The 288,358-nt window shown below is 38.2% G+C and overlaps 1 protein-coding gene across 1 annotated transcript; it reads right to left on the minus strand.

Annotated features, from left to right (window-relative positions):
- Positions 1-42,040: 42,040 nt before the first annotated feature.
- Kcnu1 (potassium calcium-activated channel subfamily U member 1) lies at positions 42,041-224,132 on the minus strand. The gene is made up of 31 exons (XM_042699628.1): positions 223,941-224,132; positions 220,601-220,711; positions 195,083-195,144; positions 193,902-193,992; positions 192,706-192,817; positions 191,061-191,136; positions 189,259-189,334; positions 187,725-187,895; positions 186,823-186,914; positions 185,732-185,842; positions 174,394-174,499; positions 173,284-173,366; positions 171,739-171,808; positions 171,181-171,333; positions 169,661-169,773; positions 169,249-169,320; positions 166,450-166,539; positions 166,226-166,323; positions 165,821-166,012; positions 137,474-137,632; positions 137,150-137,252; positions 95,432-95,531; positions 91,811-92,029; positions 89,334-89,514; positions 82,262-82,333; positions 79,173-79,312; positions 69,166-69,357; positions 66,700-66,824; positions 63,790-64,142; positions 43,604-43,740; positions 42,041-42,208 (listed from the first exon to the last, which is right to left on the minus strand). The coding sequence occupies exons 1-31, from the start codon at positions 224,130-224,132 to the stop codon at positions 42,041-42,043; spliced, it is 4,020 nt and encodes a 1,339-aa protein (XP_042555562.1).
- Positions 224,133-288,358: the final 64,226 nt, after the last annotated feature.

Genomic DNA, 288,358 nt, shown 5'->3' on the forward strand with positions numbered 1-288,358 from the left:
GGTGGGGCTTGTGTTCGACCCATTCCTCCTTTCTATGTTCCCATTCCTCCATTTTAGAACAAGAATGTTGTATGTAATTTGATTTTGTGAGGGATCATAGCTAAGAATGCGACTTGAATCTCAGAGGATACTATAAACAGACTTTTGAACAATGTTGGAACTATTTAACATTAGAGACTCTGGAGATGGACTCAATACATTTTGAGCTATGAGATAGCCAGGAGCCTTCGAGGACCATGGTTTATAGTTTATGGTTATGATGCTATGGTTTGAATGTGACATGTCACCCATATACTCTTGTGTTCAGTAGTTGGTCCCCAGCTGTTAGGGACCAAGTATTATTTTTGGAGTTGGTGGGAACTATAGGAGGTAGAGTCCAGCTGGAAGAATATCACTGGTGGGCTTTTAAAGGTTATACTTGGTCCCTGCTCTGTTCTCTTAATTTCTAAGTTGCCATGAAATGGAGAACCTCTTTTCCCACACACTCCCACTGCCCTGATGTTCTTCCCGAGGTCATGGGACCAAGTGGATCTGGATTGAAACTTCTAAAACAATGAGCCAAAATCAACCTTTATCTCATGAGGTTATTTATATCAGGTATTTTGTCGCAAGGATGTGAAATCATTAATATAGTGTCCTTTTTTTAATGTTCTTTTCTGGGTAGTGAAATTGCTACTGGGTTAATTCTTGTACATGGACAGCTCTTCTTGCATCCTGTATAATACCTTATTCTATTAGGCTATGAAACAGTGAATGCACTCCTTAATGCAGATACTGCCTTAGCAACTTGTCGGTAAAGGGAATACACACACACACACACACACACACACACACACCTTGAAGTAGACTTAAGCAAGTTTTCACTCAGTACAGAAATGGACTTGGGGCTAGATTGCAAGTATAAGTCCTAATATATCACATTTCCTTTAGAAGAGAGAACTCCCAGGCTTTTCTGTAATTACTCAGATCTCTACACAGACAGGCCCAAGCTTCTGCAAAGTTAACCAATTGCATGTCCCTTCTTTCCCAAGACTTAGTCTACTGTATCTCTTAAAAGCTGCCCACCCCATATATTCTTTCTGTGCCTACTTTCATTTTTACTGATACAATACCACATCTTCAGAAATCATTCGATCCAATATCTGAGCTGTAAGTCTCTATGGCTTATTGTGAAACCAACATCTCTTCCCTTCTGTTTACTTTTCTTGCTCAAAGAAGAGAAGTGTAAACCTCCATGTCCTTCAAATGGGGGTGGGGGAGAAGCACAGAGAGGGACTTTTTCTAGGTTACAGTTCACTTTTCCCTCAAATTGTGTTCTGTAAGGAAGAGCTTATTGCCCCCAAATTTATTTCTCTAGCATAAAGTAACACTTTTCTTCTTATTTATGTAACTTTGACCTTACTATGCTAAATATTTTATTATGCAAGCCCTGCCTATATATCTCAGATTGCTTTACCACTAATCTGATTTGTTCAAATTTCTGGAGTTTTCCCCTAGCTGAAGAAGGGAATATCATCTGTGTGTGTGTGTGTAGATGGGAGGGTGTATTAGGGGCTGTAGAGAACATAATTGTAGTATGTTCACAGGTTACAAAGCATTGGTAGTTACTCACCAGTCTGTTCACTATCTTGAGTTTCAGAGTAGCTTGGCATTATTCTGTCTTCTATTGCTATAGTACTCAATTTGAAATTTTCATCTGAACCAACCTTTGTAAGTCTGATGTCTATGTGGTTCTCATATTAGATGATCTTGTTACGTCCACAGTTTGGAGACAGGCAAGGTTAGATCTTTCCAGTTTGCTTTTCTTCCGGCTTTTGATTCCTGACTCAAAATGCTAATATAACTGAGCTATACGAATTTTTAGATGTGTTATACAAATTCTTAAAACCCTGGTGGCTTAAAAAGAAAAATGAAATTTATTCACGTAGATCTGGAGGTTAGAAGTGAGAAGTCAGAAGGTCAGAAGTGTGGTATTCCCTCTAGAGGGAATTCTAGAGGGAAGATTCTAGAGACTCTTCTAACTCCCTGTGGATCTTAGCATTGGTTAACTTGCCACGTGTCCTACTCTATCTTTACACCACTTTCTCCTCTGAGTGTCTGCCCCCAGACTTTCTCTGACTATTTCCTATGCATGTGACAGCGTGTGAGGCCCACCAGAATAACCCAGAATACCTCCTATTCCGAAGACCATTAACTTTATTTTCAATAGAAGGTAATATTCTCAGATTCTGGGCATACTTTCAGATCTGAGAAAATAAATTTCTGTTGTAGTTATATATGCCGTACCTTAAAAAAAACTCACATAGAAAGGTTACACCAATACTTAGAGTCAGGAATCACAGGTCTGTGTAGTGGTAGACATCATTGTAATCATCACTCCTAACGTCACATGTCCATTTTGTCTAAAGATAAATCATTGCAATGATTCCCCAAATTGTCTTCAGTCCTCCTTGATCTTGGGGGGCAATGGAATGTATTCCATGTGGGCCTGACAGGGGTAACCAGTCTTACCCTCTTTGTTATTTTTTTCCTTTTCCCTGCTTGTCAAAGGGCTATTGAATACCAACGTAGAAAATTAGAGCTTGTGCCCTTTTATCCGAAGTAAACATGATATGCTGTGCTTCCCCTCTTCTCTGATCTAATCTTTTACCCTCAGCAATATGTCCATCCAGCATCATATGCTGCAACACTAAACAGAGAGGTTCTTTGGTGCCAAATGATAAACATCAAGAGTGATTGAGAAAAGAAGCAAGCAGTAGCTTAAGGAATGTTTCCATCATATCAAAATTATTGATTTCCCCAGAGTTAAGATACATTAAATATAAAGTAAAAAAGGACATGTCTAGTTCATACAACACTATTGAATCACAGAAAACAGAATCTTGGCTGAGGGGAAATCTGTCATTCCGGCAAGATCAGGAATAGCAAAGGAGCATCATCTAGAAACAGTAATTTGGGAGTCAGAAGACCTGGCTTGTAAACTTAATTCTCTGACTAAAAAGTTATATACCTAGGGGAAATTATATAATCTTTCTGGACCTATGCTCCTTGTGTTTAAAACAGGATATTAAAGTAAGCCTGGCCAACCTCATAGAGTTATTTTGGAGATCAGATAAGCTGATAGTTGTGATAATACTTTGGAAAGCATAAAATACCATGTTTAATTTATGGTTCTCTTCTTGCAAGTAGACAAAAGTTGGAGTTTTTCTCATATAGACTGACATCAGCCCTGGCTCAGAATGCAGACCAACTTGTTACCTTATCTTCAGGAAGTTGCTGGACTCAGAATCTACTGACATAAGTATGAATTGTGTCCTTGGCTCTTGATTTGTAGGTGAGATCTCAAACAAATCTTACTAGATTTAAGCTTCAGCTTCTTCATAGCATAATGGGGGTATTTGTCCCTTGGTCAACTTGACCAAGTGAAATAACATTTTTCCCCAAAAGCACTTTTGTAAGTTATAAATCACTACACAAACTGAAGGCCAGGTAGCTAAGCTGATTGAGTACTCATTGTCCTTACATTCTGATGTCCCAAACAACCAGAACAAACCATGCACTACAGACCTCTTGCCCACTTCCAACTGTAGGAGCTAATGGTTAGTACTATAGTCCTCCTTTACCCTAGCAGTGGATATGGTTAAAGAACAACACAGCTCAGATTTTTTTTTTTTTTTTTTTTTTTTGCGTCTGTTCGTGGGGCCTGAACTCTGGGCCTGGGCGCTGTCCCTCAGCTCTTCAGCTCAAGGCTAGCGCTCTACCACTTGAGCCACAGCGCCACTTCCAACTTTTTTCTTTTTGCTTATGTGGTGCTGAGGAATTGAACCCAGGGCCTCATGTATGCAAGGCAAGCACTCTACCACTGAGCCACCTTCCCAGCCCAACACAGCTCAGATTTGTTTTCTTTTGTGCATCTTACTAGCTAGGAAGACGTATTAGTCAAATAGGCTACTAACTGCTGGAATAACTAACAACTCTCAGTTGGCATAAAACAGCAGAGGACTATTTCCAATTTCCACCATAGTCCAAAGCAGGGCAAGGACACAGGGTGGTAGATTGTGTTCCATGTTCTCATTCAGAGCCCGTGCTGCTTTCATTTTGTGCCTCTACCATTCTTTCAGGCATTGGAATCTCTCATTTTATTCTATCTATCTGGCCTTGTATAGGCAAAGTGAGACATTCAGGGGCTAATCCTGGAAGTAGTGTCCAAAACTTCTATGCACATTCTACTAGCTAGAACTCAATTCATGGCTGTATCGAAACTGATGAAAATTTTAGCTTAGAACCCAGAACACAGTGGAAAAAAATACACTTAAATATACTTGTTGGTGAGCTCTAGAAATCTCTGCCAAATTGAATCTTTCAGGTTGATTTAGAGATACTTAAATTGCCATCAATTTTTCTTGGATCATAGCCAGAGACAATAGACTAAATCTAAAAGATATTAGGAATTTCTTAATGAAAGTATGTGTGTATATGTGTATGTGTGTGTATGTATGAATGTACATCCCATACCTTCTTAATGTGTGATGCCCTTAACATTTATGTATGATTCAGCTTTTTAAAATTTAAATGCACTTGTAAAACCATAGGCATTTGTAGAGTACATAAGTCTTGAAAGATAGCCTGGGTACAAATCCTAACTTATTAATTTGACAAAGTGACTTAATCCAGTAGCTTTCGAACAGTTTTGAATAAGAAAGAGCACACATCACACAAATAAATCATTTATACACATATAGCATGAATGTATGCATATAGTAAGTGTAGGTATAGTGTAGGCATATAGCATGGTTGGGACCAACTTGATTGTTTATCAAGCACCCAGGCCATGAACTTCAGTTTTAAATTATTGACCTTAGCCTCTCCTTAGATTCAGTTTTCTTAGCTTGTAAGGATGAAACAAACGAACTCTTATAAACAATAAATTAATGCTGGACATTTCATACATGCTAGTGGTTATTATTATTATATCATTTTAAACTACAGCTGTTAAACTTGTATAATTAATCAGAGGTAGAGACAGAATTTCAGCAAAGAATTACTCTCTTTGCATTTATTTTAATGTAGTAGATTCTTTTCAATTAAATCACTCCTTCTCTCATTCAATCAAGCAGGAAACATTTATTGAGTACAATAGCACAGGGAATTCAAGGCTGAATAAATCACGGCTGCTGGTCTTATACAGCTTGATTATCTAGAATTGTACTGTGAAATGCACTGGCCACTAGCCATATGTAGCAATTTGAATTTACATTTAAATTAATTAAAATAAAATACAATTAAAATTTCATTTCCTCTATCACACCAGTCATACTTCAAGTATTCAACAGTCTCATGTGGCTGCCGTATTTGACAGCACAGATATGGAACATTTCCATCATCACAGAGAACTTTAGAGTATAAACTAAGAGCTTGATAGGATGGACACCCATGCCTTAAATATAGAGAATGACAGCCTTCACATTTGGAAGGGACTGGAGAATGCTTCAGGCACTTGAGCAGTGGCACCCACTCGTCCAACTGAATGCATCTCTCCCTTTGCCATGTTCCCATACACCTACCTGAGCAGGTATTGCTTGGCCTTCACCTCTTCCTTTGCTGAATTATCCCTTTCAATTCTTAGTAACTATATTTTGACTGGTAAAACAGAGCATTATTTACAAGGGAACAAAAGAACCCTCCTGATTTTAAATGTAGACTTCCATCCTAGCTATACCAGCTAGAGATACTACTTTCTAGCTTTGTCCAGCTGCTGAGTATTAATAAGGCCCTTCTCTGGGTTATTTGATGTCAGACATGATGACAGCTTGGAGAGTCTCTGCCACTGGAGTAGAGTCTGGGGAGTGCCTGCAGGTAAAGTTCTGTGTCATCTCAGGGGAACATGACCCTAAAGGCTTGTTGAGCTGTAACCTTTCTGTCTGTTACTTTGCATTCTTTCCAACTGGATCCAGATTCTTAATGGAAAAGGAGCCTGCCTCCTCAGATACTTAGTCTTCTACCAGATAACTGTCATTCTCTGCCTTTACTGGCTAGATTTCCTTCCAGCTTCCTCATTTCTCCATGGACACATGGTCTTGACAGTTCTCTAAAACTTAAACCTATTCAAAAATCTACAAACAGTTCCATGATGTACTCTGAGGAGTACCTGAAGAGACACAGTTCTTGTGCTCTTGTACACAAGAACTTCCAGGGAGCATGGACAAGTCTCACTTGGACCTCACAACTCTTACACACAGATTAACAGAGAAGAAATCCAAAGAAATTTAGAAACAAACCAATTATCTACTATGAGTTTGAACAGATTATTCACTCACTTTCGCCATTAGGTTCTTCAGGGTATAAAACAAGTACACAGGAATGCTGTTTGGGATTTCACGGGGTAAGTAAGGATACTTCTTCTTTGCATAAGATTTATTCATTACAGCTTAGCAAAATACGAGGTTCACATACTCTATGTATTCATTTGCATGTTTATTTGTGTCTTGGACCAGCCTAGGAGCTCCATGAACAAGATTGTCAGGATTGATATTTCCCTCTCCTGCTCATAGTGCCTAACTCAGTGGCACTATACCTACTCTTACAGCATGCTGAGCCTTGATAGCCAGCAGGATGTGAATGAACGTTTTTCTTTATCTACTAACATTTTTCATGACCATGTTGCTTTAGCCTTATGTATTTGGCTCTATAAGTCTTTGTTGAAGGAATAAGAAGGTTCAGATGACTTTGAACTAATCAAAGAAATAAAAATAACCAATATGGTTAAAAAAAGAATGACTTTGGATGTTTTTGAACTCCTTTCCAATCATAAATCCAAATATGAATCTTCCAAATATGTTTTACATTTATTACTACATTGCCCCAGGGAAAAAGAGATTTTGTTGAGTCCCAGTTTTTTTGAAAACCAGGGCAATGCCCCTAGGTGAATGGAGGGATTGGTGGGGCTTCTTCCAAGAGAAGGTAAGGCTCTGTGTCCAACTTGGTCCCTGTACATTCTGAGAGACAAAGATGGATTTCTCTGGGTTTGGAAAAATTGTAAGGAACATGTCCAGAGCTAAATTCTTTGATTTTCTTTCTCCCTAGGATATATTTGTTTGGCATGTCTGGAGATGTGGTGTACCATGCCGATGTTCTTTTTTTGTTTTCGTTTTTGTTTTTGCTGGTCTTAGAGCTTGAATTCAGGGGCTGGATGCTGTCCCTGTCCTTTTTTTTTTGCTAGTGCTCTACCACTTTAGCTACAGCTCTGCTTCCAACTTTTTGCTAATTAATTGAAGATGAGTTTCGTGGACTTTCCTATCCAGGCTGGCTTTGAGCCATGATCCTCAGATCTTGACTTCCTGAGTAGTTAGGATTGTATGTGTGAGCTACTTGGGCCTGGATTATGCTGATGTTCCTTATGTTTAACCAACAACTGTCCCTCAGGACTTGCTTTAGAACCCAGAGAAATAAACTTCTCCCTCATCCTCCAAAATCTAGTTCAACTCCTTGGCCACTCCTATGGTGGCTCATCAGAACACACCCAAACATCTTGCTTTGCCACTGGATTTTAATCACATATAACTTCGGCAGCACATATAACTTTCCAACATGGTTGGAAACCCATGTTTACTGTAGACAATAGGCCTGTATATGTGTCTATGGAGGCAGACACCACAGATACACATAGAGGGCCTTGTGACAGGAGGAAAAGTGCCCTTCCCCCCAAACTAGGAAAAGAAAGCAATGCTGAAAGGATCACAGTTCCAGATGTCAACATACCCTATTGAACCATAGTAACCAAAACAACATGGTGTTAGAATGAAACAGAACTAAAGACCAAGGGAACAGACTATAAAACCTTGAAATGAATCCACACAGTCATCTGATTTTTAGCAGAGGAATGAAAGATATATTTTTAAAAAAAGACAGCCTCTTCAACAAATGGTACTGGGAAAATTGGACATCTATATGCAGAAAACTGAAACTGCGTCTCTGTCTCTCACGTTGTACTAATGTCAATTCAAAGCGGAACAAAGTCTTAATACAAGACTTGAAATGGTGAAACTACTGCAGAAAATAGTCAAGAAAACATTGATATTTATTGGCATAGGCAGGAACTTCCTGAATAGAACTCTTATTACTTAGAAGATAGAAGAGAGTGACAAATGGGATTGCACCAAGCTGAAAACTTAGAAGATAGAAGAGAGTGACAAATGGGATTGCTCCAAGCTGAAAAGCTTCTTCATACTGAAGAATGCAGCCACTCAGCTAAAAAACAATCTAGAAAATTTGAGATAAATATCTCAGTTATATGGATGACTAGTGTCTGGTAACAGAGCTTAAGAGATTAGCCCCCATAGAATCAATAACCAAATGAATCAATGTACAAATGGACCAAACAGACACTTCTCAAAAAGAAAGATATGAATGGCTAAACCATATATGAAAAAGATATTCATATCACTGGTCATAAAGGAAATGAAAATCAAAAGGATACTGAGATTCCACCTCACTCCAGTCAGGATTGTAACCATCTAGAACACAAACAATAACAAATGTTGGTTAGGATAGAGGGGAAAAGATCTTTAATTCACTGTTGGTGTGACTATAAACTAGTATAGTACTATGGAAACCAGTATGGAGGTGACTTGAAAAGCTAAAAATAAGCCATGCATCCCTGGTTCATGCTTGTAATCCTAGATACTTAAGCGGCTGAGATCTGAGGATTGAGACTCTTATCTCCAATAAACTACTCAGAAAAAGCTGGGAACTGATGCTGTGGCTCAAGTGATAGAATACTAGCCTTGAGCAAAAACAGACTCAAGGACAGACAGCACCCTGAGTTCAAGCTCCAGGACAAGCAAAAAAAACACGTCCAAATACAAAACTAACCCTCCACCCTAAAAAACAGAATTACTTTATGATTCAGGAATACCATTCAGGCATTTTGACTCTCATAAGTCAGGATATCATAGAGACAACTACATTCCCAAGTTTACTATAGCACAGTTCACAAAAGCCAACCTACAGAAATGGCCTAAGTGTCTTACAACTAATAAATAGACCAAGAAAATGAGGATATTATTCATCCATAAAGAAGAATGAAATCTTGTCCTTTGCAGGAAAATGGATGGTCCTGGAAACCATCCTGTGAAGTGAAATAAGTCAGGTTATAAGGACAAAGAGTATAAGTATACAAGGAAGCATATAAAAGATCGTGTGTGTGTGTGTGTGTGTGTGTGTGTGTGTGTATGTGATCAACCTGACTAAAGTATGCCATATGCATGTGTGCACCATGATAAAGTCTCTTTGAACAATTAACATACACTTTAATACTAACAAAGGAATGTTAGGAAGTTAAAATACTTTTTGTATGGGGTGAAGGCATTAGTGGGAAGAGCAGACAAATGAGCAGGTGGAGGGAGAGCAAATCTAGACAAAAAACTTTATATACATCTCTGAAAATCGAACTGAAATTTGATTGAGACTGATTTGGGAAAGGGCAGAGGGTAGGTGGTGGGAGGGATGATTGTGATCAAGAAGCATTGTGTATTTGAATAGACTTACTAATGAAATCTCATGAATAACTCATAGATTTCAATTTTTCAAGTGTCTTAATGATGACCAGAACCTAAACCCTACTGCCTGACCACACATGACTTTCAATAGCAAATGGGGTTTTGTAGATGTGATTAAGTTTAGGGTCTGGAGAAGGAGAAATTACTCTATGTACACTAGATGGGCCCCAAGCTGTTACAGGGGTCCTTCAAAGAGGGTAGCAAGAGGATGATTGTAAGATGAGAAGGTCTGAAAATGGAATCAAGGCCTTAGAGATTTGCTTTAGTAATACAAAAAAGGGTCATGAGCCAAGGAATACAGGCAGCTGAGCGGCTAGTGGCTGAAAAAGGCAAGAAAGAGACCCGCCTCTAGAAATTCCAGAAGAAACCTCCTTCTTCCCACATGTGAAGTTTAGCCCAGATGACACATTTTGGACTTACCTCCTAAAGCCTAAGACTAAGAAATGTGTGTTGTTTTACTTTAATCCAAACAATTTTGGATAATTTGTCACAGCCTCAGTAGGAAACGAATACAGACACGCTCAGCAAACATTTGTCTGTCTCAATTAAGGCCTTACGGGACGTTCTACAGGCTGATATAATTTCGAACCTATTTGGAAAACAGTGAAATGGCCATGAAAATTTTATGTAATCTGTAAGAAAAATGTGGTTACATATGGAAATCCTAGAGGATAACTAAGGAGGTGGCCCCAGCCAGGCCCAAAGCTAAGAAGAGGTAAAGCCTCAGCCAGGCTCCTAGCTCTAGTGAGAAGCGCTCACGCTTGGCCGGGAAAGGTTCACAGAGAGTCTCTTTAGTTGCCAGGCATCTATGAAGAGGATATTGCTTATAATTGGGCTGAACATGTGTGAAGCCTTGCCACCAACCTCACAAGGCCTGCCTTAGCCTGGGGATGCAGCCCCTCCTTTCTTTTTTCCAGGACTGCAGTTAAAAGCCCAATGGTGCACATGGTGAAGAAATCCAGTTCTGTCTGGTTCACGGTTGAGATGGTTTGTGGCAAGCAGATTTCCTCCACGTCAAGGAAATCCAAGTCTGCCAGAGAAATCAAATTAAAACAGGAAAGCAGAGAAAATGATCTTCATTAAATGCATACCTGCCACACAATGTCTTCAAGCCAATTTGGCACCCAAAATGCCTCTACTGCTGTTAATAGGTGTGAACTGATGTTTTATTTAACTGTCCGCCTTCTCCTGGCTCCTCACAGTGCCTAGAAAAATACAGGTTTTAAAATTTATACCTAATTTGCCTGGCTAGGAGACCAGGCTATTCCCAGGGCTACAGCCTTGGGAAACCATTGAGAAGTAACCTCATTTCTCCAGAATTAGGTATTTCATTCAAAAATTACTGAGCCCTAAGAATTATGTGTAGAAACATCTGAAATCTGTGTTTTTAAAAGGGGGTAATTTTGTTTCCGTGGAACTCTATTTTAGAGTTGAACTAACGGTCTCATTTTATCACTTGAGCCATGCTTCTAGTCCAGCATTTTGCTGATAATTTGGAGATGCAATCTAGTGAACTTTTCTGTTTGGGCTAGCTTTGAACCACTATCTTCTGGATCTCAGCCTCCTGAGTATCTATTATTATAAAAATGAGCCTCCAGCATCCAGTGTTTTTTTTTTTTAAATAGTATTCTTGATTTGCTCCCAGTGGCTATTAATCAGTTTAAATGGTCTTATTTAAAAGATGAAATAATTTTAATATTTGTTTATTCATTTATTTTTTATCTAGCCTGAGGTTTGAACCCAGGGCATGGGTGCTGTCTTTGAGCTCTTTTGTTCAAGGCTACCACTCTACCACTTTGAACAAAGCTCCACTTCCAATTTTTGAGTGATTAACTGGAGATAAGAATCTCACAGGGACTGGCTTTGAGCCATAATCCTCAGATCTCAACCTCCTGAGTAGCTGGGATTGCAGGTGTGAGCTACTGGTGCCTAGCAATTTTTATATTTTTACTTTTAAGTTATATAATAAATGTACTTTTTAATTGATATCTAAAAACATGAAAAATATATTTATGGGGTACCATATAATATTTCAATGCATGTATTCATCATGAATTATTTAATTTCTCTCATTTTTCTAAATATCCTTCATTTATCACATCCAATATTGTATATTTGAATTTTAAAGTTTATTGGTAGCTAGTAGATTTCTGGTTTTACTCTTTGAAGTTTTTGAAATTCTAATTCATTCAGTTAAATTTATACATATTTATGCATGGATAGCCAGTTGCTGGTGGCTTACATCTGTAATGCTAGCTATTTAGGGAGCTGAGATCTGGAGGATATTGGTTCAAGGTCAATCCAGGTAGAAAAGTCTGCTATACTCCATCTCCAAAATAACAGCAAAAATGAGGTGTGTCTCAATTGGTAGAACACCAGCCTAGCAAGCATGAGATCATTAGTTCAAAGCTCAGCACCTAAAAAATAAATATATTTTTGTCTAGCAATGATGTTATTTTAAGACTCTGACTCTTTCTCTGAGTGCAGTTTTGCTTATATTTCGTTTGATTTTGAAGGTCTGGTTTATTGTTATTTAATATGTTTTAGTAATGATTTTAACATTCTCTTTGATCTGATGTTTTTACCAAGTTGTACAGTTTGTCTCCAACATATTATATTTACTTTTCAGGTATGTTGAAGGTTTATACTACTCATATGTATCAGTAACATTTTCAGAGCATTAACATTTTGTTCCTATTGTCCATATTTTAGTTGTTTTGTGTATATGTGTGACTATAAGAGCTTAAACTCAGGGTCTGGGCCCTCTACATTAGTTTTGCCCTAAAGGCTTTATCACTTGAGGCACAGCTCCACTTCTGATTTTTTTGGAAATTCATTGGAGATCAGAGTCTCCAGACCCTTCCTGTCTTGTCTGGCTTAGAACCATGCTCCTCAGATCTTAACCTCCTGAATAGCTAGGATTATCGGCATGAACCACTGGTGCCCGATTTCATTTAATTTAATTTGACACAAAATGTAGAGAATGAAGCTCTCTGTCTGTTATAACTTCATCTGTAGAATAAGGTTATCCTTGTTCCTTTAATCCTTTACTTCGGGATTTTATGTGGCAAGGCAACCTTTAGAACCAATGTTCTTTCTACTTTTATTATATGAAATTTTAGCTTTATTCTATCTTTCATCTACTTACTATATGTTCCTTTAATATTTCCCTTTTGCTTCTTAATCTCAAATTTCCTACAATAAGCTAATTAACTGCTTATTTTTAAGGATGTATTTGCTATTACACTATCATATTTGATTTTATAGTTTTTCTCTTGTTTTTAAATTTTTAATTTTTTTTTGCGGGTCGGTTGCGGGGCTTGAACTCTGGGCTTGGGTGCTATCCTTCAGCTCTTCAGCTCAAGGTGAGCGCTCTACCACTTGAGCCACAGCACCACTTCCGGTTTTCTAGTGGTTTATTGGAGATAAGAGTCTCATGGACTTTCCTTGCCCAGGCTGCCTTTGAACCATGATCCTCAGATCTCAGCCTCCTGAGTAGCTAGGATTACAGGCGTGAGCCACTGGCACCCAGCTAAATTTTTAATTTTTTTAACTTTCCCCTCTGTCACACAACCCATACTTGCATGTGTTATCTTTTGCTACATTTTTCATTTCTTGTCAGGACAGGTTCTTGGAGAATGTGTGGTTGTTTCTTCTTGTGAATATTTGATATGTTCAATAAATATGCCAAAATTTATTAGTTGAAGAAAACTAGGAAAAGCAATAATATTGATTTTGTTTACCTTTATTGTCAAAGAAATGAGTTATTTAGACTTCACATTTGAGTTTTGTTGTTGTTTGCTTTGCTTTTTTTCAGTACAGGGACTTAAACTCAGGGCCTGGATCTCACACTTGGCTTACATATTTGCCTGACATTTGAACCATGCCTCCAGCATAGCTTTTTGCTGGTTATTTTGGAGATGGAGTCTCATGGATTATTTTCCTCCTGGCCTAGTTTTGAACTTCGATTCTCTGGACCTCAGCTTCCTAAGTAGTTAGGATTGTAACTGTGAGCCACCAGCATCTGACTTATATTTTTATAAGCTTTCTTAGTAAAATTATTATTATGACATTAAGTTATGAATCATTTGCTATTTTCAGCATTACATAACTTGGCTTTGAAAGACCATGTATTACAATAATTTCCCTCAGCACAATTAGAAAAAATATTTAGGTCTATATAGAATAAGTGTTCTATATTACCTTTTCTCATTCTTTATTCACAACCTGTTTATTTTAATGAATTTCTTCGATGTTAGACTTTATTCTCAAGTAGTTTTCAGGAAATGCTGTGCTCCAACTTTTGAGTTTATCTTTCTTTTTTCAGTATACACGCATGAAAACATGATTAGATATAAAGACTTTCATATTGCCCCATCCCTTCAAAACTCTGAAGAGTTAATGACATTTCCTTCTGGAACTGTTTTGAAGCCAGCCTGATTATTTCCCTTCATAGCTCACTTTTGTCTGCCTGACAGTAGCGCTTAAAAAAATAATAAGAATTATTATATCTCTTGACAATTACTGGGAAATTTGATAAATTATATCAGTCTGCAGACTAAAATCTTCACAAACTACAGGGGCATTTTCTTTTGTTATGTCTCTTAGTGCTGTTTCTATAACATCTTGTTTTCTTTTTAATGCCCTTGTCACTATTTACATGTTTTTCTAACTATTTTCCATACATAGTTCTGTTTCAATGTTTTGTAAACTTTCTTTAGAGTTTCTGCCTCCCATGTCTTGAAGTCTACAAGTTCTGATCTTACTAGATTCTTTAATTTACATTCACTAACGTATTAAATTATTTTATTATCATTAGTACCTGTCTCTCTCGTGAAAAAACATCTCATCTACCAATTATCTCCTTCTCTCAACTTGTTTCAGAGAGTTCATGTTTTTACTGCCTGCCTAGCAAGTGTGAGGCTGATTTCAAACTTCAGTGCCACCAAAATTAGTAATAGTAATAGTTGTAGTCATTTCATGGACTTTAATCTTCTTGAATTGTGATGTAATCCAATGTTTTCATGTTTTCTGTTTAAATATTATTCCAAAGGAGGAATTTCACCTAAAATTTATAATTTATATTAATTTCATTTTGTATGTGTGCATGTTTTCCCTGCAGGATTTTTGCTTATTTCTGGGAGTTTGCTTTCTTGCTGTGTTTCTTTTCTTAGTCGCCATTTTTCAGTGACAGAAATTCTTTTAGGCTTGCTGTTTGCTCAATGGAAGTAAATGCATCATTTTTATTTTTTTTTCCATTTTCAGTGTACGTGTATTCTATTTTACTCTTTCCTTCATATTTTATCTGGAGGTCTGCATGGAGGATGGGGATGACTCAATCAGTTGCTCAGTGTCTAGAGGACAAGGAACTCAAGTCATGCGTTCCTAAGGGAGCAAATGTGCAAATGTCTTTCTACAGGAGAGGAATTAAAAGTACACTCAGGACATGTCACCTTATTTAGGATTTATTTGTATTACAGAGTCAGTCTTTGCTATCACTAAAATATTAAGATAGAAGAAAATCGAAATTAAAGGGAAGGCTTTGCAACTTCTGTCTCAGCTCTTGGGTTGAAACAGATGTCTTTAGTGAGGAAAGAAATTGAAAGAAGGGTCTTTTCTCTTCTCCATACAGCCTGTTTATATAACCAGTCTTTGTTTTAATAATTCCAACTAGAGTCTTTGTAAAAGATCAAATGGCATTGTTTTATCTTTTTGTAATGCTGTGCAGGCCTCTTGGATAGTAGAAGTAGGTTTTTAACCTTTGATGACTCATTTCAACTGGGACACAATTGTAATTTACAGATATTTTTTAGATATTTCTATAAAATAATGGCCATCTATGACATTAAACAATAATAAAGAATTCATCTCTATTTTTCGTCTCTGTGTTTCCTTTGCTCATTATATAGGAGGGGGACTTTGTAATTCTTCATTTATTATTACTAACCTACCCCTTATCTTCCTGTGGAATTCTCCCTATTACTTTGCTAAGCATCTATTGAAGCAGTAAATTCACAGTGTTGTCCTCTCTCTCTCTCTCTCGCTTTAATCGCAAGCTTTTTATAAACCTAAAATCACTACTCCTCTTTCATCTATCTGGATTTTACATATGGTAAAAATCCCTACTACAGGGTCACCTACTATGCAAAATCTTTCTTCAGACTCATACTCCATGGTCACCTTTCTCCAACATTGTTCATTGTTACTGTGTGAATCATTTGGCACCTGGAACGTTAAAAAATACACTATTTTTCTACATCCTCTATACTCTTCCTGCCTCCAACTATATTTTTATTGCCCAGTATAGTTTTTGGCACATAAGGGATGACAATAAATTTTTGATAGTTTATAACAACTGGCTATTAGACAGGGGAAAGCAAAACTGTCTTTTCAGCAACCTTCCTAATAATGACCCCTGCCAATTCCTTCCCCCTCTGACCACCTGGGTTAGTTTAAAGTCTACAAAGTCATCTTTATTGCTCCAAAGTTTATTTGCTTTTAAATTTTTCTCTAAATCTTAATTTTAAAGGTCATCTCTAGGCCAACTATTTAAGTATCTTGGCCGGCAGTATACACAGAGTCAAATTACCTATTCACTGGGGAGTCCCCTAATTCCTCTATCCCTTCATGGCCCTCCCCTTTTTTATTGTTCACACTCATTTTATCCTTGTGGCAAGAAAAGTTAAATGAGACTGAAAAAAAAGGCAGCTGATTAGGACAGATGAACAGGAGCTCAGGGAACTATCTTCTTAAGCCCAATGAAGTCTTTAAAAACAGATCAGTTTCCTCTTCCACAGACAGCTTGGCACCTAAGATGTGGGTGACTTGAACTCATTTATTTGTGCTTTCTGGATGAGCTTTAGGTTTCTAATGCCAAAAAATAAGAGCAGGGAAGAAGTAAGTTTTCCAGCGCATTAATATTTTTAAACCTCCTTTAAAGATCTTTTAGTAAATTGTTTCCACAGGGTCTTTGATGTGGAACCATTGGGAAGGAAGTGACAATTCATGGACATAATTAGTCAGAGAGGGATTGACGCTGGAGAGAATCTAGTCCTAAATTCTCCCTGCAACATACACAGAACAGGAGTGTGAGCCAACTCCACATCGAACACTAGGACCTGTTAAGGCAGATTAATCCTCACAATTGCTGCTGCCTTTGGGGTCCCTTTTGGTAGAGTGCAAGCAGTTGCTATTCCTCTTGGACAGAAAATCTTTAGGAATTTATATTCTGCCCTTTTTATCTTTGACTGTGCCTGCCAAAGCACTGCATTAGAGCTGGGCACTCTTTCAAAAGAAATATGCCTGCTTTATTAAACACGATCATTTTTTAGATGAGGGAAGGGGCAAAGAGGAAAAGAGCGAGAAAGAGAGAGAGAGAGCGAGAGAGAGAGAGAGCGAGCGCATGTGACTTGACTAGAGGTGTTCACAAGCAGAGATAAGAATTGGAGCTTTGAGCAAGGTGGGCAGCAGGGAAGCTCAAGGCCCTGTAGACAAAGTGTGTATGTTTTAAGTGCAGGGAACCGTAGGTTCAGTATCAACCATACAGCACCCAATACTTTGCTTGATGTTTCATGTAATGATAGAGCTGAAGGAGTAGGGGTGCCTAAATGGCCAGCTGATGGAGGCAACATGTACTAAGGGAGGTATAGTCACTATCCTGTACTTATAGGCACAAGTACATTTATGTTCTGGGAGGAGAAAACATGAGAAGCAAATAGAAAAGCATTCCGTGTTGTTAAAGTAAGACGTTCTACCACCAGAGAAAATTATCCTCTAGATCAGAGCAATTGTTCGAAGATCCTAATTGCTGGTAGCTCTACGAATGGAACTGTCATCTTATCTGGAGAGATGACAAGGAAAGCTGAGCCCCTAGGTGACTGATTTCATGAGACTCTGGGAGAGGAGATTATGGATTATGGCTCCTTCAGAGCAACCTGAGTCAAATATCCTGGGCAGGGCATAGGCCAACAATTCCCATGGGTCTCTAGAAAGTATGTCATAAGTAAGATAGCAATCAGATTTCAGCAATTAGGAGCAATAAAATGTGGCCTTTATTGATTCCAAAAAGGCATGTCACGCAAGTCAGGGCACAGTCACACATAGGATCTCTTGAGCCATAGCATCTGGGTTATGTTATGATACAGAATGTTCTAGAACACTAGAAGACCACATCTAAGGCTTAGTAGGTGGGTTAGAGGTCCTGATTACAGTGTTTCCATCCTCATGGCTTGATATTATTATTTCTATTAGCTCTGTACGCTGGGCCAACTTCATCATGAATACAGACTCTGTGGTTCTTATTTCCTTCTGTTCCATTTGCTAGGAGCAGTAATTCTCAGGTGTGATTGCCATGCCAGCAGAAGCAGCATTGCCTGGGAACCTATCACAATGCAAATCATCTGGTCCCATCTCAGACCTACTGAACAAGATACTGAGGGCTCTGGCTCAACATTCTGTTCTCCTAAGTGCTTCCCAGGTGATTTTAATATGTACAAAAGCTTGAAACCCACTGAATATGAATCATGCTTCTCTTAGGCAGTAGTAGTAGGTGGTAGCTCTCAGGAAAGGAAGTTGGTCTGTAGGAGTTGATATTGAATATTTATTCCTGTCTTGTGATGTTCCCTTGTAATTGCCTTAAATATATTGGCTCCAGTTTTCTCTCTCAAAGGAAATTTGGATAGTAGCTAGATGCATTATCCCCTGACTGAAGACTAAATTTCCTGGCCATGATTTTGCTGCCAAATGTGGTGCTGTGTCTCAGTTTTAACCAATGGCGTAACCAGGTGTATTCTCAATCCTGTTCTCTACTCACGGGAGTGGATTACACTTGCATCCGTTTCTAATTTTCTTGTCCATCGTGCTACTCACAAATGAATGAAATGGCTGCATTTATGACAAATGCCTACACTCTGGGATTGGTACAGCTCTTTGGAAGGATTCTGGTTCCCACCCTGACAACATCAGAATTACCATCAAGCCTTGTATATAACTCCCTTTGAATTCTCTTACCTAGAATAGAAATGAACGTCTACCATATCTGGCCCACTGTTCTTGGGTTTCATTATTACAGAAAAGCACAATTCTAAATAATGTAATCCTTACTGAATCTGCCAAACAATGCCTCTTTTGTACTTCTATTTCCCCAATCCTCAAGGATTTAGTCTCTTAAAAAGAGGAGGGGATTTCATACCACACTGTTAGTGGTCTCTCAGGAATGCAGAGCATTTGGCAGAAAATTACCTAATTTATCCACATAGTTTAGATTTAGCTTATTGACTGCTAAATGAAGCAGTATATAAAAGGTAAAAATAATTTTCTCATAGGATACTTTTCACACTGCAGTGCAGCCAGGGCCACATTGAGACCTAAGGGACTATTTAGCCTCTCAAAAAAAGGTAAGGAGAGTTCTATCTGCTTTATAGATGAGCAAATTGAGCCTAAGAGTAAGGAAGTCACTTTTTGTAGATCATGTAATTGTACAATAGCTCTTTGAAAGTAAGAACCATGTCATTCATATCTATGTCCTGTATGTCTGCTTAAAAATGTTTGGGATAGAGTAAGTTTTCAACAGATTTTGTTAGATAGTTAACTAAATGATAAGGAACTAGGACCAAACTGAGCATCTTCCTCTCAAAGGATCTATTTTAGTAAAATCAAGTGCAAGTAAATTCTGAGTATTCAGTTATTTTTTGGACTTAATTTTAGTCCAGAGAGTGGGGGGAGGGGGAGGACAGAAAGAAGGAAGAGGAGAGAAAAGGAAAGAAGGAAGGAAGGAAGATAGAAAGCAAGGAAGGAAGGAAGGCAGGGAGGGAACAAGAGGAGAAAAGAAAAAAAAACCTATATATAGTTAGATATATAGATCAATTCAGGTCTCTTTGAAAAGTGGCTGATACTACAGCTAAACAAGATATAAACTAGACGATGAAACTGGAAGATGTAAAGTGGAATATGTGTTAACACTAATAATAAGTAACTAGATAGTAGATAGTAAGGAACTAGTAAGGAAGTAGATAGTAAGGAACTGAACATACAAGGTAAAAGGATGAAGATATAAACAAGATGGAGGAGTCCACTGGAAGAGCTCCTAAAGGCCAAAGAAGAAACAATTTAGGCAGCAAAATACACCAGTACCGATTTATAACCTAAAATTTAAAATAAATATCGATGAGCCCATACTGATATAAATGAATAATTGCATAAATAAATACACAGGGGAAAAGAAGCAAATTGCCCTTTGAGGAGAAACCCCAAATAATATCTGTAGATAATTTTCCTCTTGAGAGGTGGAGCCTAGTCCTCCCTATATTCCCAAGGCTGGGGCTAGATTTAATGATACCTTTCACAGAATATAGGAAAAAAAAAAAGAGAAAAAGAGTAATTTGACTGGAAAAAACTGGAAAACATGACCAGAACCAAGGGATGGAGCTAGTACCCAATGGTGTCATTTAAATGTCCTGTCTCATCATCTCAATGTGTTCTTTCCCCAACCACCAAGCCATTCTATACCCCAGAAAGGTATGGGAAAAACCCAGATGAGGGCATAGTATAGGGCCCCACTCAACTCTTCTTAAGACCATCAAGGTTGTAAAAGAAACAAAGCAAACCCCAGTAAGGATCACAAACTAGAGAAGCTCAAGAAAACATAATGATCCACTGCCATGTGGATCCATGGACTAGATCTTGAGCAGAAAGAGGAGAACAATGAAAAATCCTGAAATTCAAATCAAAACTGCAGTACTGGAAGGAGGAAGAGGGAATGAGTCAGAGAATTGAATAGATAACGATTAAATAAGTGGTGATATTCCAGTGGCTGGAAGTTGACTAAATAATAATGTACTAATGTCACTGTAATAGGTTTCTTGTTTTTTCTGTATTGGAAATGGAAGGCAAGAGCCTCGGTGTCACACCCTCAGCTCCTTTTTCTTTATACATGTGCAGTGGCAATAAATGATGCTAACAGTGAAAAAAATTAGGTAAGAGGAGAGTTCAGAAGGGAAATCTCTACAATCTCTACAGCTCATCTGTAAAGTATTTCATTCCAACTTAAACAGGTCATTTTAAATATTCACTGGTGAGGCTGAACTACCAACTGAAGATGGCAAAGGCCAGTGAATTTGAAGACAGTGGGAAATATCTAATCTGAAGAACAGAGTAAAAAACAAACAGTGAGACAGAACTTGAGAGCTATGTAAATCAACATGGATCAACATGGAAAGAAGTACAACATGGATTAAAGTATTGAAAGGAAAGCATAGAGAAAGGAAGAGGAAAAACATTGCAGAAAATAACAGCTAAAACAAATTGCCAAATTTGATAATACTTAAAAAGTTTACAGGACTCAGTGTTATACCTCCCAGCAGGATATATAACAAAGCAAAGCAAATAAAAATAAATACAGCCAGGCACCTGTAATCCTAGCTACTCAGGAAGCTGAGCTCTGAAGACTGAAGTTCAAAGGCAGCCCCTGGGCAGACAAAGCGAGCAGAATCTTATCCTCAATTAATCAGCCAAAAAAAGCCAGAAGTAGCCATGTGACTCAAGTGGTAGTATGCCATCCTTGAGCAAAAAAAAGCTAGGCAAAAGCTGGATGCCCTAAGTTCAAGCACTAGTACAGTGACATAAGCACACATACATGCACATGTGTGTGCACACACACATAACCCCATCTAATATTTGAACTGCTTATATCAAAAGAAAAGAGGTATGGATAAAAGTAATAATATAGCATGACTACATTGTACACTGATTTTGGTGATCTCTTTGTGTCACTGAAGTTGAGCAAGGGTAAGAAAGTACAAAATTAGGAAATGTGTTAGTGCAAGCCGTGCTCATGCTATTTTCATATTTATACTTTGCTCTATTTGTTCTCTGATTCACAGTATTAATTTTCTGTCTCTGTCTCAGTTTTTCTCTCAAAGTTAACTTGTGACATAACATTATTCAGTGTTTTTATGCATCAAAGAGAAAAGTTGTCACTCAGGGAGGTATTCTTTTCCAGCCAGTTTCTGGAAGGGTGAAGTTACCAGTCAAATGTTTTGCAGGTACACTTCCTGGATCTCTCATCAAGATCTTAAGAGTTTAGGAAACCCTCTGTCAAATTTGCCTCTGGTGAGAAAAAGGAGGAAATCCAGGCCAAATTCAACCTTTCCCCCAAATCATCAATTGATTTTTTTATGTTAGTCCTTTAGGAATAAAGGGAATTCCAGATCCTTTTGCTCCATGATTGCTAGTAGTCTCAGTTCCTCTGGCCTTTCATTCTCCAAGACAAACTTTGCCTTCCTCCACAGCTCTAAGATACTGCATGGCTATTGTGAAGAGAGTGTGCTGAGAAGACTAAAGCCCAGGCTGGGGGCTGCTCTAGTGGAAGGCACAGCAGAGGATAGTGAGCTGGAGCAGGAAGGAAGCAGAGGGTGGATGCATCATGGGAGGACCAAAGGAGAAGCACACCTGCTCAGAGAGACTGGTTTAGACTATTGTAAGATTATCTGGCTTTGCTGGGCCTTCTTACTTCCACTGGGTTTTAGATCCAATGCTCTGTGTTTTTAACCATGTCTGTGACGGATTCCCTCTCTCATTGCTATAATGATAGATCTGTCAGCCTGTATGGTTGTCTATGGCCTGGGCCTATTCAAGAGAAGAAACTTTCCATCGGGGAGTACATGCCCTGGGAAGTGGGCTCCACCTCCCTGTGCAGAACTCCCCTTTCCCCTTGGAGTCACAGCGGCACTTTCTTTTCTTCACACCCCAATCTTGTCCAGTGGCTCTCCTCCAGCAGCCAGTCCGGATAAATGTATCTTTCAGCAAAGGGATTGTTCCATCAGGTTGACTTGATGAAAGCTTTATGAGTTGACATTATGTGAAAAAAGAACAAAGGGAATTCACTGTGTGCATGCATGTGTGTGTGTGTGTGTGTGTGTGTGTGTGTGTGTGTGTGTGCGTAGGTGTGTGTGAAAGAGAGGCAGAGACAGAGTGAAAAGAGAGAGAAGAGAGAGCTGTAGGGGCAGAGGTTACAACAGCTAAACAGAGCTGCTGAAAACTTTATGATGCTGGGAGCAATAAATCACTCATGTGTCTGCTATGAGGTACAGAAAAACAGGCCCAACTTTCAAGAAGAATTGGACATGTGTGCACCTCCTTTCAGCCTGAAGCAGGCCTGGCTATTGTTGTGAACTTTACCTTCTTTCTGCTTTTCCCTCTTTCCTTAAGTTAAGGAATAAATAAAATCACTAGAAAAATGTGGAGTGAATGAATGCCATCAGTGACTTCAGAGGAAGTGGCTCTTGTGTGCTTCCTGCCTGCAGAGGGAAGGCTAGGAGACATGGCGTAGGAAGCAAGCTTCCTCTATTTGATGCATGCTTTGAATATGTTTGTGAGTACATGTGTGTATATGTATGTGTCTATGTGCTTCTTAGATCTTTTTAATTGCTTTTAATGGAAAGCAAAAATACTTAGTCCTTACATCATTAAAGCTTCCTTCCATAGAACATAAATAAATAAAAGAGAACATAAAATACAGAGAACAATATAGAAGAGAAACCCTTAATCTAGCACATGCAGAGCTCACATGTCTCCATGGCTGGACTTTGCTACCCTTATGTCATTATAAATATCCTTTATACTGCTATAAATATTTATAGTCAATATACTTGCTATTAATTTCCTTCAGCTCATAGAAGTCTAGCCACTTTTTGATGCTTGGAATGGAGATACTTAAAAATACATAATGCCAGGTGCTGGTAGCAAACACCAGCTTCTTGGGAGGCTGAGATCTGAGAATCAGATTCAAAGCCAGCTCAGGCAGGAAAATTTGTGAGACTGTCATCTTCAATGGATCAACAAAGACCCAGAAGTGGAGCTGTGGCTCACGTGTTAAGAGTGCCAGCCTTGAGTGCAAAGTAAGGAACTGCATTTAGGCCCTGAGGTCAAGCCCTAGTACAGGTACATCACACACACACACACACACACACACACTCACACACACACACACACACATACACACACTAGGTAAGCAGATCTTGCTGGCTCAGAGTGAATGATTCCTCATGGAGCTGATTCTAAAGGTGGCAACAAAATTGGGTTTTGAAACTTTGAAAATGTCATTTGCTATTTGGATCTGAACATCTTCACTCTGGACCCAGCCAGCTCCATGGAGAGGGCTTTCAAGGGGAACAGCCACCAGAACACAGCTGAAGTTGCTGCAAAATGTGGCTTGCTTCCTGTTGAGAAGTAATTCTTATGACTATTTTTATTGCCTTCATTGGCACTAAAAGTGCTATTACAACCACTACTTCTACACTGCTTTAAATCTGAGAAAGGACCCCCTCAAAGGGCCTTGGTTATGAGGCCTCACCAAGTGCTAAGTACACCATCAGGTCTTACCCTGTTTTTCTGTCTACAGTGCTTGCTGTGACTATACCTTTGTCTCCTTAGATTGCTGTATGATGATTCCTGGTGACAATTACCCATTTTAGCTCACTGAATTCAAATCACATTCAGAGAGTTTTTCAAATTATGAATTTTGTATTCTGAGTTCTTCCTGATAAGAAAAGAGAAAGAATGAGTTACTGATCTTCCATGTCATGTCAAAAGCAAGCTTCCCTTCCACACTGGAAAGAAATAAAAAGCATGGGACTGGAGGCATGGATCAGGTGGTAGATGACTATCCTTTAAAAATGAAAGTTTAAAGGGAGAAGTGTTTAAATCCTGGCCCTGAAGAGGTGGGGGGAGGCAATGTGTTCAAGGTATTGATATTGTGGGTTATTTTCTATAGTTAAATAGATAAGGAAGCTGAATTATTCTGTTCAAAGTTAATTCTTGGCATTCTGCCAGGCCTCCAACTCCCAGAAAGATCTCTCTTAACTCAGACCTCTACCATCACTTTAAACCCCTCCCCACACCTCTTGTAATTACCAGTATCACCATATTGCCAAGCCAGGCTTTGCACATTCAATAAACAAGGCTCCCTCCTCCCTTCCAGCCGGTCAGGCTGCTGTGCTCTGCATTAGCTGTTCCTGGTCTCTAGGGCAAGACTCTCTGGGATGCATTTTGCAACATAAGCTATTCTCCTGCTCGGTGAAGCAAAGCAAAGAACTGAAGACAAGTCTGAAATTAGAGCTACCACAGCACTGGGAGTCAGAGAATCATAAAATCATAGAAGTTTTTAGTTGGAAGGGGCCACAGAGATCTTTTTCAGCCTGCTGAATTTGCATAATGAGAAAATGAGCGAGAGGAGATGGAAGCAGTATATACAAAGAGGAACTAATATCTAGCACTGGTAGTGATGTTGTTTTAGATCATGGATAGGTAACGGGGGGGGGGGGGGGGGGAAGATAGAATGTCGGCACTACCTAGAATTTTCTAGCTAAATCTGAGCTTGTAGTTCTGCTCAAGTTCTTTGACTTTGAAAGAGGTAAGCATTTTTTTTCACAACTGGAACCCAAGTCACCTTACTCCTTGCCCGTGATGTGCCACTTTCCTCTAAGTAAAAGAGATGCCAAGTGCTTTCATTTTTTAGCCCTGGGTAGAAAGGGACAATTTCCCTGAAGATCATAGCACATCAGTTTTGACTCATTTATCTGGGTTTTTAAGCAGAGCTGTTAAAGTAGAAAAAGTGCCCTGAAGGGATCTTTTCACTAACTACAAAGATTAAAAATAAATAAAGTCTGAGCACCATTTTTTTTTCTTCCCCTTAAAACAAAGAGCTGGAAGTTATGTTCAGGGACTTTGAATTGAAATGGGAGTGGCTTCCTTCTTTCCCAGAATTTAACTCTTTCTCCTGCACAGGTTATAAAGGGCTTTCTCCTCAGATAAGTGTCATTACCATCTGAGACTTACAATTTCTTTGAATTCCTAAAGCATCAGGCTTTTAGACCTCTGGATTTCAGAGCTGTAGGTGGGTTTTGTAGACCCTGATGGTTTGCAAACTTGTGATTTTTCACAGTTGTAAACCCCAATTCAGCGTTAGGGCTGGAAGAGCTCTAGTCATATGGTTTTTGATCTGTGCTTGTCTGACTCTTAGTTTTTTTTTTCTCCTATAAGGACACCAGTGATGTAAAATGCAGGTCCACTTGAATGACCTTTAAGGTGAAGTTTTGTAGCCTTAAGAACCTCTGTAAAGATCCTGTTCTCAAATCCAGCCATGTTCTGAGGGAGTTAGAATTTAATCATCAGTATTTTGGATAAAGGGCACACTGCAGCACATTCTTTGTTTCTTTCCTTCATTGTGTAGGTGAGAAATTGAGTAGTAGTTGACCTTGAGTATAAGGTGGAACTAGGTTTTGGGGAAAAAAAAACTTATGCATTTTGAAAAGTTCTGATAAAAGCCAAGGCCTGTTTTGCCTCCTGCCCCATATCTGTTTGTAAGGGTCCTGTGTTTAGGGAGCCCACACTTTAACAAAGGTGGACCAACAGATCACTTTTACTCAGCTATGACCCATAACAAAAATGCAATTGTTTGTGTCATGCTGAAATGGGTAATGCCCTCACTCGCTGGGATTAGGTTGACAAGAACACATGTGGCCACATGTTCAAGAGACACCTAGAGGCCTAGCCACTGGATTTCTTCACTCCACCAGGAGGCAGAAGGGAGTGAATGGAAAGAACACTAGACTAGCCAACTGAAACCCACGTTCCTGACCAAACCACATATGTGATCCTGTTTTCTGGAGATGGCCTGTTCAAGATGGGATGGGACAGGAGCTCAGGGAGAAAGGAGGGGCCTCAGCCTCAGCTGCAGGTGGTGTGTGCCTCCCCCCAGAGCCTCATGACAGGTCCCTGATTCCAAGAACTTGTTCTCAGCTTTCGGCTTTCTCTTTCTCAGGGTAATGAGCTTTCAGCCTCGCACTTGCTAACACTCACAAATGAGGCCAATTGCAGCTCAGCTGTGGATCACCTTTCAATAGTGGGTTGACAAGAAGAACAATGGATTTGTTTGCTGCTGTCGGAGTCTTCAGGGAGGATCTGTCATCATTGCAGTGAGTGTCAAAGGGGTTTCAGGCTTCCTGTGACTGTCAGAATAGAGGAATGAGAAAGGCGAGTTCAAACCTGCTGACACTTCTGCGTAACACTCACAGCCACCTTTCCTCTTCTGAGTTTCTACAGGAATAAACTTTGTTCTAGTTAAAGAGGCTTTTAATTATAACAAGAGCACACACTCTCAATTAGGGTTTTCTTTTCTCTCCTCCCCCAGAAAGCATGTAGTCACCCTATCTAACCTATATACATTCATGGCTGCATGGTGGAGGACCATCTGCTATCTGTATATGGAAATACACATATACATCTAGCTAGAGCAATTGTTTTCCCCTTAATTGTTGCCATTTTCTGGGCTAGCTATGGTCTTGTGCCTCATGGAAGAGTCATTCCAGCTATTTGGAAGGCAATAGATAGAACAATGTGTTTACTGCCGCCTATTAGCTAGATGACCAGGTAGAAGGGCTGATGGGGTCTCACTTATTAGCAAACTTACCCTGAAGCACTGAGCATAACTGCTGACATGAACACTCCTCTATGTTTCTCAAAGTACAGGGACCAGGTAGCACGTTGCCAAGCTTTACAGAGCACCTGTTCATACAGATTTTACACTGGAAGATTTACCTCTTGAAAATGTTGCCTATCCCCTCCTCCAACCCCTCCCCCAACCTCCAAAAGAGGCCTGGAGGGGTGGTGTTGCTTAACATGGATTCTCTTCCTCATGGGATCACCCTCTCTCTTTTCGATGCTTTGAAGTACTTGTGACACTATTTGTTTTTTTTTTCTTTTTTTTTAATTTAATTTAATTTTATTTGTGAACATACTGTACAGAGGGGTTACAATTACATGGGCAGGATAATGCGTACATTTCTTACCAAGCATTGCAGCCTCCTCCTTTGGTTTACCCTTCACATCCCTTCCCAGCCTCCCCCCTCCCCCCCCAATCCCAATCCTTCTCCTTTCCCCCCCCTTCCCCCTCCCACACCGACGTTGTAAAGCTCGTTTTGGACATGACAACTTGTACTTCTCATTGTTGCAACAGGTGCTGTTGTGACACTATTTGTGAGATGAGAATTGTGTCTGATTCTGCTTTCAGATGCTATTCCTGTCAGATTCCTCTAGAACTTAATTGAATGGCTTATAGATCTCACCAGTTGGATGAGATGGTCATGAATAAGACTCAGGAATGTCCTTTTAAAATAGATGAAAATTCCAGGAAAAAGATACCCTTCAAAGTCACTTAAATTAAGAGCACACTTGCCTTTGCTCCACTTTTATGAGATCACCATCAAAAGTAAGCTATTTTTCTTCCAGGTGTCATGGAAAGAATTTGTCAACATTGTATGGGTGAGATGTTTGGTCCTATAGAAAAGCTAATAAAAATATACTGCAAATATCTATGAGAAAGAATTCTTTGAGCTTGCTCTTCACAGTTAACCTTCATCTACTTTGTGGTCCAAACAACAGTTTATATAATTTGATTGGAAAGAGAGAATAATAATTTTTAAAAACTGGTTAGAAAATACCTTTGTAAGCAATCTGAGACTATAGGGTGACAAACACCTTACTTAGGTAGTGCTAAGAGGCCATACCTTATCATTGGAAGGAGTGAAAACCCATTTATTTAATATGGTTTGAGGAAAAGTCCAGGCTAGGAGTTAGCTGGGAATAATTGATATGAAATTAGGATTCATGTCATCTCAGGACTCATTTATATTTTGCCAATGAAGGTAAAGTAGAAGGAAACTAGTGACCAGGGAATCTAGACCAACAGCCTGCTCTGACTTCTGAAAGAATAAGAGGTTTCCACTGCCTTTTGGAACTTGGTGGACCTTAACTCCAAACTTGGTGCTTGCTGCTTTCAGGGTTAAAGCGCTTTGTCCCAGAGAGGTAGTGGGTAAACAGTTGCCCTTGCAACAGAGTACAAACTGAAGCATAGTTTTTCATAGAAACTCCTCTTAGTGATATGCTGAGTTGCAGCCACTTACTTTTTTTATTTTTTGCAAAAAGAAAAGGAAGTAGCTTGGTTGAGGGATCCTCCAGAGCAAAGGCTTTTTGAAGGGCAAGATTACAAATAATCTATCTCTTCCACACGACTTTGCCATTGTAGGCAAAAGCAGTCACAGACAACAAGTAAATAAATGAGTGTGACTATATTTGATGCCACTCCATTAAAACTTTATAGGTACTGGTGGTTGAATTTTGTAATGTTTCCTTGGGTTACAAAGTAGTTTTGTTGTAGGTGTTGTTAGGGGAAAGGCTTGGGCTTAAATTCAGGAGGTCCTGCTTGTTAAGCTTTTTTGCATTTTTTATAAGGTCTAGGTCTGTGCATAGACTGCATTCAGCCTATATTAGGGTTATCAGAGCTGGAGGACTAGTATGCACTACCATGCTCAGCTTCTTCAATTAAGATGCACTCTCATGGATTTTTCTGTCCAGAATGGCCTAGGATTGAGATCCTTCCACTCCTAGTTTCCAAGGTAGGTAAGAATACAAGCATGAGGTTGGTGTTTTCAGTTTGAAAATTCCGATTTCTTTCCCTTTCTCTTGCTGCTGGAAGGGATGTGAAATACAGCTTTGCACTCCACAGTTAAAGCTCTGAGTTAGATGCCCAGCTTCTCCTCAAGGGATCTCAGACTCTAGAACAGATGTCAGCTATGCTTCCAGAATCTTTATTCAATAGCAAGAAAGAATGGAAAAATCTCTGAGAAAACCTGGAACAAAGGTGCCAAAGGTGGTGTGAGAGTGGATGCTACTCACTGCCAGAAAGAACTGACAAGGAGCAGAAATCTTCATCCTGCTGACTACAGACAGTCACATACTATGGACGGCCTGGAAACCAAGGGAAAGACATGAATACCCCACAAGACAATCTCACTACTTCTCACAGAACAGTGGTGGGAAGGTACTCACTCCCCACCCACCAGAGAAGAACTCCATCTTTGATACTGACAAAGACAAAGCCAGAGCAGCAAGCAAGTAACTCAGGCCTTGGAAGAAGACAATAAGAGTCACTCAACAGGTCAAAGGAACATGACCTGTGGAGCTCAGCTCCACCCAGGGGAAAGTTGCCCTTCCCAGGCAGAGGAAGCTCTTTCCATGGAGGAGTGACTTTCTTCACTGGGTAAACAGAACCAGAAGTTGTCCCACCCCACTGCAGCACAGGAAGAAGACCTAGCTGCAGGATGGTAAAAGAAAAACAACTGGAAACTCAATACACATAAATCCTGAGAATGGCTCCAGGCTGGGCTATGTGAGTATCTCAGGAGTTAGCCCTCAGGGAAAAGCTACTGATTGCTGACAGGCCTCAACCCTTCCCACAACCTAGCCTCATTACAACAACTCCAAGCTAGAGGAAACAGCCTTCTCCCTCTTTTATGATACTCAAAGCAGATCGCCCTCTCATTGAACTGGCCTGGGAGGAGGGTCATAGAGTCCCTGGTAAGGCAGAGCTTCATTCTGCTTGCTTAAACAAACTGATTTAAGAAAGCAATCAGGTCACAGGAACAACAAACACCACAAGCAAACTCCACCAAGGGACTGGTTATGGACACAGGGGAGACACAAGATTTCCCAACCGCCCCCCCCCCCCAAAAAAAAAACAAAAACTTGGAGAACTTTTTTTCTACCTAATTTTTTTAATTTAAATTTTTTTTCTATTTTTTTCATCGTTTTTATTTTAGGTGTTTTTTTCACATTCTATTTTTACTCTTTTCCCTCTTGGTCTTTTTTTTTTTTTTTTTTGCTTTATTTAATTTCTGTCCTGTTCACTTCTAGATATATACCCATCTTCAATGATTAGACCATATCCTTCATTGTGTGCATACATAATTCAGATATCGATTACTCAATTCACAAATTCTCAGCCTTAATTCCTTTAATTGTAGTATTACTTATTTATACTTATATAATTTTTAAGTGCTTCATTTATAATTTTTTAATTTTTCATCTTTCCTTTTCCTGTATCTCTCTTCTCCTTTCCTTCTATCCTTTTCCTTTCTCTTCATTTAGGTCTTTCCTCCTCACAATTCTCCCTAAATCTATTAATTTCTGGTCTGCTTTGATTTTCTTAGTCCATTGATTCCTAGTTGTATGTTTTTGAACTAGATTGTATCTGTTGAACTAGATTGTATCTGTACTCATTTTGACTGTGTCAAACAATCTTTGCAATTACAGGGCTCTGATTGATGCTTGCCTTAAAATAGTGTTCTAGCGTGGTTTTGCTTTTATTCTCAAATGAGCAGAACAAGCTGGAGAAACACAAGAAAAATGGCAAGTCCAGGTATCTCAACTCCCATTCATGATAATCAGGCAACAGAGCATTAATGAATAATCCAGAGGAGAGTTCCCAAAATGCTCTAGAGGTAAACATGCTGAATGAAAATATTGAAAGCCTGCAAAGGACTCTGTGTGATCATATAGGGAAATGCATGACCATGATGAGGCTAACCAAAGATTAATACAGGAATTTCATGAGCACGACAAGGCTAATCAAAGATTAATTGAAAAAGTGCATGAGCAGGATGAGAATAAACAAAGATTAAGAGAAACATTCATGGAATCCACAAACAGAAAGCTGGAGGAATCCATGGCGTCCACAAAGGAAATGCTGAATGAAGTCCACCAGAAGGAAAGGGAGTCCAATGAAACCATAACCAATCAACTAAGGAATTGAGAATGAACACTGAACAGCAAATTAAGGGGGTAAAGAAGTCCATACAAGATCTAAAACAAAGATCCAAAAAGAATTTGAAGCCATCAAATCTGACCAATTAGAGGGAAAGGAAATAAAAAAGTAGAAAGTCTTGATAGTAAGTTAAAACATGCAGAATATCAAAACTCTAGGATTGAAAATAGACTAGACATTTTCTGTATGCCAATAATGAGAAGAGTGCAGCAGAAATCAGGAGTTAACTAAAGAAATGAAGTATCTCTGTGATGAAAACTTTAAAAACCTGATAAAGAAAATTAGAGTAAGACTTAGGAAGTGGAAAAGCCTCCCATGCTTCTGGATTGGGAGGATAAACATCATGAAAATGGCAATACTGCCAAAGGCTATCTACAAATTCAATGTGATACCTATCAATATCCCAACCTCATTCTTCAATGAAATAGAAGAAGCAACCTGAAAAGTCATATGGAAGAATAAAAGACCCCAAATAACAAAAACAATCCTTAGCAGAAAGAACAGAGCTGGAGGAATATCAATACCAAACTTCAAACTCTACTATAAAGCCATAGTAATCAAAACAGCTTGGTACTGGCACAAGAACAGACCTGAGGACCAATGGAATAGAACTAAAGACCAAAAAAAAATGAACCCACAGACCTAAAGCCACCTAATCTTCGATGAGAAAGCTAAAAAATATAATGGAAGAAAGACAGTAAAAGGTGCTGGCAAAATTGGTTAAACATCAGTAAAAAATTAAGGTAGATCCTTATGTATCACCCTTGACCAGATGCAACTCCAAATGGGTAAAAGATCTTGAAGTCAAAGCAGAAACCCTGAAAACATTATAGGAAGGAATAAGAGAAACTCGAGGGCTCCTTGGCACAGGCTGAAATTGTCTTACTAAAGACCCAGAAACACAACAAATCAAAGAAACGTTGGACAAATGGGATTGCATGAAACTGCAGAGTCACTGCATGGCAAAGGACATAGCTAGAAAGATCAATAGAAAGCCTATGGATTGGGAGAAGTTCTTCACTAGCCATAAAACAGACAAGGGTCTCATATCTAAAATATACCTGGAACTCAAAAAATTAAATCCCCCAACAACAAATCCTCAAAGAAACAACTTCCCGATTAATAAGTGGGCTAAAGACTTAAAGAGAGACTTCTCTGAAGAGGAAGTAAGAATGGCCAATAGACACATGAAGAAATGCTCAAATTCTCTAGCCATAAAAGAAATGCAAATCAAAACAACACTGAGATATCACCTTACCCCAGTAGAATGGCTTTAATCAAGAAATCTAATAACAACAGAGGTTGGAGGGGATATGGCCAAAAGGGAACCCAACTGCATTGTTGGTGGGAGTGTAAACTTGTTCAACCACTTTGGAAAGCACTATGGAGGTTCCTCAAAAGAGTTCACATAGAACCCCACTATGACCCAGCAATCCCACTTTCTGGCATTTACCCAAATGATCACAAACAAGGCCATACTAAAGCTACCAGCACAACTATGTTTATTAAATCATTATTCACCATAGCTAAGATATGGAACTAACCCAGATGCCCCTCAGTAGAAATGGATCGTGAAAATGTGATATATATATATATATATATATATATACGTGTATATATACATGCATATATATACATGTATACATACATGCATATATGTATATGTATATATGTAAGCACATGTATACATGCATACATGCATGCATATATGTATATGCATATATACATGTATTTATATACATATATACATATAGATGTATATATGTATACACACACACACACACACACACACACACACACACTTTGGCCTCCATAAGAAAGAATGATACCGCCCCATTTGTTAAGAAATGGAAAGACTTGGAAAAAATTATACTAAATGAAGTAAGACAGGACCAAAGAAACATAGGTCCCATGGTTTCCCTTATTTGCAATAACTAGTATATGTCTAGGACAAGCAGAAAAGGTCAAAAGCTAAGTACATATGACCACATATGACCATATAAGATGATGCTAAGCAAAATGAACCTTAACTTAGGGACACAAGAGGTTTTATCTTTGTTACTGTTGTTTTGAATGTACTTATAATGTACTCTGTGATTCTTTTTTGTTTCTTTTGTATGCTCTTCCCCCATGGTATAACCCTTGTTTACACTGTATTTGATTCCAGTGCCCTGCATCTTGTATATTCATCTTTCAAATTTGGGGAGGTAAAGGGAAAAAATAAAATGTCCTTAAATAAGGACACAGGTTGACCCATTGTAACAATGAGATGTACAAGACACTATGTTGAAAATAAACTTTACAACTTTGGGGTGGGGGGGAGAGGGAGGAGTTGGGGAAGTGGGCAGGGTCGGGATGGTAGGGGAAAAACAAAGGAGGGGGTAACAATGCTTGATAGGAAATGTACTCATTACCTTACTCATGTAACTGTAACCCCTCTCTACAGTCAGTATCTTTTCAATAGAAAATATATATTTAATTTAAAAAGATGGTAAGCATGAGCCAAGGTTAAAAGAAAGTGATAAATTATTTTCAAATAGAAAAATATTCTTTGTTGGTGGTACAAAAATTAGGTGATGAGCCAGGTTCAGCCACAGCATGTGCTGATCCTTATTACAAAAGAAAACTATTTGCTGGGTGCTTACGCTGGTGCTCACCCTGACAGGCGAATTAGGGTGTCTCTTCAAATCTGTGAAGCTAAATGAATGAGGGCAGGCCCTTCTTACCATCTAGAATGCAGTGTGTGTACCCTGCTGTTATTTCACATATCAGATTCCTGTGCGGAAAACACTGTCATGCCATTAATAATCTTTGGAGGAACACCTTGAAACTCTGCTGGCGAGGGCATGTTGCAAATTGACGCTAATGGCTTTTATTTCTCATTCTTGTCACTTCAGATCTAATCAACTGTTTTGTCATTTTTAATTCCTATTTGGCAGGATTCTCCAACTTCTCTGGCCTTTTAGATAAATGTTCAGAAGGGAGCCACATTTTCAAGCTTGGGAGCTTGGGAAGAAAGGTGGAGCTGAGTAGATGCTGGTCTTCAATTATGACTGGCTGGGTTGGACCAAGAAGATATTTCAGTCCTCAGTAGATTTTCTTCCTTATTCTCCACCTTTCTGTCAGAGCCCACTCCAGTCTTGAAATAGCTTTCTTTGGACACAGGAACTTTCATCCTTAATTAGGAATAAGATTCAAAACTCATACCATCTTGTGTTGCCTAGAAAGAAGCACTTAGAGGTCGTTAAGCCATGGCTTTCTCTTGCTCCCAGTGATCAGCTCTGGCCCAGCTCCTTCAAACATCCACGCCTTCGTAGCTCTGAGCAGCACCTCTGGCTCTAGCCCTGCCTGGCATGGGAAGTAGTAAGAAACTGTGAATCCTGCACAAAATCCTTTCCACAAAAAATGACAATGAAATCCAAGAATTGAAATAAGTAAAACTAATAAAATCTGAGCACTTTTAAGCGCTTTTCCTTTCCAGGTGTAATGTTGAACATCTCATTTCATCTTTACCTGAAGAATATTGTCTCAGTAGAATATATGGCATTTGGCTTTTCAAGCTTGACTTATTTTGCTCAACATGAGAATCTCTATTTTCTTACAAATGGCATAATTTTATTTTTCTTTATGACTGAGTAATACCCCATGGTATGTGTGTGTACATGCATGCACTTGCGCACGCACACATGCACACTCACTTTGAATCTAGATCGAAAGTAATGATGATAAACATAATATTTGAGCATGAGTTTTTTTGTGTGCATGTGTTTGTGTGTGTTTTGTGCCAGTCCTGGGGCTTGAACTGAGGGCCTGAGCACTGTCCTTGAGCTTCTTTGCTCAAAGCTAGTATTTTACTACTTGAGCCACAGCTGTATTTAAAGTTGTTTTTTTTTAATTGGAGTTAAGAGTCTCAAGGACTTTCCTATCCCAGCTAGATCCTCAAATATCAGCCTCCTGAGTAGCTAGGGCTACAGGCCTGAGCCACTTGAGCCTGGATGGACAGGATTTTTAAAGGTAGACTGTCAGGAAGATTTGTGAGAATGGGAAGGGGGAAAGGAAACTGAGGGGTGACTGAAATTATCTATCTATCTATCTATCTATCTGTCTATCTATCTATCCATCTATCTATCTGATCGCTCTAAAGATACATCACTGAAATCCATCAAGCAATTTGAAAAAGAGGAAGGAGAAGTATGAGGGGAGCAAGGGAATGTAATGAGGGATGGTGTTTACTATATACTATAAATATGTAAGGCACTATCATAATGAACCACCTTTGTTTTATAAATGTATGATAATTCAAAGGATGAAGAATATTGTTTCTATAGGTCAGAAAAAAAATCCAGAAGCATCTCAATGTCTCTAACTGGTAAGCAGCAGATTTGGAGCCTATCAGTTTAATAACCCATTAGGTGACTCTGTTTCTTTACCACCTCATTTTACCTCTCTCAGCCTCAGTGCCATCAGACAAGAAATAAAGCTGAACACTATAAAATCTTCCATTTTACTTCCAAGTCAAAATTCTCAGTTTATTATTTTTACTCTCCTGCTTTTGTGAAGAGAAGTAAACACATCATAGGTAAAAAAAAAAAAAAAAAAAAAAAACAACCACACAACAAAAAACCTCAAACTAAATTTCAGTAATACATATTTTAGACCATATTTATTTAGTGTAATCTCTCATGATTTATTTTCTTTGCGGTGTTGGAGTTAGAATCTAGGGCCTTGTGCATGATAGGCAAACACTCTACCACTCAACTACACCCAGCCTTTCCGTAACTTATTTCCATAAGGCAGAATAGAACTAATCTGAAATAAATAGTACTCATTCTGGTAGATGTGGCAAAGAGACATTAAGAGGACATGCTCTGATTTTAGCTTGCAGAAAGCTTGCGAACTATTTCAAAGGCCTGGTGTAAATCAGAGCAAATAACTTTTTACTCAAAATTTCAAGATGCTAAATTATTTTAGAAAGCTTTATGCTTATTATATTCTTTATATTAAGACAAAAATAGTTGCTGGTGAGGTATTTTAGTAAGGTTTGCAGCCTTAGCTTTTTAGGAGATTAGAAGAAACTTTTTGATTTATTGTTTACTATAAGAGTATCTCTAATTTTATAAGCTAAAGTTACCAATTAACTAATGCGGTACATGGATTTGTGGGTGTTCCAATATTAAGTGTCAACAATGAAGAAAAAGATTGGTGCCAAAATGATTTTTAAAAATCTCATAGGACAGATGATTGGATCGATTTCTTTCCAGCCAATTAAAATCAGAAATCTAGAATTTATCCCAACAGTGACAATAGGAAGCAGATGAGATCTCTAAATCAAACCCAGTAGTGCCAGCCAATCAGCTCACAGGGAGAATCAACCACTAGGTTCCTAGAGCACACAAGCTGTAGCTTAAACCAAAGGAGGAGGCTGCAATGCTTGGTAAGAAATGTAAGCATTATCCTGCCCATGTAATTGTAACCCCTCTGTACAGTATGTTCACAAATAAAATTAAATTAAATTAAAAAAAAGAATTCAAGAGTAAGTACCTGGTAGAAGACGTATTCTCCTCCTTGTCTTTCAGGCCCTAGCAAAATGACTTGCTCCCAGTTTCTCTTATATGCCCCATTTTGGTCTTTTAAATATTGACTTTTAAAATATTCTTCAGAAGAAAGTCACCTAGGGATCTTTAAGTTGGGGTTCACAAAATGATGCATACCCAGATGTGTTTATTACAGCATGAAAATATAGACTTTTTCCCTCTCCTAATTTCCCACAACCTAAGTATCTCTTTATTCATTACTTTAATTACCTAATCGTAAATTTCTTTAGGGGGTTACTTAGAAAGAAAATTAGCATCAAAGCTTGGCAGTAAATTCAGGGGCTTTTGGAGATAGTCCAAGCTGTTTCACCTGTGATTAATTAGATGGGGTTTTTTTCCCCCCTTTTAGTGCCAGAAGGCTGTTGAGGTCTTTAAGCATTTACATGACTGCTAGCAGAGCTGCATTATGATTGATGTGGGTGTCTGGAGTCACAAGGCTGTAGGCCAGCTTTTTGTTGTTGTTATTGGTAGTGCTGGTAGTGGAGTATGTATGTGTGTGTGTGTGTGTAAGAGAGAGAGAGAGAGACAGACATGTAGACAGAGACACACAGAGAGAGGCAGAGAGACAAAGAGATAGAGAAATAGAGAAAGACTTGAACATCAAGAGCTTGGAGAAACTTCAAGGGTTTTAAAGACACAATGAATAAATGTCTTTAATGTTTCTGTAAGTGTTATTTAGAAGCTTCCAGGCAGGATTTCTTATTAAAATATTTCAGCAGGTTAAGACATACTGATTTTGCAAGTGTCTTCCTCTCTCCATTAGTCACTCTGGAGTTGAGTTCTCCTTATGGGACACACTGAGGGATGGGTATTTCTAACAATCATGTGTGTGTGTGTGTGTGTGTGTGTGTGTGTGTGTGTGTTAAAATATTTTAACATATGTTAACATATATACATATATGTGTGTATATATTTATATTTATATATATGAAAATCTAAGCAGCCAGACATGTTTTTAAAAAGCCCATATCTGACTAACGTGTCATACTTGTAAAAACAAAAGCAAAGAAAGTGGTCTCCTTGAGTAATTTGTTAAGTATAAAATTATCCTCCACAATGAGATGTACAAGTTGTTATGTCGAAAAACGAACTTTGCAACTTTGGTGGGGAGTGGGGGGAGGATTGGGTGGGGGGAGGGGAGAGTATGGGAAGGGATGGGAAGGGGCAACATAGAGGAGGCAACAATGCTTGATAAAAAAATGTACCCGTTATCTTGTCCATATAATTGTAACTCCTCTGTATGGCATTCTCACAATAATAAAAAAAATTATCCCCCAAATCCGGCAATAAAGTCAAACCTGTTTTTGTATTGAAGAAAGTGAATTCTCTCTCCTTTTTTTTTTTTGTCAGTCAAGGCTTGAACAGAGGGCCTGGGCACAGTTCCTCAGCTCTTCAGCTCAAGGCTAGCGCTCTACCACTTGAGCCACAGGGCCACTTCCAGCTTTTTTCTGCTTATGTGGTGCTGAGGAATCGAACCCAGGGCCTCATGAATGCAAGGCAAGCGCTCTACCACTGAGCCACCTTCCCAGCTCTCTCTCTCTCTCTTTCTCTCTCTCTCTCTCACTCGCTCTCTCGCTCTCTCTCGCTCTCTCTCGCTCTCTCTCGCTCGCTCTCTAGCTCGCTCGCTCGCGCTCTCTCGCTCGCTCGCGCTCTCTCGCTCTCTCTCGCTCTCTTGCTCTCTCTCTTCTTTTCACAATGATTGTATCAAGGATGCACAGGAGAAGATTAATGATTGTGCTGAGTGTTAGCGGCTCAGGACTGTAATCCTAGTTGCATAGGAGACAGAGCTGAAGATTGCTTGTTCAAAGCCAGCCTGCACAGTCCAACACGTGAGACTCAATTCCAGTTAACCAATCAAATTCTGGAAGTATAGAAGTGCCTCAAGTCTTAGAGCTTCAGTCTGGAGAGAAAAAGCAAGTCCAAATATAACTAAGAAGAGACAGAGACAGAGAGACAGAATATGAGTGACCGTTTAATTATCAGTACCCATTTAACATTTTTTCTTTACTCTCTGTGTGAAACATGTATAAAAGAATCTTTACACCGTGATGCAGTTATAGTAGAAACTTACAATATTTCCCAGGATTACTGAAGTCTATATCCACTACTAAGCTCCTAGAATTGAGATTAGCAGATAGCAGCCATTGCCCCATAAATCTATATTGACCATTTCAATATTGAGACAACTTAATAAGGGCTGGGGGAATGGCTCAAGTGGTAGTTTGCTAGCCTGTCTTGTGCAAGGCCCTGGTTTCAATTCCAATACAGGGGGAAGCATCTGATGTTTATTGTCCCTTGAGGACAGAAGTATCAGTCAGGTGAGTTGTTACATAGATCTTTCATGTCATTATCAGTGTGGTTCAGAGTTCTGGCCAGCAAGATTTCTATGAAAGGCTAGAAAATGAATATTCTAGGCTTGTGAGCCATTAGATTATTCTTGCAAAACTACTCAGTTTTTTTTTCTTAATATATATTTTTATCGTAAACATACTGTACAGAGGGGTTACAATTACATGAGCAAGGTAATCAGTTCTACTGTTGTAAGAGAAAACAGCCTTGGTTAAGAGGTAAACGAATGGATGCATCTGCTTTCCAAGGAAGGATGCCTGGTGAACCTCTGGCCCTGAGCGCTGTGTCTCAGATTTAATGAGCATGTGAAACACTTGGGGATCTTGTTAAACAGGAGATTCTGATTCAGCAGGTCAGTCACAGGCCTGAGATGTCATTTCTAATACACTACCCACTAAAGTGAGATCCAGTGTCCCCTTCTTCATTTCCCAGGCATTCCCAGTAAGAGCAAGGCTCAGAGAACTCAGGTTCAGAGATGGCAGGGGTCTTAATTCTTTGAGCATTTTGCTGTAGGACTAGTGTTAGTGTTCAACCTTTCAAATCCATCATCTTTGAAGACTAGCACTGTTCCCTGTGAGGGAGAGCCAAGACCTCTGTCTTGTGTATGTCACCTTCCTGGTTTTGACCTATAAGATAAGCTAAGTTCTCACAGTCCTTACTGGACAGGTGATTCCGCCATGCTACAGCTGCAAGAGCCCCTAGACATCAAAGTCCTTTAGACAGTTCCTCTACCACGCCATGCCCTTTCCCTCTTCAGCACTGAGGGCTCTAACTGCAGAGCAGAGGGCCCTCTGGCCCCTGCCTAATTGGCTGCAATGCAAGAGCTAATGTAGGTTGAGAGACCAATTAACTGGGCTTGTCTCTACCAAGGCTGCATCTGAACATCAATTATGCTAAACAACATGCTGGATTAAGACATTTCCCTGCCACTATCATTTGCTATGGGACACTTCAGAGCAGGGCCAAAAGGAGCTGCCTCTCACTGTCTGCCTGAAGGATTCTTTCTTCTCACTGCGGCACAGGGCTGACAGTGGGGAGAGCAGTTTGAGAATGAGGCAAATCACTAAGCGGGGAAACTACCGACACTAATTGGCTACTTTCTCTGGGTCTCTATCTCCAGACCTTGGGGATTACAGTCCAAAAAGCTGAGAAAAATTTCAGTGAGAGATACTGGTAATCCATATGCATGCCCCATTCATTCCACTAAGAAACGAAAAGTACAAGTATCAGAATGTTCAAAGGATACTTTGCCCAGTTTTAGTCAGTGAGTGAGTTCAGTCAATTAATTATCTCAACGGTTGGGAAGATAGTTGCATTTTCTTTCATGGGTTCAGCTAGTATTGTGTTCACTCCTCTCAAACCATCCCATCTTGTCCATCATTCTATCCCTTCCTATCTATCATCCCAAACAATTCCATCCATCATCCCATCCCACCCATCATTCAATTCCATCCCACTTTACCTCACCTCAACTCATGCTTCTCCCTTAGAATTCACCAATTTGTTTTCACATCAACATGTTCATATTTAAGTAGCTCAGTTTATTTAATGGGTTCTAATTATGCAGCTCCTTTACATACAGAGTCACCACTAAGAAACAAAATCCTCAGCCTGGAGATAACAGTTGGGTTGGAGAGATTGAATTACTTCATTTTCTCGGTCATACATGCACTCAACAAACATGTATTACTCAGTCATTAGATTTCAGGTTTTTGCTAAGTTATAGGAACTGTTCTTACCCTAAGTAAATGAGATGTGTTAGTTGTGTTCACATGACTATAATTGGACAGCTTCTAAAGGGAAGTACAAAATGTACCCCCCAAAATGTGTGTCACAACTTTGCAATGTAATGTAACTTTAAAGCCAGATGTGATTCTGTCACCATGCCCCATATTGCTTATTTGAAATGGCTACCCCTCTTGTTCAACTTTTTTGAAACTTCAAGAGAAATCAGTATCAAGCTTATGCTCCCTCAAGCTCCAACCATTGTATTAACATCTAGTCTCACCCACTTTTCTGGTCTTGCAGGAAGAGCTGTTCTTTCTCTTGCTTAAGACCATTCCCTCCACTTGTTCTTTTGATCAGTGCTCTTGGTTCTTCTAAACTTTATTGCATCTGCAATTCTTGAAGTCATCTGGACTTGGTTCCTTCATTCTATCATAAAATTGTGAACGTTTGTCTTCCCTAAAACAAGGTGCTCTCTGGAGCTACACTTCCCTCCCTTTTCTTGCTGTGCAAGCCTAGAATTCTTGCTTCTGAGCTTGTTTTTCCCTTTTGTCTATCTTCCATGTCTTGTTCTTCAAATACTGCTTTGGTTCCTGCACTCCAAGGAGACGGTTCTGACAAAAGGCCCTGCCATTTTCCTGCCCTGAGCCCAATGTTCTATTTACGCATTTTACTCCATCTTTCTTGATCATGACCCAGTATTTTACATTGCTGGCCATCCAATTCTCTATCTAGCCTCCCTCTAGTTTTCCTCCAATATGTCAAACAATACTTCTTCTATTCTTTGCTGATCTATATTTTTTGTGTGCCACTTAAATGTTGTGTTTTCCACACATCATTTTTCCTTTGACCTCATCTCTGTACATCCCGTCCACACAGTGATCCTTCTAATCACCTGGTTTTTCATCATCTGCTGACTTTCAAAATGCATTTCAGTCAATCCCAGTCCTTGGAGCCTCAGCCCCATCTACCTGCCACTCAGGCATCTCCACTCATTCTAAACTCAGCAAATTTCCACCACAACCTGATAAACTGTGTCTTCGTGGATGACAATATCATTTGAAACTTGGATGTTATCTACTTTTTCTTTTTTCTCACTGTGACACCCAATCGATTAATAAGTCCTGTCAACTGTATTTTCTAGCATCCAATTACACCTATCCTCTCTTTTCCATTCCTATCAGTCCTGCCTTAGTATAGGCCTCATCATCTTTTGTTTGGACAGGGGCAATTAGATTATCATCTGATTTACTTGCCTTTGATATATCTGATCTTACAACCCACTCTTCCAGGCTACCTGATACATTGCAGCCAAGGTTGCTTTTCTAAAATAGAGTTTTGATTGGAAATAAAAGCATGCATAAAATTTCTGTGGCTGTCCACTGACTACTGTGGTTGTCACTTTGCAGAGATAAGGTTTAGCAGAGCCAATTTGTGTGTGAATGTGTGTGTGTGTGTGTGTGTGTGTGTGTGTGTGTGTATGTGTGTCATGAGGGGTAAAAAGAGGGGGTGCTACTGTTTGGACCTCAAATTTCTTCCAACTGTCCCTGTATTTATTAAAGACTTGGCCTCTAGCTTGGTGCTATGAGAAGTGGAGAAAATTTTAATAGGCATGGCTTAGTGGGAGCTTTTAGATCATTGAGACATGACCTTGAAGGGGTTGGGGGGACTGTGTTCTCTTCTGTGTCTTTCACTCCCATCCCTAAGGGAGTACTTCTACTTTGCCACATACTCCTGCCACAATGTAAAACCATAGGCTCAAAGCAATGAGGTTAACAGGTCTTGGGCTAAATAGACCCTCTGAAATTGTGACCCAAAATAAACCTTTCCTCATTAGAAGTTGATTTGCTCAGGTATTTGTTATGTTGATAGCTTATTAACAGGGTAATTAAGAACTTTGAATTTTAGACTTCCTCTTTCTGCCTCTTCCTCTTACCCACTATTGTGCTAGGAAATGTTTAACTGAAAGCTCTCCACAAATTAAATCAAAACAGAACAAAACACCTCCAATCCTTATTTGTAGAGTTCATTAATTGCAACTGTATAGATGCTTCCACAATGGTCGATTTCAAGCTACTTTAGAATTGACGAAGTGATTGCTTGGGTTTGAAAGCAGATGTCTATTCAGAATCCCGGCTGCTCATGGATTTTTAGAAGAAATGCATACAAGTACCTCTCATAAGCTGGTGGAAGCCAGTTCTAGTACACTTCTGCCTTCACTTCCTCAACCATCCCAGGTTCTCAACAATAGAGATTTTACCTTTATCTGTAATGTATTACCCTTACTTGTGAGCCAAGAATGGCAAACAAGTTTTAACTCATGAAAACTGTGATCAGCAGTTGATGTCTGTCCAGAGATCTTTAAGCAAGAAATTTTCAAGTTGCCTCTAGGTTCAGAGAATGCAGTGCTGTGATCATTTAGTAATGTCTGCTGCAAGTATGAAAATCTACAATGGCTGCCTGTGCTATGTATTCTTCTGATAGCTGCAGTGAGGATGTTTTGAATAAAAATTTCCTTAAGCACCTGGAAAATAAAGTTATGTCATAAAGCCAGAACTTGTAGTCTGAAATGCAAAGTCCTCCATTCTCTGCTCAGGTCTGATTCTTTGGCCTGATCTTTCATTCCACTCTCCAACACTCCAACATTCCAGCAGCCTTAATCATCTTGGAAACCTAAGGTTCTTGGAAAACCTGTGGGTTTTTATAACTGCTCTACTCACTCTGTCAACATTGCTGGTGGTGGGTCCTTTCAGGATTTTGTCATCTGCAGAACACTTACTTGAATCACTTGTACCCTGTAATCCAGGGGTAATTTCCAAGGCAATCTGGATACTTATAACACCATTCATAGACCATTCTAAATTATCAACACAGTTAGAGGCAAGAAGCCCATCAGAAGCACACTTGTCTGTCCTATCAGGTGCAGACAGGCCTTAGAATGGCTACCAGAAGTGGGGAACGTTTTCATCCCCTTTTACTACAACCAATGTTATTTTTTATTTTATTTTTTGTTTTATTGGTACTGATTATTTCAGGGCCTTTCAATTGCTAAGCAAATATTCTACTGCTTCAGTCACAGCTAAACTTTACCTTTTTCCTTTTTCTTGTGCCAATCCTAGGTCTTGAACTTAGTCCTGGTCACTGTCCCTGAGCCTTTTTGCTCAAGGCTACCACTAGTATATTTTCTTTGAAAAAAATAGCATCATCCATGATGTCTGACATCATTCAGATGCTAAGGTAAAAGGAAAGAGGAAAGAAGATCTTTGCTACAAGGTCAGCACAAGTCAGCTATTAAGAATGTTTATGTCTTTACAAATGATTGGCATATTTCTTCCATAATGACTTCTTCCTTTTAAACTGTTCTTGCTCCTTTGTTTCACCTAGCTTCTATAATCAAGATACCCAGTCTAAGGGAAGCGGGAATCTTGGTAGGAGAATTTGACAAACCCTACCTCATTCCGAGATGAACACAAACTGAAGCACACTGGGACTTCAGCAAGTCAGTGCAAGACTGTGCAAACTAATGAGATCCTGAGCTCTACTTACAAAAGACGAGGTGGCACTGCCGCTCTCTGCTGCCCTACAAGTTAATGTCTATTTTTCTTTCTGGAGGACAAGGAGGCACAATGAAGCTGCTTTGGCTCATGGCTGATATCTCATCATGCTGAAGTCCTGTACTGTGCTCGCCTGGAGGCAGCTTCCCAGATGGCCCTGACTCTGTGTATAAAGCAACACATCTATAACTTTTTCCCAACTGTGTCCAACTGGATTACTCCTTTCTACGCAAGAATGTATGTCATTGTCAACATCAAAAAACGTCTCTGCTTTGTTCTGGCAGCACCTGCCTTACTGATTGACGTCTTCCCAACAGCTCACTCACACAAAGCGTTTAAACTGGTATGACTTCAAAAAGCAAGGTAAGACAAGCCACGTCAAGCAGGAATGTACACACCTAATATGATTATTTCTCCTCTTCCTGGTGATAATAAAATTATGCAAAAGCTACCTTGACCCAGTAAGGATTTTCTCTTCAAAATCAAATCTCTGCCCACCCATCTCACAGCTCCTCCCCTTTTCCCCTTAGGCTTTCTACCTCCTCATTTGTGCATGGCAGCCTTCCTTTTTTTTTGTACCATCTTGCAAGTCCAAGGGTTTTCTGTCAGTCAAGTATAGAAACACAGTGGAAAAAATGACCCCATCTTTTAAGTAAGTAACTGATGAGAAAAAAACCCCTTCATTTATTAACTTATTCTGAAATGTTTATACAACATTTCTAATATGACTACAATCAGCTACATACAGTTTAATGAGTGACACATGACTGCCCTAGGACATCCTCATTTCCCAGCTTCCCAAGTGACCTGGGGACATGTCAGAAACTGTGATCTTGCCACTTGAGTACAACCAACAGTGACCAGTAGCTGTTGATGGATGATGGACAGTAAGAGTCCTTGGAGGAAAGACACAGATCAGTTTTTAAGAACCAATAGGCTCTGGGCCTGGTACCTGCCCTTGACCTCTATGTGCTACTTTAGAAGGAATGTGCCAATTTCTCATGAGCATCTGGTAGAGGAGATGTTATTAGCCAATGGAGCCAATGGAGCCAAAGTGGAGCCTGGGCCTCTCTGCTATTAAACCAGCTTCTTTCTTCTTTCTGCATGGCTTATAGGACTGGGACTTGTGTTGTCCCCACTACCTCTGCAGAAAGACAGTATTTTTCAGATGGGGTTGGTTTGGTTTACTTGGTTAGGGTTATTCAAAGGCAAGGGAACAAAATAAGAATGCATGAGGATAGGCGTAGGAGAATGCAGGAATGACTTAAGAAAGTACTGTATTAGCTGCATAATTTTTAATAGTTCTACTCTAAATGCATAGACTAAGAAGAGGCATAATTTCTGAAAAATATTTTCAAAAGTATAATTTATTTTAGATTTTTTTTGAGTATGAATTCCTTGAACTAGGGAGATTTTCTTTGAATCTCCTATCAGAATCCTGAACATAATGATGTCCAAACATAGTATATCTTTGATAAAGTGATGAGCTGCTATTATCTTGACTTGTATTTATTCATGTCTGTATAGGGCAAAAACCTCAGGACATATGAACTTACTTATGAATTAGTTAAGTGATGTTTTGTAAAATATTAGAAAGTCTCATTGTGGTATAAGAGGTCATGCATTCTTCATTTATTCAATTGATATGTATTTAAAATTCTGATATTTGTGAAGCAGTCTTGTCAATATTATAGTAGCAAATGAGACAAATGGGTCTTTTACAAAACTTCACTTAAACCTACTTAAATCTTAAAATAGGATATGTTTAAGAGGCCAGAAAAATAGTCGAGTTGTTTAGTAATGAGCTAGAGTGATAAAGTGATGGCAGTTCTCTGAGGGAAAATAGCAGTCCAAACCAAAAATGTTAGAGGCAAAAATGACCAAACTGGCTATGGACCTTTGGAAAAGGATGGTAAGGGTTGATTCTTAGTGTGGACACATAGGGGCAGAATTAAATAAGATGTAGAATAATGGTAGAAGAGAGTAAGGGTCATGGGAAAGGTATAATTCATTGTTCTTTCTCAGTTATATTGAATTCCAGAAGCTACCAACACATCATGGTGTCAGTAGACAAAATGCAACTTAGGGGAAACATAAGGCTACAAATAGAAGTTGAGGGTCATTTGTATCTAGCAGGCATTTGACATTGCAGACTTAAATAAGGTGCTCAAGAGGATAATAAATATGGAGCCAGGCACTGGTGGCTCATGCTGGTAATCCTACCTACTCAAGAGGCTGAGATTTGAGGATCATGATTTGAAGCCAGTCTGGGCAGACAAGTTCCGATAAGACTCTTACCACCAATTAATCACTCAAAAACCAGAAGTGACACCATGGCTGTAGTGGTAGAGCACAAGCCTTGAGCACAAAAAGCCTCAAGGACAGCACCCAGGCCCTAAATTCAAGTACCACAGCTGACAATAAATAAATTAATAAGTCATTAAGGAGAAGAAGCAGTCTAGATCTGAGCTCTGGAACATAACAAGATCTAAAGGATAAACAGCCAGATCTGCCCAATATTTTGGGGAGGTTATGCCCAATGAGAAATGAACAAAGCAAAGAGCATGAGCTCCTATAAAAGTAAAATAGTGTGTTTTTATTTCTTACACTATAGTATGCATAAAATATTGCCAAGAGAGCAATTGAAGTGAGAATAGTATATTAATGATAATATATAGCCATTAATGACCACAACAGGTGTTTAGTAGAATCATCTGACAAAACAGACCAAATGGAGTGACTTTCAAAAAAAAGAATGATACACTATATGGAAAACGAACTATATAACTTGTGGGCAGAGATGGAGGTGGAGGTGGAGGGGACCTGGGAAAAAGTGAAGGACGTAGTGACAGTGTCCAAAAAAGAAATGGACTCATCACCTGACTTACGAAATGGTAACCCCTCTGTACAGCATCTTCATATTAATAAAATTGTTATAAAAGAATGAATTAATAAATAAATCATCTATGAACAATAATTTTCATTGGAAAATGTATTTTAAAGACTCGAAAATAACCTTTGCCATATGGCTTATCTAGTATCTCACCTGGAGAGTAGTAGGCGTTGCTAGAATACCCTCTGCAATATACTTACCTTGCACCTAGCTCCCTTAAGATCAGAGTGATTCAGGGGTAATATGCACTTGTATGATAGTATTGGCTAACTATATTGTGTATATATATGTAATATATTACATGTTTTATATAATTAAGTATAAATTACAAATATTATTAAAATCAAAATGCAATCGATATTTTTGAATTCGACACCCATAGGTTTAACCAGAATAAAAACACATTTTTCTCTTGCTATTATTCTCTACATAATGAAATATGATTTAAGAGAATTTATTATGTATGAGATGAAAAAAATCTATGTATGATTTAAAGCACATGAAAGCATGTGTTGGGGTTAAATGTAAATATTGACCATTTTATCTATTTATTTGGGCTGTTGGTGTCTGTGGCAGCTCCTGGAAGCAACGCCCATGAGTGCTAGGATGACTGTACTTCCATGGCGATTGGTCGACACTAGTTTAAGAAAAACTCTAGCTCTACCAAATGGCTCCTACTGTATTGTGATACAAAATACAACTTGACAATGTGGGAAGGGTTGCTGATCAATACTCTGGTCCCTAAGTACAGGCGTTATTTAGTGCAGAGTACTAGTGCTAGTAATCTACATGTTTCAGGTAGGACTTCTGCCTATGTATATAGTTTCATATGTTATCTATCTAGCTAGCTAGCTAGCTAGTTAGCTAGCTATTTATCTATGGATTATGTGTAAGTCTATATAGATTATCATTATCTGTGTATAACATATTGCACTTGTATGGTAGTATTGCTAATCTAGAGATTAGATTGATAGATAAATAGATAATCTATATAGATAGATATAGATATATAATCTCAATAGGTAGGTGGGTAGGTAGATAGATAGACAGACAGACAGACAGACAGATAGATAGATAGATAGATAGATAGATAGATAGATAGATAGATAGATCCATTTCACTTGGATTTCACATGGTTACTTTGTGTATAACTATTAAAAGAGACTTCTGAACAAAATTCCTGACTGCATAGCAGGTACTGCCATTTCTCAAGTATCTGTATCCTGTTCTCTTTTCTCAGAAGCAGATTTTTTAAAATCATTACTTTCTGCAGGCTAGGCTGGAGGATTCCATATACCAGTCCCTGTGAGTCAGCTGATATCCTTGTTTGAAGGCTCTTAATTTATATCAAGTTCAATCACTGAGCACAAACAAAATCCATGAGATAGATCAACCGACCACTCAGAAGAACTGTTAAGCTATTAGGGTGATTGGACTTCGCTGTTCAGAACAAAGGAAAACATTCTGCTAAGTTTGCAGCCAGTCAGATGGAGAGTAACATAAGACCTTGGCCTTTTCCAGTAGACAAGGCACTGCTTTTCTGTTCCATTACAAGTTCCATGCAATTTTCAGTAAAAGACACATATTTGGGAAGTGTAGGTACTGGGAACTTAAATCTACCTTGGTTGGTTGCCTGTATATGTAATAGATTGCTTTGTCATATGGTAAGGAATATAAAAGAATAAGTCCAGCAATAGGGGATAAGAACATGTGTGAGCATACACAAAAATACACTGACACACACACACACAGACATATACACAGCTGGAGAGAGAAAAAACTGTTTTATAGTATTAGTTATATATGATTAAAAAAAAACTAAGCAACTATGCCGCTATCTCTTTGATGAGGAAATCTTGCAGAGTTACTCATGAAAATATTGCTTTTAGTTGCTAGGCAGAGTAAGATAGAACTTTTCCTTCGGCCATTATGGTTGGTAGGAGCAATGCTATTCTCTCTTATTGTGAAAGTCTGGTACTGTTCTGATATGTTTGTCTTTGTAAGTAACTTGGTTCTTCTCTTTAAAGCTTTTGGTATTCTTTCTTATTCTTTATACTTCAATAAACTCTGAATTCAATGCTATATGGGAAACAGAAAAGTAGAAAAACGTGACATTTTGAAGAGAACTGGCATGTTAATGGGTGACCACGCAGCAGAAATTCAGGAAAGAAAAAGTATAGCAGTATATATTTTTCATGCAATAATCTCAAAATACATTCAGAAGAAAGAAATTTGAGGAGGGGATAAGGGTGAAAAAATTAAGACAAGTTCTTGTTTTGTAGTCAAGGCTGCTCTTGATCTCACAATTCTCTTGCTTCAGCCCCCCAAATGCTGGGATTACAGGTATAAACTAATGCAAGCAACAGGAAGAGGATTTTTAAAATGTACTTTTCATAAAGAAATGATAAAAAATTTCAAGTGATATATATATACTAATTACTCGGAATCGATTGGTATCCAACACATTACAGTGAAACATAAATATGTACAAGTATTATTCAACAATCAAAAAAATAAAATTAAATGAATAAATCTTAAATGTTTTCATTTTTATTTGTGCTGAATTTTATTGCTGGCATATTGTCTCTCTCTCACCCCTCCCCCACACCCCAGTACTTAGTTCTTAGCATCATTTTAACTATAATACAATGTGATACTTCTCCATTTATATCTATTTGGAGTTCTAAATGTCTCATGTGTTTGATTTCAGTGATTTTCCCAAATACAGGAAAGTTTCCAATACAAATCATTGAATAAGTTAACTGTCTTTTATTCTGTATCTCAGTTTCCTCTTACTCACCACAGATTCATATGTATGATCTTTTAGTTGTGTTTCTTGGATGTTGTGGTCACAATAGCTTTCCCCTTTTTACTACTACCTAAATATAATAATCCATCAACCTTGTCTTTAATCCCTGATACTCCTTTTTTCCTCTTTGTCTAATGTATTGTGATTTATTGAGCTTTTCAGCTCCATAATTTCTAGCTCTTTTTAGTTTTCAGAATCCCTGCCTCTTTGCTGAAAGTTTTTATAAATTTAATCTGAGTTGCTGAATTTTCACATCCATGTTCTTGAACTTCATATCCAAGTCTAAAATCGACATTTTTACTTCATTTACTTGTTTGAACCCTCCTTGAGGTCATCAATCTTTTTCCCAACTGAAATTTTGGATTCTTTTGTATTTCAATTTTGATATAGTTGGATTCCATTACTGAAGAACTCAGAACTTTGCCTTGCCTTTTCATATTTATTTTGTTTTATAGCTACAATGTGTCCATTTGTTAGGCTGGGCATCTCTTCTGCCTTTCTTCAGAGGTCTTTATGAGCAGCCTTGTCTTGTAAGCTCAATTACTGATTCTCAGAGAGGAGAAAGCCATCACTACAGAAACAAGGCCAAAAGCAAGCCAGGTCTAGAAACACAATTAAAACTAATAAAGGCCAATGATTATACTACCAATGATAATAGAAAAAAATAGTAAGAACATAGAATCAATATAGAAATAGAGTGATCCACCATAGCTCAGAGCATTGGGTTTGACCTAGCTGCAAACCATGTATGGCTCCAAACCAGCTTTAGAGGCTGAGCCATATACTGGCTTAGGCATGTGACATACCTTCTTTTTATTAATCTCTAAGTGTTGTCCAAGATACTATCTTCCACTACATAGAGTTACTTTGGGTTACTATTTTTACTGATATTTTCTACCAGTTTCTCAAGAAGAAAAATAATTCAAGAAGTCATGTTCACTTTCTTCCTGTTCTCTTTTCTCCAAAACCTATCTGTCTCAATACTTTGCTATCTATATAAGCCTTCAACTCTGATTTTATTTCCAGTCTTATTCCTTAAGTATGTGACTGCCTGAATGCCCTGAGCCTTAAAATTTATCTTGCCTACGTATCCAGTACTCCTTACTAATTGGCTAATGCCTTTTGAGAAAGCCAGCAGAGAAAGGTAAGCTCACTGCAAACTTCTTCTTTTCTCTTGGATCTCAGAACTTCCAGAAGCTCTTACTGACTTTGTGGCTCTGTGATTACTTCTATGTAAAATATTTTATTTAGTTTTCATTTTTCCTTTCATTGATGTTTTTCTTTTATATTGAAGTCATAATTTCTAGTTTCTCTTTTAAACGCTATCTGGTAAGATGGGGCCCGCATACTTGTACAGCTAGAGACAAGTAGTTCCATCCCTTAATTAAGTTACATGCTCTCCAGTTCTCCTTCATCATCTGAATCATTGAGGGACATAGTTTAGATCTAGAATGTTCCTCAAAGCCTATGAGTCAAAGGCTTTATCCCCAGCTCCTGGCAGGGCCCTTCCTCCCAGCAGGAAGTAGTCAGGTCATTAAGTGGATCCTGGAAGATGACATTGGGACACTAGTCTTACCTCTTCCTGCCTCTGTCAAGCACTTCTACCAATAGGTGCCACTGCCCCCCAGGACCAAAGCAACAAGGCAAACTGAAATGTACAAAACAGGGAGACAAATAAACCTTCCTCTTATCAAACTGACTATCTAAGGCATTTTGTGATGTAAACAGAAAGCTAATATGCTTAATGTTCTTTGTGAATTAAGAAAGACAGTCTATAACAAAGAAGACATTCAATTATCAAAATCACTAGCTTTAAATGAAGCTAATGCCAAATTGCCTTGTAGAAGAAATTGAGACACCCAAGCAGTGCAGAAAAACAGGTGGATTATTGCTTTGTGGAAGCCAGACAATGTGTTAGCCTGGAGAGGATCCTCTGTACTGAGTCCTGCTAAGATTTCAAGTCAGCTAGTACTAAATCTTTTACCATATTAAGTGTAAGCATAATTGATTATCTTAGAAGGTATATTTTAGCAGAATAATGAGAGTTTATGACATATTGGTGTGGCTTAAATATATCAGAGGTGTGGAAATAAAGTAGTTAAAGGAAAATTGGTTAAAAAGTTCACTGTGATAGGAAAACAAGAGGAAGGATATTAGCTGGCAAATATGCTAGCTGATAGAGTCCTTCTTTCTCACCTTCTTAGTGCATGAACTGGTCTTTTTCCGTTCCCTTGCAAGATGAGCTGTTGCATAGTCACTGTTCTAAAGACAAAGTAAAGTACAAAGTAGTGGCCAGGTGTCCATGTCTTGGAAAGGAAAGAAGACCAGGCTTGCTGGCTTATCTGCGGCTGATTTAAATTGTTAGAGAAAAGAGTAAATTAAGGTAGAGAAAAGACTGACTTTGACCTGAGGAGTCACTGTCTTGGCTAAAGCCATTTTTTTCTCCTTCCCTTACAAGAGGCAGTGGTCAGAAGACAGCAGCTCCAAAGCTGCTTTATTTTTCCTTTTACAAAACAAGTGAGAGCTGAGACATTTTTCTCCTAGCTTCAGGGATCTGTTAATTGGCCTCTCAGTAAAATTACAGCAGCAGCCTGCCTGATAATGATTGTAAATGGCAGAGACTATCAGGTTTCCCTTGTGATGCCTCAGGGGACTTGCGGTGAGTTTAGACTGAACTGAACCATCAGCTGCTCCAGGTCCTTTCTCCTCAGCCTGCTGTGGCTGGACTCATCTTGTAGGCTTTTCAAACCTAATTAGCTTTAAGGCCTTTTCTCCCTCCTGTCCTTACTCCTGCCCCCAGCAGCCCTGGATTCTTTTTTCTCTCTCTCTCCCATTCTTCTCACTCCCCAGTATCCTCTTCCTTTTCATGTACATAGAGAAGCTGAAGGAAGAGAATCTTCCCTGGCTGAGCTCTTTTATTACTTTGGCCTGGAAAAAGCCACTCCTAGGATTTGAGCTATAGCTGGTTTCGCCTCTGGGAAAACAGACACCCACCTCACTGAACTCCTTAGCCTGAAGGTAAGCAGCACGGATTTAAGAAGTTACCATGGATTTAAGAAGTTACCATGCCAAATAGCAAAATGTTGTGCAAAGTAGTTTTCATTAAAACCAATCATCCAGACCTTGTTAACTTTCCAGAAACCTCTTTACATAGCTTCTGTGTGCATTTATATATATATATACATACATATATATATATATGCATAACTGTGCATCTGTAAATATACATCTGTATGTATATTATGTAATATATGACATAGATGCCATACATTATATACACACACATACACACCTTCTTTTCAAATACTGCTTCCCAAGTTTTAGTGTGTGAATCATTTAAAGAATTTTTATAATGTAGATCCTATTTTCAATGTTTTAAGACAAACACTCATAAATAGGTTACTGGATTATATGGTAATTTAATTTTTTTAAACAACTTTGATATGGTTTCCCATGTTGCTTATGCCATTTTACCTTCTATCCAACAGTGTACATGAGTTCTAATTCTCTACATTCTTACTAATATTTGGTTATTCTTATTGTTTTCTTGTATTATTTCATTTTGTTTGGTGTTACTGGAGTTTGAATTCAGGTCTCAGTCACACTTACTAAGCAGGTCATTGATCACTTGATCACTCCAAGTCTCTATTTTCTGTTTTGTTTTGTTTTCTCTTTTTTTAATTAATTTTTTTATTGTAAAAATGTTTTACAGAGGGGTTACAGTTACATGAGTAAGGTAATGAGTACATTTCATAGCGAGCATTGTTACCTCCTCCTTTATTTTCCCCCTACCATCACTTCCCTCCTCACTTCCCCAACTCCTCCCGCCCCGCCCCCAACATTGTAAAGTTCATTTTCAATATAGTGTCCTGTACATCTTGTCATCACAATGGGTCAGCCTGCATCCTTATTTAAGCATTCTGCAATATCCCTTCCCCTCCCCAAATACAAAAATATATATACAAGGTGCAGAGCACCAGCATTAAATCCAGTGAAAACAGGGGTTATACCATGGGGGGAGAACATACAATAGAAACTAAAGAATCACATAGTGTATTGTAAGTACATTAAAAACACTAGCATGAAAACAAATAAACAAAAACCTCTTGTGTCCCTGTTTGGGAATACATTTTGCTTAACATTATCTCATATGGTCATATATACATAGCCTTTAACCTACTCTGCTTGTCCTAGACATGTACTAGCAAACAAGGGAAACCATGGGACCTATGTTTCTTTGGGCCTGGCTTACTTCACTTAATACGATTTTTTTCAAGTCTTTCCATTTCCTAACAAAAGAGGCAATGTCATTTTTTTTCTGATGGAGGCATAGAATTCCATTGTACATATGTACCACATTTTCTTGATCCATTCATCTACTGAGGGCCATCTGGGTTGGTTCCATATCTTAGCTATGGTAAATAATGCTGCAATAAACATAGCTGTGCTAGTAGCTTTGGTATGACCTTGTTTATGATCCTTTAAATAAATGCCCCAAAGTGGGATTGCTGGGTCATAAAGGAGCTCTATGTGGAGTCTTTTGAGAGAGCTTCTGCAAGGCAAAGGACATACTTAGCAAGATCAACACAAAGCCCACGGACTGGGAGAAGATCTTCCCTAGCCATACAACAGACAAGAGTCTCATATCTAAAATATACTTAGAACTCAAAAAACTAAATCCCCCAACAACAAATCCTCAAAGAAACAACTGCCTGATTAACTAATGGGCTAAAGATTTAAAGAGAGACTTCTCTGAAGAGAAAATAAGAATGGCCAATAGTAAGTGTCCTGGGCCAAGCCACTCAGTAGCCAGCTCAGCAACTTGCAGTCTTTAGGCTTATCTGTCCATCAACTTAATTTTCTGACTTCAATGTCTATACTATGGTCATGTAGAAAAATGTCTGGTACTCATTATCTTGCCCATGTAATTGTAACCCCTCTGTACAGTATTTTCACAATAAAAAAGAAAAAAGGAAAAAAAAAAAAGAATGGCCAATAGACACATGAAGGAATGCTCAACCTCTCTAGCCATAAAAGAAATGCAAATCAAGACAAAGCTAAGATTCCACCTCATCCCAGTTAGAATAGCTATAATCAAGAAATCTAACAACAACAGATGCTGGAGGGGAACATGGACAAAAGGGAACCCTACTGCATCATTGGGGGGAGTGTAAACTTGTTCAACCACTCTTGTCTTCCCTTTTTTTATTGTGAAAAAAACTGTACAGAGGGTTTACAATTACATGGACAAGATAATGAGTATATTTCTTATAAAGCATTGTAGCCTCCTTCTTTGTTTCCCCTTCCCATCCCTTTCCATCCTCCCCACGCCAAGAAGTGAAGTGATGCCTTGTGGTTTCTATGTATACTTCCCTGATGACTGGAGATGATTCCCCTGACTGGAGATGATATATATGTATATGTCTTTATATATGTAATATATACATATATACAATCCTTCATATATGTTTATATATATCTATCTAAACATACAATTTTCTTGATCATTTTTTATATTTTTCCTTTTCAAAAATTTCCATTTTTAAAGTTATCTTTAAGTAGTTGTACAAAGGAGTTGCCATTTAACAAAGCAGTTAATGAACACAATATATCTTGATCAATGTCACTTCTTTCTAATTTCCCACTCATTCCATTCCTACCTACCCCTTCCCTCATTCTTCTTAATTTAGAAGGCTATACATTGACTTCTTGTCTATATTTTCCCCTTTCTCCTCCTCATTCATCTACCCCTTCCCTCCTGACCCCCCCTACTCCTTTCAAGTACCCATTTCCCGGTGCGTTTTGTTGAACTTTGATTTTGGTTTTCTAAGGAATTACCTCCCTTGAATACCATATTTCAGTTAATGCATTTGAATATACTTGCATACCACCCAATGTCTTATGAGTTTGTAAGCTGAATCTAGCTTTCACATACAAGGGGAAATATGGATCCTTTATTTCTCTGGGTCTGACTTACTTAATTTAAAATAATTTTTCCAAGTCATTCCATTTCTTTACAAATGATACAATATCAATCTTCCATTGTGTATATATATATATATATATACATATATATATATATATATATAATATTTTCTTGATCTATTTGTCCATTCAGGGGCATCTGTGATGATTCCCTACCTTGACTGTGGTGAATAGTGCTGCAATAAACATGATTGTGATGGTAGCTTTACTGTATTCTAGTTTGTAATCTCTTGGGTAAATACCAGGAGTGGAATTATGAGAAGATAGGGTACTTCTTTGTTCAATTTTCTTGAACTCCTTAGAGCCATAGTAATGAAAATAGCTTGGTAGTGGCACAAAAATAGGCCTACAGACCAATGGAACAGAATAAAGACTCAGAAATAAGTGCATAGACCTATAAGCATTTAACATTCAATAAGAGAAACATAGACTGGAAGAAAGACTTTTCAACAAATGGTGCTAGTAAATTGGATATCCACATACAGAAAACTGAAACTCGATCATTATTTATCACCTTAAACCAGCATCAACTCAAAATGGATTTACGACTTTACTGTAAGATTTGAAACTATGAAACTATTATAGGAAAGTGTAGAGGAAACAATAGGGCTCCTGGACACAGACAGAAATTTTCTGATAAAGATCCAGAAGCACAGTAAGTTAAAAAGACTTGGTAAGTGGGACTGCATCAAATTAGAAAGTTTCTGCATGGCAAAGGACATAACCAACAAGCCAAAAAGACAGCCTACAGAATGGGAGATTTTTTTTTCTAGCTACATATCAGAAAACGGTCTAATATCCAGAGTACACAGAAAACTTAAAAACAATAAACCCTCTAAAACCTGACAACTTAATAAGTGGGCTAATTAGCTGAAAAAAGTAGAAAAGGCCAATAGACACATAAAGTAATGCTCAACATTCTGGCCATAAAGAAAAGGCAAATTAAAACAACATTGAGATTTTCCCTCACCCCAGTTAGACTGGCCATTATCAACAAAACAAATTATAATAGGCTCTGGTAAGGATGTGGTCAAAAGGGAACATTGTTGGCAGAAATGTAAACTTGTTATTTCATATTTTCTGTCATTTTTAATGTTTGTTTTACCTCATCTTATTGGTATTACTATTAAAATTGATACCTACTTACAATAATCTATAATTCTTTTCTCATCATTGTTGTTATATTTTTGTCAATATTTTGGAGTTCATTCTGATTCTACTGAAATATGTCCTTTATGAATTTTTTCAGAGACATCTCAATTATATATTCTGTCTGTTAAACTATTGATCAGCTAGTTTAGATAGTATAGCATATACGCTTTTACATCTTCTGTTATGATTCCCTCAACATCTTGATGTTACAGGACCCTGATTATTGTTATTTTTTGTCTCATAATCTCTGGTAGGAAACCTAATTTTTCTAGATACAAATATGGGGAACTGTGCAGGTAAATTTAACTTTCCTGCTCATGACTCATTGGACTTCTTTAATCTTATGAATCTTGTATTCTATCAATTATAAAAATAGGGTTTTTCAGTTCCCTTATTCTCACTGTATGGAGATTAAGTATTTGCATATTTGCATTTTTATTCTCTCTACCATGGTTCTTAATATGTCTTTTATATTTTATATTTATTTCTATTTCCTGAATTTTATATACCTTCTTGACATCTTATCTATTTTTATAATTTAATGTACACATTGAATTTTTGACTTTCTGAAAGCTTTGATTTTCTTGCTCATTTTTTCTTTTTTTGTTTTTTGGTTTTATTTTTTGGTGGTTGTAGGGCTTGAACTCTGGGCTTGGGCGCTGTCCCTATGCTCTTCAGCTCAAGGCAAGCGCTCTACCATTTGAGCCACAGTGCCACTTCTGGTGTTTGAGTGGTTTATTGGAGATAAGAGTCTCACAGACTTTCTTGCTCGGGCTGGCTTTGAACCGTGATCCTCAGATCTCAGCCTTCTCAGTAGGTAGGATTACAGATGTGAGCCACCAGTGCCCGGCTCTTGCTTATTTTTTCACAGCTTCTACTTTCTTTATCATATTTTAACCTTTTTTGTCATATTGAACATATTGTGATCTTTTTCAGATTGCTCTAGTATCCACAGTCTAGTGTCATACCAACCCTTGTTTGTCTCCTGTCTCTCATGGAAGAGGATAATTCCCTCATGACATTTTTGTTTATTTATATGCATGCATTTATTTATATATATTACACTGTAGGCTACATTGTCTATTTTTCCTTTTTTCTTGAGTTTCAAATTTACTTTTCTGTTGTGATGAATCCTGTAAGCATAGAAATCAGCTTTGGCTGAGTTATAGAAATCTTCTCTGCGAAGGATTATTCCTTTGTTACTCAGCAGGTCACTGGCCTATAATCAGATTTGTACTTCATTATTTACTTCCTCTACTTTGAATTTATGCCACACATGATGTAACTATAAATGCATATGATATGAACTTGTGGATCCAATTTCTGATGATGAATGCTTTTCATACCCAGATTGCTGTGGTAGATTTTCTTGTTCTCTTTTTGGGACAGTGAAGCAGGCCTATATCTTCTTTCACAGATGGATTTGTCCTTCCAGTTAATAGTTTATTTGAATCTTGGTCCTCATCTATATCTTATGGTTCCCCTGATGTTCTAACCTCAGCTACTGGCTAAGTAATCCTACATAGAAAGCACTGCTCTGGCTTACTACTTCCATTTTGCTACTGGCTTGGAGTTTCCATTTCTTTTAAGCACTGTTGTGTACTTTAAACTTCTTTTATTACAGTTTACCTAGCATTTCAGTGTTTCTAGCAAGAGAAAATCCATTTGAATTAAATTAGTTCTACTGCTGAAACTGTAAGTGCCAGAATGATCATTGGAAATACAAATCATATCACTCACCCATTATTTAGAATTGTTAAAGAGCTCTACGGTGCAGTTAGATTTAAATGTAAATGGTTTCCTACAGTATAGTATTTTTCTTAATCAGACCCTGCCTATCTTTCCAATCCCATCTCAGATTTATTCACAATGCTTTAACCACACTGGCTTGCTTTCTTATTTTCTACCTCTTCCAACTCAAATGCATGTTCCAGGGTCACAACTTAATTATCAATGTCTAGTACTGTGCCTACTCAGTGCTAGAAAGAAATACATGAACTGAATAAGTGAAGATGAAATGCTAGGATTGTCCAGTTCAATGTTCTACTTTCACAGTGAGACAAGCTGAGAAACACTTAAGAATTTGTCTAGGTTAAGAATTCTTCAATGTGAAATAACAGCTCCCCTGTCTCCTTTTTGATGACTGCTTCTCTTCCAGCTATATGTTAATGATTAGATGGATAGATTGTAAGGTGGTCCACAACTTTCTTCCCATATAGGTGATTTATTTGTGGTATGTATGCATAAAAATTTCCTGAAGATGGGGCTATGGATTTTTGTCTCATTTTGAAACTACTAAAGTTTAAAAAAATTCTTTAATATTGACTGTTAAATCCCTCACATGGCTATCTTTGTGTTTATATTGGTTCTACTATTTACATGTATTAAACAGTTATGAATGGTACACTGACCATACTACCAAAGAATCCGGTGTTACGAGTAGTTTTACAGTGTTGTCACTTACAGGTGAAAGGTTTGATTTTTGTAGTTTCAGAATCACTTAGAGAATGAAGTTAGGGATACTCATGATTTTATTTATTGAAACTGGCAATATGAATGATCACAAATTGGCTATACCTTAGCTATATTCCTAGCATGCATTCCTATAAAATATTGGAAAGCACAGTAATTTTCATTCAATTTATACAACTCTGTTGGAAATGAAATAATTTGTGTGTTGTTTTTACTCATGAGATATGAAGCTGAGGTACTAAAGAGATTGATAATATGTGTGTGGCCATGGTGTGTGGATCTTGAGATAATAAATAATTGCTTTCTCAAGAATATTTTGCTTCCATTAAAGCTTCTATGCATATAAAACATACAGAGTATACAATTGGAAAAGGGGATTAAAAACTACCTTTGTAGTAGACATTAGTGTCATGTCCTCCTTGGCTGTGAAACAACTTTCCTCTCTCTAGCACATCAATACTCACAAACAACTTTTAGTCTTTAGTATTTGGAATGCAGTTGCCAAGGTTGAGTCCATCATGTATTTTTATCAGAATTTGAAAGTCAAGGTCAGAAAGTTGAATCTTTGATGTTTGTATAACTCTACATCGACATTTAGAATTGCAATAAGTTTTATTTTGCCAATGTATATGAAAAGACAGTCTAAGAAAATGGAGCAGGATGAAGATGATTTAGGTAACTTAGAAAGAAAGAAAGAAAGAAAGAAAGAAAGAAAGAAAGAAAGAAAGAAAGAAAGAAAGAAAGAAAGAAAGAAAGAAAGAAAAGAAAGAAAGAAAGAAAGAAAGGAGGGAGGGAGGGAGGGAGGGAGGGAGGGAGGGAGGGAAGGAAGGAAGGAAGGAAGGAAGGAAGGAAGGAAGGAAGGAAGGAAGGAAGGAAGGAAGGAAGATTTCCTTAGTCTTTAGCAATTGCCCTCAAGATTAAGAAAAAATTTACTCCCCATGTTTGTAAAATTTAGTTACTAATAAAACTCATTTATTCATATGTTTAGAAGTAATAAATCTGCAAGTACTATAGTCAAATAAACTAAGTTTCAGTGTTAATTTAACTTACTAGGTAAATACAATAACTTGGACAAACAGTTACAAATGAATTAACTGAAGTATAATAGGCTCTATGGAGATTTCAAAATAGTATAATTCCTTAGATAGACTAAGTCAATACCCATCAAAGTAAGTGCCAGGAAATGGGTACTTGCAAGGCAGAGGGAGAGGGTGGGCCAAGAGGAAAGGAATTGATGAATGATGAAGGTGAGGGAGAAGAATACAATCAAGTATTCATTGTATACACCATAAAATTAAAAATATAAGGGAAGGGGTTGGTGAAAATGTGGAAGGGATCTATTGTATGCATGAACTGCTTTGTTAAATGGCAATCCTTATCCTAAAAATTTCAGAAAAGTGAAAGAAAAAGTGGGTTTAGCTTAACGCTGGTGGCTCACACCTGTAATCCTAGCTACTCAGGAGGCTGAGATCTGAGGATCATGGTTCAAAGCCAGCCTGGGTAGGAAAGACCGTGAGACTCTTATCTCCAATAAACCACCAGAAAACCGGAAGTGGCACTGTGGCTCAAGTGGTAGAGTGCTCACCTTGAGCTGAAGAGCTGAGGGGCACAGCGCAGGCCCAGAGTTCAAGACCCATGACTGACAAAAGAAAAAAAAAAAAGAAAAAAGAAGAGTGGGTTCGGAGGGGTGAGTGAGAATATTCAAAAGGGTGACATTGATCAAGATGCACTGTATTCATAAACTGTTTTGTTAGATAGCAACTTCTTTGTACAACTAAAGATAACTAAAATACTCAAACGTAACTTGGACATCTATTCCAATGAATTATTTGTTGTTTATCTCAAGTTCAAATGTAACTGGATGTGCTTGTATGGGGCATAGTTTTGCCCTTTGTAAAATAGGGGTAATAGCATCATATCATTACAGATACTAATAATATAAGGGATGAAATTTCAACTATTTATGAGAAACCTTGTTTGCCTTCCCCTTCCTTTCTACTTAGGTTGTATGTATAGCACAAAAAGGCTTTGCTTACCAAGCTTGTCATTATAAGACCACCAACTAGGAGTATATCCTAGCTATGTTGAACTTTTGCTTATTATGTTAACAGAGTAATATGTAGATGAAAGTGTCTTAATCAAAGATAAAGTTTATGAAGTAGTAGTTTGGTTTATTTTGGAATCATCATCATACAATGATGTGCCTATTCTTAAATTAAGAGATACAAAAGAGAGTCAAGCGGAAAAGGTCAGATAATGTGATGTTAGGAAAATCAACCCTTAGATATGTATTTTAATGTTTTTTTCTTTCATTCATGTGTTCCTAATGCTTTTATAAGATTATTTTTTTGTTGCTTTGTATGTCCCTCCCCCACAGTATAACCCCTGCTTTCACTATATTTGATGTCAGTATAACTTGTGGAGGAGATGGGGAAAAACAAGTCGTTTAAGGATACAGGTGGACCTGTTGCAACAATGAGAAGTACAAGTTCTCATGTCAAAAACGAACTTTACAATGTTGGTGGGGGGGGGGGGAAGGATTGGGACTGGGGGGGAGGGGGGAAGCTGGGAAGGGATGTGAAGGATAAACAAAGGAGGAGACTGCAATGCTTGGTAAGAAATGTACGCATTATCCTGCCCATGTAATTGTAACCCCTCTGTACAGTATGTTCACAAATACAATAAAATAAATTAAAAAAAAGAGATACAAAAGATAATCTATTTCAATCTACTTGACTTCACCTAGATATTCTACCTCAAAATAAAATGATACCATAATATTCATTTATTTTTAGCAGTATTTGGGTGCTTGCTAGGTAAGTGCTATATATCACTTGAGTCATATCCCAGCCTTTTTTATCTTCAGTTATTCTCAGGTAAATCTCCCTCCAACCTCCTCCAGGCTCAGCCTCAGAATGAGATCCTGGTTCCTGCAGCCTCTGATGTAGCTGGGATGATAATCAGCTGCTGATAGAGATAGGCTCTTGAGAACTTTTGCTCAGGCTGGCCTTTAGCTACCATCCTCCTGATCTCTACCTCCTGAGTGGCTGGTATAGCAGGCATGAACAATCATATCTGGCCTGTAATAAATATCAACTATGTGTCATATACATAGTAACAAGTAAATTGCCTGTCAGTTCCAATCAGCATGTCTTCCATCCAAAGAATTTAAAATGTAGCTCAAGCCCAAGCTTGCTTGTATTCTGTTCAAGGAAAATACAATACTCAACTTTCCTTATAGTATTTACAATATATTTATTTACCATACAAGATCTTGTGGGGATAAGATTAGCCTTTTGGACTTGGAAAAAATTATATTAAGTGAAGTAAGCCAAGCCCAAAGAAACATAGGTCCCATGATTTCCCTTATTTGCAATATCTAGTATATGTATGAGTCAAGCAGAAAAGGTCAGATAAGGTGATGTTAGGAAAATGAACCCTTAGATATGTATTTTAAATGTTTTTTTTTCTTTCATGCATTTGTTTCTAACGCAATTATAAGATTATTTCTTTGTTGCTTTGTATGTCCCTCCCCCACAGTATAACCCCTGCTTTCACTGTATTTGATGTCGGTATAATTTGTGGAGGGGAAGGGGAAAAACAAGTCGCTTAAATAAGGATACAGGTGGACCTGTTGCAACAATGAGAAGTACAAGTTCTCATGTCAAAAACGAACTTTACAACTTGGGGGTGGGGAGGATTGGGTGGGTGGGGGGGAGGGAGGATGGGAAGGGATGAGAAGGGTAAACAAAGGAGGAGGCTACAATGCTTGATAAGAAATGTACTCACTATCTTGCCCATGTAATTGTAACCCCTCTGTACAGTATTTTCACAATAAAAAAAAAGATTAGCCTTTTGTCTCTACCAAAACAGAGTGGAATTTTTGATGAACAACCAACAGTGGGCACAAAAAATGGCATGCTTTCATTTTTATTTTCCTTATGCAGATTCGCCATCTCAGGAGATGTCTTATTAATGGCAGGTTAGGAGTTCATGGAGACTGTGAGTAGGTTTAGTTTTAGGTTGGAGTCAACACAGTACCTTCCTTCTGGATGTTTTCCTTTCCATTACTTTCCACATTTTCACCTAGCTGTTTATTACCTAGCACTGTTTGATGAGATTCAGAAAAGTGGCTAGTACTTGACTCTAAAGGATAGACTTGTGAATAGAACATGTGGAGTGATTTCTCTTCCATTAGGTCAGTTGCTGCAGGGCGATCTAAGTCTAGCTGTGTCTCCGATGTCAATGGCGCTATATTTATAATTTCATATGGAGCTTGTGCTGTAGAAACATCATTATCTTTTTTGCAACAATCAGTGTTGAAAGGAATGGCACAAAACACTAAGTCTGTGGGCATCAGCTTACACTGGATTGATGGCCGGGTAATCACAAACCTGCAAGGAAAGCCAAACATGCATTCTGAGCATCTGCAGATTGGACAGGGCAAATATAGGCAATGACTAAGCTAAAGACATCAGTTTTCTAAGACAAAGAGGAAATGCTTTTGTTTGGCTTCCTACCTCTGTTTCTGACTAATAACAATCTCTGGCATACCACAATAGAAGTCCTAAAGCAGGAATTAGATGTTCTTTCATTCCTGCCTCTGAAATCAACCATGGCTAACCTTGGACATGATTATGATATTTTGCCTCTGCTATCATCTGCATATTAATAGAAGAAAAAGAAGTCTGGTTTTGACTACTTTTTAAAAAAATTTCCTTTTACTTTTTTGGTGGTACTTGGATTTTAACTTATGGCCTTGAGCTTAATAGGTAGGTGCTCTACAACATGAGCCATGCTTCAAGCCCCCTTTGGCTTTAGTTATTTTTCGGATAGGATTTTATGTTTTTCACCCTTGGGCCAGCCTCATGCTGTGATCCTCCTCCCCACAGACTCCAACATAACTGTGATCATAGAAAATTGCTACCATATTCAGATTGTGGATCAATGAAGTCTAGATAGGATTTTGTCTGGGCTGGCCTCAAACCACAATGTCACTGATCTTCATCTCCTTAGAAGCTGGGATTACATGCATGAGTACTATATCTACTATAGACTGGCTGGTTTCTAATGGCCTTTCTGACTTCAGGTTTATCTGCTTTTCATATGCATTACACTGATGATTTTAATTTGATCATTTCTTCAGCCTTTGTCATATAAATATTACATGTATTCCAGGTATTTTCAACCTGGTTTAGTCCTACCCTAATCTAATGTTTATGCTACCAAATTTCACAATGAATATAGCCTGGCCAATGAAACAGTCAATGTCAAATAATGTTAAAGGACGAGAGCCTGAGCCTACATGGGAAGACTTAGTAGGGAAGCAAGATGCCTCTGGAAGGTTTTAGGTTATACAGTACTCTTTAATATCTGAGCTGACTAATAACAGTACTCATGATGAAGCACTGAGGCAGAATAACCATGAGTGACATCCATCCTGCCTTTCCTTTCTGAAACCCCAGTCTTCCCTACTTAGCCTAAACAGAGCTCAAAACATGGCTGACCTTCCTTCACTGGATAATCTACCCAGTATCATCTTTCTACTGAGTCCTCTATAATTCCTATTCTGTTTTAAACTATGCTTATCATCACTACATATTTCCTTCAAAGCAGAAAGACTAGTCTGAGAAAAAGACAGAGAAACAGAGGTAGAGAGAGAGTGTGAGTATACTATTTTATATTTTAAAAAACCATTTATGTTTATGGGAGTTGCTTTCAGTACCTCCCTACTCCCCAGCTGTCTGTGAGGTGAACTCTGTGAAGCCATATTGACTCATCATTGCTATCTATAAATCTCCACATTTATCTAGTTCTCTGCCACTTGTTCTATACTTTCTTTCAAACCCCAGCACTACCACCATATTTTATGCCTGAAGTGTCTATGTGGTTTACCAACTCAACATTCCAGTACATTTCTCTGACCTCCTGTTCCCCCAATGATCTTCATCTCCAGAGCTTCCCTATCTCACCTCAAGTATTTTCAGCTTCCATGAATCATTGACCAACCACAACTTCCCTCCAGTCTTTCACTCTCTTACTCTAAATATGACGTCTCTCCACCAGGATCTCAGTCCTTGTCCTTTAGTGTTACATTTTAGTATTGCTTCACAAACTCTCAGGGAACCTCTGCAGTTCATCTAAACTTTTCCATCTTCTCAGCTTTCCATAATGCTGGCTCCATCCCCTTTCTCCAAAGTGTTATGCACTGAGAAATCTTAGTACTCACTAAAAAAACCCACTAACTACACCTCTCACTCAGAATTAAATGTCTTAGCATCTGTTATTTTATCCTTTTATTAGTAGAGATTTATGTCTTTTACTTGAGACTACTGTACCTCAAGTAATTTGGCATCCTTGTCTTTTTTCCCGGAATGGATTTCATCAATGTATTTCCACACTATAATTTTTAATTTCTCCTCTACTAGCTGTTATCACCACTGTAAGAATCTTGGCTTGGACTTACACAATTGGGTAAGTCTATATACCCTCCACATACATTTCCTGTTTCCCCTGCTGATGGCCAAATGATGTCTTTTTAATAAACTGAAATCTAGACAAACGGGACCCATGATTTATAAGTGTGAAACTCAGTGGCTACAAAGAAACACCTAATAAATCTGTACCCATGATATCGGCAGAAAACAAGTAAATCTCTCAGCTTTAGAAAATTGCATGGACATGAATAAAAGAGGAAAAATAACTCTTATTTAAAGCCTAGGTTTCAGATTGTACTGGGGACAGAAACTACATTCTACTATTAATTGGACCTTAATTGTAATGTTAGGGACCAATAATAGTAAGCCCTATTCTGTCTTAATCCTATATCACTATCTATATTCCCATCCATCTTCCATGCAATTGTCAGCCCTGAGCTGTAGGTTTCTCTCCCACACTGAATTAAGTAGCTTTGGTTATTATATTTGGTGAGATGGCTAGCACTTCCCAGACCAGCATACTCCCCTTCTGTGTTCTGGGTTGTTCTCTTCATCATCTATCATGCGGTATAAGCCAATACATAGGATTCCAAAATTGTCTAAAGAACCACAAAACAGTTGTCCAAAGGTTCTTCTTGGCTGGGGAAAGAAGAGAAAGACACAGGTGTGTTAAGCACTTTATTAAAGCAAAACACCCCTCACTTACTCGAGTGTCATTTACCATCTTTTGCAGATGTCTAAAAGACCCGATGGCATATTCTAGCATATTTATGTGGCAGTGTCAAAGTAGCTACATAACTGTGGTTATGAAACTCTTAGTCCTAGCGTTGCTTTTATTCTGGTTCAGGATCCTCTGTTAGGTGTAGTGTTGCCAATGTTTATTGATTCTTACTACAATTTCTGTTTTGGAAATCATGGGTAACTATCGATGGGCAATACTGTTTGTGATACATATAATGGATTGGGACTTTACATGACTTCCAAGGAGTCAGCCTCTTATCCCACTCTAACACCAACACTGTCCTCAACTCTATTCCTGGCCGTACACTCAGGCTGTGGTCAACAAGGCTATGGCAGGTGGAAAGGTCAGACAGGCTCAGAGAAATCACACAAGAACAGTGTGCTCAGTTTATCAGTTCCTTAGGAGGGATCCTTCAGGATCCTTCAGGATGTTTGCACCTGGAATTCAAAAGCACACAATACAGGAAATGGAAGTTTTGGTAACACAAATGGAGACATGCTGGACAGAGAGGTCTAAAAACACGCTCCTTATGGAAAAGCCTCTTCTAATGTCCTCTGAACCAACAGAAGATCTTTACTTGTCAAGGTCTGTACCTAAGGATAACACCAGAGAGATGTACACAGTATCGATCAGAGCTGAGCCAAATAGATACTGATCCCCAAATATCCAGAATTGCAATTTTCCAGAATTGCTATCTTTGCCCTTGATATAATCTACAGCTCAGCAGCTCAGCAGCTCACCTGGATAAGAAAACTTAAATGTTTTCAATTGGGTAGAACCACTGAGGTTCTATGACTATGATCCCATCACAGAGCTCCGTCTGATTGAGTTGACCCAAACAGATTTCTTTAGAATTTCACACACTGAGCCTACCAAACCTTAGGTCAGGTTGTCTTAGTTGGACTTTGCTGTGATAGGGTTGATATCAAAGTCTCAGGTAGCCCTTGCTTTCTGTGGTGGTCTCCCCCCCCCCCTCCCCCTCCTCCCCCCCCCCTCCTCCCCCTCCTCCCCCTCCTCCCCCTCCTCCCCCTCCTCCCCCTCCTCCTCCTCCTCCTCCTCCTCCTCCTCCTCCTCCCCCCCCCTCCCCCCCCCTCCTCCTCCTCCCCCCCCTCCTCCTCCCCTCCCTCCCCTCCTTCCCCCCCTCCTCCTTCCCCCCCCCTCCTCCTCTCCTCCTCCTCCCCTCCTCCCCCTCCTCCTCCTCCTCCTCCTCCTTCTTCTTCTGCCAGTCATGGGTCTTGAACTCTGGGCCTGGGCGCTGTCCTTCAGCTCTTCAGCTCAAGGTTGTGCTCTACCACTTACTTGATCCACAGCACCACTTTCAGCTTTTTCTGCTTATGTGGTGCTGAGGAATCGAACCCAGGACCTCATGCATGCAAGGCAAGCACTCACTCTACCACTGAGCCACTTTCCCAGCCCCAGCTTCAGCTTCTTGATCTACTGAATGTAATTAATACTATCATATAAATCCTTTCACATATTAAATGAGAGAAAACTAGATCAATAAGGGACATACTAAGAAAGCATTCTTGTAGTAATTAGTATTAATAACTTTCTGGGTATTTTAGTTCATTTTATGCTGTTGTGACTGAATCCTCAGACTCTGTAATTTATTAAAAAATTTAAAAAATCATGACTTACTTTTTACACTTCTGGAAAAGACCTGGGATTTCTGGAAAACCCCTGGTGAGGGGGCCAGTATGAGCAAGGACCTTCTTGCTCAATCATCCCATGAAGAAGGTGGAAAAGCAGGAGAGCATGTGTGCAAGGGAGAAGGGATGGGGGCTGAACTCATGCTTTCATGAGAAACCCCCTTCCATGATAACCAAGGCACTCCTGCAAGAATGATATTCATGCCCCATGAATGACTTAGTCATCCTTAACCATCTCACTCCTCAACATTGTTGCATTGGGAGACAAATTTCCAATACATGAAGTTGAGAGACATGTTCATACTATAGTAGCAGCAGAAGCCTGGTGTTATATGCATCACAATTGAACCATTTTTCTGGAAGATGGAGAGAGAAGACTGCTTTATTTACTTTCTTGAACTGCTGAAAAATAATCTTAACATGTAACAACGTACTCTGAATTGTAAAATATTCTTTGAAAATATGAGTGTATGATATTTTACCAATTATTAGCTATTTCTGTGCTGTAGGTTATCTATGAACCCCAACATCTTGGAAGTTCAGAGCATTAAAGAAGTGAAAAGATGTAACATAGTATAAGTAGACTCACTTGAATGTCTGATAATATGGTTTGGTCTAAAGACAGAAGACCCATCTTACATCGCATCCTCCCAGACAAGAATGTAGAGCTCTCAGGTAGCCCAGAAAACTTTTCGTTGTCCAAATGTTGTTCCAGCTGGAAGCTTATCCCTCCTGTCACCAACATGTGAAGTAATTCCAGGACATGATAGTTGTAGAAGGCCTGAGGAACAAGGACAAGCCACATACAAAGTTACAGGAAGCGACCCAGCGATGGTGAAGATGTCAGACTGAGTTGGCATCACTGAAATAGACCTGCGGGGGTAGATCAATACCTCAAAATATCACTATCAAACAAACTGCTAGTTGGCAATGTGGATAGGGCTGCTTGTCAGACAAAGTAGGGAGAAAGCAGGTTCTCGTTCGTGTGGCATTTATACTGAGAAGGAAAAGATATTAGATATTGATAATAGACCAAGGACTCATCTCTTCCACAAGTGACCACAGTCAAAACTACAAATATTCTAATAACCATGTATATTTAGTAATGTTCACTACAGAATTTCCTTGGGGGATATTGATCTTACTATCCTCTGGTCTTGAGTGTTTTGGATGCGGATGTAGTTAGCATTCCTTTGGATTGTGACTTAGTTGAGGGAAGGTAGTGACTTAGGTCTTACTGATATTTGGATTTTCCTAACCCATTATGTTTAGCAACTGTAGGTGGTAATAAACACATGGACAGGGTTATAGAATTCTAAAATCAAAATTAAAGCAGAGAATGATATATGGGAAAATGGGTTTGAGACAAGCTTGAATCTGAATAATCTTAGTCACTTTGGCAAACTCCCATTCTGAGAATTTTGACTGTAAACAGTACAGATTAGGCATTGAAGCACATGGACATAACATTGTAATATATTACCTAGTGGGTTTTCTCAAGTATATTGAATATATATTTTGTTTATACACTAAGTAATAGGAATTATTTTGTTATTGTTTTAGAATTTTTACCATATTTTTCTCTAAAATTCAGGGACTTGTCTTCTGTTAAATACTTTTTTTTTGTGTACCAGTGCTGAGGCTTGAGCTCAGGCCTTGTTATCTCACTTGGCATTTTGTTCAAGTCTGGTGCTTCATTATTTGACCCACTTTCTTGAGACTTGTCTTCTGATGATGGTGGTGATGGTAATGGAGGTGGTAGGGTGATGAAGAAGAAGAAGGACAAGAAGAGGAGGAGGAGGAGGAAGAGGAAGAGGAGGAGGAGGAGGAGGAGGAGGAGGAGGAGGAGGAGAAGGAGAAGGAGAAGGAGAAGGAGAAGAAGGAGAAGAAGGAGAAGAAGAAGGAGAAGAAGAAGAAGAAGGAGGAGGAGGAGGAGGAGGAGGAGGAGGAGGAGGAGGAGGAGAAGGAGGAGGAGGAGGAGGAGGAGGAGGAGAAGGAGGAGAAGAAGGAGGAGGAGAAGGAGGAGAAGGAGGAGAAGAAGAAGAAGGAGAAGAAAGAGAAGAAGGAGAAGGAGAAGAAGGAGAAGGAGAAGACGATGACAAAGATGGCTTCTGGCTGTGTTGCCCAGCTTGGCCTTGAGCCCTTGAAATTAAGTAATCCTTCTACTTCAGTCTCTAGTGTACTAGGATTATAGTCATGCAATGCTTCAACCAAGCAAAGGCTGGATTATTCAAGGATTTTTGTCACACATTTTCTTTAGGTTTGTTTTTCCTCCTCTTATTTACAATCTTTTGTTCACAATGATTACAGAGAGATTCTCTAGTCTCTCATGAATCAGAACATGATCATCATTGACTTCTTCAAGCTAGTGCTAAACAAGGCTATAAAACCAAGCCTAGATTTTTACTATGGCCTTCAAAGACTTCACAGTAGGGTCCAGCTTCTAAATGCACAGTTCTCTGTCTGTAGTTGCTGGCATCACATCGGCACTCTTTTATGCTCTTGAAAATCTGCATTATCTCTCCTCAACCTGGACCTCCTCATCAAATAAAATCTTCCTCTCTTTTTGATCTCATGGTCACTGGCTTTTCCTGTGCTTCATTCTTCTGCCTTTTGTAGTCAGTTCTTTGTATGACATAAGTAAGTCTGAGTTTGAGTATTGGATTCTCACATCCTACATGAATGCCTTTGGGGAACTCATGTAGTTTTGTTCTCAGTATGTCTTATAAACTTTGAAGTTAACATATTAATATTCACCACCTAACATTGCTTATAGGATTCATCACTTCTGTGTCACCCATTCCTATATTCTATTTCTTTCCCTTTGTTATTTGTTCTCATGTGTCTGGATTATCTGGAGATATGTTTATGACTATAGAGATCCAGAATTCCAGATCTCCTGTATCAGAATCTATGGCTGGGAGCATCCCAGGTGATTCTGTTATGGGTGGGCCTTAGGAAAAGGGAGCAGTTGTTAAGAGTGCATGTTCCATTGTGTATATATACCACATTTTCTTGATCCATTCATCTACTGAGGGGCATCTGGGTTGGTTCCATATCTTAGCTTTGATAACTAATGCTGCAATAAACATAGTTGTGCTGGTAGCTTTAGTATGGTCTTGGTTTGTGATCATTCTGGTAAATGCCCAAAAGTGCGATTGCTGGGTCATAGGGAAGCTCTATGTGGGGTCTTTTGAGGAACCTCCATACTACTTTCCAAAGTGGATGAACAAGTTTACACTCCCACCAACAATGCAGTAGGGTTCTGGAATTCTATGCCTCCATCAGAAAGAATGCCCCATTTGTTAGGAAATGGAAAGTTTTGGAAAAAATTATATTAAGTGAAGTAATCCAGGCTCAAAGAAACATAGGTCCCATGGTTTCCCTTATTTGCAATAACTAATATATTTCTGAGACAAGTAGAAACGGTCAAACAAGTTGATGTTAGAAGAAATGAACCCCAAGATTAAGACTCAAATGGTTTTTCTTTCTTGCTATTGTTTCTAACATATTTATAAAATGAGTTCTTTGTTGATTTGTATGTCCCTCCCCCATGGTATAAGCCCTATTTTCAATGTATTTGATGTTGGTATAATTTGTGGAGGGGAAGGGAAAAAACAAATTGTTTAAATAGGGATACAGGTGGACCCATTGCAACAATGAGATGTATAAGACATCCCTGTCAAAAAATGAATTTTACAACTTTGGCGGGGGGGGGGGGAGAGGGGAGATGGGGGGTTGGGGGAGGAGATGGGAGGAAAGGATGGTAAGGAAAAAAAAGGAGGAAGCAACAATGCTTGATAAGAAATGTACTCATTTCCTTGCTCATGTAATTGTAACCCCTCTGTGTGGTATTTTCACAATAAAAAAACCTTATTAATAATAAAAAAAGAGTGCATGCTCCACAGGCCACTGTTGGCTCAGGCCTATAATTTTAGATATTAGAAAACCGAGATCTAAGAATTATGGTTTGACTCTAGCCAGGGAAGAAAAATATCTGAGATTCTTCTCTCCAAATAACCAGCAAAAAATACTAAATTTGAGGCACAGCTTAAGTGGTAGAACACTAACAATGAGTGAAAAAGCCAAGCCAGGACTTGAAGGCTTAAGTTCAAACGCTGATGGACTTTGTCTACTTTATAGTCATAGCCTCTGGTTTTATTCAACAAGGCAGGTGTTTTCTTAACTAATCCATAGCAGATGACTTTTAACTAATAAACAAATATTGTTAGTCAAACTTAAGGGTGGCTGGGACAAGTTGACCTAAGCAATTATGTACTTGATGTGGATTTAGAGAGAATCAATGTAATTTTTACAGTATTTTTCAGATTAAAAATGACTTCACCCTAGTTGTTGGACTGGAAATGTTTCCTCCTGATATTTTGTCTTTGTTCTACCCTATTCACAACAAAAGTGAGCTTGTGGAATTGATGCCCTGACATCTGGAATGAAATGGAGGCTGCAGATCTAGGCTGAGCCACAATCCATTTAAGGATATGTGGCCATAATGTAGAGTAAGCTAATATAATGCTGATAGAATAATTCCCCACTGATTAAAGAAAAGGTGTAAATTTTAGGTTTATCCTGCTGTCTATGGCTCTAAGAAAACCTGCTTTGCATATTTAACTGAGAAGCTTAGCTTTAAAATATAGCATTTCTTAACTTTTGACATCAAAAGGATTGTGATTCTATATTAGGGGAAAATAATTGGATTGGTATGTCACCCTCATTCGGTAAGTTCATCTCATTCTTCTGCTGGAATTTTCTGGTAGACCGACCCTTCTAAACTTCTTGTTCTTTTTTTTTTTACTTTTCGTGTTCTTTTTCTTTTCCTCTTCTTATACACTTTCTTCCTCTTTGCTAACCATCGCCCTTTCCATTGGTCCCTTGTTCCTTCTCAAGAAGTCTGCAAATTGGAATATCCTTGAAATGTTTTTAGCCTTCTAAATTCAAATCATGTTTCTAATTGAATAGAATTTGGACTTCCAGTGTTAGAAAACATTACATCCTTAAGGGTTCTAGCTTTCATCTTCAAAAGTTTCTCTCAAATTTTAAAATACTCCATAATAATATTAACAGCCTATGCACTTGTTATTTTTTTTTCTTTTAATCCTAAGAATCTCAAAAAGACTCAAGGTCAAATATCCTTTGGGAAATACTTCTAGTTCACAGAGAGATTGTATGCAACTGAGTGTATGTGATTGAAGAATAATAACAACCAGGTGGACAGCCTTAAGAACATCATGTAGCTTCTGCAGGCCTCAGTTTTCTCCCAACAAAAGGAAATGCTAAGCTCATATCTCTTTCTGAGACTCTTTTGTTGTAAACCCAAACAAGAGTCTTGCAATATCACCCAGAATGTTGACCATGTGTTAACTAATGTGAACTGATTAAGAATTTAAAGTCATTAGAACTGTATTTTATAGGCATATTCTCCCAGCCATGGTGGTAGGAGTTTGAGTAGCTATGGCAGTTGAAGTCAATCTAACATTAACTGAGCTTGCAGATTTGGAGGAAAAACAAATGACATTCCACTGGAAAAAATTCATGCTTCTGCTAGGAATGAGGCTGGGAAGGTGGCTCAGTGGTAGAGTGCTTGCCTTGCATGCATGAGGCCCTGGGTTTGATTCCTCAGCACCACATAAGCAGAAAAAGCTAGAAGTGGTGCTATGGCTCAAGTGGTACAGCGCTAGCCTTGAGCTGAAGAGCTGAGGGACAGTGCCCAGGCCCAGAGTTCAGGCACCATGACTGGCAAAAAAAAGAACTTATAAGAAATTATGTGAAGGGGCTGGGAAGTGGCTCAGTGGTAGAGCGCTTGCCTTGCATGCATGAGGCCCTGGGTTCGATTCCTCAGCACCATATAAGCAAAAAGAAAAAAAGCCAGAAGTGGCGCTGTGGCTCAAGTGGTAGAGCGCTAGCCTTGAGCTGAAGAACTGAGGGACAGCGCCCAGGCCCAGAGTTCAGGCCCCCACGACCGGACCCCCAAAAAAATGAAATGATGTGAAAGTCCCAGGCAAAACCCCCATATTTCTAAATGGGTACAAGTTGACAGCATAGTATTTGGGACCTCAGCACCTCTACAATACCTGCACATTCTTTCTTGGAGTTTATTAGGGGCGATTGGAAGGGAGAGATGAAGAAGCACCATGAAGTGTTGAGTACCCCGGGAAGGAAGAGAGTGCTTAAATATTACATGGGAATAACTGTTAAACAAGATGGAAGTCAAGACTTAGTATTGTCATGATGTTTCAGACCCTTTTGAAGTGTGAGCTGTTTTGTTTGTTCTTCCTGAGAAGTCCATTCCAAGGCAAAGATGTTAGTTTTGCCATCCTGTTAGTGCAGGCATCAGGGAAATGAACATTACCATCACTGTCCAACCATAGGGATCTGATATCTTGGTGCATTAAGATGGGTAGCATGTTGCAAGAACCAGAATGAACGATGGTCTTTGGGGAGGGAGGGATACTAAAAGACAAAACATGAAAAATGGGACACAATGACCAATTCTTGCCCCATATAGACTTTTTGATTGAATTTGGAAAATCTTTTGGAATAGTTCTTTTTTTTTTGGTCTGTTGTGGGGCTTGAACTCTGAGCCTGGGCACTGTCCCTCAGCTCCTCAGGTCAAGGCTAGTGCTCTACCACTTGAGCTATAGCACTATTTCCAGTCTTCTGAGTTTTTTATTGGAGATAAGAGTCTCACAGTCTTTCCTGCCTGGGCTGGCTTTGAATTGCGATCCTCAGATCTCAGCCCCCTGAGTAGGTAGGATTACAGGTATGAGCCACCAGTGCCCAGTATCTTTTGGAATAGTTCTAATCTTAATTCTAGAAATCTTTCTTCCAGTGAGATCTTATTAAGGTGTCTCACATATGACACAGATAAAAGTGGAGTCACTCTGATCCCTAAGTAATCTGAGAAATGGATTCCTTTAAGCAAAACAGGAGAATCACTGCATTGAAGATATCAGGTTCCTAAAGACCAAGTTGGTTGTGGTAGTAAGTCTTGATTCTAGAAACAACAGTTATCAAAGTCAACTTGTTATTTAAAATTAACCCACACAGGCCTCAATGTCTTCATCTACAAACAAATCTATTAGTAGCATTCTCCTACATGGATTTACAGCAGAATTTAATGAGGCAATAGGATTAGCAAAGTCCTTGTCATGACTTGAATGCTTGAAAGATACTGCAATTCTGTCTGTGGCAGGAATTTTTGGTGTCATCTCAACAATAGGACTTATAGGGGTGAGTTGCCTAGACATCTGTTTGGGGAAGACTTGCAGCTATGAACTAGGGGAGGAGAGTGTGGTCATCAGTGACATCTGAGAGTGGTGTGTTAAAGGAGAGATAGCCAGGAGTCTGTAACTGCCAGCTGATCTCAATGGGGGAAAAAGAGTTCTTTTCCTTCTTCCCAATTCTTATCCAGGAGATGCTCCCACGTGCAAAATAGAGTGTTTGAGAACATTATGAATCTACCTCCATGACTCTAAATCTTTCTAGTAGAAGGTGAAAAATGTTGTCTTCCTCTCTGATGCCATTTATATGAGACTAGCTAAGAGAAAATGGTTCCTGGAGGGGAGAAGTCAACGGGATTGATGGCTCAGTGCCAATTCCTGTCTGGCCTCTGTTTCTATGCCTGTGATCTGCTAGGAAGCCACTGTGCCCTTAAAAGGGCAAGTTGAATGAGTAGAATCAGGCCCAAGGGAAGGAGACAAGGGTAACAAGACTCAGATTATTTTCAGTGATCTAGTTCAGATCCTCATTTCAATAGTATTACAGTTGTTTTTTTTCATTCTGCTATACCACATCTTATTCAAGACTCCATCTACCTATAACAGGTAGATGTATAGTAATTCAAAATGTAAGTCCTTTGACTCTGCTGCTCCATTGTTGACCCAAACTCCTCCCAAAACTAAATACATATCAGGAGTTTTTAAGGGTTAACATACGATGCAATGTAGTCTGTTGCTTCATGAACTAACCAACTTTCTGAGGGCACACTAATGTGACATACTCTCTTTCCCATTGATTTCACCATAGGCTTTAGAAGGTGTCTGAGATTTTATGTAACTACAGTTTGTTTTCCAGCAACAGGCAACCTTCTGCCAGTGAGTAGAAGCCATTTATACAATGACTGGAGGTATCCTGGGAGGGAAGTGGCCATCATAGTGCCCAAGGTCAAAGTCACACTCATGGTGGGTGATGGGAAGCATCATTGGGTTTAGTTGCCAACACCTGGCTCAGGAGTCTCAACTATCAACTTACTGTTTCCTATGCATACTTGTGCTAAATGTTTAAGTTAGCCCAGAAGCCTCCTCTCTCATAGCTTAGCATGCTCTTTCCCTAGGCAATAATAGGCCCATGTAGTAAAGGCAGTAAATGATCAGCCCTACCCCCTTTTCCTGAGAGAGTTCTACTTTGGGATAACCATATAAGGCAGCAAGATTCCCTAACCCTCGCAGGTCATATGAGTTACCTGAGAGGCCACTCCTTTGGGGGAGCTATGACCATATAAGGCAGCAAGATTCCCCAAATCTCAGAGGTTATAAAGGTCATCTAAAACAATAGCTGGCACTTTTTCTTACTTCTTCCCCCTAATGAGAAGGCATCTTGCCAGCTCCTTTACCAGCAATAAACCTTTTCTTTGTTCTTTGTACCTGGATGTCCACGGTTTTATGACAAAGTCTAATTTAGTCTAATAGTTTAGTTGTTTTTATTTCTATTCTCCTGACTCTTCTATATCTACCCTGCCTGTTGTGGTCTCAATATATCATCATCACCACCAGCAAAAACCTGTTTTACAAATATAATGCCCTATGCAGCAGTGTCTAGAAGTGGAACCTTGGATTGTATATACAGATACAACATTCTTCAACTTCCTAACCTCCAGAACTGTGAGCTGAACAAACTTCTGCTGTTTATACATTACCTAGTTTCTGATATTTTAGTATAGTGGTTTAAAATACACCAAGAATCTGCCCTTCTAACCAACTCTAAATAGAATCTGTGACTTGACTCCTGCCTGTGTGGCCAGTGAAGTAGGGGGGAGGTTAATTAAGTCTCAGGTTTAATTTAAGGCATGAAGCTGTCTGCCACCTACAAGTCTTCGAAGAGAATTGGGAGCTTAAACTCATCTAAAATGTCTCCCACAGACAGGTCAAGTTCATCAAAAGTAACCTGTCAGCCACTCCAATGGTTAATTCCAGGCAAGTTAATTGACACATCAGTGACAGTGACTCAACATTCATTCTGTCTGATAGAGTCACCTCAGAAAAGTTACCTGGCTTGGTTAAGAATGAATGTTGCTTAACCCTTTAGTCCCTGAAGAAACGGCGTGTGTCTCAGAGCTCTGTGGAGTTTATGAGATCCCACTGCAACTGAAACTGGCAGCACCCAGAGACACACCATGCCTCAGTCCTAATTGGTATGCATGTCATGAGAGAGATACATAGGTCCCAACTATGATCCTTTGCATGTATAAACAGTGCCTTTCACGTATCCGTATAGTCCAGGTATACCATGTTTATGGCAAAGGCAGCAAGTTTATCAAACTGTGCTGAGCCTTGGGCATTGAAGCATCTTGATATTCAGGTTTCATGTAAGCCTTCCTTCAAAAATTCTGTAGGAGGCATCTGAGATGGTGGATTGCATGGATTCCTTTGCAAGATTTCTTGTAGTTGTTTACAAAGTCTTCCCACTCATTCTGTGGCTCTTAGTCAAGTTCAAATCCTCCTACACCTTGGAGGTGCTCCCGCCTCACTACCTCTGCCTAGAGGGATCTGAATGGTATACATCTTCCTCTCCTCCAGGACTTGACTCCCATGCTCTTTATCGGGACTCTCTTCTGGAGCAATATTGAAACTCACCACTCTCCCTTGATCTTTGCCTCCCTTTATGCCAGCATCCCTTCCTAGTAGCTTATTGACCATGTTACCTCAGCCTCTTCACAAGTACAAGCTTAGGTGGATGGAGACTTAATTGGTGCTGCATTACTGGTTAGGGCTCTCTGTATAGTAGCAGCTCAATAACTATTTAACTATGACTGGATTCTACTCATGGGAATCCTATGATGGGTGCAGGTGATCTACTTTATGCTAAAGGAGTGCTGAACAACTACTGTGTAACTAAAACACTTCCTACAAGAAGGCCAACATGGAAGAAGATTTGGCTTAGCACCATCAAAGGCCAAGCACTTCCCTTGAATTATTGATGTCTTTATGACTAATATCCTATACTATAAAGCTTTTGGGGGAGATTCTGGAAAGAAGAGGAGGCAGGATCTCAAGAGCTCTGTCACCATGGGGAATGGATTGTTAAAAGGAAAAAGGAACTGCAAGTCCAGCACTTATTACTCCCTGACATCAGGGCTTTCGTTTCCAAGGCCCTGAAGTTTGAAATGTTCCCACATGAACATCGTACTCCAGTCATCTAGTAATTATGAGAAAAGATTAAACAATGTGTGTGAATAAGGTTTTCGTTTGGGGAAATCAAAGAAAGGTTGGCTCTGGGAGCTGTTACCTGCTCAGCCTACAACCATCCATTCACCTCTCCACAAGGGGATTCAGTATTGGGGCAATGTGGCTTGGATGCACTTACCGTGGCCAAGAGGGAATCCAAGAAATTTCCAGAAAAGACAGCACCTGTGGCAAAAGAGGTGCTGAGATGCAGGCTGCTTCCTGTGAGGGTCCCTTCCAGTCCACCGAGCTGCTCAATGAAGTGGATGTTGGAGGGATTTTCTGCAAGACAAAAAGAGGTAAAAAGGATATGAAGCTGGGGGTTGGCATGACTGGGAACCCAAAGGTCTCCATTGCACAGAGGACCAGTAGCTGCTCTAAGGACTGTGGCTCTATCCCTATTCCAGTATGCTTGTTTACTTTCCTAAAGATATGCTTTCCCTTCAGTTGTATAGCCTTCCCTTTTGGGTAGCTTCATTTTCAATGGGTCATTCTCCAGGGAAATATGCTGGTTGTCAGCTTTACATAATTTATCTTTTGAACCAAGATACTTCTGAAAGGGGTCAGTGTCATCAAGTTCCCTAGGACAATAGGCATCCATAAGGAAACACTATCACCCCTGTTATAGTCCTGCCTCATGATACTGTTCTACAGATGACATGGCACTGTCTTGGGTTCAAGAGGAGTTGGCTGAGCTTAGAGTAAGTCAGAGCCATGCCTTTCATATGCCTTTACTGTGTATGTGAATCTTCCAAGCATCTTCTTCCAGTACAAGTTCTGTTTTACTGGGTCCAGGGAAGGTTCCAGGAGTCTATATATTGCTCAGGCACTCATGTGTTTTCTTCAGCCCATTCATGGTCCATGCTTTAAAGTGGAAAGGCATGCAGGATCTTTATTGAAGCTGGTAGCCAAAATACCCACTGGAATATTCAGACTGGCCCAATCTACAACTTATGCTGCTTTAGGAAGACTGCTTTGAGCACAACTATCTTTTGTTGGGAGTAAGAGCAGAGGTACTTACTGACTTTCTTGTGGGATTATCAACTCAAAAGAGAGCAACATTGGAAGATAGAGATACTGCCTCCATTAGAACACAGGAATGAATGCATGCTAACCGTGCTTACTGCCTATCATACAAATATCCTGGCTTCTTAAACTCAGATCCCTCCCCCTTCACCGTGGATGCAAATATCACATGGACTTTTTCATGTCACTCTGTGGAGACAGGCTGTGAAGAACCAGCATAGATATGGTGATGCTCTGGTTACTGTTATTTCTGGGAGAAACAAACTGCCCTGTCTCTGTTGTCTCTGACTCTCTCTTTTTCTTTCTCTCTCATCTTTCATCTCTGGCCCAGGAGTCTTGTGTCTTCTCCCAGGATCCATTGGACTGTGGTAGATTAACTTGTTAGTTTGCAAATGGTACAAAGTCTTGGATCCTTTGTGATTCTCAACTTTACATTTATTGATATAGATCAAATCAAATCCAAGAGACATACAACTCAGAATTCATAGTTTTCCAAAACTGTATTATTCCTTAATCCCTTAATTATTCCACAGTAAGTTAGGGGGAAGTGACATATTGGTGGTAATAGTGAGTCATTTTCTTCTAAGAGCAGCAATATTTTTATAATAGATGATCAGGGCAGGACTCATGCCAACCCACATCTCTCCTCACAGTCCTCATTTCCATAGACCTTTTGCCATTCCATGTAAACCAGAGGTCTCAGCTTTCCTGGCCATTTTCTTACAAGTTCCTGAACATTCTGTACCAAAGTGTTGGCAGCCAGACTTTCAGCTCCCATGTCAGTATGACCCTGCCCAGCCAGACAAAGAACAAGGAATTGAGTCAGCTGGAAAGTGACTTGTTAGTTAATTTGACAAGAGCTGCCTGGTGCCAGAGATTCTTCAGCAAAACAAAACCTGTAAAGTCCTGGTGGGTGAGCAACCAGACATACCTCTGGACCAGTACAAAACTAATTTATCTCCTTCCAACCAAGCTAACCTACTAGTCTTCTTCTAACTTACATTCTTACTTTATTTAAACCTAGGAACTTACAGATGGTTCAAACGAGGAGGAGAAAATACAGTATAAATAAAAGCTACAACCAATGGCTTTGTAGTGGTAACAGGGAGGTAGATGCCCATTGGAAACTATGGACCTTAGATGTCAGCACTGGATGTGAAGAGTCTTCATGCCAGACATGGATGTCTCTCATCTGCTGCACTGTCCCTCCCTGGCCACTGTTATGGGGGTGGAGGGAGGAGGGAGTGGGAAATGCACAGATCCTCTCCAAATTCCTCTGCTTTGCTCATCTAGTTTAATCCAAGCCCAGCCTGGCTTAGGCATTCCTAATTGTGAATTCTCACAAAGCATTTTTCTGTCTTCTAGATTCAGGTAAAATCACATATCCAGGACCGCTTTTTGAGATCATCTTTGAGCCGGTTTGATGGGGTCCTTTTAGGCATAATTCTCCTTTTCCAAAATTTCCCCTCAACTTTCCAGTCTTTTCAGTAGTGAATTGCAGAGTGTCTGCCAGTGCCCATTAACACCTCCCACCCCAAAGCACACAGGACTTCTTTTCTATGTTCATCCACCCTACTTCCTGTGTCCATCATGTTGAGAAAGCTTCATTTGAGCTCCTTTTTCATATGGTGTTGGCAAGAATATTGAGTGAAATATTCTCTTCTTTCTTCAAGGGCTGTTTCTAGTTTAGAAGTGCAACTCTCAGAGATAGGAGGATGGAGATGCAAGGGAGACACTTGTGACATAAAAATGTATGATCCCAAGAGTAAACACTAGTCAAATTTGCTTGCCACATGACTTACATGCCTGGCCACCAGGAAGGAAAAGCCTGGCCTTAAGTCTCATGCTGGATAGATAGACTGCTACAAGCAGAGCCTTCCTGGCAGTTTTCAAGCTTGCATCACTCCCATTAAAACGGAACCTGTTGCTGGCCTTTGTCCTTCTTCTAGTAGCAATACCCCTCAATCGAGTGGCCATGGCAGATGTTGTTCCTGCATTCTGACAACACCATAGAACAGGCTCTGCTGGATGATACCACAGGAAGGTAAGCACCCAGCATGACATGTGGCCAAGTGTTTAAAGCTATCTGGGCTCCATTCTGATTTCTTAAGTTCTTTGGCTATGCATTATGCAAAGAACATTGGGACATCAATTAAACATTATAACTATCTCTTACTTGAATTTTGCTTTCAAACCATGACTTACTCAGTTCAGTGAGGATGGGAACTCGTCGAAACTTTCTCTCACTACATTCATTATATTCAGACGTGATCCCTTCTTTAGATACAGACAGACAACACAGAGGAAAAAAAGGTGATAAAATACAAGTTAAATGACGTGTAGTATTTGGTCATGGTGTACAAGAACACCATGTTGGCTTGGTGTTTTATCTTAACTGAGTCACTCTCAGGCCAAATCCCAAATAATTGTCTATATTTAGAGAACAAGAAAAGATATTAAAGCTGTCCTTTGCTATCTGCAAGGAATTTATTCCAGGAGCCTTTATGGATACCAAAATTCTTAGGTGCCATAAAGTGGTATGGCATTTTCCCAGAACCTATGCACATTCTCACATACTCTTTAAATCATCTCTAAATTATCTCTATTTAATAACCTCCTAATAAGATGTAAATGCTGGCTAAATAGTTATTGTTGTATTATGACAAATCATCTGAATATATTTAGTAGAGATTCATTTTTCCCCTATCTTCTGTATGTAATTGAGCTGAATCCCTCAAACTTAGAACCCATGTACAGACTGTAACTGGGTCTCTTCAGCACCTCCTTTTGAAATACGCTATCTGCAGGATGTGTGTGTGTGTGTGTGTGTAGAAAGTGGCACTTCAAGTGAATTCCAATAGTTGCTTACTAACACCAAAACAATTATTAACAACTATTGTCCATAGGGTACAAGTGCTCAGCCACTCAGAACCTACAACAAATGGCTTTATTTACAGAACTTCTAGGAAATTTTCAATAAATTGGCGCTGCTACTCTGAATGCTTTCAGAGATACAGGACATCTGGCTCCTGGTATACTCTGCCTCTTCCAAGATCCTCTCTGGACAATGATATCTGCTTGGCTACATTCTCCCCTTCTTGTCTCTATCCATAATTGCTTGGGCTTCTGTAGACTGAGATTTGATGCCAGTTGGAGCTCAGTTTTCAGATAGTTTTCCTCCTGCCTTAGTAGATATGTCACCTCAATTCCCTCCATGAGCCTGAGATCCAGAACACGTCTGGTGTAACTTCACTAATCTACACATCTACTCTACATCATATGACAATATGATGAACTATGAAGAGTGTAAAAAACAAACATGACACTAGAATCTGGGTCTCTAAGTTAATAAATATGTAAAGAAAGAAAAAGAGATAAATGGAAAACTAGGGTACAGTTTTTCTTTTTCATTATAATGATCTCACTGGATGCCTGTGGCTCATGTCTGTAATCTATGCTATTTGGGAAACTGAGATCTGAAGATTGCAGTTCAAAGCCAGCCTGGTTGGGAAAGTTCATGAAACTCTTATCTCCAGTTAACTACCAAGAAACCAGAAGTGAAGCTGTGGCTTAAGTGGTAGAATGTTAGCCTTGAGCAAAAATCTCAGGGACAGTGCCCAGCCCAGATTATCAAGTCCCAGGAGCTGCTCTCTGTCTCTCTGTCTCTGTCTCTGTCTCCTCTCTCTCTCTCTCTCTCTCTCTCTCTCTCTCTCTCTCTCTCTCTCTCTCTCTCTCTCACACACACACACACCATAATAATAATCTTATCAGAAACAATGTTTTAAAACTGTTGGTTACTCTTCTTGAATTTTTCTGAGGATCTGCCTAACAAGGAAAAATTATCATGGAAATTCACAGTCTATTTGGAATTAAGATCCCCACTACATTGGAAGGGGCTGAAACACTAAGAGGTTCCTTTGTCTACTGAGTGAGATGACTGATGGGGAGAAGTGTGGAAATGAATAAAGGGAAGACCACCTAGAGCAGATTCAGGAAGGTAAGGAGAAATCAAGTCCCTGAAGTAGAGGCAAGGAAGAAGAGGAAATCCAAAGGGAGATGTTTTTGTTTTTGCTTTTCCCCCAGAGGAAATGCTTTGAACTACAATTTTTATTCCTACTCGATCCCTCCAAGAATTATGCAGCTAAGAGCCACTTCTGATTAGTGAATGGAAGGTCTGAATGTATTTCTGACAGCCTCTAAATTCTGAGAGGAAAGGATAAAGCAGAAAGTCCACCAGAATAACTTAGCACAGTGGTTTATAATTAGAGCTCACAGTAACTCTAATAATTTTCTGAAACCCTTTAGGTTTAGGTAAGGAAATGGAAGGCCATGAGCTAACTGGATTACATGGCAATTTAAGAAGGTTCACATCAGTTTCTGCCTTAAACTATTTTCCCTACCAAAAATGGAGACTTGGGAGAATTGAAATTTTACTTGTCATGATTTACAAGGTAATTTTATCTATTTTATGTGTCCTTCTTTTCCCTCTTCCATCCCTCTTTTCTTTCCTTCCCTTCCTTCCTTCCTTCCTTCCTTCCTTCCTTCCTTCCTTCCTTCCTTCCTTCCTTCCTTCCTTCCTTCCTTCCTTCTTTCCTTCCTTCCTTCCTGCCTGCCTGCCTTCCTTCCTGCCTGCTTGCCTGCCTGCCGGCCTTTCTTGCTTGCTTGCTTGCCTGCTTCCTTCCTTCCTTCCTGCCTTCCTGCCTTCTGCCTTCCTGCCTTCCTTCCTTCCTGCCTGCCTTCCTGTCTGCCTTCCTGCCTGCCTTCCTGTCTGCCTTCCTGCCTGCCTTCCTGTCTGCCTTCCTGCCTGCCTTCCTGCCTTCCTGCCTGCATTCCTGACTGCCTTCCTGCCTTCCTTCCTTCCTGCCTGCCTGCCTGCCTGCCTTTCTTGCTTGCTTGCCTGCTTCCTTCCTTCCTTCCTTCCTTCCTGCCTTCCTGCCTTCCTGCCTCCCTGTCTTCCTGCCTTCCTGCCTTCCTTCCTTTCTGCCTGCCTGCCTGCCTTCCTGTCTGCCTTCCTGCCTGCCTTCCTGCCTGCCTGCCTTCCTGCCTGCCTTCCTTCCTTCCTGTCTTTCTTTCTTCCTTCCTTCCTTCCTTCCTTCCTTCTTGCCTGCCTGCCTGCCTGCCTTCCTGCCTTCTTTCCTCCCTCTTTCCTTTCCTCCCTCCTTCCCTCTCATCCTCCTGCCCTACCTTCCTTTCTTCTTCAAAATTTGAAACAAATATATCTATTCTAGGTCTGTGGACAGACTCTGTCCAAGTGATATATCCCACACTACAATAAAACATTATTAGAAAGTAATGAATATAATAAATTCTTCAGGAACTAGTCACTGATGTGGAGATATGACAAGATAAGTCTCTGAAGAGGCTTTTCTGAGATTAAAATAGAGTTCTCAAGGATGACAAAGACATTTAGGCAGATTGAGTGGAGTAAGAGACCTATGGCAGGACAGAGTCAGTATAAATAGGATGAATTAGGAGAAAATCCAAATTCTCTACTGGCTTGCAAGATCCTGTATGATTTTCCTATGCTTGCCATGGATGTTGACCAATTATATAGAATTTATTATATAGAATTTAAAGTAGGAAACTGAAACTCTCTCATAAATATTTACAAATATTTGTCTGGAAGCTAGAAGCTGTAGACAGGAGAGATAAGAATTACATGACTGTCAAATTGACTCTGTGAACTAAGTATAGTTAGATCACTCGGAAGATGAGTGATAGATTGGCCAAAGTCCATACAGCTTGTCACTGATGGGTGGGTTTTATACCCTGAGTAGCACTCACTTCAAAGCCCATATCTTTTTTAAGGGGACCACTTTGTCCCTCTATTAAAGTATCCAAGGTATGATTGGCATTTCCACAAAATATTAAGATCAGTTTCCTGTAAAGTGAAAAAAAAACTCTCTCCCTGGGGAAATTCTTCTTTAATTCCTGTTTTCTGATCCCAGTTTCCTGTTGTAAAAGGGTTTGGAATACCTGGCTTTGTTTGTTTGTCTGTTTTTTCCAGACCTAGGGTTTGAACTCAAGGTCTGGGCACTGTTCCTGAGCCTCTTTGTGCTCAAGGCTAGCACTCTACCATTTGAGCCACAGCACCACTTCCAGCTTTTTCTGAATAGTTTATTGAAGATAAGAGTCTCACAGACTTACTTGCCTGGGCTGGCTTTGAACTGTGATCCTCAGATCTCAGATTCCTGAGTAGCTAGGATGACAGGCATGAGCCACTGGGACCTAGCTGAAACACCTGAATTTTATATATTGGTGTAAATATTTGTTTCTGATTTTGACAACGGATGACAACTGAATTCCTGCCTTAGCTCTGTCTTTCCATGTAGAGCAATGGGTAATTTGAATAAACATCCAATCATAGATCCAAGTATATTTTACTAATGTCAATATTTTTGCTACCTAACAGTACAGAATATTATACCTGAAATCTCCCAGGCTGGCAGGGTGCTATTACAAAAGATTGCTTAATTGTAGATTATTAATGTACATTTAAATTTCAGTAGCATATTAAGTTGTCAGACTTAATTACTGTTGTATGTTTAGATTATGCTCAGATTATTTAGTTCGGTACCTAGGTTTGCCAACCTGTTCTCCTGTGATGTGACAGGGTTGTAATTAGAGCATTACTGGGAAACCTTTCCGTTTCCCATGGTGAGGCCCTGAATGCCTGGGGTTCTCAGGGCTCCTTGGAGAGTCCTCACTTGGCTGTATACCCCCCATTTTCAACCTTCTATGGCACATCTTTATAGGGAATAGCATCAAGGAGCCTAGCTTGACATCAGATATGAGTTTATCATGGTTGAAAGAGGTGGAAAAACCCCCTTGAGTCCTACAAAGGGCTCACCAGATTCAATGGGAAAAGTTTTCTCAATAAGAGTGTTATGGACCTTTATCACATGGGGCCAAGAGATTTTTAGCAGCATGGCTGACCTATATGAGCTAGATGCTGATTGCATCCCTTCAGTGTGATACCAAATCTGTCTCCAGACACTGTCAGATAGTTGCTTGGGTCAATATTGTCTTTTCTTAAGGGAAACTGAAAGGAAATATCCCACTAGCTAATTGCAGTTTGGTGATCAGGATGGAAAATGTTTTCTCCCTCTGGTGAAAACTGACCCATTCTTTGTACTTTCTGTCTTTGGAGGCAAGAGTACCTCTTTGGTGTGGTGCCAAGAAGAGTGTTGATGTGAACTTGGAAGCACCTCATTGAGAACTGGGGTGTTCTACATAGGAAGCCTACACTGGCTCCTCTAATGCCTGCACAATCAGTGAAATTTCTGAGTAATTAATTCAGGTGCTTCCTAAAGATGTAGTCAACATACAACTTCACTGATCTTGGTGCCAGAAAAAGAAACATTGATGACTTTTGTTTGGTGGGTTACTAGGGTCTGACTAGCCTTGTAATTCTATCATTCAGTTGGAAACAACTCCTATCTATAGGAGGAATGGCATAAGGCTGAATGGCACATTTTTCCCTCACTCTGATTTTTACCTTTGGTTGAAGTGCCTGCTCATGATTTGTAATGATTCAAATACTTGACATTCCTTCTCATCTCTTCCTCTTACCAATCTTTTTCTCCTCTCCTCCTCTCCCTCCCCCATTTATCTCAGATGATGCAACCAGCTCCTTTAAAGATACCTTCTAGCTTGGAACAGAGGACTTGACACATCTTACAAAAATCAATACCTTCCTATTGAATGAAGAAACATATAAAGGAAAAGACAATCTCTAGGTATAAGGAAGGGATAGCCTCTTCTGTAAAAGAAGTGATATTTAAAAATAGCAATTGACAGAGTACTCATCTAGATCATTAAGTAGATGGCTTAAGGTAGTGTCAGTTTACCACAGGCTTCTATTGTGTGTATATTTTCATTTCTATTTGGATGACATTGGCTTTAAAGTATTCTTTTCTGTCCAATTACAGAGTTGCATACATGTGCACACACATGCACTCAAGTCATGTGTGAATTTGAGTGATTATAATTGTTCAGCTATGGATTTCTGTGAATGCAACAGAATGCAACAGCTCTTGCTTTTAAGGATAGGCACAACCCCATGCTTCCCAAGTTAAGCTATTCATAGCACTCTGAAGTATTCTGTTATGAGTTCTGGTCTATCAAACATAAAAATCCTTGATGTTGGGTAGGGTTTCTTTGCTTAGTAGGAATGAATAGTGGAAGCTGGTTCAAGTCACCTACCAATGATTCTATGACTCCTATTTCTTCTATCCTATGAACTTTGCATTTTCCCACCTAGCCACAATACTTTAAAACCAGAGAGAGTTGCTTTGTTTCCCTGATTTGACTCATGAACATTTTTATCCACAAGCATAATTGCAGAGATCTTGACCATGCATTTGATTTCCAACCTTTCCTAGTGGTAGGCAGGTTGAGTGACTGCTTAGCAGCCATGTGGCCTAAGGACCTAGTGCCTGATCTAAATACAGAAGACCAGTCATCCACAAGGGAAATGAGAATTCCAATCACAATTAACTTTTCTTTTCTGGATTAAAAATATGTCTTCCCATTTGGTGGTAAGGAAAAACACAATTTAATCTCATGTTCATTTTGGGTACAGTGAAGCACATGAAAGCTCTTCAGGAGTGAAGTGCACTGGCTCATTTGCTTCCATTCAATATCACTATTAAAAGTGATAGTATTTATCTCCAGTGTTGAGCGAAATCAAAAGGACAGAAAGACCAGTTTTCTATTTTGAATAGATCCCTGCTTCTAATTTGCTCCCTCTTTGTAATTTGAAGCCGGAGCTTGACATTTTTAGCCTACAGAAGTTTGAAGGAATCTTTCAGATAATCTTCTAAAAGCTATGTACTGAAAGCATTTTAGAAAGAAAAAGAATTACAGTTCTTGGTTTCAACCTGAAATAAAAATTGTACCATACAATACAAAACCAATGAGAAGTGATTGGTAGTTGGACTAACTTGTTTATGTTTTTTTTTAAAAAATAGAAACACTTAGAATTCTGTGATTTTCCCTAAATCTAGGAAAATAGTATGATAATATTAACAAATGGAATATTATAATATTCTATTTAGAAGCATATAAATGACTTATTTTGACTTAGATATACATGACTTCATTTGATGAGGAATTTCCAAGTAAATAACTGTAAGCTACTATTCTTAAACTATTGTCATGGTTGGAAGGGGTCCCAAAAGATCTGTAGCTCAATTTTCACCCCTTTCATAAACTATTCCAATATTGCTTTATTCTACCCTTCCAAGCTTCATCCAATCAGGGAAACTGTTCTGACCTGTGGATTCATGGGGACCAGTGGCGATTCGCAGTGATCCAATGTTGAGTGTGGCCATGATGACCTCTGTGTCCACCAGAGTCGGACTGCTACATGGCTTGGGCGAGGGGGCTAAGATAGTACACATGGAGCAGTCCTCTATGTTGACTGTGTGTAGGTCTCCAATATAGAGTGCAGATCCCTAAGGAAAGAACACCAGATTGTGAAGGGACTTGTCAGATGGTAGTGCCCTATTTAGGTGATATGTTTTTTTCAAGCTGTAGTTTCCACTGACATGAATTTGTTATTTATTCATGCCTTCACTCCCTCATTTGTTTTTGTTTTTTTGAAATAGAGTCTCACTGTGTAGGTCAAACTGTCATTGAATGTGCTACATGCTCTAGGTGAGTCTAGAACTTGACCAGCCTCCTGCTTCTAAAGCCTCCTGAGAGCAAGAATTGTAGGCATGTGCAACTACACCTGGCTTACTGCCTTGGTTTCTTTTTTATTTATTTATCTATTATCTATCTATTATCGAGTATATTTTTCCTTCCTTATCTCATCACTAGTATCTTATTGTGAGTAGATTTCACAGACCCTTGCTAGAGAGCAAGTTTTAGAAAGATGAGACAAAGGAGGTTAGGGTAGTGAAGAGCATAAATCAATTTTGATGACACAAGCAGGAGAAGAGTAGAGTAAGAGGAACTGAGAAAGAGTAACACAGAATTAATAAAGGCAACTTGCTCAAGATTGCACAGTAGGTAAATGGCAAAACTAGGATTTAAATTCAGAAGTATAGCAAAGGTAATCTGAGTTACTGGCGGTGAAGAATCAGAGACATTATGCAGTTCAAGTTAAATGTTTAGTCTCAGAATCTTGCTAGTAGCCCAGCCCATTTGTATTCTTCAGATTAACCAGCAACCTCACACTTGTTTCTTTCATTTGGTGGAGAAATAGGGGTACATCTGCTCCCATTCAGAGAACTTTGAGTCTTTATAGTCTTTATAGTGTTGGTAATTTCCAACACTAGTTAAATATGGTCATTTTCTTTTTTATTTCCCCTTTGTATGAACAAGGGGAATGGAACAGGGAACTTCATGGTAGAATTTATAGAGACTTCAATTTGATTCTTGAGGGAATCTGTTTTGAAGTTTGAAAGTATTCCTTACATATCACAGCATTATTTCATGAAAATCCAAAGTGGTGCCTTTCAAAGTGCAAACAATATTTTCATCCAAGGAAGTGGCCACATAAATTAGGATAAAGACCTTTGAAGTTAAATGCAAATATAATTGCAACAATAATGCATGGATGGATAATGGGTCCAGGTTTAGTCCATTTGTGTGGTGTTATTCCTGCTGCTATAACAGAAGACCACTCTAAGTAACTTATTATGGAAAAAAATATTTCTCATAGTTCTAGAGTATGGAAAATACAGGATATGACCAAAAGTTGCATCGGACATGGCCTTCTGAGCGTCACAGGTAAAGAAAGCACTCGCATGTGAGAAGGGCTAGGGCTGAACCCTATACTTGTAAGTTGTGCTGGTTTGAGGGCTTGAACTCAGGGTCTGGGTACTATCCCTGAGTTTTATATGCTCAAGGCTAGAGCCACAGCTCTACTTCCAGTTTTTTGGTTGTTTGATTGGAGATAAGAGTCTCATGGATTTTCTTGCCCAGGCTGGCTTTGAAACTTAATCCTTAGATCTCAGCCTTCTGAGTAGGATTTCAGGCCTCAGCTACCTCATTTTTTAGGAAACTACTCCCACAATAAATTAACTCTGCTGTCATCATCTCACTATTCATCCATTCATAGGATGACTTAATCATCTCTCTAAGGTCTCACCTCTCTATACTGTTACAATGGCAAGTAAATTTCAACATGATTTTGAAAGTCATTCAAATCACATTAGGTCCATTTCACAAAGGGATAAATCTGATTCCTTTCTTCATATTCTTCTCTAAGGGACTATGTGTCACAATATGTGTGTGTATACACATATATCTGTACATACATATATGTATCTATGTGTATATATATTATATATATATATATATATATTTGTACATACATGTATATATACAAGATGTCTCCAGAAGAGATGAAATAGGTGTAGCAAAAGCTGATAGTGGGTAAGGTTAGCCAGTATATCAGAATGAGATTCAGAAATGTGTTGAAAAAAAATCTTGCTTGTATGATGAACAAAACACAGTAGTTTGAGCATAAACTCAGAAGCCACAATGTCTATGGCTTTTTGTCACTAACATGCTATGTAATCTTGGACAAACTTTCCTTTTTCCATTCTTTAGGTCCAACTTCTTTGCAGTCTATACCCTGTGGTTATTTTGAGGCTTAAATGAAGGAATATAGGTAAGATGATTACAATATGCAACATGTGACTGAAAACTGTTAATATTATTAGTTACTATTATTAATCTATTAATTTTAGTACTATTAGTATAAATATTATGATAACCACTATTCTATGTGATACTTACAGGCAGAATGAATATCTGGGGAAAGTTCCGGATAAATCGCCATTCTCTCTCTAGGTAATCCAGAGACCCAATGAACACAATGTCCTTCAATTCCTGTCGGGTGAAGTTGCTAGCTCTCAAGGGTATCACGAAGTTCCGCAGACCCATCAGGGTTGAATGTGCATCTCCAAATACACATGCTACAATGTGGTTCCGAAACTCGTATTTTGAGGAACGTTTCTAAGAATAAGCACACCAGAGTATGTTTGGGGGGGAGGACAGGTGTTGTGCCCATACTGGGGCTTGAACTCAGGGCTTAGGCTTAGGGTGTTAATTAAGCAGTGATACTCCCTAGCAGCTATATGACTTGGAGGGCTGGGGTTGAGGGGGGAAAATCTGGGAGAAAATGAGAGAAGCGGTGACCCTATTCAAAAAGAAATGTACTCAATACCTGACTGTAACCCCTCTGTACATCACTTTTACAATATTATTTTTTTTGTGTGTGTCGGTTGTGGGGCCTGAACTCTGGGCCTGGGCACTGTCCCTCAGCTCTTCAGCTGAAGGCTAGCACTCTACCACTTGAGTGTCAGCCCCACTTCCAGCTTTTTCTGCTTATATGGTGCTGAGGAATCGAACCCAGGGCCTCATGTATGCAAGGCAAGCACTCTACCACTGAGCCACCTTCCCAGTCCCTACAATAATTTTTTAAGTGGAGCTTACACACAAATGGTACAATTAGAACTCTTATTTTCTGATCATTATTTTCTTAGTGTTTTACCAGGTGGATCAATTAAAACTCAGATCAACATAATTACTTGTGGTATGAAAGTATTAGAAAAATTGCAAGCAATATTTCTTGATTTTCATTGTTTTGACCTTTAAATATGATATATACTGTAATTCAATGGAAAGTTGAGTCATTCAAAATTCTATTGCTAAACTTAGATGCCCCAGAGAGCCCTGCAGATTACATGTTACTTGTTTAACATGTTGCAGTATTCAGTGAGATTCCTTATAGATGCTTAAATCATATGAAATTGCCTTTCTGTCTATCACGAATGGTTGAATATTGGCAAGTTCATATGGCTCAACCTAATAAACTGAACTACTTGAATAACGTTTTTTCTAAGTAGAAGAAATTCATGAGGAAATATGTCCCCAAATAGGAAAGTTATAAAAATTCCATTTGATCTCAAACATTACACTATGTCTCATGCTGTTACCAACATTGCCAACTCTTAACATTATCTCTATATTTCTAGGTGGGAAACAAAATGATATGCCAGAGAGAGAGAGACAGAGAGACAGAGAGATAGAGATAGAGAGAGTGTGTGATTAGGATCCTTCCACTTTCAAAAAGCAAGAAAAGTAACTGAAAAACATATTCCTATAAAAGCTTATTTTAAACCTATATCTAGATTGTTTCAGGAAACAGGCAACTTCCTCAGTGGCACTGGGGGTAAGAGAGAGGGCACCAGTGTGGAACCAGAACACTTGACCTTTGTATTCTGTCTCTATCCTTAGTCATAGAAATGAACAAATTATTATGTTTATGGCCCTCAATCTGTTTTAAAATGTGGCACTTGATCGTTAAAATGAAATATCATATTGAAAGTATGGGCATGTGACTTTTTAATGGTTGTTCAATAATTTAATCAAACCTGGCTGCTATTGAAAGGACAACTTAAATATACTTAAATGTCACTTATGGGGTTCTATATTCCTCATCACACAAAGAGTCAGGATATTTCAAATAAATGTATCGTTCTTCTTTAAGCCAATTTTTTGCTGAAAATGACAAACTTCTACAAAGGAGAGCTTGATAGCATCTCACAGGTATATATACATAACATCTGACATCTCCACAATTAGAGTTGATCAAATTAATTAGCAAACTGGGAAATGCCCTCTTTGTAAAGGGATCCCCTTGTTAGAGGAAATAAAGCTACTTGTCTTGAGTGAATCCTAGAGAGTGATATGAATCTTAACCAAACCAGTTAAATAATTGTCTCTAGTTAATCCGATTAGTTTTAACTTGAATAATTATGGCTCTAACAGTATTTAATGTAACATGCTTGCAGTCCAACAATTGCTCTGCTCAGGAGAACTAAACAATTAGAAAGAAGATACATGGCAGTGTGCGTTTATAGGCACAGCTAGAGAGGCAATTTCTCCAAGAAATTGTGACAAAAACTGTTGCCCAATTAAGAAAGATAGTGGCTTCTAGGGAAAGAGAAGGCTGTGTTATTTATTCAGAGTAACATAAATTGAGTACTTCTACTTGACTGGTAGAGACTTTCTCCCCAAGTTCAAAGGTTCTGTTAGTTCTGCAATCTGGTCATTTCTCCCCAACAGTCACAGGTTTTAAAACTTACAGCAATTTTAAAACAGTAAGTGTTTCTAAATTTAACAAACAACAGGGTTGTTACTCAGAACTATATTCCACATCATGTAAAATCTATCATGGTGACTTGTCTGGATGCTTAATAAATATGGCCAGATAAAGCACTTGTTATTTCTTGGGTGGCTCAGCTAGCATACAACTTCTCAACCTTTCTTTCTGAATACTTGCCTCCCACTAAAAACATGTTTGGCTTCCTGTCCAACATATGTTTATTTTCTGTAGTTTAGAATACGACAAAATGGTATATCTTAACAGCCTTAAGAATCTTCAAATTGATATGACAGTTCTGAAAATTTTATGCTTCTGATCAAATGATTGATCATGCTTTTACAAAACTTGGAGTCTATTCTGTCAGGACACTGGCCCTGAGCCTTAGAATGGTGTGTGTGTGTGTGTGTGTGTGTGTGTGTGTAATTAAAAAAGTGAACCAAATTGCTTGAAGAAAGAAAATATTTATAATTATCAACTATTCATAGATGAGAAAATGATACACAGCTGACACAACATAATCTTTCTTGATAATTAAATTTCCAACTACTGTTTATAAGGAAAACCACTGAAATTATACTTGAGTTTATAACTCTGGAAAATGAGAATAGATGGAGATGTAGAAAGCAGGTATCAAACCTGGTTTAACACACAGGCTGCAGGCAACTCAATACAAGTGGAGTTAATTTGTGTCCTTGACTGGAGAGGTAGGAACAGAACTACCATACTCAGAAGGGTTCACCCAGATTAGATGGGCTGCTGTGAGGAGCATTTTTAGGTGCATTTTTGGCTAATGGATTAAATGTTAAGTATATTCTGCTTCAAGAAAAAAATATTTAAAATTCTACATTTCAAACCTCCCAAATTAGGGACATAGTTATTTGTTTTATAACAAAAAGATAACCACAGATTTCTTACAAATTATGTTTCTCTGGTGTGTCTGGATTAGTTAGATTTACTAGCAAACCCTCAGCATCTCAAGAGAGCATTATTTTAAATAATTGAGCTAGCTAATTGGTTAAGAGAAGGAAGTAGTGGTTGAACAGTTCTAATTGTCTTAAGTCTCAGCAAATGGTCCACATAATCTGTCAAATGCTACATAGGTTACCCAGCATACCACCGTATGGCTGGTGAGTATGTATTTTCTTTTCCCCTCCCATTTCACAGTTTACAAAAATAACTACAGCAGAAGGACATCCTTTATGCTGAGCCATGCTTTGTTATATGGGCTTTGCTGTGTCATCACCTACCAGAATCACCTTTTCCAGAGGGGTAGATTTGCACCAGTGGTACATGCCGCTGCTGTCAAGCTGGTCATTATTTTCTGTCCTTGAATCATGTTGGAAGATCCTGAAAAGGGAGAATGAACAGTTAGTCTGAGAACATTTGGGGTTAAAGTGTAACAAACCCAAGATGAAAAACTCATTAGACCCTCGAGCTTCAAGTGGAGCATCATGTAAAGAGATTGCCTGAGCCCTCATACTAAAGGCTTATGTTCCAAAGACTCCAGGAGCTGAATACCCAGACTTCCATCACAGCTGGCAGAAAACCAGATTAGACTCTTTTCCACCTTAGATCATACATCTTGTTTTCAAAGGCTTATTTCCTCCTTTAGTTTTGCTATTATCACATGCTACTATCTCCTGGTTGAAGTTATGAGCAGTATTTGGGGCAACTCAACCTAGAATTTAAAAGGCTATGAAAGAGGCAGGTATGGTGATACACACCTGTTACACACCTGTAATTTCAGGTACTCAGAAGATTGAGGCAAGAAGATTCAACATCCAGATCAATGTGAGTGACAAAGTGAGATTCTGTCTCAAAAAGATTAAAATAAAATAAAAAGGTTCGCTGAGACACTGGTACATCTCTTTCCTTAGTTTAGTTTCTTCCTCCCTTCTTAGAATCCTTTCTATATTCATTTCTGCCTCACCAGCCTTACTGAAACTCATAAGCCTTCTTAAGAATTGAATGTTTGGCAAAGTCTTTCATATGTCAGCTGTACCCTATGCTAGGTACAATACTGCTTTTTCATATGTTCAGTTATTGAAAGGGTTAGCTGATCTTTTGGGAAATGGACTCAAATTCTAAGGCATGCCTATATTCTTGCTACAGTAAAGGGAAACTCTCAGAATTACAGAAAATTTCAGGTTAGAAAAGCACTAGATAAGTGAGGAGAATCTAAGATTATAGTACAAAAAGAACTTCACCATCTTGGGGGCCTAAAACTTTGCAGATTATTTATATTTTACTCAGGTGGATATGCACCTGTGCTCTACCCAGCGCCTTAGAACCTTCATGTGCAAGTGCTCCAATTTTATGGTCACAATTCCTGTAACTTGCCTCTACTCAGTTCAAGGTAAGAGGAAGGAACTGAAGTCTGGGCTTTTAACTGCTTATACTCCAAGTGACCGGCACCATAGCTTCTTTGCTAGATCCAGTCACAGGCTCCTGCTGACATTAAGAGGGCTAGGGACCATGGCAAACAACTGAAATATTTGGTGAACACATCTGCTAAACACTTTAGCCCCTTGCTCCTTTGTGTGGATAACAGGAAAGACATAACAAATTGTAAAACCAGCATCTGAACATGATGCTGAAGTTGAGGTTGCTAGTGTTCATAAATTATGGCTCCCTTCCTTCTTTAGGATGTAGGTGGTGATATATGACAAGTTCTCTCCCATGAGATCGAAGTGATGGCTGAGGCAGTAAAAGGTCATGTGATCTTTTGGAGTCTCTTCTAACTTGCTGTAGCGAAGGATCAGCCTAGAACAGGATGCAAGACAGACCTGCCCTTGCCCTATTGACTGTGTTAGATATGTCACCCAAATGAGAAATAATGCTAAGCTAGTGAGAGTTCATGCATGTTACCACAGCTTACCTTTTATCCTATCCTATTGCAAATGCCTTCCCTCAAAACCTGTTCTATGGCATGTCTTTATCTGGGTAAGTTCTGATGAATTGCATAAAGTAAAATAAAATTAGGAAAAATGGCTCCTCATTGAAATTTACACTGTAATTTACCACATTGAAAGGTCTCCAAAAGTTATGCCATAAAGAAATTCCAGTCACCTGTAATCCTAGATAATTAAGAAACTGAGATGTGAAGAGCCTAGGCAGACAAATCTAAGAGATCCTGGTGTCCAGTTGACAAGCAAAAAGCCAGAAGTAGAAGATTGGTTCAAGCAGTAGAGCACTGACTATGAGGGAAAAGCTAAGGAGAGTTCAAGACTCAGAGTTCAAGCTTTGATACAGCACACATACAAAAATATGTCTAATCTAGTGTCTCACAAACTTATCTGGCCACCACACTCTATTTTTCTCCATCCTCCTCACCCCCATGATGAATGAAGAGTTCTTGTCCAATGATTAAATGTCCTTTTGGAAAATGGAAATGATCTCCCAAGAACACTTTTACTTGACTTGGAATAATAGCATATCAATCACTGTACACTTTTCTATCATAATGAAAGAATGATCTATGTGAACAAGCTGTCACAGACAACATCTTTCTTCATCTTGATATTATGGAAAACAGATCTGCCTTAGAGGAAACACCTGTTGGAGACCTGCATAAAAGAAAGAGCTGGAAGAGACCCACTTCATCATAAAGGCATCCATCTGGCATTCTTGCCAAAGCAAAACCTAATGCAATTTAGATCACCATCCTCAATGAACGCTACTTTATTCCATATGTTTTGCAAATGACATGATCCTTGTAGAAATGTACCTTCCCCAAAAGACCAATAAATCATCTAGAAAAATGTTCAGCACAAGCTGTCTTTGATCTTGGGAACAAGGAATAGAATATGAAGGTTGAGGCAAGTGGAGGAAAAGAGAGCCATGGGATACCATCCAGGGAAAGAAAGAAAGAAAGAAAGGAAGGATGGAAGGAAGGAAGGAAGGAAGGAAGGAAGGAAGAAAGAAAGGAAAGAAAAAAAGAAAGAAAGAAAGAAAGAAAGAAAGAAGAAAGAAAGAAAGAAAGAAAGAAAGAAAGAAAGAAAGAAAGAAAGAAAGAAAGAAAGAAAGAAAGAAAAGCAACAGCAAGGCCTCAGTGGTTCATTGATGTGAGCCACTTAGGCTAAGAGGCTAAGAATGGGAGGATTGCAGTTCAAGGCTAGCCTGGGTATCCAGGCCCTTCTCAACCAATAGCTGGTTGAGTAGTAGTACATGGGAGGCTGAAATTGGAAGGATTATGGTTCCAGGTCAGTCTGAGCAGGAAAATTGAATGGCAAGAATTTGGGTGTTATCTTTACAAGCCTATCATTCCAGCCAAGATGATGGAGGAGAAAGTTAAAATGGGCAGACCAAAATCCAGGCATGCACCTGGGTAGGAAGTGAGATCCTACCTCAAAACCAGCGAGTCTAAAAAAGGCAAAAAGTTTGCCTAAGTCGTTGAATACCTGCCTAACAAGTATGAGGCTCTGAACTCAAACCTCAGTACTGTTAAAGGAAGAGAGACAGAGACAGAGAGAAAAAAAAAGTCACATCTTGATTACAGGTAGAAGTTGCTTAGGTGGGAGAGGGGGAGAGTTGGTGGCCTGGCTTAACAAAAAACATGGTGAGAGTTATCTGGAATGGCTCTCAGCAGATGATGCTTGAGATGAAGTTCTGGTTGGATTCCTGGGCCCAGGTGTGTTTCTTAAGGCCAAGTCAGGGTGAGCTAACCTCATCCTGGGAGCATTCAGGAGGGCTTGGGCCTTGAAATGTCCTTAGTTAGGTCTCTTCTTCCATCTTGGAAACTTGAAACCCAGGTGTTCTAGGTGATGACAGATCTTTCAGCTCGAATATGTATGCATGTGCAGTACAGCTCATCAATGATGCGTGCTTTTCTTTACTGATGACCGATTTTTTTTTTTCAGAATGCTTTGATGTGTATAAAGCCAGTATCTTGTGAGCAGGTGATTTGACTGTGTACTAGCTAAGAAAGGTGGAATCGTTTTTGTCTATTTTCTGGGAACCTCTTCAGTAGATTTTAATTTTCCTCTGTTCATGACAACTTACCCTGTGTGAATTCTATTACATAAAGGAAAACACAAGATATGGACCATATACGCTGCTTTTTATTTCCAGTGGTGACAGTTGATGAGCTGAAGCCATATACGTAAACCTCTATTTGGAGGTTTATATATCAGAATTCGTAGCCATGGACTCCAAAAATGTCAAGCAGCCATCATTATTTCCTCTGTTTATAACCATGATTTAAGATTATTCTTTTTTAGTAAGTTTTTATTGCGAAAATACCATACAGAAGGGTTACAATTACATGAGCAAGGTAATGAGTACATTTCTTATGATACATTGTTGCCTCCTCCTTTGTTTTTCCCCTACCATCCTTGCCCTCCCATCTCCACAACTACATTCCCCCCAAACCCCGCCAAAGATTATTCTTTAAGATGATCTAAGATGGATGAAATGATTTGCTTTTCAAGGCTAACAGAAACTAAGAACCTAAAAGAACCTCCCAAATATCCTCTAGTTCCTTTCTCTCTTTTTCAGGCCTTATTTTCATTGATGTTAGAAAGTCCTGAACTCTCCTTAAAATTCTATAAGCAATTTATAAGTACTTAAAAGAGAGAGATTCCTGGCCTGAATGCAGAGCAATATGATGTTTTGTTCACATCTTGAGTTACTTTTTTGAAATGTTTTAGGGATCACACAAGTTCCCTGGCTCAGGGTTTGGAAGGAGGGCAGGTTGTGTGTCCAGGAGTTTTACTGAAATTTGTGGTTCAATTGCTGGAAAATTCATTGCGACTGTCTCCTGAAATTAATGCTTAAGTTTCCACCAAAAGTGCAGCAAAGTTGTAAGTTGCTGGGAGGCTTTGATGGTGCTGAGAATTTTCTATCATAAAGACCACAGCTGTCTTGCCAGCAATGGGATAATATGAAACAACAAGGTTGTTCAATCCATACTTGACTAGGAAATGTTTATTGTCAGTTCTAACTACCACCATTTATATTGTAGGAAAAAGTCACTTAAAATTGGGAATAAGGGAAGGGTTTATAATCAGTATTGGCCACTTGATCCTGCTTTCTGCCCTTTCCCTCTCTCTCTGCTGTCCTTGCTTCTGCTTCTCTCCTGATCATTTGCATATGCAATGCATTGTGGAGTCCCTGAGAAATCACAGATTTTGGAACAGTAAAGGATATTAATATGATTGAAAAAATCCATCTGTAGGCGGTATTTGAAAAGATGAAGTGGGCTGCGCATAGTGGTTCAAGCCTATAATCCTGATTACTTGGCAAATGGAGACTGAGATAAGGGTTCAAAGCTAGCCTGGACATAAAAGTTTGTGAGACTCCAACTCACCAATGGCTAGGTATGGTGGTCCTCCAGCTATGGGGCAAACACAGTGACTAGGTAGAATATCATGCAGTTGTGATCCCCAGAGACACAGCGATGCACCAGTAGTGGAGGACTGTAACCCAGTCCCTCTGGGGCATAAGGTGAAAACTCTACTTCTAAAATAACCAGCACAACCCAGGCACCTGCAGCTCATACCTATAATTCTAGTTACTCAGAAAACTGAGATCTGAGGAATGTGGCTTAAAGCCCTCCGTAGGAGGAAAGTCCATGAAACTCTGATCTCCAATTAACCACCAAAAGGCTAGAAGTGGAGCTATGGCTCAAATAAGAGTGCTAGACTTAAGCAAAGGAACTGAGGAACAGTGCCCTCATCCTGGGTTTAATCTCCAGGACAGACACCCAAAAAAAACCACCACCACAAAACATGAGTGGAGGCAGGTGTTCTACCACTTGAGCCATGACCCACAGAAAGAAAGAAAGGAAGGAAGAAAGAAAGAAAGAAAGAAGGAAGGAAGGAAGAAGGAAGGACAGAAGAGGAAGAAAGAAAGAAACTAAGAAAGAAAAAAAGAAAAAAGAAAGAAAGAATAAGAAATGTAGAATAATTGTGTTATCAACACATTGTACATTCTACATTGGAGAACACAAAGTGCTTGAGAAAGTACAGCCAATCAACTGTGACTAGAGTGCTCTGTTTGCCTTTAAATGTTGCTGGTCAGATAGTTTCTGAGAGTTCCATAGCCTTGGCTCTCAAAGTTGATGACTTAAAATCTCCACACAGACCTTTTTTCTCCCGCCTTGCTTAAATAGCCAACAAAAGTTAGAGCAGCCTCAGCCCAGGTGAGGGCAAAAGAAGATGGCGTTCGTCTCAAGCTCAGCCTTTGTGCTTGTGTTGAAGCATCTCTGTCAAGTTTGCTTTCTTTCTGATGAGTAAATCCTGACAGATTTCTGCAGAGCATTTTTTGTGAAAACATGCACAGAGGTATCTCAGAACTTAAATTGTTCCCAGACAGAAGATCAAGAAGAAAGATAAAAAGACAATCTCCCTTTCTCCCCACTCTCCCCAGATGGACTCCTATTTAAATCCAATCCCCTTATATTTTAGGGATATTCTACTTGGGATTTGTTACAATGTGAGGACAAATAAGACATGACCCAGCACAGCAGGAACCTTTAATAAAGGCCAGAGCCTGTTCCTTGGGCCGAAGAGCCTGGGACTTTGGGTACATCTCACACCTCTTGAGATCCATTTCCTCAGACCATCTTGTCAGCATGAGGTTGTGTTTTTAGGTGCACTTTACCATGTTTTCTAACACTTTCTAAATATCAAATGAAAGAGTAAACATACAAGTTAAGTTGGGTGAAAAACATTCCCCACTTTTCTACATGGAATAATTTGTTCAGTGAAGGGGAACTGAGCAATGAAGTTATTGCTCTGACCCTTTTGCTTCCCTGATATATCATTGAGATAAACGCAAACTGTAATGAAAAGACTTCCTGTTTTGTTTATTGTGAATGGGGCATCTGGAAGCTAGGAACATGGAATATCTTAAAAAAGACCTCAGTTTTCCTTGAATTAAAATACTTCCCAATTTTTATGGGATTGAGTCCAGGTTGGTGATCACATGACCTAAGGGTTTGCCTGATGCAGTAATGTATGAAGGTTGCCTTGAAAAATTACTGGCAATAATACTTCTCAAAAGAATAAGAAAGGAAATCATGGCCGCCAACAAATGTTTGCTCAAGTGTTCATTTGCACGCACATGTGTGTGTGTGTGTGTTTGTGTGTGTGTGTGTGTTATGTGTCTTTGTTAGTGGGGCTTGGATTTATCCCACTACAAGGCATAAATTCTTCAAGGTAAATTAGTTAAGTCCAGGGTTACAAATATGACAAATATGTTTTCCTAGAAATAAAATGTAATTTGTAAAAAATAAATGTAATTTGTGACGTCCTCCTCTCCTCCACCTTACTTATTTTCTCCAAAATCCCTGTGATTGAAGGTTGAACTAGAGAAAACATGCTTTGCTGGTGATTAGAGAAATTTGGAAATATTGGAAAGACCTAATGATGTGTTGAGGACCGCAGACTTTTAAGATTTCCTCACATCTGGAAGCTATCACTACAGGGGAGCCTATGGAATACACGCATTCTGCGTGTTACGGCATTTGACTTAGCATCATGACCTGTCAAGGAGGTATGGGGACAATGGGGTGAAGGTCATTTGGCATCCCTCATGAGGTGGAGCCCTCCTTCTGAGTAGTGAGTTTCTCCCATGTCTTGATTAAAGATGAAAAGTTGGAATGAGGGGGTCTCTGGCGGAGGAAGGTGAAGGTTGTGGTTAGTATTTTCTAACAAGGAGATGTGATTAAAGTTGGTCTGGTATTTGGGACAAAGCTAAAGTCAGGGTTTGAGAGTGGAAAATAAAAGAGGAGCCAGAGGATGATATGGCCTTCATAAAGTTGGGAGGGTCTTCTCCTTCCATGTCCCTTAGGTTTTAGCTCTTTAAATTAAAGCTGAGTGAGAACAAAATAGGGGATGGTAAGAAGTACAGTATTTGTCCTGTTTTGTTCACTTTTAATTTGAAATGAATTTTCAGAAGTCCATTATTAAGTCTTTGGCTTTCCTTATTTGTGATTCTATAGGTGGTATTCCTTCCTTTCCTTCCTTCCTTCCTTCCTTCCTTCCTTCCTTCCTTCCTTCCTTCCTTCCTTCCTTCCTTCCTTCCTTCCTTTCCTTCCTTCCTTCCTTTCCTTCCTTCTTTCCTTCCTTCCTTCCTTCCTTCCTTCCTTCCTTCCTTCCTTCCTTCCTTCCTTCCTTCCTTCCTTCCTTCCTTCCTTCCTTCTTTCCTTCCTTCCTTCCTTCCTTCATCTGTCCCTTCCTCTCTCTTTCCTTCTTCCCTTCTTTCTTTTTGTTTTCATTTGGTTGGATTTAGTTTGGTTCCATTTTTTGAGACAGTCGCACTACGTAGCTCTACAGTTCTCCAGCCTCAGCTTTCTATGTCTGGAATCACAGGTGTACCACCATGCCCAGCTTCATAGATAAATTTCTTGCAACTGAAACTGAGGCCTATCACATAAAAAAAAAAAAAAAAACAATCAGGAGGGCAGGGAAGGTGGCTCAGTGGTAGAGTGCTTGCCTTGCATACATGAGGCCCTGGATTTGATTCCTCAGCACCACATAAGCAGAAAACGCTGTGGCTCAAGTGGTAGAGCTCTAGCCTTGAGCTGGAGAGCTGAGGGACAGCACCCCGGCCCAGAGTTCAGGCCCCATGATCAGAAAAGAAATCAGGATGCTCTACTTCTCATTTTGAAGCTCAATATGGGAATTTGTGAAGTCATACATTTCCTTTCCAATGTTGTTTACTGGTTGCAGCAGATGTAGAGGGTAAAAGTAAGTGAATATGATTTTGTGACTAGTTATTAGTCCCCAGTACACACACACACACACACACACACACACACACACACACACACACACACACGCACACGCGCACACACACACACACACACACACACACACACATGGTCTGGCAATAAAATTATTTCTATGTCTTATCTGAGTGGTTGTGCTGTGGAACATTTATGCATATTGGTAAGTAAGGTTTTATCTTGAAATTTTCTTGCTATGTCTCAAAGCATGGACAAAAATGAGCCTCTCAGCCACCACTAGCCATCCATCAGACAGAGGTGAATCTTTTTCCCTTACCCTAGTCTTGTCGTCAAATGAAGACCAAAAACTAGTGCCTTATCAAAATTTTCAGGAAAAATAACCCTTTTATAGAATTTGAATGAATGCAGTAAGATATAAATGGATCCTAATACAAACAAAATATAAATATTTGCCTTTTTAGCAATTAGTATTCTTCCTCTCCTCCTTCTTCTCCTCCTTTTTCTTCTTTTTATTTTCTTTCTCTTCTTTCTTCTTTTTTCCTTCTTCTTCTTCTTCCTCCTCCTCCTCCTCCTCCTCCTCCTCCTCCCCCCCTCCTCCTCCTCCTCCCCCTCCTCCTCCTCCTCCTCCCCCCCTCCTCCTCCTCCTCCTCCCCTCCCCTCCTCGTCCTCCTCGTCCTCCTCCTCCTCCCCCCTCCTCCTCTTCCTCCTCCTACTCCTCCCCTCCCCTCCTCCTCCTCTTCCTCCTCCTCCTCCTCCTCCTTCTCTTCTACCTCCTCCTCCTCCTCCTCCTTCTCCTTCTCCTCCTCCTTTTCCTTTTTTTTCTCCTTCTTTTTGTTGGTAATGGGTGTTGAACTCAGGGCCTAAGCTGTACTCAGTCCCTGTGCTTTTTGCTCAAGACAGCACTCTATAATTTGAGTCATAGCTCTACTTTCAAGTTTTTGGTTGTTAATTGGAGGTAAGAGTCTCATGGAGTTTCCTGTCTGACATAGCTTTGAACTAAGATCCTGAATTCTTAGCTTCCTGAGTCACTAGGATTACAGAAGTAAGCCACAGGCACTTGGTGTGATTTATTTTTTTAATGATTCAGTTTGGAAAGAGATTATATACTAATTTGGAGTGCAATTACAAACCAGTGTTTATGGATTTATCATATATAAAGGTATAATTTATATGATAATAGCACAAAGGCTAGGTGAATAAATAGTGTCATGAGTATGTACAAAGTATTATGTACCATTAAGAAGTAGTGAAATGTAAGGTGAAGTATGTTATAAATTAAGGTGTTAATTTCACTGCTTAGAGCAACAATGAAAGAAAAAACAAAAATCTAAAAAGTGACAAAAGAATTAAAATGATAGAACAGAAATATACACCTAAAACTAAAGAAGGTCATAATACTGTAAGAGGAAAATACTGTAAAAGAGACATATAGAAAAATAACATAATGGCAGTACTCTCCAGTATCCATAATTACTTCACATAGAAATTAATATCATTAATAAAAGATATTATAATAATAGTCAAAATAAAGCATATATTTGGTGTACAAACCACAAAGTTTAGATTCAAAGCACAAATTAATGGAAAGTCAAAGATAGAAAATAATATGCTGTTCAAATAGCAACCAAATGATAAATGAAGTTGGAGCACTAATAACAAGCAAGACAGATTATAAGAAAAAATTACTACAAATAAAAGCTATATGTGTGAAAGTCAGCTTTCTGGGAAGACATAAAATTGGAAAATTATGTACCTAAAATAAATATGATCCAAAACATATAAAGCAAAATCAAACAAATTGGAAAAATAGTCAAATTAGCAATAATATATGGATACTTCAAAGCTACAAGTACAATGATGCATAGGATAATTAGGTAAAAAGTAGAAGATTTCAACAATACAATGACTAGATTGACAGACAGCTTTAGACTATTTCCCTCTCAAAACTGCAGATACTGTACATTCTTCTCAAGTATACAGGTAACATTCATAAAGCCAGGCCATCGAAGGTACCTTAATTAAATAAGGCACATGACTCTTCTAAAGAAGACGACTTATTAATTAGTCATATTTAACTCTGAGGAAAATCTAAATAATTACCACAGTTGATATACACTTGGGTAACTATAATCAAACTCAACTATACATGATTATCAGCAAACAAAATAATAAAGATGGAAGGGACAAATAGCCAGTGAGATCACCTATTGAAATTGATTTAAGAAGAAAGAGATGATGGGTGCTGGTGGTTCATACCTATAACTTTAGCTACTCAGGAAGTTGAGATTTGAGGATCAGGGTTCAAGCCCAGCCTGGACAGGAAAGCCCATGAGATTCTCATTTCCTATTAACCTCCAGAAAACTGGATGTGGAGCTGTGGCTCCACATAGTAGAGTTCTAGCTTTGAGCAAAAGAGCTCAAGAATAGTACTCAGGCCCTTAGTTCAAACCCAACGACTGACAAAAAAAATGTTTTTAAATAAGAAGAAAGAGAATCTGAATAGAACTAAACAATAGTCACTGGATCAACTGCCAAAAAAACTTTGGAAAACAAGTGTGGGCCTGGATGTCTTCAGTACAGACTTATCAAAAGTATAAAGCAAATTAACATCAATCCTTCACAAAATCTTTTAAGAAAGAAAAGGAACAAATTCAGTTTAGAAGGCTATCTTTCTGATGCCAAAACAGGGTAAAGATATCACAAGACAGGATAACTGAAGTTCAACATATTGTGTAAATACCAAGGCAAAAATTCTCAAGGATGTAGTAGGAAACTGAATCCAGAAACATAGGAAAGAGAGAGATAAAACACCATAACAAAAGTAGAATTCATCCCATGAATACAAGGTTGAGTCAGCATGTAAAACTCATTTATGTTACATTGAATAGAATAAGGAAGAAATATCACATGATCATTTGATATAAAAAAATGTGCTTGAAAAACATCCAACAAACTTTGATGGTAGAAACACTTGTCAAGTCCGGAATAGAAAACAACTTCCTGATAGTGATAAGGACATCTGTGACAATCTTACAGTTCACATCATGTTTAAGTTTCCAGGGAAATACAGAAAACAACCTAGTGATATGAGACCCAAGGTAAGTATTTCAATTCTTATTGCTTCTGTTCACCATTGTACTGGGGGTTCTAGACACACACACTCACAGCTTTTCAGGTGGGAAAAAGTCATTTTATTTGTATATGACAAACTTTGAATAGAGAAAATACATGTATTTCTAATGAAGACATAAAAATTATCAGTAAGTACATAAAAGATTCTCATATTATTAGCTTTGAGGAAAATCCAAATCAAAACCACAATGAGATACCAGTTCATATACACTATCATCAAAATAACCAGTGACAAAATATCACTTATCCCTGTAAGCCTAGCTGTATATATGAGTACATTTTGGGCAAAGGTACCCAAAATAACTCATTCCAAGAACACTGAGTCGATGATATTGAAAATATTTTGTAATTACTAAAAGTACAGATGTTCTTTCACTTATGTCATAAGTCACATCGTAATGATCTATAAAGCAAGAATATTTAATTCCTAAAAGATAAGCTCACCAGGTAAACAGGTAGATGATACGTGTCAAGATGTGAAAAAAAAACCATCTGAAAAGAGAGCTCTGAAACTGAGCTGCCTGTATTGTGTCAGAGGAGAACCATTCGTCAGAGGAGAACCATTCAAGAGAATGGTTCTCCTCTGAAACCGCTATCAGCAAACCAGGAACATATTTCATCATATTTGGATTCATTTAACTTAGTTCATATGTATTTTAAGGCCTAGAATGTACCCTTTTATGCATGAGAAGAATTCTCTATTGTGGTTTTACTATTAGAGTATACAACAAATGTCAATGTTAGATCACATTGATTGTTAATGCTCTTCAGATCAAATACCAACAGAAAGGTTATGAGTTCATCAAAATTAATAATGTTCTTGTTACTTAGTCTTAGTTGTATTTATTTTTCCATATAATTTTAAGCTTTATTATTATTATTATTATATTTTGGGGGTACTGGGGTGGAATTTAAGGCTGCTCATTCTCCTGTAGCTTTTTCACTCATAGCTGGTGATCCACTAGTTGAGCTTGATCTCTACCTCCAGCACTATTTATTTATATAGCTGATTATTTGAAGATAAAGTCTTGGGTTTGTCTACTAAGGCAGTGATTTTTAGATCTCAATCTCCTGAGTAGCTAGTATTATAGGCATGTTTTAAAGACATACAAGTCTAAGATGGTTGTCTTTGTAGAGAATTGACCTGTTTATCATGATACAATTCCCTTCGTGATCTATGACAAATCTCCTTTTTCAAAATGTCTTTGGTTAAAATTAATATGGCTACTCAAGCTTCATTTACAATTAGCATTGTCACCGTTTATCATCTTTCCATAATTAGATTTTAATCTCTCTAAATCTTCACATTAAATGGGATTTTCTGTAGACAGTGTATAACGCAGTCCTGTCTCTATCTCCTTTGATGATATTTTTTATTTCTTGCACTTGCAGCATTCACATTGTAATTGATTATGGATAGAGTGGATCCATGTCTCCCTTGTTTGTAAATGGCATGTTCTTCCTTACACCCTTTCTCTCTGGCCTTCTTTTTTTTTGTGAGTTGTGGGGCTTGAACTCTGGGCCTAGGCACTGTCCCTCAGCTCTTCAGCTCAAGGCTAGCACTCTACCACTTGAGACACAGTGTCACTTCCAGCTTTTTCTGATTACGTGTGCTGAGGAATCGAACCCAAGGCCTCACACATGTGAGGCAAGCCCCCAGCACCAACCTTCTTTGGTTTTAATTGAGCATTTTAAATGATTCCCTTGTATCTTTTCTCTTGCATAACTTCTCTTTAAAAAGTGTTTTAGGAGATGCCCTGAAATTTTTAGCTTAGCAAAGTCTACCCGGGAATAAGAATGCCCTGTTTCTTGGACAGCAGGAATTCACACACAGTGAGACCAAAGGAGGATACTCTTAGGAGAGGAACACAAAGGCACAATGTCTACGTGCATCTGATCATATAAAATAAAATTTATGAACTACAGGAAATGGAAACGAGGTTTTTTTTTTCCCCCTTAGTTGCTGTTTTTCTTTTCTTTCCTTTTTGTCTTGTTTATCTGTCTTTTGGAGGGTAAGAGGGACACAGAAATAGAGGGACAAAGAGTGAAGAAATATAGTTGTGGCACTCACTAGACACTAAGTTGAAATGAATTATACAACTTGTGGGTTAAGGACAGGAGGGAAAAACTGGTGAGAGTGAGGGAAAAGACGGAATTAGATGTAGCTGGGCGCCGGTGGCTCACACCTATAATCATAGCTACACAAGAAGCTGAGATCTGAGGACTGAAGTTCAAAGCCAGCCTGGGCAGGAAACTCCATGAGACTCTTATCTCCAATAAACCACTCAGAAAACCGGAAGTGGCACTGTGGCTCAGGTGGTAGAGCGCTAGCCTATTGCTGAAGAGCTGAGGGACAGCACCCAGGCCCAGAGTTCAAGCTCCACAATGGACAAAAAAAAAAAAAAAGATGTGTAACTGTAACCTCTCTTTATATACATCATCTTTCTACCAACAATTAAAAACTGTTAAGCTTCATGAGCAGTGCTGGTCGTGCCCAATAGCAGTTCCTGTTCTTCCTTCTCATCTCTAACAACATCCCTGAGGTAAATGGGTCCCCAGTGTGAGGCCTTACTGGCAGTAGCTGTAGCTTCCAGAGGCTCCATTGTTTTTGTTTCTTCCATTATTATCCTGTTTTCCTTTCAACTGTTTATGTCTCAGAGCTCTGTCAACCATCATTCATTTTTGCTATAGTAGAACCCTACTGTGGTGCTGGCAATATGTGAACACGAGGCAGATATGTATTTTCATAATTATGTCTCAGTTTTTAGTGACCCTGGATCTTCAAAGTATACTGTGCCCTCCCCCAGCTCTCAGGAGAAACTAGAAGGCTAGCGGAGGCTAAAGTAGGAGGCTTCAATGATCCGTTCGAGTAAGTCTCTGGGAAGTGTGCTTCCCTAGAGAGCAGGTTGTTGCAAGTGTAAAATCCTCTGCGTTTCGTTCATAAGGGTTGTCCTTCTCCAATGCAGGCCAGAGTTTTATGATTTTTCTGGGCTCCCCCTCTTTCCCTTTGAGAACATGGTGGGGTTCCTAGAGAGGGAGGACCCTCTGAAGTATGAGGATGAGAATCTTCTAGTAGGGTAGCCCAGAAATTTCTCATCATATTCTTCACCCAGTCCACACTTAACCTCCAGTAATTCACCAAAATTACCAGATGAGTGCCCCCCCCAACCCCCAATTTATAGCTCTCTTGTTTCCTTCTCTGTAAACAGATCTTAGCTGTGATTCCAGATTTCAGGTGACAGTGAAATCAGTTTACATCCTGCAACCTCTATTCCCTGATGACCAAGAAAAGTATTTAATTTTCAGTTTGTTCAATTTCCTTTTGTCTTAAGGACAGGAGTGATCACTTCAAAGCTCTTTACATGTTGAAACTGGAGCTGGAAGTTTGACAGTGGTGTTCCTTATTTGTTGATAGGTGTTTCAGAGACCGGTTCTGCTCTGATACAAGATTAGGCGGCTCTGTTTTCAAATATTGCTCACATCTTGACACTTCCTCATCTACCTGTTTAACTGGCGAACTCCCCTTTCAGTAATTAAATACACTTTCTTCACGGGTCATTATGATGTGATTTATGACATGTGCGTAATTGTCAGAATTACTGTGGGTAATTAAAATACGAAGTGAACAGTGCCAGAGGCTTCCAGCCCTTCTCGGTGTTCTCATTAAAAACCAGGAGCTGACCAAATTATAAATAGACTGGTTTGCACAAGTTCCCAGCAAAACCTAATTATGAAACTTATCCTTATTCTATCAGAACTCATTCCATTAGTCATGCAAATTCCAAAAATGATTAAGTTATTTTATGTGCTAGAATTTTGGGATTAATAATAAAGAGGCAGGTAGCAGTAATTAGACATTGCTATAAGAGTTTATGATGTCAGGTCGTTCTGGGTCAAACTTTCATTTCTTCTTCATTGCACATACAACACACACACACACACACACACACACACACACATGCACGCATGCACATACACACAAATGTACCTTTTAGATAAAAGAAGGATTTAATTGTTTCAGTGAGCTCACAGTAATTTTAAATAAGAGCTAAATTGAGGAAGAGGATTAATAAGCTCCAACTGAAGTTTTATCTTGAAACTGGGCTCTGAGAGGGCATTAATTGATTATAAGCAGCAGTATTTTGGGGAAAGGCAAAATATCACAAGGAGCACTCAGTTGTACTGTGATTGTATTGGGACTTTCAAGCTAGAATGGAATGAAGCAATAACATTAAGCTCAAAATGCTTTAGATGATCATGTCTCATCTGCTCTCTAATTTTTCAGAAAGTAGATTTGGTCTAGAGGAGGTATGTGGAGGCTGGTTGAAGTAGAGAGCCAGGTTTTAAACTTCTCGTCTTTATCTGTGTAAGGCACAATCAGATGAGGAGTTGGTGATCATCAGAGCTTTGTTAGCCTAGCCTGGGTGACAGAATACTGAAGACAGGTCCCCACTAATTGCCCAGAAGGAAGATGATTGGCTGTTTAGTTCCACCAATCACAAGCACATATGAGATAACAGAACTCCTAGATGGGAATAGAGGGATTGTGAGACTTACATAAAAGAGGCTGAGTTTGGATGATTAAAATACAGTATCTCTGGGGAAGCAACAACGAATAAATATTTATGAGAAGATGAAAGAGAAAGGGTGGAGGGACGGAAGAAGAAAGATGATGAGAGAGGAAGAAAGGAAGAAGAAAAATATGTATTTTAAAGAATTTTCTGTGGAGGAGCAATGGGAGAAAAGAGCTAGTGAGATATTTCTCATTGGATTATAGAAATTCCAGGTCTGCATATATAAGCAATTAACCGCCTTATCAACTTATCAGCTACCTGAAATCCATCTTCTGTATACTCTCTCTGTGTTCAAGACAGAAAACTCTGTGTGCCCTGGGACAGTGAGCTTGCAGAGGGAAGGCAGCAAGCAGCACTGAGGAACTGGGTTCAGACATGGCTTGAAGATACTGACATTTACTTGCTTTATCTAGATAGTATCTTCACAAATGTGACAACTTCACAGACAATCTGGATAGATGGACAGTCTTTCTAGAGATATGACATAAAAGAAGAAACAATTGAGACCAAGGAAATCAGGACAGTGATTGAGAGAGAAGGAGTTGTGGGAGAGAGCTACTGAAGTTCAGAGAGTGTCTACAAACCACATTTTTGATAGAATTGATTCTCAGAGAGGCTGGAGAGGGGCCAGTATTTAGGGAGGTGATAGTGAGGAAATAGTTCCTGGAGAGGATAAATTCATAAACAGGCAGTTTTGTAGGAGATAAGGCAAAGATCTTTTTGGAACACAATGATTCAAATACTCATCTGTGTGTGTGTGTGTGTGTGTGTGTGTGTGTGTGTGTGTGTGTGTGTGTGTGTGTGTGTGTGTTTCAACCTGGGGCTTGAACTCAGGGTCTGCAAGCTGTCCTGAGTTTCTTTTGATCAAAGCCAGTGGAGCCACAGCTTCACTTCTGGCTCTTTTTGGTAGTTCATTGGAGATAAGAATCTGACCATCTTTCCTGCCTGAGCTGGCTTCAAACTGTGATCATCAGATCTCAGCCTCCTGAATAAGTAGGATTACAGTGATGAGCCACCAGTGCCTAGCTTTCAAATACTCATCTTAAAAAAATGTAGGATCTGCTTATTTTTAAGTGGGGGGGGGGGGAGGGAGAGTGGGATTTGGCTTTTCATATCAATGCCATGAGGCACACAAGAAATACATATTCCATGTATACTTTATAATGATGAGAAATGAAGTGACTCATATTCCTTAGATGGTAAACAGTGAATGTAGATTGCTAACACTCACACTTGTCTGTCATCCGTTTCTCTGCAATGTGCTGGTAATTTATAGCATATTTAGCATGAATATAGTGGAGGGCCAGGATGGGGGTAAATGAGTATAACTCCCACGTGCTTCCCCTTTCCTCCTAAAAAGTTGGCTGGTGATTTAGTGGCTTAGATCTCTCTCCTACTCTAGTTGAAAAACTTCAGAACTTTGCTGAAACAATTAGACAGCTGATCCATTCATCTACTGAGGGGCATCTGGGTTGGTTTCATATCTTAGCTATGATAATAATGCTGCCATAAACATAGTTGTGCTGGTAGCTTTAGTATGGTCTTGTTAGTGATCATTTGGGTAAATGCCCAAAAGTGGGATTGCTGGGTCATAGAGGAGCTCTATGTGGAGTCTTTTGAGGAACCTCCATATTGCTTTCCAAAGTGGTTGAACAAGTTTACACTCCCACCAATAATGTAGTAAGGTTTCCTTCTGTCCACATCCCCTCCAACATCAATTCTATGCCTCTATCAGAAAGAATGACATTGCCACATTTGTTAGGAAATGGAAAGACTTGGAAAAATTATATTAAGTGAAGTAAGCCAGGCCCAAAGAAACATAGGTCCCATGGTTTCCCTTATTTGCAATAACTAGTATATGTCTGAGTCAAGCAGAAATGGTCAGATAAGTTGATGTTAGGGGAATGAACCCCAAGATAAGTATTCAAATGATTTTTTTCTTTCATGCAGTTGTCTCTAACATATTTATAAGATGATTTCTATGTTGCTGTGTATGTCCCTCCCCCATGGTATAACCCCTGCTTTCACTGTATTTGATGTTGGCATAATTTGTGGAGAAGGGCAAAAACAAATCGTTTAACTAGGGATACAGGTGGACCCATTGCAACAATGAGATGTACAAGTTGTTATGTTGAAAAACGAACTTAACTTTGGTGAGAGGAGAGAATTGGGAGGGGGAGGGGGAGGATAGGAAGGGATTGGAAGGGGAAACAAAGAGGAGGCAACAATGCTTGATAAGAAATGTACTCGTTATCTTGCTCATGTAATTGTAACTCCTCTGTACATATAGCTTAAGCTTCCTTGAGCACACTGCCCTTCATTGTTTGTAAGACCTTGCGCTGCCTTTCTGCAAGGTGCTGAGAGCCTCCATGAGACACCCTTTATGCTTTGCATATCGATTGCAAGTCTTGAGTTATGAATTCCTTATTGCCTTCCATCCTTTGAGTCTCTCACAAGGATGTTGGCATATTGGTCACTCCCTCGAAGGATATGGAATCCTGTGTATCTTTCTTCTTGCTCTTACTTGTGGGAAACTATATTCTTTCAAATTTCTCAGCTTTCTGGATAAGAAAATGCTGGAGAAAATGTGGCAGGGAAGCACGTGTGTTCAAAGAAAAATGCATTCAAAACTGCATTTTTTGGCTTGCTAAATCCAAATACAGCCGCCTCATCTCTTGCTTGAAACCCAAACAGGGTGACTGCCAGTCAGGAATTCCGACCAGCTGGTGAAATTGGCCTGAAGAATCTGACAAAAGAGGGATCCCTTTCCTCCACAGCAGCATATCTACCCTGTTCTCCCTCCTATTTTTGCTTGAGAACACACAGTTTTGCACTTGTCCTTCATACCAATGACTGGAGAGGGTGGGGGAATTAATCAGAAAGCTCATGTTCGACACCCCATCTGTTCATTCCTGACAGCAATATATAATGTAAAGCTATAAAAACTTGAAAAATAATGCAACATAAAAAGGGATTGACTCAGCTCCAAGAGGCCATAAATGGTAACAAATACCACTGGATGATTTATTTCATGCTGCAATCTTTACAGTAAGTCATCTTTCAGACATTTCCTTGTGACAGGTTTTAATAATATTAATGCCCAGAGCAATCCAAATCACCGCCAATAGACGTATTTATCAAGCTGCCAATCCGAGTAAATGAAATTCTATAAGCAATAATGTAACATGTTTAAAGGAAGCTAATAAAACAAGTCAGCAGAGAAATATTACTTCAAAGTATTCTCTCCCTCTAATCCAGTCCTGCGTGTGATACAGCCAAAATGCAAATCTTTCCATACTTGATTTATTGCTCCAAAAATACCAATGACCTTTTCCCAAAGCTCTGTATATTCACTCTCACACATTCATAAAGCCTGCAGTGCATCCTGCCAGAGCCGCTGAACACTGAAGTGCTTAGCATTTATTGTTATGTTTGTCTTGCTTTTACACAGGTACTTGATTGGCATAGACACTGAATAACATCTAAGTTTCCCAGCCTTATTAAAATGTAACAGATACCCCAGCTATAAATCAGATTTTATGGTGCCCACTCTAGCTGGACCTTCCAGAAGACTTGAGAAAAATCCTAAGGATATAGAAGTCCCCAAGAAAATGTCATCTACAACAAAACTGATCTACCTTTCCCTTCAGTCAGGGTTGCTTCACTTCATATTGATGATCATGTGTAACAACTGATGACATCTTTGGCCTTTCAAATGCAGTTCAACATCATCCTCCTTCTGGAAGACTTCCTTGTTCATTTCACTAATTTTCTGGTCTCTAGTACAACATACAACTCTCCAATGAATGAATCCATGCCTGTCCTATGCACATCAAAGGAACTCACTACATACTAGATGGAAATACACCCTGCATGTATTTATTCAGTTTATTAACTGATTGATCATTTTTCTTGCATATTAAATGCATTCTCTTTGAGATTGGGTGAGCTGTATTATGAGCTGACTAAGGGAGTTCAGTATTCCATTGTGTATACCACGGAAAGGACATTCCTGATGGTCAGTTTTTTAATGACATTCCTGGGGCTTGAACACAAAGCCTGGGTACTATCCTTGAGGTTTTATGCTCACAGCTAGTATTCTACCACTTTGCACCACAACTCCACTTCCGGCTTTTTATTTTTAATTGAAAGCCCAAGCTAGCCTCAAACTGTGATCTTAAGATCTCAGTCGTCTGAATAGCTAGGATTACATGCATGAGCCACCAGCATCTTAGTTGACATTTTAATGTTTGAAAGTACTTATTTCATTTGATGATGGCTTTTTGTGCTTATTTGGAAGAAATCCTTTGGGATGTCTACCATGTCTACACCTGCACTACTTTACTTTTGTGAGAACTGCCCTCATCAACTACTTTGCAGTCAGGTCTGCTCCCTGTAACTCTGCTTCCTGAAGATGACTGGGCAAGTCAGCAAACTGACTCACTCCTGAGCCAATCAAACACACTGTTTCTGTAATAAAGAACTGGAATGCTAAGATCTAGCTTCTGAGAGTGGGCTATGACTTCAGCTTTATAGCCACCTTCTTCAGCATAGAGGTAACAAAAGCAGAGGCGAAGCCAATGCTAGCCTCAGTGACCCAGTGGTAGGTGTGCATATGTGTGCATATGGGAGCTCCTAATTAGTGCTTTCAATTTCTCCTTGTAGTTTTTATCACCTATAATCATTAGAAACTTTTGTGCTTATTTGAGAAGAGTTTCTCTTACTTGCAACTAATTTTTACATTTTAATCACTAAAACCAATTTATAAAAGAAAATGAGAGCCAGGTGCCAGTGACTCATGCCTGTCATCCTAGCTACTCAGGAGGCTGAGATCTGAGGATCACGGTTCAAAGCCAGCCCAGGCAGGAAAGTCCATGAGACGCTTATCTCCAATAAACCACTAGAAAACTGGAAGTGGTGTGGTGGCTCAAGTGGTAGAGTGCTCACCTTGAGCTGAAGAACACAGGGACAGTGCCCAAGCCCAGAGTTCAAGCCCCATGACCAACAAAAAAAAAAAAAGAAAAAAGAAAAAAGGAAATGAGAGAAGTTAAGCCTGTGGCTGATGCCTTTGCTATTTAAGAGGCTGAGGTCTGAGGATTAGGATTTGAAGCCAGTCTGGGCTGGAAAGTCTGTGTGAGACTTTTCCTCCAATTAATAAGTCAGGAGTGGAGCTATGGCTCAAGGGGTAGAGTGCTAACTTTGCGAAAAAAATAGCTCAGGGATAGCACCCAGGCCCTGAATTCAAGCCCCAGGATCAGCAAAAAGAAAAAAAAAAAAGAAGCCAGGTGCCAATGGCTCATGGTGAGATCTAAGGATTGAGATTCAAAGTCAGCATGGGCAGGAAAGTCCACGAGATTCTTTTTTTTTTTGGGTCCGGTCGTGGGGCCTGAACTCTGGGCCTGAGCTCTGTCCCTCAGCTCTTCAGCTCAAGGCTAGCGCTCTACCACTTGAGCCACAACTCCACTTCCGGCTTTTCTTTTCTGCTTATGTGGTGCTGAGGAATCAAACCCAGGGCCTCATGCATGCAAGGTAAGCACTCTACCACTGAACCACCTTCCCAGCCCCTCCACGAGATTCTTATCTCCAATAAGACCACCAGAAATCCAGAAGTGGCACTGTGGCTCAAGTGGTAGAGGACTATCCTTGAGCTGAAGAGATGAGGGACAGTGCCCAGTCCCAGACTTCAAGCCTCACAACCGACAAAATAAAAAAGACAAAAGATCAGGACACATATAGAAATTTGTTCAATATAGTGAGAATCTGGATATTTTTCATGTGTTACCAAAATACAAGATCTTTTGTGAGTTGAAATGCAGAGGTTTTAGAGTTGAGTTTTAGATTCTTTGCACTCTTTTGTAAGAATTCATGGGACTTTCCTGCCTGGGCTGGCTTTGAACTGCGATCCTCAGATCTCAGCCTCCTGAGTAGGTAGGATTACAGGTGTGAGCCACTGGTGTATGGCTGAAAATATTTTTTAAGTTACTGAAATGTATAGAGAGAGACAGAGAAAGATGGTGAAGGAGCATCTAGGAGCTTCCCAAGCTCTCGTGTAGAAACCAGTTTTAGTGTTTGAGTGAAAAACCCAAGGCTAGAGAGTCACACCAAGTGTGCCATCATACTACAGAGAGTTTGGCCAGAGAAGAATAATTCAGGCAGCTTGGTTAAGGAGACAGATTTGGGCATTCTCCAACAGCCATTGCAGTGGTGGTGGCAGTTGCCATTCCCACCATATCAACAGACAGAGCCTGGGACAAAGACACCAGAGATGGAATGACAGTAGCTTCTATTCACCTCCAGTGTGAACTGAAAAGGAGTGGAAATCTTCATCCTGCTGACCACAGACCAACATAGACCGCAGATGGCCCAAAAACCAAGGGAAAGGTGTGAGTACCCCACAAGACAGCCTCACTCTTCACAGAAAACATTTGGAAGGTAGCCTGTCCCCCACCACTGGAGAAGAATGCCACCTTTAATGCTTGCAAAGACCAGGCTAGAGCAGCTAGAGATAACTCCAGCCTTAGAAGCAGACACTGATGAGCTATTTTTGAAAAGGTCAAAAGAACCAGACCAGGATTTGGAGGAAGGTGGCAGAGGAGAAGCTGGAGGCTAAACAAGCTCTCACATAGAAAGCAGTTTTAGCGTTCCAGTGAACAGTCTTAGGCTAGAGAGTCACACCAAATGTGCCATCACAGTACAGAGAGTTTGGCCAGAGAGGGAAAATCCAGGCAAGGAGACAGATCTGAGCACTTGCCGGTAGCCGCGGCTGCAGCTATTGTTTCTAACATATTTATAAGATGATTTCTTTGTTGTTTTGTATGTCTCTCCCCCACGGTATAACCCGTTTTCACTGTATTTGATGTTGGTATAATTTGGGGAGGGGAAGGGAAAAAACAAATTGTTTAAATAGGGATACAGGTGGACCATTGCAATAATGGGATGTACAAGACGTTATGTTGAAAAACGAAGTTATACTTTGGCGTGGAGGGGGGTGGAGGGGGAAATGGGTTATGGAGAGGGGGGTGACGGGGGAGGGAGAATGGGAAGGGATGGGAAGGGGAAACAAAGGAGAAGGCAAAAATGCTTGATAAGAAATGTACTCATTACCTTGCTCATGTAATTGTACTGTACCCCTCTGTACAGTATTTTCACAATAAAAATAAATAAATAAAATTAAAATAAAAAAAAGAACCAGACCAGTGGAGCTCAGCTCCACCCAGCAAAAAGTTGCTCTTCCCAAGTAAAGGAAGCTCCACCCAGATTGAAGAAGCTCTGCCCAGGGTGGGGAGATTTTCTTCACTGGGTAAACAGAGCCAGAAGTGGCCCTACACCACTACAGCACTGGCAGCATTCCCAGCTGCAGCAGAGTAAAAAGAAAACCAATTCAACCCTGGAAACAGGATAAATCCTGAGCGTGGCTCCAGGCTGTGCCACAAGAGTGTCTCAGGAACTAGCCCCTCAGGGAAAAGCTACTGATTGCTGACCAGCCACTACCCCACCCACATTCAAGCTCCCTCACAGTGACTCCAAGCTAGAGGAAAGAGCCATATCCCTCTTGTGTGACACTCAAAGAAGATCTCCCTCCCACTGAACTAGTCTGGGAGGAGAATCACAAAGTACGCACATTGGTAAAGCACAGTTGCATTCTGCCTGCTCAAAATTATTTAAGAAACGTACTAAGCTACATGAAAACCAAACACCACAAGCAAATCAGAGACTCTGTCAAGAAACTGGATATGGATCCAGTTGAGACACCCCCCCCAAATAAATCAAAGAATTATTTTTTTCTACTTATTTTCAATTTTTTTTCTATTTTTTTGATTTCCCCCCTTTTTTTCTTTTCTTCAGCTTCTTTTTTTCTTTTTCCCTTTTGGTCCTTTTTCTTTTTTTGTTCTACTTAATCACTGTTCTTTTCATCCCCAGATATCTATCCATCTTTGATTACTAGACCTTATCCTTCATTGTGTGCAAACTTAATTCAGACATTGATTCCTTAATTCAAAATTTCTCAAATTTAGTTCCTTTAATCGTAGTATTATTTCATTATACTTAAATAATTTTTAAGTTTTTCATTTTTTCTTTTACTTTTCATTTTTGTTTCTTCTACTTTCTTTCTCTCTTTTTCCACTCTCTGAATGTAGGTCTTAGTTATCTTCCTTCTCTTCCTTTCTATCCCTACATTGTTGTAATCTTATATTTCTCCTCACAATTCTCCCTATATCTATTAATTTCTGATCCCCTGACACCTTCTTTGATTTTCTTAGTTCATTGATCCCTAGTTGTCTGTTGTTGAACTAGATTGAATCTATACTCATTCTGACTGCGTCAAAAAAATCTGTAAAACTAAAGGGCTCTGAGTTGATGGTTGCCTTAAAATAACATTCTAGCTCATAACTAGTTTTGCTTTCATACCCAGATGGGCAGAAAAAGTCTTAGAAACATAAGAAAAATGGCAAGTCAAGCAACCTCATCTCCTGCTCATGATTATCAGACAACAGAGCAGTTAATGAATAATCCAGAGGAGAGCTCCCCAAATGCTCTACAAACAGTTCTGGTAAACATGCTGAAAGACAAGACTGAAATTTTGCAAAGGACTCTGTGTGAATATGATAGTGAAATGTGTGAGTGTGATGAAGCTAAACAAAGATTAATACAGGAATTTCATGAGCATGACAAGGCTAATCAAAGATTAATAGAGGAATTGCATGAGCAGATGAGAATAAACAAAAATTAATAGAGGCATTAATGGAATCCACAAACAGAAAGCTGGCGGAATCCATGGAGTCCACAAAGGGAATGCTGAATAAAGTCCAACAGATGGAAAGGGGTCCAATGAAACCATAACCAATCAACTAAGGGATTTGAGAATGAAAACCAAATTAAGGAGGTAAAGAAGTCCATACAATAACTAAAACAAAGCTCCAACAAAGAATTTGAAGCCATCAAATCTGACCAAGTAGAAGAAAAGAAAATTGGGCTGGGAAGGTGGCTCAGTGGTAGAGTGCTTGCCTTGCATGCATGAGGCCCTGGGTTCAATTCCTCAGCACCAAATAAGCAGAAAAAGCCAGAAGTGGTGCTGTGGCTCAGGTGGTAGAGTGCTAGCCTTGAGCTGAAAGCTGAGGGACAGTTCCCACACCCAGAGTTCAGGCCCCACGACCAGCAAAAAAAAAAAAAAGGAAAGAAAATTTTAAAAAAAGAAAGTAGAAAGTCTTGACAGTAGGTTAGACTATGCAGAATATCGAATCTCTGGGAGTGAAGATAGCCAAGACAATATAGAGAAAAAGCATACAAGTATTCAAGACAAGTCCAAGAAATAGATAGATCCATTCAACAGATAGAAGACACCATCAGAAGGCCTAATTTAAGGCTAATGGGTAGAGGAGGTCTTGAGACAGAAGCTAAAGGTCAAGAAAATTTAACAGAATCCTAGCCGAGAACTTCCCAAACATACAAAAAGATAGGCCCATTCAGATACAAGAAGCCTTTAGAACCCCAAATAGTACAGACCAGAACAGGACATCCCACTGTGACATTGTAATCTGCACAGGATCAATATAGACCTTTAAGGATCCTTTGAGCTATCAGGGAGAACAGATCAATCACCTATAAAGGGAAACCAATCACCATGAAAACAAGAATATCCTGGCATAATGTGTGTCAGGGCCTAAAGACAAACAACTATCAACCAAGAATAGTGTGCCCAGCTAACCAGTCCTTCTAACAGAGGAACAAATAAGCCTTCCACAGCAAAGAAAAATTAAAGCAATATATCTCCATCAAACCAGCCCTACAAAAGATACTTAAAGATCTCTTACACATAGAAAACCACCAAGAACAGGATGAAGGCAGAGAAAAGGCCTCCAAACAAAGAATAAGATAAGCATACTAAGAACCCAGTAGGCACAGCCCCCGCTACCCCCAGGAAAGAGGATAACATGGCAGGAACTGCCATACACCTCTCAATCCTAATTCTCAATATTATGGACTAACTTTTCAATTAAGCAACATAAATTGTCTAAAAAAAACAAGATTCTTCTATCTGCTGCCTTCAACAGACATATCTTGCCCACAAAAGCAAACGTATTCTGAAAGTGAAATGCTGGAACAAAATCTACCAAGCAAATAGTCCCCATAAATATGCAGGAGTCACAATCCTAATACTAGATAAAATAGATGAGACAAGATAAAGAAGGACATGACCTACCTATAAAGGGATCTGTCCTACAGGAGAATATAGCAATTCTAAACATCTATCCACCAAATATCAGAGCACCCAAATTTATCCAAGAAACACTACTTTCCCCAAAATTACACATAGATCCAAAGATATGAATTGTTGGAGACTTTAACACACCTCTCTCCCCATGGATAAATCAACCTGGTTGAAACGCAACAAAGAAACCTTTGATCAAAACAACTGCATAGACCAACTAAACTCAACAGACATCTACATAATATTTCAGCCATCAACAACAGAACACATGTTCTCAGCAGCACCTGGAACATTTTCCAAAATAGACCACATTTTAGGTCACAAAGCAAATCTGTCCAAATACAGAAACATTGAAATTATGCTCTGCATTATCTCAGACCACAGGAATAAAATTAGAATTTAATACCAAAAGTCACCAACGAAAATCCTGTAACACATGGAGGCTGAACAATTCTATGTTGAACCACTAATGGGTCATGGAAGAGGTTTGAAAGGAAATTCAAATGTTCATGATATTTAACAAAAATGAACATGGGAATTACCAGCTCCTTTGGGACACAAGAAAAGCTGTACTCAGAGGAAAATTTATAACTCTGAATTCCTACATCAAGAAATTGGAGAGATCTCAACCCAACAATTTAATGATGCACCTGAAGCTCTTTGAAAAAGAGCAACAAGCCAACCCCCTATTCAGCAGATGGAAACAAACAATCATGTGGTTCTTATCCTTGCTCTTGTTGATGTGATGAATTATATTAATTTATTTGTGCATATTAAACCAGCTTTGCATCCTGAAATGAATCCTGTTTGATCAAGGTGTATGATTTTATCAAATTAACTCACAAAATCCAATGGCTTTCCTATATGTCAATAATGAGAAGAGTGCAGCTGAAATCAGGAAAGCAAATCCCTTTGTAACAGCTCCCCCCATTAAATAAAATACTGAGGTAGTAACTTAAGTAAAGAAGTGAAGGATTTCTGTGATGAAAACATTAAAAATCTGAAAAAGGAAATTAAAGCAGAACTTAGGAAGTGGAAAAACATTTGTGCTCCTTGATTGGGAGGATCAATATCATGAAAACGGCAATACTGCCCAGGCTATCTACAAATTCAATGCAAAACCCATCAATATCCCAATGTCATTCTTCAATGAAAGAGAAGAAGCATCCCCAAAATTCATATGTAGCAATAAAAGGCCCCAAATAGCAAAAACAATCCTTAGTGGAAAGAACAGTTCTGGAGAAATATTAATACCAAACTTCAAACTACATAGTAATCAAAATAGCTTGGTACTGGCACAAGAACAGACATGCACACCAATGGAATAGAACTGAAGATGCAGAAATGAACATGTAGATCTATAACCACCTAATTTTCAATAAGGGAGCCAAAAAATAGAATGGAAGAAAGACAGCCTCTTCGGCAAACGGTGCAGGCAAAATTGGTTAAACACCTGCAGAAAACTAAAGCTAGATCCTTATATATCACCGTGCACCAGAATCAACTCCAAATGGATCAAAGACCTCAAAGTCAAAGTAGACCCCCTGAAAACATTACAGGAAGGAATAGGAGAAACTCTAGGGCTCCTAGGCACAGGCTGAAATTGTCTTACTAAAGTCCGAGAAACACAACAAATCAATGAAAGTTTGGAGAAATGGGATTGGATGAAACTGCAGAGCTTCTGCATGGCAAAGGACATAGCTAGCAAGATCAACAGAAACCCTACAGATTGGGAGAAGATCTTCACTAGGCATAAAATGGACAAGGGTCTCATATCTAAAATATACTTAGAACTCAAAAAATTAAATCCTCCATAAATACATCTTCAAAGAAACAGCCACCCCATGAATAAGTGGCCTAAATACTTAAAGAGAGACTTCACTGAAGAAGAAATAAGAATGGCCAATAGACACATGAGGAAATGCTCAACTTCTATGGAAATGCAAATCAAAACAGCATTGAGATTCCACCTTACCCCAATTAGAATGGCTATCATCAAGAAATCTAATAACAACAGATGCAGGAGGGGATGTGGTCAAAAAGGAACCCTACTGCACTACTGCTGGGAGTGTAAACTTGTTCAACCACTCTGGAAGCAGTATGGAGATTCCTCAAAAGACTACACATAGAGCTCCCCTATGACCCAGAAATCCCACTTCTGGGCTTTTGCCCAAATAATCACAAACAAGGCCATACTAAAACTATTGTCACAACTATGGTTATCATTGTATTATTCATATGGAACCAACCCAGATGCCCCTCTGTACATCAATGGATCAAAAAATGTGATATATATATATATATATATATATATATATATATATATATGCACACACACACATACATACAATGGAATTCTATGTCTCCATCAGAAAGAATGACATTGCCCCATTTGTTAGGAAATGGAAAGACTTGGAAAAAATCATATTAAGTGAAGTAAACCACACCCAAAGAATATAGGTCCCATGGTTTCCCTCATCTGCAGTAATTAGTATACATCTAGGATAATTTTATCAGATGAACAGAAAAGCTCAGAAGCTCTGTTCATATGACCATATAGGATGAAGCTAACAAAAATGAACCCCAAGATATGGACAGAAGTGGCCTGTCTTTATTATTGTTGTTTTTAATGTACTATGTGGGGTTTTTTTGTTTCTTTTGTATGTTCTTCCCCCTGTTGTCACTGTACTTGATTTTGGCAGCCTGAATCTTGTACATACATTTCTAATTTGAGAGGGGAAAGGGAATAAAATGCTGGAACAAGGACACAGGATGACCCATTGCAACAATGATACCCACAGGACACTATATTCGAAACAAACTTTACAACTTCAGGTGGGGGGGAGTGGAGGGGGTGGGGAGGAGTGTGGGAAGTGGGGGAGGGAAGGGATAGTGGGAGAACAACAAAGGAGGGGGTAACAATGTTTGACAAGAAATGTACTCATTGCCTTCCTCATGTAACTGTGACCCCACTGTATAGCATCTTTACAATAAAGTAAGATTAAAAAAAGAATTTACTAGACTAAGCTAGTGAAGGGGGAATATTCTAAGTGCATACATAGTCCATAGGCAGGAAAAAAATAAAAAGTTTACGTGGGGGAGAGAATATAATTCAGTTTGGAAATTTGTGAGAGACCCACACTATATGCCAAAGGGTGTGGTCAAAGATTTTTATTTCATTTCTAAAGGCACTGAAAAACCTCTGAAAGGATGTGCGCGTTGGAACTCCTACTGTTGCTACAGCACTTGAACTAAATATAGGAATGAGCAAGAAGGGATAAGAGATTGAAGAGATTCTTAAGGGATGAGCCAGGGGAAATGTTCAGATTGATCAAATTTGGGAACAAATCTTCTCTGGTAGCCTCCTCACCTGATTTAACCTTACTCAGACTCCAGCCCTGGTGATAATGGTTCATAAATCTTGTTGGTTCACTATATTATGATTGTTTTGTTTTGCCCTTTTATTTTATCTATCTTGAGTATATCTCTGAGTACAGTTGACAGAGATATATATGAAGGTAATCAGATTATTGGGGAAAGTCACCTTTTTTTTTGTCAGTTGTGGTGTTTGAACTCGGTCTGGACACTGTCCCTGAGCTCTTTAGCTCAAGGTGAGTCTCTACCACTTGCACCACAGCGCCACTTCCTAAAGTCACCTTTTTAAACTTATTTATTTACTATTTATATGATACGAAGATTGAATTTAGAACCTCACACTTACTAGGCAGGTGCTCTTTCATTTGAGCCATACCTCCAGCCTTTTTTTTCTAGGTAGGGGCTCACATTGTTGCCAGATCATCCTGGATTATGATCCTCCTACTTGTGCTTCCCTGTGTTGCAGGGGATTACAGGACTGTAGCATTGTATCCAGCCACTGACTGAAATGGACTCTAGAAAAATTTTATGTCTGGGCTACCTTTAAACTGCCATCATTGAATTCCACTTCCTAAGTAGCTAAGATTACAGCTTTGAGCCATTCCAGATGGCCATGAATTGCATAATTTCATCTCCTACATTGGTCTACATTTCGGTTACTCTTCTTCATTGTCTGTTTCTTCTCTTCTTTCCTCACTTTCCTCCTACCTCATCACTTCATTGATCCACATCTAGCCTGGGTGCTTTGATTCCTAATGTGAGAATAAGACAGCCAAAGGTGGGGGGAGGAGGGACAGTGTTGGTTAGGTCAACTGAGAGGAGGCTTCTTTTTCCGTGAAGTTTTTGTATGCCTATTTATATGCATATGACTTCCCTACTTGGGAATTACTGTTCCATTACTTCTCTATACCTCTGTTACTTCTTGGCTTGCAAAATACTGTGACGAGACTCAGTGGCTAAAACAGCAGTGTTAGGGAAGGTAGAGGAGGGTAAGAGAGAGGGAGGCAGAGAATGGGAGGCAGCTCCACAGACCTGGAGGAAAAACTGAGATCATCTGGTAAAGAGGATGGCTTCCCTAGGAAGTTTTCCTTCTCTTGCCTGTCAGCCCTTCAAGAAAAAGAAGATTGGGCTTGGTGAGGGATACTGGGGAAGAATTTTAAAAAGAAGAGTATCAGAAAGAAACACATTAGAATGTCTAGTTCATGGGCTAAAACCAGAGCTAGCCCACGAGCATGGACAGAAGGGATCTCTTTATATAATTTATTCTGAACACATTTTTAATACAGTCCATCTTCTGGTTCTACCCCTAATGGCTTAAAGTCTCCCTGAGTAGGTTTTGTGTGTTTTTTTTAAACAGGTAAACAAAAAAGTCATTTAATATGGTTCTTATTTTCCTTTAAAAATATATTTGATCAAATCTTTACAGATTAGCTGTAAAGAAATCAGATAAAATCTTCCTGGAGAGGTCAGACATATGACTTAGGTTCAATATTTACTTAGTTACTTAACTTTTACCTACCTTAGACCACATACTGGTGGCTTAAGGGAATGGAATGGAGATCGTTATTTTGGGTTATAGTTCGAGCATGAAGTGTCTCCCAAAGGTTCATATATTGAAGGATAAGTCCCTACTGCTGGTGGTATTTTTGGAAATATTTAGGAGGAGCAGCATAGCTGGAGGAAATAGGTCTCTGGCCATTCTGTCTCACTGTCTGCCTCTGCCTCTTTTCTTTCCCGACTCTTATCTCTGAGCCATCTCTCAAAACTAACTTCCAATGGTGGGCCATAAAACAGGGAGCCAAAGGATTAACACAGAATTCAATTAAGAGGAAAAAAAAATTGCCCATGGCTCTAGCAACTGAATACCCAGACTATGGGGAATGTGAAAAACAGGGGCTTATGGGAAAATGACAATATATTCTGATTTACACCTCAACAGTGTGAAAACCAAGCACCAGATTTCCTTGACTAAGTCAAACCGAATCTTTCATTTGAAGCAATTCTGGCTAATCTGTATGAAAAGTGTTTTGAAGTCCTTTCCATGAATCAGATTTTTTTTGTTTGTGTGTTTTTATGGTGCTAGTATCTAAATATTTGCTCATGCCAGGCAAGCATTCTACTATTGAGCTACATATCCACTCATTGATTAGAAACCCCACTGTTCTTATAATAAAATGCAAATATGATGAACTATGATTAAATATATTGACATATATTATATACCAAATATGGTTAATATATTTATATTAATATCTTTATATGAATCATAATGATGGTATTTAATAAAGAAAAAACTGGATGTAACTGTGCAGGAAGGAAATTTGTATTGCTTGTGATTAGAAGACATTCCACTGGGTTAAGACACTGCTTTAAATCAAAGTCTGCTAACTTTAGCATTTCTCATTTCTGGCTCTTAAAGAACCTCCATATATAAGTTTATTTACATGCATGTGCTGATATGCGTAAAGTAAAACACAAAAAGTATTCCCTAAGTAGAATTTATATATAATATATCCACTAATCATTCTTTTAAAAGTGTATTAAAATTTTCTTTTCTTTTTTTTTTTTGCCAGTTGTGGGGCTTGAACTTTGGGCCTGGGCACTGTTCCTCAGCTCTTCAGCTCAAGGCAAGCACTCTACCACTTGGGCCACAGCGCCACTTCCAGTTTTCTGGTGGTTTATTGGAGAGAAGTGTCTCATGGACTTTCCTGTCCAGGCTGGCTTTGAACCATGATCCTCAGATCTCAGCCTCCTGAGTAGCTAGGATTATAGGTGTGAGTCACCAGCATCCATCTTAAAATTTTATTTTCTAAACTGAACATTAGGAGAGTTTTGAAACAGAAAATAGTTTCCTCATACTTATAAATTGCTTATTGATTTAATTTATATATTTATTATATGCTGGTACTGAGACTGTCTCTAGGGTCAGTCCCTAGGGTGCTGTCCCTAGCTTTTGCATTCCAGGCTGGTGTTCTCTCATTTGAGTCACAGCTCCACATTTAGCTTTTTGGTGGTAATCAAAGATAAGAGTTTCTCAGATTTGTGTGCCAGGCTTTGATGGCTTTGAACTGCCGTCCTCAGATCTCAGACTCCTAAGACTCCTAAGTAGCTAGGATTACAAGTGTGACCCACTGGCACCCAGCTCATCATTTGTTTTTCACTAGCTTTTCCCCCACTGGTTCTTGAAACACAGATTAAATAGCATAATATCAGCTTTCATTAGGAGAAAAGTAGAGGCCCATTTGCCTCTACAGAAGGGAACTTGGATGTGAACGGCCGCCTCTGGAAGAAAGCAAAGCTTCACCATATACAGGACACTTCAGGCGAGCGGTGTAGCACCAAGACCCAAAGAGGACTTCAAGTAGCACAGATACCCCTAGCCACATGTGTATTGGTCTCGTGTGTCCTGCTGTTATCTGAAGGTAGAGTTCTGTTCTAAGGTCCTACAAGTAGAAGGGGTTTTAAAGGAAAACTCTGCGATTACTTATCTTTTGCCTCTGGACTTGCTGGCCCTCTCTTCACTGCCAGCTGCCGGAATTTCACATGATAACCTACTCCCATAGAGTATAAAACAGAAATGTGTTTAGGAAAAAAATATATATTTGATTTCTACGTGTTTTAAGGAATATGAGTATTGCTTAACAGAGAGACACGCTTGTAAATAAGAATGAATGGTGACAGCTCTGCTTTTCCTGGGGCTTGGAGGACAAAGTAGGTTTCCAGGGAGCCAGGTTATTTAGTTTACTTCTTAGCACTATCTGCGACCATATTTCAGAGGGAAATAAGTAAAATATCTGTTCCTTTTCATTTGGCAGTAGCAAAGATCTCCGGGAAAAAATAGATAAACAAGAAATATGTAATCCCTACGGCATAATCCCAAGGTATGAAAACGCAATTCTCTTAAATACCTCCCTCTGGCATAATTGACTTTTCATGTGCATTTTAATAATGATATTTCAGCAGGTTGCAAGAGATTTTTTTTTATTCTGTTGTTGTTGTTGTTGTTGTTGTTGTAAATTATGGCCGGGAAAAAAGTGTTATAAATCTAATTACATTTTCACTTATATTAGCAAGTCAGCACAATCTTCAGCATGTTTACCAAGCAATTCCAATATTTACAGCTGACCTAATTGGTGGGGGTGTAGAAGCAGTGAACAATATTTTATTGTCCTGATAGTGGCATGTGCTGAAGACAGCTGTTGTTACCTGGTAAGGCTACCCAGATACCTTGAGTTTCACTTGCCTTGTATTTGCAACCAGCAGCAAAACAGGCTTGAGGACAGGGCGTGAAGGTGAAATGGGACAAGTGTTTGTGAACATGTGTTACTTAACCCTCCCTTGGCAAGAAAGATTTCCTCAAGTATTTAAGGGAACATCCTAGACTTAAAACTGATTTGTCCTGATCACCTTAATTAGCAAATTATAAATGATTATGTGAAAGCTGATAGTAATTAAGTGACATTTATATTTGGTGCTGATTTGAAGGGGAGATAGGACCCTGAACTTAATTTTCATTCCCAAAGCCAGCACCACCAACAGGCATCAAGCATGAGTATAATTAGGCTGAGAATCCTTAAATCTTCCTAGCTTCAGTGAAAGAAGTAAGAACAAGAGACCACTCCCAATAGGCAACTATCTTTGAGAAGGCTATAGCTAGATCTACCAATCTTACTATTACAGGTAAAATCTGCCATAGCATGACACTCTGATTTTAACTTGAAGTGACCTCTGTCTCTAAGTTGTCTTCTCTACCATGCTATAGGTGTTACCATAAATGCATAATGATGAAACGATTTCAACACAAAGCTTCTTTAAGTTGACTCCTTAAGACCATGCATGCAACTGCTTCATAGGACAGTCTTCTCTTAAAGCCTGTTTACTGTGTGTTAGGACCTTTTCTGAACAACTTAACACTTAATCTCCTCATTAGACCTGTAAGGTAGGTACTATTTGTTTTACAGACGAGGGGTTTGAACCATGAGTCACTCATAGTCACATAGCTAAGGTCTTGCCCTCAACTAGTTCCACTTCTGGAGCCCCATCACAGTCATAGGGCATGTGGTTGCCTCCTTTATCCTTCTCTCTGAAACCTGAGCAGTGGTGTCATATAGCACACAGCAGACTTGAAGGTGTTATTACAGAGGTGCACACGAATCCCTTCCGGGTCTACTAATAAAATAATCTCTCCCCTTCTAGGGGCTGCCTGAAATCCCTTTGATCCTTAGCTCAAGTCTTTGATCGACAGTGAAAGAAAAACCACTTGTGAAAGGGTTGAAAGGGTTAACATTTTATATTTCTGGTTTTTCAGCTGAAGATTCAGATAGATGTTGACAGGGGAAGTGAACACTTAGGGAAGGTCAACACCTCAGAAAGATACTGTTGAGGTAACAGGCAAACAACACAGAATAAGTCTGCAACATTTGCCTACTTCTCATTTTTCCCCTAGAAACTATGCAAGTCATGCCCTTAGCCCTGAAATGGAATAGTTTTACTTAGAAGCAGTGACCGAGCATCCCATAATTTGTACCCTGCCTCTTCGAGTTGGTCTTTCCTATCTGACTCTAAACAGACAAGGGCCTAGGCCATCAACCAGAAGATGATAAACAAGTTGAAGAAAGGAAACATGCGACTACTAATTACTTAATCCAAATTAATACGTGTACTCCACAACCAATCATTCATCCCACTGTTGTCCTGATTCCCATGTTCTTATTCACAAATCCCCTGTCGCTGTACCTCATCTGTTCCTTGTGAGCAAAAGTATCTCAACACGTGTATATCCATCACTTGCCTTGCCCCTATCCTATCCCTGTAATTATGTATGGTCACGTTCCTGATTTCTTTGAACTTGGTATTGAGACTTCATGAGTACACTTATGAAATGTCATAACAGACACACATATCCTTGCTAGTTCTTTTGGAGCCAAATAACAACATTACTTCAAAGCTAGACATCTTTTACAAGTATAGGAATCTCACCTAGGAAACCAAAGGCCTAAGAACCTTTGAGTCTTAGAGGGATAATTCTGTATGATTAAATGATGGTCCCTACAGTAATCATGGACAGGATATGCATTTCCCCAACAGAATTAACAACAGATGCCACGAAACCTCTTGTATTTTGTGACATGACGTTGAAATCACTTTCTAGTTTCTCATGTACATGGGCTTGTCCAGAGAGTGAGAGGTTCTAAGAGATGAATAGGAAAAAAGTTAACATATCAAGCACAGTAACAACATAGTATGATTTCATTGTATCTAAATAATGTTCTCTCCTTTTCCCTCCATCCCCCACCATATGCCACATGCACACTGTTCGGGGGTCTGAACTCAGAATATTGTGCTTGCTGGACAGGTACTCTACCATGTATGCCACACCTCCAGCCCTTTTGTTGTAGTTAAAATTTTCAGATAATATCTCAAGTTTATGTCTGGGCTGGCCTCAGATAATAATCCCTCTACCCATGACTCCAATTAGCTGGAATGACAGGGGCATGACAACATGCTTGGTTTAGTTGTTGAGAGATGCTCACCAACTTTGTTCTGGTTGACCTTGTACTATGATCCTCATAATTTCTACCTCCTATGTTGCTGAGATCACAGGCTTAAGCCACCATACTTGGCCCTCTGTTCTTTATCTAATTAAAACAAGACTTACTGAAGAAGAAAATTTTTATAGACAAGAGGCAGAAGATACCAAATAAATAGGTAAAATAGGCAGTATTCTTCTAAAATCACCCAAAGTAAGAAGAAAATAATAAAGAAATTTAAAATTAGAGCATGGATAGTTGGGAGGACATGAAATTCACTTTTATTTATCATCAACATTTACACAGATCTTACTTTATCTCCTTGACAAGTAACAGAAAATACTTATCTCCTCTCTCTTACATTATGATCCTTTGATTTAAAGACCCAGACCTCAGTTGAATAGAGCTAATGATTGTTTATTTATTTATTCATCAACAAATATATATTTAACTATAATCTATTAAATAGTCTTCTGTGCACTTGTCTGAGAGCCTAAATGCTATTTATAATGTTGCTTACTCTGTAAGAAAAGAAAGACACCAGGGATGCAATGAAATACTGGACTATAATGTGTGTAAGTCAAGGCTGCCTAGAGAGCTGTAAGTACTAAGAATAGAAGACTGTAGTTTCTGAGCTTACTGGAAAACCCACTGGTGGCCTGCAGATTACATCTTTAATAGCATTGAGCCCATTGTCAGCAAAACTATAAATAATATGCTGGATTTTGTATGTGAATATATTACATTAACACAACACAAGTGGATTCCAAATAGTACAGAGCATACCTATTATCTTTATTCCAGCAATGCCTACTCATCTCTAGTTAGCCATCTAGTCTACCTACCACTCACTCTTATTACCAAAGACAGAAATTTGCCAGTTTGGTGGGTGGAATTATCATTGGCCTGAAAATCAATGGAACAAATCAAACCAACTAACCAAAAGACCCTATTGCATAGTACACAATGGTCACAAGATCTGTCATTGATTCTTTACCACTGTGTTGAATCAACTGAGCTATCCAATACTTCTGATGAAATACCACAGAAACTCACCAGCACAATATCCATTTAAGTATACACAGAAGTTCTTCCTTTACCCATGGGAAGGACTTGTAAGAACAGCTGATCTCACAGATAGTAACAAACCTTGTGTATACTGTGCTTTTTATCTGTAGCCACATATCTAGGATATAGTTTAATTCACAAGTTAGGCCCAGTAAGATGTTAGCAACAATAATAAAATAGTATAATTACTACATTACTATGTAATAAAAGCCACTTAAACATAAAATAATTATTTAATTTAATGAACATTACTTGTTCATTTTTGCATTTTCTATTTAATATTTTAGGATAATGGTTGACTGTAGTTAATTAAAACCGGGGAATGCAAAGCCACACACAAGGAAGAGCTATCATACTGCCATCTAAGAGATGCAGCAATGTATACCTGATTTGTTTATTTAAACCTTGCATTCCTATGTATACATCTTACTTTTGAATTAAGAAGTATCAGTTTCAAAGATGATCTGGCTTCTGGATTGCTCATGGAACTTTCATAGTATATTCAGGATCCTCAACTACACATAAGGTTAATGGACCAGGTCTGCTGAATGACCCGACTGCCTTGACTATTTCCTTATCTACCACAGACAATGGGGAAATTAATGGTAATGGAGGAAATATGAGCAAGTTAAAATACTTTATTTGGACAGCTGCATTCAAGAATATGGAAAAGAATCCAGTGAAATGGGATGGCTAAAATTACATACAAGGACTTTAGTGATTCTTGATTGTCCATGACTAGTTATCCTATGATTATAGAGAAGATGTGGGAAGGAGTCCGTGGAAGCCCAGACATGACTGGGGCACTTGCACTTTCTTCATATATGTTGTTTTATGCCACCAGAATAGCTATCCAGGGCAGGTGCTGGTGTCTCACACTTGTAACCCTAGCTACTTAAGAGGCTGAGATCTGAAGATTATAAGTTGAAGCTATCCCTGGCAAGAAAATCAGTGGGACTCATAATTAACTACCAAAACGCCAGAAGTGAAGCTGTGGCTCAAGTGGTCGAGCATTAGTTTTGAGCAAAACAAGCTCAGGGACAGTGCCCAGCCCCTGAGTTCAAGCTCCAAGACCAGCACAAACAAACAAATAAACTCCCCCTACAAAACAGCTTTCCAATTTGAATCAGGCTTTAGTAACAACTTATCATGAACATAAATGTAATATACATACATATATATGTGCATCATGCAAAATCCATAATATGTTCTTGAGAAATTTGAGGTGTTTTTCATGAAGCTATAGTTGAAATGGTTGGGACAAGAGGAGACACATTCTTCCATGTCTTGGCCACATCATACTCTTCACAAGAGTTGATATTTTCAGTTTCTGTCACCTTTACAATCATACCTCCCATACCTTCCCAACATTGACCTCTTTCTCCTCAGACCTGCCTGATTGATCGTGTCGGCAGCACACAAGGAGAGGCTGGTTTATTTGGTCTGTGACTTATTTTATGTGAATTTACCTTGTTCATCCAATTAGAAAACATATCAACAAAATCATCAGACATAGTATAAGGTACTAAATAAATACACATCTACCAATCATTTATGAAGGAAAAGATAGAACATCCCAATGCTGGTGTGTAGCTGTGGGCTTGTAGGAAACATTGAAGCAAAGCCTGAAACCTGGAAAAACCCTTACATTTTTTCTTTACCTAATTACTAATTTTTCCACCAATGATTATCTCATCTAGTTTCAAAAAATCCTAGAGTTGGGATGGATAAGGGGAAATATGAAAAGGGGTGACATGGAACATGATATATTCTATTCATAAACTGTTTTGTTGAATGGCAACTCCTTTGTACAACTACTGAAAGATAATAAAATAATACAAATTTTAAAATTCTGAAATTGAGGGCAAGAAGGGGGGGGGGTAAGTGTCATTCTTAGAAAGTTCACCAACAAAGTAGTGGCACAGGTGAGTATCTTGAACATTTAATCAATGAAAGGTACCCGACACCTCTATTAACCAGACACAAATCCACGATCTTCCAGTTAAATAGAAGTCTGATTTTTCATGTTTTAAAAGAGATAAAATATATCAGAAACAAGATTAAGTAAAATGATTCATTTTAAGAATCTATATCCTTGGAAGATGTAGTCTGTTTTCCTACATGTTCTTGGCTAAGCAAATTAGTACTAACCAAAGAACATTTAATGAGCACTTGCTAGCAGCCAAGAATTAAAGTGATTTTTGTTCATATAATTTTTAGTGTCCTTTGACCAGCATTCCTACTTCTGTCACACTTCAACCTATATCAATGCTCATTCTGCTATGTATTTCTAGGCAATTCTAGAAATATGTAAGAGAGATCATGTGATATTTGTCTTTTGGTGTCTGGCTTGTTTTACTTAGCATAGTCTCCCAGGTTTATCCATTTTCTTGCAAATGGTAGAAGTGCCTTCTTTTTAAACTATAAATATGTCACTTTATGTATATAAATATATATCAGAGTGTTTTTCTCCTTTCATCTTTTGACAGCTTGGGGTAATTGCATGTCTTGGCTATTGTCAATAATTCTGCAACCGGTATGGAAGTTCAGAGATATTGATTTTAGTCTGTTTGAATAAATACTCAGAAGTGAGATCACTGAATCATTGTAAGTTTTTTTGAGAAACTCTTTGTTTTTGTTTTTGGTCAGTCATGGTGCTTGATCTCAGGCCTGGATATTGTCCCTGAGCTCTTTTGCTCAAGGCTAGCCCACTACCACTTTGAGCCATAGAGCCACTTCTTGTTTTTGGGGTGATTAATTGGAGATAAGAGTGTCATGTCATGGTACCCAGCAATCCCACTTTTGGGCATTTACCCAAATGTTTACAAACAAGACCACACTAAAGCTACCAGCACAACTATGTTTATTGCAGCATTATTTACCATAGCTAAGATATGGAACCAACCTAGAAAATGTGGTATATATACACAATGGAATTCTATGCCTCCATCAGAAAGAATGACATTGCCCCATTTGTTAGGAAATGGAAAGGCTTGGAAAAAATTATATTAAGTGAAGTAAGCCAGGCCCAAAGAAACATAGGTCCCATGGTTTCCCTTATTTGCAATATCTAGTATAGGTATGAGTCAAGCGGAAAAGGTCAGATAATGTGATGTTAGGAAAACGAACCCTTAAATATGTATTTTAATGTTTTTTTTTCTTTCATGCATGTGTTTCTAACGCATTTATAAGATTATTTCTTTGTTGCTTTGTATGTCCCTCCCCCACAGTGTAACCCCGCTTTCACTATATTTGATGTCAGTATAACTTGTGGAGGAGATGGGGACAAACAAGTCGTTTAAGGATTCAGGTGGACCTGTTGCAACAATGAGAAGTACAAAATGTCATGTCAAAAATGAGCTTTACAATGTCGGTGTGGGGGGGGGAGGGGGGGAAGGATTGGGGGGGAGGGGAGGCTGGGAAGGGAGGTGAAGGGTAAACAAAGGAGGAGGCTGCAATGCTTGTTAAGAAATGTATGCAATATCCTGCCCATGTAATTGCAACCCCTCTGTACAGTGTGTTCTCAAATAAAATAAAATTAAATTAAAAAAAAAAAAAAGAGTGTCATGGTGACCTTTCTGCTTTGGCTGGCTTTAAACCGAGATCCTCAGGTCGCAGGCTTCTGAATAGGCATGATTACAGGTGTGAGTCACTGGCGCCCAGCTGAGAGACCTTTATATTGTTGCATTTAATGACTGTACCAACAAAGTGCCTTAACTATTTATTGCCACTCAATTATTTTAAAAAATCAACACAATATTCCTTACGTTATGAGACATCAGAGCATAATAGTTATGTTTTAGTGATAATAGTAGACAATCACAATTCTTAATCATTAACGATCTTCCTCTATCTTCTTTCTATAATATCCCTACCAAACTATATAATGTGGACTATATATTGCAGTTATCTTTATTTAAGTTTGGAATGACAAAGCTTTTGGGCTTTAAGATCAGCTAAGCAGATCACCCTCTATTGCCTTACTTTATAATTAGTAGAAGTTTTAATATACTTAAGTGTTGTAGTAGAGGAAGAACTTATTGACAGGATTTTTGTATATGTAAATATTTATGTAATTTCAACATCAATTTATTGGAAATAACAGACGGGGAATAATGGAAAACTAATTTGAAATAGCTAAGATTTCACCATAAGCTTCATTTCTAGATTGCCGGAAAAGGACTCTTAAAGAAGACTGGAAATATAACTGTTGGTTACTATGGGTACAGATAATCTGTGCAATGGTGCAAAAAGGTATATTTGCTTATCTTAATGGGAAATGCACATGAATTTGTTTTGGTGAAGACCTAGTCCTATTCCATTTTTAAATCTCTGAGTGACTTACAAAAAAACATAGGGTTCTAGGGTCCCTCTTTGGCTCTTACCTGGTGTTAGAGTTCAAGCTTTCCTCGCCTCTTGGAAAAGAATCCTGGATTCTTACAGTGGAGTAGTCCTTCATGTTCCTCTTCAACACCACCAGCCCTGACCCTGCAAGAGCATGGAAACACTAGTAAGATGATATCATTTCACAAAGGGTGTTGGGGCCATTGCCTTTGGCTGAGATATTCCTAGGCTTGACAACAGAGAGGTTGTGTATTCTTAGCTAAAAACTATTTCTAGAGAATTCTACAGAATTAAAATTTGGGGATTTCATATCTTTAGAACATGTGAAAATAAATGCCTTTTAGTTATATCTGAACTTTGCTAACCTGTTACTCTTCCTATTACATCCAGGAGAGAAGCTTTCTTGCCATCAGCAGGGCCTAGAGAAATCTTAGGTATTTCTACACAAGTCGTGCTTCCTTCCTGCAAACATCGGTCAGGTGGCAATTCACTGTCCTTGGACTTTGTCTTTCCTTTAAGACTTCCTTCATTATTAATGTGACTTACGAATTATAATCTGCATAGGAAATATGTCTCAAAGCCTTTGAGAAGCTCACTATTTTGAAACAACGCAAAAGCAAGTCATTTTCTCTTCTGTCAAACAGGGATCATACCATGACTTTAGGGTGATAGGAAAAATAAAAATAAAATATATATGTATGTATGTATAAGTATGTATATATATATGTATATACACACACATAAAAGATAGAAAGCGTGATAAATTGAGTGCTGGCACTCAGTCCCACTATTCACACAGTCCAACCTGGTTAGGAATCTCTTGTCAGTCACTAAGAATTAACACATGGTATTAAGATTCAAAGAAATCACATTCTAAGCAATGCCTTGGAAGTTAAATGCTTCTTATTCACTCTCTAAGAAGTTGCCTTACCTACTTGTCCAAACATGATGGCTAGATGACTGGAAGTGTAGAGAATGAACAGTTACCAAGGTGATGGATAAAAACAAAATGCTGTCATCACTGCTACTCCTTGTCCCCAGGCCCACCCAAGTGGAGAAAGAAGACACCATTTTTTTCCCCTTGAGTCTCAACTTAAGTATCATTTCTGTACTTAGACCAGGTGGAAGGAGAGTTTATGTGAGGCAAACCTTGAAACTCTTATATCCCCTCATTTGGAACAACAACAGACAGGAAGAGCCATAAAAACAAACACCCTTAGAATCCTTTTCTTTTGATGTATTTCTTTTCTGAACCGTTCTAATCCATAAAAATCATCAATGGAGCCAAAAGACACTTCTGGAAGAAGAAGGACATCCTTTGCATAAGTGATGTGTCAGCTTAAATCAGGGGTTGTCACACAGGTGTGCTTAGAGCCACATTTGGAATGAGAGAACTCCTTCCCTGAAATGTTTCGTAGCCCTTACTTACCCATGGCGGCTTCATGGATTTTCAGGATGGATGCAGCTTTCTTATTTCATAATTACCTTTTTCCCTGAGGGGAATGGCCAGGGAAGAGAATATGTGAAGTAAAACCAGGAGGACTAGTGATGATACCAAACATCAGTCTTTAGAATCAAGCTGCTCTAGTACTTGTGATAGAAATGGAGTTCAGGAATGTAACAGACAACATGCCCAGACTTGGCTTATGAACAGCAGAGTTTTCAGACATCTCTGCTTTTTTCAAAGTTGAATTATCCAGTAACCATTTATCAGCTATTTTACAAAGGGATGGGTCTGGGGAGGCAAGGATACGTGGGCAAGGTGAGTGCTGATGGAAATCTAGGCAAATCTTTACCAAAGCTTGGAATCTGCTATTTTGTCATTGTTAACAAAGCCTCCCCTGAAATCACAGGAATAACTTGAGTCATTTGGGGGGCTTTCATATGGTGGAAATGTAGTCGTGAATGGGGGAATTGGAAAGAGCAGAGTGCTCGGTGGCTTGGTGCTAAGAAACTGATGGTTAGGTATGGATGGATGGATGGATGGATGGATGGATGGATGGATGGGCTCAAAGGATCAAGAGATCCATCCCATCATTCTAATGACCTACCAGAAAGAAATATAAAAGGCTTTTCTCTACCAAGTTGCAAAATAGCCCAGAAGTTGCAACCTTCGGTTACCCTTGCCCTCAATTTTAATGCTGTTTCAAAAACATCTATGGAAAAGTAGAGAACATAGAGAAATACAAAATCCCTCTTCAAGATACGCAGCTGAAGTTTACTGATTTTGCTCTAACACGGTTTGATTATTCCATTAATGTATATTCAATCAATCTTTATACATACATATAAAATATAGATATATAGTCATTCTACATATAATGTTTACATGACCAAAACCTCATGAAAATTGCAGCTGTAAAAAAATGGCAAGAACCAGCATGCAAAGTTAGAGACAGCCAAGATAACCCAATAAAGCATGTGGTCACTGGGATAAAGATAGTGGGTGATCACAGTGTAACCCCCGCTTTCACTATATTTGATGTCAGTATAACATGTGGAGGAGATGGGGACAAACAAGTCGTTTAAGGATTCAGGTGGACCTGTTGCAACAATGAGAAGTACAAAATGTCATGTCAAAACCAGCTTTACAATGTCGGTGGGGGGGGGGGGTATGATTGGGTGGGAGGGAGGGGGGAGGCTGGGAAGGGAGGTGAAGGGTAAACAAAGGAGGAGGCTGCAATGCTTGGTAAGAAATGTATGCATTATCCTGCCCATGTAATTGTAACCCCTCTGTACAGTATGTTCTCAAATAAAATAAAATAAAATTAAAAAATAAAAAAAGATAGTGGGTGATGTTGTTGCTTAAAACAGGAGACAAGAAAAGCAAAAGTCACCTGTAGCATTGAAAATATGCTTGAAACAGTCATGAAAACAGGAATACAGAGACTTGTGAGTAGCCTTTGTGGACTGCTTGCCAGACTGTTTCATTTACTTATAATTTCTTGAACATATGGTCCCTGAGTCCTGCTTTAGAGAAGAAAAAAAGATCATGTAAAACATCTACTTTATCCTATCTAAGTCCATCAGGACAAGAGAGCCCCTAGCAGAACTTCATTGCTATTTAGGTAAGCCAAGCTTGGAAGTGAGCTGATAGATTCATTAAGGTAGTTAGATTTCAGTTTTCTGAATTTGGAATTCTCCTCCCTAAGGGTCATTTCTTTAAGGAAAAATTTCTTTCCTTAAAGAAGTATGAAGGTTTGTTTGTTTATGTCCCAGGACCAAAAGATAAAACAAAACTATGAAATGTGATAAACCTATAATCTACTTAAATCATTTCTTTTTCCATTTTTTTTCATGCCCTCTTTCTAATTTCATTTTTATCATCCTGCTTTCCTTTAGGCATGACTCTAGTGTAACTTCAAAAACAGCACAGAACTTCAAGAAACAACTGTAAAACAGTTTTCTGGGAGAAAGGATTCACTAGGGACCATTTTTCCCAGAGTCCATGTTCAAATTGGACCACTCCACTCTCCATTACAGGCAAGTCTTTGGTAAGGCCTCCTGCACTACCTGGGGAAGGTGATTCTAAAATCTTAGGCATTAGAAACTATGATGGTGAGGTAGCAGGCTGAGAATTACAGAGTGGGGGTTAGAAAGTTCCTATCCAATAACCTGTCCAAGTCCCTCAAGCAGAAAGGCAGAAAGACAATAGCTCCTCATACCCCAAGCCCAACCCTACTCCTGGCTCCAAACCAGGTTGCAGTCTAAACTCCAAACCAGAGAACAAGTTGCAGTCACTATAACTTCTAGAACTTCTCTTCATGGTCTGAAAAGAAATGATAAGGTTCCTTTGGAGTTTATGTTACTGTAGGTAACATGATAATTCACATACATGCAAAATTAGTCACAGGCCAGGCAAAATTGGTAAGGTCTTTTCCATGAATATCTATCTATGTACTCATATAGCATTTTTTTTTTGGTCTGGTCGTGGGGCCTGAACTCTGGGCCTGGGCGCTGTCCCTTAGCTCTTCAGCTCAAGGCTAGCACTCTACCACTTGAGCCACAACGCCACTTTTGGCTTTTTTCTTTTTGCTTATGTGGTGCTGAGGAATCGAACCCAGGGCCTCATGCATACAAGGCAAGCACTCTACCATGGCGCCACCTTCCCAGCCCTCATATAGTATTTTCATTTAGCCCTCTAAGGCATGTAGTATTATAAACTTCCTCAAGCAATATGAAGCACCTTAAGAAGTTACTGGATTGAAGTATCCAATCCAGAATCCGTTCTGAACCACCAATCGCTAACAAGATTAAGTTATGAATATAACTGTGAAACTGTTGGTGTGGTTTTACTTCACAAAATTTTAAAAGCCAAAGAAAGATGGACCACAATTGAGAAGGGCTAGAAGATAAGGAGGACTACCCTTTTGGTGATTCTGCATTGCTCTGAGACCTCATAAGGTAGCAAGTTACCTCTCTCTCTCTTTCCTTCTCTCTCTCTTTCCTCTCTCTGTTTCTCTCTGTCTCTCTGTCTGTCTGTCTTTGTCTGTCTGTCTCTGTCTCTGTCTCTCTCTCTCTTTTCTGTGGGAGTGAGCAATCCTGGGGCATGATGAAGTTGGGGTCTGGACTCTGTCCCTGGACTCTGTCTAGAGTTCTGCCAGCTGAGCCATAGTCCCAGTTCTGGCTTTTTGATAGTTAATTGGAGAGAAAAGTCTCATAGTTTTTCTTACTCAGGCTTGGCTTTGAATCATGAATCTCAGATCTCACCTTCCTGAGTACCTAGGATTATAGGCATGAGCCACTGGGTTCTGACAATGTCTGTCTTTTTAAATCACAGCATACCAGGGAAATAGCTGTGGTCACAATTCAAGACTTCTGATTCTCACCACATGTATTAAGGAAGGAGAAATTGGCAGGAACAAGAACATCTAACGAGCTCAATAAAGAGATAATTACCTGAGGGGAGTAGACTGGGGATACTTTTCATCTGTTCTGAATTCATGAAGAATTTTACCTAAAATGTGTGTTAACCTCAAATCAGTAAGTTTCCTATTTTTTGAAGTGAACTTCTTAAATGCCTTTTGAAAACCATTTCTCTCAGAGGATTTCTAGATATTATCAAAGCTTTTAAAACTACATGGCAAAGCAGCCTCTTTTAAGAGGATGTGTCTTTGGAGCACCTTTTGACTAGAATTAGCTCTCCAGATTCAGATTTGCACATCAGTTGGCGCCCCAGCTTTAGGACTGATGAACATTCTTTGGGCTCTGCTGCCACCGTCTGACAACTCATGTCAACAACAGCTGATTCATGGTTTTGGAACCAGATCAAGGGATCTTCTGGGTGAGTGGGATAGGCTTGATTTTAGTGGAAACTGAGGAGCAATATGGGAAAAGAAGAAACGATTCTATTGTTTGAAAAGTGAAATATTCTAAAAAGAAAGACAGCTATGCTGGAACTTGGAAATTGAAATTTGTATTTACTCTTTCAATCCTATGAAATTATATCATAAAGTGGGCATAAAGGCAAAACTCTTTTCTCCCTCTCCCCACCACCCAAATCTTTCCATCCCTATATTAGAACAACTTCTTTATTTAAAACATTTGTAGTAAAACCACACTCAGATATAAAAAGCATGAATGTTTGTTTTCATAAGGCATTCTTGTTTTATAAAAGGATTGATGGCAGTATATATGTGTATGTATGTGTGTGTGTGTGTGTATTGCAGAAAACTTTGTTACATTTCATGTGGTGCAGTATGTGTAGTGAAATATTTATATGTTTATAGTGTATTGTTTTGTTTTGAAACTTATTGACCCCTCCTTTAATAGTTCTCCTTCTACTTATTCAGCCTCATCTGTTGCCTCAAGATAAATGTACTTTGTGTTTGTGTGTATGTGCATACACACATGCATGCACTCATATATTAACATGAACATGCTAGTACTGGGGTGTGAACTCAGGACCTTACACTCTCACTTGGCTTTTAAGTTCAAGGCTGGTTCTCTACCACTTGAGCCACAGCTCCATTTCTGGCATTTTTGCTGGTTAACTGGAGATAAAAGGCTTATGGATTTGACTATCCTAGCTGTAAACCTTGATTCCCAGATTTTAGTCTCATGAGTAGATATGATTATAGGCATAAGCCACAAACACTTAGCTGATTATACATTTTATTCAAAGTTAAAAGCAGGTTTAATTTTGAACTCCAAAAGAGAGTCTTAAAACACGTTTAAGAAACCATAGTTTTAGACTCAGGAATTTTACTGAAAAATCTATGAAAATTTCTGGAAATGACATTGGAAAAGATTCTTGGCACATCTGAAATTCTCCTAGACATTAAGATAAAATGACAAATTTGGAGAAAAATCAAGATAGTTGCTATGTTCTTGATGAGGCCAAGTGTATCTCCTGAAGATGCACATGCTCTAATCTTGGTTTCCCATGTGAAAATGTCAAGAAAACTCAAAATTAAACAACCTGAAAAGGCCACTTCTGCTGGGCACAGATACCTCATTGCCTATAATCTTAGCTACTCAACAGGCTGAGAGCTGAGGATTGTGGTTTGAAGCCAGCTCAGGCAAGAAAAGTGTAAGAGATTCTTATCTCTAAGTAACTACAAAATGCAATAAGTGGAGCTGTGGCTCAACTGGTGGAGCACTAACTTTGAGCACAGAAGCTCAGGAATAGTGCCCAGGTTCTGAGATTAAGCCTCAGTATACACACACACACACACACACACACACACACACACACATACACACACACACACACACACACACACACACCTTCCAAAGGGCCCTAATTTAATTTGATAGTAGTGTGGAATAATGTATGCCCCAGAGAATCTACTGGTAGATGAATAGGTCACTGGGAAATTACCCTTGGAGGAAGGTACCATTTTTCTCACAAGACCTTAGTCAGTTCCTATGAGAATCAGTTGTTCAACTGATGCAGCCTGGCTTTCAAATCTTCAGCTTCCTTTTTTACCATTTGATCTCTTCTGCCATTAAGATGTCATCTGCCACAAAGCCTACACCAGAGTGCCCAACAGAGGGTGTTACCTAATACTAGGCTTCCAGACCCCAAAATGTGAGCTATCCCCAAAGACCTGATTTCTTTATATAAGTACCCAGCAACCAGCATTTTGTTAAATCAACCAAGACAGTAGGTTTCAGATAGATCCTATACTTCTGTGCATGGAATGGTGGTATAAGAAGCCCCATGGACTTGCTCCTTAGTGCAATATCCATAACTAATGAAAATTCTTCAAATGTACATCCAATACAACTATCTAGAAACTGTATTATGGGCATACATCCAATTAATTAAACTTTATTCAAGACATAGTATCAGATCTTAGCACAAACAGCATGGGTCTATGGCCCTTATCAGCTACAAACCTTTTCCTTTCCTTAATCCCAACTAAATGGAACTGAAGTTGCATTCTGGACATATGTGCTCTCTTGAGAGCTCTCTCCCTTTGATTATGGTATGCTCCTGGGAAGGGTAAGGCATCAGCACTTTTCATTTCTTCCAGTTGTGTACATCTGGGAACATGGAGGTCTCCTCATTACACAGCCCTGAGTCACAGGCAAGGCTCTGTCCAAGCATCATAAGAGAAAAATCAATGAGCCACTGGTCATCCTCACTCAGCTTGCTGCTGAGGCTAAGAGGCCACAGTGAGAGAAGCAAACAAGGCTTCATGCCACCACCATGCCAGATTCCTCATCGTAAAGCCACTTCAAGAGAAGCAGACCACTGTGACATCTTTAAGAAGCCTTGCCTCTTCCCATGGACAATCTCTGAGCCTTTCCTCCAGAACTAAGAGGAGGGGTAATGATATTATGATGCTGTCATACATGAATGAAAAGTCATTAAAGAAACCCATTATTTTACACAATTAATATAGGCTTTTAAAGATGAAAGATCCAGAAGCATCACTCAAGAGAACAGACTTTTACTTGAAACAGAATGTAGAGAAGTTCAAGAATGTTCTTGACAGAAACAATGATTTGGCTGGTAACCAATTAAGTGGAAGATGGCTGTTGGGTGAGTACAATGGGTGAGTGCAGGAAATGAAAGGCAGTAGGTAATTTCTCAGAGCCAGCCCAAACTTTAAAGACCATTGCTTCAAAACCATTGCTGCAAAGGGACTGAAATTTAAATGAAAATTAGCGTGAAACAGTCTGTGCCCCTGAACACTGTCAAAATCGATAAAAAATAATCAACAGCTAATTAATGGAGAGAGCCTAAGAGCTGAGTGTTATATGAACAGAGGCAAGGAGTTTCAGAAGAGCCTGTTAAAAAGAGCTTTGCCAAACCTACTGTCAGCTCAGTGTCTGCCTGAAGAACAACCCAAGGCAGTACTCTCTGAGTACCAACATCATAGGTTTTACACTGCTGAGAAATAGCCATCAATGAAATATTTCAACCAAGTCACTAACCAACTAATCAAACAGGCATTGCCGACAACAACCCCTTGTGTCCAGAGTTGCTACAATATATAACCTAAAATGTCCAGTTTCCAACAACAGCAAATGTCTTATGTAAAGACATAAGAAAGTATGACCCACTCATACACAGAGGAAGACAGACAAAGAAGTATTTGTGCAAGAATGCAGGTGTCAGACTTAGCACATTGTGCAGACAGGTGTTATCAATTACGTTCAAGGAACAAAAGGGAGCCATGATTAAGAAAACAGAGAAACAAGCAAAGACAATGTCTCTTCAATGAGGCAGTATCAATGAACAGATAGGTGCTGTAAAAAGGACCAATGAAAATTCTGTTGGTGAAAAGTTCATTATTCACTGGATTGAACAGTGTCTGACAAAGTGTTGATCTGCTCAGAAGCTAAGCACATGACTGCTGTCAGCTGAACTGTGTCCTCTACAAGGTTCATACATGGAAGCCCTTACCCCCAGGGCCTGTGACTGTGTTTATAGAAAGGGTATTTACATAATTAAAGCTAAATGAGATCACAGGGAAGAGGACTCTGACCTGATGGTACACATAAAAAGAGAAAAAGACAGGCAAACACATTCTCCTCTCTCCATGAGAGCACAATCTGAGCTCATGGCTTTCTACAAGCCAAGAAGAAGACTATCACTAGGAGCTTTGATCCTGGACTCCTCAACCCTAGATCTGTGAAAAAATAATTTAGGTTGCTTAAAACCATTTAGTAACTGGTATTTGATATGTCAGCTTACCAGGAACAGTGATATTTTGTGAATATTAATGATATCATATGTCATTATAGTTGTAATTAGTAGACATTTTAGATTATATATATTTTAGATTATATATGTGTGTATATATATATATGTATATATTAACAACTCTGGACATAAGCACCCTGGGTCCTAGATGAACTCTAATGACTGTTGTCCTTATAAGTAGAAGGAAATACACAAAAGTGTAGTATAGACACAGAAAAGATGTCTACATGGAGATTGAGGAACAGATTGGAGTTATGCTTCTGGGAGAATGTTTCAAGACTCCAGAAGCTAGAAGAAAGATATTCCCTTAGAGGCTTCACACATACAGCAACCACCTTCATTTGGGTTTTATAGCTTCTAGAACTGTAAGTAAATATCATTCTGTTGTTTTAAGTCTCCAAGTTTTTACTATTTTGTTATGACAGCCATAAGAAGTTATCTAAGGAACGTGTGGCAGGCATATGGTGCTTGCCTACAGGCTGCTGGAATTTGTTGACTCATGGCCCCTTCCTCCATTTCAAAGACATGGCTTCCCCCTCCTCTGAATCTGTTTCCCTCTGTTCTCACCACAATCTTTTTTTCCTCTTTATTGTGTATTTAAATATTTCAGCTTGTAACAAGAACCCTTATTACTTTACTTAGGATTCACCTGCAAACCCAAAATAAGATTTCCATGTCAAAAGGCTTAATTTCACCACATTTGTAAGGTTCCTCTTACTGTATGAGACACCATTCACTGATTCCAGGAGTTAGAACATGATAACCCAAGAGCCAATTTCCCATATCACATCACTAGAATGAACTTCAAGTAGGAAAATGTCAAGAAGTCCAGAAATAGAACTTCAAGATAAGAATATTGAAATTGAAGAAGAAATTCTGCTATCAGTAAAAGGAAGAGAAAATGTGATTTAGAAATGAAATCTAGTATGCCTTACAACTCACTTCTCACCAGTGAGAACAAAAGGAAAGACTAAGGGAGAAGAAATTATCCACCAAAAGTTCTATACCCAGCATAACTATCTTTCAACACTCAAGGCAAACACTAGGAAAGACAGTAAAAGAAAAACTTCAGAAATTATTGCTCAGTAAGACACACAACAAGTACAAAATCTGTCAATCATTAGAGCTCAGAAAATTTAGCAACATAGAATATATACTCAAGAAACATAGATGCACTTAGTAAAAAACTCAGCAAGATCCTGAGCTTCCCAGCTCATCAGTAACTTGATTTTTTATAAAAAGGTCCATAATCTTGGCACCAGAGAGGTAGAACACAACTCTGCTTCTTTTAAAACCTCATTTCTGAAGAAGAGTCTTTATATATCTTGCCTGCTGGTTCCATGGAAAAACACACTTGAATGGTTCTTCACTTTTTCAGCTGCACTTGAACTTACCTAGTGATAAAATTCTCTCTCTAAGAAGCATTACCTTAAATTTTATCAATACAGGTGCCTGAATCAAGAGACTAACAGGAAAGCAACACTCTCAACAGAACTTTAACGGGGAAACTGAAGAATGCAGTGTTCTGGAAAGAGCAGTGCACATGTAAGGCTTCTCAAGGCCTGAGGTTGAGAAGGAAGACAAATGCAGTGTATGCCAGCTATGCGGCACATAGGTTCTTCCCAAAGTAAAGAGAATAGAGCAAGAGCTCTCCAGCATGCATTTCCAGCATTAAAAAAAAACAGAATAAAGTGTCCTTAAGAACTTTGAAAAGCTCGAGAATCTAAATTACAATGTACATGTCTAGTATTTAATTAATATAGACAACAGGGTGCATGCTACAAAAGGCCTTAGAAGGCACTGAACTGTCACCTGTAACTGGCTTTGAGTTTCTGTGTAAATGATGAATGAAAGTTAAAGCAAAGTTTTCCATTGTCTAGCTGAATAATTGGAGGTAAATAGAGAATGCAAATAGAGAACTCCTTGACAACTACAAGTAGATTTATTAGGCTTAATGCTTATTTGGTTTGACAAAATCTCTGTCTAATTATAAGATGACCACTTACTAGCATATAGATTGGCCAAAATCACAGAAATACAGATAGGGCATAATTTGCTCAGAAAAGTTACTAAGAAAATGAGGGTAACTGTAAGTATTCATAACAAAAAATCACCAGAGAAGGAGATATGAGAGTCCAATTTTGTGCTTGCCTTAATGTAATATTTGTAATGTATAGTTATCAACAAAATACTGAGACATGGAAAGAAAGAAGCAATTCTAATCAATCCAGAATTGTAAAGGGCTCCTAATAAATATCTTCCCCAAGTTTGGAGTTTGGAGAAGATGGCAGAAGATAACAGGGAACCAACTAAGCTCTTCCCAAAGAAAAAATGTCTTAGGGACTCACCAGGCTTTCTGCATCTAGAGCATCTAAAGTACCTGCATAAGAAGAGAGAATTAAGTCCTGCCAGAGGCCATTCGGGCGGGAGTGACATCGGTAATGCTAGCAGCAGCAGCTGAGGCAGAACTTGCAAGCTTCCTTCAGTGAGAAGTTAAAGACCAGGAACAAGAGCCCACAGTCCAGCTGACCACATTGAGACACAGAGTCCACTCATCACCTCAGAGGCAGTCCACAACGCCAAGGGAAAGCATGAATACCTCACAAAAGACATTCCCTTCCCTCACAGAGAACAGTGTCTGGAAGGAAATCCCTCCCCTTACCCAAGAACACCACCATTTTTCAAAGTGGAAAAGAGCCTGCCGGAGCACCTGGTTGGAAACACTTGCAGAAGTGGCGCCATTTTTCAAAAGGACAAAGAAACCTAATAACCTTGAACCACTGGCAGAAAACAAAAAGCCTGGCCAGGGGAGGGGAGTCACACTCTTCTCTTCAGGAGCAAGCAAGGTGGATTGCAGCTCAGCCAAGGCTAGCCAGGCATCTTGGAATCAGAAAACCAATAGTCTCTAAAATCTCACTGAAAAATAAAATGGACAAGTCACAAAAGCTGACAGTGATTTCAGACTGTGCTAAGAGAAAGGTTGCACACAGCTCCACCAGCCTCCTGCCTTCCTGAAGGCCACTGATTGCAGATATGCTGCAGTATGGCTCACTCCAAGTGCACTGGAGTGAGGAATCTAGGTAACAGCCACACCCTGTATCAACAGGGTATCTGAATCTGAAAGCTGACCACTACAAGGAAATCAAAGACTCCACTAAGAGACTAATAGCAACATCAGGAGACACAAGGTCCCCCAAACAAGTTGGAAAACCACTTTATTTTTATAATTCTTCTTAAGTCTAGGGTTTTTTCCCCTTATTTATTACTATTCTGTTTAGTCTTAAATATACAGTCTACAGTGATTACTAGACCTTTTTCTTAGTTGTGTGCATGCTTAATTCTAGATATTATTTTGATTTCTCAATGTTATATTTCTCTATTTTTCTTGGAATTTAGAATTTTTTATTATGCACATATATTTTTCTCAAATTTTTAATTAATTTTTGAAATTTTAGGTTTATTTTTCTCCCTTCAGTTCTTGTCCTTTCTTTCATTCCTCTATTCTTATTTGCTCTTCCCTCTATTTTTATTATATCTCTTTTTTTTAAAGATTATTATAAGGTTTATTAGAGGAGCCATATTTCCCCCAAGAGGGAGCACATGGTCTCCTTCACCATCCAGGTAGTAGGAAGATCTGAAGGGTAGGAAGTGAGGTAGATGGGAGTTCAGGTGGGTGGGTCTGGGTGGAGAGAGGGAGGAGCCAGCTGTATTAATATTTCTTTTTTCTTTCCATATATATTTTTATTGTAAAAGTACTATACAGAGGTGTTACAGTTACATGAATAGGGTAATGAGTACATTTCCTATTGAACATTGTTACCTCCTCCTTTGATTTTGCCCTCCCCACCTTCTCCCTCCCCCCACATGAAATTGTAAAGTTCATTTTCAACATAATGTTTGTACGTCTAATTGTTACAATGGTTCAACCTGTATCCTTATTTAAGTATTATTTTGTTATATCCCTTCTCTTCGAATTATAAAAATGTAAATACAAGATGTAGGACATCAGAATCAGATACAGTGAAAACAGTGGTTATACTGTGGGGGAAGAACATACAAAAGAAACAAGCAAATTACATAGTGAATTATAAGTATGTTAAAAACACTAGCAAGAAAGAAAAAACCACTTGTGTCCCTGTCTTGGGGTTCATTTCACTTAACATCATCTTACATGGTCATATGTACATAGCTTTTGACCTTTTTGCTTGTCCTAGACATGTACTAGTTATTGAAAATAAGGGAAACCATGGGACTTATGTTTCTTTGGGCCTGGCTTACTTCACTTAATATATCTTCAAGTCTATCCATTTCCTAACAAATAGGACAATGTCATTCTTTCTGATGGAGGCATAGAATTCCATATATATGTGTGTATATGTGTATGTATATATACATATATACATATATATGGAATTCTATGTATATATATACATATATATGGAATTCTATGCCTCTCTCTATATATATATACACATACATACCACTATACACATACATACCACATTTTCTTGATCCATTCATCTGTCTGGGCTGGTTTCATATCTTGGCTATGGTGAATAATGCTGTGATAAATATGGCTGTGCTGGTAGCTTTGATATGACCTTGTTTGTGATTGTTTGGGTAAATGCCCAAAAGTGGGATTGCTGGTCATAAGGAGCTCTATGTGGAGTCTTTTGAGGAACCTCCATACTGCTCTCCAAAGTGGTTGAACAAGTTTACACCCCCACCAACAACGCAGTAGGGTTCCCCCTTTGGCCACATCCCCTCTAGCATCTGTTGTGACTAGATTTCTTTTTCTTTTTTTTTTTTGCCAGTTGTGGAGCCTGAACTCTGGGCCTGGGCGCTGTCCCTCAGCTCTTCAGCTCAAGGCTAGCACTCTACCACTTGGGCCACAATGCCACTTCTGGCTTTCTGCTTATGTGGTGCTGAAGAATTGAACCTGGGTCCTCATGCATGCAAGGCAAGAGCTCTACCACTGAACCACCTTCCCAGCCCTGTTACTAGATTTCTTATTATAGCCATTCTAAATGGGACAAGGTGGAATCTCAATGTTGTCTTGATTTGCATTTTTTTATGGCCAGAGAAGTTGAGCATTTCTTCATGTGTCTAATGGTCATTCTTATTTCCTTTTCAGAGAAGCCTCTAAGTCTTTAACCCACTTATTAATCGGGCGGTTGTTTCTTTGAGGATTTGTTGTTGGGGGATTTAATTTTTTGAATTCTAAGCATATTTTAGATATGAGACCCTTGTCCATTTTATGGTTAGTGAAGATCTTCTCCCAGTCTGTGGGCTTTCTATTGATCTTGCTAGCTACGTCTTTGCCATGCAGAAGCTCTGCAATTTTCATGCAATCCCATTTGTCCAAACTTTCTTTGATTTGTTGTGTTTCTGGGTCTTTATTAAGATAATTTCGGCCTGTACTAAAGTGCCCTAGAGGAATATCATGAGTGTGATCATGAGCCAACTAAAGATCAATATTTCTTTAAATTTCACTTTAAATTGTTTTCCTTTATTTTTGCTTTCTCTCCTTCTCATTTTCTTTAGTCCACTTATCCCTCGTTGTTTGTCTGTGAATTAAACTGTATGTTTTTCTATTTTGACTCTGTCCAGTTGGCTTATTCTGTTATACTCAGCCTGGTCAGAATGTTTTATTGCTAACAATAGATTTGATCACTGGCTACAAGTACTTATAATCTCCTTTCCTGTACCACACTACTCCTCTCCAAACAAAAAGGAAGAGTTAGATAGATCAAATGCCTATCTATGATTTTGAACTTCTAAAGTCTGTGCAATTATCCGATTCTGGGTTGGCTTTTGACTTTAAATTGTGTCTTATTGTAATATTAGATGTGCTTTTGTTTCAAAATGGGCAGAACAAATCATAGAAACACAAGAAAAATGGCAAGTCAATGAACCTCAACTCCCACACAAAATAACCATGCAATGGAACAATTGCTGAAAGATTTAGCAGATCACAAAATGCTGTAAAGACACTGTTGATAAATAATTTGAATGCAAAGGTAAAGCCTGATTATTAGGGGAATTATGGAATCAACAAACAAAAGCTAAATGAATTGCAAGAGAAGGAAAGAGAGTGAAAAAATGGTCATCCATATAAAGGATATGAGACACAACATGGAAAATCAAATCAAGGATATCCATAGAAGAGCTAAAACAAAGCTTCAATGGAGAGATTGAAACCATCAAACATGGTCAATTAGAAAGCAAGGAAATTTTTTTAAAAGTAAGAAGTATTGACAGCTGATTAGAAGACATAGAAGACAGAGTCTCTGGAATCAAAGACAGATTAGATACTATAGAGAAAAGACAGAGAACTATTCAGAACAAATGAACCCCAAGATAAGTATTCAAATGTTTTTTCTCTCTTGCGATTGTTTCTAACATATTTATAAGATGATTTCTTTGTTGCTTTGTATGTCCTTCCCCCACTGTATAACCCCTGCTTTCATTGCATTTGATGTTGGTATAATTTGTGGAGGGTAAGGGAAAAAACAAATCATTTAAATAGGGATACAGGTGGACCCATTGCAACAATGAGATGTACAAGTCATTATGTCAAAAAACGAACTATACAACTTTGGTGGGGATGGAGTGTGAGGGAGTGGGAGATGGGAAGGGTTGGGTAGGGGAAACAAAGGAAGAGGCAACAATGCTTGATAAGAAAGGTACTCATTGCCTTGCCCATGTAATTGTAACCCTTCTGTACAGTATTTTCACAATTAAAAAAAAAAACAAAAACAAAGCAAAAACAAAACAAAACAAAAGTGATAAAGGCCACAGGGACTCAAAAGAAGACCAAATTTAAGACATAGGTACTTAGCCAACTAATTGGGAAAAAATATTTACCAGCAAAATATCAGACAAGGGTCTAATATCCATTATATACAGGGAACTCAGGAAACTAGCCCCTCACAAATCTAACTAACCAATCATGAAATGGGCAAGGGAACTAAAGAGAGACTTCTCAGAAAAAGAGATAAAAATGGTAAAGAAACACATGAGAAAATGTTCATCATTCCTGGCTGTAAAGGAAATGAAAATAAAAACAACACTGAGATACCACCTTACCCCAGTCAGAATGGCCCACATCCTAAAGTCAGCCAACAACAAATGCTGGAGGGGATGCTGAGAAAGAGGAACCCTCCTGCATTGCTGGTAGGAATGTATACTAATACAACCACTTTGGCAAACAGTCTGGAGATACCTCAGAAAGCTAAATATAGACCTCCCCTATGACCCTGCCATACAACTCCTAGGTATCTACCCTGAGCAACAGGAACCTGTATACAAAGACACATGCACCTCCATGTTTATTTCAGCACTGTTCCCAATAGCCAAGATTTGGAAACAACCCAGATGCCTCACTACTGATGAGTGGATCCAAAAATTGTGGTATACATATCTGTATATATACAAGTATATACAATGGAATATTATGCAGCCATTAGAAAGGACAAAATAATGGCATTTGCAGGGAAATGGATGGAACTAGAGCAGATTATTTTGAGCGAAGTAAGCCAAGAACAGAGAGACAAATGGCACGTGGTCTCCCTGATATGTGGATGTTAAAGCCAAAATACAAGAAGATATGACAAAGTAACAGGACTCAAGAAACAAAGGACAGACACCCATTTTATCATATATTGCTAAATGACTCCATGTTCTAGACCATATATATGGTAGATATATGCACGCAACAGAGGGAAGCCAGGAGAAGGAAAAGTGGGAACAGCCTACACTAAACAAAAGGAAAAAAATGTAAACATCACCTGATATGGAAAAAATAACTTGTGTTGTCAAAGCTCATAGAATTCACAAACTGTATAGACCATAATAATGACAATTTGCCTTGTGAAAGGTAAAATGTGTTTGTGACTCTAACTATCACTATTTCACAATACTGTGAAATATATGAAATTTATGTAATCTCCTAATCTCAATTAAAGAAAAAAAGTGAGAGAGAAAACCTGGCCCAAAAAAAGAGAATATATCCAAATGAACAAACAAAAAACAACAAAATAGTGAGAATAGGAATATCAATAACAGAAACAAGCAAGAGCTAGAATATTATAAGGGAATACTTTGCAAATTTTTATGCTAACAAATTGTGGGATCTGGAAGAAATGGAAGAATTCCTAGCAAACATAGATATACTCAAACTAATCCATAAGATTTAAATGAACTAAATAGATACATAACAAGTAATGAAATAGAAATGGCAATAAAAGACCTACCATTGAAGAAAAGCCAAATACCCGATGAATTCACATATGAATTTTATAAGGCCTTTAAAGAAGAATTCATCCAATACTCCTCAACTTCCTCAATGAAATTGAAAGTGAAAGATCACTATCAAACCCATTCTATGAAGCCAGCATAACCCTCATCCCAAAACCAGACAGGGACTCCTCAAAGAAAGAGAATTATAGACCCATCACTTTGATGAACATTGATGTAAAATGTCTCAAAATTCTAGCCAACCAAATAAAGCAACTCACCAAAAAAATTATACACTATGTTAAAATGGGATTCATTTCAGGGATGCAAAACTGTTTCACATCAACAGGAGCAATGACAAGAACCACATGATTATTTCAATGAATTCAGCAAAAGCATTTGACAATATCCAATACCCCTTTATGAGCTCTGGAGAAAATAACAATCCATGGAACATTCCTCAATATAATAAAGGCTCTGTATGACAAACCTACAGCTAGCATTATACTCATTGGTGAAAAGTCAAAAACATATCATCTAGATCAGGAAACAAGACAAAGATGTCTGCTCTCTCCACTCTTTTTTAATATAGTATTGGAATTCCTAGCAAGAGCAATAAGGCAGGAGATAAATATAAAAGGGGATTCAAATAGGGAAAGAACAAGTAAGTCTCTCCCTCTTTGCAGATGACATAATCCTATATTTGAAGAACTCCATAGGTTCCTCTCCCAAGTTACTTGAGTTAATACAAAAGTTTGGCAAAATAGCATGGTATAACATTAACCCACAAAAATCAGTAGATTTTCTGTATGCCAACAATGAGAAGAGTGAGGCTGATATCCTTTTGTAATAGCTTAAAAAAAGTAAAATATCTAGGAATTAACAAAATATGTGACTGACCTCTATGATGAAAACTTTAAAAACCTAAAAAAAAAGGAAATTAAATCAGATTTAAGGAAGTGGAAAAACCTCCTATGCTCTTGGATTGGGAGGATTAACATAGTGAAAATGGCAATATCACCAACAGCTATCTGTAAATTCAATGCAATACCCATCAATATTCCAACAATTCTTTAATGAACAGAAGAAGCAACCCCCAAAAATCATATGGAATGATAGAAGACCCCAAATAGAAAAAAACAACAACAATCATTAGCAGGAAAACCAGTGTTCAAGAAATATCAATACCAAACTACAAACTCTATTATAAAGGCATATTTGTAAGAACATCTCAGTCCTGTCATACAAATAGGCCTGAGAACCAATGGAATATAAGACCCAGAAATGAACCCACAGACCTATAACCACCTAACATTTGATAACAGAACCAAAAACACAGGATGGAAGAAAGACAGCTTCTTCAAAAATTGATGCTGGCAACAAATTGGAGAGAGACTCGACAAATGGGACTACCTTAAAATAAAAAGCTTCTGCACAGGAAAATCTATTGCAACCAAGCTAGAAAGAAAACCAACTAATTGGGAAAAAATATTTACTAGCAATATATCAGACAAGGGGTTAACATCCAGTATATACAGGGAACTCAAGAAACTAATCCCTCCCAAACCTAACAAACCAATTACTAAATGGGCAAGGGAACTAAAGAGGGACTTCTCAGATGAAGAAATAAAAATGGCAAAGAAACACATGAGGAAATGTTCGCCATCCCTGGTTGTGAAGGAAATGCAAATAAAGACAACCCTGAGATACCAGCTTACCCCAGTCAGAATGTCCCACATCCACAAGTCAGCCAACAACAAATGCTGGAGGGGATGCGGAGAAAGAGGAACCCTATTACACTGCTGGTGGGAATGTACACTTATACAACCACTTTGGAAAGCAGTCTGGAGGGTCCTCAGAAAGCTAAAGATTGACCTCCCTTATGACCCAGTCATACCACTTCTAGGCATCTACCCTGAACAACAGGAACCAATATACAAGGACACATGTACCTCCATGTTTATTGCAGCACTGTTCACAAAAGCTAGGACATGGAAACAACCCAGATGCCCCACCACAGATGAATGGAGCCAAAAATTGTGGTATCTATACACAATGGAATATTATGCAGCCATTAGAAATGACAAAATAATGGCATTTGCAGGGATATGGATGGAGCTAGAAGAAATCATGTTGAGCAAGGTAAACCAAGAGCAAAGAGACAAACGGTACATGGTCTCCCTGATAAGTGGATGTTAAATCCAAAATGTTAAGTGATCCAACAAAATTAACAGGACTTAAGAAACAAAGAACTTCCACTCATCTGGTCGAACCACTACTAAATAATCCCATGCTGCTGATCACATGTATGGTGTATATGTGTACACCGTTATATGTTATAGACCGTGATAGACAATTTGCTCCAGGAAAGTTAAAATGAGCTTGCGACTTTAAATGAGCATCATTATTCTACAATACTGTGAAATGTGGGAAGTTATGTAATCACTTAATCACAATAAAAAAAAAAAAAAAAAAACCACCAGAAAACTAGAAGGGGCGCTATGGCTCAAGTGGTAAAGCATGAGCCTTGAGCTGAATTGCTCACGGCCACTCCCAGGCCTAGAGCTCAAGCCCCACGACTGACAAAAAAAAAAAAGAGAGAGAGAGAGAGATCTTTCATGTGACTGTTTCTAACATATTTATAAGATTATGTCTTTGTTGCCTTGTATGTCCCTCCCCCATGGTATAACCCCTGCTTTCACTATATATGATGTTGGTGTAAGATGTGGAGGGGAAGGGAAAAACAAATTGTTAAAACAGGGATACAGGAGGACCCATTGCAACAATGAGATGTACAAGTCATTATGTCAAAAACTGAACTTTACAACTTTGGTTGGGGGGGACGGGGCGGGAGAGGATACGAAGGGATGGGAAGGGGAAACAAAGCAGGAGGCTACAATGCTTGATAAGAAATGTGCTCATTATCTTACTCATGTAATTGTAATCCTTCTGTACAGTATTTTCACAATAAATATATATATTAATAAAAATATTAATGAATATTTGAAAAAAAATTGGTGCTGGCAGAACTGGCCACAGAAAATCACATATAGAAATGGATCATATACAGAAACTCAAAATGGATCAAAGACCTCAACATAATAACCCATGCCCAGAAGAGATAAGAAAAATACTAGGGCTTCTTGGCACAGGTTGAAACTTCCTAAATAAAGATTTGGAATCACAACCAGTCAAAGACTAGATAAATGGGACTGCATCAAACTCAAGATTTTCTGCATGCCACAGAACATTACTAGCAAGACAAAATAGAAAACCCACAGAATGTGAGATCTTTACTAGCTATGTATTAGACTAAGGTCTTTACCTAAAATATACTCAGAGTTCAAAAAATTAAGCCTCCCCAAAACAAATCCACAAAGAAACAACAAACCTACTAATAAGTGGGCTAAAGGGAGACTTCTGTGAAGAAGAAATAAGAATAGCCAGCAGATACATGGAGAGATATTTAACATCTCTGGCCATAAAAAAAATCAAAACAATAGTTAGAATGTCCATTATCAGGAAAACAAATAATAACAGATGCTGGCAGGGATCGGGCCAAAAGGGAATGCTATTAAAGTGTTGGTGGGAATATGAACTTGTTCAACCACTCTGGAAAGCTGTATGGCAGTTCCTCAAAAGACTACACATAGAGCTTCCCTATGATCCAGCAATAGCAGTTCTGGGCATCTATCCAATTGATCACAAACCAGGCTACACTAAAGCCACCAGCAGGACCACGTTCATTGCAGCATTATTTACCATAGCCAAAATATGGAATCAACCCAGATGTCCCTCAGTGGACAAATGGATTAAGGAAATGTATTACACACACACACACACACACACACACACACACACACACTAGAATGCTAGGCTTTCCTCAGAAAGCATAACACTGACCCATTCATAAGGAAATGGAAAGACTTGGAAAAAATTAAATTAAGCAAAGTAAGCCAGAACCAAAGAAACGCAGCCCACATGATTTCCCTCATTGGTAATAAGTTTAATGTCCCTATAAACCTACAAATAAACCCAATGGATAGTAAAAACAGATCATTACACCTGGACATGATTAATTATACAGTAGTCAAAGATTCACACAGTGAGAACAATGGAGGATATTCTTAGGAGAGAATTACAAGAGCTCAATAGCTGTGTGCATATGATCAGATGAAATGATGCTTGTCAAAATGAACTCCAAGCAATGGAGGCAAGAGGTTTCTTCTTACACTGTTTCCACTTCTTTCCTTTTTTCTTATTCCCTTCTGTCACTGTGATTTCTCTATCCTTCGTCTTGTATATAAGTTGATCTGATTTGAGGAGGAGAAGGGGAAGCACAGAAACAGTGGGACAAAGGATGAACCAATTCAGCAGTGAACCCCACTGCAACAACTCTGGGGGGAGGAAAGCTGGGAGGGAGAAACTGGGAGAGAATGAGGGAAAGGATGACACTGTTCAAAGTGAAATATATTCATTATCTGACTCATGCAACCGTAACCCCTCAGTACAGCATCTTTACAATAAAATTTACCAAAAAATAAAGCCAAAAGGTATGATGAGGAAAAGTTAGAAAACAAAAATCTTCCCTAAGAAACCTCAGAATCGCACTTACTAATCAGACTCAGCTTTGTTAAATATACTGAAAGATTTAAAGGAAGCTATATATAAAGAACTAAAAAAAAGAGACCAATCTCTCACAAAATATCAATAAATAGGTAAGAATAATAAAAGTACAAGATGGATATACTGGAATTAAAAGTAGAGTAACTGAAATGAAAAAAACATTCCAAGAGAAATTCAGATTTTAGCATGCAAAAGAAAAAAAATAGGAGAAAAACACCTCAAAATATAGAACATGATAAAATGTGCTACTATACATTCAAATTCCAGAAGAAGAAATAAGGGCTAGAAATTCTCAAGTTAGATTTAAAACACTGATCTACATAACTAAGATAAGTTAATCTACATAACATGGTAAAATAGCCTTGAAGTAGAATAGAATATCCACATACCTGGAGATTTCATAATCAAGGTATTGAGAGAGTTTTCAGGGCAGCAAGAAAGAACCTATGACTCATCACATACCATCTCCTTAGTAAGTTGAAAGTGGATTTCTTATCAAAATCAATAGAGACTAGGAAGATGTGGGATTGAATACTTATTGTGCTGAATGAAAAATAATTATGTAGAAAGAATTCTGTCTAGAAAAAGTCTACTTCGTAAAAGCAGGATAGACTGGAGCCCTTGCAGTGCAATCAGTTAATGTATGGTATTTATACAAAAATGCAGGATAAAGTAAGACCTAAAATTAACAAAATCTCAGAGCCTTTGTACGATAAACACTATTGTGAGTTGAAAAGAACATAAGGCAGCAACTCCAATCCACATGAGGAAACAAAGATCATTGATAAAGTGTATTTGCATAGTAAAGGTAGAGAAGCATACATAATTGTTTTTTTTTTGAGAAAAAGGTACACTGTATTTATTTATTTATTTATTTAAAATAAGTTTTTTATTGTGAAAATATTGTACAGAGGGGTTACAATTACACAAGCAAAGTAATGAGTTCATTTCTTATCAAGCATACATAGTTTTTGTCATTATTTTTTCTCTCTGATATAAAAGATTATTGCATAAAGCAATAATTACAAATTTATGTTGCTGGATACCATATATAGAGATACTGAAAAGGAAAACACAAAATAACGCAAGAAAGAAATAATTTGTAAAATTGAGTTGAAATAATTCAATTATCGAATAGAGAACTAGGCCAGCAGGGAATGCTGATACTTCTTTTTTTAATATAAATATATATTTATTGTAAAAATGTTGTACAGAGGGGTTACAGTTACATGAGTAGGGTAATGAGTACATTTCGTTGTGAGCTTTGTTACCTCCTCCTTTGTTTTTCCCTACCATCACTTTCCTCCCTACCTCCCCAACTCCTCCCACCCCACCCCCTACCCCGACATTGTAAAGTGTCCTGTACATCTCTTTGACACAATGGGTCAGCCTGCATCTCCATTTAAGCATTCCACAATATCCCTTCCGCTGCCCAAATTACAAAAATGTATATACAAGATGCAGAACACTGGCATCAAATCCAGTGAAAACAGGAGTTATACCGGGGGGGGGGGGGGGCGGGAAGAACATACAAAAGAAGCAAAAGAATCTAGCTTCTCAGGATGTGGAGATAGGAAGATCATGGTTTGAGCTATAAAGTTAGCATGAGACCCCATCTGGGAAACATGTACTAAAATAAAAAGGACCAGGGCATTGATAAATTGGTAGAGCCTTTGCAAGCCTCTGAGTTTGACCCTGGAACTAAAAAGAAAAGGAAAACAGATAAAAAAAAAAATCAATGAAGGCAACAGGTGTTTAAAATTTTACCAAGTGTGGCCACAGAAAAGGTTCATATTGCTGATCACAAGTAAGAGCTGACCAATGTGACAACAAAATAGGAATGTCAGACTTCTTCTTCTCCTCTTCTTCTTCTCCTTCTTCTCTTTCTCCTTCTTCTCCTCGTCTTCCACCTCTTCTTGTTCTTCTTCTTTTTCTTTTTGTTAGTCATGGGGCTGGATCTCAGCCTGAACGTATCCCTCAGCTCTTCAGTTCAAGGCTAGTGCTCTACTACTTGAGCCACAGCACCACTTCTGATTTTCTGGTTGTTCATTGGAGTTAAGAGTTTCACAGCCTTTCTTGACCAGGCTGGCTTTGAACCACGATCCTCAGATTTTGACCTCCAAAGTAGCTAGGATTACAGTTGTGAGCCCCTGGTGCCCTGCTCAGACAAACTTCTGAAGAAAGTATTTTGTTGACAGATTTGATACCATAAAATAACAAGTTCCTAGATAAAACACCTGTCTCAAGTTCCTAGATAAAACATCTATCTCAAAAAGAATTAGAAAACTGAGTAAGTTATAAAAAAGGATTGCACTAATATTTGAAAAAGTAATGTTCAGATAACTTTTCAGGTAAAACTCTACCAGATGCTTAGAGAAGAATGAGCATTAATCTTTCATGAATTCTTCCAGAAAATAAGAGAAAGGATTGCTTTCCAGCTCCTTCTCTGGGGCCAATTTTACCCTCATTGCAGAAGCAGACAAAGACATCTCAAGGAGAGGAGACTATAATCAGCATTTTTATTGAATTTAGATACAAACTTCTTCAATAGAACATTTTCAAACCAAATTCAGCCATGTATCAAAATGATTTCATTATGACTAAGAGGGATTTATTTCAGGAATGGAAATTTGATTTAGCATCTGAAAAATCAATTAATACAATGCACTATATCAATAGAATAAAAGATAAAAATCTATGTGATTATCTCTTCATTGAGATAAAAGAAAATGAGAAAGAGGACAAATATCAAAACTTTCATGAGAGAATATGGGGGGATCACATAGTAAAAATCTTTTAGGAACAAAGAGGAAGTTTCTCAGCCATGTAAAACGCATCTGTAAAAACCCACAGCTAACATCTTACCTAACCATACAAAACTGAATGTTTCCCCCTAAGTAGTAACATAACATAGTCAGAAGTACCACAAAAATGCGAGTTCTTATCTTCCCTAGTCAACACTGTAGTAGATGCATACCCAAGGCAATTAAACAAGAAATTAAATGGAAGGAAATTTTTAGAAATATTAGAAATATTAGAAATAGTCAGATGCCTGTTGCTCATGCCTGTAATCCTAGATACACAGAAGGCTGAGATTTGAAAATTGAGTTACAAATCCCCTGGGGAAAAAAAGTCTGTGAAGTTCTTCTTTTTTTAGGGTGGGGGTTCCGGTCATGGGGCCTGAACTCTGGGCCTGGGTGCAGTCCCTCAGCTCTTCAGCTCAAGGCTAGTGCTCTACCACTTGAGCCACAGTGCCACTTTCGGCTTTTTTTCTTTTTGCTTATGTGGTGCTGAGGAATTGAACCAAGGGCCTCATTCATGCAAGGCAAGCACTGTACCACTGAGCCACCTTCCCAGCCCCTGAAGTTCTTATTTTGAAATAACCACTCCTGAGCCAGGAGTAAAGCTGTGACTTAAGTGATAGAATATCAGCCTTTAATGGAGAAAGCCAAGGGGGCAGTGAACAGGCCCCAAGTACAAGCCCCATTACTAGCACCCTGCCCCCCAACACACCCCAATACACATTAAGAATAATAAATATTTTAACATGGTTTCAGAATATAAGATACAAAAGTAAATGTATTTATCTGAAAGTAAAACTAAGAAAGCAATTATATTTTTGACAAAATTAAAATACTTAGTAGTCAATTTTATAATAATAATTCATAATCTAAAAACTACAAACCATTGTTGAAAAAAATTAAAGACCTAAATAGATGAAAAGACATCATATGTTTATAGATTAGAAGACAATGCAGGTAATATCCACATTTCCAAAACTGATCCATAGATTCAACATAAATACAGCCATAATCCTAGTGGGCTTCCTTAAACACATGGCATCCTAAAACTCATCATGAAATTCATCTGTAAAGGCAAAAATCCAACAATTATCCAAATAATTATCCAAATAATTCTTTAAAAGGATAAAAACTGGAGAACTTCTATTTCCCAATGCCAAAAGTTACCAGAAAACTATATCAGGGAAGCACATAACTGGTATAATGTGCAACATGAAGATGAATGGTATAAGACTTGTGACCTCAGAAATAAACCCATCTATTTGTAGTTAATTAGTTTTTTTTTTTACTAGTCACTTAACTAGTTCAATGGGGTAAGAAGTCTCTTAAGCAGATGGTTCTGGAACAAATGGCTAGTCACATCAAAAGAATAAAGTCACAGTCCTTTACATTACACAAAAAAATCTACTCAAAATGTATTATAGATCTAAATGAAGGAGCCAAAAATATGAGATTTTTCTGAATAAATCTTTATGAGCTTACGTTGCTTAAAATCTTCTTAGATAAGGTGTTACCACTGATAAAGGAAACATTACATCTTTAAAATTCATCAAAATTAAGTGTGCTTTCAAAGTATGGGGGAAAATGCAAATGCAAACCACTTACGATGGAAAATATTTTCCAATTAGGTATCTGACAAAGGACATGTATTGAGAATTATGAAGACATTATGCCATTCACAAATAGGAAGAAAAGAACCAAACCCAAATGTTCTCTAAACAGACATTTCTTCAATGAAGATCTGTAAATGACCAATGCCATCCTCATAGAAGAGTGCCTACATGGTTAGCCATTAGGAAATTCAAAACCCAACACCAAGTATCATTCTATGTCCATTAAGATGACTATTACTGAGAAACAAATCAAAACACAAAAAGGAAATGAAAAAGTGTTGCTGAGAGTGTGAAGAAATTAAAAGCTATGTAACTTGATGTGGAAATGTCAAACCTTGTAGTTGCTGTAGAAAACAGAGATGGTTCCTCAGAAAAGCAGAACATAAAGTATTTGTCTTCAGGCTGTATACACCCTGAAAAGCAGGAACTTGAGCACAAAGTTCATACCACAAGTGTAATACTCCCAAAGTAGAAACAGCCAAACATCCATTCACAAATAAATAGGTAAACAATATGAAGCATATCCACACAATGGAATATTATTCAGACAAAAAAAGCAATGAGGTAATGATATATGCTGTAGCATATTCAATAAAAGGAGTCAGATACAAAAGGCCAATGTGTGATTCCCTATTTTAAATGAAATGAATACAGGTGGCAAATGCACAGTCAGAAAGTAAACTAGTCATTTCCAAGAGTGTAGGATACAGAGGGATTTTTCCCATTTGGTATTATTATTATTATTATTAACTTATTATAAAGGTGATCTACAGAGGAGTTACAGTTGCATAAGTCAAGTAATGAGTACATTTTCTTTTGAACAATGTCGCCTCCCTTTCCCTCACCCTCTCCCAATTGCTCCCTCCTGTACCCACATCCAAGTTACATAGTTCATTTTCAACATTTACATTTTAATCTGAGTTTTAACAAAGCTCAACATTGGTTGCTGTAATAACAGAATAACACTTTTTGGATGTTAGGACCTACTGAATCCTACACTTTGAATTGAGATGGTATGTATTTTATAGTATTTGAAGTTTATCTCAACAAATTGTTTTGGAGAAGCTAGGGCCTAGAACCCTGAGAAGGAAGGGCGCCGCAGGTAGCCCTTCCGGGTTGTGAGACGTGACTGGGCAAGGGAAATACATGAATTCTGAGGTGTGTAAGGAATGGATGTTTCTGGATTGTTGGTGCACTGCTCCTGCAGGAGTATGCAGAAACAACACACACTGATTACAGAACCTGAGATAGGGTACATGTGTGTGCAAGCAGGTGGACAACATGCACATATATGGGAAGCTGAAAAACTCCAACCAATAGAGAGGCCAGAGTAACAGAAGGGGCATAAAACGTAGGTGTGCAGAAAAGGAGTGCTTTGCAGATCTCCTGGCCTTGAGGCTATGGCAGAGAGGAGGGATTTACAGAGAGGAGGCTGTTACAAGGAAGTCACAGAGAATGACAAATGGCAATCCCCATCCTTCACCAGAATCAGTGTGAACTTTCTGTCCACTAATGGCAATCTGTGATGCTGTTACTTCCGTAGTTATGCATCATTCTGGGACAAAGGAGAGCAGGGGTCAAAGGAATGAGAATAGCCCTGATTTAGGAAATACAAATTGAATTGAACATTTGAATTGAATATTTAAATTAGAAACGCTGGAGTTTTACTCAAAAGATATGAATGTACCTGGAAGAAACTAATTTTTAAGATAGAAAGGATCAAATATATAAGTAAATACTTCAGGTGGGTAAGCAAACATACACAAATATACTCATGGAAATACGGTAGATTCAAGGGAGAATTGAAACAGTGAAATTCTTTAGAAAGCCTAACACAAGGAAATAGGTACTTGATAGGGGGGGGGGGGGGGGTCAAGGAGAGGGAGGTAGCCGAATGAAGACAAGAAGGTGATAGAATTCAGTCAAAAATTCAATGCACTTCCTACAAAATTAAGGAGCTGAGGGAAAGGGAAGGATGGGTAAAAATGTTGAAAGGGATAACATCGATCAAGAAAGACACACTGTATTCATAATCTGCTTTGTTGAATGGCAACTCTTTGTAAAGCTAGTTAGAGTTAATCAAACCACATATAATAAAAATAAAAATGACTACGTTATCATAACTATTTTATATTATTTTTTCATTTCTTGCATTTTAGTGGAAAGGTTTGTTGTGAAGCCATTTGGTTCAATGGCTAGAGAAAATAGCAAAAGTTACAATCCCTCCTCAACGAGTGGAAATGAATGACTAGAAGATGTCATCTTCCTGTTGACCCAAGCAGTCACATGCTGGCTGAAAGTTCAGGCTGAAGTAGGCAGAAGTAGTACACAGTTGTGCAAAAGCATGAGGCTGAAAATCAGCATGTCTGAAACAGCTTGGCCAAGCTGCAATCAATGTGACCTTGCTGCTGTCAATGTGATCTTGGGCAGATTTGTGGAGCCCCTCTTGGAATGTATTCTCCCGGCCTTTAAAGGAGTTGAAGCAGATACCTTATAAAGAAAGGTTCTTTCCTGCTCTAAAAGAGCAACTCTTAGCAATTGGATCCTCAGTGGAGAGATACATGCCACATGCTAGCCAAGTAAAATGCATCTCGTCTTTCAAATGATGGAAACTTTTGCTCTCTTTGGCCAGGCCTTTAGAAGCTGAGCTAGATACCACCAGATATAAAATGCAGTTACCTTGCTGGTGCTGTCGGTTCTTGCTTTTGCAGTTACATTTGGTAATCATCTCAGGGGTGCACACATCACGGTGGCAGGCAGAACAGTAAAAGAGGGCTCTGGACAGCGAAAGCAAATAAGCAGTGACTCACCAAGGAGATAAGATGCTGACTCTGATTACCTCCCATTAACCAACATTTGCTTTTGTACTTTCTGCCCCTGTAAAGCAGTAAACAAAAAATTACCTTTTGACTTCTTTCAGAGATTCAGCAATAAAGAACCCTAATGTGTTCTTCAGCAGCTTGACTTGTGCAGGTGGATTTAGTATCAGACCACTGGAAATGGAAAAGGAAGACAGTGATTTCTCCCTCTGCTTTCTGTGGCCCTATTTGGCTTTTCATCCTGTCATTACCAATGGATTCTCTTAAGTCACCAAGTGAATAAGAGTCAATTTCCTTTTACTGCTAATCATAGTGGGACTTGACTCTACTTAACCCATTGTTTGATCACTGCTGGTTGTGCTAAGAAAAGCCAGCTGCCTGATGCATGGATTCACAGTGGTGGAAGCGATATGGCTCCAGATTAAGTCAGGAAGCAGGATGGACCAACCAGCGCGGACACATGATGCCTGATCAGCTTAATCTAGCAATGGCCAACACAACATGAGGACAAAGCAACAGTTTTACCATGCTGCCAGTATTTCTTCTTAGGTCACTCATCTTTAAAACAAATACATCCAATTCACCAGATGGATTCAACTTTCCTTTGTCAGTACTATGATTTTGAACTCAGGGCTTTCTACTTGCTGGGGAGGTGTTTTACCACTTGAGACATGGTCACAGTCATTCATTGCTTTATTTATTTTTATTTCTAGTGCTGGCCTTAGGTACTGAGTTGATCTTCCTACCTATGCCTTCTTGTATTTGGAATGGTGGGATGTATGTGGCTGCATATGCCTGGTGTGTTGGTTAATATGGGGTATCACTAACTTTTTGTTTAGGTTCGCTTCGAATTGTGATCTGCTGGATATTCGCTTCCCAAGTACCCAGGATTACAAGCCTAAACCATTAAGTCTGTCCACATTCCTTTAATTTACATTTGGAACTTTTAATAGCTGTGCGTTCTTTGTACTTGGCTATGTGGGGTGTGTATGTGTATGTGTGTGTGTTTGCACGTGCGTGTGCATACTGGCCCTGGGGCTCGAAGCCAGGGCTTGGGAACTGTCCCTGAGCTTTCTTGCTCAAGGCTTGAATGCTAACACTTGAGACACAACTCCACTTCCAGCTTTGTGCTGGTTAATTGGAGACATGATTCTCAAGGACTTTCCTGCTGGCTTTGAATGCAATCCTTAGAACTCAGCTTCCTCCTTCTCCCTCTCCCTTCCCCTCCCCCTTCTCCTCCTCCTCCTCCTCCTCCACCACCACCACCACCACCACCATCTTCTTTGGTTATGGGGCTTGAACTCTGGGCCTGGGCATTGCCCCTCAGCTCTTCAGCTCAAGGCTAGCGCTCTACCACTTGAGCCACAGTTCCACTTCCAGTTTTCTGGTGGTTTATTGGAAATAAGAGTCTCATGGACTTTCCTGCCCAGGCTGCTTTGAAACCATGATCCTCAGAAACCAGATACTCAGCCTCTTGAGTAGGTGTGAGCCACTGGCACCTGGATTGAACTCAGACTTCTGAGTAGTTATAATTATGGGCATGAGCCACCAGCACCCAGCTCAAAATTATTGAATTTTTAAAAATTTAATCTTTTCGTATAATTCCAAGATTCCTGGAAATGGCAATTTGGGATCTGGTTGAGGTTTTAGGGTAAATGAACATTGTCTTCCTCATTCTACACACGAAGTACAATTCACTAGAGTCACAGGGCTACAAGCCATAGTTAAGATCAAATTTTAGTCTGCTAGCTAAGTGCTAATTAGGTCCCATCTGTAATTCTAGCTATGCAGGAGGCCAAGATTTGAAGGACTGTGGTCAAAGCTAGCCTGGCAAAAAAAAAAAAAACAAAACCATAAAAATGAGAATTAAAAACTTGGACTAAAGACATGATACGAGATAGAATAGCAATACACAAAACACATTTAGTAGTTGCTATCTTTCCTTAATTTCCAGTATCTTTTACTTCCACATCAATACAGCTGATTAGCACCCCCTCTTTTCTCCATCTATATCCACATACATTGTTTTGTCCTGAATCATTTTCTTTCTTTCTTTTTTGTTGTATTGTGGGATGACTACTCCACTTAAGGTTTCACAGAAATGCTAAGGGTCTGGTGATTTTCCCTCTTGTTTAATAGGCCAGTTAAATTCATGTTTTGCAAGATTTTGTGTTTTACCATCTCAAGTTAGCTAATAGTTTTAAAAACATTTTGTGTGTGTAATCATCCTGTGGCTTAAATTCAGGGCCTGGGCTTTGTCCCTGAGCATTTCGCTCAAGGCTAGCTCTCTAAAACTTGAGCTGATACATCTGCACTTCTGGTTTTCTGGTGGTTAGTTGGAGATAAAAGTCTCATGGACTTCCCTGACTGGGCTCGCTACAAACTTCAGTACTCAGATCTCAGCCTTCTGAGCAGCTAGGATTACAGGTGTGTGCCACTGGTGTACAGCTACGAAAACATTTTTTTAATCACAAATAGTTGTGTTGCATTTTATTTTATTGTATTTAATGGCCAATACTTCTGAGACCTTGCAATGTTGATAAGTGGAGTCTCTCCATTCTCAGGAGAGTGAAATGAGTTAGGACCATGGGAACAGAAGTAGAGTTTGCTCACTGTGGAGTTCCCAGTGATTCCAACCTCGTGGTCAGAGACAGTATAGAGAACACTAGTATAGGACCCATGGGCTTAGCTGTGACTGAATCTTTAGAAGGTCCTAATCTATAAGAATCTCCTCAAGGAGGGGGCAACAATGCTTGATAGGAAATGTACTCATTACCTTGCTCATGTAACCGTAACCCCTCTGTACAGTATTTTTGCAATAAAAATGTATTAAAAAAGAATCTCTTCAAAAGAAAGCAAAGTGATAGAAACCCTTATTGGTACCTGTAACTGCTGCGGAACATGGATTGGTACTCGATGGCTATCAGCATGAGGTTCATCTTCACATAGCAGAGTCTAGGAAGAAAGACAAGGACTTGTAAGCAGAGGTAGATGAGCATGGCTAGCTTATGTGATCATAAACAATCCTTAGTGTTCCACATGGAGGAGAAAACCATCTCAGCAGAGGAAGGAAGTCCCCTATACAGATCTCTACTGGTAAAGTGAAGACAACTCTTAGTCAGGGGACCACTGAGACAGAGGTGAGATTGTCCTGTGTGCACTAGACACTGATAGGTTTCAGAGCCTCTGAATGCTTCATTCCCACACACCAGCTTGTGTGACAGACTCCAGCCTACAGTGAGCCTTCATGAGTGCTAGAGTGGGACACTCAAGGGAACTATTTCACTTGACTTACCTGGAAGCCTCAGGAAAACTCATTCCAGCCAAGTCATCTGAGAGTCGCTGAGTCAAAATTTTGTTCTTTAGGCCACTTAAGAAATATTTTTGCCAGGGAAGCTTAGGAGTAACCTGGAATGCACAATCACACTCATGGAGTACATAGCCATGGCATATGGGCTGCTATGATACAAGTTGTATATTCTGCTAAGCAGCAAGGTGCTTGCAGTTAGTCATAGAAAGGAGATTTGTTTTATTGTGAATTGAAGAAAAATTATGGAAGAACTAAAACTCAACTGTTTTCACCAAAGAGTTCAGGATAAGGATGCCTCCTGATTTAGTTTCTCCCCAGATGGTATCAAAGTCTCCTTTGAAATTAAACTTCCTCTCTCTTGTGCACTCCTAACTTCAGGGTACAAGACCATTTTTCCAGTCAGTAATGAGAAGATGGGAGGGATAATGTGGAATCTAAGTTGTCATCTTTTCAATGCATGGAGTCCTGGAGGAGTCCTAGCCTGTGTGTAAGACTCTGCTGGAGTCCTGGAGGAGTCCTAGCCTGTGTGTAAGACTCTGTCCCCTTCTCCCACATGCACCATGAGAACCAATCCCAAACAGACTGCCTTGGGAAGCATGGCAGTCTCTTCAAAAGCCTGGATTACAGGCGAAAGTCTGAAATTTCTGAATTTTCTCAAGCATTGTCTCTGGGATGTGGGATAAGTTATAGGAAAAAGGTGGATTTGTAAAGTGTCCTAGGGACTCATACAATGATTTGAGAATTGCCCTGATTAAAAGAGAAAAAAAGTGTTGAAGAATCTAATAGGGGAGATTCTGGGTAGATATTCAACAGCAAAGACATAGCATATAGTGGTAAGAGTGTAGACTAGAATAATTCTTGTGCTGTCATCAACTTTCTATACAACCCAGTTTGTTAGCTCACCAGCTCACCAACCCACAGTGGAGATAATACCTTCAGTATTGGGAAAATGCAACACCCACTAGGCACTAAATCCATCATCACTGTTGTGTCTATTATATAGACTTAGCCAAAAATAATCTGGAAATCAAATTTCTGATTGGTAAAATTATATGTTTATTATTCTAATTATTATTTTGTATTTTATTTATATTTATAACTATATTTATATGACTTTATATTCATATGTTTATGACTATATTTATAATATGACTTCTCTATTATTTATATAACTTTTGTTTATATTTTTTATGTTCAGTAAGCCAAAATGCTTCCAAATTTAGGAATCTATTTACATTTATAACATTCTGGAGTACAGGTAGGAAGCAGAGTTATAATTTTTATTATATAGGTAAGTACTGCATGAATAAGACAAATGACTTCTTCAAGGCCAGTAAAGTACCTATAATTTAAATCTAAATCCCCTGTAGACTCAAGTGAAAATCAAATCCCATTTCTTGGAGACTTCTTGTTTTCCTCATCTTTCTCTTCCCATTTCTGAGCCTGATATGAAGGATGCTTAATTTGAGTAAGAGCAAAGCATGAACATCAGTTTCCACAGTTACCTTTTTGTTTTGCTCAATAAATAGAGATGTAAGTAAAGTACATAAGCCGGGTACCGAACAACCTTGTGCAATAAATCCAAGCTTTAATTCAGCAAAGCAGATGATGTTGTCTCCAGCAGTCCAGTTCCAGTTGGGAATCTTGGGCAGGAAAACCTGGTTTATGGTAGAAAGCAGATCAAATGCTAAGAATGCACAGGCTTCAAGCAAGTTCTTTTGGATGAACGTCTACTTGGAATCATTACTCTCCATTCTTGAGACTTAAAAGGGAGCCCAGGCCAATAAATTCAGCATTTGAAAATGGCTAATGTTCAGCTGCTTGCAGTTTTTAAAATCAATAGAGCTAGAGTTGTCAAATCAGGTCAGATGGCTTAAACCATGAGGCCTGATCCCAATTTTAACCTTATTAAGTGGACAACTTTATGATACTACAGATTTCACCTATAGTAGCAAATCTTTTTAATCTGTAGACCCATTAACAAATAACCAGGTTCATCTCATGCCTTAGATTTAGATGCAGATGCAGAGAAGGAGACAGGACATGCTGGTATGTTACCATACCTTGTTATGGGAATGAAGAATCTGGATGATGATTCTTGTCTTGGGGTAATAGTTCTTGATAGAGAGCACTCTGTATAAGCCACAAACATACTCATTAATGATATGCTATATTGGATGTGTTATGCAATTAAATTGATGTGCGGATAAGCATGGGAAACATAGTATAGCATTGCTATGTTGCTTTCTAAAAATGTTCTGAGGAGAATATATACTGTAAAGAAGGGCATACATGCCAGAAACCAGTGATTCACGCCTGTAATCATAGCTACTAAGCAGGCTGAGATCTGAGGATCGCAGTTCAAAGCCAGCCTAGGCAGGAAATTCCATGAGACTCTTAACTCCAGTTAACCACTAGAAAAGTGGTGCTGTGGCTCAAGCGGTAGAGCGCTCACCTTGAGCTGAAGAGCTGAGGGACAGAGCCCAAGCCCAGAGTTCAAGCCCCACAACGGACAAATAAATAAATAAATAAATAAGAAGGGCATACATGCAAAGAGCAACAATGTGGTTTCTCCAAAACCACATCTACAGAAAGGTCAGCGTTTGATATTAGAAGACTTTGTTTTTCTGGAACCAGTTCACAAGAAGGAAATAAAACAGTTTCACAAGTCTTAGCCTTCATACCTAAAAGTGATAATCACCAAAAATTAGAGTTTTAATTCCTGTCTATAGCTTGAAACAGCTCATAGAATGTCTAATTCATCTTCTTCATTTTATGAATTAATCAACAAGGATTGATCTCCAATGCACTGTGCTCTGAGTAGTGCCAGTTCGTAATGGTTTCTTGCTACATGTCAAGATTTCAGCTGGGGTCTGGGGATGTGGCTTAGTGGTAGAGTGCTTGCCAAGCAGGCATAAAGCCTTGGGTTTGATTCCTCAGTACCACATACACAGAAAAAGCTGGAAATGGTGCTGTAGCTCAACTAGTAGAGTGCTAGCCTTGAGCAAAAGCAGCTCAGTCAGTATTCAGGCCCTAAGTTCAAGCCTCAGGATTGGCAAAAAATAAAGACATTCAGCTGTACATATTTTTTTGTTCTGGGGAAAGTCGGTTCATCTGAACAAGGCATAATACTATTACCACCACAGTCCTATTTGAATCTGTTATCATAACTTGAGTTCCTTCTCACAGATACTTCCCAGTGAAAACTGGACAACTTGTCAGTTGTCATAAGCACATCTTGTCAAACCAGGCATAATCTTTCACTACTCAAAAAACTCCGTGCTCCGCCCACCCATCAACAAAATTTACTAAGAGCCACAAATGGCATCTTTGCTTTTGAGCCAGAGAAGATCTTAGTTTTAAGGGACTTGTCCAAACAGCAGGTAATTAGCTTGTTAGTATGCTTGCTGTTTTAATTTGTATAGATAGTGTCCAGAGTATCTATAATCTCAAGATGCTCCATTTTTATTTCCTATTGTATCCATATGCGTTGTCTGCAAAATAGGAATATGGACTATGATGTGATAGTCCTATGCTCTGGACTTTTTATTAGTAGCAATAGAAAAAGATCAGTGTTGGAAGATTCAGAACTCATTACAGCTTCTTACCTCATGATATTTGCTGTGTCCTCAGAGTGCGAGTCACTGCACAGAGGGTTGGCTATAATCAGGCATGCTTCCGCAAACTCCACCTACTCTTCAAGATTAAACAGCAGCCATCCAGTTATTACATGGGAAATACGCCAGTGAATCCTATTTGGGATTTTCTTATGATTTCTTCAAAAAATTGCCAACAGGAATGGGAACACACTTGGGAAGATGTTTTTTCTTTCCTTTTTTTTTCCTTCTGCCGGGCTTGGGGCTTGAACTCATGGCCTGGGCATGGGCACTGTCCCTGAACTGCTTTTTGCTCAAGGCTAGCACTCTACCACTTGAGCCACAGCACCACTTCCAGCTTTTTCTGTGTATGTGGTACTGAAGAATTGAACACAGGGCTTCATGCATGCTAGGCAAACACCTACCGCTGAGCCAGCTTCCAAGCCCTGGGAAGATGTTGTAACTAGCATGTCTTTTTTTTTTTTTTTGGGCCCGGTCGTGGGGCCTGAACTCTGGGCCTGGGTGCTGTCCCTCAGCTCTTCAGCTCAAGGCTAGCACTCTACCACTTGAGCCACAGTGCCACTTCCGGCTTTTTTCTTTTTGCTTATGTGGTGCTGAGGAATCGAACCCAGGGCCTCATGCATGCAAGGCAAGCGCTCTACCACTGAGCCACCTTCCCAGCCCACTAGCATGTCTTTATGTCAGGACAATGTCTTAGAAATGCTACCAAGGCACTGAGGATAGCAGGGATGGAACATGACACAGTGCTCCTAGCACAGATCCAACATTGCTTTACAATGGGTAAAGTAAGAAACCTATTTAAGTGGTAAGCTCAAATATACTTCAGATATTCAAAGCATTTTCAGATCTCCTAAAGTGATAATCAGTCACAGAGCACTTAGTAAAATGAACATAGATAGGGATGAACAATGTTTATCATAGAAGATTTGGAGTTTAATTACTACAAAGTTTTTTTTCTGGTCAGATTTTACCCCCCGCCCCCCCCCCCCCCTGCCACACACACACATTAAATGATTTGAAATTGTACATTTTGGAATAGCATTATACTCGATCATCTTCATTGTTATAGCTTAGGAGAATGAAAAAGCAACTAGATCTTACCGCAGCTCTACTCAGGTCCTCCCACTTCAGGGCAGATCCAGAAACAAAAGTCGTATAAGCCAAGTAGCATTTAAATATAGTTTCCAACTCCAAAGAAGGAGGGGTTCTGGATAAAGAACATGATGGTAGAAGAAGGTAAGATGGAAGGAGATGATTTTGTTTGAGAGGTGTTTGTACTGACTTTGAGTGTTTCCTAGAATCCCCCACTTCCTCCCAGAAACATCCATGTTACCTTGTTCATCTACACTGTCAGCACCACCAGCCTCATTACAGGCATGAGCCTGTAGCTCAGGCCAAAACAGCCAGTGATTTAAAAACTTACCAATCAGGAAATGAAATTGAGAAAAAAATACTGAGGATGAAAAAGTTCTCTTTATAGTCAAAATAATTAAATTTCTCAGAAACGCATAGCATATTATTTTTAAAAGAGCCTTATTTTGATGATTCAGGGCTTTGAACTCAGGATCTCATCCTTGTAATTAATAAAATGGCTCCTAAATACATGAATCAAAATGTGAACAAGCCATAGGAAGGAAATAAATCTGTCATTGGAATAAGAGATTTCATGACAGCTCTCGAATATAATGACAGATCAAACAAGGGGGGAATCAAGTATATTAAACACATGTAGAAAAATATATTTTTCAAGAGCACAATTGTCTTGTGCTTTTAAAACACAAAGCATTCCTTTAACAATTTGATCAAGTTGGTAATTTTCTTACACAATAAAGAACCCCTTGTTACATTGCCAATAAATGGTTACTATACATATTATTTTTTCTGGATATTTAGGACAAAAACCCAGCTCAGGAACTCCCCCCAGACTAGGCGTAGTCACCTGTCGCAATGTACATTAAAGAGATGGTTAAGGATAAAAGGAATAAAAAGGAAGTTTAATTAACTTGGCCACAAGAAGGACACATAATGAGACCAGTGACCCCATCTATGTTCCAGGTATTGATATAAGCCTTTCCTTTAAACAGAAGAAGAATGAAGGCAAAGACAATGGTTATATACTCTTAAGTGACCTTGATCAGAGAGTGGTCTGGTCGATCATTAAGTCAGTTCTCATTCTGCTAGATGGTAAGTAGAAGTCATTGCTTGAGGGAACATTCTAGTTTTTGTGACATGATTGTTTCTGTTCCAAGGTGCAGTCTCATTATCAAAGGTACTTGTACTCTTTGGGGGGAGCAATCTTTCCTTGGCCCCACTTGTTGCTTTAAGGTAGCTTAGGTCCCTTATTATAAAGATGTTTATCAATCAGTTCTGTTTCCAGAATCCTAGGTGACTGAATAAGAGAATGGCTCAGAGCAAGGAAGGCAGAGCTAAAATGAAGGGAGAAATGCTTTTACCCTACTTTTAGTTAACTGGTAAGGTGATGTTAAGTGTCAGTACTTTTTAGTCAAATGAGTTTCCAAACACCATTACATTATGATATCTCACCACAATACTCAAATAGAAGTTCTAAGCCAAAAGACAAATAAAATATATTCTTTATAACTAGAAAAACATTCTTTTGTGTTCTTGTCCTGGAGCTTGATTTTTAGGATTTGGGCACTCTCCCTGATATTTTTAGTGCTTTGCCATTTGAGCCAAACCTCTACTTTCAGGTTTTTGATGGTTAATTGGAGCCTCGTGGATTTTCCAGTCCAGGCTGGCTCTGAAACATGGTCCTCAGATATCAGCTTTCTGAGGAGCTAGGATTATAAGTGTGAGCTACCAGCACCTAGTCATATTTAGAAATGTTAAAACAGAGACTGCTAACTGGGTGCTGGTGACTCATGCTTACAAATCTAGCTACTCAGGAGACTGAGATCTGAGGATCTCAGTTCAAAGCCAGCCTAGGCAAGAAAATCTCCGAGATTCTTATCTCCAACAAACTATTCAGAAAAATCCAGAAATGACATGTGACTCAAGTGATAGAGTGCTATCCTTGAGCAAAAGTACCTCAGGGACAGTACTCAGGCCTTGTGTTCAAGCCCTGGGATTGGCTCTCTCTCTCACACACACACACACACACACACACACACACACACACACACACACACACACACACACACACACATATATACACACACATTCAACACACACATACACCACAAATAGACTGCAAAAATCATATGATCTGAAGGAATTATAATTATATATATAATACACAAATAGACTGGTGAAACTCATGGTTTGAAGGAATTATATATACATATATATATAATTTTAAATATATAGCATATATATATAATATCTTATGTATAAGATGCACACACATTTGGACCCAGCAATAACAGTGCTTCAGGGAAAATGTATAGCTTTGCAAGTTAGTATTAGAATAAACTAAAAGAATATTAACAACCTCAAAAGTTCATTCTTTTATGCAAAACTAGTAAAACCTAAAGGAGAAAGAAACAAAAACAGATGAAGAAGATATCTATTGACAAAGTAAGCACAATAATAACAATATTATATATATATAAGTATTCATATTTACTTTGAAAACACTAATAATACTACAGAAAAATTAGAGAAAATTTTTTTGCTGATTAGCATGCTAAAGTCAAGTATATATACATATATATGTATATATTTTTTTGGGGGGGGGGTCCGGTCGTGGGGCCTGAACTCTGGGCCTGGGCGCTGTCCCTCAGCTCTTCAGCTCAAGGCTAGCACTCTACCATTGAGCCACAGTGCCACTTCCGGCTTTTTTCTTTTTGCTTATGTGGTGCTGAGGAATTGAACCCAGGGCCTCAGGCATGCAAAGCAAGCGCTCTACCACTGAGCCACCTTCCCAGCCCCATCAAGTATATTTTTTTTGAATGAAAAATAAGCAACTAAAACATTATAAGACAACAACATTTTCAATACTATGAAGAAACACAAAATACTGAGAAACATTCTTCCTGAGAAAGGATATAATATCAAAAGCAAATAAATAATACTTAAATAAATGGATACCCATAATAAGACTTAAGGAAGGATTTAAGGTAGAGAACTCATTTCTGAATTTAACGTTTCAGTTTGATTACCAGCAAATTTGAACAGTGCCTTTATAGCACAGGATAAAAGCACTGTAAAATTTATATGAAAGATAAAAGGCCAAGAAAAGCTTATGAACTACTAAAAAAGTACAAAAATAAAAAAGAGGGAAGGCATACTTTAGCATTTTATGACTAAGATTTTCATAGTTAGATATGTACAGCTTCGCAAGATCTATCTTGCAAAGATACAACTCTCTTACACAGCTGTACATATCTAACTGTGACAATCTTAGTCATAACAAGTTTAATATTTTAGATATGAGACCTTTGTCCATTGTATGGCTAGTGAAGGTCTTCTCCCAATGTAGGCTTTCTATTGATCTTGCTAGCTATGTCCTTTGCCATGCAGAAGCTCTGCAGCTTCATGCAATCCCATTTGTCCAACTTTTCTTTGATTTGTTGTGTTTCTCTGTCTCTATTAAGAAAATTTCTGCCTGTGCTAAGGAGACCTAGGGTTTCTCCTATTCCTTTCTGTAATGTTTCAGGGTGTCTGCTTTGACTTCAAGGTCTTTGATCCATTTGGAGTTGATTCTGGTTCAGGGTGACAAATAAGGATTTAGCTTTAGTTTTTTGCCAGCACCATTTACTGAAGAGGCTGTCTTTCTTCCATTCTATTTTTTAAGCTTCCATTCTATTTTTAAGCTATAGGTCTGGAAAAAAATTATATTCAATGAAGTAAGCCAGGCCCCAAGAAACATAGGTCCCATGGCTTCCCTTATTTGCAATAACTAGTACATGTGTAGGACAAGTAGAAAAGGTCAAAGGCTATGTATATATGACCACATAAGTTGATGTTAAGCGAAATGAACCCCAAGATAGGGACACAAATACTTTCTTTTCTTTCTTGCTATTGTTTCTAATGTATTATATAATGTACCATGTGATTTTTTTGTTTCTTTGTATGTTCTTCTCCCAAGGTATAAACCCCTGTTTTTTCACTGTATTTGATGTCGGTGCCCTGCATTTAAAAAAAATTATTATTGTGAAAATACCATACAGAGGGGTTACAATTACATGAGCAAGGTAATGAATACATTTCTTATCAACCATTGTTGCCTCCTCCTTTGTTTCCCCTTCCCATCCCCTCCCATCTCCCCGCCCCGAGCCAAAGTTGTAAAGTTCATTTTTCCACATAACATCTTGTACATCTCATTGTTGCAATGAGTCCATCTGTACCCCTATTTAAATTATTTGTTTATTCCCCTTCCTCTCTCCAAATTATACCAACATCAAATACAGGGAAAAAAGGGGTTATATCGTGGGGGAGGGACATACAAAGCAACAAAGAAATAATCTTATAAATATGTTAGAAACAATAGCAAGAAAGAAAAACAATTTGAGACCTTATCTTGGGGTTCATTTCGCCTAACATCAACTTACTTGACCATTTCTGCTTGTCTCAAACATATACTAGTTATTGCAAATAATGTATGCACTTCTCTAATTCTGGGAGGGGAAGGGAAAGAACAAAATGCTTAAGTAGGGATACAGGTTCACCCATTGTAACAATGAGATGTACAAGACACTATGTCGAAAGGAGGAGGCAGCAATGCTTGATAAGAAATGTACTCATTACCTTGCTCATGTAACTGTAACCTCACTGTATAGTATTTTTTACAACAAGACATACAAAAAGTTTAGTATTAATACAACTATAAGTAATAATAACTATTCATAGTGGTAGTGTTAGATCATTGAGCAGAAGAAGGGTATATTCAATAACTGGTCTTGGAAAAATAAAAATAGTTGAAATTTTATGCTTGAATCTTACCATATAAGAAACAAGTTCCAGACTGGTTGTAGTGACCCATATAATCCCAGCTATTTGGGAATCAGAGATCTGGAGGATATAGATTTAAGATAAGTTGAAGATGTAGCCTAGTAGTTGAGCATAGGTTCATAGCAAGACATAACCATTTGTTGTCTACAAGAAATGCATACCACTGACATAAAAGAATGGAAAACATTTATAAACAGATGCATCCCCAAAGCAAGCAGGAGTACCTATCTTCATACCTAATGACTTAAACCAAAGTTAATCAGAAGAGACAGGAGAATTCACTTCATAGTAACAAAGGGAACAATCGAATGAGAGAAAATAATAGACACGTATCAAATGTTGCTCCATCAAATTTCATTATATTATGGGACTTAACTGCATAGAAAGACCTCAATACAATAATAGACATAAAGGAAATGCAAATAAAGCTATACTGATACTCCATTTCCAGTCAGAATGACAATCAAAAAAGCAAACAAGAAGAAATGCTGGCAAGAATGTTGGGAGAAAGAGCCCTTTACACGCTTCTGATGGAAATGAGTGTGAAAGTTCCTCAGAAAATGAAAAATGGCTGCTCTTATGATGTGTTATGCCATTCTTGGCATATTTCTGAAGAAGTATATATCAACACTCAAGACAGACATCTGCACACCCATCTTTCTTGTAGCACCATTCCCTGTAGCCAAGCTGTGGAATCAGCCTAGGTACCAATAACTGCAATGGATTAAAAATGTGGTAACTACACACAATGGATTATTATTCATCCATAAAGAAGAATTATGTCACAATTTGCAGGAAAATGGATGGAACTGGAGATCATTGTGTTGGGTGTGCTCCAAGAGCCAAATATCACATGTTTTCATGCATATGGGGGACTATATACCAAAAATAATGATAGAGGTAATGGGATTTGAATGTAAAAAGGGGAATACCTGGGGCAGGATCAGCTGGCAGGAGAGCAGAAAAGGAGAGCACTAGGGGTGAAGAAGATTGGCATATGTTCATACACAAATTGAGATAGAATAATGAAACTTAAATACTGAAAAAGGGAGTGTGTGATTAAGGGACCATAATAGGAGAGGTGAATTTGTTCAAAGTATCCTGTACACATTTATGGATTATCACAATGTAACCTTCATATACTACCTATGATAATAAAAAATACCAAAAATAAAACCCCACAAAATAATGAAAGAGCTGAGAGTATTTATCTCTGTGCAATAGGATTGACTCTACTGAGGGTTTCAAATGCTTTATAATTTCTATTTATTTATTATGTCCTGCTTAATTTAACCATAGTTGTTGTATAGAATTAGGTTATTGCTTACTAGAAATGTTATAAATCTATCTTTATGAAACTTCAAAGCATATCTTAGATATTTTTGTTAGAATGATAAGCAAGTAATCCAAGAATGAAATATGATCATTTCTGTGTCAATTGTCTAATGTTTTACATAAATTCCTGTAAAGATATTTGCATTTTAAAATAACTGGAAGTTTGGTTATTATTATTTGCATTCTTTGGTTTGACTGGGTTTAGCTAGTTGGTACTTGTGCTGCATATGCTGTGTTGGAGACACAGGGCTGTGTTTGGCCAAGAGCTTTACTTGATTAGAGCAACCAAGATGACATTATTTATATGTCTGTTGCATAAACTAGACTCGCTGTAACTTCTGGTCCTGAATAAAAGATTTTCTCCAAGTAAATATAGCTGAATCTCTATATATCCATTCAGGACCCCACAAGACTGAAAACAGAAGCTGTCAAAAATTCAAGTGCTGGGCACACTATCACTTGTGCTTATTTTATTAGCTAAAAGGAGTCCAAAATCCAGTTGAGTCAAAGCCCAGGCCAGATTCAACAGAAGGAGAACATACTCTACTTCTGGTAGGAGGAGGAGAACATATATAAATATTGTGGAGGAACTGCTTGCAGCCATCTTTAAAAACAGTCATAAATTCCACACCCTTACCCTGTTCAAAATGCTTAGTAGCCACTCACTCTAAGATTCCTCACTCTAAGTCCCATATCATTACAGCATCTGCTTAATTTCCTTGACATCATCCTCTAAATCTAGTCTAGACCTCCACTGAGCACTGCAAGCATAGCTTCTGCTAATCTGAAGACATAGAAACTGAACAGTCTCATTTCATCATCACATCATATATAAAACACATTGTGATGAGACAGAGACAGGAAAATTGCCATATTTGTAATTTAGTATGTGGGACACAAACTTGAAATCTCTCTAAATTTTGGAAATCTCTTTGAATATTCCTGGCCAGAGAATGTGTTTTGTTCACAGACCATTGCTGTGGCTCAGGAGCTAACCTATTTTTCTAAATCCTTGCAGTTCCCTTGTGTCCTGTGGGCCAACCTCATCCTTGTTCCTTGTGTTTGTATTTGGGTAGCTTTCTCTTCCTGATTTCTGCTTGTGCCTACCCTGAGGGGGCTGTCCAAGTCACTTTGTTTTTATTTTTTCCTTTTTGACCTTTCTCCCCTTTTATTCCAAGCTGGCAGGACTGTTACAGGAAAATGTTGTTTAAGGCATTGCAAATTGCAAGATTTCTATAAATCTTATTCATATTTATGTCATGACTCCAAAGTCACAATTCATCATCCCTTAGACTTAGAAATGTTACGCTTTCGGGAAGAATGGAAAGTTCTTCGAATTCCTTTTGCCCAATGGAGAGCATCTGCAGGTCACTACCCTAAATCTTTTTGAGGTCTAAATAGTCTTGTAGCCCCATCTTTTCATCGGGGCTGCACCTTGCCCTTGGTTTTCTTTCTTCTGAGATGCTTTTCCTCATTGACGTTTTTGGCCAGCTGTAGAGGGCTATCCTGGATCTTCTAAGTTGCTTTATATAATGGTTTGAATGTAGACCAATTTTCTATGAATACCATAGAGGAGTAAAATAAATAGCAGTATTCTTTGGGGGCAATCTGAGCTTCCAAATTGTATAGGTACATTTTCTATTTTTCAGGTTATTGCAGTAACATGCCTCTAAATTGTACCCTGATAACATCGTATCCTCTTCCTCCTGCAACCAGCAGCAGCTTCTTCATTGGCTTTTCAGCCCCTTCAAGTTTCCAGACAAACCTTCGAGTTTCTGCCTACCACCAGTTGGCTTCTAGAATAATAGCACTTCAGTCATCATACCATCTTTCTTTGGTGGTGGTGGGCGATCCGTTATCCTTTCCTGCAAAATGTATCATTCTAGAATGTTTTGACAGGAAATAACAATGACAGACAACTTTTGTGATTTTGTGGGTTGGCTGGTCTCAGCCAGAAGATTCTCTCATTCTCTGTAGCATTGATGGGGCCATGGATGTGGGCATATTTATCTGGGAGTGGGGAACTGCACTGTCTACCACTATGTTTTACTGATGTAATTATGGTTTCAGTTCTATGAGAACATTTGCTTGGAGCTGGCTAAGTAATGTAGTCTGAGATTTTACAGGATGGCTTAGGGCTCCAAACACAAGTCAAAACTGTCATTCTCCTTAAAAGCAAGGACTCCTACCAGTGTCACGTTTTCTGCCTTGTACTTGCCAAATCAAGTCACAGACCAGCTCAGATTCAAAGGGGGAGAGAGGCCACTTTTAAATGGAGGATCACTAAGAATATACAGAAAAGGAAATACTGACAGGTGTAGTCAGAAGAAATTTACTTCAAATGTAATAATCACTTCAAAAGCAACAAGGTAATGGGAGAGAGGAAATTGGAGGGCATCAATTTAGACAGGATGGATAAGAAAGGTTACTTTGGGTGCTGAGGATGACAACAAAGTGGTTATTCAAGTCAACAGAAGACTTTAAGAGCCGAAGAACCAGTTAAGCAATCATTATGAAGGGTTTTAGAGACAAGCTTTCACTTTGAATAGGATTATGATAGTGGAGATGGAGCAATTAAAACAGAATCAGAATTTAGTTGTGAGTCCAGATTGCTGTTACTGATCAAGATACATGCAGGGTTTGAGGGAGGCAGGGATGTCAAGGACAACACCCTGGTTTTCTGGGTTTTATATTTGTGTATGAGTGTGTTGGTCCTGGGGCTTGAACTAAGGACCTGGGTGCTTAGCTTATTTTCCTTTTGCTCAAGTCTAATGCCTTACTATTTGAGCGACTGCTCAACTTCTGGATTATTTGGTCATGAATTAGAGATAAGGATTTCACACATTTTTGTGCCCAGGCTGGCTTTGAACATGATCCTCAGATCTCAATTTCCTTAGTAGCTAGAAGTACAGACAAGAGCCACTGACACTTTGCTTTGTGAAATGGTATTTGTGATCTTCCTCTTAATTTGTTTGCAAAAGGGATACACACTCATATTTGGAAATGTTGATTAAGAGGGACCATAGAAACATAAGAGTAGAAACTTCTGGTAAACAATTAGTAATGTGACTATGATCCATAGGAAACATCTAGTGGAAGATGTAAATTTTGGAGCCATCAGATTATAGATTCAACAGACAAGGTTCTAAATGGGTACACCTACCACTTAAAATTTTTATTAGTTTTCTTTACAAGTGCATACAACAAACTCACATTAGACCATAAAAATTCGGCAGAAGAAAAATACATCCTTTTTCATATACAATGATTTCATCATCTCATTTGGATTATAATGATTAGCTTGTCACTATTTTTACTTAAGTACATTTTCTTTCCTACTTTTAACTTTTTTATAGTTAAGGATTCAAATAATGCACAGATTTTAGGGAAAAAGTCATTACAATGATAAGAAACCACAACTGTTGCCTGTCCAACACCAGCACCATAAAGTTGCTGAAAACACTACTGACTTCATGTTGCATGTACAGAGTGCAAATACATGGTGGACTAGAAATATTATATGTAAAAGAGCAAGTACTCAATTATAAAAGAAATGAAGATTGTGATACAATCCTGTGTAAGATCAGAATGTCATTTTAAAGCTGGCTGATTTATTAAATGATGTTGGAAAAACTAATCACTTGAGAAAAATAATGATGTTAGCATTTTACCTATGAAGCAAATAAATCCTAGAGTGTCTGAATATTAAAAATCATAATCATGGAAACATAAAAACTGTAGGGAAACATTCATTTAATTCTAGGGTAGCGATGTCAAAGAATATCTGAAAAGCAAGAAGTTAAAAGGGATCAGTGGGCAGATACATGTGAATATAATCTTATTTCTAAAATAAAAGCATGAAAAAAAATTATAAAGCAAAAGATGGAGAAAAATATGAGGGACTAACTCTTAAGTAGTAGAATACTATCTTGGTGGGAGCTCTGAATTCAAATCCAAGTAACCACAAATTGAAAACAAACAAACAAACCAACAAAATATCCTCATATTAGCTGGTCACTGGTGGCTCATACCTGCAATCCTAGCAGCAACAGGAAAGTCTGTGAGACTCTTATCTCCCAGTAAGGACCAAAAAAGCCAGAACTGGAGCTGTGCCTCAAGTGGTAGAGCACTAGTCTTGAAAGAAAAAATTCAGGGACAGTGTCCAGGCCCTGGGTTAAAACTCCAGGATTGGCAAAACAAAAAACAAAAAAAAAAACAAAACAAAACAAAAGCTCTCAATAAAGTAAGAAATGACCCTTCTAATAGAAGAAAATAAAAAATATAAAGAATTATAAAAATATAAAGAATTATAAAAGAACAGTGGAAAACCAAAATTGTTCAATCTCTTTGAAGGTTGACAATCATAAAGTAAAATAGCAAAAAGTCAGTTTGTATTCTTAAACAATACTTTAAAAAAAGTCTATTTCGGTCAAATGTCTATTCTCAGTGTTTGACAAACTCTAATTTAAACTCTGATTGTGAATTGCATAGAACACAAGCATAATGAGGACAATCATTTCTGCGACTTGAACTTTACTTTTCCAACTCTAAGAAAAGTTGGAATAATAATTATAAATGACACCAGACTTTTATGCAAAATTATGGTCATTCATTATGATAAGTGCTAAGTAATGTATATACTATTTGTAGAGTGCCACTTAAGTCATTTAAGTACATATACAGAAAGTCAACTAGCAAATATTTTCAAAATATTTGTATAGGTTAACTCTGGGCATAAGATTAAATTTCTATTTTCTCATTTATTATTATTTCATGCATAATAAACATGAAGACTACAGGTAATTTTATCCCACTGAAACTATTTACAACTGAAATTTGTTGAATGGTAACTACTTTGCACAACTACTTAAAAACTATAAAAAATTAATAAAAATTACAATATATTTTACAGGGGTGTATCATTGGCTTACTCCTGTAATCCTATCTCTTCAGGAAACTGTGACTTGGAGCACCACAGTTCAAAATCAGCCTGTGCAGAAATGTTTATGACATTCCAACTCCAAAATAATCAGAAAAAATAGCCTGAATTCATTATTCATGCCAGTAAGCTGAGCAAGCACAAGGACCCGAGTTCATTCACTAGCACTGACAAAGCAAAATAAAATCAAAGTGATTTACAAATAGAAATATATGTTAACTCAGGATCCATGAACTATGTCTCTATACTTACTCTCCCAGGAAAACAATCTCAGTGTTGATTTCCCCGGCCTTGTGACGGAGAAAATTCCTCAGAAAGGCAGTGACGCTGTCAACAGTGATGTTTCCACAGACCACGATGAATCTAGGCAGTGAGAACAGGAAGGTAGGTCATCTGAGGAACAGAAAGTATATCTGTATCCCGTCATCTATAGGGAATGGATTCTAAGAACCCCAAGTATAACCAAATCTGCAGGTGCTTAATGTTCCTCATGTAAAATGGCATCATATTTACATACAATCTACACAATAATCCTCTCTATATTTTAAAAATAATCTCTAGATTACTCATAATATTTATTAAGATGAGAATGCCATATGGTATAGGAACAGTGAGACAAGGAAAGCAAATCTGTACAATTCATTTCAGATATAATTGTTTGTGACTTTTTAAAAATCTCTCCTTAACTGATTCCATGGCACAGAACCCATAGAGAAGATTGCCTATAGCCAGGGTTTAGAGACAATTAGATTAAAGTTGGTTGTAAGTAAGTCTGAATGGCCCAGCTTTCAAAACCACTAACACTAAAGATTCTTATCTTCTACATGAAAAAGAAGCATTCATTTTGGTAGTATTCTAGCTCACTCTCAAAAGGGCTTGACATCAAACTATTATATGTAGTTTCAGAAATGTGATTGTTATTGCTGGATTTGTCATAGTTATTTGTAATTTACAATGGACTTACTGTAGCATGTATGCTCTCCTTGTGAACTCCGTTATTCACAATTAAATAGCATTCTTTGGAGAATTAATCTATCTATTCCCCTCTCTCCTTTCTCTTTTAATTCCATTGCTTTCTCTGGAGCTCTTTCTCTCTCTCTGTTATTTAGAATGACATAGCTCATTTAATGCTCTCATGAACATCTACATAGTATCTCATAGCAAGCATGAAACATTGTTTGTACGGTGTTTATTCTAGTACTGCCCTCTTTAGTAAATAAAGGGTCTTGCCAATATATTCAACTGTGGTTCTGTAATTAGGGCAGGCAGTAGGTGTTGAGACTGAGATCCATGAATAATGGCACAGTTAAAACTGTAGAAATTGTTCATGAAACACTACTTACTTCTTCCCTTTCACAACTTGGTAAGACGTGGTGAATTTCTTCTTGTTAGCAAAAAGTTCTACCATTTCAGGGACATAGTTTGCAAATAGGACCTAAAATGATCAACAAATGAAATCTTAGGTCTTTTTATTCTGACGGATATTGAAGAAAGAAGTTATATATAATTTCCTCTTATTTAGCATGGGTTATGATAGAGAACAACATTTTAAAAAGGAGAAATTTGTCTTCCGTATGTTTCAGTCTTCTGATTTGGTTAAAATTTAATAAATGCTGTACCACATTTGAAGTAATCAAAGCAAAGGCAAATAGTAAGATAGCTTTCCCTGCCAATTTTGTCTCCTTTTGTGATTTATACCTTTCTTCTTAGTATAAAATCACAACAAGTGATTTTATACTTATAAAATTAGAATAAGTGATTTTAAATTATTTGAGCCTTGAAAAGTCACTAAAGGAAAGTTTCCTTTGTTCTTGATACCATTCTGAATCAAGCACAGATGTCTACTTATCATCAAACATGAGTATCATGAGTCTTAGGATGGAACACAACTTTCTTTAGATCACATCTCAAATGTCTTAAATATCTTCCTCTTTAGAGTAAAGACTAAGTTGATAGGCAAAGATTAAGAAAGACAAGTTCTCTCAAATAAATATAGAGTCTAATAAGGAAAATAGGCCCCTTTGTCTACCATTCTTGTCCCCAGGAAACTGAATAATTGCATTATTGACTCCAAGGGACATAATTTGGAAAATGCAGAATCTATGCATCTTTAGTATCATATGATACCTGCATTGAATAAGGCAACATTCTCTCTCAAACCTAGGTTGCCTTATTTCTCACCATTAACCAAATGCTTTTCCAGCTTATGTAGCTATATTCAAAAAAGAATAGGAATAGTCTTCACCAAGCTGCCCAGGGTGAAGAACACGATGAAGGCCCGTCCTAGAGATGTCCTAGCCACCACATCTCCAAAGCCAACAGTGGATGTTGTTGCCACAACCAGGTAAATGGAGTCAAAATATGAAATGTTCTGTGCATTTCTATCTTTGAGCCAGGGGTCACCAGAATTTTCTACCTGTCCAAAGAAAGAAGAATTAGGTCTATGAATGGAATGAAGCATTTTAGAAAGACTAGGCAAAATACTGGATTGATTTCACTCATAACTCAATTTAATAAAAAGTCACATGCTAATCAACCTGCTGTGAAAGTTTTGAAAATCGTGGATAGTCATTGTAAAGCTTGGTGTCTGAAGGGCAGTGGCTTGCCTTCAGCATTTGAAATATTCCACAGGAGAGATGTGACCCTACCTGTCTCTTCACAAGGCACATCATCACTATGGTATCCTCAGCCAAGAGACTCCAGCGATTATCACACATTCTCATTTTGCAACCAAATTAGGAACATCGTAGAGGGAAATAGTGTGAGCGCATCATTTCAGTGAGCTGTGATATGTCCAACCAAACCAAACCAGACTGCCAAATAATCTCCTTTTCTAGGCAAAAATCTTTCCCATGATTAAAAAAATAATTCCAGATGGTCTATATAACACATAATCATTATTATACATGATATATACCATGTATCATTTGTCATAATATTTATGCTTATACACAATTTGTAAGTATATATAACGTTCCTTCCTCTTTCCTTCCCTCCTTCCTTTCCTCTCTTCCTTTCTTCCTTCCTTCTTTGCTTCCTTCCTTTGCTGCTGCTGCTTCTACTTCTACATATTTTGGGGGGGAGAAGGTGTGGGTAAAACCTAGGATTTCACATAAGCAAGTACTCTACTACTAAGCTACACCTCAGCACTGGTGTAGCTTGACTTTTTACATTTGTCTTAAATTCAAGAATTCTCCAACTTCCATGAAGATTTAGCAGTAAACACTACCTCTTGCATATACTTTTACATTGAACTAGGTGTTTCCAAAGAGCAGATTTGGGAAGCTGGAAGAAGGAAAGAGATACCTTCGATGTGGGAGTCACATAATTAAGGCAAATATGAGGTTGGAAAACAACCTAGAAGGAGGAAGTAAATAGTTAAACCTCTGGTTTCTGCATGCTTTTCTCCATTTCTCAAAGGAAGGAGGCTCATACTGACAAATGCTATGCTAGTTAGCTTTACATCTGTCAAATACCCATGATAACCACTTAAAAGAGGAAGTTTCTTTTACTTATGAGTTCAGTCGGTTCAGTCTATGCATTATAGTGGCATGGAGATGTGATAGGGACGCTTATTTAACTCTTGCTAGGTAGGAAGCAGAGAAAGTACAGGTACCTAGGCCATACCTCCTGGGACCTAGTTCACTTTTTTCCAGGTAGGCCTCATCTATTAATGTATAGCTCCACTGGAAATCAAGTTTTCAATACATGAACCTGGGGAGGATACCTCATATTAAAATTGTAAGAGTTGCTGGTAAGGATCATAAAGAGATACATACCAGGTGAATGAATCCAGCAGCTGTGAACCAGGTACTGAGAATTATTGCTAACAGCTTGGAAAGTTTCACTGAATTACTAGAGAAAGAAAGACAAAGAGCTATTGTGTATCCTTAAGCAGCTCCCAACACAACATAAATACACCCTCTGAAACCTTGCTTGCTGCTCATACTGGGGTTCAGATAGAAAATAATAGGCATCCCCTGAGCTCATGAGAAATAGACTACTGTCAATCTGCATTGTTACAGATCTTTGTTTAATTCAACATTAGAGTATGAAAAACACAGCTCTAAAATTTACATATTCTCACAAAATCTTAAAAACCTGTAGATTTTGATTTTGGTGCTATCTGCTAGCCTGGTTTTACATAGCTTTAAATATTAAGAAATAAGATGAGCACCTGTGGCTCACGACTGTAATCCTAATTACTCAGGAGTCTAAGAACTGCAGATTGTGCTCAGGGCCAGCCTGAGCAAGGAAGTCCATGAGCCTCTTATCTCCAAATAACCACCAAAATAGTCAGAAAGCTGTGTCTCAAGTAATAGAGCTCTAGACTTGAGCAAAAAAAAAAAACTTAGAGACAGTACCTGGACTCTGAATTCAAGCCCCAGGAACAGCACACCCAATAAAATATAACATAAATTTGATAAATGATTATTTTATCTAAAGTAATGGTCCAAAATGTCAGCAGTTCATGGTGTGGGCCTGACCTAAAAAATAAATTTTGAGTAGATTACAAAAATGTAGAGTCATTCAGATTGCTGAAATTACACCAGCATCTTTGAAGGAAAAAAATCAGGTGGCCAAGTCTACCAAGGATGTTCCTAGATTTTAGGTGAAATCTCTATGGCTTGCAGGCAGGACACTTGTAGGTTCTTTCTTTTTTCTTTACTTTCTTTTTTTTGGGGGGGTGGGGGGGGGTCCATTGTGGGGTTTGAACTTAGGGCCTGGGTGCTATCCCTAAGCATTTCGGCTTAAGACTAATGGTCCACCATTTTGAGCCACAGCACCACTTCCAGTTTATTGGTGGTAAATTGGAGATAAGACTTTCCTGCCTGAGCTGGCTTTGGACTGTGTTCCTCAGATCTTACCCCCCTGAGTAGCTAGGATTACAGGCATGGACTTCCATTGCCAGGCCTAGCTGTCATTTCTTACTCAAACCTCTCCACAATGCACACATTCTCAGCAAAGAGATCCATTGGATAGCATTTACTATTTCTAATGAGAATGTATAGAGATTTATGAGGGGTGACAGACAACTGCTTGAAACTATAGAAATATTGTAGTTTTTTCCCTCTCTCTCTCTTAAATTTGATGTTTGAACTAGAGTTTAGGACCTCATGAGGCATGTGTTGTACCACATGTGTTGTACAGTTTCTATAAGCAAGTTTACTGCTACTAGCAGAAAGCTGTCATGCTCATAGAAATTGTTACATCTCTGCCTACAGAAGCATTTCCTATTTTATCTAACCAAGAGAACAAATGTACAGGAACAAAGTCCCTGAGTTGGCTGATTATTTTCTTGGGGGGGGGGCATGGTAGAGACTTAGATTTAAAACCTAAATGGACTTATAAACTGTAGCTTTGCTAAACAAAAAATAACACATCTCTTTAGAGTGATTGCACAGTCTTCAGCCACTGTGGGATATAATACAATAGGAGGAATTGAATGGCATCACAGATGACATACTTTTTGCACTGAAATTCTGGTGAGATATAGTGGTTTTGGGGGGTCCAGTTAATATTTTAACTTTCTAAACCAAACTACTAAGCAAACAGTATGTTAGACAGGGTTGGTGCTTACCTGGTCTTAATGACCTGTAGAATTTGCAAGATTTGAGGCAGTTCTAGCAGCCTTAGAGCTCTGAGGAACCTTAACCCTATAAAACAATGAAAAAGGGTGAAGCTGCCAAAGGAAGAGGGTCATTTTAGAAGTAGCTTGACTTGCTACACTCCCAGAAATGTAAGATATAATATGATATAATAAATATAGTGGTGTATGATACTGTGTAATACTAGAGATTACTATATTACATCATGTTGTACTTTTATTATAATTCTGTAGGATAAAGGGCACGATCTCTGACACTTGTTAGCTATTGTCACCTAAAGCAACCTCCTCAATTTAGCTTCTCATCTATGTAGTGGGATTCAATAGTACCCCCTCATATAGCTATAGGATTAACAAAAAGCATGTGGAAGCACACGTCACGTATAATCAGCACTCTTCATCTCATTCTAACTCTTCTACAGAATTGAAAGCAACATTTCCCTAAAGCACTTAAACACCTCGCATATACAATCTTTATGAACATAAACTCTATGCTATGATTCTCAGCATTATAGGATGTTTTCTTTTATGTAGTTTTGCTAATGATGACACTAGGGGATGGAATGGGGTTATGTTCTATAAAACAGAATTAAATCAAAATAGAAAATGACACGACATCTGATCAAAGCTACTCAATGGCTATTCACAGTTACCACAACTATCTTAAAGATGAAACAACTAAACAGGTCCCAAATATGTTTTATAGGTCTAGAGTTGATGATCAGCTTTTATAGACCAGGAGTTGTTTTTATATCATAGCCCATATGAAATCCCAGCACACCGGTGTCATAGGGGAATAAACTGTGGGAGCCTTGCTTTCTAGATTATGGATATAGCTATTCTATAAATAACTATGATGTCCCTACATATACTGGGTGCATTGCTATACGCCAAGGTTAACAAATAGCCTCTGCAAATGTATGCAAAACCATACTATGAAGGGGGAGGGATTTTTAAAAAATATTTTAAAAATTGTCATTAAATAGATATAAAAAGACTTCAACATGTCAGTTTATGAGTACAATATCTTAATCAGTGTCACACTGGCCATCATTCTTCCCCCATCTGTTTATTACTTTCTTTCTTTTTTGTCAGTCATGGGGCCTGAACTTTGGGCCTGGGCACTGTCCCTCAGCTCTTCAGCTCAAGGAGAGCACTCTATCATTTGAGCTACAGCACCACTTCTGGCTTTTTTTCTGCTTATGTGGTGCTGAGGAATCAAACCCAGGGCCTCATGCATGTAAGGCGAGTACTCTACCACTGAGCCACCTTCCCAGCCCTCCCCCCCCCATCTGTTTAAACCCCACTTATCCCCTTCAAGTTTCTTAGTTTCATTTTCCCATATTCACCCACCATTCCTTTCTCCATTCATCCACCTGCTCCCCAGTGTCAGTTTCATGGTATTTCTTTTGTCAAATTAACAGTTAAGTTTTCAAAGGAGTTAGATCATGGGAATCCATCCCTGTTCATACCACACTTTTTTCAGTTTCATTGTGTTTATATGCATATGTCCCAGGGATTTCCTTAAATATCAGTGAGACATTTAAAAATTGAATACTTTTAACCAAATGTTGAACCTTCCTTTTAGACCCTGTAGTGACTCTCACAACAGACTTACCTAGCCAATTACTCTTCAAATAATAAGAAATAAAGGCTGGTGGGACGGTAAAAATGTCCACAATTGAATTCAGTTCCACCCAGAACTTGATCTTGTCACCAGCTGCCAAAAACTATGAAATAGAAAATAACACCTAAAATTCTGTTACCTTAAGGAATTTTAAAGTGAACACAATATGAAAATGACATTTTTCAGTTACATTTCATTCACTTGATTTCACTTCATTTTACACATGTGCAAAAACATACATCTTTATGCAAAATACAGATGCACACATAGACACAGAAATTGTGATTTTAATTGGTGTTCAATAAATGAATACTGAGCTTTTTGCTGCTTCTAAAGTTTTCTGATTTATATACATACATATAAAATTATACATATGTATATAATATATGCATAGATTATATAATGTACATAATTATGTATATAAAACCTGCTACTGTGAGGAATGAAGAGATTTGACTAATGGTGTTTCTCAATAAAGAAGGTGCATCTCTCTAGTTCAACTGGTCATAGCCCCTATGAGCTTCCTTATTTAGAGTAAGAAATATATAGTTCCAGAGTCTACTTACTATAAAAGGAGATTTTGACCATCCATGTGTTCAAAGTTTTAGGAAGCTCACAGAAATAAATATACATAGATACACATACAAAGATATGTATACAGGACATGTTTACATACATTAAAAGTCTTGTTTTTGTATGTCTACAGACATGGGCATATGTGTCTGTAGGTAAGCAGACATATAGACAGATAGGTAGAAGTCTCTCTCACCATTACATATATGAATATATTAAAATCTAGATCCAGGGAGTGCTTAATAAATGCTTCCAAAATAAGGGAAGCGTTTAATAAATATTAACAAAATCTGAAACAAAAGTGCACAAGCACTTTACATAGTTGAGTGGAACATATGTCTTTAGTGGAAGCATCAACTCTCCTGGGGACTTGTTATGCTTGTTCTAATAGCCTGTGATTACTGGTAAAGCTTTCTCTGTGGCAAGTGGAATACCATAGAAGGCCATTATGACAGGTTTTCAATTGAGTTGGAGAGAGGACTCGGTCTCATTACATCTACTGAACAGCTAAGAGCACAGACCTTTGATCCTTAGACCCTTCAAACCTGGTTAGATTGTGTAATTTTGCTCTTGTTGTATTTGTGTGTTTTCTCCGACTTCTCATAGGTACTTACTCTTAACCCAAAATAGAAACTAAAGAAAGCATTGAAAATCAAATCAATGGGTATTGTTATATCGTCATATGAAGAACAGCTTCCAACAGGGCTGGAAAAGAAATAAAGACAGTTTGCAAAGTGGAATACTGTAAAAGTTACGTTACTAAAAATGAATTAAATGAGAGAGCAGGCAATTTTCTTTGCATTCAACGTGGATGGTCAGTTCACACAAAAGTTGAACTCTGAAGAAAATTACCTTTCTTTTGGGAGTAGAGCCATGCATAAACAAAACAATTGGACCACCCAGGGAACTGGAAATAACAGGAAAATTACCCACCATTTCTGTCATGTGATTGTTGGTTCTATTTCAATTTTTATCAATAGAGTTTTGGGGGTTTTTTTTGGTTTTTTTTTTTTTTTTTTTTTTTTTTTGCTCTACACATTATGTGGCTCTCTTGATTTCCAGAACCATTTATCAAGTCAGGGTGTTTTTAAGCTTGTCTATATCTTGATATAGAATTGCTATGGGACAAATGGACTTATTTGAATCAAATTCAAAATAGTTTCCTATAAGATCTTTAGGAATTTACAACACACACTCAGTTTCTGTAGGTTCTCTAACATGTCCTGACTTTGAGGGATCTGACATGCTCATAATTTAGTTCATCTGAGACTTCCAGAAGATTGGTATGGAGTTCAGATTAAATTGGCTTAGTCCAACAAACCCCTCTAAGCTTGCTAGAGAAGCAAAACTTTCAGAAAAGGGCTGCTGCTTTACTTGAGGTGAGGTCTGGCATTTTCTCAAAACTCTGAACTTACACTTCTACACCCAAAGAATTCACTGCCCTTCATAAGGGCTCAAGTAAGGAGATGACACGAAAGCTTGGAGCCCTGGTGAATCTAAGGCATGTCTGTGTCCCCCATGCAACGGGGGATGGCAGAATAAGGGAGAGTTCTCAATTTATTATAGAATTGAGCTTAGGGCTGACTACACTAGTAAGTATGTGCACTACACACTTACTCCTCTGGGAGAATGTGTGTGTGTGTGTGTGTGTGTGTGTGTGTGTGTTTCTGTCTGTCTGTCTGCCTAAGTGTCTGTGTATTGTGGGAAAGTGTATTAAACATTATTCCTGAGCAGGTATGTCAAAGTAGTTAAGTTTCTCTTACATCAGACAAAAATGACAGAGAATTTTACTTACTCAGTAGAATTGATGAAATAGATTATGAGAGACCCGATGCTTAGTACAAAAACGAGGAGCACCTAAAAACAAAGCAAAACAAAGCAGGGACAAATGTGCAAATCTGTTTTATTGGCATGGTACAAATAAACCAATACCACTGCGCTTCCTCTTTTCAAAATCAATAAACTAAATTTTATTGTGACAACAGAGGATATACTATAGGTGGAAGAACAAACAAAGGAAACAACTAAATCACATAGTACATTAAAAACATCATCATCAACAAAGAAAAACCCCTTATGTCCATGTCTTGAAGTTCATTTTGCTTAACATCATCTTATATAGCCATATGTTCATAGCTATTATGTAACTGAAATCCCTCTGTATATCACCTTGGTAATAAAAAATATGTAAAAGAAAGGATCAAACTAACAAATTTTAACACTTACTATACATTGACAAAACTGTGACCCTGTGGAAGAATACATGCAATGACCAACTAAATAAAATGTGACAAACAGAAAAAAATATTGTGTATATTTATTACTGTGGGGGAGAAGAGAGGATGAGAAAATATTTATTCTCATGTTCATTTTGGCCATCATTCATTCAAAATATGTATTGGGCATTTCATTAAACCAATAAATATTTACTTCTCTTGCATAAATTTAGCTCTAATATGTGTCAGAAGAAATAGATTGTGTGTCCTGCCACTCCTAGAGGTGGTTCTTAATTTGTACTAGGTACATCACATCATTACATGGTATAAGAGCTATCAGAAAAGATTTTAGATTTGAGCTGCGTATGATAGAAGAAACAGATCCTCACATGACCACCCTAAAGGATAGTCTAAACTTCCACAAGAGGGAAAAGGGCAAACGTGAGAGGAAAAGGAATGTGTGTAACATGCCAATGAAATAAATTTGAAACAAAGCCAGGCCTGTGGAATGCAGTCAGAGAACTGTCCATTCAAAACCCTCCAGGCACTTCTGTGAACTCTTGGCCTCTCTGAATTTTTTATTTTATTTTTTTTTATTGTGAAAATACTGTACAGAGGGGTTACAATTACATGGGCAAGATAATGAGTACATTTCTTATCAAGCATTGTAGCCTCCTCTTTTGTTTCCGGTTCCCATCCTGCCCCTGCCCCCCACCCAATCCTCCCCACCCCTCCCCCCCACCAAAGTTGTAAAGTTCGTTCGTTTTCGACATAACGATTTGTACATCTCATTGTTGCAATGGGTCCACTTGTATCCCTATTTAAACGATTTGTTTTTCCCCTTCCCCTCCACAAATTATACCGACATCAAATACAGTGAAAGCAGGGGTTACACTATGGGGGAGGGACATACAAAGCAACAAAGAAATAATCTTATAAGTGTGTTAGAAACACTCGCATGAAAGAAAAAATGAATACATATCTTAGGATTCATTTCCCTAACATCACCTTATCTGACCTTTTCTGCTTGACTCAGACAAATACTAGATATTGCAAATAAGGGAAACCATGGGACCTATGTTTTTGGAGGGGATGTGGACAGAAGGGAACCTTACTTCATTGTTGGTGGGAGTGTAAACTTGTTCAACCACTTTGGAAAGCAGTATGGAGGTTCCTCAAAAGACTCCACATAGAGCTCCCCTATGACCCAGCAATCCCACTTTTGGGCATTTACCCAAATGTTTACAAACAAGACCACTAAAGCTACCAGCACGACTATGTTTATTGCAGCATTATTTACTAAAGCTAAGATATGGAACCAACCCAGATGCCCCTCAGTAGATAACTGGATCAAGAAAATGTGGTATATATACACAATGGAATTCTATGCCTCCATCAGAAAGAATGACATTGCCCCATTTGTTAGGAAATGGAAAGGCTTGGAAAAAATTATATTAACTGAATTTTTTAAAGACCGGCTTTAGGTAGTTTAACATCTCTTTAGTTACTTGTAGTTTCCAATTCATCCTGCTTGTCAATTAAGTCCAGTGCAGTAACAATAACCAAACTCAATTTGATTACAATGGAAGCTTTGCTGCCTCCCAACTCAGGTGTTTCTTGGGAGGCTTGCTCGTTTTGGGAAAGCAGTTTCTTCTCTCTAAGTCTTTTTGAATGTTTACTTTTAGTTTGCCACCAAGTAAGCTGCTTATGTCCTCTCTAAAACCATAGGTCAGTGTGGAGGAGTGCAGAGAGGAGAGATGGGAACAGTTATTGACTGGTGTTAGGTCACGCCACTGTCTCATAGGGATTTACTGACTGGGTAAGGAAGGTGTTTAATGCCTTTTCCTGCATATTGACTGGGGTTAGGTCACGGTACTGTCTCATAGGGATTGACTGACTATGCCTATTCCTGTATATTTTTTTTGAATTGGAAATTTACAACTCAAGTTCAACAAATATGTGTTTAGCAATTTTCATTACCCAACGACTATTCATTTCATCAGTAAGCGGCATACCCAAGGATCCCTGTCCTCATGGAACCACATCTGCACAATAAATAAAGATGATTAATATACGCATTATATAGCATGCTGAAAGATAAGTGCTAGGGAAAAAGGTAGAACACAGTAAAGGAGCTAAGAGTTGTAGTCTTTCATACTATTTTATGGCAACGTAACTCATTTGTAGATGATAACTTTTTCCTTGCTTACTCAAGCTTATAACAGATCCAAGAAGAAAAGAAAACAGAAGAAAAAAAATTCCCAATGCTAAAGTATGTTATTCATGAAAGAAAAAGTGGTAAGGAAGAAAACTGGGGAAATTAGGGTTCTGGGTACCTTTTTACTTTATAGACATTAAGAAGTAGGCTATCTCTCCTTACCCCAGTTAGAATGGCTATAATCGAGAAAACTAATAACAACAGATGCTGGAAGGGATACAGCCAAAAGGGAACCCTACTGCACTGTAAGTGGGAATGTAAACTTTTTCAACCACTCTGTAAAGCAGTATGGAGGTTCCTCAAAAGACTCCACATAGAGCTCCCCTATGACCCAACAATCCCACTTCTTGTCATTTACCCAAATGACCACAAACAAGACCATACTAAAGCTACCAGCACAACTATGTTTATCACAGCATTATTCACCATAGCTAAGATATGGAACCAATCCAGAGGCTCCTCAGTAGATGAGTGGGTCAAGAAAATATGGTACACACACACACACACACACACACACACACACACACACACACACACACACACAAACAATGGAATTCTATGTTTCCATCAGAAAGAATGACACCACCCCATTTGTTAGGATATGGAAAGACTTGGAAAAAATCATGTTAATTGAAGCCAGACCCAAAGAAATATAGGTCCCATGGTTTCCCTTACTTGAAATAACTAGTTTTTATCTAGGATAATCTCATCAGATGAGCAGAAAAGTTCAAAAGCTACATACATATGACACCAAAGATGATACTAATAGTGAAATGAACCCTAAGATATGGACACAATAAGTTTTTCTTTGTTATTGTTGTGTTTAATGTATTATGTGATTTTTTTTTTGCTTCTTTTGTATGTTCTTCCCCCTATGTTATATCCTCTGTTGTCACTGTATTTAATTTTGATACCCTTTATCTTGTATATACATTTATCTAATTTAGGGAAGGAAGGGGAATAACAAAATGCTGCAACAAGGACACTGTAAATGATCTTTACAACTTTGGGGTGGGGGGAGGTGGAGGTGGGGAAAGGCAGGGATAATAGGGAAGAAAACAAAGGAGGGGGTAACAACATTCAACAAGAAATGTACTCATAGCCAAGAACTGGTGGCTCATACTTGTAATCCTAGCTATTCAGCAGGCTGAGATCTGAGGATCATGCTTCAAAGCTAGCCCAGGCAGGAAAGTCTGTGAGACTCTTATCTCCAATGAACCAGAAAACCAGAAATGGTGCTGTGGCTCAAGTGGTAAAACACTCACCTTCAGCTGAAGAGCTGAGGGACAGCACCCAGGCCCAGAGTTCAAGGCCAGGACAGATAAACAAACAAACAAACAAATAAATGCACTCATTACCTTAGTCATGTAACTATAACCCCTCCGTACAGCATCTTTACAATAAAATAAAATTTAAAAATAAGTAGACTGTCAGATGATCAGATGTGTGATCCTAACTCTGTCCCAATTCCCCTGCCACCCACACATTCATACAATAACAACCAGAAGGCGGAAGGCAGAGGTTCACATGAGTTCAATAGCTTCTACAAGGAAGAAAGCTGAGGTGAAGAAAAACATGCTAAAAGCAACATACAAATGGACAATATGAAAATAAAACACATAGAAATCTACAGAGACACACAGGATGGATTTGATTTACCTTGTGTTTATGATATGAATATAGAATTAATCACATTAAGATGCCAATAAATAAGTAAAAATAACTAACAATGTCTAAAATTTCAGTGCTTGTTTTTCCATGAGTTGTTTATCTGCATTATTGTACAATTCCCTATGCAACACTCTTATAGGGTTACTGAAATCTTCTCTATATTCATCAGGTGAATAAATTGAAATCTGAGGAATCAGAGGAGCTCATGTTTGAACTCTCACTTCTCAAAATCCAAACCCACCTTGAATCCTGCTCCTCAAGTGTGAGATCAGAACACAACAGAGTTCCTGCTGTATACAGGTCCCCATTGACATTCTTTTACCAACAGATCCTCACTTGCTTGTTGAAGCAACTGGTAGTTAGATATTTACATAGGCACCATATTCTATGTCTTTCCTAAAGACTGATAAAACACATCACCATAAAGGAAAAATGATTAGATACGCTTGATAACATCAGAAATACGTATACTCTTTTTTTCTGGTCCTGGGATTTGTATTCTGGATCTGGTTACTGTCTTTGAGTTTCTTTTGCTCAAGTCTACCACTCTACTACATGAGCTATAGTGCCATATCAGCTTTTTTGAGTAGTTTATTGAAGATAAGAGTCTCATGGACTTTCCTCCCTTTGTTGGCTCTGAACTGCAATCCTCAGATCACAGCCCCCTGACTTGCTAGGATTAAAGGGGTGAGCAACTGTCATCAGGCACAAGTATATTCTTTTGTTGTTGTTGTTGGTTGTGGGGCTTGAACTCTGGGCTTGGGCGCTATCCCTCAGCTCTCCAGCTCAAGGTGAGTGCTCTATCATTTGAGCCACAGTACCACTTACGGTTTTCAGGTGGTTTATTGGAAATAAGAGTCTCACAGACTTTCCTGCCCAGGCTGACTTTGAACTGTGATCCTCAGATCTCAGCCTCCTGAGTAGCTAGGATTACAAGCTTTAAGCCACCAGAGTCTCCAGCAGGCATAAGTATATTCTTAAACCAATACAACAACAAAATTCCAGGAGCATGACATTTACAAGAAACAATACTCAAGAGGAAATAAGATTTCCAGAAAGCTGTGTGAAGACATCCCAGTCCAGTTTACATATAAAGAACATAGAAGGGTCCATTTTATATGCAAATATTCTATTCCAAAAATGCATGAAAACAACACCATACATGACAAAATGGTCATATCTCATAAAAACACTAACCATCAAGAAGGTGTAATCAGTACCTTTGTGCAGTAACTGATACTACACAAGAATATATTATCCAAGTCTGTTGGAAATGCAACTAAAAACTCATAAATTAAGTTTCTGACATGTCTCTTTCAGCCAGTTAGTAAATAATTAAGCACATAGAAAAATGTGCATTGAACAATTTATAGTCTTACAAAATGATTAAAGGAACTGGGGGCATGGTTCAAGTGGTAGAACACCAGCCGTGAATAAAAAAGCCAAGTGAAAAGATGACACCATGATTTGAAGCCCCAGTATCATCACAAAAATAACAACACAAATCCGTTAAATACTGGCTAAATTGGTTATACAGTAGGAAAGAAACATTTTTCAGAAATTCTACAAAATAGCAATCCAAAAAGCAGTATTATTCTTGGATTATAAATTTCTTTCTATCAAATAGAAATGATAACTGTCCAGTCTAAATCCTCCTCTAGGAAAATAAAAGTATAGGACATTCCTTAAAAAGATCATGAATTAACAAAAAATTCAATTTTTAATTTAATTTTAAAACTTAAAAAAAATGAAAATCATACCTGTAATCCTAGCTCCTCAGAACTCAAGATCTGAGGATCATAGCTCGAAGCCAGCCCAGGCAAGAATCTCTAAGTAAAGCACCAAAATATCTGGACATAGAACTGTGACTCAAGTAGTAGAGTGCCAGTCTTGAATGAAAAAGCTCAGGAACAGTTCCCAGACCCTCAGTTCAAGATCCAGGACTGACACATTAAAAAGTATTACAACCTTTCTTTGATTTCTTGTGTTTCTGGGTCTCTATTAAGAAAATTTCGGCCTGTGCCAAGAAGACCTAGGGTTTCTCCTATTCCATCCTTTAATGTTTTCAGAGTGTCTGCTTTGACTCCGAGGTCTTTGATCCATTTGGAGTTGATTCTGGTGAAGGGTGATATATAAGGATCTAGCTTTAGTTTTCTATAAGCAGTTAACCAATTTTGCCAACACCATTTACTGAAGAGGCTGTCTTTCTTCCATTCTATTTTTTTAGCTCCCTTATTGAAGATTAGGTGGCTATAGGTCTGTAGGTTCATTTCTGGGTTTTCAATTCTATTCCTTTGGTCCTGAGGTCTGTTCTTGTGCCAGTACCAAGCTGTTTTGATTACTATGGCTTTTTAGTAGAGTTTGAAATTTGGTATTGATATTCCTCCAGCACCATTCTTTCTGTTAAGGATCGTTTTTGTTATTCGGGTCTTTTATTGTTCCATATGAATTTTTGGATTGCCTCTTCTATTTCCTTGAAGAATGGAAGAATGAGGTTGGAATATTGATAGGTATTGCATTGAATTTGTAGATAGCCTTGGGAAGTATTGCCATTTTCTAATCCAGGAGCATGGGAGTTTTTGCCATTTTCTAAGTTCTGTTTTGATTTCCTTTTTCAGGTTTTTAAAGTTTTCATCATAAAGGTCCTTCACCACTTTGGTTAAGTTAATTCCTAGGTATTTTATTTTTTGTGGGGCTATTATGAATGGAGTTGCTTTCCTAATTTCAGCCACATTTTTCTCATTGTTGGCATACAGAAAAGCCACTGATTTTTGAGGTTTAATTTTATCCCCTGCTACTTTGCCAAAGTTTTGAATCACCTTGAGTAATTTGGGAGCTGAGTCCATAGGATTCTTTAAATATAAGATCATGTCATCTTCTGCATGGCAAAGGACATAGCTAGCAAGATCAATAGAGAGCCCACACATTGGGAGAAGATCTTCACTAGCCATACAACAGACAAGGGCCTCATATCTAAAATATACCTGGAACTTAAAAATTAAATCCCCCCAAAACAAATCTTCAAAGAAACAACTGCCCAATAAATAAGTGGGCTAAAGACTTAAAGAGAAACTTCTCTGAAGAGGAAAGAAGGATGGCCAATAGACACATGAAGAAATGCTTAACCTCTCTAGCCATAAAAGAAATGCAAATCAAAACAACATTGAGATACTACCTAACCCCACTTAGAATGGCTATAATCAAGAACTCTAATAACAACAGATGCTGGAGGGGATGTGGACAGAAGGGAACCTTACTACATTGTTGGTGGGAGTGTAAACTTGTTCAACCACTTTGGAAAGCTGTATGAAGTTTCCTCAAAAGACTTCATGTAGAGCTCCCCTATGACCCAGCAATCCCACATTTGGGCATTTACTCAAATGTTTACAAACAAGACCATACTAAAGCTACCAGCACAACTATGTTTACTGCATCATTATTTACTATAGCTAAGATATGGAACCAACCCAGATGCCCCTCAGTAGATGAATGGATCAAGAAAATGTGGTATATATACACAATGGAATTCTATGCCTCCATCAGAAAGAATGGTATTGCCCCATTTGTTAGGAAATGGATAAATTTGGAACAAATTATATTAAGTGAAGTAAGCCAGGCACAAAGAAACATAGGTCCCATGGTTTCCCTTGTTTGCAATAACTAGTATATGTCTGAGTCAAGCAGAAAAGTTCAGATAAGTTGATGTTAGGGGAATGAACCCCAAGATAAGTATTCAAATTTTTTTGTTTTTTCCTTTCATGCAATTGTTTCTAACATATTTATAAGATGATTTCTATGTTGCTTTGTATGTCCCTCCCCCACGGAATAATCCATGCTTTCACTGTATTTGATGTCGGTATAATTTATGGAGGGGAATGGAAAAAAACAAATCGTTTAACTAGGGATACAGGTGGACCCATTGCAACAATGAGATGTACAAGCGGTTATGTCGAAAAACGAACTTTACAACTTTGGTGGGGAGGGGGAGGATCGGGTGGGAGGATGGGGAGAGTATGGGAAGGGATAGGAAGGGGAAACAAAGAGGAGGCAACAATGCTTGATAAGAAATGTACTGGTTATCTTGCCCATGTAATTGTAACTCCTCTGTATGGAATTCTCACAATAAAAAAAGTATTACAATTCAACATTTTTAATTAAACATTTTTTAAATTACATTAATTTAAACAGCATGAAAGATGTATTAAGCACTAATAAAAATGAGTATTACCTGTGAAAGTTTATGAGATATGGCCAAATTAAAGTGCTCTGGGGAGCTGGGTATGGTGGCTCACTTCTGTAATCCTAGAATTACAGAATCTCCTGTAATCCTGAGATTCAGGAATAAAGTTGGGAGCTAAGCCAGGCAAAAATGTTCACAAATCTACATCTCAATCAATGCTTGGAACAGTGACTCTTGCCTGTCACCACAGTACTCCAGGTAGCACAAGTAGGATAATCATAGTCCAGGTTGCCTTGGGGATAAAGCAAAACTATATCTCAAAAATAACCAATGCATATGGGCACCTGTGGCTTATGCCTGTAATCCTAGCTACTTAGGATGATAAAATCTAAGGATAATGGTTTGAAGCCAGCCTGGGCAGGAAAGTCTGTGAGACTCTTAACTCCAATTAATCACCAGAAAGCCAGAAGTAGAGCTGTGGCTCAAGTGGTAGAGTGCTGCCTTGAGCAACAAAGCTCAGTGCCCAGGCCCTGAGTTCAAGCCCCAGAACTACCCTCCCTCCATATATAGATAACCAGTGCAGAAAAGAACCAGAGGTGTGGCTCAAACAGTAGAGTGCCCTCATAGCAAGTGCAAGGCCCTGAGTTCAACTCAAAGTAAATCTTTTTTTTTTTTTTTCACCAGGAAAAAGTGCTCTACAGAGAAATTCTTTTTTTTTTTGGTTGGTCATGGGGCCTGAACTCTGGGCCTGGGTTCTGTCCTTCAGCTCTTCAACTCAAGGCTAGTACTCTACCACTTAAGCCAAACACTACTTCCAGCCTTTTCTGTTTCTGCGGTGCTGAGGAATCAAACCCAGGGCCTCATGCATGTAAGGCAAGCACTCTACCACTGAACCACTGTCCCACCCCCTACAGAGAAATTCTTATACATAAAGCATAGGTCAAGAAGCTGAGAAACAGGTTGTCCCTCTGTTGGAAACTTCATGAGAATGGTGTGGGAGGGACCAAATGCTCAGTGTGTGCAATGCTGTCGTTCATTTACTGAATGAAATCAGGTGAGGTAGGGCTGTAGTGTTGCTGCATAAAGGGAATCCTCACAATGATGAGGATATTACAGAAAACCTCTGTTGGGGTTGACTGAGAAGTGTATGGTAAGGGAGGAAGTTCAGGAAGACAGCTTAGCAAGGCTGATCCTAATTATCAACCCACTGTTCTTGAATATCCAGTAGTCAATCCAGTTACCAATCAGAGGATGGAAGGGGAAAACAAAGCCCTGATCACATCCCTTAAGACACAGACAATGAAGACTATGACAAAGATGCAATGATATAGCACACTACTTCTGAGCAATGGGCAGACAGGGAGCAAAAGCATTTGAAAACCTCATATTGGTATGAATCTGTGATGGCTCTCATACTCATTCTTGGGATGGCCACTGTTACCAAGTTCTTGTGCCTCTTGTTGATCAACCACTTCCTGGCCTCAAAGTAAATGATCATTAAGCAATGGAGAAGGAGTCTGTGTAGGTGCTGATAGGGTAGAAGCTGTTGCCTGAGCAGTGATCAAGAGAAGACACAGAAAACAAGACAGACAAGGCACCTGTTACCCCAGATCTCTAGTGCCCCAAATCAGAAAGTGTCTGCATCATTCCCCATTTTGGTGATACTGGGGTTTCAACTTAAGAATTTGCACCTGCTAAACTTTCAGTCTACACTGAAGCCACATTGCCAACCCCTTTTGCTTTACTTTGTTTTTCAGATTATTATTATTTTATTGTAAAGATAATGTACAGAGAGGTTACAGTTACAGGAGTAAGTTAATGAGTCCATTTCTTATTGAGCATTGTTATCCGCTCCTTTGTTTTTCCCCTACTATCCCTTCCATCTTCACCTACCCAACTCCTCTCTCCCTGCCCCCTGAAGTTGTAAAATCAGTTTTCAACATAATATTGTGGTTTTGTCTTGTATGTCTCATTATTACAGTGGGTCAACCAGTACCCTTATTTCAGCATTTCGTTATTTCCTTTCCACTCCCCAAATTAGAAAACTGTATATACAAGATGCAGGGCACCAGAATCAAGTACAGTGGAAACAGGGGTTATATTCTGGGGGAAGAACATACCAAAGTAAAAAAAAAATCACATAAAACATTAAAAAATCACATAGTACATTAAAAACAACAGTGACAATGAAAAAACCTTTTGTGTTCCTATCTTGGGGTTCATTTTGCTTAGCATCATCTTATATAGTCATATGTACATAACTTTTGAGCTTTTCTGCTTATGTGGTAAGATTATCCTAGATGTATACTAGTTATTGCAAATAAGGGAAACATGGGACATATGTTTCTTTGGATCTGGCTTACTTCACTTAATATAATTTTTTCCAAGTTTTTCCATTTTATAACCAATCGGGAAGCATAGAATTCACACACACACACACACACACACACACACACACACACACACACACACACACACACATATATAAAAAATCACATTTTCTTAATCCATTCATCTACTGAGGGGCATCTGTGTTGGTTCCATATCTTAGCTATGGTGAATAATACTGTTATAAACATAGTTGTGCTGGTAGCATTAGTATGGCCTTGTTTGTGATGGTTTGGGTAAATGCCCAAAAGTGGGATTGCTGGGTCCTAGGGGAGCTCTGACATGAGGACCAATGGAATAGAACTAAAGACCCAGAAATGAACCCACAGAACTATAGCCACCTAATCTTCAATAAGGGAGCTAAAAAAATAGAATGGAAGAAAGACAGCCTCTTCAGTAAATGGTGCTGGCAAAATTGGTTAAACACATGTAGAAAACTAAAGCTAGATCCTTATATATCATCCTGCACTAGAATTAGCTTCAAATGGATCAAAGACCTTGACTTCAAAGCAGATACCCTGAAAACATTACAGGATGGAATAGGAGAAACCCTAGGTCTCCTTGGCACAGACCTAAATTTTCTTAATAAAGACTCAAAAACACAACAAATCAAAGAAAGTTTGGACAAATGGGATTGCATGAAAACTGCAGTGCTTCTGCACAAGGACATAGCTAGCAAGATCAATAGAAAGCCCACAGATTAGGAGAAGATCTTCACTAGCCATACAATGGACAAGGGTCTCATATCTAAGATATACTTAAAACTCAAATGATTAAATCCCCCAGCAACAAATCCTCAGAGAAACAACACCCCCATCTACAAGTGGGCTAAACATTTAAAGAGAGACTTCTCTGAGGAGGAAATAAGAATGGCCAATAGACACATGAAGAAATGCTCAACTTCTCTGTCCATAAAAGAAATGCAAATCAGAACAACATTGAGATTCCACCTCACCCCAGTTAGAAAGGCTACAATCAAGAAATCTAATAACAACAGGTGCTGGAGGGGATGTGGCCTAAAGGGAACCTTACTGCATTGTTGGTGGGCGTGTAAACTTGTTCAACCACTTTGGAAAGCAGTATGGAGGTTTCTCAGATTATTTTTGTTTGTTTGTTTTGAGTTTCTGGATAGGGTCTCACACTGTTGCTCAAGCCAGGCCCAGATTACAATCTGCATACTCCCACTTCTCATGAAGCCACAGGGGTGAGCCACCCTACTTGACTTGTTTTTGAGATAGGATCTTGCTAATTTTGCCTGGGCTGCCTTCAGGTGTAATCTTATTGTCTTCACCTCCTGAATAGTTGGAATTACAGGTGTGGGATTCACAAGGACCTAGCGAATGTTTATTGCCCATAAAGTCTGTCTTCCTTGGCAGTTAAACCTGTCCTTCCTGCTCAATCTCCTGGCAAAGAGTACATATGTATATTTGGGGATAGCTCCAAAGAAACTCAGGACTTATTCAGGCATCTTTTCCTTCAGCTTTGGGTGGGCATTGTGATAATAGAAAGGTAATGAAGATTCATTGTACTCACAAACTGACATGTTGAATTGAAACCCCTCTGTACAATAACTTAAGGATAATAATAATGATTGTTAAAAACTCTCACAAGGAACTGGGTGTATAGTCTATAAAATAGCACTATCATTTATTACAAGTAGAAGGATAAAAGGAAATTCAACAAAATAAATAAGAGTAAAATTCAGGAAAAATATAATAATTGCATATGTCTAGATGAACATGTGTATACACGTGTATTTATAAAGAATTGATGAGTAAAACTAGTTTTTCTTGAGACTTAAGAGATATTGGCAACTTCAGGAAAGCTAAATGAAACCAAATGGCAGGTATATGGATCATCAGGTGAAAGGAAGGGTTAAGGAGGGAAAAGGAGAAAAAGTTCTTTTGAATCAAAGGCTAAGTAAAATCTTTGAAAGGACCTTCAAAAGTGTATTCTCTCTGTTGGTTCCTTTTTCAGGAAAAACATATGGTGGCTTTGAAAAATTCCATTGAAAATGTAGGTAGCTGTATATTATTTCTTTCTTTTTTTTTTTTTTTGGGTCCGGTTGTGGGGCCTGAACTCTGGGCCTGGGTGCTGTCCCTCAGCTCTTCAGCTCAAGGCTAGCGCTCTACCACTTGAGCCACAGAGCCACTTCCGGCTTTTTTCTTTTTGCTGAGGAATCGAACCTAGGGCCTCATGCATGCAAGGCAAGTGCTCTACCACTGAGCCACCTTCCCAGCCTCTGTATATTATTTCTTAAATGAACCCACAAACTTTTAAGAATGAGATTCCATGAATTACACTTAGAGAAATAGCAAACACTTAGATTTAAGTCATAGTGATTACCACATAATGTCACGCTGATTTGGCAACCACTGCTAAAAATTTTCCCCACACAGCAACCAAGTCGACAAATGGGGGACAGTGGGATATTTCTAGAACAGGCAGAAGAAACTAAGAGATTAGAGCTCTTCTGACAGTTTCTTCTAAATATTATTTAAATAAAATCTGGATTGAATGAATCATCACTAAAATTGTTGTTAAAACAATCAGTTGAACAATGCAAATTCCCCAAACTGGTAACTATCAAATATAATACTGAAATGCATTTTTTTCAATTAATGTATGCATCATGGATATTATTGGTTGCTAGAATGGGACATGATTCAGCCATCATTGTATTTATAGACTGAGATGTCCTTTTTATGAAAACCACTGATATTTATTGAACTTATGAACAATTTTGGTTTTCATAAGTACAATATATTTCTCCTATGCTAGCATTTGGGTATTTGAAACATATTATCTCTTGCAATGTATCCTCAAATATTAATCCATATTTTGTTTACCCACCTTATACTTATGGAGACAATGACAGCACCTCTCTGATAAAATGGTTTGAGAAAGGAGAACTGGGTAGAAGCCTTCTGGTAGATCAGTTTTAGAATATAGCATCTATGAAAGCTGGACCACTGTCTGCTTCAACCTGCCCTTCTGGAAACTGTGAACTCCCCTCTCCCCTCTTCCTCTGGGTGGGTCCCTACTGAAGATCCCTACTGAAGTCCTACAGAATTCCCTAGGGAATCCTACCATTTCTATCTCCACTTTAGCCATTTACTTAGCTCACTACTCACTACAAAGAGCTGCCACATGAAGAAATTAGTTTTATTATTTTAATATCTATTTTTGTAGGGATATAATTTCAGGAAAAGAAGTTTTCTAAAAGGACTGGATGCCTAAAGAAAATAAATCTTATAACATTATGACTCAGCATTTTCAGGTTTGAAGATGGGATCTCATGACAGGGTTACTTCTGGGATTGGAATGAGGGAGAAATTTAGATTTTACTAGGTAGGTTTCTTGCTTTGTACTTTTTTGCATCATATTTTTCAGTGTCAGAAAAATCAACCTCAAAGCTTTGCATCTGGAAGTCTAGCTCAGCCACTGAGTCATATCCCCAGTCCACCTTGGTACTTTTTGAATATTGTACCATTTGCATAGAAAGATAAACATTTTTTTTTTTTTTGGGTCCGGTCGTGGGGCCTGAACTCTGGGCCTGGGTGCTGTCCCTCAGCTCTTCAGCTCAAGGCTAGCACTCTACCACTTGAGCCACAGAGCCACTTCTGGCTTTTTTCTTTTTGCTTATGTGGTGTTGAGGAATCGAACCCAGGGCCTCGATCATGCAAGGCAAGCGCTCTACCACTGAGCCATCTTCCCAGCCCAAGATAAACATTTTAATTGTCTACATGTGATCAGTTCATAAAAGATGAACAATAATTCATAAGAAACCATAGTGGATTTAGTGGATTATTTTGTACTGATCTTGTCTTTGCTTATGTGGTAAAGAGCTATAAATTAATGTATATTCTCATAGTATATCAAAAATTTCTTGATATTAAATCTAGAATATTGCATAATAAAACAAATATACAGAAACATAAATATGCAATAAGGTGGTGAACAAGCTAGTTTATTTTGAAATGAATCATGACTGTAAAGCATGAAATAAGAGATCCATCTATCCTGGTATTTGTTGTATTGTGTAAGGATAATAAGCAAGAAATAGCAAAAAAGTTTTTATTTCCTGCATCTTCCAGGAATTGTTTTTAAAATGTTCTTTCTCATTTTGGAATGAATTACAATGCACCATTTGTGTTGACTTACTTGTCCTTTACACTGAGGTTAATAACTGATGCTGTTTCCGTTGCTGTTGCTAAGGACTTATTCATCTATGGGAGGATTACACATTCAAAGAAAAGATTACACATTTGCAGCAAGGAGTGAAGGCAAAACACAGAGACATGAGTTCCCAGATTATCTGGACGGAACTGTAGCCAGGAAAATAGAATAGAAGCACAAAATCGAAGCTAAAATTATGTTTGCAGTAAATGCCACTGCCAAAAATTAGATATAATTATGATTTTAAGTTTTCTAGCCATAAAGCAACTAACCATGGTGAAATAAATAAAGGAAATGGAATATAAAATTTGTTTTGGAATTGGACTATATTTAGAATTAAATTCAGAAGAAAATTTCCTTCCCAGGTAGTTGATTAGAGTGTACTTTGTGATACTCCATAAAGTCAATCTCAGAGATATGATCAGTGCCTTCTAGTATTCAATTCTAGAAGCATCTCTGAAGGGTTTATTCAACTGTTGGATTTCTCCCTTATTTTCCTTCTTTACCTTTCCTTTCCCATTTCTTTTTTTTAAACTTTATCTTTTTCTTTCTTTCCTTCTTACTCTAGGTAGTTTGCCAAAATATCAGGGACATAACTGGATATATATATATATATATATATATATATATATATATATATATTTATATATATATATCTTAATTCGTTACTTTGATAGTTTTGTTAAAGGACCTATACTTTGATTCATAAAGAAAATTGAACATTCTTTTACTTTCTGTGTCCTGAAATTGTTTCATTAGTGTTAGATATCTCTACTCCTTGAGGACTGGTGAAGTAGACTTTGAATCCATCATAGTCTCCCATTGGAAGGGAAGAGGGAGTGGGCAGTGTATTGTTAGACTCTTTGTACATGTGAAAAAAAAACTCCCATCATTAACTTAAGGTAAAAGGTCGACAGTTTATTATTTTGGCTCACAGTTTCAGTCTGTGGTGGTGAGCACACAAGGACTGTATTCACTTTGTAATGAGCAGGAAGCAGAGAGATAGGTAGAACAAGATATAGTCCCAAGGACATGCCCCTCAATGACCTACTTGCCCATCTTCTAAAATTTTCAGAATCTCTAAATATAGCAGGATCAGCAGCTGCGGAGGAGGGGGAAGCTCTCAACACATGAACTTTTTGTGGGGATATTTCATAGCCAAGCCATAAAATTTCTCCCTCAAAGGTTCTTATCTCACTAAATGCAATGTGTTCAGTCCATCTCTAAAGGTCTGTAGAGTCTTAACACTTCCACCATTGTTTTCAGAAGTCCAAGTACAAAGTCTTCTCTGAGTCTCAAGAAAAACTCATAAAAACAAGTTATACACTCCCAAGAAACAGTGACACAGAGGGAACATTGCCATTCCAAAAAGGGAGGGGAAAGGAAATAGAAAAGAAGAAAGAGACCAAAGGCAGGCAGAAACATGGGGAAAACTTTAAATGATAAATGGCTCATTATGATTTTAAGTATCATCTAGGGTACGTAGTGTCAGAATGTGAGCCCCAGAGGGCTGGAGATCCCTGGCCTTATGGCTTTGCTGTTTGTAATCCCTCAGCTTCTCTCCTGGGTTTGCTGTGGCTTGCTGCCTGTGGCTTTCCTCTGGAGATGTTCCATATGTCTCGCATCTCCTGCTGCTTGAGGATCTATATTGCATCCTGCTGCTTGAGGATCTATATTGCATCAACTGTTTCACTCTCATAGCTTCATGCTTTGCTCTCAGGGGCTTCCTCTGCCACACAGGGCTCAGTCTCCTAGGCTTTTCTGGGAATTTTAAGTGGAAGTGTCCATGACCTTACAACTTTTGCCTTCTCATGCCTGCAAAACCAGCACCGAGACAATGCCTGGGTGTGTGCTGCAAGTTGGAGTGGTAGCTCCACAGTTCCGTCCTCAGCTGCAGTGGCCTCTGGGTGCTGTGTGGAGACCAGGGAGGCTGCACAGGAGTCATGTGTGAATAAGACATCGTAGAATTGTCTTCTCCAAAGAAAGTCTTTTAAATTAACTAATACTTTTATCCGGATTAGGTGGGTATAGTATGATTAATACCCTCAAAATACAATGCCCATTGTCCTGACTGAGAGTAATGACTTCTTTGCAATGGGGTAAATCTCTTCAGAAACTATATCTTCATGCCCTAGCCAGTTTTTCTGGCTAAATGGCAAGTATTTCAGACCTTTCTTCTCTGCTTTCTGCACCCCATTTCTCACCATAAACTTGAGTAAAAGCAGACAGCAATAACCATGCCCTAGCTTGCCTGTTGGGCTGTCTTGTAACTTTCTTTACCAGATGAATTCATCTGTAATTTCAATAATTTTTAAACTCAGCCTCCCACCAAGTCTCAGGACAGGGGTGAAAATGTAGAGAATGCTTTTTCCTTTTTCTATTTGCCAGAAGGTAGCATGCGTGACTAGTCTAATTCTCAGTTGAGTCCTTATTCGCATGTGAAACTTCATGAGCATTCTTTGCTGTCTGCCTGCTTACTGGCATTCTGGTCTTCTGAACTCCTAGTAGGCTCACCCTGTTTCCAAAATTCCAGACTTTCTCCAGCCCACATCTCCACATTTCCCCAAATTCCTCACATAAATAAGTTTCAAAGATGTATAAACCACGGGATTAAGTTTATTCCTAGCAATAGCCCTACCCATCTGGTGCTAATTGCCTGTATTAGTCAGACCTTTTGTGGTTATGATCAAATTACTGGCATAAATAACTTGAGGTAGAAAGGATGTATCTGGGCTCTCAGTTTTAGACATTTCAGTCCATGCTGAGTTGGTTTCATTGCTTCGGGCCTGAGGTAGTACAAAGTATCATGGTAGCAGAGAGTGTGCAGGAAGAGGATGGACACTTCATAGCAGACAGGAAGCAAGGAGGGATATAGTTTTAAACCATACCACCAGTGACTTAGTTTCTCTCCCTAAGCCCAACCTCTAAAAGTTTCGAACACTTAAAATAGCCCCTGTAGCAGCTAACAACAAAGCCTTCAATATTATAGGCCCTTTGTAGAAGGGAGGACTTCATAATAGGCAATGATAATAGATCTTTGATTATCTTTTACAGATAGTTGGTAAGTCTTTTCTAATTGATATCTTCTTCTGTGTAATTGATATCATCATGAGAAATGCAATTTTGAAATTTAATTGCATATACATTTTCACTTTCTTTTTAGTTATATTTACTTTTACTATTTGATAGCATTATACATTTTCTTCACTTAGGCTGGCCATTGATTTCTCCATTTCATTGTTTATATTCCAAATGATCAGCTATTTCAATTTTTGACTACCTTTCAAATTTGCATTGCTTATGTTCACTGTCTTCTTTAACTTTCTGAACTTTATTTTTAGTTTATTTATTTCAACTAGTTGATAACAAACAAATGTTTTACATAGAACAGTTTTCATCTTGTAAACAATAGAAGTAGGGATAAGCAATTTTTTATAAGCTTTTACTGTGAAAATACTGTACAGAGGGGTTACAGTTACATGAGCAAGGTAATGAGTACATTTCTTATCAAGCATTGTTGCCTCCTCCTTTGTTTTCCCCCTACCATCCCTTCCCTCCCACCTCCACAACTACACTCCCACTGACCCCCACCCCCACCATCTAAATTGTAAAGTTTGTTTTTCAACATAGTGTCTTGTACATCTCATTGTTACAATGGGTCCACTTGTATCCCTATTTAAACATTTTTTTTCCCTTCCTCTCCCCAAATTATACTGATATCAAATACAGAGAAAACAGGGGTTATACCATGGGGGAGGGACATACAAAGCAACAAAAAAAATCACACTGTACCTTATAATTACATTAGAAACAATAGCAAGGAAGAAAAAACCACTTGTGTCCCTATCTTGGGGTTCATTTTGCTTAACTTCATCTTATCTTTGCCCTCTAAATACTCTGAAAGTTTTAGAAAAAAAAGAAATTTAAATGTTTTTAACTCATTAGATCTTTGTGTTCTGCATTTATTTCATCATTTATTGCATGATATTCAGTGAATATGGTCTGCTGTTGTTTCATGAGTTTTACAATTGTGATTATTATTTGTCCCAAATGTTTGTTTACAATTAAACCATAGACATTTCTAAGTTTAAATTCTGTCTTCAGAGTATGAATTCTTATCATTTTATCAGTTTTCTGTTTTAATTTAGCTGATTGGTCTTCTTTATGTTTATAATCATAATCATTCTTCTATTTAGTATGTTCTAATATAATGTTAATGAACTAAAATCTAATATCATGGCCAGTGGCTCATGCCTGTAATCCTAGGTACTCTGGAGGCTGAGATCTGATGATAGTGGTTTAAAGTCAGCTTGGGCAGAAAAGTCAGGAGACTCTTCTCTTCTATTAATCACCAGAAAACCAGAAGTGGAGCTATGGCTAAAAGTAGTGGAGTGCTCATCGTGAGCAGAAAAGCCCAGGGACAGTGCCCAGGCCTGAGTTCAAACCCCATAACTGACAAAAACCAAACAAATTCTCTATCACTATTGAAGTATTGATTTTCAGTTATATTTAAGTAGTTGTGCAAAGGGATTTTATATTTTATTTTTAAAATTTTAATTCTTGCAATTTTTATTTATTATTTTGAAGTTATACTTTTGGTATGGTGATACTTCTGATGACATATCTTGATGTGTCTCCTTACATTTATTGTTACAAGACATTACACATTGAATTGGGCCTCTCTCAAAATAATATATCAACATCCTAGTCCCCATACCTCAAATATGACATTGTTCAAAAGTGAGGTTCTTGCAGATGTACTCAAGTTAGAAAGGGTTATGGTTGTGGGCTGTAAGCCAAAATGTTTGGTGCCATTATATAAGGGAGAAAATTGGACACAGACATACACAGAAGAAGAATATCATGTGAACATAAAAGCAGAGATGAGGAACCTCCATACTGCTTTCCAAAGCAGTTGAACAAGTTTACACTCCCACCAACAATGCAGTAAGGTTCCCTTCTGTCCACATCCCCTCCAGCATCTGTTGTTATTAGAGTTCTTGATTATGGCCATTCTAACTGGGGTGAGGTGGTATCTCAATGTTGTTTTGATTTGCATTTCTTTTATGGCTAGAAAGGTCGAGCATTTCTTCATGACTCTATTGGCCATCCTTCTTTCCTCTTCAGAGAAGTTTCTCTTTAAGTGTTTAGCCCATTTATTTATTGGGCAGTTGTTTCTTTGAAGATTTATTTTGGGAGATTTAATTTTTTATGTTCCAGGTATATTTTAGATATCTAAAATACAACTCGTCTGTTGTATGACTAGTGAAGATCTCTCAATTTGTGGGCTTTCTATTGATCTTGCTAGCTATGTCCTTTGCCATGTAGAAGCTCTGCAACTTCATGCAATCCCATTTGTCCAACCTTTCTTTGACTCCACATAGAGCTCCCCTATGACCCAGCAATCCCACTTTTGGGCATTTACCCAAATGCTTACAAACAAGGCCATACTAAAGCTATCAGCACAACTATGTTTATTGCAGCATTATTTACCATAGCTAAGATATGGAACCAACCCAGATGCCCCTCAGTAGATGAATGGATCAAGAAAATGTGGTATATATACACAATGGAATTCTATGCCTCCATCAGAAAGAATGACATTGCCCCATTTGTTAGGAAATGGAAAGACTTGGAAAAAATTATATTAAGTGAAGTAAGCCAGGCCCAAAGAAACACAGCTCCCATGGTTTCTGTTATCTGCAATAACTAGTATATGTCTGAGTCAAGCAGAAAAGGTCAGATAAGTTGATGTTAGGGGAATGAACCCCAAGATAAGTATTCAAATGTTTTTGTTTTCCTTTCATGCAATTGTTTCTAACATATTTACAAGATGATTTCTTTGTTGCTTTGTGTGTCCCTCCCTCACGATATAACCCATGCTTTCACTGTATTTGATGTTGGTATAATTTGTGGAGGGGAAGGGAAAAAACAAATCGTTTAACCAGGGATACAGGTGGACCCATTGCAACAATGAGATGTACAAGTCGTTATGTCGAAAACGAACTTTACAACTTTGGTGGGGAAAGGGAGTATGGGAAGGGATAGGAAGGGAAAACAAGGAGGAGGCAACAATGCTTGATAAAAAATGTACTCGTTATCTTGCCCATGTAATTGTAACTCCTCTGTATGGTATTCTCACAATAAAAAAAAGCAGAGATGATGTTTCACCATCTTTAAGCCAGAGAACACTGTAGCTTTCCAACACACTAACAACTGCTAGGGACAGGCATTGGCTTCTTTCCCTCACACATCTCAAGCAGCCAACTCTGGCAGTAGACTTGTAGTCAGTAGACCTGGGCAACAATACAATCCTATAGTTCAAACTGCTCTGCTTCAGGCACTTTCTTAAGGAAGTCCTAAGAAATGAGTGAGTGTTTTCTGACTTCACAGTTATGTTATTAACAGTGTGCTATCAATGTTCATTTTCTGATGTCTGACACATGCTCAATAATTCCTTTGTTCCCAGATTTTAGAGGTGCCCCTACAATTAATCTAATTATATTCTGTTAATTTAGGCTTTAAGACCCTGGCCCATGGATTATCTTTGCATTAGAGCAAAGTGATTCCATTTGAGTAATTTAGCAACGTCCCACAAAGCACATGGCCTCTGGCTGTTTGCTGGTCGCTTCTCAGACCTCACCCTTCACAACTCTTCATGGTCTCTGGGACATGAAACGTCTTTGGGTACTTGTTGTAATGTCACCTCTTTATTTCCATAAGTCTATTCCCTCTACTCTTCATTCACTTTATCCTTCTGGTTCTTCATGTCTCAGTTCAAATCTTGCCTTTCCAGTTTCTTCTCTGATTACCATAGTGAATTGTGAACTCCCTCATTAACTACCAGAATTTACAAATACAAAATACACACAAAGCCTTGGTCACCATCTTATTTTATTTGGGCATATATTGTCATGTCTACCACCACCAGAATTTAAGTTCCATAAGTGAAAGTCATTTGATAAATATTTCAAGATATCTAGTTTGTGATACAGTATTAAAAGCAGTAAAGAAATTCCTGCACAAGTGAAAGCTGTTAGCCACTTCCTTCTAGCTAGTTCCTGTTAGTCAGTTATGCTGGGTATAAGTTCAAGGAAGAAAGGAAGTCTGTAAGTCATTTTATTTTCTTCTAACTTTTTCATAAACACATGCTTGGGATCCCTAAGGGTCTCATTTAAGGCCTTCAATAGCAGTTCATTTATTCTACTTTAACGTTTATTCTAGGCTTTCTGGGGTTTCAACCAATGGATCATTATCTGATAAATGTAGAATTAATATTTTTTCCATCATTAAAATATTGTTCTTATCATTTTTCTGTGCCATTCTTGGGGCTTGAGCTCAGGGACTGGGCGTTATCTCTGAGCTTCTTTTGCTTAAAGCTAATGCTCTACCACTTGAGCCACACAGCTCCACTTCCAGCTTTATTGGTTCTTAATTGGAGATATGAGTCTCATGGACGTTCCCACTCAGCTTCCTGGGTAAGATTACAGGCATGAGCCATCAGCTCCCAGCCCCTTGAAGTTATCTTACTGGAACATAATGAATGTTAATTTTTCCTACACATGCTCTATAGGCAATGCTCCTCAGGTGGATGTTATAAGTTCCTTTCTCACACCCTAAGGTCCTTTCATGTGTTTTCCCCAATATAATCCTCACACAGAATCAAAGATATTTAAGCATTTGAAGGGATCTTAAGTAAGATATCTTTGATGTAACAGAGAATTACAACATCAGCAGCAACAGGTCACACTCCCAGGGATTTCAGGAAAAGAGACCCACTCTTCACAAAACAGAAAGGAGATGTGCATTCCAAAGCACGAAACATCATCTACAGCCTTTTTTGAAAGCAAAATTTACTGCTTTCATTTTATTTGATGTTGGTATACTTTGTGGAGGGGAAGGGAAAAAACAAATTGTTTTAATAAGGATACAGGTGGACCCATTGCAACGATGAGATGTACAAGTTGTTATGTCGAAAACGAACTTTACAACTTTGGTGGAGGGGGGGAAGGATTGGGTGGGGGAGGTAGGGGGAGGATGGGAAGGGATGGGAAGCGGAAACAAAGGAGGAGGCTACAATGCTTGATAAGAAATGTACTCATTACCTTGCCCATATAATTGTTTTTTTTTTTTGGTCCGGTCATGGGGCCTGAACTCTGGGCCTGGGCACTGTCCCTCAGCTCTTCAGCTCAAGGCTAGCGCTCTACCACTTGAGCCACAGCGCCACTTCCGGCTTTTTTCTTTTTGCTTATGTGGTGCTGAGGAATCGAACTCAGGGCCTCAGGCATGCAAGGCAAACGCTCTACCACTGAGCCAACTTCCCAGCCCTTTGCCCATATAATTGTAACTCCTGTACAGTATTTTCACAATTAAAAAAAAGCAAAATTACTTATATTCTCACAATTGATTATACCTAGATTAAATAGTATTAACTAGGAAGGTGACATGTTTTTCTTTTTCTGTTATTTTCTCCCCTAGTATCTAGTGTCACCCAATTGCTCAGATTGCTTGTTCAGCTAGTTCCCACGGTTTGCTGGTTAAATGAGACAGAGTCTTGGGATGAAGTCTCAATGACTTCTATTCAAACTGTCTCTGAAACTCAATCATTCAAACCTTAGCCTGCTGAGTAGTTAATATTAAGGATGGGAGTAACCGTCAGCCAAGAACCAGGTTTTGGCACAATAAAGAGCAATATTAAAACATGTTCAACATCCAAGGACATAAAGAAAATGTAAATCCAAACAAATCCAGTCTCTTTCAAGTTAATGGCCATCATCAAGAATTAGAAGAACAAATACTGATGAGGATGCAGGGGAAAAGGAAGCCTAATGCAATATTGGAGGGAATGTATTAGTATAAACACTGTGGTAAATGGTTTGGAGATTCTTCAAAAAACTAACCATCGTAGTGGAAAAACAAAGGGTAACAACGCTCAATAGGAAATGTAGTCATTACCTTACTCATATAACTGTAACCCCTCTATACAGTATCTTTACAATAAGAATATTAAAAAAAGAACTACTCTATGATCCAGCAATAACACTCCTGGGCATTTATCCCAAAGATTACAAGTCAGGATACAATAAAAAACACTTGTATACCCATGTTCACTGCTTTATTATTCATTATATCCAAGTTACAGAAATAGCCCAGATGCCCTACAATAGGCAGGAAGAATGATATTTTATTTGCAGGGAAATGGATGGACCTGGAAAATTATGTTAAATTAAGTAGTAAGTCAGGCTCAGAGAAACAAAGGGCATATGTTTTCTGCCATATTTGAAAATTAGATCTAAAATATAAACATATGAAAACATTCATAGGGCCGTATGCCTATACCCAAACTGACTACAATATGGTATACCTGGAGGAATCCAGTGCTGTAATTCCTTTGAATGTGTAACCGACAGAGAATTAACTGTCAGTATTGTTAAACTGGCTGTTGAACAAAATGACTATGTAGAAGCTGAAATACTTGCCAGAGTGGGCTGGATTTAAGGGGAGTAGAGACAGATGAATGGAGAGAGCAATGGTGGATGAATACAGTCATAATTCTCAATGTACATATGTGAAAATGGAACCAAGTAGGTGGGGTTGGGATATATGGGAAGAATGATGATGATGGAGGGATGACACTGATCAAGATACTCTGTTCGCATAAACTGACATGTTGAATTTTAATCTCTGTAAAACCACTTGGCAATAATTTTTAAGCTCAAGCGAAATTATTTTCGCCTTCTCACCACCTGATGGCAGCACACCCCAGATAACAGATTCTATTTCTTTGTTGTCATTGTTTTCCACACCAGTGAAATGAGGACCAGCACAGTATTCACCAGGCATCCACTAATTCCAAGCAAGGAAAAAATAACATTTCTTATAACAATCTGCTCTCTGGAGGAGACAGTGTGAGCGTACACTGACAATTTTAGTAACAGTCTTCTGCAGGTAGTATAGTTATCAGAGGAAGTGTTTGGAGCCTAATATGGAGGAAAGGAAAGATTTCCTGGGGATTTGGTATCTGAAATAAGTGACAGTATGTTCTAGTAGCTGAGATTACATTAAAAAGCACAATAGTAAATAGCACAAGAAGGCAAAAAAGCTTAGCGTGTTTAAGGAAGAAATGAGAACCAGGTCTATTGGAAGTAAGGAAGTGAGAAGAGCTCTAAATGCCAGGATAGATTAATTCACAGACTGTCACTTTTTGAGTATTTATATACCGGTCAAAAATCCACATATAAAAATGACAAAATGAGTACAATCTTTTTGCCAAGAAAGCTTTCCTTGTAGTCCAATGTCCAGTAATTCTGTCTACTCCAGAGTAAACCAAACAGGATGAGAAGTAAGGAAGACCACTGGGTAGACCCGCTGTCAGCCTCTGTGATAACATTGCACATACTGACTGTGATCATGCTTATGGCTAAAATCCATTAGCAAATGAATAGGTAAAAGCGTACTTACAAACACTTGCCCCACAAAGGTCTGTGCTGAGAGCAACATTTCTATTCGATCTCGAAATGCTCCATTAATGTAAAGCCTTCTTAAAAATCTAGCACGTGATGAGATTAGATTCTGTAAGCAAGCAAAAGGATTGACAGAGTGAGCTATTCATCGAAGGAAACAATCTGCAGGATCAATGTCCATGGAGGCTCTTACCCTGGAACAAGGGAAAAGTCATTCTGTGCTGCCCAAACCAGGGACTCCCACAGGTGATTATCCAACATCTCACACAATGCATTTTACTGGCTTTGCATTTTGTCTTCTGAACTTTGTGAGCTTTATCTATACCTCTTATTCCAGTCCCTTAAAACTCACACCCTTGCAATAGCCAGGATTGGGGAGCAGCATGCTTTTTTTTTTTCTGCTCTGAGGATCACTTTCCACATATATTTTTTAAAATAAAAACCAAAGACAACAGAAAAGACATGCATGCCAACCTGATGGTTAAGTGATTACTAAAATTTTGAGGGTTTTCCCCCTACTACTGGTGCTTAAATGCAGTGTTCTCTTGCCTGGATTTCTTGCTCACGCTGGCACTCTACCAGTTAGACCATGCTCCAAGTCTAGCTTCTTGTTGGATAGTTGGAAGTGGAGTCACATGGACTTTCATGCCAAGATTGGCTTTGAACTAAGTTCCTCATAGCTCAATCTCTTGGCAATATAGGATTACAGATGTAAGCCACAGGTTCCCAGTTAGAAATATTTTTTTATATATATGAAAGAGGAAAAAAATTGCTTTTGCTTTTACCTGGTATCCTTTTTTTCAATTCCTGCATACATGATATTTGAGATTTACAGAAATACGCCTGCTAAATTAGGTTACATTAAAGCAAGGAAGCAAGATAATGAGAGAGTGAACGACAGTTCCAAGATCAAGCAATAGTGATGGACAGAGTCTGATCTAGCATCCATGTTTATAGAGAATCAGAAAGAAAGACATTTATGAAATTTTAACATTTAAACATCTTTTAAAATGGAGTTAGAGGTTTAAAATGAGTTATTTTTGTAAGCATATTATCTAAATGGCAGGGATAAGAAAGGGAATCTATTTATAATACTTTTGGTCTCTTGGATAGGTAGGGCAAGGTAGCTCAGATGCAATGCCAACTACTCAGGATGCAGAAATCAAGAGGATCATGAGGCTAACCCAAGAAAAGACTTAAGAGAACTCATCTCACCTAACAAAAAGCTGAGTATGGTATTATAAATCTGTGATTCCAGCCAAGTGAGAGGAATGTGTAAAGGGATTATGGTTTAAGGCCAGCTCCAAACAATAATGAAAGGCACACAAATATCATACATTCAAGCATTTTAAAGCATGAAGACAATTGTATATGGAGAAGAAAAGGATACCAGGTAAAAGCAAAAGCAATAGACAACTTTACCACAATTTCCTTTCTCTTTTATATATAAAAAATATTTCAAACTGGGAACTGTGGCTCACATCTGTAATCCTATATTACCAGGACCTTGGTTCAAAGCCAGTCTTGGCATGAAAGTCCATCTGACTCCACTTCCAAATATCCAATAAGAAACAAGAATTAACTAAAGCCAAAAAGGACTGGGTTGTGCCTCAAACAGTAGAGTGCCTGCCTAGCAAGTGGGAAGCCCTAAGTTCAAGCCCTAGTATTATTAAAACATAATAGTAATAACAATTTTAAAGCATCCTTTAATACAGTTCACATCCTATTCAATGATTTTCCCTGTAACACATAAAAATAGCGTGTGCATATCTGATAGTAGATTTAAAATCATTTAATGTGATGTTAGAGTAGAATACTTATTTGACTCTAGGAAATAACAAAATCTTACTTATGGATGTATAACTCCTTTAAAATATGTAGTTCTCTAAATAATTTTTAAAAGACTCCACCAAACATTTATTTGTGACCATTTTTCATTTGGCCAAACTTTCCAAAGGCATAAAGACATAGAAAAAAAAGTAGTATCAATTTAACTGAATATAAAGCTATCATTTAGAAGTTTAGCAAGGCTTTTCAAACCCTCTCCTCAAGAGTCAAAAGCAGATCACTGTACTACTCTAGTTGCTGAAATCCCAATCCTTAACACTTTGTAAAATTTTCTAAATATCTGAAAGTAAAAGGCATATTTATACTGAAGTTGACATTAAGACTTATATTCAAAAGTAAGGCATGGAAAATAAAGTAAATGTAAGTTGGCAAACGTATCCTTGTATTTCTTTTCTCACACAAAAAAATGAATACAAGGAAAAGATGTAGTTCTTAGAGCAGAAGACAAATGAGCCATAATTTTTTTTTCTTTTTTTTTCAAATTATGTTGGATATTATGCAACATCAAATGGTGGATAGTTATTTTTGGCACACATTCATGAATTCATTAGTCCATAAGTCAGAATTTTACCCCATCCCCATTCAGTTTTTATGCCTCTGTATAAAACCCTTAAAGTAGAAATAATTATCCGTGAACTCTCTTCTCAATATGCTATGAGCTTCAGTATTGGAAAATTAAATACTCAAATGTAAAATCTAAACCTTAAAATAATTTACGTTAGTATACATTGCTTTATTTTATGTCACAGTGATGTCAGAAATGTTTCGAGCAAATTTTCCTTATTATGATGTGCAGGTAAAATGTGCTTTGTTATGGAAACTAATATAATTGATTCAGGGAAGAAACAAAGTTTGGGAAATAAGCAAGGAAACCAGTTACACAAGCTATAATAAAACTTTGCTTTTGACCTCTGGTAGCAGAAGAGTCATTTTTATATATTTATGTCACACTCTGTAGCAATGCTTGAGCTAGTAAGATCCCCTTTCTTCTAGTTATCATCATTTGATAGCTATTATGCTATGACACCAACCCTTGCAAATGTGGATTAAGTATAAAGAATGTCTGTGTGGCTAATGGAGGTCTGATATGTTCACATAGTGCACAAATGTAGTATGGACCAGTAGGCATGGATGAACCATATACAAAACATTTACCAATATGATGTTGCCACCGTTGTCCTGTTCCTGTTCTCCTTCCTTGCAGTACCCAGCACAATTATCTTCTTAGGCTTCAAAATTGAGGTCTGGTTATTGCTCATGGACATTTCTGTTTATAATAGATCTGACATTGACCAGAGAAGAGATTGCTTTGTGCTAGTAGCTTCAGCCTGGTAGCCCAGGGTCCTGTTCCCTACCCTGAGGCACCAGCCCAGAGCTGGCTCTGTTAGCCTGAAAAAAACAGCTAACTCCTAAATTGATTGTTAACACATACACATAGCAAACCTATTTCTCATCATGGTATGGAGGGACCTCCAAATAAGGAAACTGACCAAGATATCTTTTTCTTTTCTTTTGTGATGTTTTTTTATGAATTTCCATAGGAGTCTGAAAATATACAAGATGGCAAGTCCACTGAAGAAGGTCACAAAGGAGGAGAGAATGAATGCTGCTTGAATCTCAGTGGTGCAAAATATTTTCCCAAATTGTTCCCCATTTCCGAGTTGTGGCTTCCTTCCAGGCATTGGGAGAAAGAACTGCAGGCTGGCTCTGTGATGTCATGGTTGCATGGTAACAGATCCAGGAAGTAGAGGGTAAGAATGTGAAAAATCAACGAAGAGTTCCAGGAAGAAGGAAGTACCAACCACCTCAGGGCTGACAGCCCTTTTAGGAAGAAGACAGTAGCTGGAGGATGGGAATTTGAGAGCATGCCACATCTCAGTAAATCTCGGAAGTACTCAGACTTTGGTTTATCTTTTTGAAATTTTATAGATAAGGGGAATTTACAGTAAATATGTACTGTACAACATGAAGACTACTTAGTAATGCTACAATGTTTTGGAATTTTGTGCTGAAAGAATGATTCAAGCATCTCTCACACACACACACACAAGGTAACCTTGAAAGGAGGAATACATTAGTTTGACTATTATAATAATTTCATTATAGATGAATACATCAAAACATCTAAACATGCTTATTTTTTGTGGAAAAAAATCTGACTCTTTGAAAGCCAGAGGATCATACCTGTAATCCTAGCTACTCAAGAGGTAGATTTAGAGGATCATATTTTGAAGTTAACCTAGGTAGAAAAGCCTAAGAGACTCTATTTACAATTAACTAGCAAAAATGGTGGTATGGCTCAAGTGGTAGAGCTCCAGTTAGGCAAACAAGCAAACATGAATACGAGGCCCTGAATTCAAACCACTTTACCAGCAACTACACACACACACACACACACACACACACACACACACACACACACACACACACACACACACACACACACACACACGTACCTTGAAAGACAAAGAGCACCTTGAAATAGAAAAACTATTTTTTCTCTTTGGCTTTTAAAATAAGAACAGCTTATTATGGAGTGCAATACAGCTATTGTAGCTAGTGGTTTTATTAGTGTAGTCACTGGTTGATAATTACTTTCATCTATCACTTCTTCCATACAGGTTCCTCCCCTTTCTTCTTCTTCTTTTTTTTTTTTCAATTTTCAATTCTTTGCCAAATATTTGCTAGTGATTTGGTTTCTTTCTTTGAATCCTAAGTAGTGTGAGTGTTCTGGTTACAACCATACCACGCACATAATTTGTAAATATTTTTCCTCTGTAAATATTTTGCCTTCTGTTTGGCATGCCAGTATTTATTTTTTTGTATCTTTTTAAAAATTTTTATTGATTTTTTTATTGTGAAAATACTGTACAGAGGGGTTACAATTAGGTGGGCAAGATAATGAGTACATTTCTTTTTTTTTTTTTTATTGTGAACATACTGTACAGAGGGGTTACATTACATGGGCAAGACAATGAGTACATTTCCTATCAAGCATTGCAGCCTCCTCCTTTGTTTACCCTTCACATCCTTTCCCATCCTCCCGCCGCCCCCCCACTTAATCCTCCCCCCTCCACCACCAAAGTTGTAAAGTTCGTTTTCGACATGACAACTTGTACTTCTCATTGCTGCAATGGGTCCACCTGTATCCTTACTTAAACGACTTGTTTTCCCCTTCCCCTCCACAAATTATACCGACATCAAATACAGTGAAAGCAGGGGTTATACTGTGGGGGAGGGACATACAAAGCAACAAAGAAATAATCTTATAAATGCGTTAGAAACAAATGCATGAAAGAAAAAAAACATTTAAAATACATATCTAAGGGTTCATTTCCCTAATATCACCTTATTATCTGACCTTTTCTGCTTGACTCATACATATACTAGATATTGCAAATAAGGGAAATCATGGGACCTATGTTTCTTTGGGCTTGGCTTACTTCCTACCACCCAGCCGCTTTCTTCTGCCCTGTTAGGGTTCCATTTCTGCTCCAATCTTTCTCCTTTAGCGATAAGTGATTAATAATTAAACTGCTTTTAGAGAAAGTTTGCTTTTGAAGGAATTAAATCCAATTCTTACTTAATTAGTCTGTTTATTGGTTGTTTTCCTGATTTTTGAGACTTCTTCGTATGACACTTATTCTCATCTCAAATTCGAAAACCCCCTCTCTTGGCCTCCCAGGGCCTGGATGGCAGACCTGCCCCACCACATCGGCTTAACCCATATTTATTGTGATCTATGATCTATTGAAACCCATACTTTTGAAAAGGCATTGTATTCCCTGTTTTCTCCAGGTGAACAGACCACAGTAGGACACCTTGCTGTGACAGACATTTTAATTCAAGAGCCAGAAATGTCTACAAAATAGAGACGTTTTGGTGTGAGCGTGTTTGGTATGAGAGGCTGTGTCTTGCTCTTTGACACTGACTACTTTGTAGTCATGAACAATAATAGTTATGAGCAATAACTATGCCTAAAATTCAGACACAAATCTTGAGGAGTTCATCTTTGTCAAATTTTGGGGACATAATGAAGTATAAACCTCATTACAAATTACTATGCTGCTTATTCTATCAGAAAAGAGAACATAGGTTTGAAATTTCACCTAGAATCCACATAATTAATGTTTTTATTTTTGATTCCTAATTGTGTTGTATATGTGTATGCTGGTTCTTGTCTTGAACTCAGGTTCTGAGCACTATCCCTGAGTATTTTTGTTCAAGGCTAGCACGCTACACTTGAGCCATATCTTCACATCTCACAAACTTTCCTGTCTGGGCTGGGTTCAAACCATGAGACTCCTATCTCAGCTTCCTGAGTAGCTAGGATTTACAAGCTTAAGCCACCAGAACCTGATTTTTTTTTAGGGTGTGGAGTATAATCTTAATAAAACATGGCACAAGTAAGAAATTTCAAGATCTGAGCTCTTCTTCATTTGTCCAGTAGGTGGAAGTATTTCATAAGGAATTATCAAGGAGCAAGTGATTTGTGTGTGTGTGTGTGTGTGTGTGTGTGTGTGTGTGTTTTATTCTTTTCTGTCACTATTGTTCTTCATATGTTTGTGTATTTGTTTGTTTGCTTCTCACCTGGAAGGTGAAAACCATGAAGAAGACAATGCTGATAGCTTCTCAGCAATCTGCACCTCATTCTCAACCTATTTTCTGTCCAGGCGCTCTCTATCTTCTGAGATACTTTTTTTGAGAGAATGGAAGGATAAATTAAACTGTTGATAACTCTGGAGCCTTAATTTAAAAAAAAAATTCTACAGATCCTTGAGAATCCTAAAAAATCTTTTTATGAGAATGAATAATGCAATCAGTCTCTTCAGCAATCAGGACAGCTGAGCATCAAGCTGATGATTTTATCAGAATGCTTAATGCCCACTAGCAGGAGAGATGGAGGGAGCTGGCTGGCTGCCCAGGCCCACTGTATGTGGTGCCCACTAGTGCTGACCCTGAGTCCAGCACTTTGATCATTGGGCTGTGGCTCTCCTTTGCCCACATCATCTCTTCTGTTGCTGCTTAGAATTATTGCCCCACCAGTAAAGTGCCCCAGCAAATGACCATGCCTTGTCCCAGTGGCTGGTGACATTATTCCTGCAGGTGCAGCATTAGCAAGAACTTAATAACAATGAACTGCATTTGTTTGAATCCCAACACAAAGCTTAAGTTAACACACACACACACACACACACACACACACACACACACGTATACACACAGAGTTGTCACCAACTGCAGAGAAGATGAAAGGCATATTTTCTGTATCAGTCCTATTGTGTTGGCTTGTTCAGGCAAATGCTCATCCCCAAGGCCCACTGTCTCCTTCCAATCCTTGGCAGGACATAAAAAGAATGATCCTTAGCTCTGTCTTTGGAGACAATGCAGCGGTTTCCCAATGATCTCTTGTGGGAAACGAAACCATCAGATACAGAATAACTCCCTAAATCAAATTTATTTAACTCTAGATTTGAAAGAAAATTCAAGTAATAACAATATAAACTGCATTCAAAAGGCAATTGAAGTGGCCTCAAATTGGTTAATGTCTTCCAAGACAGAGCTTTGTTTGTTTACTCAGCTCTGTTCTTTTTCCCATCAAAGGATAATGTCACCCTCTTTATTGGCATTTCTGACGTTATTCATCAGTATGGTGATTTTAATTGCATTTGCCTAAAAACTGTCTTTATGTGAAATGCCTTTGATGTTGAGCTTTTTTCATTATGATACATTTAATGTCTTTATTTGGCATGTCCTTGAAATAAAGGTCTTTGGAATATCATATGCAAAAGTTGTGTAGATAAGTGTTGGGGTACAAAAATTTTTGAGCATTAATTATGATTATTCTGCTTAAACCTCTTCTTTACTTCTTTTTTCTTTCATACTTCCTCTCCCTCCCTTTCTTTTCTTTTCTTCCTTTCTTCCTTCCTTTCTTCCTTCCTTCCTTTCTTTCTTTCTTTCTTTCTTTCTTTCTTTCTTTCTTTCTTTCTTTCTTTCTTTCTTTCTTTCTTTCTTTCTTCTCTCTTTCTTTCTCTCCCTCCCTTCCTTTCTCTCTCTCTCCCTTCCTTCCTTCCTTCCTTCCTTTCTTTCTTTCTTTTCCTTCTTTTTTTTCTTTCCATCTTTCTTTTTGTGCTAGTTCTGGGATTTAAATTTGGCTGGGCACTGTAGCTGAAGTTTTTTTTTCTTGAAGCTAGTGCTCTACCACTTGGTTTACATCTCTACTTCCAGCTTTTTATTTGGTGGGGGGATAGCTAATTGGAGATAAGACTCTCATGGACATTCATGCCCTGGCTCATTTTGAACAGTGATCCTCAGATCTCAGGCTCCTGAGTAGCTAGGGTTACAGATGTGAGTCATTGTATCCTATCCTACTTATTCCTTTTTAAAAGGAGGATGCTTGAACAATGAACTTACTGTTGAACAAAATGAATACTAGAAAGCTGGAACATGTGTGTGGGGTAGGCGGGGCCAAGGGGAGAGAGGGCAAACAAATGGAGAGAGGAAGGCTGGGTAAATTCAGTCATAATATTTGATATATATATATATATGCATATACATATATGAAAATGGACCTAAGAAAATTGAAGGGATGGGTGGAGTTGGGTGAGATGGAGGGAGTTATAGAAGGAATGACATTGATCATAATACATTTTACTCACAAACTGCCATTTTGATTCGAAACTCCATTAAAGATAATAAAATGTAAATGATACATAAAAAATAAAAGGAGAAGGCTGAGGTTCAGGGCGAAGTATTTGTCATTCAGTCTGTATAAGCCAATTGGAGGGCTCCGAGTCCCTCCAATAGCATAATATTTTGGAAAAAATAAGTAAGAGAAAAGAGCGCCTACGAAGGTGCTTTCACCAAGGACCAAACCTATTTGGTAAAATCTTTGAACCTCTGAATGCTTTCAAATATCTTCTACTCTCACTTTTAACAAGCTTGGAACTGATAGGGCTGAGGGAAGTACTGAGAGATAAAGATCAAATCCTTTCTGGTCAGGACAGATAATGGAGTAATTGCAATAAGAGCAATTCGGTGTCAACAGTATTATTTGTTTGTCAAGAAAGCTAAACTCTAAGCAACCCTTTCCTCTCATGGATTCTGTATAAAATCGGAAGTGTAACCCAGCTAGTCTTTAATCATTGCAAAAGGCTGCCCTTTGCAATTGTTATCACAAGGGGGCAGGATTGACTTACTTGGAAGTAAAAACCCTCCTGGAAGAGAATTGTGTTTCTTTGACCTGGGCTGTTCACTTTTTTTGTGTGTGTGAAAAAAGAAAGGAAAGGAGGGTGTAAGGAAAGGAGGGAGGAATGTTCAAAAAATCACGTATTTGGCAGTGCTAGTTTCAAGTACGGGGAAAGCAATGGAGTCTTGAAAGCCAATGCAAACTCATCTGGCCTTTCCTTGGCTGAGGCCTTGGATGGTTTCAGCAAAGTTGGGGGAAGGGTGTTTGGCACTGGGTTATTAGCATGATTGGAAGGGTTATCCAGGGCTACATTCTTCTCTGGACTTTCATGTGTACAAGACCTGTATCAGGCTGACAAAAGTAATGCTCCCCCTTGATTATACCAGTAGATTCAAAAAAGGCTAATGAAAGAATCCAGTAACAATGCCCTATGACTTCTCTTGTTCCCTTAAATGTTCTTTTTTGGTATTAACTTTTCTGCTGCAAATGCCACCTTGCAGAAGTGATGTACAACCAGATCATGAGGTCCCGCTACAGAAATCAGGAAGTGGGCAGGCAATCTTAAAACACAGAAGCAAAGCATAGAGTACAGAGTAAGAAAAGGATGTAATCAGTTTTCCCTACAAAAATAGTGATGGTGTTACAAGGATGGCCAAAGTGTTCTTTTTAAATTATTTATTTTGTAATTACTTAGGTAATCAATCAATTAATGGTACTGGCAATGAAGCTCCAACTCAGAGCATTATATTCTCACTTGGCTTTTTTACTCAAGCCCAGAACTTGATCCATATCTCTAGCTCCGGCTCCAGCATTTTCCTGAATTTTGGAGCTAGAGTCTCACAGATTTTTCTACCTAGGCTTGCTTTCATCCTTGACCCTCAGATATCAGCCTCCTGAGTAGCTAGATGAGTTGTGAGTCCTGCACCACCAGGCCCAGACATTCTTTTTTAGTTTTATTTTATTGTAAAGATGCTGTACAGAGGGGTTACAGTTACATGAGTAAGACAGTGAGTACATTTCTTAGTAAGCATTGTTACTACCTTTGTTCTCCCACTATCCCTTCCCTCTCCCACCTCCCTCACTCCCCCCCACCCCCATCTCGAAGTTGTAAAGTTCATTTCTAATATACTGTCTTGTGGGTGTCATTGTTGCAATGGGTCATCCTGTGTCCTTGTTTCAGCATTTTGGTATTTCCCTTCTTCTCCCCAAATTAGAGAAATATATTTACAAGATGCAGGGTACCAAATCAAGTACAGTAACAACAGGGGATATGCCATAGAGGGAAGGACATTTTTCATTGGCTTTTGATTCCCTTCTAATGTCCATTTTAGCCAGTAAATAAATATCTGGATGTCTCAGTTTCTAGATTCTTCTTTCTATTTACGTGAGGTGGTGATAATCAAACCCAGAGCCTCCCACATGCTTTGCAAGTACTCTACCTCTGAGCTACCTTAGAGTCTTCTTTGTAAACTAGGTGACATCTGAGTGCTATTCTCCCTCCTGCCTGCCTCAAATCTGGCTCCCACAGGAGTGAGGCAGAGCTCGGCTGTGGACACACTCAGCATCTAGTCCATGACTCAACCAAAGAACACTCAGATCATTACTTCGTTAACCTCTCTGTTGGAAGCTATGGTGGGTACCACATGGTGACAGGGAAGGGAGGCAAGTTTTCTTTTCTGGTTTGTTGAACCTTTCTGGTTTGCTGACACTTATACCTAATGGGTTATGTGCTCCTTGCACGCTAATAGAAAATCACCTGCTTCTTGAATGATCATTAAACAGATTGACAGCACCTGACAGCTGGACTTCCCAGCTTTAATAAGACCTGGTTAGAACTGAGTAAGACAAGTGAAAACAGTCCACCACATCATTTAAAAAATATTGTGTGGTCCCAGAAGTTCAAGGGCCTTTGTGGCCAGGGCAAAGCATCCTAGCCCTTCACAGAATGGCTTTGAATTTTTCCCTCGTTGCTATCAAAATCTGAAACAAAGGAGAATCCTGAGGGATAAAATTATAAAATTCCCCCCCCCCCCCCCCCCCCCCCCCCCCCCCGCCCCATCCCGCGATCAGATTCAATACATGGCATAGAGATGGGTTTTGGAACTACAGCAAAACTCTTCATGAAAGTATGTAGCCTTCAATGGCCTAGAACCTTACAGGCTCAAGAATAGTAACACTGATGGTTATTTATTGATTGAATTCATGGTTCATATTAAAACTTTATGCAAATCGTCTCACTAAATCATCACAATAGTGCATAGCAAGTATACGTTTCACTTGACAGATAAAAACAATTGAGATATGAAAAAATCTCGTGATTTGCCCAGGGTCTCTCTGGCTCGTGTACTGATTTTGGTTCAAAGCTCAGGCCAGCCAGTTCTCATTGCTGAGCATTGCTGCCTTACAGATGGAGGCTTTGTGCAGTGGAAACGGGATCTGAGGCTGACTCCTTGCAGGAAAGCTAAATGTCCCTCCTCCTTCTGGGGCTCGTGGTTCATTGCAAAGGGAGCACTCCATGTTAATGAAGGATATCTAATGGTCTTAGATAACTACCCTGACGGCTTCCATTACATTGATTTGGAAATCACATTGTATCTAAGGGGATCTCTTCAGTCTAATGAGGCCAAAGTGGGTGGGGATGGTGAAAGGGAAAGGTAGAACACACAGAAAAAGGATGAGGCCAGTCACTACCCCAGCATTTTGCAGATTTCATGAGCAAAGCTCTCCTCAGGAGCAGCCAGACTGGGGGGACTGTGCTGCTTTGAAGAAGCAGCTGTCTCCTAGGAGACAGGAAGGTGGATTGGGGGAGGAGGTGGGGCCAGGTTCATTTAGAATGACTTCCGTCTGAGTTCTGAACACTGGAGACTATGTTCAGAGGCTAGGAATAGCCCTAGCTCTGACATGCATGAGGGAGGGGATATAACCTATAATCCACCATTTGCTTGGTGCACATGTGTGGCATTAGATCAGCCTTTCTATTGGCCTTTGCAAGGTGTGAATTGCTTATAGGGTAAGCAACTCTAGCTGGGTAATGGGATGTCCTGATGAATATACATATGGTATAATATTTAGAAGAGGTTAAGCATTCTATCTCTTCATTATTTCTTTGAGATACTTTATATTCTTAATAGAAAAATAATAAAAGTAACCCAGGTTAAATGAAAACTTCAGTACCCACCTGTCATGGGATGATTATCCTGCCATATACAGTATGGAAAATTATACAAAAAAGTATTATTATGGCAGTAACATTTCATGTACAATCTTTTCCCTAGACTATTAAAATGTGTATGCTTCCTAAAAGAATACTAGGAAAAATGTAATGTAAGGCTACTTGTGATCTTTTGGTGGGGAGATTAGGAGATTATGGTATTTCTGGTATGCATTTTTCATAGTAGCTACCATAATATGGATCATTTCATAGAAAATGCTTTAGGTAACATTCCTACCTTGCTTGTGGCTATTCTCCATTCATCATGGACAATTACTGCTGAGGAGTTCCTGTGTGGTCACTCAGGGTGAGCAGATCCTTGCTCTTGATGAGTTTTCAAACAAATGACTAAATGAAAAAAATGCCCCACAGTAAATAAACAATACAGATAAAGATAATAATTTTGTCCCTAAATTAAAAAGAATATGGCATCTGAAGGAGTCATACAAGAAAATAATATAGAGGTTAGTGGAGACTGGAGGGGAGTGTAAAAAGAGAGGTGGGAAGGCAGGGAGGTGGAAAGAGGTTGGTGAATGCATAGAATGTATAATATTCATAAAGGAACCTAGCTTGCTCTCATTTTCTGTTGCACAGCAGTGTGACTATGCAACCCAGTATGCATTGTAGCTTTCAAAATAACCTGGAAGGGAATAAATTGGCCGTTCATGTCACAAAGAAGTCATAAAACCCAAGGTGATGAAGATGCTAATTTTCCCGAATTAATTCTTACATCAAGTACAAATGCATTGACATAACCCTGAGCCCCAAAAGATGCACAATTCCATGCCAATCTGAAATAAAACTGAAAGTAGGAAAAACATTCAAAACAAGATAACCAGACCCAAACTACATTAAAGATGTGGGTCTAATCTCTATGCATTAGAGTCAGCTGGAACACACTAAAAAGTGCCACATTCCTCCTATGTCTACCCTCCCCATTCTCTCTCCCCGGGCCTAGGTGCCATGCTCAAAATGAGAATAACTGGGCTAAAAATAAGAAAGGGGCAGATGGTAAAGGGGAAGTGACTAAAATTATTCCAGATCGGCAGGGTCAGCATGCTCTGGGCCTTATATATTTGATTATTAACACGGGGTGGGGGAGAATTTAAAGCATTTTGAACAAAGACACAATATTAGATTTATATGGGGCTTACCCTCAGGGACTTGAGCTCCTGTTTAATTTTTTTTTCTTTCCCAGCTGGTGCCTTGCCACTTGAGCCACACTTCCATTTCTAGCTTTCTCATGGTTAACTGGAGTTAAACGTCTCTTGGGTTTCTATTCTCAGGCTGGCTTCAAATCAAGATCCTCACATCTCAGCCTCCTGAGTAGCTGGAATGACAGGGGTGAGTCACCAGCGCCCAGCTAGGTGTGTATTTTCTAAGTTTCTTTGCAGTCAACAGAGGAATTGGGGCATGGAAGAGACTAGAATGGAAAAGGATTGCCAAAAACAACCCATATGGCTGCATATTAATGATGTTGGTAGGAAAAAAAAAGATGAATGGGTGGATTTGATAGATACTTAGGAAGTGAAATCACTGGGAAATAATAATGATTTCATGTGGGAATTGTGTGAAGACACAATGGTATTTATTGTCTGAAATCTAATTGGTATTTATTTAAAAGATTCAAAGAGTGGCTAACAGCTGGTAAGCTTCCTCATATAATGAGGAAAATATCTTTAAAATGTTCTCTTCTTAACCAACATATATTTATACAAGAAAGCCATTCATGATTAAGTAAAAATAATTGCCTTGTTCAAAGTCCTACATGTCTTTTAACAGTGACCAGGGCATACCTCTAGGTCATAAGTTCAAGTTTGAGGTTTCAGTACATAGGACCCTATACTAATTCTCAGCACAATGAGCCATAGGTTCCACACACATACACAATAGTTTCAAAGCAAAGGGGTGTTTACCGGGAAAGAGAAAAAGAATGTCCAATTGTGTTTTCTTTCATGCACAAGAGTTGAATTTATTTTGATTATTCAAGCATAGATTTACATCAAGAATTCTCCCTTTCATTCATTATATTAAACGACACAGTTCCCATTCTATTTTCATTGTTAAGAACACCTGATAGCTCATGCTACATTTCAATCTGCTATAATAGAACAAAGCACTTGCTTTGGAATGACAAGGGCAGTCAGAGCTTTGATTGCTTGAGGTGTGTTCTAAGAACATACATTTTAGTGCAGGCCCTTCCCCTCTCCCAGTCCTACTGAGCATTACACTGGCAACCTGGGCTTGCTGTGTTTTTAGAGCTCTTATCAGACAAACTGATAAAGAATAAGCAAATGTGTTCTGCTGGGAATGGGTTTAAGAACACCAAGTCTCTAACCTAAGCTAATTGGAAGGTGGATACATTAAGCACTAAATGATATTAAAAATGTAGACTCTAGATAAATAGGGTATCCTACTGGAAATCAACATTTACAGGAAAAGAGAAAAGAGTAAGTTCTTGGAAGCTGTAATAATTAAAATTTCAGTTATTTGGGAATAGGTAGCTATCAGTAATTTTATAAGCTTATGAACTTTTGTATTTTGGGATGGGCTATGATGTCAATTCTTCAAGGAGATGAACATAGTTGGCTTCTCAGTTTCAGTTGTGTTTCATGAGCTCTATTCAACACTGTATATCCACTACAGCTTGTAATTGAATAAGCAAAGCAAAACAACAAAAAGATCCTCAAAGCTGCACAATTTGCATCCAATTTCTTCATAACATAGTGAAAGTGGGCAAAGAGAAGATGGTTAAACACTGACAATCCTAGTCCCATTGTCTCCACAAAGACAGATACAGAGCATAAGGGAACTTCAAGCTCAAGCTAGATGCCAAATATGTAAGCAGAAAGAGACAGATACTACTGGAAATCCAAATTAGTAAATGATAACAGCTAAAAAACAGAAGAAAGAAACAAAACTCGTGTTTATGTAGCCCAGGAAACTTTTCTGCTGCAGTAGACTTCAACCTAACAGTCTCCCCCCATCCCCTTTTTATTCTCTGCTCCTGCTTTGGCTTTGGCTTTTCTTTTCAGTTTTTCTCTTATCACTTCTCCATTCTCCAGGTGAAACTCATATGGGTGAATTGCCACTGCACCAGCTCAACTTCCATAAACTTTTTCTAGATGGAGCTTGGAAAAATACCAGTTTAGGGAACAATCCAGCATTTAGGACAGCAGCCCAAAATAGTCCAGCAGTATTAAGAAAAAAGTCAAGTTCTTTTGGGGGTGAATGACATGCCAGTTGCTACAGACAGAAGGAAGACTTGGTGCTGGACTCCATCACAGGATCCTGAGTGAGGGGCTTTCTGGGCATGCTTCCTTCATTGGTGAGCACTACTGTAGCTGTTGAGTGCTGGAGAGAACTCTTACCATGTGTATGACCCTGCCTGCAGCTGACCCATTCCCAGGAGTTGATGAATAGAAGTCCCCCCCGCCCCCTGTGTAGTGGTAGGCAACACCATCATGTTCCACTTGAATAGAGCTCAGTCTTGGAGCTCCCTGGATAAGGAATGCCACCATAGCTCTGGCATAGATGGATAGTTTGATATTTATCCTGCTTCACTGACTTTTTCCACTCAAGGCCAAGAGCAGGTGCCCCTCAACATTACAAAACAATTTACAGTGTTCCTAGTAACTGAAATCATCAAAGAAGCATCTCCACCAGATCTCACCCAGGCCATTGTCATGAGTTACAGCCAGGGGTTTTACAACTTCTTTTCTCCTGCTATTTGGACAGCACTGACCTAATCCAGGTATTAGTAACAGAAAAAGAAAAGAAAATGACAAGGTACCACCCATTTTCAAGAATCCAGAGCACAGAATAAAGACTGAATCTTTTTTTCTCTTGGTTTTCTTACTATTAGTATATCCTGCCCCTCTTTTCTTTATTCCTTCTACCTTTATAATCTTCTTTGATGGTTCCAGTAGATATTTTCAATTGTGCATTCTATTCCCCTGTGCCCTGTCTTTCACACTCCTCATTCTTTCTTCTATTTCCCCTACTGTGTACAGCTAAGTATGACTGCCACACACTACCCTCAAAAAGTTCCTAGAATCTGAAGGAAATAAAAATGCAACTTTTCCAGAACCACTGGGACACAGTAAAGGCAGCTATTTCTAACCAAAAAGCTCTAAGCTATCAGCTCACACTAAAACATATCCCAAATTATTATCCTAATGATGCATCTCAAACTTGTGGAAAAAAACAATAACAAGTTAAACCCCAGACCAGAAGAAGGAATGAAATAAAGACTAGGTTGGAAATAAATTATTGACTAAAAAACTACATGAAAAATTAATAAAACAAACCTGTTTATTTTTAAAGGATAAATAAATTGAGAAATGTTCACTTACCTGACTGGAAGGTAAAAGTAAAAGACTCAAAATCTGAGACAAAACAGGGATATTCCAACACACAGCAGCAAAATCCAAATGCTTGCAAGGCAATAATTCAAAACCTGTACTTAAATACTAGAAAATCTGGTACAAGTGGATATATTTCTAAACAGCCTCAACCTACCAAAATTGGGCTTAGAGGGCATAGACCATCTAAATAGATCAATAGCAAGCAATTACATTGAAATAGCAATAAAGAAGCTCTCAACTCTGAAAAAGCTAGGACTTGACTTGATGGACTCACTGCAGAATTCTATAAGACCTTTAAAGAAGAGCTAACATCAATTCTCCTTAAACATTTTCCTGAAATGGAAAAGAAAGGAAATTAGCAAATCCAATCTATAAAATTAGCATTATATTCATTAAAAAGACAGAGACACAATACAATAGAGAAATACAGACAAATCTCTTTGATGATGCTCAATGCAAAATTCCTCAACAAATACTTGATAATTGAATTCAGCTTCTATTCAGACAGATTACATACCATGATCAAATGGATTTCATATTAAAATAAAGATACCACATAAAATTAATCACAAAAATCAGATGATCATTTCTATTGATGTGATAAAGCCTTTGAAAACAAGTTAGCATTCTTTTTTTTTGTTGTTGTTGTTTTTGCCAGTCATGGTGCCTGAACTCTAGGTCTGGGCACTGCCCCTCAGCTCTTCAGCTCAAGGCTAGTGCTCTACCACTTGAGCCACAGCACCACTTCCAGCTTTTTTTGCTTATGTGGTGCTGAGGAATCGAACCCAGGGCCTCATGGATGCAAGGCAAGCACTCTACCACTGAGCCACCTTCCCAGCCCCAAGTTAGCATTCTTTTATGCTGAGCTCTGAAAAAAATTAGGAATGAAACAAATGTACTTTAGAATAACAAAGGTTGTTTATGAAAGACTAATAGCCAACATGATACTAAATGGGGAAATTGAAATTATTTCTCATAAACACTGGAACGTGTCAAAGGCATCCACTCTACTCTTATTTAGTGTATTACTGGAATTTCTAGCCAAAGCAATAAGAAAAGAGAAACAAATCAACGGGATCAAAATAATGAAGGAAAAAGTTAAATGATCTCTATTTTCAGAGGCTACAACTTTATATCTAAAACACCCTAAGGATTTCATCCTAAAATTCCCATAGCTGATAAAGACTTTCAGTAACATCACAGAATATGAAGTCAACACACAAAAACAAGAAGCTTTTATGTACATCAACAGTGTATAAAATGGGAAGGAAACTAGGAAAACAACTCCATTAACAATACTGTAAAAGTAAAGTCAAATACCTAGAACTAAAGCTAACCAAGGAGGTGAAATACATCTAGAAGAATATTATATAACTTTAAAGAAAGAACTGAAAAAGTCATGAGAAGGTGGAAAAACCTCATATTCTTGGATTGGTAGAACCAATATTGTGAAAATGTTCATACTGACAGAGGCAATCTACAAATTGAATGTGACATATTAAAATCCCAATAATATTCCTCACAGAGATAAAAGTAATGCAATCTTGAAATTCATATGGAAGCACAGAAGGCCTTGAATAGCCTAAACAACCCTAAGCAAAAAGCAATGTTAGTAGTATTAGAATACAAGAGTTCAAATTACACTATAAAGCCATAATAGCCCAAACAGGTTGGTCATGACTCTCAAGAGAGCCAAAGCCCAAAGGAACAGAAGACACAGGAAGTAAGTCAATGCACCTTCAGACAACTGTCAGTTGACAAAGGAGCCCAAAACATAGTTGGAGGAAGGGTAGTCTCTTCTACAAATGGTGCTAGGAGAAGTGGGTCTCTACATGAAGAAGATTAAAGTTGGCACCTTTTTTTTTTCTCAATGTGGATGAAAATAGGAGAGAGACTTGGCAAATAGGATCACATTTGTAAGGTCCACTCCTGGATGGTGAGCAGACTCCACCCTCCTCACAACAAAGTCTCCACCCAGTACCTCCATTACCTAGGCAACTGGCACACCTGCTGAGGTCACATCTTTCCCTGCCCCTACCCTAGATAAGGCCTATCCCAGGGCCAGACACTCTCTTTCCCATGTCTCTCCCAGCCGAGTGAAGTGCCAACATGGCCTGGTGCCAGCCAGAACGAAGAATAAACCTACCCCTTACCTGAATAACATGTGTGTGGTATGGTTCTTACTTGGCCACCTCTTTTTAAAAACCTAACAACATTCACTAAAATCTTCTGAAAAGTGAAGGAAATTATCACTAATCTGAGAAGATAGCTAATAAAATGGGAAACAATCTTAGCTAGAAATATATCTGATAGTCTTGAGGACTAAAATATAAAGGAGCTTAAAAACTAAAACCCCAAAGAATTGACAATCCACTCAAAACATGGACAAACAAGCTAAATATAGTACATACTTCTTAGACGAAGCCCAAGTGGCCAGTAAAGGCATAAAAATACTCTATATCTCTGGCCATAAATGAAATGCAAATGGAAACAGCATTAAGATTTCTCACTCTAGTCAGAGTGGTCATCATCAAGAGAAGACTAACATTAGTGAGGATGCCAGAATGAAGGGATCATTAGACACTGTTGGTAGGAATATAAATGTGTGCAACCACTTTGGAAAACAGTATGGAGGTTTCTCAAATAAACAAAACATAGAACTACCCTATGATACCACTCCTGTGCATTTATCCAAAATATTTCCAGATAGTATAAAACTAAGACACCTGTACACTCACGTTCATTACAGCATTATTGACAATATTCAAGTTATAAAAACAGTCCAGATGCCCTATGACAGATTAATGGATCAAATGTTCCAATAGAATGTTATTCAGACTTCAGAAAGAATGAACTCACATCATTTGCAGGAAAATGGATAGACCTATAAAACATGTACTGATTGAGGAAAGCCAGGACCAGAAAGACAAGAGAACTCATGTTTTCTCTCAAAGGTGGATCATAAACTCCAAATATAACCTCCCAGATGAATACACATGGGGACACAAACATATACAAGACCAAGACAACGAACAGAAATGCACAGAAGAGTGAAATCCCTTGCTGTAATTTGAAGAATCAAGAAAATGAATATCAGTAAGCTTAAATGTGATTTTAATCGAGGATCTTCAATAGGAAGGAGAAGTGGATGAAAAGAAAAGGGGACAGAGATTAAACAGGAGCCACAATGTCCAATGTATGCATGTGGAAAGGGAAGTGGGAAACTTGAAGTACCCATTAGGAGAAAGGGTTCATGGGATGAGGGAGATTGATGGAAGGGGTGCTTCTGATGAAGTACTGTACCCATAAATGACATGTTAATTCTTAACACCATTGTACATCTATCTGTAGAGAAATAAATAAATAAATTGTTTAAATGACCTTGAAAAGAAAGTTGACGACTAAGTTAGGGAAGCAAGTTAAATGGCTTTAAAGGTTGCTTTTCTCAGAGACTAGGAATCTAATGATGAGTTCAACTCATAATTATCATTTGCCGCACAGAGAAACAGGAGTAAGCAATCTGGGAAACTATCTCAGCAATTGCCACTGCCAGAATACATTTTAATAGCTTTATAAAAGCTTTAGCCCTGAATTCATAGAATCATTAATTGTCTAAGGGGGTCACTTAAAATTTTAAGCTATATATTATACCATTTTATGGGGAGAATGATAAGTTAGAGTGGTATTTTCAGATTTGAGAATATGCGAAGGCCTCGGGACATTTCTCTCAGGAATGCATATTTCTTAGTGTTAATGGATGGCACAGATAAGGAGAACAAGACAATTTAGTGAGGAGAGGATGTAAAGTAGTTTAGGATGAATTCCCTCTCTGCAGTCAGGTAAGGATTTGAAGATAAGGCAGTTTGACCTAGAGTTGTGCAAATTTGGTAAGGGCAAGGCAGGAAAGGCAGATAGGCAGAAAGGCAGAGACAGGCAGTGGGAGGTATGGAGACACTGGGTACATGACTGAAAGTCACTGGCAATGCACAGTGTAAGGAAATCAGTGAAAAAAATTGCAGAAACATTGAATGAGGAATTGAGGAACTAGAATTCTAGCTCGTAAGTAATAAGTAACTCTGTGACTTTGGGAGCTGTGATTTGTCCTCTCTGATGCTTAATTTCCTTTTTAAACCTTCATTTCTTCATCCATAAAATGATTTCAGGGGCCTGGTTAATGTCTGAGGTACAGCTCAGTGATTTTATAGCTTGTAGGTAATCATACTATGCCTTTCTTGTTCTTCTGTTGAACATTAGATGTTGTTCAACTAACATCACTTTAAAACAGTTTTACTGAAAGTGTAATACTGCTTATGATATCTTAATTATCTAGTTATTTTCTATATGTTTAAGTTGTTTAATATGTTTTTATTAGAAAGATATAACAAGGAGCATCTGTGTAAACATTTGTTTCCATGTCTAGTGACTTGGGTTGATTCCCCCAAAATGAAATTACTGTTTCCAAGAATATGAGCTTTTACAGAGTCTGGTATTTATTTCCAAATGGCTTCCCAGGATGCTTGTACTGTTTTCAGTTTTACTGAAACTCCTAAATCTTCCATTTCACTTGCACTACCATGTTTAACATTTTCCATATATTGGCACAGATGGTAATGTTTTTCCCTCTCTTGTTAATCGTTGTTTCTTTTAAAAATCTTTAAAGTTTATTTAAGTCATGATTGTTCATTAGTCAGATATCTGTTAATATTCTACTTCTTTTTTTAATTGAAAATCTAGTATCTTCTTTGTTTCTGTGAAGAGAAGAACATGATTTTTAAAGATAGTACTAACCCTTGAGGGTTTTTTTGGGAGATATGGTCCATACAGGGGTTTGAACTCAAGGCCTGCCACTTGCTACACTGTTACTCCACAATTTGAGGCACAATTCTAGTCCTGCTTTTCACTAATTGAAGATAGAATCTTGCAGTTTGTTCTGCCTAGGCTGGCTTCAAACTTCAATCAACCACACTTCAGCCTGCTGATTAACTGTGACCATAGATGTGAGCCACTATTGTCCAGGCAAGCCTTTGGTTCTTTTAATTGCAATCCACAGGTATAGTGGCTTCACCTATTAGCAATCACAAATTTTTAGAATTTTCACAAACCCAATCCCTTCAGTTTTTGATCAGGTATTTCTGGATCCCTCTTATAAGAGGCAACATAAAAGCTGTTTTGCTGGCCCTGAACATTAACTAAAGACAGGATAAATACTGGGTACACAATCTCCCCTCCTCTCACTTTGCATCTGTATTCATGGATCCATTCCTAGCTATAATTGCTTCATTAACCTCTTCCAGAAAAGACAGGATTTACTGATAAGCATCCTGAGACAAAAGACAAATTGACCCTGGGTTATACCTTCTTATCATCTTGAAGAAAATAGCCACCTACCAAGTCTTTGGAGTAAAAAATTCAGCTAATGGCCCACAAACAACATGGCCAGAACATGTGAACAGTTCCTATTTTAACTATATATACCTTTCTCATTCCTTTTCCTCAATTCTCCCTATTTAGCCTATAGCAAATGTCTGTACACCTGAAGAAGGCTGAAAAGATATGGAAGTGCTGTCTTCTTTTTCTGCCCTGTAATAAATGTCCTTCCTCTGTCCTTCATCATTTTCTTTGTCTAGCACATAACTGTGAGTGGCCAGACCTTAGGAAGGATTCTTGCACTTCTGGCCTGGGGTCTAAAAGCCCAGTTCACTCTCATCCCTTTCTTTATTAGGACCTTGGCTAAGGCAGGAGGAGGGACTTACAAGAAAATCAGACCTCTTTGTCTCATTGCCCTTGCTCACAATCTGCTGCTTCCTCATTCCTGATCCAACCAGGACTCTTCCTTTGTGTGGCCCACCAACAGGCTTTTCCACATATTTGACTCACATCAGATATTCAGGGTCTTCGAAACAAGAGTTTCTTCTGTTCCTTCATGTCTCCTCAGATAACAGAGTTCCCTCTACGATTGGAGGTAGCAGATGATGGCTAAGGGGCTTCCTGTGTTTCTTGGAACCAACTTTACATTTATCTCCGGGCTTTTGCGCTTGGTCCCAGACACTTTCATTTTCCACTTTCTGTCCACCCACAGGTCAGATCCATAGATCATTTGAATCCTGTTTCTATGCAATATTTACCACCTCTCTTTCAGACTGACCTCTCTATCTTTCCAAGTGGAAGTATGATTTCAGCATTCTCTCTCTCCCTGAGTGTCCATGCCGTGGTGGCTGGACAGCTGGACGGCAGTTAAAACTGGTCCTTGGGGGTGGGAGGAAATGATACCTCAGTGGTCTCATACCATTGTGATCCCTACCTGGATAATTCTATAGATTGGGCACATTCTATGGTTCTTCTTATTTTTCATCATTAGTTTGTTTTTATCATAGCATACAGAAGTTCAAATTTTACATAGTTTATTTTTATTCATGATTTGCTCTGTTGTCATTCTACAATGACAGTACTCTCAATCATCAGAACTTCAGTGTTCACCGACTTCCCATGAAAAATTTGAAATGGAGAAAGAACCCAGTCCCATCAATTATTATGAGATTCATCAGGTTTTAATCACTAATTAAAACAAGCTACTTTTGACAGAGCAATCAAGTGAATCAAATCACAAAACACACCTTTTATAAGTATGTGATGTGTAATGAATGAACTGTGTGTGCTGGAGGACTAGGATCTTCCAAGAGTAGTCTTAGAAAAATTGACTGGATAAATTATAAAGGCAGAAGTTCAAGTTCACATAACTATGAAGCAATTACTTTTTTTCTGGTTCTGGGGCTTGAACTCAGGGCCTGGGCACTTGTCCCTGAACTTCTATGCTCAAGTCTAGGCCTCTTCCACTTAATCCACAGCTCTACTTTCAGCTTGCTGGTGATTAATTGGAACAAACAGTTGTATGGATCCTCCTGCCTGGCTTGGCTTCAAACTGCGATCCTGATCCTCAGATCTCAGCTTTCTGAGTAGCTTGGATTACAGGTATGAGCCATCTGTATCTGGCTGAAGCAATTATTGTCACACATTTTCAGATGAGCAATTGTTCTTGCAACATTAGCCACCATTTTAGGTATGGAAGTATATATGTGAAATAGATAGGGAAGGACTGACTTATTCCAACGAGGAACACAAGTCCTTATAAGAAAATAAATCCCCTGAAAGAAGAAGGCTGCAGGTGACACTTAGGGGGAGCAGTGGCCTAGACCATGTTCCAATAGCCTCAGGTGGGATATTGCAGAAGGAAGAGAGGGAGGGAGTATGGAGGAGAAAGAAGCTGACTTCACTGCTACTTGACTCCTGCAGGGTGATTTGGAACTGAATTGACATAATGAATATCAAAGATATGTTACCGGAGAAGTAAATAATGTTCAAAATCTGTGCAAAAAATTTACCCTTGCCTGACTAATCTTCAACAATCCAGTAATCTAATATTTTTTGTATAGGATCTAGAACTGCACATTACCCAAACTTCCCCCTTTCCTCCAGATTGCTTTGCTCAATAACGTTTGAGCCTTAGGTTTTCTATCATCGGAATGTAGTATCCCCTACCATTATCCATGGCGGAAATGTTTCAAGACACCTCTCTCCACTCAGTGGATGCTCGAAATCTTGAATAGTATCAAACTATGTATACTGTTTACACATATACGCACAAAACCACACATACAGTTAATGATTTTGTCCTTAACTAAGCACTTAACATGCACCTTATTTATAAATTTTGCAATCTGAGATGCAACAGCAAAACCAGCACACATTTCCGTCTCCTTTTTCACAACTTCACAGACAGAATATTTATTCTTCCTAGAGATCTTAGCAACCTCAGCATGTGGTTTTCTTCTTTCCTTATTCAGTTGAGAACTTTCATCTTTTCACTTAAGGAAAAGACTTTCCAGCTTCTCTTTGACATGTGCAAATTGTCAGCATCACTTTCAGACCATTGTTAGTCAAGTAAGAGCTTCTTGAACACAGACAATACTGGAGAGTCCATCTCAGCTGGGAGGGTTGCTAAGTGACTAATGGTGGCAGTGAATATAGCGAAGGGACACGTTGGATAAAAGAATGAAGTTACCTATCTGGTGGCCAGAGCAGGATGGTGTGAGATCTCATCATCATACTCAGAATAGCATACACTTTAAAATTTATGAACTATTCACTTCTAGAACCTTCTTCCACTTACTATTTTCAGATTGAAGTTGTGTGCAAGTCATCAACATGACAGGAAGCAAAACTGGATATGGAAGGACTCCTGTATTTAGTGTAGCTGTCACAGGACCTGCAGTTAAGGCAAGGTACAGTAAAATAGCTAAAGAGGAAAGACGAGAATTATACCCCATCAACTTTCAAGAACTCAATATTTGCCTAATTTGAAGCCTGCTCACTAATAAGTATTGGTATATGTGGCAGAATTAGTTGTGGGTTTTGGTTTGTTAAAACAGACAATACTTGTTAATAATATTGCAGAGAAATGAGTAGTTCCAGTCACCACTAATCATGGAGCCTGCCACTGTTAAGGAATTTAATGACCCTGCATGGCTAAATTGGCTTAGATCTCATTCTAAATTGATACCCTTAGCGTGGATAAGGTTTTCAGTGTGGCCTCAGATGGTGATGGTGGCAGGTGTATAATGGGCAGGTAGCAATTTCCTGGGGGTTCTTATGTGGCCTCACTGAAATCCAGGAATTCGTTGGCCTGTGTTAATGCTGATCTCATGGCTTCATGTAGATCACCTGGCATTGTTGTTTCTGTCCTAAGATGACCCAACTCTATCTGGCATCTTAGAGATGCATAATGAAGCTCTTCCCAGTACAGAAGCTATGGGGAAATGAGAAAGAAAAACAGAGAGAATGTACATAACCTTGGCTTTGGCTGATGGCCTCACATCACTAGTCTCGAAGCCTTACTCATTGTGCTCAGAGTCTCACAAGGTCCCTCAAAGAAGAAGCTGTTTTATCCTATGGTATTAATGCCATTCTCTACAAAAGCTCACAAGCTGTAACCCAGCAGACACTGAGCATGGCAGATGTTGTTTCCTTGCCTTATCATACCAAATTATCCTCAAGAACCCAGACAAATACCCAGTGTACACAAACATAAAAAATACTTCTGAGAGGTAAGTATAGGTGAATGCTTATGTTTGTGTCTGAGGGTAAGTGTGAAGGTGAGCCTCACAACAGTCTGTTTGGGACAAAAATCTATTCTTGTCTAGTGAATACCATGATCAAAAGTTATGTTTGATAACAATTAGTCATTACTCAACCTGGGGTCATTTGTTTTAATACTTGGGATGCTTTAGAATACAATTACACATTTATAGACATCCCATTTGCTAGCTCATAAGGGAATTGCCTTTCAGCCCATAGAAATACATAATTGTCTTAGCAATATTTAAAGTTTTTTTATTGTGAAAATACTGCACAGAGGGGTTACAAGTACATGGGTAAGACAATGAGTACATTTCTTATCAAGTATTGTAGCCTCCTTCTTTGTTTCCCCTTCCCATCCCATCTTCCCTCCAACCCCCCCCAACCCTCCCCCCCCCCAAAGTTGTAAAGTTTGTTTTGGACATAACAACTTGTATGTCTCATTGTTGCAATGGGTCCACCTGTATCCCTATTTAAACGATTTGTTTTTTCCCTTCCCCTCCACAAATTATAACAACATCTAATACAGTGAAAACAGGGGTTATACTGTGGGGGAGGGACATACAAAGCAACAAAGAAATCATCTTATAAATGTGTTAGAAACAATCGCATGAAAGAAAAAAAACATTTGAATACATATCTTAGTGTTCATTTCCCTAACATCAACTTAACTGGCCTTTTTTGCTTGTTTCAGACATATACTAGTTATTGCAAATAAGGGAAACCATGGGACCTATGTTTCTTTGGGCCTTTTTAAAAAATTATTTTCTTGTACAGATGCTGTACAGAGAGATTACAGTTACATCAGTAAGATAATGAATACATCTTGTCCCTCACTGTGTCCCACTCTTTTGTTTTTCTCTTACTATCCCTTCCCTCTCCCACCTCCTCAACTCCCCCTGGCAAAGTTGTAATACAAGTTGATTTCCAACAGAGTGTCTTGTGAGTATCATAGTTACAATGGGTCACCCCGTGTCCTTGGTTTCAGCATTTTGTTATTCCCCTTCCCCTCCCCAAATTAGATAAATGTATATAGAAGATGCAGGGCACCAAAGTCAAATACAGTGACAACCATAGGAGGAAGGACAGACAATACTACATTAAAAACAACAACAAAGAAAAACCTCCTGTGTCCATATCTTGGGGTTCATTTCACTTAGCATCATCTTATATGGTCATGTGTACATAGCTTTTGGGCTTTTCTGCTCATCTGAAAAGACTATCCTAGACATGTACTAATCATTGCAAATAAGGGAACACATGGGACCTATATTTCTTTGGGTCTGGCTTACTTCACTTAATATGATTTTATGATTTTTTTCCAAGTCTTTCCAAATGTGGCAGTGTCATTCTTTCTGATAGAAGTATAGAATTTATATATATGTTTATATATACATATATACCACATATATACCACATATGTGTGTATATATATATAAACACACTTAAAAATATGCTAACATTTTAAAAAATTAAAAATATCTAGACTTCTTGATGTAATGAAAAACTGCAGGATCTTCTGACCCTGGTCTCCAGTTTGTATACTTTCCATTGTCCACTTCATTCTCTAGGAATTTTCCTCTTTAGAATTTCATTCAAATGACATATTTATAGAAGAGCCCCAAATAAATCCAAAGAAGTCAAATTTCTTTTCTTACTGTTCTACAGATACTCTATTATAGATTATTGATGTTCATTTTATATCACCCTATGGTTTCTAAAAATTTTATCCTGAGCCATCATCTTTATGGTATAGAGAAATTGACTGAGTTTTCATTATACTTGGATGATGAGGTTACTCTCTACTGCTCTCTACAAAGATGGGCTTTGTGGATCAGGAATAAAGTCCAATCTGTCTTATTGTTCAGTATATCTTGAGTTACTCTCTTGCATAGAATTTAGGAATGACTAGTTTTCTCTTTATTACTCTTCGGTGAGGAGGAAACACAGTAGAATTAGAAGTGAAGTGACCACTGCATTGAGTGTTTGACAAGCCCAGAAATTCTGAGAGGCACACTTACATTGACTGTCATTACTCATTACTTTGGTTTGATCTGCAAGAAGAGCTCACTGCATGGGAAAAATCAAGAGAAAAAAGGCAAAAGGCAAAATTCTGAAAGCAAAAACAGGTGAAATATTTTTAATTCCTGTTTCCTCTACTCTAATCCAATCTACTTTCGGATGACCATAATATGCTAATCCTTCAAGTTCCGTAGGCTTCCTGCACACTTTCAAAACCTTCTCTAGGGTTGAGAGGATGGGGATGAGAGGTAAACATAGACACTTGAATTTATCTCTGGTTTACTGTTTTTCTAATTTTCTCTTTTCTGATTTTTTCCCTTTAATCTCCTATGCTCACAGCTATTCTTCAAGGTCCTTGCACATTATTGAGATGGATTACTGACATTCAAACCATGAGTCGATAAAAACCTTTTATTTAGACTTTGAGACTAATCATTTTTCCAGTTTTTTTGTCAGTATTTTTCACCAGCTAATTTCATCATATATTTCCTGGTGTATTGATTTATACTCAGAAATGGTGTGTAGTAGAAATAGAAGAAGAAATTAGGAGTTTCAGATTGGAGCTCAGAACCCTTGTGGGTATAGAAATCAATGTCAAGGTCAATGTCTCTGTGACAAAAATACCACACTAAACACATAATTAAAATGTGAAGCACCAGAGCTATGACTTGAGTGTTTTCCCCAGAAGTATGAGTTGGAAATTTGATACCATACAGTGCCTAGAGATAAAGGATGAGATGTATGTGGGCCACTTGAGGGCTCCAGCATCATGAATGGAAGTCATCAAAGGCCTTGATGCTATGAGCTTGGTCTCTGGGTCTCTCTTGCACTAGTACCTTCTTCCAGAAGATGATATAATAAGAAGGCCTGAGCCAAATGTGAGTCTCTCGACCTTGGACTTCCAAGTCTTCAGAACTGTAAGAAATAAATTTACTCTCTAAAAATTAATCACTGAGTCTATGTTGTTCTATAATAGAAATTCCATGAAGGACCAACAGAACCAGTATCTAACAGTGTAGGAGAGTAATATTGTTCTGTTATATGGGATTAAACCAAAGGGAAAATTGTTGATAAGATTAGGGAATAACTCATTGCTGGAAAGATCTACAAAGATGCTAGCTTTATAGATAAGAACCAATACTTTGTAGATAAGAACCCATTGCCAATGGGATATTCTCACAGTTTACAATGGATTTTTTTAAATCTATAGAATATATCTCTAACTTCAAGTTTGAGAAAATGGAGAATCTATGTGGGATAGCATTTTTGTCTTTCCTCAATGCAACAACAATTCTGACTAACTGGTATAGGGGTTTCAGGACACCTATGCAAAAAGTCATACTAAAGTTCAGACACTCTTTTGTCCATTCCTTTCTGTATTTCATCCTTTGTATCATTTCTCCTTTTCTGTTCAAAACACATAAAATTTACTGGCTCACAAAGTTTGTCATTTATGTCATTGATAGCAGTGTATCCAGCAAATGGAGCCGTGTTTAGCTGGGCAATTACTATGCTCTCAATTTGGTTCAGTTTTATATCAATAGTCATCTATGCTCTGCTTCTGTAGGCTGCTGCTCATTGGCTGGAGTTTGAGAAATGACTGATCAATGATCTTTGAATATACAACAGTTTAGATTAGTTTAGTTTGGATGCTGGCTGGGAGCATTGTGGAGAAGGGTGGGAGCATGTCAGGCCTCATGAAGTGGAAACTCTGAACTGGTACAAGGCCATTTCTGTTGGTCAAAATGACTCCTAGACTAGATTAATAGCCATATTCCACTTCGTGACAGGCAGTCCTATAAAGTCATATTGCAATGTGTTAATAAGGATGAGTAAAAGCTAGTGTGAACATATTGGCTATTTGTGTCATCATCACTTCTCTCTTGGAATGTTCATGAGTTTCTGGTCATTTATACTCATTGTGTAATTGTAATTTATAGATGTTAGGTAACATGAGAACAGGATAAAAATATTGTTCTCAGGTTGTTTTCAAGTTAACTGTAATCTTTCCAGAGAGAAAAGTATCATCTTTACCTTACATCGCCAGGTACATGCATCCTAGCTTACTATAATGTAATGCATGTTCACTAGAGACATAGATATGAGAGAAAACTAATATACATGAATAGTATTCTTATTGCAATGGATATCATTTAGTGATTTCAGGTCTGTGTTTATTTCTACTACTAGTTGAAAGTTATGTGTTTTTAATTCCTCTTAGACTTGTCTTAACCAATTTATGGAATTTCAAACCTTTATTTCTAAATATTTAAGAAATGTAAGAAGCAGTAAAAAATAAAAAAATTACCACTCATATACCAACTATTAAATGCAACCATTATTAGCATTTTGCTATGCTTTTCATATATAACATATATGAAAAACATACATATATAGACACATAAAAACATGTGATACATATACCATGTATTAAAATGATAGCAATAAATACCTACACCAAATAAGAAAGATTCTAGCTAAACAACGTAAAATCATCCCTCAAGAAACTAGAAAAGCAAGAGTACTTAAATCCAAACAGCAGAAGGAAAGAGTAAATATCAAAGCAGAAGTAGTGAAGAAGGGATGGGATAAATAATAGGAAAGATTAAGAAAACTGTTGTTTTTCTTCAAATCTTAAGCAAAGTTTATAAAACACAAGGATAAAACAGATGACTCTTAAGAAATGAGATTTTATAACTGATACTACAGGGCAAAAGCATCATACTAAACTGATATGAACCATTATATACCAACAATTTGAATGATACATAAAAATGGCTACATTTCTGACACAACCTATCAAGTCTGAATAATAAAGAAATGGAAAGTTTGAAGAGACCTCTAAGGGGAATAAATAAGTAATGGAATAAATAAGTAATAAAAACACTTTCCTGACAAAGGAAAGCCTAGAAGCAGAGGGCTATACTGAATCCTACCTAATAAAGAAGAACTAATGCCAAATCCCACTTAAACTCTTCCAAAAATTGAAGTGTAGAAAATCCTTCCAAACTTGTTTTACAAGGCCAGTATTTACACTGTAATGAACGCCAAATGAAACTGATACAAGAAAGTAAAATTATCAGCCTGCATCTCCGATGAATATACTAGATGCAAAAATACTTAACAAGATATTAACAAATCAAATTCATCTCCACCATAAAGGAGTCACTAGTTAAGCCAATTTATCCAGGGATACAAAAATGTATCAACATATGCAATCCATAAATATGATACATCCCATTAACAGATTGAGAGACAAAAAGCTTATGATCATCTCAATAAACACACAAAAGATATCTGAAAAATTTCAACTATCATTTTTTATAAAAATACTCAGTAGGTTAGGTATATAAGTAATATTACCAAACACAACTAAGTCATTTTGATAAATTCATGTATGATATTATATGTAATAATGAAAAATCAAAAACTTTTCCTTTAAGGCTAATATCAAACCAGCATACACATTCCTAATATTTCTATTCAATGTAGTAGAAGAAATCCTAGCCAGACAAATTTAGTCCAGAGAAAGAAAAGCTAGCTAAACTGAAAAAAGCTAAATGTCCTTGTGTTTTCCTGATCATTTTAAATATGAGCTTATATGTAGAAAATCTTAGAGACTCCATTAAGAACTACTAAAACTAATAAATTTAGCAAAATTGTAGGATATAAAATTTATATGCAAAACTCAGCAGCATTTGTAAACACTAACAATGAGCTCCTCCAAAATAATTTAAAATATAATACTGTTTATATTTATAAAAATCAAGTGATTAGGAACAGATTTAATAATGGAAGTAAAATCCTATACATGTAAACCATAAAACATGAATTAAAGAAATAAAAAATATACAGAAAAATGGAAAAAAATCTCATGTTTCTGGATTGAGAGGACTAATGTTAAAATAACCATATTACCTATTGTTATACATAAAATGCAACCACTATTAAAATTCCAGTGACAATTTTTACAGATAGAAAAAAAATCTCTAAAATTTGTGTAGGATCATAAGAGAGCCAAAGTAGTAAAATGACACTTGAACAAAAGAAAACTGAAATGTGTCACAACACATTTGTACTAAATGTGTACTAAAATAAAGTACAAAGCCATGGTAATCGAATCAGCATGTTATTGACATTAAAAACAAGCATATAGATCATCACAACAGAAAATGTATCCCAGAAAGAATGAAATTAGACTTCTGTTTTATATGCTATCAAAGTCAACTTAAATGGATTAGATGCAAGATCTGAGATTATAAAACTATCAAATACAATCATAACATAAATATTCTACAACATCACTTTATGCAATGATCTTTTCTTTTGTGTTTGTGACCAAAAGCACAGGCAACAAAAAATAAATCTAGGTTACTGAGACCGCCTCAATCTAAACTCCTCTGCACAGCCAAAGGAGAAGAAAAAGAAGAGGAAGAGGAAGAAAGAAGACAAATGAAGATAAAAATCAATGAAAGGAGAAAAAATAGGTCCCAAGTATATCTGTTAAGATGTTAATAAATAACTCAACTAAAACGGACAGAATATCTGAACAGTTATTACTAAAATGAGACCTTCCAAGTGCCAAAGAGATGTGAAATTTGTATTTCCCTAATTAGAAGAGAAATACAAACTGCAAACATAAGGAGATAATACCTCCTACCTGTTATTTCCACTGTTATAAAATGATGGAAGTTAATTTAGTGAAGATGTGGAGAAATACAGAACCCTTGCTAATTGTTGGTTTGATTTTTAGATTGGTACAGCTGGTAAACAGTGTGGAGTTTCCTCAAAAAATCTTCAAAATAAAAATACCATGTGTTTGAGAAATCTCAGGAAAATCATATACTGCATAGTGTTGCTTTGGTCAATATGACTGTAGCCCATATGACTAGTGTAATGGATCTGGAAATATCTCACCAACTTTTGATGTTGATACTATACTAAAATAGGAGTATGGGAAGGGATGAGAAGGGGAAACAAGGAGGAGGCAACAATGCTTGATAAGAAATGTACTCGTTATCTTGCCTATGTAATTGTAACTCCTCTGTATAGTATTCTCACAATAAAAATAAATAAATAAATAAATAAAATACAATTATTATGCAATGCATCACTATGTTTGTGGTGATAACTGCCAGGTATAGATAGTGCATATGATTTTGGATAATACACATGCTTTATCATGATAATAAGCAGCTACATCAGTGGGCTGTATATGTAGTTAGGACACTATATTTTTATCAGTGCTTTACTCATAGGAAAATGTTTACTGTGAGACAGTATGCTGTAAATATCAGTGGTAACTCACAACTTTCGTGTAGGTTTAACTACATTCTACACACTCTCATAATGATGAAATCACCACACAAAGCATTTCTTGGAAAATATTGGCATAGTTAAGTTATATATGATTGCACTGGTTATTTATTCAAAAGACATGAAGTTGGTATGTCAAAAAAGATATTTGTACTTTTATGTTTACCATAGCATTATTCACAGCAGCGAAGACAATTTAAATGTTCATAAATGGAGAAATGATTCAAGAAAATGTGAATTACATGTATACAATGAAATATTTACCCTCATAAAGGAAATGTTATTTGTGACAACATAGAAGAAGATGTTGGATATTATGTTAAATAATATAAGCCAGGGACAGAAATATAAATGCCACATAACTGCACTAAATATACAAATTATAGAATCTAAAATGTTGAATTCAAAAAAGTAAAGATGAAAATGGTAGTGGTAAGTTTAGGGAATATGTTATGGGAGATATTGGTCAAAAGACTAAAACAAAACCCAGTTAGGAAAAAAAAACCATTCAAGCTTTTAATTGTGTCACCTGGTAGCTAGGGTTATTGACAATTTACTGTATCGCTCAAAATAGGAGTGACTATCACAAAAATATTAAGATTGAATAAAAATAGACAAAGTATTGAAATATATATATGTATATATATATATATATATACATATATATATCCAAAGAACATACACAAATAGCCAATGAACACACATAACCATGCCAAATTTACTGGACATGAGGAAAGTGAAAATTATAATGTCAAAAAACCCAGACAAATAAAAAGTTTTCTGTGAGAATATAACAATTTTGGAATCATTGTGCTCAGCTGGTGAGACCATAAAGCTGCACAATTACTTTGAGTAATATGATGGCAGTTCCACAAAGGATTAAACAGAATTTACCATATTATCTAGCAACTCTGCTTTTGGATATATACACTCCAAAAGAATCAATAGTGACCGATAGATAGTTACATACCTATAATCATAGCAACATTATTTATAGTACCATAAAAGTGGAGACAACCCAAATGCTCACCCACAGATAAATGAATACACAATTAAACCTAAAAAAGGAGAAAATTCCAACTCATAGTGGAACATGAAACAACCCTGAAAATGTTATGCTGAGTGAACTAATCCAGTCACAAAGAGAAGATACTGTGTGACATTTTCTCTATACCTTGTATTAAAGTGATCAAATTATTAATAGAATGGCAGTTAACATGTGTGTGGGGGAGAGAATTTAATAGTGAACTTGAAGTTTCAGTCTGGGATGAGAAGTTCAGAGAAAATGATGGTGATGATGGTTGTCCAACACTGAACTTTTCACTTAAAAATTATTAAATTGTTAAAATAATATACTTTGTGTTATGCATTCTTGCCCCCTAATTAATCTCACTGAGTGATGCTGGTTATGTCATATTAGGAGAGTTAACATGCGTAGTCAACTTATTTGTGATGTTGGCAATGAGTTTTTCTTCGTAGTTGAAGAGTTAAAGTTAACTCCATTTTGGGGCAGTAGCCATTTTGTTGTTTATGTTAAACTATGAGCACCTGTCAGTGCTAACAGAATTGTTTTGTGCCCAAACGGAAACACCCCCATTTCACAGGTGGATAACCGCCCTGGAATGTCCCTAGCCCCAAGCTGCAGCCTGCTTGAATCAAAACCTTGCTTTTACATTTCGGAAAGTCTGACTCTCCGTGGTCTTCTTGGTGGGGGTCCTGCAACATGGGCACTACAGTAGTAATATTGTTTTTTTCATTGACATTATGAAATACCTGCATGATACCATTTTTTTGTCATTATCTCTCTCCTTTTTACCTAGAAATTCAGCATTGACTGATCCTTTCTTGGGAAAATATCTATTAAGAGATATTAAATGGTGGCATTTTTTTTTATTCTGAGAATACCGTACAAAGGAGTTACAATTACATGGGCAAGATAACCAGTACATTTCTTATCAAGCATTGTTGCCTCCTCTTTGTTTCTCCTTCCTATCTCTTCCCATACTGCCCCCTCCCCCTCCCCGTTCCTCCCCCCACTCCCCACCAAAGTTGTAAAGTTCGTTTTTTGAATAACAACTTGTACATCTCACTGTTGCAATGGGTCCACCTGTATCCCTAGTTAAACTATTTGTTTTTGCCCTTCCATCTACAAATAATACCAACATTAAATACAGTGAAAACAGGGGTTATACTGTGGGGGAGGGACATACAAAGCAACATAGAAATCATCTTATAAATAAGTTAGAAACAATTGCATGAAAGGAAAAAAAATATTTGAATACTTATCTTGGAGTTCATTCACCTAACATCAATTTATCTGACCTTTTCTGCTTGACTCAGACATATAGTAATTATTGCAAATATGGGGAAACCATGGGATCTATGTTTCTTTGGGCCTGGCTTACTTCACTTAATCTAATTTTTTCCAAGTCTTTCCATTTCCTAACAAATGGGCAATGTCATTCTTTCTGATGGAGGCATTGAATTCCTGTACCATATTTTCTTGATCCATTCATCTACTGAAGAACATCTGTGTTGGTTCCATATCCTAGCTATGGTAAATAATGCTGCAATAAACATAGTTGTGCTGATAGCTTTAGTATGGTCTTGTTTGTGATTATTTGGATAATTGCCCAAAAGTGGGATTGCTGGGTCATTTTTTAAAAATTCTGTCATCACATCTATATTTATTAGCCAATTCTGGATAATAATTTATATTTTATAGAAAAAGATCCTTCATCAATGAAGGCTATTTTGTGGCATTTTTTGGTTAATAAAAGTAAATATGTTTATTTTCTTTCAATAATTTACCAAGTTTCAAGGTTTGGCAAAATTGTTATCTACAATGGAAGCACATTTTTTTCGAGTGTGTGTGTGTGTGTGTGTGTGTGTGTGTGTGTGTGTGTGTATGTGTGTGCATTCACCTGCATAGAGTGAAATCACACATCTTCAACCAAACATGTTTTCTATCTGATTTTGTGTTATGGTTTGGATTTTAATGTTCCCTCCTTCCCCCAGGTTCATGTGCTATGTCACCTTAGGGCCTAGTGGGAGAAAGGTTATGGGGGTGGTTTATCCTTGAAGAACATATTGGGAACTTGCCCCTCCCTTTTTCCTGTTGCTAAGCAGTGAGCAACTTTGCTCTACCATCTGCTTCTTAGCCTGGTATTCTGCCAAAGCACCATGGCCAAACAGCAATATGCTGAACCTTCTGACACCTCGAAGCAAAATAAGTCTTTCCTCCTTTTAAGTCAATATGTTAAGGCTATTTTGTCAGAGGAACAGAAAACTAAAACATTGCTTCTAGACTGTTTCAAGTTACCCATTCAAATCACTTTTAAGGAGTCCTGCTTCCTTTTGTCAAAACCCCATTGGTCTTTCAATGACTTTCTGCTTTCTGAAACAAAACCATGTTCTAACATCTTGAGTTTTCCCTATTAGATTTGGAAACAGCTGGTTTTAGAAAATGGTGCTACCTCCTTTAGTGCAGCGTAATATTCAGCAAATAAGCTTTGGATACAGTGTGTGCTCAATACAAATTAGGCCTTCTCATGAAAATATCTTCTATTTTAATCATAAATTTATGTGTATATATATTTATCTCTTTTTGCAGTGAAAGGTAGCCATGTAATACAACTGAAAATTATGTGTTTGTAGCCTCATGTGATATTTTCAAAGAGCTTCAAAATAATAAAATAGCAATTATCCTTGACAAAAAGAGCATGGGGATGATGTTCAGAATTTCTTTGTATTATATTTTATTTTATAATGTGTCTAGGTACAAATGTTATATCAGTGCTGTCTTCTAATGCCACCAAAATAATTATTGCTCCAAATGGCTAATTTCATATGTAATTAGTGTCATTTGTTTCTGATGTTTTTCATTTTTAGGATTTAAATGCTTTCAAAGTGAATTAGTACAAGCAGAATAGTGAAGTCAAAACCTGAATGCATTTAATTTTTCTATATCAGCACTGAAATGCCATGGAAACACACAGCCTTTGGAGTCATACTGTCCTGGCTTTGAACCCTGATTCTGTCTCTCCTTCTCTCATTAACAACCTATGGAGACTGGAAGATTCATAATGCTTACTTTATAACATTTTTGTTATGATTAAAAGAAACTGTGCGCATCTAAATCACTGAACACCTTATTTAGTGATGCCCCTGCAAGGAGCATCCTTAGCAGTCGAACAACTCAACAATCGCTAGATGACTGAAGTAGCTTTTATATCGAAATCCAGAAGCAAAGGCTTGGATTCTGTTGGGATATCTTTTCTTCACTTTTATGCAGCCTTGGTTGAATCATGGTCTATTCTTAAGTTTCTCCTGGAAAACTTCAGTCTTTCAACAAATCAATGTACTGTGCCCATTGGCTGAGCTAGTGCTTATGAAATACTCCTCTCGGGCTCAGAGTTAACCACCAATTTCCAGTAGCATGCTTTGCTGGGTAACCTGTGGGAAGAAGAGCTCATCTCTTGACTCATAACACATCATGGCTACATCTGGGATTAGGAACCCATAACTGAAATCTATATGATAATTTCTACCTCAAAATATTACTCCAATTTGAATCCCTTTTTCACGTTTCTTAGTTTATAAAATCTTTCTATCCTCCCCCTGTTAGCTGTCAGAATGATTCCCACACAAATGCTGATAAAACTGTGGCAGCTCAAGTCGGCAAATAAAAGACTTTTAGGGTATTTGGATCCTCCTGGTTTAGTAATAGTCATTTAGAGAGGTAGGAATCTTCACCTAATCAAAGAATATTTCTAAAATGATTATCATTCTTACTTTGCTAAAATAATTAATATGACTAATTTGAAAAAGGGATCACCTTTGAGTTGTTCCAAGGAATTACAGGATTCAATAGAGTAAGATTCTTGGCTTTTAAAAAGCTCTTTTATATTTAAATCACAAATATTTAATGTTTAAGTATTAAGTAGAGAAAGAAAATGCTCTCTTTTTTCCAGACATATGTGTGTGTGTATACATTTAATTAAGAATTCCTTCACATATCAATAAGTGATCTTAATTCTTATGAATAAGAATGAGTTCTTAGGAGGTGCTGGTCACATTCTCAAGAATAAAGAGTGGTGATCCTTCCTGCTTGGTAACACTACAAACTTTAAATGAATTTTGAAGCCTGGTGCTGGTAGCTCACACCTGTAATCCTAGCTACTCAGGAGGCTGAGATATAAGGATTGCAGTTCAAAGCCAGCCCGGGCAGGAAAGTCCATGAGACTCTTACCTCCCATTAACCACTAGAAAACCAAAAGTGGTGCTATGGCTCAAGTGGTAGAGCACTATCTTTGAGCTGAGCTCAGGAACAGCACCCAGGCCCAGAGCTCAAGCCCCATGACCGACAAAAAAAAAGAAAAGAAAAGTGAATTTTGAGTCCAGACCCCCCCCCCAAAAGCTGAAGGAATGGTAAGTGACTGGAAGTCCCGACCATTTGACTTCTCATTTGGCTTTTTGGGGACTATAATGGCTCTGTCATTGGGCAGCATCCTGAATAAACCAAAATCTTACTTCATAGGAACATCTAAACTGTACTCTGTTTTGTGGCTAAGAGTCAGGAGCAAATGAAGATTGGCCAATTTAAAATGGATAAAAAGCAGGGACCATTTCAAGAGAGCAGATAAGACTACATTAAGGGTGATTTATATTCTGTCAGCTTTATTAGAGGGGAATGATATTCAACACTGTGACCTATTTTTAGGAATGTTTCTGAACACAAAGATTTTCCAGCCCTCTTTAGCATAGTAAGCTAATTTCCTTGGGTTAATATTGTACGATAATGCAAAAGATATCTGATGGAAACTGTAGGCTAAATGAAACAAACAAAAGAAAGAAGAATTCTTCAAACAAGATTACATAAAGCTTTGTCCCTGAATACATTATTTTAAATTTGAAATTTTACTTCATGCTTCTGATATGCCCCATGAATTTCCTCACTAGTCAGACACTCTTGAATTGCAAAGTAGAAAATACAGAAGAAAATTTCCAGAATCTGGGAGGCTAAAGTTAGGACTAGAGACATTTCTCGATCCCCAAACAATTCTTTCCAAGGTATTCTTGGCCCCTAGGTTCTTAAGATACCCACAGAAAACAGAAGAGCTTCTGAGGAGAAATAAGTTCTGTCCTGATGTAAGGGCAACCGGGGCTTTTGAATCTAAGATTGCCAGCAAGTTGACTCTGTCATGTCTCCAAGGAGTGAGTGCAAATCCCAACAGATCCTATTTGCTCATTTTCTACAGCACTTGGTTCACCAGAAAGTGTTTGCTTGGGATTATAGGATTTTCTTTTCCAGATTTCCTTGTTAAAACTTTAACATCTCACATAGCAATTAGTAGGGTGACCCACTACTAACAAGTCATGGATGACTTGCAAAGTTGTTGTTAGGGATTAGAGAACAGAGATAAATAGCACATTGGGGAAGTGTCAAATGTGCCCTGGTGCCAATGACCACATTCCTATGGCACTTGACCAACAGCAATGGGTGGATAAGAGATGGAAAGGGAGAAAGTGCCCAGGATAATGGGGGTGGTTGTTGACTCATGCAGTAGTTCCATGTAGTCACGTATGGAGTGGAATGTATAGCATAGAATGGTGGCTTTCCTTACCACCACACACATTAAGGGAGAAGCCATCTGCTTGGAGGGGGAAAGATCTTAAACTTACCTTTCTTCTGAGGGTAAATGATGGGGCCCCATGTACATTTTTCTTTTTATCTTTTTTGAGACAAGAGATTTTCCTGCCTTTGCTTCTGGAAGCGCTGGGCATGTTCCTCCTATTTTTCTTTAATGAAAAGAAAAAGAATAGTGCTGAGGTTCAAATCCAGGGATTGTGGCATGCTGGGCAAGCACTGTACAACAAACCATACCCATAGCCCACAGGATTTGTTTTTATATACCACTGAGGACATTTTCAGTGCTTGAGGGTAGAAAAGAACTGAAAACTATGATCAGTGGTTACACAGGGATATCATGTTTTAAGACACTGACCGGTAATAGTTTTCTGAAAGACATGAGATGATGCTTATTCCGAGTGGATGGTGAAGTGTGATATCAGCGATTGTTGGCTCCTTGTTGTCCTCTACACCAGCCTGGTGGTCGGTCTGCTCTGTGTTTTTCTTGCTTGGGTATTCTCACACCTTGTCTGCAGTGTTCTTTACTGTGGCTGAAAAGTTTTGATCTATTCTAACCCTTGCTCTAACTCATTCTAGATGTGTAACCTTGGGGAAATAGAGTCATCTGTCTAATAATGAGCAGTGTTTGCTTAGATGACAGACTATGGTAAAACTAAGTCCTGCTCTTCCCAACTAGACAGAGCTTTCCAATGACTTAAATCTTCTGAGTGTTCTTTTTCTCTTCTTGGATTTTCATCCCCAAGTCAAAATAGATGAACAGATCTTCTAAGTTTATTTTAGGCCAAATTCTGAAACTTCAAAATTAACACATCAAGTGAACTAAATAGTCCCAAACATATTAGAACTAGCATAAAAATATGAATAAGTATATCTTGATATTAAATACGTAAATAATGAAAACTGAAGTAGAATGTTTCCCTCTGTGTATGCTTTACGTATGTCTCTGTCAAATTCTTCTATTTATTGATGGATTTTTTTGTTCATTTTTTTTGTCAGTTGTGGGGCTTGAACTCTGGGCCTAGGTGCTGTCCCTCAGCTCTTCAGCTCAAGGCTAGCGCTCTAATTTACACTTGAGCTACACTATCACTTCTGGTTTTCTGGTGGTTAATCGGGGATAAGAGTCTCACGGACTTTTCTACCCGGGCTGGCTTTGAACTGCGATCCTCAGATCTCAGTCTCCTGAGTAGCTAGGATTACAGGCGTGAGCCACCAGCACCTAGCTATGTATTTCTGACCTTCAGAAAAAAATTTCTTATTGAAATTCCTTGGTTTATTGTGTTTTCCCCTTTGAAGATTTAATAAAATCCTGCCTTTCACCCCTTGGCTTAAATCATTCTTCCTGTTATATTGTTTTGGGTCATGCCAGAACAATTATTGACCTTATTAAAAATGGCTACACTCTCCTTTCTCAAATAGATGTGCTTCTCCAGGACTAATGAGCTCCCCTTGGAGACTTAACAGCCATATCATTAGTGGGATTTGAAGGGTCTTACATCCTGAAGGAAGCTTCCCTTGATGGGAGCTGGCTACTTACCATTTAGAGCACACCCTATATCAGTGGGCAGAATACATGTTCCATGGATCTAAGTTAGCATTCATTCACATTGCTCAGAATGACAAGTGAAAACTTCTAAATTAGACCAAAGTGCTAATGTTTCCCAGCAGCTCCCAATATACATATACCTTAGAATCCTCATGTTTTACTTACTGCATTGAACTTTTTTCCCTTAGAGAAAATTATTCCCAACTGCCATCATTTATGACATCATAAAATTAGAAAGAATTTGAATAATCCCCTCCGGATTTGGGGAATTTATAAAGTATTTTATCTATGACTGTAATTGCTAATTTTCTTCCCCCAACATCTGTTCTCTTATTCTTGGTTTGATATAGAAACCTGACTTCAGCTGAGCTAAGTGCAGCTCAGGTAAATGCCTGCCAATGGCTTACACCTGTAATTCAAGCTTTTAGAATGTTGAGATCAGAGGATTGAGGTTCCAAGCCAGCCTGGGCAGAAAAGGCCAAAAGACTCTGTTTTCAATTAACCATCAAAAAGCCAGGCTGGAAGTATAATGAGTAAGCAATCCAAATGAGCATGAAATATGTGGAAACTTTTGGAAAGTTCCTTGAAAAGGGCAGTTTCCACTGAAAGAGGATTTATTTGTGCTCTTCAGTTACTCCCACTTCTTCTGGGATCAGCAGAAGGTGAAACACAGGACAGGAAGCGCCTGAAATACCGTGGCCCAGTCTCCGACTCCTGAGCTGTTGATTCAGGTTTTCTTCTATGAAAGAAAAAAATGCACTTCTGTAGAAGCCACACATTTGTTGCTGTCTTTGTTACAAAGACAAATCCAAAATGTTCAAAACAGACAAAATGAATAACAGTGTTGTTCAGAAAAGATTGCTGCTATTCAGTAGGACTAATCATGTCTTTTTTAAGCCTTTGTTATTTTGTACATCATGGATTTGTTTTGCATGTATTTTGAGTCTTAGAAAATATTGCATTGAGACTGGATCCTGGAAAGAAAAACGATAAATACTTCCTCTAGTCCTTCTACTAAATGCAGCTTAAAACTTTGAATAGCGTACATTTTGGTATACAATGACAACTCAAATGCAGACATACTAGAAATCTCAGGATCAGAAAAAGGGTACGGCAGTGAGTTCTTGAGAATTTCTTGTTTTTATTTTTCTTGTTTTGCCAGTAAAGGGGCTTGAACTCAGGGCCTGGGTGCAGTCCCTGAGCTATTTTGTACTCAAGGCTAGTGGTCTGCTACTTGAGCCACAATTCCACTTTCAGCTATTTGTGGTTAATTGGAGATAAGAGTCTCATGAACTTTCTTTCCCAGGCTGGCTTTGAATCTCAATCCTCAGATATCAGCTTCCTGAGTAGCTAGGGTTGTAGGAGTGCGAGCCACCTGCACCTAGCATGAGATTTTCTTTTTGCTTCATGTAGGTGGCACATGGATGAAGAAGTAGGCAATCTGAAAATGCCACACCCAGCAGCAAATGCTTTGTGCATTGCTAGGAAGAGGCAGGCTGCTAAGCCAGAAAATTGCTTAGCAAATAACTACTATGCTTTATCCAAACACCACAGAAAAGCTATCGTCCTACATTGTCTAAGTCAGCAAAGATGAAGTAGAAATCCAGTGGGACCTAAAACTATTAATTAGGTACCATAAGAATATCATAAAAGAAAGCTGAGAATAAAGCCGAGATTTTTGTTATTTTATGATTTTTACCTATTTTTTAGAATCAATTAGTTTACAAAGGTATTTCATTTGATCAGACTCTCCTAACCAATTTCAAACCAACCTCTCCAAAGTTCACTATTTTCACAAATATATATATAGAATACAATATATAAAAAATATATATACAAACATATTTAAAGGAAAATTTTTGGTTGGAGATTGAACTTAAGGTATGTTCTTACTAGGCATATTCTCTTTGCTTTAGCCACACCTTTAGCCCTCTGGTGCTTGCTTGCTTCTTTCTTTCCCTCTCTTTCTCTTTTTCTCTCCTCCCTCTCTCCCACCCTTCCTTCCTTCCTTCCTTCCTTCCTTCCTTTTTCCCTCCCTCCCTCCCTCCCTCTTCCTCCTTCCTTCCTTCCTTCCTCTTTCTTTCTTTGTTTCTTTCTTCTTTCTTTGTTTCTTTCTTTGTTTCTTTCTTTGTTTCTTTCTTTCTTTCTTTCTTTCTTCTTTCTTTCTTTCTTTCTTTCTTTCTTTCTTTCTTTCTTTCTTTCTTTCTTTCTTTCTTTCTTTCTTTCTTTCTTTCTCTCTCTCTCCCTTCTTTCCTTCCTTTCTTCCTTCCTTTCTCTGTCCCTTCCTTCCTTCCTTCTTTTTCCATGCTTCCCTCCTTCCCTCCCTCCCTCCCTCCCTCCCTTCCTTCCTTCCTTCCTTCCTTCCTTCCTTCCTTCCTTCTTTCTTAATTCCACTGTTTTTATTAGTGTAATGTTACAGAAAATCTAGAAGTATGGTTGTATATATCAGTCTCCTGACTTATGTATATTTCTTCACTATAATATTGTCTATTTGGGGTTACTGGATACTTTGTCAAAATTAATTTATTCATATCAACAAGAGAGCAGGATTTTTGGATTTTGATTGGAATCTTGCTGAATATACAGGTCAAATTTTGAATAATTCACATTTGAGGACATTGAATTGCCTTATCAATAAACACAGGCCATTTCTCCATTCATATAGTTCTCCACTTCTCCACTATTTACTTCTTTCATGTGAGCTTTGTAGAGGTTTTCTAATTATGTAATGTAAGTGGTATTGTGCTTCTAATTTCAAATTAAGAGCCACTGGCTTTTACTATTATTATTTATTTATTTATTACTTTTTTAAATATGTTTTTTATTGTAAAAATAGTGTACAGAGGGGTTACAGTTACATGAGTAAGGTAATGAGTACATTTCCTGTGGAGCATCGTTACCTCTTCCTTTGTTTTTCCCCTACCATCCCTCCCCACCTTCCCAACTCCTCTCCCCCGCAAGTTGTAAAGTTCATTTGCAACATACTGTCATGTACATCTCATTGTTACAGTGGGTCAACCTGTATCCTTATTTCAGCATTTGTTATTTCCCTTCCCCTCTACAAATTAGAAAAATGTATATACAAGATGCAGGGTACCGATATCAAATAGAGTGAAAACAGGGGTTTATACCATGGGGGAAGAACATACCACAGAAACAAATCACATAGTACATTCTAAATATGTTAAAAACAATAGCAAAAGAGAAAAACCACTTGTGTCCCTATCTTGGGATTCATTTCACTTAACGTCATGTTATACGATCATATGTACATAGCTTTTGACCTTTTCTGCTTGTCCTAGACAAGCACATAAAGGAAACCATGGGACCTATGTTTCTTCGATTCTGCCTTTCTTCACTTTCCAAGTCTTTCCATTTCCTAATAAATGGGGTGATGTCATTCTTTCTAACACCACAAGCAAACCGGAGACGCTACTAAGAGACTGGTGATAGACATAGGAGACCCAAGATCCTCCCCCACAAAAAATAGGATTACTATTATTTTTTAGATTTATGTCTAAGTATTTCATTTTGAAGGTGTTCATGTAAGTGGTATTATGCTTCTAATTTCAAATTACATTTGTTCTTTATTGGTATGCTTGAAAGTAATCATCTTTTTAACATTATATTATATAACCATTGTATAACTTAGTAAATATAAAAGGAATGTTTTATTCAATTTGAATTTTTGAAACAGAAAATTAAATTATCATTTGTTAGTAAATGTAGCTTTATTTCTTGCAAACCAATCTGAATACCCTTGTAATTATTTTCTTGTCTTGTTACATGAGATCAGTTCCAGAGTGATGTTGAAATGCACTGATCATAGAAATCAGCTTTACCTTATTCCTAATCTTAGTGCAAAGACTTCCATTTTCTTGTGACCAAGTCTGATGCTAGCTGGAGTGTCTGTGCAGATGTTTGTTATCAAGTTGAGGAAGTTCTTATTTCTAGTTTGCGGAGTATGTTGGTTACACAGATGTTGACTTTTTAAAAAAGCTTTCAATATCTATGGATGCAATCATGTGATTGTTTTATTTAGCCTGTTGATGTGTTGTATTCCATTAATTGATTTTTTTCACATTGTAGAATGTAAAAGAAATGTTCTAGCACACATTGATTTTTGCTCAATGTGAGGGTTTCATTGTGGCATTTTTACACATAAATGCAATATACTTTGATCATATTTACCCACTCTGTTATTCTTCCTTAATGTCTTCTCTATCAATTGATATTTTTGAATTTTGACCCATCATTGTATATCTGAGATTAAGTCCCATTTGGTCGTGGTATAAATTCTTTTCACACATTGTCTTATTTAATTTGGGAATATTTTGTTGAAGATTTTTATGTTTATGTTCATGAGAGATGAGATGTTAATCTTTTCTTATAAGTCTCTTGTCTGATTTTGTATTAAGGTAATGGTGGTCTCATAGAGTAAGTAAATACTCCTCCTCCTTGGATTTGGAATGAAATTGTAGAGAACTGGTATAATTTCTTAAAGATAAATGTTTGGCAGATGGCTCACTAGTGAACCATCTGTACATGTTGCTGTTTTGGAAGGCTACTAATTACTGATTCAATTTCTCTGATACATATACATCTCCTGGAATTGCCTGTATCTTCCTGTGTACCTTTCAAGGAACAGGTCCATATCTTTTAGGTCATTTACTTTCAGGAAGTGTAGTTCTTTACAATATTCAATTCATATCTTCTTTTTTCTGTTGCTGCTCTTAGGTATTTTTGTGGTAGTATGGAGCCTCCTATTTTCAGACAAGATCGGGTGCATTCAGGGTGGTCTGGCTGTAGACCTGAGCCTCCTATTTTCTAAGTCAATGCTCTAGCACTTAAGCCTTGCCTCTTTACCTTTTTATTTATTGATTTATTTTTTAACCAGAGAAAGTTTTATGTTTTTGCCTGCAGCTAACTTCAGCTGCAGTCCTTCCTGGATCTCCCATGAAGCTGGGATTACAAGTGTGAATCACTATACTTAGCTGATTTTTTTGAGAAAAGGTCTTTTGCTTATTTTGGGGTTCCATTCCAACTGGGACCCTCCTGATCTCTGCTTCCTGCATGCCAACAGATGCACACCACCACTCCTAGTCTCATTTATTTTCTCTTTAAAGTTCGTGATCCTGAAGTGTTGTCTCCACTTTTATTTTTCACTGGCAATTTGTTCTCTCTCTTTTTCCATAGTTTGCATGGTTCAATACTTATTGATTTTATGCATCTAAAACAGCTTTTATGTATTAATTTTATCTATTGACTTCCTCATTTTAATTTTATTAATTTCAGCTCAAATTTTTACTATTATATGTTCTTATTTTTACTTTGTGTTTAGTTACTTTTTAAGAGAAAGCATGATCGATCTCTTATTTTCTTTTATCTAGTATATGCACTCAGTGATGTGAACTTTTATCTAATAATCTTTTACACAAGCCATTTTATTAAAACCCACATTAAGGGTAGATAATATAGATATACCAATTATAGGATAGTGGCTAGTATGGTGACTTAAAGATGCAATCCCAGCATTGTAGTGTCTAAATGAAACTTACTTCAAAATCAATGCAGATTGAAAATAAAATAGTGGTAGAAGATAAGTCATGTGCTGGGAACTAATGGCTCCTTCCTCTAATCTTAGCTACTGAAAAGGCTGATATCTGCAGAATCACAGTTCAAGTCCAGACCAGACAGAAAATCATTAGACTCCATCTGTAGAACAAAAGAGGGCTGGAGACATGGTTCAAGAGGTAGAATATCAGCCATGAACAAGCAAAGCTGAGCAAGCATAGACCCTGACATTGAAATCCAATACTAGAAAAAAAAGGGGAACTAGCAATGTTATGTAAATATTAGTAAAGGCCAGAAGTATCTGTAAAATGTTAGATAAAAGATACTTCGCAGTATAGAAAAGTGTCAGAGAGAGACATCACATGATAAAAGTGTGAATCTGACCAACTAGAGAAATGTTAAGTAGGTAGATGCTAAATAGTTGAGGAACAAAGTATGCGAAGGCAAAGAGACAGAGCTGAAAGGAGAAAGACAGAAAATAAAACTGTGATTGGAAACATCACAACCCTCTCAACAACTGGATGAGAATTGGATGAGAAATTTAGTAAAATACAGGGAAACAATAATACTATCATTCATAGAAACTTCCATCCAACTAAAGTAAAATATAGTTTTTTCAAAAGTCTAGAAAATGAATACAGACTAAGATAAACCACAAACTAGGCCATAAATTCAACTTTAGCAAATGTAAAGAAAACTGAACTCATATCAAATATCTTGTCTAAATACAATCAAATTTATGTAAAAACAAATGAAAAAGAAAAATTGGTTCCTGGTGGCTCATACCTGTAATTTTAGCTATTTAGAGGGCTGAGATGTGAGGATCATAAGTAAAAGCAACCCTGAACCAAAAACAAATTTAAAAAAAAAACCCACAAATTACATAATAAAAGAATATAACATCCCTAAATATTTAGAGTAATCATGCACTTATAAATAATCTATGAGCCTAAAAAGAAATTGCACAGGAATAAAACATATATTAAGCTGATTGAAAATTAAAATGTAACAACACTTGACAAATATGTGGGCCTCAGCTAAAGGTGTGCTGAGAGGTTTGTTTGTAGCACTAAGTACACCAATAGAAAAAGTGAAAAGTCTCATATCAGTGATCTCCTACCCTGATGATTGAAAATCAATGGTAAAACAAAAAGCAGATAAAACAAATAATACTGGCAAGAGCAGAAATAGGTGAAATTGAAACAGAAAATCATCTGATAAATAATGAAATAGAGAGCTAGCTCTTTGGAAAAAAAAACAACAAAAATAAGAGAAAGATATAGCAAGGCTAGATGCACAGATAAGCACCACTACACATAGCTTGTTTATTAAGATGTGTTTTTTTTGTTTTTTTTTTTTTTTGCCAGCCTATAACTTTGGTACAATCTCTGCTGCTTATGTGGCTGTTTACCAAACTTGTGCCCCCATACCTGGCTGAAATAGACAAGTTCAATATTGAAATTGAATTTGAAATTGAATGCCTATTTTAAAATTTCTGCAAATTTCTAGGCTCAGACGAGTTAACTAGAGAATTCTACCAAACTTTGAAATGATTAACACCAATTTGAACCTTTCCCCCACCGTGAAAAGAGAAGGAACACTTCCTACTTTTGTTTTTATAAAGCTAACATTAAACCAACAATAAAAATAAACAGTACAGAGAGTCTGGAGGAAGATGGCAGAGAAGAAGCTGGGGGCTAAACAAGAACTCTCGTAGAAACTACTTTTAGTGTTCCAGTGAAAAGTCCTAGGCTAGAGAATCAAATCAAGAGTGTCATCATAGTACAGAGTTTGGCCAGAGATGAAAAATCCAGGCAGCCTGATTAAGGAGACAGATTCAAACACTCACCAGTAGGAGTGGCAACTGCTGCTGGGGTAGCCATATCAATAGAGAGAGCCTGGGACAAAGGTACCAGAGGCTGTGTGTGGGTGGATTCTACTCACGGACAGCAAGAAGTGACAAGGATCAAGAATCATAATCCTGCTGACCGAAGACTGTCCTAGACCATGGACAGCTCAGAAACCAAGGGAAAGGCGTGAATACCATGCACAAGATGTCCTCACTCCTTCTCATGGAGCAGCAGTGGTAAGATAGACCTTCCCCCACCACTGGAGAAGAACTCCATCTTTGATACTGACAAAGACCAGGCCAGAGTATCTAGGAAGTAACTCAGGCCTTGGAAGAAGACAATAAGAACCATTCAACAGGTCAAAGGAACAAGACCGGTGGGGCTTAGCTCCACCCAGGGGGAAGCAGGCAGAGAAAGCTCCACCCAGGGGGAAGCAGGCAGAGAAAGCTCCACCCAGGAAGGAGTGACTTTCTTCACTAAGTAAACTGAGCCAGCGGCTGCCCCACCCCACTGCAGCACAGGCAGCAGACCCAGCTTCAGGAGGGTAAAAGAAAAACAATTCATTAACATCATCATTTATGGTCATATGTACATAGCTTTTGACCTTTTCTGCTTGTCCTAGACATATGCTAGTAATTATAAATAAGGGAAACCATGGGACCTATGTTCCTTTGGGCTTGGCTTAATTCAGTTAATATAATTTTTTCCAAGTCTTTCTGTAAAGATAAGTCTTAACTTAAAGAACCCCATTTTGCTTAATAACCATTTTGTTATTCATAACAAAATGTCCTTGTCTAAAAGAGGAATTCAAAAATATAAAATGTTATTCAACTTGTTATTCAGGTTCAAACCGACCTGACCATGAAGGAACTAAAACACTTCCAAAACAACCTCCAGACTTGGGTAAAAATATCCAATCAGCAAAAAGCACATATGTAAGCATTCTGTATTTAAACAATCAGCTGTCAGTAAGTATCTAGCCATGAAATGTTTGGCAGTTTTCTGTTTTATTTTTTTTCTTATAAAGTAGGCTGTAAGACCAGCAAGCAGGGGTGGGAGAGGAGTGGGGGGGTGGGAAGGACCAGCAAGTGTTGTCCCACGGTCCTCTGACTGTCAGAGTAAATCTTGATGCTTGGCGAAAAATAAACTTTAGCTTTCGTTTTGCTTTTGTGTCTGCCTCATTCCTTCGATCAAAGACCCTGATATTTGGGGAGTGGCCCCAACTCCTTCCATTTCTAACAACTGGGGCAATGCTATTCTTTCTGATGGAGGCATAGAATTCATATATATATATATATATATATATATATATATGCACACATACATACATATATATATGTGTATATATATATATGTATATATATCACATTTTCTTGATCCATTCATCTACTGAGGGGCAACTGGGTTGGTTCCATATCTTAGCTATGGTGAATAATGCTGCAATAAACATTGTTGTGCTGGTAGCTTTAGTATACCCTTGTCTGTGGTCATTTGGGTAAATGCCCCAAAGTGGACCCTGCATCTTGTATATACACTTTCCTAATTTGGCGGGGGAAGTGAAAAAACAAAATGCTTAAAGAGGGATAGAATTTGACCCATTGTAACAATAAGATTACAAGACACTATGTTGAAAAAGAACTTTAAAACTTGCAGAGGGAGGGAGGGAGGAGTTGGGGAGGTGGAGAGGGAAGAGACAGTAGGGGAAAAACAAAGGAGGAGGCAACAATAGGAAATGTACTAATTACCTTACTAATGTAACTGTAACCCCTCTGTACACTATTTTTACAATAAAAAAGTATTTTTTTTTATTGGAAACTCAGTAAACATAAATCCTGAGAATGATTCAAGGATCTAGACAATCAGGGAAAAGCTACTGATTCTAACAAGCCTCAACCCTACCCAAAATCTAGCCCCATCACAGCAACTCCAAGCTAGAGGAAACAACCATCTCATTCTTTCATGATACACAAAGCAGATAGCCCTCCTACTGAATTAGCCTATGAGGAGGGTGATAAAGGCAGAACATCTCCTCTTGGACACAGCAAAGGGATACTCAGGAAAGTTTATAGCTCTGAGTTCCGACATCAACAAATTGGAGAGATCTGAAACAAACGAGGCACCAGAAGCACCTTGAAAAAGAGCAACAAGCTAAACCCCAATCCAGTCAATGGAAACAAATATTTAAAATTAAATCAGAATAAAATGGATTACAGTCCAAAATATCCATAGAAAGAGTCAACAAAAGAAAAAGTTGGTTCTTCGAAAAAATTAAAAAAATTGACAGACCCTTAGCAAATCTTATCAGAAAAAAGAGAACACACCCAAATAAACAAACCTCAGAGATGAGAATGGAAACAACACCACAGAAACATCCAAGATTCAGAATATTATAAGGAATATTTCTCAAATTTTATGCAAATAAGCTTGAGAATCTGGAACAAATGGAAGACTTTCTAGCAAATATTGAGATGCCTAAACTAAACCAAGATGATTTAAACCAACTTAACAGACCCATTTCAAGCATCGAAATTAAAACAGCAATAAGACACCTCCCACCAAAGAAAAGCCCAGGACTGGATAGATTCACAGCTGAATTCTACAAGGCCTTCAAAGCAGAGCTCACACCAATACTCCTCCAACTCTTCAATGAAATTGAAAGTGAAAGTTTACTAACAAACTCTTTCTATGAAGCCATCATAACCCCATCCCAAAACTAGGCAAGGACTCATCAATGAAAGAGAACTATAGACCCATTTCTTTGATGAACCTTGATGAAAACCTTCTCAACAAAATTTTGGCCAATTGACTTCAGTAACTCATCCAAAAAAATCATACACCATGATCAAAAAGGATTTATCTCAGGAATGCAAATCTGGGTCAGTGTATGCAAAACTATTAATATAATTCATCACATCAACAAGACAAAGGCTAAGAACCACATGATTATCTCAATAGATGCTGAAAAAGCATTTTTTTAATTGTGAAAATACTGTACAGAGGGGTTACCATTACATGGGCAAGATAATGAGTACATTTCTTATCAAGCATTGTAGCCTCCTCCTTTGTTTCCACTTCCCATCCCTCTCATCCACCCCCACCTCCCCACCCTAACTTCCTCCCCTCCCACCAAAGTTGTAAGGCTCGTTTTCCACAAAACAACTTGTACATCTCATTGTTGCAATGGGTCCAGCTGTATCCCTATTTAAACGATTTGTTTTTTCCCTTCCCCTCCACAAATTATACCAACATCAAATACAGTGAAAGCAGGGGTTATACCGTGGGGGAGGGACATACAAAGAAACAAAGGAATAAATCTTATAAATGTGTTAGAAACAATCACATGAAAGAAAAAACATTTGAATACATATCATAGGGTTCATTTCCCTATCATCAACTTATCTGACCTTTTCTGCTTGAATCAGACATATACTAGTTATTGCAAATAAGGGAAACCATGGGCCTGGCTTACTTCACTTCATATAATTTTTTCCAACTCTTTCAATTTCCTAACAAATGGGGCAATGTTATTCTTTCTGATGGAGGCATAGAATTCCATTTTGTATATATACCACATTTTCTTGATCCATTCATCTACTGAGGGGCATCTGGGTTGGTTCCATATCTTAGCTATGGTAAATAATGCTGCAATAAACATAGTCATGCTGGTAGCTTTACTGTGGTCTTGTTTGTGAATATTTTGGTAAATGCCCCAAAGTGGGATTGCTGGGTCATAGGGGAGTTCTATGTGGAGTCTTTTGAGAAACCTCTATACTACTTTCCAAAGTGGTCGAACAAATTTACACTCCCACCAACAATGCAGTAAGGTTCCCTTCAGTCCACATCCCCTCCAGCATCTGTTGTTATTAGAGTTCTTGATTATAGCCATTCTAACCAGGTTGAGGTGGTATCTCAATGATGTTTTGATTTGCATTTCTTTTATGGCTAGGGAGGTTGAGCATTTCTTCATGTGTCTATTGGCCATCCTTCTTTCCTCTTCAGAGAAGTTTCTCTTCAAGTCTTTAGCCCACTTATTTATTGGGCAGTTGTTTTTTTGATGATTTGTTGTTGAGGGATTTAATTTTTTGAGTTCCAGATATATTTTAGATATGAGATCCTTGTCCATTGTGAAGATCTTCTCCCAATCCATGGGCTTTCTATTGATCTTGCTAGCTATGTCCTTTGCCATGCAGAAGCTCTGCAATTTCATGCAATCCCATTTGTCCAACCTTTCTTTGATCTGTTGTGTTTCTGGGTCTCTGTTAAGAAAATTTCAGCCTGTGCCAAGACCTAGGGTTTCTTCTATTCCATCCTGTAATGTTTTGAGTGTCTGATGTGACTTCGAGGTCTTTGATACATTTGAAGTTGATTATGGTGCAGGGTGATATATAACTATCTCGCTTTAGTTTTCTACAAGTCGTTAACTAATTTTGCCAGCACCATTTACTGAAGAGGCTGTCTTTCTTCCATTCTATGTTTTTAGCTTCCTTATTGAAGATTAGATGGCTATAGGTCTGTTGGTTCATTTCTGGGTTTTCAATTCTATTCCATTGGTCTTGTGGTCTGTTCTTGTGCCAGTACCAAGCTGTTTTGATTACTATGGCTTTGTAGTAGAGTTTGACATTTGGTATTGATATTCCTCCAGGACTGTTCTTTCTGTTGAGGATCATTTTTGCTATTTGGGGTCTTTTATTGTTCCATATGAATTTTTGGATTGTCTCTTTTATTTCCTTGAAGAATGAGGTTGAAATATTGATAGGTATCACATTGAGTTTGCAGATAGATTTGGGAAGTATTGCCATTTTCACGATGTTGATCTTTCCAATCCATGAGCATGGGAGTTTTTGTCACTTTCTATGGTCTGTTTTGATTTCCTTTTTCAGGTTTTTAAAGTTTTCATCATAGAGGTCCTTCACTTCTTTGGTTAAGTTAATTCCTAGGTATTTTATTTTTTGTGGGGCTATTACGAATGGAGTTGCTTTCCTAATTTGAGCCACACTTTTCTCATTATTGGCATACAGAAAAGCCATTGATTTTTGAGAGTTAATTTTATACCCTGCTACTTTGCCAAAGTTTTGAATCAGCTTGAGTAATTTGGGAGTGGAGTCCATGGGATTCTTTAAATACAAGATCATGTCATCTGCAAAGAGGGAGAGTTTTACTTCTTCTTTACCTATTTGGACCCCCTTTATGTTTGCATCTTGTCTTATTACTGTAGCTAGGCATTCTAATACTAGATTGAAGAGAAGTGGAGAGAGTGGGCATCCTTGTTTTGTTCCTGAGTTAAGAGGAAATGGCTTTAGTTTTTCACCATTGACTATAATGCTGGCTGTAGGTTTGTCATATACAGCCTTTATTGTATTGAGGAATGTTCCATGGATTCCTAATTTTTCCAGAACTTTCATCATAAAGGGGTGTTGGATCTTGTCAAATGCTTTTTCTGCATCTATTGATATAACCATGTGGTTTTTATCCTTGCTCCTGTTGATGTGATGAATTATATTAATTGATTTGTGTATATTGAGCCAGCTTTGCATCTCTGAAATGAATCCTGTTTGATCATGGTGTATGATTTTTTGGATGAATTGTTGAAGTTGATTGGCTAAAGTTTTGTTGAGAATGAACCCACAGACCTATAGCCACCTAATCTTCTATAAGTGAGGTAAAAAAAAATCGAATGGAAGAAAGACAGACTCACCAGTAAATGGTGCCAGCAAAATTGGCTAAACGTGTCTAGAAAACTAAAGCTACATCCTTATACATCACTCTGCACCAAAATCAACTTCAAATGTATAAAGACCTCAAAGTCAAACAGACACCTTGAAAAAATTACAGGAAGGAATAGGAAACACTCTACAGTTACTTGGCACAGGACAATATTTTCTTAATAATGACCCAGAATACATATCTTAGGGTTCATTTCCCTAAGATCAACTTATCTGACCTTTTCTGCTTGACTCAGACATATAATAGTTATTGCAAATAAGGGAAACCATGGGACCTATTTTTCTTTGGGCCTGGCTTACTTCACTTCATATAATTTTTTCCAAGTCTTTCCATTTCCTTACAAATGAGACAATGCCATTCTTTCTGATGGAGGCATGTTTTTTCTTTCATGTGATTGTTTCTAACACATTTATAAGATTATTTCTTTGTTGCTTTGTATGCCCTCCCCCACGGTATAACCCCTGCTTTCACTCTATTTGATGTTGGTATAATTTGTGGAGGGGAAGGGAAAAAAACAAATCGTTTATATAGGGATACAGGTGGACCCATTGCAACAAAGAGATGTACAAGTCATTATGTCGAAAAAGAACTTTACAACTTTGGTGGGGGGGATGGGGGAGGAGGACTGGGTGGAGGGTGGGGGGCGGATGGGAAGTGGAAACAAAGGAGGAGGCTACAATGCTTGATAAGAAATGTACTCATTATCTTGCCCATGTAATGTAACCCCTCTGTACAGTATTCTCTCAATTAAAAAAAATAATGACCCAGAAACACAACAAATCAAAGAAAGGTTGGACAAGTGGGACTGTATGAAATTGCAGAGCTTCTGCATGGCAAAGCACATAGCTAGGAAGAGCAGTAGGAAGCCCAAGGATTGGGAGAAGATCTTCACTAGCCATAAAACGGACAAGGCTCTCATATCTAAAATATACATGTAACTCAAAAAATTAAATCCCCCAAAAACGAATCCTCAAAGAAACAACCACCCATGAATAAGTGGACTAAAGACTTTAAAGAGAAACTTCTCTGAAGAGGAAATAAGAATGGCCAATAGACACATGAAGAAATGCTCAACTTCTCTAATGATTAAAAATGCAAATAGAAACAACATTGAGATTCTACCTCACCCTAGTTAGAATGGTTATAATCAAGAAATCTAATAACAACAGATGCTGGAAGGGATGTGACCAGAAGGGAACCATACTGCACTGTTGGTGGGAGTTTAAACTTGTTCAACCACTTTGGAAAGTAGTATGGAGGTTTCTGGAGGTTCCTCAAAAGACTCCACATAGAGCTCCCCTATGACCTAGCAATCCCACTTTTGGGCATTTATCCAAATGATCACAAACAAGATCATACTAAAGCTACCAGCACAACTATGTTTATTACAGCATTATTCACCATAGCTAAGATATGGAACCAACCCAGATTCCCCTCAGTAGATGAATGGATCAAGAAAATGTGATACACACACACACACACACACACACACACACACACACACACACGTACACAATGGAACTTTCTACCTACATCTGAAAGAATGATACTGCCCCATTAGTTAGGAAATGGAAAAACTTGGAAAAAATTATATTAAGTGAAGTAAGTCAGGCCCAAAGAAACATAGGTCCTATGGTTTCCCTTACTGGCAATAACTAGTATATGTTTGAGACAAGCAGAAAAGGACAGAAGCTATGTACATATGGCCATATAAGATGATGCTAAGTGAAATGAACCCCAAGATAGGGACACAAATTTTCGTCTTTCTTGCAGTTGTATTTAATGTACTTATAATAATGTACTATGTAATTTTTTTTGTTTCTTTTGTATATTCTTCCCCCATGTTATAACCCCTGTTTTCACTGTGTTTGATTCCGGTACCCTGCATCTTGTATATACATGTATCTATTATGGGTAGGGAAAGGGAAACAACAAAATGCTGAAATAAGACACTACGTTGAAAATGAACTTTACAACTTTGGAGGGTGAGGAGGATTTGGAAAGGTTGGGAGGGAAAGATGGTAGGGGAATAAAAGGAGGGGTTAACAATGCTTGATAGAAATGTACTCATTAACTTACTCGGGTAACTGTAACCCCTCTGTACAGTATCTTTACAATACAAATATATAAAAATAAACAAAAAATAAACAGTACAAAACAACCACACTGCAATGACAAATTTCAGGCCATAATAATTCATGAATAGAGATATTAACATCTTTAACTGAATATCAGTAAATAGAAATTAGCAAAATTCAGTAGTAATTATGAGGAAGTATAAGTAGAGCTAATTTCAAGAATGGAAAGTTGGCTTACTTTTCAAATAGTCAACAAAGTCAATCTACTCAATTTATGAGTGTTATGGTTTGGATAAAACTTTTTCTCCAAGTATTCCCACCTTGGCGTCATGCTACTTAGTGTGGTCATGCTGAGGTTGTGGAGACCTTTAAGAGCTGTTGCCTTGCGTGATGCCATAACTGTTTCCCTTAGTACTTTGTAATTCTCCCAGGTCTCACTTAATTTTCATATGATGAAGCTGTTATTAAAAAGAGTAAGACTGTCACCTTCACTTTCTCTGGCTTCTATTACTGCTGTGTGATCTCTCTCCTCCTCCACTCTGTTCCTGAATCATTCCAAGATAGGTTGGATCCAGGGGGTACTTGCTGCAGCCACCTTTGGAGGGCTTCAAATCTCTAACAGTATGAGCCAAGTAAGCTTCTATCACCCAACCTCAGCGATTTCATTATAGCAGTGGAAAAAGAACTAATGAAACATGCTTAAGTGAAAACTTGATATAACAATTAACACAGGAAAAACATTTCGCATGATCCAACTGGCATTCATGGTATAAATAAAACACAAACAATAAGGCATCTCATCAGAATGGAGATAAAAGGGTCTAGTCTTCAACTAGATAAAGAGCGTGTACTAAAAATATATAGCAACACTAGTTAATGGTAAAAAGATTGAATGCTTTCCTAGAAAATTGGGAACAATGTAAGGATGCTAATTTTGACCACATTTGGTACACATTGTGCTGGAAGTTCTAACCAGTGCAGTAAGACAAGTACAGAAAATAATTAAGTTGGAAAAATAAAGTTTCTTTATCTACAGATAACATGACTACATAGAGTGATCTAATCAAAGTTACATTAAAATATAAACATAGAAAAACTATATTAAATGCTAACTATATGGCACACAATGTATGCATTTAAATTACTTGTTTTAATATTAAACAATGTGAAAAACTGAGATTTGGAGGAGCATGGTTCTAGTCTATCCCAAGAAAGAAAGTTTGCATGACCCTATTACAACTTTAAAGACTGGATGCGGTTGTACATGGCAGGAAATATCAAGTAGGAAGACCACAGTCTAGGCTAACCCAAGCAAAAGACTGTCTCAAATAATTACAGCCAACACTGTTGGAGGTATGTGTTAAGACATAAAGAACTTGCCTGGCTTGAGCAAACCCAAAATTCAGACCAGAGTACAGCATAACTCAAAAACAAATTTAAAACAACTATGTGTGAGTGAGATTTTCCACTCAAGGTAGCACTGTCCTAGTAGTTACCAAAATTCATAGTTGTTTGTTATAATAACTGATTCCAGCCAGCTGAAGCAGATGGAAGGCACACAATTTAAATTATCTCAATATATCCTATCCCATGGGTCCTACCTGCAAACACTGTTTCTAATCCAGGAACAGTAGGGCTAATTTCAGTTAATCATTCTGAACTCACCCTCTTCCATCTATTCTGCTAGTCTTCAAGGACTAACTAGCCGAAACACTACTACTCTTCCTTTCTAGTACTTAACATTACTGAGCTCTTCTTTCCTCCAAGAGCATGACACAATAACTTTTTTTCCAGTTTTCTTTCTTTGTTGACAAGTTAATAGACTCAGAGGTTCAGTCTTTAAGGAGCTAGTGTTTTTATCTTTATTATTTAGTACCTGATTGGAGTGAGGGCTATAACTTCCATTTCAGAGATGGCAGATGGGCAATGTAGGATCTTAAATTTAAGCCCAAAGTGCTGTCTGGCATTCATTCTATACTTCCAGGTGTTATGATTAATGTCTGTATTTATGGAAAATAGACAACTTTGAACCCTCAAACAGCTATTCTATTCTATACTAAGGTTAGTAGAGATAAAATAGTAACGTTAGAGATCATTTAAGAAAGCAGAAATGTGTTTGCCAAGGAATTAAAAGGAGCAAACATACTGGAGTATTTTAGGTGAAAAAAATCACTTCAAGCAGAGATGCAGAAGGCACATCGTTAGTGTAATGATGTCCTCTAGTAAACTAGGGGACTTCTTCAGAAATCAATAAAATTGATCAGGAGAGTATGGGGTCAGGTGTGGCTGCAATTGTTGAATTGTGGAAAATGTATATTTTATTCTTTTTTTTGTCAGTCATGGGGCTTGAACTCTGGGCTTGGGCACTATCCCTGCACTCTTCAGCTCAAGGCAAGCGCTACTGCTTGAGCCACAGTGCCACTTCCTGTTTTATTCTTTACTCAAACACCAGGGAAATACATCACAATTTAGTCCCAATTCCATCATTGGAGGAAAGTATTCTACTCACTTCAGTAACATACCAGTGGTTCTTGAAAAAGGTTAGATTGGAAAATGTGGCTTTAAAATGACAATAGCTTTGCTGCTATCAGACAGGGCACTTATTGAAGATATTAAGACATGGAGTGATACTTACAGACATCAATATATTTTTGTGTGCCAGTACCAGGACTTGAATTCAGGACTTGGGCACTGTTTCTGAGTTGTTTTGCTCAAGGCTAGATCTCTACCACTTGAGTCATAGCTCCGTTTCTGCCATTTTTTTTAGTAGTTAGTTGGAGACTTTCTTGCCCTGGCTGATTCAAACTGAAATAATCAGATCTCAGACTCCTGAGTAGCTAGGATTCCAAGCGTGATCTACCAGCACTTGGCTTAAGATCTCAATATTTTAAACAGATCAATATGGAGGAGGGATAGAAGAATGGTAAAAAAAAAAAAAAGGGTTGGTAAAAAAAATAAAAAAGAAGGGATGGTAAAAGTGACTGTAAAGTTTTAAGCAAGACTATTATTTTTGTGATTGGTACTAAGAGTATTGAAATAAGGGTCGGAAGGAAGCTCAGTAGAGGAACACTTGCCTAGTGTGCTGAAGGCCCTCAGTTTGATCTCCAGCATTATAGAAATAAAGACAACAGAAGTATAGTATAGGGTGAACTGAGTGAAAATCTTTTAGTATGAACATGATGAGTGCAGAATCTAGAACAGCCTTTACCCCTACCAGCTCCTTCCTCATAAGCCTGGGCCAATCCCTGGCACACAGTAGCTGTGGAATAAATATTTACTGGTTGAAAGTAAACTGAAGTTACCTAACTGAAATAATGTTGATGAACTTTGGGTTGGGGATTATAACATGAGGATTTAGGGGATTCCATGAAATCAGGAATGCCACACACTGGTCTCCCTTTAAAACAGTGCCATTGGACATTTCATTGAAAGATTGGGGAGGTATGAATGTTGAAGTTTGGGTTTCTTGCCCTGACTATGATGTCTACTTTGGTATAGAGAGTTACGTACTATAGTAATTGTATCTGAAACTATTAGTTAGGTTCCTGAGTTATCAGATAAAATTGGCTTCTAATTGATACTGTTTGCTTAGAAATATAAGAATCACTTAATATTCAGGATTTAAACTTGGATACAGGATTTGATTTGATTACTACTGATTGTCAACCTCGTTGCTCCCTTACATTCAGATTATTCACTTGTAGCTGCCACTTGTAGTTCACAGTGGCCAGGCTTCTAGCTGCCCTCACACACCCAGATAAAACTGAGAAGAGAAATGAAGCCTGGACATTAATACTTTTAAAACATTGTCTAGTGTCTGTAAAACATACCCATAGCCAAAGACTTCTTCCTGGTAAGTTCATCTGCTGATATCCTACCTGTGCACACTACAGCCCCTCACCTCTTCACCTTTCTACAAAAACCCTGGCTTTAAACACATTTGACATTGCTCATGCTTACCCTATCACTCCTATGTCACTGTCACCCAGTGAATTCATGTGTCTCAACCCCATTTCTTCTGTGACATCTATCTGCCTCCACAGCCAGCTCTTGGGGAATCAATTCCTCCCTATTTGAAGTGGCCACAGGCCATCTTTGACTTGTTTACCCTTTTTCATTTCATTTCACCACCAGATTGTGAGTGTGCTGAGGGCAAGACACACTTCATGTTTCTTTGCTTAATACATAGTAGGCAACTAATAAATTCACGTTTAACTGAATCCATGGTCAAAAAACAAGCAAAAATGAAAAAATCCCATAATTCTTTGTGATATCTACACTTGTGGTATCTCTATCTATCTATCTATCTATCTGAACATAGACCTCATAATAGACACTCTTATTTTCCAATCTAGAAAGTCTCTTGATTTCTCTAAGCTTTAATTTCCTCATCTTTGAAATGAGGATTTGGTTGCAGTAATTTTAAACTCCCACTGATTTTGACAGCAATCCATTGCACATTGAATGTAGAATTTCCTACTAGCCTAATGATGTGTAAAGAAGACATGTAGCTTCATACTCACACACTATTAATACACTAAATATGTGTAAACCAGCTTAATGCATATCTTTGAGGATTGAAACTCTCTCTGAAGTCCAGGAAGTCAGGAAATATCTGAGCCGTCATCCTCAGTGTCAGTCATGAATGGCTGTCCACCAAGTGCAAGGTATCTCACTGGTGGTGGTATTAGAGCTATCTACCTTGCTGGTTGGTCATTCATTATTAAATTTCACAGTCATTAATGTGCTGCATTCATGCCAAGTGTTTTTCTTTTGCTGACAAGCAACATTGATTTGTCCTTCATTACTCTAAGTAGATGAGTGTTAGGTGAAGTGAAACTAATTTCTGAGCACCACATTATTTATTCTAAGTGAAGATGAACACACAATTCTTACCCAAAGGATATAAAATTCACAATCTAGGGATAATATTAGATAGCGCTTACTGAGTAGTTTCTACATATCACACCTAGTATTTCATCTACAATATATCATATTATCTTTTCAGTTCTCAATAACATGACAAAGTAGGGTGGACATTTTAAAATACAATTGATATGTTAATAAAAAAATGAACACTGGACTAATATATCAGTATTGGTCAAATTTTTGTAACATACTTAAACCAAGCCGCAAAGCATAGTGAAAAGCATATATATTTCAAATAAAATTAGGCTTTTTGAGGCAGAACAGATTCAGGCTCCTCTGTGGAGGATGTCTTCAGAGGCTGTGCTGCACACGTAGGTCTGTGCTACTACTAGCCCTCACTCCACTGTGCAGATCACCTTTCAGGACAAGGGAGGCAATTCCTTGTCTTGTTATTGTTTTGTAATTTTTTTTAATTATTTGACCTAGGAAGTCAGTATCATAAATAAGATGGATTATTTAAAAGGCAAAGTGGATCAAAATCATCTTAATTTACTCAGATTAGCGTCTATAAGTCTATTTTGGGTTCAGGACTATACAAGTAATCTTGAGACTTTTTGAAAGTATGTGCAGACCTGGTACAATGGTAACTGATCTTTTGTTTCTGCTTAGTTTTCTATGGTTGTGTGTCTGGGATGATGGACGTCATTATAATGAAGTCTTAGACTTATGTTTGGCCAGCAAGGCCAACTACCAGTTTTTAAGAAGCTATTCTCTTTGTCTGCTACTTTGAAATTCTCCACAAGGTCTCAAAGGAAGAGGTAGCATTCCATAGCAGCAGGAGGACAAGAGGAAGAGGTTCTGAGATACTCAGACTAACTTCTTCAATTTTACTTCACTTGGTAGAAGCCAACTGAGTCTTCCTGGTTGCTAGCCAAGACAGCACAGACCCAAATGAAGATTTTCAACTTGGCCACCAAGCTCAGTCACACATTTGCAACTCCTCACTTACTGTTTTACTCTCTCCACATGGCTTGAGTGTAACTGCCTGTCAGAGCAAGGGTCTGCTTAGGGTGGGTTGTGGCTCCCAAGAATGAGTACTTTTCTTGGAGATAACAATCTTTGTCTCAGAAGCAGATAGAGAAAAGGGTGGTGATGAGGAAAGTGCTCAGGTCACCCACTTCCTAATGCACACGTGGAAACTAGCGAGTGACTTTAGAGAGAAGGCCTCCAGCACAATTTGAAGCAGAAGCAGCCAGTGATGGGGAGGAAATGGATGGACTTCTCTTTATGCTGGGGGCTATTCATTACTGTGACTAGTCTAGGCCTTATTTTTTTTTCTTCTAGGAGGTCTAACCCTCTATGAAATGTTTATCTCTTCCTCTTCTAAGTCTCTATTCTGGTACCAGATATTATTACTATGCTAAAGTAGTGTACAAAGAGGTTTTATTTCCATAAGTCAGGGTAGAGTATAATGCATCTTGATCAATATCATCCTTTCCATTTTCCTCTCCCATTTCCCCCCTCCCATCTCTCCTCTCCAGTTACTTACTTCAATTTTTACATAATGTACGTTTAATGGGATGACTTTATTTGCTCACCCTTCCTCCCTCCATTTTTATACCTCCAATCTTATTGCTTCTCCCACCACTCCATCATGTTTCCACTTCCTGGCACTCATTTTGTTAAATGGATTGTTAATTGTTCAGAGGAGTAACATTATTAGACTCCTCCCATAAACATACATTCTTTAATAGTTTATTTGTGTGTATATGCATAAAACCCTGTTTATGTTATCATGTAGGTTTGTATTTTAGGTCTAATTTCCCTACACATGAGAGAAAACCTGTATCATTCACCTCTCTGAATCTGACGTACTTCACTTAACATAACTTTTTTAGGTCCATCCATTCCTTGTATCATATTATTGTTTTTTCATAGATGAATATAATTCCATTGTATATATTTACATTTTCTTGATCTGCCTATCTGTTGTAGGGCATCTGGGATGTCTCCATAGTTTGGCTATTGTGAATAGACAAGCATCAGATTTTTAATGTATTGTTTTCAGAGCAGGTAGAAATCCCTGTGAGGTTGAATGGACACTAGCACATAGACTGTGCTCATGAGTCTTGAGAGTGGACTATGAACACAGTAAAAATGCCAGATATAGGTAGCTTCCAAATATAGGTGATATTATCCATTTGAGCACTGACTAAACACTGGTCAGATGGATTAAGAATTCATTTTACATCAAGGGTAGAGTTCTGATATCTTTTGAGGAGAGCCATACGAGACGTCTAAACCAGTCATACTGAACAAACACATGCTGTCACCTGTGCAATAACAAATGTAGAACTAGCAGAATCCAAAACAAGCCTTGAGTATATGAGTTTTCAAATGCTGCTACCTGGGTACAGGAAATAATTAGATGCTATGGGTTTTTGCCAATAAAGAGTATAATTCTCATCTAAATCCCATACTTCGATGATTCCATCCTCAGATCCCACTGAGATTAATGTATCCTCATCTTGAAAGAAGGCTACAACAGCATTCTTCTGGCAACCCAAGAATCAAGTCCTTTTGAATTCAGTTTCTTGTCTGAGGTATCATAATCTCCACTGATTGGATTCGCTTGTTTATATACGACCCAGACCAGAAATTTTGCCACGTTTTCTATCTGTACAGATTGTGGCTTTCTCAAACTTAGAAAAGGAAATGGATTTGAGTTTATGCATATCCCAACCAGTTTGCCACCTTTTGCACCCCAACATTTGATCTGTCACTTACTGCTGTAACAAATCCACCCGACCCAGTCAGTCACAGATTGCATTCCAGTGAATCTTCCAATTTCCTTGGTCAAGTTTGTGATTCTGTGCCCTATCATCTAATGAAGACTTCTTCACTGGCAACTGGTAATATGTGCTCCATATTGAGAGAAAGAACAGTGCATCAAAAAGGAGGAACTGTGATTCCTGTTTCTCCAGACGTGAGTTCATCATTATAGCTGTATTGATCACCATCGAGAAAGGATTACAGAGGTAATACGAACACCACCCATGTTTTAGAACACCAATCTCAGACTGTCAGCACATCAAATTGAAGAGAACTAAAGCCAGAAAAAAAGGCTTAACTAAAAAAATGCCTTGAAACTCTAAAACCATGTTTACCAGCAATCATAGCTTGTATTCCACAATATGACTTGTTATTGCCTGCAACTCCTAGGTTGAATTTTTATTTAACTTATGTCCAAACTAGTGTCTCAAAGGCCTCTATTTAGGGGAAAGGACTATTTGAGATTTATCCCACCTTTTGAAATGTCACTTACCCTACTCTAGCTCTTTCTGGCATTCCTTTCTTAATGAGAGCAATAAGCTTTCATTTCTCTACTCTCTTAACTTTATTTTTTCATATGTGCTTCTCATTACATCGTAGTACCCCAGAGGCAAGCCGTGTGAACTTGACTACTTCACTAGACATAATGCTAGAGTAGGCAACAAATGTTAGCACTATGGTAGAGTAGAATATAAATGGATTTGATGTTAGAAAACAGATAAATGGCATGGTCTGCCAACTTCACCGGGGATTTTGAAAAGCCTCACATACACATATAGAATACCAACAGTAACTGTATCAGACAGTTGAATGACTTAGAACAGATGCCCTTTAGGAATAGTAAAAGATATTAATGAGTAGAAATAGAAGCTATCTGCAATGTAACTACCACTAAGGACTTGGCTGATCCTATGGAGAATTCTGCAATTGGATTGGCTTTTCAAATACAAGTCAGATCAGGTCAAGAATTCTCTCTTGTCCCACGCAAAGCAGGAGACCAAGTGTTTATACCTCCATTATCAGCCAGTCATGGCTGAGTGACACTTTCTGGGGAGGGGCATGATATTGACTATTGGTGGATCTTTCCTCTTTTCCAGGAAAGAAAACAAATGCATTACCAGATCAATGGTATGAATGAATGCAACCTGGAGGTTGCCACAGGCCACAAAATGGAAAGCGGTAAAAATCTTTTGTGGCCATTTTCTCAGGCTGAGAACTATTTCTCTCAAAGAAGACAGCTATGAGAAGTCAGAGAATTATTCTTTGCAGCTGTTGGAGCAGAGGAAGGATAATAGGTCCTAATAAAGAGATCTGAGTGAAAACAACTGCAGATATTGAAATAACTCATTCCCCATGTCTTACTGAGATCTAAGTTATGTGAGTCACATGAAAGCCAGGAAATATTACCAAGATTAGTAATCATTACATTTAGTTTCTAGAGCAAAAGGAATACATACGTAATACATTGTTCCCCCCACCAAGTTCTGCTAGTCCTGTCAGTGGAGCAGTGAATTAAATAGAGAATTAAATAGTTCTTTATCTGCTTCATAACCTTTTCTAGTATGATCTTCTCAATGTGTACATGATGAATTAATTTAACTTTGTCACTTAAAAAGATCCTCACCTGGGTCTTGGAATCAATATACAGATGTGTATAGCCTTGTTCACATACAGAATATTGGCACATTTCACAGTGGGAGAAGAGTTCTACCAATCAAAATTCAACACAAGGGACCTGGCAGATGTTTACAGACAGCTATACAAGGCAGAAACCAGAATGCAGGGTTGTGTGTGATCGTGTTCCAGCTAGGACTAAATGTAATAACACATGTATTGATTGACCTCTCTCCTTCAGCTTTCAGTATGTGTGGTGCAGGTTAGAAGAGGTTTGATTTGTCTCTGTCTTCCATAATTCAGGCACCATTCTCTGATCCTTGGACAGCATACTGAGGGAGGCCACGCTCACCGAAAGAAAACAACACAGTCTTGGCTTTGGTGAAAAGCTGTGATCTCATTCTCTCCCTCTTTCTTGCATGCTTGGGGTCTACATGTAGAAGCAACTCATGACCTCTCTGATGCTTTGCTTCATAGTTTTAAAAATTAAACCATTAGAGCCAATGATAATATTGGACATTTTCACCTCTGAAATCGTTTCCTAGATTCTGAGATCACTCACCTGTGCTTGATTATCATAAAACTGACTTTTAGTTGCACTGTTTATTGAATCTTACGTATAACCATGTTCATTTAAATCAAAATCATATCATTATTTTTTGAATTTAGAAAAATGATTCATGACTTTCAGCCACAGGATTGGTCAACCTTCTCTGGAGGAGAAGGTCTAGCAGGCATTGACTTGAGTTTTAACTCTCTACATAGCAAAATAAATAAGCAAATAAATTAAAAAAACAAAATAATCATTGTAGAAAAGAATGGGAATAGATAAAACCAGAAGTAAAAGAGGAATGTCAACAACAGTATCATTCAGAGAACTAAGTACTATCAGTATCTGATATAATCCCTCACCTACAGGTGTGATTTCTCCATTAATACAGACATACACATGTGTGTCTAAGTGAAAGTATACGTATTTATGTACATCTCTTCAATCATACGTATTATCTTGCACACTATAAACATATGTTCCAAATGTCTACTGCCTGCTACCTTGTCAACGATGAAGCATTTCAGAAACTGGACCTACAATCCAATTGCAAGGCTCTTGTTAAAAACCTCTTGCTATTTCTGTGCTTTTCAAATACTGTGTGTCTTTTAAACTTTAACATTTTGTTTCTACTCTTTATGAAATTTGGAGATTCCTTGACTGTGGAAACCAGTTAATTACTTGATTTGTAAAGAAATTTCCTTAATATTTTTAAGATTCAAATTCAAGTTGCATAGTGTATAAGATGTGTAAGTGCAGGAATGCAAGGCCTTCTATTATTTCTTGGCTCAATTCCTGTTGAGCTGTGTTTCTTTGTCTCTGTCTTTCTCTATCTCTGTATGTCTTATTCTGCATGTATTTCTGTCTGTCTCTCTTTCCATAAGGTTTTTATGTCTCTGTTTCTCTGTTTTTCTCTGTCTGTGTGTCTCTCAGTCTATCTCTATCTTTATGTTTCTAGATCCATCTTCTCTGTCTCTGTTTATATACCTGTCTCTTTGTCTCTGTCTATACTTGTCTTTCTTGTCCATCTGTTTCAGGCTCTCATTGTCTCTTTCTCTCTGTCTTTCTCTGTCTGTCTCATCTCTGTTATATGTTTCTGTCTGTGTCCCTGTTTGCCTATCTGTGTTTGTCTATGATTCTCTTTCTCTATGTATTTCTCTGTGTCTATCTTTCTGTTTATCTTTGTCTGTCTCTTATCTTTCTCCAGCAATTGCATTGACTTTCCACATTTAGTATCTCCTGAGTTATTTTTTGTACTGTTACTAGATTCATTTTAACTCAATATTTTAGAGCTTAATGTTTGAACATGTGATTTTTTTATCATTATCAAGATGATAGTCAATAAATATGCCATGTTTCATTTTTATTCTTCACCATTAAATGGA

The sequence above is a fragment of the Dipodomys spectabilis genome, unplaced genomic scaffold (genome assembly GCF_019054845.1).
Source record: "Dipodomys spectabilis isolate Male_0828 unplaced genomic scaffold, ASM1905484v1 ptg000009l, whole genome shotgun sequence".
NCBI classification, from domain to species: domain Eukaryota; kingdom Metazoa; phylum Chordata; class Mammalia; order Rodentia; family Heteromyidae; genus Dipodomys; species Dipodomys spectabilis.

What these genes read in the sequence shown, in the direction of transcription:
- Kcnu1 (XM_042699628.1), bottom strand. Translation starts at nt 224,132, where the DNA reads ATGCCTGGAAGGAAGCCACAACTCGGAAATGGGGAACAATTTGGGAAA. An exon ending in TTCTTCATTCCCATAACAAG is followed by an intron (nt 171,334 to 171,738) that starts GTATGGTAACAT and finishes ACCATAAACCAG; the next exon opens with GTTTTCCTGCCCAAGATTCC. An exon ending in CCCAGATATTCATTCTGCCT is followed by an intron (nt 89,515 to 91,810) that starts GTAAGTATCACA and finishes TTCTTTCCTTAG; the next exon opens with GGATCTGCACTCTATATTGG.